At 43.6% G+C, this 228,446-nt stretch overlaps 7 protein-coding genes across 17 annotated transcripts; 4 read left to right on the forward strand and 3 right to left on the reverse strand.

Annotated features, from left to right (window-relative positions):
* The first annotated feature begins 6,305 nt into the window (after window positions 1-6,305).
* On the forward strand, window positions 6,306-7,268 carry TEX52 (testis expressed 52). The gene is made up of 2 exons (XM_075206061.1): window positions 6,306-6,784; window positions 7,019-7,268. The coding sequence occupies exons 1-2, from the start codon at window positions 6,306-6,308 to the stop codon at window positions 7,266-7,268; spliced, it is 729 nt and encodes a 242-aa protein (XP_075062162.1).
* An 11,746-nt stretch (window positions 7,269-19,014) lies between these two features.
* Window positions 19,015-22,798, forward strand: NRIP2 (nuclear receptor interacting protein 2). Its single transcript, XM_075205523.1, has 6 exons — window positions 19,015-19,515; window positions 20,170-20,418; window positions 20,958-21,040; window positions 21,868-21,956; window positions 22,304-22,356; window positions 22,438-22,798. Exons 1-6 carry the CDS (start codon window positions 19,315-19,317, stop codon window positions 22,561-22,563), a joined length of 801 nt encoding a protein of 266 aa, XP_075061624.1. The 5' UTR covers window positions 19,015-19,314; the 3' UTR covers window positions 22,564-22,798.
* A 15,446-nt stretch (window positions 22,799-38,244) lies between these two features.
* FKBP4 (FKBP prolyl isomerase 4) lies at window positions 38,245-47,346 on the reverse strand. The gene is made up of 10 exons (XM_075210594.1): window positions 46,636-47,346; window positions 45,321-45,465; window positions 44,525-44,667; window positions 41,881-42,001; window positions 41,497-41,653; window positions 41,210-41,300; window positions 41,032-41,115; window positions 40,372-40,557; window positions 39,838-40,077; window positions 38,245-38,901 (listed from the first exon to the last, which is right to left on the reverse strand). Exons 1-10 carry the CDS (start codon window positions 46,729-46,731, stop codon window positions 38,791-38,793), a joined length of 1,374 nt encoding a protein of 457 aa, XP_075066695.1. The 5' UTR covers window positions 46,732-47,346; the 3' UTR covers window positions 38,245-38,790.
* DDX11 (DEAD/H-box helicase 11) lies at window positions 47,051-94,103 on the forward strand. Of its 4 annotated transcripts, none has more exons than XM_075210583.1 (27): window positions 47,051-47,185; window positions 52,210-52,356; window positions 58,881-59,093; window positions 63,242-63,328; window positions 65,238-65,383; window positions 66,212-66,257; window positions 67,593-67,700; window positions 70,936-71,023; window positions 71,515-71,714; window positions 72,573-72,725; window positions 78,462-78,508; window positions 80,336-80,415; window positions 82,745-82,789; window positions 82,900-82,967; window positions 84,843-84,881; window positions 85,798-85,918; window positions 86,073-86,207; window positions 87,041-87,153; window positions 90,625-90,697; window positions 90,819-90,922; window positions 91,673-91,822; window positions 92,149-92,217; window positions 92,631-92,731; window positions 93,015-93,099; window positions 93,281-93,356; window positions 93,672-93,826; window positions 93,964-94,103. In XM_075210583.1, the coding sequence occupies exons 2-27, from the start codon at window positions 52,213-52,215 to the stop codon at window positions 94,003-94,005; spliced, it is 2,688 nt and encodes an 895-aa protein (XP_075066684.1). In that variant the 5' UTR covers window positions 47,051-47,185; window positions 52,210-52,212; the 3' UTR covers window positions 94,006-94,103. The 4 variants fall into 4 exon arrangements, with proteins under 4 accessions (XP_075066684.1, XP_075066685.1, XP_075066683.1 ...); XM_075210582.1 differs by lacking the exon at window positions 47,051-47,185 and adding an exon at window positions 49,317-49,481; XM_075210586.1 differs by lacking the exon at window positions 47,051-47,185 and adding an exon at window positions 49,331-49,450.
* Window positions 94,104-94,854: 751 nt separating this feature from the next.
* WASHC1 (WASH complex subunit 1) lies at window positions 94,855-109,669 on the reverse strand. Its single transcript, XM_075210573.1, has 11 exons — window positions 109,558-109,669; window positions 107,044-107,197; window positions 105,070-105,181; window positions 104,812-104,958; window positions 104,466-104,602; window positions 103,962-104,097; window positions 103,658-103,865; window positions 103,399-103,563; window positions 103,011-103,169; window positions 102,202-102,270; window positions 94,855-95,277 (listed from the first exon to the last, which is right to left on the reverse strand). Exons 1-11 carry the CDS (start codon window positions 109,652-109,654, stop codon window positions 95,138-95,140), a joined length of 1,524 nt encoding a protein of 507 aa, XP_075066674.1. The 5' UTR covers window positions 109,655-109,669; the 3' UTR covers window positions 94,855-95,137.
* Window positions 109,670-118,611: 8,942 nt separating this feature from the next.
* IQSEC3 (IQ motif and Sec7 domain ArfGEF 3) lies at window positions 118,612-193,057 on the forward strand. Of its 7 annotated transcripts, none has more exons than XM_075210575.1 (14): window positions 118,612-119,250; window positions 139,905-139,973; window positions 166,357-166,585; window positions 176,138-177,132; window positions 178,287-178,448; window positions 180,100-180,222; window positions 180,326-180,492; window positions 180,575-180,714; window positions 181,773-181,898; window positions 182,892-182,991; window positions 183,429-183,590; window positions 184,873-184,965; window positions 187,175-187,218; window positions 188,203-193,057. In XM_075210575.1, exons 1-14 carry the CDS (start codon window positions 118,661-118,663, stop codon window positions 188,584-188,586), a joined length of 3,384 nt encoding a protein of 1,127 aa, XP_075066676.1. In that variant the 5' UTR covers window positions 118,612-118,660; the 3' UTR covers window positions 188,587-193,057. The 7 variants fall into 7 exon arrangements, with proteins under 7 accessions (XP_075066676.1, XP_075066678.1, XP_075066677.1 ...); XM_075210577.1 differs by having other exon boundaries at window positions 188,220-188,376; XM_075210579.1 differs by having other exon boundaries at window positions 118,613-119,250; window positions 187,156-187,218; window positions 188,220-188,325.
* Window positions 193,058-195,360: 2,303 nt separating this feature from the next.
* Window positions 195,361-211,584, reverse strand: LOC142153215 (sodium- and chloride-dependent GABA transporter 1-like). Of its 2 annotated transcripts, none has more exons than XM_075210590.1 (15): window positions 211,505-211,584; window positions 208,674-209,031; window positions 205,916-206,047; window positions 205,314-205,414; window positions 203,287-203,396; window positions 202,861-202,993; window positions 202,468-202,602; window positions 201,552-201,655; window positions 201,316-201,440; window positions 200,192-200,304; window positions 199,787-199,918; window positions 198,805-198,907; window positions 198,490-198,590; window positions 197,865-198,032; window positions 195,361-195,704 (listed from the first exon to the last, which is right to left on the reverse strand). In XM_075210590.1, the coding sequence occupies exons 2-15, from the start codon at window positions 208,903-208,905 to the stop codon at window positions 195,597-195,599; spliced, it is 1,797 nt and encodes a 598-aa protein (XP_075066691.1). In that variant the 5' UTR covers window positions 208,906-209,031; window positions 211,505-211,584; the 3' UTR covers window positions 195,361-195,596. The 2 variants fall into 2 exon arrangements, with proteins under 2 accessions (XP_075066691.1, XP_075066692.1); XM_075210591.1 differs by having other exon boundaries at window positions 208,674-208,906; window positions 211,505-211,557.
* Between the last annotated feature and the right edge of the window lie 16,862 nt (window positions 211,585-228,446).

Consider the following 228,446-nt stretch of genomic DNA (forward strand, 5'->3'; position numbering starts at 1 on the left):
CTTCTTATGGAGTTGGACTAGGCTGTGGCCCCCAGAAGCAGGATTGGCCCCCAACTATACATCATCCCATTATTGGCCAGAGCCTAAGAGGTGTAATAGTTGTGACGTATGACTTCTGCATTTCCTAATGCTGCCTTGTTGCCAAATCCTATTTCCGTTTGAAAATTAAAATTGAACAATCGATTTTGCTATTGTGTGCGCGCGTGTGCGCGCGTGTGTGTGTGTGTGCGCGCGCGTGTGCGTGTGCGCGCGCGTGTGTGCGCGCGCGTGTGTGTGCGCGCGTGTGTGTGCGCGTGTGTGTGCGCGTGTGCGTGTTCTTTCCCTTTCCCGAATGACAGCCCGGGTCAATTGGAAAATTTATTTAGACGTTGGTAACCGCATGCTTCCATAATTCTGTGCACAATTTCTTTTGCTTTCAGCATATAATAATGTAATCTCTCATTTTACACTGCTTAAAGAGCCAGTATAGTCATTAGAGTATCATATATACCGGACTGTAGACCTCATAAATGATGCCCCTTCGCTGTGCTGTATCTGTGGACTTAGCGGATCGGCCTGGCTGACATCAATGTGCACAGTCCTCCTACAGCACCAGATATACGTCTAGGTCTGCAGAGAATTCAAGAGGTGCATTAACGCTCAAACTACTACTGCCATTTTATTACCATTACTTTCAATAAAATACATCTTTTCAGTTTGTCTCCTAAAATACTGTTTGTTTAGTTTAATTTATGACTGAAATGCATCATGGGAGTGAGGGGCATCGGGACACTGTACATTACACACTGCTCAGCCCAAAATGTGACTCCACCGAAGGGCAACTGGAAGCATAGAGGAGCCCAGGTGGTAAATGGATCAAGCTCCAGGTTTGAAAAGTGGAGATGTTGCCTGTAGCAACCAATCAGATTCCAGCTGTCCTTATGTAGAATGATAACTAGAATCTGGTTGCTATAGGCAACATCTACACTTTTCAAACCTGCTGGAAACTCACAGCTTGATACATTTACCCCAACCCTGTGTCTGCTGGTTCAGTGCAATGTTCAGGTCCTTTTGTGTGTGAAACCTCCATTGATTACCCCCCCGCCCCCCCTTCTTTCTTTGTTTTCCAGTGTAGAGGATGACTGTAATTTGTATTTTAGATGGACTATTTTACTTTGTTTCTATGGCAATAGTAGTACGTCGATTTGCAAAAGGTCACCATTCAGTACAGATGCCATTGTTTATCTCCTAGAGCCCTGCTCTCAATCTAATGGAAGTTCGCAATACAACAGCATGGCGGGGACATAAGGACAAGAAACGTGTAACCTCATGGGAGATGAGATCTGACATCAGTGGGGTGGTGTGTGTGTGTATATATATATATATATATATATATAATTTTACACATACACACATACACATATACCATGTACTAGGCACAATTAAATAGAGAATGTTATAGGCTCATGTCCCTTTAAATCTAGAGGTAACTTTATATGTGAGACCACTTCTATCAATTTGAATATAGCAGCTTCACAACCAATCAGTGATGTCCTTTTATCTGTATTGCAAGTTAGATTGATAGCAGGAGTCAGATTGATTTCTATGTTTTAGTGCAAGTATTTGAACATTTCCCATGATGCTTAGGGCTTTGTGCGGCACTCTCCTATTAAAGTCAATGCAATAAATTACTAACAAGTGTAAAAGTTCATTAGGGTAGTAACCAAACAGACATAGTCTTCTATTATATCCTGTGCTAAACTATCCAAAGCTCATTGCTGATTGGTTAATACATCTGTGGAAGTAATGAAACCTCAGTAATTGAGCCTAGCTGGTCCCGCTGTGTGTCTTGGTTTCTGCCGCAGTGTATGGGTTTATGGAGCAAGATATTGGAATCTGTGGAGGAGATGAAAGCAGGTGCAGAGGTAACTAGAAAAGGTTCTGTAACCATAGCAACCAATCAGATGTTCCATATCGTCCTTTAAGAAGACTGACAATACCGCGGCGTGTCTGGAATATAAGACTGCTTGTAACATACAGAAAAGAGTGTGATACTGAACACACAAGGGGAGCAGTGTATAAGAGGTAACAGTGGGCTCCATTGAGTACTTTATTTAAACTTTCTGTTGGCGTTCCTCTAAGTTAAATATAACCACCCGCTTTCTAGCCAGTGGGGTTTAGAGATTTGATTTGCTAAAAATGAGAATTCAACATGCGTATATCGCTGATCAAGATCTCGCTAAAAGTACTGCAACTCCCAGCATTTCCTTTCCAGCACCTCTGTCCTGTGTGAAGCGTACTCATGTTCTCACATGTACTATTGATTAACAGTATGTGTTTAAATGTTAGGCAGCAGGTGGCCCTGTGAGCTTTCACCTGTGGCCCCCAGCTCCTTCCTGGTTTATGGTCAGATGTGATTGTTATAGCGTGTAACGTGTAATATACTGCTGATATGTTATTACAGATAGGTGTCTTTCTTTGATTAAATGTCTTGTTTTAACTTATTACTGAGATAAAGGGTCATTTTTTGCAGTTTAGACCAGGCCTGTCCAACCTGCGGCCCTCCAGGTGTTGTGAAACTACAAACCCCAGCATGCTTTGCCAGTAGACAACCTGTTGATAGCTGGAAGGGCATGCTGGGACTTGTAGTTTCACAACAGCTGGAGGGCCGCAGGTTGGACAGGCCTGGTTTAGAGGATCGCCTGTGTGGCTCCTGAAGTGTCACTGGCCCATCACCGGTTTAGATTTTGGCCACACTGTAGCCAGACTATCCTGTCCTTCTGTGTAACACAGAATACAAAGTAACCTTGTGCCCCTGAGCTGTTCTCTGATTGGTTGATAAATATATCACTTTCCATTCACTCTTAATACATGTCTCCTCTATTAATGTAGATTGTTTGACTCAATAGTTATAATGCATTGAAAAGAGTTTTCCTGCTTCAACTACACTGTCATTCTCTATTGTCTCCCTGACCTCACATAAAACACCGATCTGCTGGTACCACACCCCCCCCAGGCTGTCACCATGGATAAGGTACACACAGGCTGCGTATAGCCTCTATAGAGGGACAGGGCTCCTGTGCAGGACTCTATAGAGGGACAGTGCTCCTGTGCAGGACTCTATAGAGGATGGGAGAGGCCGCTCTCTGCTGATCTGGTGAGTGTTTGCCTTATGGAAATTATATCCTGCTGAGTGTCAGTGCAAACAAACTTTTAGTGCTGCAAACATTAAAGAAATAAAACCGTGTCTTGTCCCAGTGTCTGTACTCACAGGGCAAATTACATTTCATAAGGCTTCGTTTAGACATCATTTTCATTCTTTGGAGTGTAACTGAACCATTGTGACATTACAGACTACTAAAGCTCCTCTATAAACTATGGGATTCTAAAGAGAAATGATGTAATAACAGAAGTGTGCGCAGGACTATATCACATCGGCAGAGCTTTGCGGTTAATTGAATTTACTCCATTGTTTGTAAAGAGAGAAACATATTGTCCGTCTGATGATGCAGTGTAACCGGCAGAGCCCATATGTCCCTTATATTATAATTATACTGACACACTCCAGATGTGAATTTCCTTTCTGTATATATAGTGATATGAATGGTGAATTATTTTTACAGTGCTGAGACATTTAAATGCTTTATCTTTTTACTATGAAGTAGAGGCTTCTAGAACCATTTTTCAACCCAATATTGTCAGGCGCTGATACCCACACCCGACCCTGTATAATTCTCTGCACCATTTAAGTTGGGTTCTCCTCACTATTTATATATATATATATATATATATATATTAGTGCCTCAGTGAGGTCACTGATTCCTAGCAAACTAATAGTCTATATTCTGATCAATATTAGTCCTGCCCATAAAGCGTCCGACAGCTGATCATTGACCATCATCGTCATTTATTTGAAGGTGTCACAAAACACTTCTACAATACCGACACACCTTTTATTTCACACAAATAATCATTAGATGTTTGCAAATTATTGTTCTTACATTTCTTCTGGTAAAATAACCCGATAAAGTAGCCATTGCTAGACCCTCAAACTTTGGGGCCTGTCTTCAGGCCAGGAACTGTTTAGTTCTATTCTTGGTCCTATGACCGTTGCACACAGCCTGCAAACAACACATTAGAGAGGAAAATCTCGTGGCGTCAAATTATGATGTCACTAGGAGATCCCGTCATGATAGGCTGGCAAAGGAAAGACAAAAACACCTGCATCTTAGGTAGAGTAAAACATCAAAAAGTTATAACTCCTGCTGCCTCCATTCCCTTCCTCACATCATGTCACTGCCCCTGTCACATGCAGCCCTGTCCTCAGTAACACATCACTCATCTCCTGATATACTCTGTGCTGCTGGGGGACCCTGCTGCTTCCACTATATAACTTTCAGCCTGTGACTTCCAGCTGCCTCCATTCCCCTCCTCACATCATGTCACTGCCCCTGTCACATGCAGCCCTGTCCTCACTAACACATCACTCATCTCCTGATATACTCTGTGCTGCTGGAGGACCCTGCTCCTTACACTATATAACTCTCAGTCTGTGGCTTCCTGCTGCCTCCATTCCCCTGCTCACATCATGTGACTGCCCCTGTTACATGCAGCCCTGTCCTCACTAACACATCACTCATTTCCTGATATACTCTGTGCTGCTGGGGAACCCTGCTCCTTCCACTATATAACTCTCAGTCTGTGGCTTCCTGCTGCCTCCATTCCCCTCTTCACATCATGTCGCTGCCCCTGTCACATGCAGCCCTGTCCTCATTAACACATCACTGATCTCCTGATATACTCTGTGCTGCTGGAGGACCCTGCTCCTTACACTATATAACTCTCAGTCTGTGGCTTCCTGCTGCCTCCATTTCCCTGCTCACATCATGTCACTGCCCCTGTTACATGCAGCCCTGTCCTCACTAACACATCACTCATCTCCTGATATACTCTGTGCTGCTGGGGAACCCTGCTCCTTACACTATATAACTCTCAGTCTGTGGCTTCCTGCTGCCTCCATTTCCCTGCTCACATCATGTCACTGCCCCTGTTACATGCAGCCCTGTCCTCACTAACACATCACTCATCTCCTGATATACTCTGTGCTGCTGGGGAACCCTGCTCCTTCCACTATATAACTCTCAGTCTGTGGCTTCCTGCTGCCTCCATTCCCCTCCTCACATCATGTCACTGCCCCTGTCACATGCAGCCCTGTCCTCACTGACAAATCACTCATCTCCTGATAAACTCTGTGCTGCTGGAAGACCCTGCTCCTTACACTATATAACTCTCAGCCACAGACAGTCACATGCAGCCCTGTCCTCACTAACACATCACTGATCTCCTGATATACTCTGTGCTGAAGGGGGGCCCTGCTCCTTCCACTATATAACTGTCAGTCTGTGGCTTCCTGTTGCCTCCATTCCCCTCCTCACATCATGTCACTGCCCCTGTCACATGCAGCCCTGACCTCACTAACACATCACTCATCTCCTGATATACTCTGTGCTGCTGGGGGACCCTGCTCCTTACACTATATAACTCTCAGTCTGTGACTTTCTGCTGCCTCCATTCCCCTCCTCACATCATGTCACTGTCACATGCAGCCCTGTCCTCACTAACACATCACTCATCACCATATCTGCAGCCTGCAGTAACCTAAGTTTGCCTGATGGTGGCACTGCAGCTCTAATGAAACAGTTGTTTCTTTACAGAGAGCTCACTTGCACAGTTTGGTAAAGAACGCTTTATACACACGGTAAATAATAATAAATAACAATCATTTGAAAGAGGGGAATAAATCGCAGTTTTTGGCCACATTAAATATTGATCTATTTTGTGTATGTTTTGCTGTTGACATTACTTGTTTATTGTACTGTTTAATAGTGTTTACTGTGTTTCTTTGCAACAAACTTGTGAAACAAATTGCTTGATAATAGAATATTCAATATTCTCTACAAAATAAGTCAGTACGGATAGCCGAAGATTTAGACGGAGTAAAGGTTTGAGATATAAACGCTACAAGACAGATTATGTACAGATATATCAGCAGGGTTATTTTTAACCATACAGACCAACTAGGCAACTGCACAGGGCAGCAAGTTTCAGGGGGCAGCATACAAATGTGTTCATTTAAATGATTCTTTCCTTTACAATTATTTTTTGCCAGTAAAATCAATAGAGGAAGGGGTGCCGGAGGGCTGGATAAAAGGACATGATCATTCTAGCCCTGAGTACGAGCCACATTGCCTTGATTATAAATTAATATTTCACCGCACATTGTCTCTTTTTAGGTATAGCGACGTCTCCTGCCCAACCTCCTGACCATGCTGAGTTCACCCCAGCCTGTACCCTTGTTGTCGGATACCCCGGTCCACTCCTTTGGCTTCATACCCCGTGGCCTCCATAGCCTCTTACTGAAGCGCCCACCTTACACGGAGGCAAAGCTGGAGCTGCTGAGGAAAGTGAGGAAACCCCCAAGCGCACAAGGACCCCATGCCCACACCCTGGGCTTCCTCACTTGGCTAGAGGTCAGCAGGCTGCCGCCCCTACAACCACTGCGCCCAGACAAACCCTACGACAGCGCCGTGTGGAGACGGTTGACCTCAGCTCCAGAAATCAACGGACCCCGAAAACCCATCCCTCCCCCGTCCCGCATGGAGAGGAACACGTGGGATAAGTTCGTTCGGTGTAGCGGAATTCGGAGAGATGAGAGGGAACCGCGGACGTTACGTTTACGAAGCCAAGGCAGAGTGCCCCCTACAGACTCTCAAGGGAACATCCTCCCCCCTGAAGGCTTCAAACGGTGAGAGACGGCTGATTCGTGGGGTGTTTGTGTGATATATGTACTCTAGTTACTGAGTAACAAAATGCATTATGTCAATACCCTACCAAACACTGCTATCATCACCATCTATATATTGAACGAGAATTATGTTCATTATTAGGGGAAATATAGCTAACAGTAACTGTGAGGATTCTCTACAGTAAGGGTAGTAAAAAATTTTGAATAGGTCTTGTCCCTTCTGTTTTTGGGCAGGTACCCGCCGCCGTGCATAGGTACTGTTGCTGGTTCAGATCTGCCAACCTCCGTACCTGTGGAATCAGGATTTTTCTCTCCGCCCAAATACCAATACAAACCCCATAAACTGACGCTGCAGGAAAACTCCCCCAATTATCACCTAATCCTGCAGAGGTATCGGGAGCTACAAGGAAGAGCACGGAGCATTGTCCCCTATAACAGCAGAACTGACACTCCAAGAACAGCGACACAAGTGACCCGAGGGTGATGCACATGAAGGACCAAAAGTGGAACTGGGGTCAAATTTAATTTTTTATTAAAACCTGCTCACAATATATATGGATAATGCATTTTACATAGGATAATATATGGAAAACACAATAAAGTCGTATACTAACATTGCATTAATGTGCTAAATTTGACTGAATCACGACAACCAATTAGGAATTAGCTCTTATATGTGAGGTGCAAGTTAAACAGTGAAAGCAAAAGCGTGATTGGTTGCTGTGGGGTTTAATGCAATCTGTCATGTCAGTTACTGACACTAATATGTTTTCTATATATTATTAGGGATGAGCGCACTCGGATTTCTGAAATCCGAGCCCACCCGAACGTTGCGGATCCGAGTCGGATCCGAGACAGATCCGGGTATTGGCGCCAAATTCAAAAGTGAAACTGAGGCTCTGACTCATAATCCCGTTGTCGGATCTCGCGATACTCGGATCCTATAAATTCCCCGCTAGTCGCCGCCATCTTCACTCGGGCATTGATCAGGGTAGAGGGAGGGTGTGTTAGGTGGTCCTCTGTGCTGTTTAGTTCTGTGCTGTTTAGTTCTGTGCTGTTTAGTTCTGTGCTGTTTAGTTCTGTGCTGTTTAGTGCTGTGCTGTGCTGTGCTGTGCTGTGCTGTGCTGTGCTGTGTTCTGCAGTATCAGTCCAGTGGTGCTGTGTGCTGTGCTCTGTCCTTCTGAGGTCAGTGGTGCTGCTGGGTCCTGTGCTGTGTCCTGTTCAGTCCAGTGGTGCTGTGTCCTGTGCTCTGTGCTTCTAAGGGCATAGTTATTTCCCCAATATTCCCCTGTGTTTAAAAAAATAAAAAAAAGTTTTTTTAAAAAATACCAAAAACTACTTTAATATTTTTTAATTACCACAAAATTTTCACAACCAATCCTGCAGTATAAGCCCATTGGTACTGCAATATTACCAAGTTCACACATTCAGCAGTAAAAGTCCAGTGGTACTGCAATATTACAAAGTTTACACATTCTGCAGTATCAGTCCAGTGGTGCTGTGTCCTGTGCTCTGTCCTGCTGAGTTCCGTAGTGCTGCTGGGTCCTGTGCCGTGTCCTGTTCAGTCCAGTGGTGCTGTGTCCTGTGCTCTGTGCTTCTAAGGGCATAGTTATTTCCCCACTATTCCCAAGTTTTTTTTAAAAAAAAAAAAAGTAAAAAAAAATAAAAAATTAAAAAAAAAAAAAATATATAATAATTATAACCAAATTTGCAAAACCAATCCAGCATTATAAGTCCATTGGTACTGCAATATTACCAAGTTCACACATTCTGCAGTATCAGTCCAGTGGTGCTGTGTCCTGTGCTCTGTCCTGCTGAGTTCCGTAGTGCTGCTGGGTCCTGTGCCGTGTCCTGTTCAGTCCAGTGGTGCTGTGTCCTGTGCTCTGTGCTTCTAAGGGCATAGTTATTTCCCCACTATTCCCAAGTTTTTTAAAAAAAAAAAAAAAGTAAAAAAAAAAAAAAAATTAAAAAAAAAAAAAATATATAATAATTATAACCAAATTTGCAAAACCAATCCAGCAGTATAAGTCCATTGGTACTGCAATATTACCAAGTTCACACATTCTGCAGTATCTTGTGCTACATATAATGGAGACCAAAAATTTGGAGGATAAAGTAGGGAAAGATCAAGACCCACTTCCTCCTAATGCTGAAGCTGCTGCCACTAGTCATGACATAGACGATGAAATGCCATCAACGTCGTCTTCCAAGCCCGATGCCCAATCTCGTAGTACCGGGCATGTAAAATCCAAAAAGCCCAAGTTAAGAAAAAGTAGCAAAAAGAGAAACTTAAAATCATCTGAGGAGAAACGTAAAGTTGCCAATATGCCATTTACGACACGGAGTGGCAAGGAACGGCTTAGGCCCTGGCCCGTGTTCATGACTAGTGGTTCAGCTTCACCCACGGATCTTAGCCCTCCTCCTCCTCCCCCCCCCTACAAAAAATTTAAGAGAGTTATGCTGTCAGCAACAAAACAGCAAACAACTCTGCCTTCTAAAGAGAAATTATCACAAATCCACAAGGTGAGTCCAAGGATGTTGGTGGTTGTCAAGCCTGACCTTCCCATCACTGTACGGGAAGAGGTGGCTCCATCCAGCATTTGCAGCACGCCCTCTGCATATGCTGGAAGGATCACCCACAGTCCAGTTACAGATTTGGCTAATGAAGGTGTGAATGTTGTACACCGGGAGGAGGATATTGATGTAGCTGGCGCTGAGGAGGATGTTGATGATTATGATGCAGACAGATACCAAATTGCCTTTCTCAATTTCTATTTATATTCTAGATTATATAACGGCTGAATAGTTTTCTATTTTACTCCTAGTGGAGAGGGGATCTGATGCAGATAGATAGCAAACTGCCTTTGTCCATTTTTTTGTATATTTGAATTTCTAGTTCTACAGTCTATGCAGGCTGCTTTTTTTATATTCAACTACAAGTGTAGGGCGGGGAGGGGGGGGGGGGGGCATAGATAGCCACCAAAGTAACGTGGTCCATTTAATTTCACTTTCTAGCTCCACAGTCTGTGCAGCCTGCTTTTTTTATCTTCAAAGTATTTACAAGCCTTGCAATCTAAATTAACTAGAGGTAGTGACGTGGTAGAACTCCAAAAGGCAGTTTGGAAGCCCCTGTACAAACTGGCTCTATTTTACCTGAGTTGTCCCCCCTCCAGTGTGTACTCGGAAAGAGTTTTTAGTGCAGCAGGGAACCTAGTCAGTGAGCGGCGAAGGAGGTTGCTTCCTCACAACGTTGAAAAAATGATGTTTATAAAAATGAATAATCAATTCCTCAATGAAGTACAGCACTGCCCTCCAGATAGTACAGAGGGACCTGTGGTTGTGGAGTCCAGCGGGGACGAATTGATAATGTGTGAGGAGGAGGAAGTACACACTGTAGGGGGAGAGGAATCAGAGGTTGAGGATGAGGACGACATCTTTCCTCAGTAGAGCCTGTTTAGTTTGTACAGGGAGAGATGAATTGTTATTTTGGTGTGGGGGCCCAAACAAACCAATCATTTCAGTCAAAGTTGTTTGGTAGGCCCTGTCGCTGAAATGATTGGTTTGTTAAAGTGTTCATGTCCTATTTCAACAACAGACCTCTCAACTGCAGCTCATCCCTCCTCTGCGGGGATAATGTCTCCTGTGCTCTGACACGTCACTCTGTGTACTCTCAGCCTCAGGATCTGACACTACAGCTACCATGCCTCTTGTAGCAGCCCTCACTCCAGGGCCTCTTCCATGTGCAGTGTCCCCCTCTCTCTTGGGTTCACTATAGTGGCATGGAGTTCTCCCCCTCATCCAGGGCACACATTCCTTGCCCTGGCTCAGTCACCACGCTCAGACTTCCAGGCAATGCTGGGGGAGCCTGGGAGCTTCCACCCCAGGTCCCCAGCTACAACTCTCCTCTCCTGTGTCTTCTCTCTCTTTCTGACACTTTAAAGATCGTGCCTTTAAATGAAAAAGTCAGTCTTCATTGCACGACTATGTGCAAGTGCAACAGGGACATTTTTTTGGGTTTACAAAGTCAAACAATAACACTACGACCCTGTCTGTCTGGGGTCTGTCAATGACGAATTGTCTGGAGCATGTTTGGAGGAGGTATTGTGGCCCCGGTATCAAATTGGGTACCGGGGCCACCCCACTATGCAGTCCAGATACTTGTTTGGTGGAATTCCGACACGTGGAGGGTTTTTAAATTATATTGTGGCCTCGGTACCAAATTGTGTACCGGGGCCACCACACTACGCAGTCAAGATACTTGTTTGGTGGAATTCAGACCAGTTGAGGGTTTTATTATTATATTGTGTGGACCACTCTATCTATACCACACTACAACTCTATACCACTCTATTTCCTACTTTAATTCTATTTAATTCTATTTCCTACTTTAATTCTATTACTAATTAATTACCATAAAGAGGAACAAAAAAAACCAATTTTACCAAAAGTATAATATGACTTAGACTTACAAACACTACACTTTAAAGATCGTGCCTTTAAATGAAAAAGTCAGTCTTCATTGCACGACTATGTGCAACAGGGACATTTTTTTGGGTTTACAAAGTCAAACAATAACACTACGACCCTGTCTGTCTGGGGTCTGTCAATGACGAATTGTCTGGAGCATGTTTGGAGGAGGTATTGTGGCCCCGGTATCAAATTGGGTACCGGGGCCACCCCACTATGCAGTCCAGATACTTGTTTGGTGGAATTCCGACACGTGGAGGGTTTTTAAATTATATTGTGGCCTCGGTACCAAATTGTGTACCGGGGCCACCACACTACGCAGTCAAGATAGATAGATGCGTATTGGGTATCATAGATAAAGTACATTCAGTGGTGTGGGGCAAATTGAAAAATATTCCAAATGCACTGACATTATCAAAAACAAGAGGTTGTCACACGCTAAAACTCCAACATGTATATGATGGAGAGGATGGAGGAGCAGCCGTATGTGTAGTGTAATGCAGATCTGTTGAAGGTTTTTTATATATTTTATTGTGGTGCCCAGTGCCCACTCCTCTACGCAGTCCAGATACATTTATTGGTGCGAATCATAAAAGTTCAGGGTTTTTAATATATATTGTGGTGACCCACTCCTCTATGCAGTCCAGGTACATTTATTGGTGCGAATCATAAAAGTTCAGGGTTTTTAATAGATATTGTGGTGACCCACTCCTCTACGCAGTCCAGGTACATTTATTGGTGCGAATCATAAAAGTTCAGGGTTTTTAATATATATTGTGGTGACCCACTCCTCTACGCAGTCCAGGTACATTTATTGGTGCGAATCATAAAAGTTCAGGGTTTTTAATATATATTGTGGTGACCCACTCCTCTACGCAGTCCAGGTACATTTATTGGTGCGAATCATAAAAGTTCAGGGTTTTTAATAGATATTGTGGTGACCCACTCCTCTACGCAGTCCAGGTACAATTATTGGTGCGATTCATAAAAGTTCAGGGTTTTTAATATATATTGTGGTGACCCACTCCTCTACGCAGTCCAGGTACATTTATTGGTGCGAATCATAAAAGTTCAGGGTTTTTAATATATATTGTGGTGACCCACTCCTCTACGCAGTCCAGGTACATTTATTGGTGCGATTCATAAAAGTTCAGGGTTTTTAATATATATTGTGGTGACCCACTCCTCTACGCAGTCCAGGTACATTTATTGGTGCGATTCATAAAAGTTCAGGGTTTTTAATATATATTGTGGTGACCCACTCCTCTACGCAGTCCAGGTACATTTATTGGTGCGATTCATAAAAGTTCAGGGTTTTTAATATATATTGTGGTGACCCACTCCTCTACGCAGTCCAGGTACATTTATTGGTGCGATTCATAAAAGTTCAGGGTTTTTAATATATATTGTGGTGACCCACTCCTCTACGCAGTCCAGAAAGATACCTTGTTGCAACGTTTTGGACTAATAACTATATTGTGAGGTGTTCAGAATACACTGTAAATTAGTGGAAATGCTTGTTATTGAATGTTATTGAGGTTAATAATAGCCTAGGAGTGAAAATAAGCCCAAAAACTTGATTTTTAAACTTTTTATGTTTTTTTTAAAAAAAATCCGAATCCAATACCTTAAATCCGAACCGAGACCTTTCGTCAAGTGTTTTGCGAGACAAATCCGAACCTCAAAAATAACGAAAATCCGGATCCAAAACACAAAACACGAGACCTCAAAAGTCGCCGGTGCACATCCCTATATATTATCCCTGTGTAATATGCACAATGTGAATATGTTGATTGCATTAATTGGTTCAAAACAGGTAGCCCCTCCTTTCTCTCTGCTCCCCAGATTGGTCCAACAGGCAATTGTCAGCTTCCCTATGATCTGTGAATATATGGGGGAAGATTTATCAAAAGGAAAAGTGAGGTGTTGCCCATAGCAACCAATCAGATTCTAGCTATCATTTATCGTACATTCTAGAACATGATAGGTAGAATCTGATTGGTTGCTATGGGCAACACCTTCACTTTTCCATTTTAGAAGGTTTGATACACCTACTCCTTGGACTGTAGTTAAAAGCAGTTGGATGACGTGACACAGTGACAGTGAGCAGTATATTATAATGAATGTGAACATGAAATAAAACAAGTGTAGGAGCTGCATATAATGAGGTGCCCTTGACGCTGGGATGCAGGCTTAAATGTTTTGATCAAAATATGAACTAATACCTCATGTTTTCATTTTACTAGACACACACAGATATGCAGTGTAAAGGATAAGCGCTGACAACTGTCTTTTTATTATGAAATAAAATGACTGTGTTTTCTGTGGTGTTTTTGTGCACATCTAGTAACACATGATCATGTATCTAGAATATATGGCCCTTAATGGCCTTTGTGTGCCATCATCTACAGACAACACTTCCCCCGGTGAGGCCCGGAGTGATCTAGTCTCTTGGCCCAAGCTCGACCTGGCTATAACCGGCTATACTATTAGTCCTGGTGCTGGGCCCAGAGCCGCAGAATGTATAGACAGCGTAAATTGCACCCCAATTGTTTTAAGCCGCCCACAATAAGATTGGACCAACCTCTCCACAGTGTGTGGCCAAAACATGAGAGTGACATGGCCCCTTTTATATATATAGAATTCCACTTTCGGGGGAGAAACTTGAACTTTGGGGCCCCACCGCAGTTGAGCAGGGCCCCAGAGTAGCACAGGTGGGAGCTAGACAGGGCCCAACACCTGCTACCAATGACGCCCCAGTAGTAAAGTCAGTGCCGCTCCTACCCCCGAAAGATAACAGTTGCTCATTGTTTCCCATCTTCTGTTTCCAGAATCCCACAGTCTGATCACTGCACCACGGATAAGCACCTTACGCTGAGTCGGGATTATTCTGGAGCTCTGGTTAGGCTCAAAGTCGCAGGGCGGTCTACATAGCGTCAGTGCGCGGTAGACAGAGGCTGCCTGTAAACACAGCCAGAGTACAGTATATATAGAGGCGGCCTGTATTTATTAATAGATAAATCTGTTCCCGTCAAACACGGAGCGTGGGAATAACCTCTCCAACAAATATTCTGCTGCTGGATGTAAATGTTTGGATGAGTTCAGATTACTTGGCCGCCTCTTGGCTGAAATTCTCTTACAGTGGTTTATATTAAGCGGTTACACAGTGGGGTGCAAAGATTTGTTCCAGGGCAGCTCTCTGGCATTTAGACCCAAAACCACCGTCAACCTCTTATTTTCTTGCCCACCCCCCATACTGTAAGTCTGGACAATCTATGGCTGTTTAGTTAAAGCATTGACTTCCTTGCGTGAATCATTCCACCCTGCACACTTTTCTCTGCTCCTGCTTTTCCCACTTATTTCCCAGTTGAACTAACAAACACTGAATTAAGTAACATGTTAAAAACACACAGACACATTTAAGTCAGTTCTATAAAGAGTATGGTGAAAACATACAGTGAAGCCATCACCATTAAATACTGTCTGCCGGCACATTAGGCCTTCTTAATGTTAATATTTCTATGTTTGTCCTAAAACACTGCTCAATTTATCCTATTATTACTATAATTTAACTCGTGAATGTAACGGGGACATTGGGGGCTTCCTTTATTTTACGTCTCGAACACTGAGGGCAAGATTTACTAAACTGCGGGTTTGAAAAAGTGATGATGTTGCCTATAGCAACCAGATTCTAGCTGTCATTTTGTAGAATGTATTAAAATAATTAAAGCTAGAATCCGATTGGTTGCTATAGGCAACATCTCCACTTTTTCAAACCTGCAGTTTAGTAAATATACCCCTTAAACTTTATCTAACAATACCTGGTGTACTTGAGCTTGTTACTTCTGCGGATTCCGGATGATTTGCATTTTGATGAGATTTTCGATTGTATTTTTGGTGGGTCAGAAAAACCCTGAGGTATATCGTAAAGTTAAACACGCCCTCAAATATCCGCCCTTTTCAGCTCATTTAGCTTTATTGAAACAATTTTCTGAAAGAAATCCTGGTCCGAGATACAGTCCCCTAAAACTGGGACAGTTGAGAGGAACGATATTTCACGGTGAAGATAGCGAGATTGTGAGAATGGGGTAATCGCGGGATAGAGTTATGAATGATTTGGATGGTATAAATATAATGGGTAAATTACATTTGATGCAGTGATTGATGCGGTGATTGATGCAGAGAATTAATGTGATTGCCAGGTATGGGGTCAGGAAGGATTCTGAGGTTCATTTGACAGATGCTTCTGAGGGTTTTGTTTTGCTTTCTCTGGATCAACACATAGAATTTATAAAAATTTGAACTTAATTGATTATATGTATGTTTTTTTTACCCTCACTGTTAAGGGTAAATGTTTCAGCTTCACACAAACTTAGGTTTTCCTGTACAATCGTGGAATTTTGACACAGAAGGAATAACGGACACGGAAAATGCACATTTCAAGACCTGTATTAAATGGGACAAAGCGACAGGACACTGATATGCCGTCCACTGGAGAGATTACCCCTTGAGATCAGTCATTTACAAGGCACAATTAGTGATCATTACATACAATGAGAGATGACAACAGCACAACACAGTAAGGTTCAATCTAATGTTTGTTCACTTCAAGGTTATAGGGTGTAACAGAGGCCAGCTCCCTAGACACAGGCCACTGTCTGGCATCGGTCACAAAGCAAAGTAGCGCAATATTACAGGGTTTTTATACTCGAGACTCCTCCCACAGTCGTAGCCGGATGGACAGATGACATTCCCACCTTGCCTTTAAAAGGGAGTTCTCTGCAGGTGTTCTGTAATTGCTCTTCACTGCAGACCTTCCCTTATAAACAGTATGTATGTATGTATGTATAAAAAAATAAATGTAAATACAATGAACTTAGTGATCACAAACTACCACTGTCACACTCAATAACTATTGAAAAAAACTTGTGTCTGGTCATAGTCTTCATTGAAAAATATCTAATATACAGGTTACTATTACATTAAATACCTCCCTTAAAAAGCAACTGTCACCTCTAGGACAAGACCTCCCTTGTGATGCTCAGACTATGCAAAGCTTGTTGCTTAAATAATTTCCTATCCCTCCCCCCATATCAGGGGCAAACGCAGGATTTGTAGAGGGGGGTTTCCACACCACGCTGCCAATAGGCGTGATCAGCATGCATGGGGGCGTGGCTGTAATTTTAGACAGTGCTTGGTTGCTCTCCAACTCTTCCTATCCCTATAATATACATGGGCAATGCTGAGTGCACTACTGTTGCACGCAGCTCTCCCTTTTCAAGTTTGAGCTGTGTGAAGCGGGGGGCAGAGTCCAGCCACCTCAATCATACAGTGCCCCAGGCCTGGAGGGGAGTTTCCAGGCACTAGGAAACCCCCTCTCGGTTTGCCTATGCATATTCACCTGGGAAAGGGACAGATCGAAAGCCCTATCTGTATGCTAATTGCACATTGATTTTTCCTTCCCGGTCCCGGTCGATGGCCAAATACTATTAGAAAATGATGTCATACAGAGGTTGTTGGATATGATGTGGGTCACCAAAAAAGTTTGAATAGCTACAATTGGCACATGGGCTAACGGTTCACCAGTCCTGTTCTACCAAAGCTAAAACTGGCTACTAGAATTAAAAAAGATTATAACTCAGCCTTGTGGCCTAGAAGGATGTGACAGCCTTTCTGAGGGTGAGAGCAGGAGAGGAATGAAAGAGGTTCCACCAAGACCGATGTTCGAAGATGGGAGAGACGTACGAAAGAAGACGAGTGTCCGGCAGAGACTGTTCTCACGTGGAGACAAGGAGAGATTAGAGTGCAGCTGAACGTGATCTATGTGACATTGGGAAGCCAAGAGGGTGGGTGCATTCTGTGAGAGACTTATGTGAGTTATTGTGGGAAGGACTGGGATATATCCTAGTCAAAGCAATTCCCCCCGAGCCAACGAAGTATCTTCCGTTAACCCGGTCATCGGTCACAGTCATCAAGGGGTCATTGGGAGAAGAGGGGATATTAGGAAGCCCCTTCAGACTACACAATGGTTTCCCCACTATCACACTGTGGGAGGGATGACAATGAGAGATGATGCTGAGAAAGAAAATGTGTCCAGTGTATTCATCCAACGTGTGAATAACTGCAGATTGATGCCGCAGATTACCAGCCGCCCATTATTTTCACCATGTTTCCATACAAAATACATCTGAAGAAGACGATTGATTTTGTCTCCTTCTTCCCCTTCTCCCCATATGTGTCTGTATTTTCAATAAAGCTTTGGGTCTGTGCCCCCCAACTCCTTGACCCCCTCTATCTCACCCCTCCCAGACCCCCTCCATCCCATTCCTCCATCACACTTTAAAGTTATGTTGAAAGGTATCTTGTTGCAAAATAAAGGTACGTGTTTCAATCAAAAAAATCTGTTCAGCTCTATCACACCAACATGTGCAGGGGTCTCGTTTGTCCAGGTTAACCTGCATGACCCGGAGACTGAGCTGCAGCTGGGTGGGCGACCCGCAGGCACCACTAGGGAGGACTCCGTACAATATAATTATGTTTATATGAATAGGTCGGTGCACTGAGCTGCAGCTGCCTCGTCTCATCCTATGATTATATAGGTGTCACTGCAATGACGTGGAGAATTTTCAAGAGATAAACAACAAGACAGATTGCAGACATTAAATAGTCAGGAAAAGGCCAATTCTCTGCAGAAAATAAACGACTCTCATGTTTTTTCTGTATATTTAATAGAAGAAAAATGCTATTTAGTAAACAAAATATTCATATTTTTTATATTACACATGTTTATTAAACACATAAACTGTTCTGCACAGAAAAACAAAACAGTTTTCTGCAAATATTTACATTTATTTAGCTGTCGTACGGATTCTTTTGCTGCAGGAAACGCGACATGAACCAAAGACAATGTAGGGAATAGATCACTGACGTCTTGGTAACAATCAGAATGTACTAATTTTCTAAGCAACTAAAATCAAAACAAAACAGTTTAAAAGCAAATTAGTGGGTTCCATTCTCTGAAACCATTAAGCGCTACGGAATTTGCTGGCGCTATATAAATTAATGATGATGATGACGATGATATGAAACCAGTATGTAATCAACACAGAGGCCAATTATCAGTAAGTAAATTTACCGACAACCCCGTAGAAGACAGATTTTCACCTGTTAGTAAGAATAAAGTAGAGGTCAGTAAAACACTGAACCCTCCAATGATTATCTTGAGGCTTGTAAATCTCTTGCTTACAATATCTGTCCCCTATTTGTAGCCGAAAGGGCAGCAGGGCGGCACAGTGGTTAGCATTGCCGCCACACAGCGTTGGGATCATGAGTTTGATACCGACCAGAGCCCTATCTGTGTGGAGATTGTATGTTCTCCCCCTGCTTGCGTGGGGTTTCCTCCGGGCGTTCCAGTTGGAATTTAGACTGTAAGCTCCAATGGCGCAGGGACTGACATATTCTCTGCAATATGATTGGCGCTATATAAATAAACCAAAATAATAATTATTATTTTGACGCTTCTACTTTCAGTTCAGGACAAATGTTTATCTGACACAATAATATGTCAGTAAAATTGCTAGCGGTCAGTAAAATGATGTAACCCTGAAAATCACACAGGATTCCTGCAGCATCCTGTGGCTTTGCACATATGTAACTGCTTGGACGTGATGTTATTACAGGATCAGCTCCAGACGACAGAGGGACCTATTAAAATGACTAAAAGGAGTATACATCAAAGCTGGGTGATAGGGAAAGAGATTGGAATAGAGGATGGGGGGGGGTGAGCGAGGCAGGGAACTGAGAGGTTGTAAAGGAGGAGACACAGGGAAGGGAATCACTGCAGAGCAGGAGGAGGGGGCTTCATAGTGGAATCCCCAGAATACTAGAGAGGGAGAAGACAGATCATTGAGAAGAGAGTGAGGGAGGGGAGGGATGGAGAAAAGACAATAAGAGAACAGACTGACAGAAGAAGGAAGAGAATAACATCAGGATACAGGATAGGGGGTGGGACAGTTTGAGTTGTGAAGGATTTGCAGCTATCACTGAGGGTCCTGTCCTGCGCCATGAGCTGTCAGAGGCCCCCCGGGGGGCTGGGAGAAGGTGCCAGGCTCAGAGGTTCCCCCAGAAAAGAGCAGGACCTGAGGAGCTCTGCGGTTCTGCACCAGCAGAGACGTCTGAAACAAGCCACGCAGTTTGTGCACAAGGATTCTGCGGACCTGCTGCCTCTGGACCAGCTCCGGAGACTGGGCACCTCTAAAGACCTGGTGAGCGGAGGTGGGTAGGGGAAGTGGGGGCACAGAGGTGGGGGGCAGTGAGAACAGCACTTTGGTTCCAATGAACAGATAGGACAAGATTGTAATGACTGAGGGGATGAAGCACCAAAGATCCTGGTTAGTAACATGTAAGAGCCAAAGTGGAAGAATGTATGAGACGTATACGGTCTGTGTGGATATAGGAAAAAGGCAATTGAGGGCGAGGGGGTTCATATAGAACACACAGAGGTGCAGAGAGGGGGGGACACTCAGTGCACACCCAACTACGCAGATAGGGAGCAGACTGCTGGGCTCACAGCTCACACTCAGATATACAGAAAGATAGGGGACTGATAAGTGTGGGGGCTCACAGTGCACCCACAGATATAATGGGGTACAGGGATGAATCAGGGGGTCATCCAGCCAGACACAGTATGAGTCAGTGTTGGGATCACAGTGCCCCCACAGATATACCGGGGTACAGCGATGAATCAGGGGTGGTCAGGGGTCACAGTGCACCCTCAGATATAATGGGGTACAGGTATGAATCAGGGGATCATGCAGCCTGAGGCAGTACACAGGGACAGGGGATGGATCAGTGGGTAAAGCTGATGATGAAGGTTCTGCAGAGTCACATGACTGACTGGCTTTCTGTTGTGGATGCAGCAACCTCACAGTGTGATCCAGAGGCGTCTCCTGGGGGGGAGCCCAGTCAAGGAAACCAGCAGCTTGGCCCAATCACTCCCCCCGTGTGACCCGGGGACACCGTCTCCTGATGAAGGTATCAGACCACCTAAGCACTGTGATGCAGACACAAATCCGGTCCGCGAACGGGGAGACCAGCTGCAGCCCACCCACCCATCGGAGGAGACCCCGGCGGGCTGGAAAGAAGACTCCCTTCTGATCCCCTGTAAGGTTAGACTCACAATGCTATATGTCTATTCATATGCACAACACAACAGAAGATAGTACACAAACATCACTAAGTACAACATCAACTATTCTGCACAGAAGTCATTATCCAGTTACTGTCAGCATTAGCCAGATAATGTAATCGGTAACATAGCAACACACTGACTGTACCTTGTAGGGTTAATTAATGCAAGGATAATTCAATTTTAGTAAATGTAATGTAACAGCATGAACTAAGCTCTAAGGGTTTTGCTAATGTCTGATTAATGCTGCATCATGCAGGGAGAGCTGTATGTCCTGTAGGCAATAGAGAAATGTGGTCGGTGTCACAAAGTTCTTCATAAAGAGAATAAAGCAAGATTAACGTGGTGCAAGTGATCCATCAATAAGACTATAACACGTTATTGGTGGCATGCAATAATAAATATAATTACACAACGTAAATCTCCAGTGTTTACTGGAGGAATATAGCAAAACTGAGCGAGTTCCAATCTCCTTTCCTGCCAATTCCCACAATGCTCTTCTCTTTGGGTTACCCTCAGGTTTGCACTCGGGACGTTTCTGCAAAGTTGTGCATTGAGCGACAAGAGAACCTCATCTCCAAAACGTGTGTCAAAAGATTGGGGTAAGAGAGAGCCCCAAAAAAATCATCATCATCATCGTCATTTATTTATATAACACCACAGATTCCGTAGCGCCTGACATATATGATAACAGTATCGTAACAACAGGTATGGGGGTACAATGAGCAGAATAATAAATGGATACAAATAATAGAAACCATTCAGCATCAGATCCGACAATGGACATATAAGGTAGACAAAGGGACAGACATGAGACATAAGGTAGAGAGGACCCTGCTCATGAGATCTTACATTCTAGAGGAGGGGTGAAGAGTAGGATCAAATGGAACAGTTCTGTTTGGGGTATGGACCGTGTGCAAAGTAATAGTGTTGTACTAAGGTACTAAGCGTAATGTCACGGTCAAGCAATAGATGTAAGGATCTGTAGGCTCCAATATGGCCACCAATGCGCTTTGGGGGAGATAGGAGCTAGTCTGCAGATGTAACTGGCGGCCAGGCTACATTTCAAGTGCCCCAAGAAGGCAAAGGTGATTAGCCCCCTACTGTGAATCGGCTTTTCAGCTCTCAAACTCCCCCTAGTGGAGGCAGATACTATAGCAGCTCTACAGGACACCTACTGGCCATAAGTGGTATTGCATTTTTTTAAACTCGAATACCTTTTGCGCTTGAGTTTTTTTTACATGTTTATCTGCCTCGCACACCCACTCTCCAGTTTTTATAAATGACTCTGAACAGAACTCTGCTCCAACTTTTGCATATGTTGTAAAGAGTAGAAACCAAACCTCCCCACATTTTTGGAAAATTAGTTACATTTTACATTCCATACTTTCATTAATTAGATGTTACACACTTTATATTTAACTTGCAGGCTGGAAGTCACAAATGGTCCTCCAGAGCAGCTGACCATGGAAGTTGGACTGGGGTGCCAGAAGCTGACAGTCAAAGCGGTGATTGTGGGTAAGACACCAAACGGCGCTTTTTCTGACCACCCAGAAAATAAGAGCATAACATAATAGAAGATAACGTTGCTACTCCCACGTATGTTAGAGGACTCGCAGCGTCTGGCTACTGTCAAAACTGTCTCCAGGTATAAATATAAATATAGTATATATTACTACATATAGTATATACATATATACAGAGAGAGAGAGAGAGAGAGAATAACAGGGTAGCTTGGTGTAGTCTAGAATTGACCAAACAAAAAGGCAGCCTGATTGCTCATTATTGATAAGGGGTACCCTTTTGAAATAGGTATATCATTAGTTTGTATTATAATATAAATGACTCGGGTTTATCCCCCCCAGATGACAACAGTGCGGAGTTCTGCATTGGTCTGGAAACGCTGGTATCACTCAAGGTAGGTTCTCTGTGCATTCTCCTACTGAGCTCTGGGGGCGACTGTGCAACACACAACTGTGACTTCATTTTTCTCCCGCAGAGCTGCCTAGATCTGGAGTATGGTGTCCTGAAAACTCCATCCCAAGTGATCCCTTTCTTGACCTCCTTAAACAACCACCCAATGGCAGAGAAGACTGAAGCTGTGATCAGCCCCAGTAAGCAGTAAGATGCCATCTACTGGTCAGAGGGCAAAACTGCACTATCAAATCCAAAGCACAAGTTCCATGCTTAATACATCATCTTCATGGACATGTTCAGCTTCACCATCGTGGTGAATGTACATCGGAATGGCGCCAAAAACTAATGTTACTTTTACTCACTGCAAAAGATGTACCATGGAATAGACAGAAATGACGCATCCATTACAGCTCTTTATAAAGGAAATAATTTTTCACGTACAATGACAATATGTGTTTGATGTATATAGGAGGGATAACTGTACCAGGGACAGTGTATGTGTCAGTGGAGGCTGTGGAGGATGAGCACTATGATGGTTGTGAGTGACTGCACCGTATCAGGCGTAATGTGAATAACCACATAGCGATTACATTCAGCGTAGATTGACAGCAACATAAGGACACGAAAGACCTCATTTAGAGATAGGAGGTAATCCAGCTGAAGGTGCAAGTCTGCACCTTGACTAAACCATGCTGCACTGCCCGAGGTGGGTGTGGCAAATTTAAAATGTGTGAACAGATTTAGAGTTGGAAGGGGGCAATGCCCTAGCTCAACTCTGACCCCCCCCCCCCCCCCCAAATACTGAATTTCCACCCCTTGCATGACAACATGGTTTATACAAGTGCAGATTTGCACCTTAGATGGATTTCCAAATAACTATGAATTAGGCCCTTTGGGTAAATGTGAAAGCTCAACAGATAGATATAGGGGGGTTATTATATAGTAAAGCAGTGAGACTGCTCAGGAGAGAGATGTAGAGGGTGAGACTGCTCAGGAGAGTGATGTAGAGGGTGAGACTGCTCAGTAAATAGTTGTAGAGGGTGAGACTGCTCAGCAGACAGATGTCGAGGGTGAGACTGCTCAGCAGACAGATGTAGAGGGTGAGACTGCTCACAAGAGAGATGTAGAGGGTGAGACTGCTCAGCAGAGAGATGTAGAGGTTGAGACTGCTCAGCAGACAGATGTAGAGGGTGAGACTGCTCACAAGAGAGATGTAGAGGGTGAGACTGCTCAGGAGAGAGATGTAGAGGGTGAGACTGCTCAGCAGAGAGATGTAGAGGGTGAGACTGCTCAGCAGACAGATGTAGAGGGTGAGACTGCTCACAAGAGAGATGTAGAGGGTGAGACTGCTCAGGAGAGAGATGTAGAGGGCGAGACTGCTCAGCAGAGAGATGTAGAGGGTGTGACTGCTCAGCAGAGAGATGTAGAGGGCGAGACTGCTCAGCAGAGAGATGTAGAGGGTGAGACTGCTCAGCAGACAGATGTAGAGGGTGAGACTGCTCACAAGAGAGATGTAGAGGGTGAGACTGCTCAGGAGAGAGATGTAGAGGGCGAGACTGCTCGGGAGAGTGATGTAGAGGGTGAGATTGCTCGAAATAGAGATTTAGAGGGTGAGACTGCTCAGAGAAGAGATGTAGAGGGTGTGAATGTTCAGGAGAGAGATGTAGAGGGTGAGACTGCTCAGAGGAGAGATATAGAGGGTGAGACTGTTTAGCAGGGCGATGTAGAGGGTGTAACTGCTCGGGAGAGTGATGTAGAGTGTGAGACTGCTCAGCAGAGAGATGTCGAGGGTGAGACTGCTCAGCAGACAGATGTAGAGGGTGAGACTGCTCAGCAGACAGATGTAGAGGGTGTGACTGCTCACAAGAGAGATGTAGAGGGTGAGACTGCTCAGGAGAGAGATGTAGAGGGTGAGACTGCTCAGGAGAGAGATGTAGAGGGTGAGACTGCTCAGCAGACAGATGTAGAGGGTGAGACTGCTCACAAGAGAGATGTAGAGGGTGAGACTGCTCAGGAGAGAGATGTAGAGGGCGAGACTGCTCGGGAGAGTGATGTAGAGGGTGAGATTGCTCGAAATAGAGATTTAGAGGGTGAGACTGCTCAGAGAAGAGATGTAGAGGGTGAGATTGCTCGGGAGAGAGATGTAGAGGGTGTGACTGCTCAGAGAAGAGATGTAGAGGGTGTGAATGTTCAGGAGAGAGATGTAGAGGGTGTGACTGCTCAGAGAAGAGATGTAGAGGGTGAGACTGCTCAGAGAAGAGATGTAGAGGGTGTGAATGTTCAGGAGAGAGATGTAGAGGGTGAGACTGCTCAGAGGAGAGATATAGAGGGTGAGACTGTTTAGCAGGGCGATGTAGAGGGTGTAACTGCTCGGGAGAGTGATGTAGAGTGTGAGACTGCTCAGCAGAGAGATGTCGAGGGTGAGACTGCTCAGCAGACAGATGTAGAGGGTGAGACTGCTCAGCAGACAGATGTAGAGGGTGTGACTGCTCACAAGAGAGATGTAGAGGGTGAGACTGCTCAGGAGAGAGATGTAGAGGGTGAGACTGCTCAGGAGAGAGATGTAGAGGGTGAGACTGCTCAGCAGACAGATGTAGAGGGTGAGACTGCTCACAAGAGAGATGTAGAGGGTGAGACTGCTCAGGAGAGAGATGTAGAGGGCGAGACTGCTCGGGAGAGTGATGTAGAGGGTGAGATTGCTCGAAATAGAGATTTAGAGGGTGAGACTGCTCAGAGAAGAGATGTAGAGGGTGAGATTGCTCGGGAGAGAGATGTAGAGGGTGTGACTGCTCAGAGAAGAGATGTAGAGGGTGAGACTGCTCAGGAGAGAGATGTAGAGGGTGTGAATGTTCAGGAGAGAGATGTAGAGGGTGAGATTGCTCAGGAGAGAGATGTAGAGGGTGAGACTGTTTAGCAGGGTGATGTAGAGGGTGTAACTGCTCGGGAGAGAGATGTAGAGGGTGAGACTGCTCAGAGAAGAGATGTAGAGGGTGAGATTGCTCGGGATAGAGATGTAGAGGGTGAGATTGCTCGGGATAGAGATGTAGAGGGTGAGATTGCTCGGGAGAGAGATATAGAGGGTGAGACTGTTTAGGAGAAACATGTAAAGGGTGTGAATGCTCGGGAGAGAGATGTAGAGGGTGAGACTGCTCAGAGAAGAGATGTAGAGAGTGAGATTGCTCGGGATAGAGATGTAGAGGGTGAGATTGCTCGGGAGAGAGATATAAAGGGTGTGACTGCTCAGGAGAAACATGTAAAGGGTGTGAATGCTCAGGAGAGTGATGTAGAGGGTGAGATTGCTCGGGAGAGAGATGTAGAGGGTGTAACTGCTCGGGAGAGTGATGTAGAGGGTGAGACTGCTCAGAGAAGAGATGTAGAGGGTGAGATTGCTCAGAGAAGAGATGTAGAGGGTGAGATTGCTCGGGAGAGAGATATAGAGGGTGTGACTGCTCAGGAGAGTGATGTAGAGGGTGAGACTGCTCAGAGAAGAGATGTAGAGGGTGAGACTGCTCAGAGAAGAGATGTAGAGGGTGAGATTGCTCGGGAGAGAGATATAGAGGGTGTGACTGCTCAGGAGAAACATGTAAAGGGTGTGAATGCTCGGGATAGAGATGTAGAGGGTGAGATTGCTCGGGAGAGAGATATAGAGGGTGAGACTGCTCAGAGAAGAGATGTAGAGGGTGAGATTGCTCGGGATAGAGATGTAGAGGGTGAGATTGCTCGGGAGAGAGATATAGAGGGTGAGACTGCTCAGGAGAGTGATGTAGAGTGTGAGACTGCTCAGAGGAGAGATATAGAGGGTGAGACTGTTTAGCAGGGTGATGTAGAGGGTGTGACTGCTCGGATGAGAGATGTAGAGGGTGATATATTTTCTTATGTTCTAATGTAAATTTTCAGGATATTTATTGGTGGAATACAAGTATTTCTTTTTAATATAACAACATCTTCTTACAAAATGTTTTATTCCACCAGGTGCCAGCAGGTATTGTATTTCCAGCACCAGCCTGGCATTGTGGTTTTACAGGTTGAAGAGACCATGTTATAAAAGATAGCATAGAATTGTTCTTTAACAGTAAAGCCAAACACAACACATCTGACAGACACCGTTAAATACGCACAATCAATCAGGCAGAGGCATTTATAGGAAAAGAACTACACAATAGTAAACAGCAAATCACATAACAATATAAAGCTGATCACGTGTTCACCCTGCCGACAGCAGAAACATTTACCAGCCGCATGGAAACAAGGATGTATAATAACCACAGACCTGATTGCAAAGTAATATAAAGTGCTGTCAACTCAGATCTCTGCAGGGGGTCAGTATTACAAATCAGTCAATATTCAAACACATCAACCTACTTCAACTACTAAAATAATCCAGGATTAGCATTTTATGGTTGGTAAGCTTTACATTACATACCATAAAGCAGCAATTTTGTAAACAACTACTAAATGTGAGAAGGTTTGTAACTGTGATGAATGAGTAACACTTATTTAAGGTGAAGAAAAAAATCTTGAGTTTGTTTGAAACACTTTGATACCCTAATGGATGGATTATTGAAAATCACACTGCAATTAGATACATCTGAAATGTTTAGGTACAACCATGGGCACCTATATAGCTCTGTAATATGCAAATATATGTTTGAATACTACAGAATGCTGTTTCTACATATAAGTGTTAAATACTGAGATAATCATATTGTTTTTATGGTGAGCTTAGATGACCCACGGCTGTCCATTTGTTGAGGTAGAACAACTCCTACCCGTGTAATAGGAGGGGGTGAACATTAAAGACAAATCCATGGGTACCATACCTCCAGCTTTGTGGCTCATAATCTTAATGGAGCTCATCAAAATATGATCTTACATAGCTAGTTTGTCCTTCCTTGGTTCCTATATAATTACACAGACAGTGTTAGACCAGATTCTGAAACCAAAGATAGTATGGGCCCCCAAGTTACCATACAAAATAAATGTAACATAGATGTTATCAATTAAAACATTAAAGCACCAACACCACTATCTCATAAAACTTATTAAACTCAACACTATTAACATATCTCCGTTTCAGTCACTCGACAACAGTATCCTTTCATATATCAAGCATGCTTTCGGACTTGTGCCAACAGGTGCGTACCCTGAGTCCATGGTAAGTTTGATTTGAGCCGCGTTCAGTGCTTGGTGAGAGAATCTCCACTGTAATTGCAAAAAGGACCAGAGAATCCTTTGAACAAAGTGCCAAATGCACACATGAACGTACACTGTGAATGCTGGACAAATATAGACACATAACGACTTATTGTCTTATATCCATGTTCCGTCCATAATTTTCTTGAACTGCTGTATGAACTGTTGGCACTTTTTTTATAGTGCCAGTTGAGGACAAAAAGCTGAAATTGGAGTAACAACCAGCAAGTTAGTTATGCTTGATGTAATATCCCTGGCCGCACCCTCTGTAACAATGGCCCAATCCGCTATCTGTATAGGTCGTTTATGCCACTTTGGAGACTTGCTAGCCAATCACACAAGTTCATTTCTTCAAGGTAGAGAGGCTTTATCTGAAGGACAGAACGGACAGCATTCTGGGCAGGTTTAGTACTAACAAAAATTAAATTACAAACAAAAAGTTTTTGTATTTTAGGTGTTTTATTTAATTCAGTAATGAACAGACTTTGATGAATGTTAATGCAAGAAAGTTTTATTTTCCTTAATAACATAAGGGGGTCTGGTCTGGTACTACGTTTTTTGTTAAAGGCTTGTGACTTACGGCAAATGTCCATCTTGCTTCACCTAAAACTCCATGGGCTATTGTCAGAATTTACCTTGCACCCGTTATGTCTGTATTACTGTTATTATTACCCTTTATCTATAAAATGCCAACATATTCCGTTGTGCTGTACAACAAGGGAGTGAAACTTGAATATACAATGACAAAACAGAGGATTCAGTGAAACAGTAGATCAGACAGCCGGGAGATGTAGAGGATGAGACTTCTCAATAAATAAATATAGAGGATGAGACTGCTCAACAGGAAGATGTAGAGGATGAGATAGCTCAACAGGAAGATGTAGAGGATGAGACTGCTCAAAAAATAGATGGAGAGAATGAGACTGCTCAACAGGAAGATGTTGAGGATGAGACAGCTCAACAGGAGAATGTAGAGGATGAGACAGCTCAACAGGAAGATGTAGAGAATGAGACTGCTCAACAGGAAGATGTAGAGAATGAGACAGCTCAACAGGAAGATGTTGAGGATGAGACAGCTCAACAGGAGAATGTAGAGGATGAGACAGCTCAACAGGAAGATGTAGAGAATGAGACTGCTCAACAGGAAGATGTAGAGAATGAGACTGCTCAACAGGAAGATGGAGAGCATTAAGATTGCCCTTTACTAGAGATAAGGGGCCAATCCCTGAAAAACAGCCTCATACCATAATCCCTCCTCCACCAAACTTCACAGTTGGCATAATACAGTCATGCAGGTAACGTTCTCCTGGCATCCGTCAAACCCAGACTCGCCCATCTGACTGCCAAATAGAGAAGTGTGATTCATCACTCCACAGAACACGTTTCCACTGCTCCACAGTCCAGTGTCCGTGTGCTTTACACCACTCCATCCGACGCTTGGCATTGGTCTTGGTGATGTGAGGCTGCATGCAGCTGCTTGGCCATGGAAACCCATTCTATTAAGCTCCTGACGCACAGTTTTTGTGCTTATATTAATGTCAGTGGAAGTTCGGAACTCTTCAGTTATGGAATCAGCAGAGCGTTGGTGACTTTAACGCATCATACAGCATAGCAGTCATTGACCCCGCTCTGTGATTTTACGTGGTCTTTTACTTCTTGACTGTGGAATATCCAGCAGGGAAGAACCGTCTTATTACAAAGGTGGCATCCTATCACAGTACCACGCTTGAGCTCTACAGAACGACCCATTTTGTATCACAAATGTTTGCAAATGGAGACTGCATGGCTGGGTGCTGGATTTTATACAGCTCTGGCAACGGGTCTGATTGAAACACCTCAATCCAATAATTAACAGGTGTGGCCAAATACTTTGTCCATATATCGTATTTTATATGCTAGAACACAAATGCAAATTACATGCAGTGTTAAAAACAGATTGGGCCTGATTCATTAATGAAAGTAAAGCAAAAAAAATGAGTAACTCTGCACCCTGGCAAAACCATGTTGCATTGGAGGGGGAGGCATATTTAAAATATGTTGGGTTAATTATAGTTGGGATAGGGAATGTCCTAGATCAACTTTAAATTTCAGTGTAAAAATAAAACTATCAAGTATTTGTGTGCTACATGAAAAAACAGTCAGTATTTAATTTTTTTGTGCAAAATAATAAATGAATATGCACCCCTTGTATTGTAACATGGTTTTGTCCACAAGCAAACTTACCCATCTTTTGAATTACTTTTACAGGCTCATTGTGTTGTGTACAAAGAGTTGTGTTGTCATAAGACAGTGTACGTCATAGGAAGAGGGCACAGGGAGCTAGACCCTGGGTACTTAGGAATTTTATAAGCTTCCCCAAAGAGTTTTCAGAGTACGGGCAGAGCACAGAAGAACTCATGGAGGCAGAAGGGAGAATAAGGGAGAATGACAGGAGTTAGCCATTGACACATCGGATAAGAAAGTTAAGTATGTAGAGTCTACTAAAGAGATATAGTGCGATGTAAAAATCTTTTCTAGGTGAGAACCAATATTTGACATTTTACCCTGGAGGAAACAGGTAACCAAAGCAGAGATTAGTACAGAATTACTGTACTAATAAAACAGCGAGTGAAATAAAGTACCAGAGTGTGGATGACCCAGCATGCACTGGGGCCTCTCCATTCCTCGCTCTGCAATTAAACCACAAGATTAAAAACACATAATGAAACAATATAAATGGAACTGATGGGAAATCATTCTCTGAGAGATGTGAAGTATAATACGACTTTAATCGTTGGGAGAGATATGAAACATCTAATGAATGTTCCTATAATCCATCCTTCCTAAAATAAATAAAATTTCTGCTACAGGGAGCCATCATTTCTAAAGCTTCATATCTCAAAGCATTAAAATCTCGACTGTAATCCATATAGGGCATTAGACAACGCCAGAAGTCAAGTCAAACCCAGTAAAATAGAAAACGCAGAAAGTGTGCTGTGTGCCGGGCCCTTGTGATTTCCTGGGTGTCTGGGATGTGTTTATATATGCAGTTTCTGCTGTGTTAATGGATTGTGAGGACAAGACGTAAACTCCAAGGTTACATTGTGGAAAGACTTCGTGCTCCGTAAGATCTGCCCATCAACGTGAGCGAAAAATACGCAATCGGCCAATCAGAAGCAGCTTGCTGAGGCCAGTGACCGTCAACATCATGCCCCTTCCTACCCCGGTTCCGCCTCTTCAGTCGTGTGCGACGGAACAACCCATGGGGTGAGCCCGTCATCCCCTGTCCATGTTACTTTTCTCCGGTGGCGTAGATCCTCTCCGCGCTGTAGTAGAAGAGCTGGAACCCCATGTGACACAGCGGCTTCGGTCACTGATAGGCTGAGAGTGCGCTGTGCGGTGACCAATCACGGAGCACAACCTGACGGGGCAAAGAGGGATAGGGCGGGACAAAAATGGAGATTGAAGAGGTATTGGGGGCTTCCAAAGCTCTGTTCACGCTCCCAATTTGATATGGCAACGCCCCCATGTAGCATGACCCCACCCCTTTCTCAGCAGGCGCTCTCTGATCCTTTGTGCCAATTCTTTATTTAGAAATGTTGGGAGGTAGGTATATGGGGGGGGGGGGGCAATTACTAATCTTGCACACAGGCCCACTCATTTCTTAAAACTGCCCCGATGCACACACAGGCCTTTGAAATGCCTTTGTTAAAACGCATAAAAACCACGTTGCATTTATAGACGCATCCGACGCGCGTTCATAAGTTTCCAGCTGTGTCGACGCACCTCAGCAGCACATGAAATGAAACAGGGAACGTCCGAAACAATTCAAGTTAAACGCACATGAAAACGCCATATATGGTCTCATTTGGTGCAATGATTTCTATTTCCACATACGTTACAAACTGCAAAAAAAAAGAAAGTGCATTATTTTAATAGCGTTGAGCATGTCCTTGGGACCGGTTCAGAGAATTTGAGGAAAAGGTGACCTGCAAGTTGTGCATCAATGTGTGTAACAGGCACAGACAGAGGAATGTGTACAGTGATTCCCTCTGCAGGTCCTGGGATCAGTGATGTCTGCTTCATATTCACAGGAGTCTGCAGGCAGCACCAGCAAATCATCCTCAGAGAGAGCTTTAACTATGTCACATACAATCATCCTCTCCCTGCAGGTCACCCTTCCTTGGGTAATTGGTAATTAGCATGTCAGGGCATAGTTTTCTTATTTCCCTAATTAATCAGACATTAAGTAATTAGCACCACTCTGTGTCAGGCAGGTGAGGTCTTGCTCCTCTTCTCTGGGTACAAGTGGCAGCTCTCGGTCCTGTTTTATGATTTCTGCAGGGCAGGCGGATGCTGTTGTGTCGTGAATCGATGCTCAGTGTAATTACTCACAGGCTGCTCAGAGACGATATCAGCAGATTTGCATCGTGACTGTCAGTGAGACGCTGGGATCTAAGCTGCACCGATGGACAAAGGATCTTTCTATGACATAAGAAATGATTTATGCAACAACAGAAAACCTTATTCCAGATACTTTATTAGCTGCTATAGACATAAGGGACACAGTGTTTATTTGGGCTGATCTTTATGCAGAGCACATACCAAATAACAGCAGTGGAGGGTACAGCAAACACTGATATTTAGGGTCAGGGGCATAATTGGAGAACACGTTTTTTTGTGCTAAGGGGAGCGGGACTGTAAAGTAACCTAATTTATAGCTGTGGTTGGAATGCCCTGTATGGTGCCTGCAGAATGCACTATTTAGCCTGCAAGCTGAAAAAAACCTTTTGCATTTTCAACCCTTACTGTGCAACATGGTTTTTAGGCTATAACCAGCGATTGTCTTTGGAGGCCGCTTCCTGTGAGAGCGTCTCTATGCAAAACATGGTGAAGACTATTTAAGAAGGATCACAGCGGTACCTGTATCGCCACAATCCTCTGACTGCAGTCGCCATCTCAGGAAGGCGGCTGCAGCAGCGATAGAGGGAAAGTTGCTTTATTTCATTAAATAAAGCACTTTTTTTTCCATTTAAAAAGATGTGGCAATTGCAAATCTCTTCTATCACTCCTTTCTGTTAAAGAGACCCCTAAATCAGCCCCTGACTGCAAAACAGAAATGTGACATGAAACAGAGTCAGTGACTTGTTCGCAAGAGCTTACAGTCTAATAAGGAATTGGTACAAAAAAAAAATGACTGTGTTCAGCAATGTTTATAATACAAAATCACAACAAAGAAACTAGAACCAGCCACCTCCTGTTTTGCGGGACGCCGCTTTCTCTTTAATGTGCGGAGTGTTAATGTATGAAGCTCTCCGGGGATCTTAGAGCTGTTTCGTTGCATTATCCCCTAAAGAGTTATCCAGAAACTCCTAAATATTCATTTCCTTCCTCCAGAGGGATAAACAGGCCGGGGGGTGTCAGACGGCTGCTTCTTCCTCATCGTACTCACAGCGGCTTTGTAATTCAATGTCTAATTTTACATTTTCACTTGACTGTTGGTGTAAAAAAATCCATATTCAGCAGTCCTTAATATCTCTCAGGATGAATATAGATGGACCTTTCTTTCCCCTCTCGTCACGTCAAGGGGCGAGAGGAATGAGGCATTTCAACGTTGGTACCAGTTATGTTATAAAATAAGACTAATAGGGGCTTAAAAAATAGAATGTATTGGATTCTATTTTTTTAGAATCTAATAAAAGTGAAGGTAAAAATCTTTCCTGACTGTACCTGTGGATTAAAGCTCTTTAGATAATATCCAAAATAAAATATTCAGCGGGACGCTCCCTTAGACAGATGTGGTAGATGTCAAGTTAATAGATGGCCCGGGATCGTCGCCAATCCTCCCTTTGGGTGAGTCACAAGGCAGGGGCTGGAGGCAAGGGGTCATCTGCCCCCTGGGCCGGTCCCATAGTAGCTACCTTGGGCTGGGTCACAGGACACCTGCATTTCTTTTTCCTTTAAAATGTTCCAAATAGGCTGCTGAACCAAGTCTTGTTCCCCCCCGCCCCGGCTAAAATTAACTGTCCTCCACTGCCACCAGTACTAATTAATGAGGGCGAGACGGGGGAACAGAGTATTATTAGTAGAAGTTTCAGGGGGACAAAAGATAAAATGATGAAGTGGACGGGAGCAGAGAGAGACAGAGAAACGGCATAATAGAAATGAATGTAAAATACAGAATATATCATCCTGGCACAGAGAGAATTAAGCAGGAAGATGATGGAGGTTTTGTCTGAGGCCGCAGGTCATTGCTCTGTCTGCAGATTATTGCTCTGTCTGACAGGCCGGGAGCTTGTGTCTGGGTGAAGCATTATTAAGAAACATTAATCACTGTGTGTGAGAAGATGTCCTGTGTGTTGTGTATGAAGAGGGAGAACTGTGCTGAGGAGTACACTGAATGCTTTGAGAAGGGGGGAGTCCCTACACTTGTCCCTACACCTGCAGCAGGCAGGACAGTGTTGTCATTACTGCTTTGCAGCGTCTGTGTTTGATCCTGACCAATCTGCGTGGGGTTTGTATGCTCTCGTGTCTGAATGGGTTCCAGTGCTCAGAACTTGACATATCCTATAAATAAAAGGGTAAAACAATGGAACGTGAGGTGTCCCAAGGGCGTTCTTCCGGTGTGATATTAATTAGAGGAATATTGCGGTACATGGAGTCAATCTTCTCAATTAAATTTTGGTGTGAACTGAAGAGTCAAATTATCATCAGCTTAGAGAGAAGGGGAAGGATGAGAAGGGAGGGGGCTCATATGGGGAACAGGAGGGAGGATGAGAAGAGAAGGGGCTCATATGGGGAACAGAGGTGAGGAGAAGAAGGGAGGTGGCTCATATGGGGGACAGGGGGGAGGATGAGAAGGGAGGGGCTCATATGGGGACAGGAGGAAGGATGAGAAGGGAGGGGGCTCATATGAGGGACAGGAGGGAGGATGAGAAGGGAGGGGGCTCATATGGGAAACAGGAGGGAGGATGAGAAGAGAAGGGGCTCATATGCTGAACAGAGGTGAGGAGAAGAAGGGAGGTGGCTCATATGGGGGACAGGAGGGAGGATGAGAAGAGAAGGGGCTCATATGGGGAACAGAGGTGAGGAGAAGAAGGGAGGTGGCTCATATGGGGAACAGAGGTGAGGAGAAGAAGGGAGGTGGCTCATATGGGGAACAGAGGTGAGAAGAAGAAGGGAGGTGGCTCATATGGGGGACAGGAGGGAGGATGAGAAGAGAAGGGGCTCATATGGGGAACAGAGGTGAGGAAAAGAAGGGAGGTGGCTCATATGGGGAAGAGGTGAGGAGAAGAAGGGAGGTGGCTCATATGGGGAAGAGGTGAGGAGAAGAAGGGAGGTGGCTCATATGGGGAACAGAGGTGAGGAGAAGAAGGGAGGGGGTTCATATGGGGAATAGAGGTGAGGAGAAGAAGGGAGGTGGCTCATATGGGGGACAGGAGGGAGGATGAGAAGAGAAGGGGCTCATATGGGGAACAGAGGTGAGGAAAAGAAGGGAGGTGGCTCATATGGGGGACAGGAGGGAGGATGAGAAGAGAGGGGGCTCATATGGGGAACAGAGGTGAGGAGAAGAAGGGAGGTGGCTCATATGGGGGACAGGAGGGAGGATGAGAAGAGAAGGGGCTCATATGGGGAACAGAGGTGAGGAGAAGAAGGGAGGTGGCTCATATGGGGGACAGGAGGGAGGATGAGAAGAGAAGGGGCTCATATGGGGAACAGAGGTGAGGAGAAGAAGGGAGGTGGCTCATATGGGGAACAGAGGTGAGAAGAAGGGAGGTGGCTCATATGGGGAACAGGAGGAAGGATGAGAAGAGAAGGGGCTCATATGCTGAACAGAGGTGAGGAGAAGAAGGGAGGTGGCTCATATGGGGGACAGGAGGGAGGATGAGAAGAGAAGGGGCTCATATGGGGAACAGAGGTGAGGAGAAGAAGGGAGGTGGCTCATATGGGGAACAGAGGTGAGAAGAAGGGAGGTGGCTCATATGGGGAACAGGAGGAAGGATGAGAAGGGAGGGGGCTCATATGGGGAACAGGAGGGAGGATGAGAAGGGAGGGGGCTCATATGGGGAACAGAGGTGAGGAGAAGAAGGGAGGTGGCTCATATGGGGGACAGGAGGGAGGATGAGAAGAGAAGGGGCTCATATGGGGAACAGAGGTGAGGAGAAGAAGGGAGGTGGCTCATATGGGGGACAGGAGGGAGGATGAGAAGAGAGGGGGCTCATATGGGGAACAGAGGTGAGGAGAAGAAGGGAGGTGGCTCATATGGGGAACAGAGGTGACAAGAAGGGAGGAGGCTCATAAGGGGGACAGGGGGGAGGATGAGAAGAGAGGGGGCTCATATGGGGAACAGAGGTGATGAGAAGAAGGGAGGTGGCTCATATGGAGGACAGGAGGGAGGATGAGAAGGGAGGGGGCTCATTTGGGGAACAGAGGTGAGAAGAAGAAGGGAGGTGGCTCATATGGGGGACAGGAGGGAGGATGAGAAGAGAGGGGGCTCATTTGGGGATTGGGGAATATGAGAAAGAAGGTAGGGGGCTCATATGGGGAACGGGGAAGGAAGAGAAAGAAGGGAGGGGGCTCATACTCTGAAAATAAAATTGGGAGAGATAATTGTGTAAAATAATGGAGGGAGATCCCTATTCATGGTATTTAGTTGGCAGAAATTGAGCTGAGAGCTGGAATGATGCCAATCATACACCTTACTGGCGAGCTGCAGAGTCTACCCTGCGTGATCTTACACTGCAGTTTGTGATCTTATACAGCGCTGTGTGATGTTATACTGCAATGTGTCATTATATTGCAGTGTTTGATGTTATACTGCAGTGTGTCATTATATTGCAGTGTGTGATGTTGTAATACAACATTTTGTGTTGTTCTTGTGTACAGTGTGCTGTTTACGCAGTGTGTAATGCGGTGACAGTAATATTTGCAGTGTTACTGCAGAGAACACGGACACACCCACCCTGTAATAGTCACTGAGGCAGAGACTGGCATTGTGGGCAGTGCCATGTACACAGCGATATCCCAGGAGAGATAATAATGGGAAAAACAAACACAGCACACAAACATCACTGTACTAATTCCTTCTTTGTATCACACATATTAGGGTTTAATACATTACAATAAAATAGTCTTATTTCTTATTATTGAGGGTGAGCAGTAATCTGCCATAAAATGGGACAGAGGCAAAATAAATGCAGACAAGAAAAGAAAGGGCAGGGAGGACACTGCTCAGGAGCTTACAATCTAATGGTAAGATGAGAGGAGAGAGCGTCACTTAAGGAAGATTTACTAATCCACCTTATTGGGGGGAGGGGTGGGATGCAACGGCAGCAACACTGAGGAGCGGTGAGTATAAATGGCTGGTGCAGAAGAGGTGAGTGGGAGATTTGGGGGGTATAATTCGGAGGGTGCAGCACGGAGACGGTTCGAAGACTACGTCCGTCTCCAGGTCTGGGAGTGAGACTGAGGGAGAGTCCAGAGCAGGAGAGCGTGTAGGGGATATTATGTATTGATTAAATACTGGTGCTGTTTACAGAGGTGCTGCAAAAGCCCAGAGGAGGTATGAATACTTTCACTCTATGTCCATTATCTCCTTATTAACCACCTCCTAGGACAGAGGTGCTCAATCCCAGTCCTCAAGAGCTACCAACAGGTCATGTTTTCAGGATCTCTGTCTGTAGCAACAGGTGGGATAATTACTGACCCAGAAAAATAGATTAACTCACCTGTGCGTGATTAAAGACATCCTGAAAACATGACATGTTGGTAGTTCTTGAAGGCTGGGCTCGAGTCGATTTTCAGTGGCAGAGAGGAGCCATGGTTATAGATTTAGAAAACGTGTTCTTCGGAAAATAGTAACAGGGCTGGTTGGTTCAAGATGTGATTAGACGGATAAATGGTTTGGCCAATTTGTCCCTATTTTTATTATTGAAATGTTGGTAGATAAGGTAATATTTTGCCTTGGGTGACACAGACACCTAGTATCTCAGTACTTACCATGGCTGAAGGTGCTGTGGGACAGTCCAGAATCGCGGACCTCAAAATAGGAGGAGTTTGGGGTACAATCTGGGTGGGGTTTATTATCCAAGTGTGTTATGAGGTATGCTGCTGTAACTCAATGTAAATTCCTTGAAACAAGGAATCGAGTGGAATTCCACAAAATTGCAAATATAAGCACTATGTAATTTGCTGGCGCTATATAAATATATGTTGATGATGACACAGCTCTTTATTATTGAAACCGATAGAATGCAACAACTGCATCCTACTGATAAAGTAATTTCTGCGCCACCTGGTGTTTCTATGTAAAACTGCAACGCATATAGTAAAATTTAAATAATACTAGGACACCATCGCCACCTGGTGTTTCTATGTGAAACTGCAATTGCACTTAGCAAAGTTGTTCCATTACATACATTAGTAAAAGTCACACAATTATGTACATTGCACAACTACGGAAAAAGTCACAATTATTACATATCTGTTCACTGTGCTCAATATGGCTCAGATTTGCTTCCTTTATGATACTCAAAATATTCCCAAATTTTCTACTTTTACTTGATGAAGGAGAGAGGGTTTGTTTTATTAAAGAATATTTTATAGAGTATTATGGTGCAGGCTGTCCTGCGGATCACACGAAGGCCCCAGGTTCAGGACCAATGGTAAGAGTTATGTAGATAATTATGGTTAAAAGTCACAAGATGTGGCACCAAGATTATAGATATTTCTTTATTTACAGATCAACAGAATGGAACAATATTAAAAATATGGAACAGGAAGGAGAGCAGCAGAGATGGAAGATTCACATAAAAGGATTTAAACACACAAACTCGCTGCCTCGTACATCACGCGATTCAAGTCAGGTTCAGGAACCCAGCTGAGCTGCTCTGTTACACAGAAATGCGTCGGGCACCTCGGGCCGTCCTGAAAGACGACATAAAAGTCAAGAGGACGATCAGAGAGGGATTAGCGAGGGTCTAGGTATAGACTTCCAGTGTCCACCAGACCCGCCGATTAGAGGGGATGCCACCCGGCTTGTGCTCTTCTGTGAGTGGCCGAGAGGGGGGAGGAGGGGGGAGAGGCAGAAAATCCTGAGATAAAATGAGCAAAGAGGGTGGAATGAAGAGATTAGAGGCCACGTCAGGCAGTCTGTACAGACAACTGTGTCCTCGCCTTCCCTTTAAAACACAATCGCCAAACTTCCGATCCTATATATGCCCCACTGGTGCAGGGGCGACCTGTTTTGTATAAAATGTACCAGCTATGCCTCCGATTTCATGTTTTCTGTCGCTTCGGACTTCTCCGCGGATGGTGCTTCGTTCATTTCTACGTCGCTGGCGGCCGGCTGATCCTTGGAAGCTTTTGCAGACTCCTGTAACAAGACGGCATTAAGAGAAGCTTAACGGACGCATCTCAGAGAATAAAGGTTATAATCATCATTCTGTGAGGAGCCTTCCTGCTATCTGGTCCCCTACCCGTACCCCTCTTCCCGTAGGGGGTGGGGGGGCTGGTGTTTTAACCCTTCAGCTGATGAGGGAACGAATATGGGTTGTGTGGTTTTTATTTCTTTTAAGAAAACCTATTAGAGTAAGAAGGTAGAAACATCCAAAATGACGGTAAATAAGCCGCAGTTTTATACCAGATGTTCAGGATGAATGAAGGTGTAAGAGCTCGACTAGAATGTTTAATCAGATGTAATAGAATGAGCACTTTATAATATACAAGTGATGTTAATATGTATAAACTTCTGTAAATATCTGTATAAATAGTGAGTTCAGATGTAATCACTTAATTGTTCACTATGAAAACGTGTATTATTAACAGTCCACTTCCTACCGTAAATGATTAGATATTAGAAGTCACCTTGGATGTCTGTGACATGGATGATAACCGTGTTCAGCCTCATGGTTTATATAGTCACAGATGCCCTTAGTGAATTCCAATATCCATATAGCTTATAATGAGGAGTGGGTGGCACAGTGTTTAGCATTGCTGTATCACAGCACTGGGGCAGTGGGTTGAATTCCAACCAGGGGCTAAATGTATCAAGCTGAGAGTTTTCCGGCGGGATTGAAAAGTGGAGATGTTGCCTATAGCAACCAATAAGATTCTAGCTGTCATTTTATAGAATGTACTACATAAATGATAGCTAGAATCTGATTGGTGTTTCAAACCTGCCGAAAAACTCTCAGCTTGATACATTTACCCCCAGGGCCCTATCTGTGTGGAGTTTGTATGTTCTCCCCGTGTTTGCGTGGGTTTCTTCCCGGTGCTCCGATCTCCTACCGTCCGACATGCAACTACTCACCTTGTCCTCTTTCTCCGCCAACCTCTGGAACATGTTGGCGTAAATCTTCTTTTCCCGTTGGTGCTGTTGGCGCAGGCGTTGCTGGCAAAGCCCAAGCTGTGTCCGCGCTACCTTATTGCCCGGGTACAGCTGAATCACCTTCACAAAGTCATCCCGGGCCAGGTCCAGCTCATTGACGCCCATGTACGCCTCAGCCCTGCGGAACAAGCCTTTCTCGTTGTTTGGTTGGAATTCTAGTGCCTGCCGGGGAATAAAAGACAGGGATAATGGTTATCGTGTCCTTCACCTGTAAAGAGATAGAAACTACCCTTTAACCTCACTGATACACACTCTGCGGCAGAGAGCGGCCCCCCACACACTCTGCGGCAGAGAGCGCCCCCCCACACACTCTGCGGCAGAGAGCGCCCCCCCACACACTCTGCGGCAGAGAGCGCCCCCCCACACACTCTGCGGCAGAGAGCGCCCCCCCACACACTCTGCGGCAGAGAGCGCCCCCCACACACTCTGTGGCAGAGAGCGCCCCGCCATCCTTACCTTGTTACATTGCTCTAGAGCCGGCCTGTGCTCTCCCAGCTTCAGGTAACAAGCTGCCAGGTTGAGTGAAGCCGCCAGGACCAGAGATTTTGCCTTAGCGTCCTCTTGCTCAGATAACCCCGACTCATGTTCCAGCCACAGGATGATCTTCTTATACTGAATGATGGCCTGACGGAAGCGGCCCGCCTGGGGTAAGAGGGACCATAGCGGAAATCAGGTGTGAACACAACAAATGGAGGGAGGAGGCATGCGTGAACAGAGATATGCTTGGAGGAAGCAGTGGCTCAGTGGGTAAAGGCACCAACTGTTACATACACATAATGCATACAGTACACGTGCTTGTAAATCTAACATGTATTCAGGTGCATCGAAACACGTGTTCAGACCAAACAAAGACAACGAAACACTTGTTGGAAGTCCAAGGTCAATTTTCGGCACAGAGTGATTTGGGGGTAAATGTCTCCCTTTACAAGGCAGCGCCGCTTTAAATTTAAGCGCTGAAGACGCTGAACTCGCCGGAGTTGAAGAATCCGGAGGTTCATACATTTACCCCTTGGTTTGTACAAAATAAAAAAACTTAAAATTAACCATTGTGGGAGAAAACAGCAGGGATTAAACAAGCGAAAAATCGCCTGGATTATTACTGTCCATGGAAGTTACCTTAAAATACTGGGTTCCGCGCTCCTTGACCAGACCTCCCTGCTCCACCTTCTCCTCCGAGTTCATCTCCCAGGATTCTTTGGCCTGAACAGAGACATATTACACATATTACATCTTCCTTCCATCATCCCCCGAACCTCTCTACTGTCACAGACGCATCCAGACGCCTCACACTCACCTTTTCAAAGCTCTTCAGTTTGATTTCATACTGAAGGTCCGCATTGGGCGGGATCTGGAACGGCCCGTAGCCGGCGCTGCCAAAGCCATACCTGGAACGCAGAACATTCATGAATGACAGAGAGTAAATAATCGACAAGCATCCAAAAATGAAGTGCAACAGACATGTGTAAACTACAAGTCCCAGCATGCCCTGCCAGCCGTCAGCCTGCTCTCTACTGGCAAAGCATCCTGGGGCTTGTAGTTTGGCCAGGCTTGATTTAGAGGGGGGGGCGGATTCGGACTCACTTTGGTTTCAGGTACAGCACAGCCTCCTCTCCCTTCTCCATCTGCTGCACGGCGGTCTCCATGCCCGGGGGTATCCCGTTACTCTCCCCCTCTCCCACCTCAAACTGCAGCTCCCGCTCATCGAAGACACGCCCGTCGTGGGTGCCCTGCAGCCGCACTGTACGGAGAGACAACATTACATGAGATATTATAGGATCTACAGTTGTGATCGACTGTTAGCTCTGTGGGTTAGAGATATTCCTAATACTGGTGGAATATTGGTGGGACCAGATGATTTACCGGCTTCTAGTATCCTCATATGTGAAGATTAATTTAAGTTTAAGTGACAGATTGTCCTGGTATTTTGTTTACATAAATGACTACAGACGGATCAGTCGCCCTCACCTTCCACCACGGCCCCCTCATTGGGCTTGGAGTACCCCTCCCCTTTCACTCGGATCCTGCGGATAATTCCTCCATCCTCATCCGCTGACAGATCCTCACCTTGGAAGTGGAAAAGCTCGATCTAGGGTGAGAGGAGGGCGAGCGAGTTACAGTAATAAGAAGAGAGTAGGATCAGCTCAGAAACTGACAAAATGATTTAGTGTTCAGGAGTCGGACGGATCTCAGAGACGCGTCACCAGGATTATAGATTCAATGCATTGCACATTATATACCAAACACGTACAGAGGTTCCACCGTGACTCCACCTGACAACTGCACTCCACCCGCTGCAGAGCCTCCCCTGACAACTGCACTCCACCCGCTGCAGAGCCTCCCCTGACAACTGCACTCCACCCGCTGCAGAGCCTCCCCCTGACAACTGCACTCCACCCGCTGGACAGAGCCTCCCCCTGACAACTGCACTTCACCCGCTGCCATGAGACTCCCTCTGACAACTGCACTCCACCCGCTACACAGAATCTCCCTCTGACAACTGCACTCCACCCGCTGCACAGCTCCTCCCCCTGACAACTGCACTCCACCCGCTGCAGAGCCTCCCCCCGACAACTGCACTCCACCCGCTGCACAGATCCTCCCCCTGACAACTGCACTCCACCCGCTGCACAGATCCTCCCCCTGACAACTGCACTCCACCCGCTGCAGAGAGCCTCCCCTGACAACTGCACTCCACCCGCTGCCATGAGACTCCCTCTGACAACTGCACTCCACCCGCTGCAGAGCCTCCCCCCGACAACTGCACTCCACCCGCTGCACAGATCCTCCCCCTGACAACTGCACTCCACCCGCTGCACAGATCCTCCCCCTGACAACTGCACTCCACCCGCTGCAGAGAGCCTCCCCTGACAACTGCACTCCACCCGCTGCCATGAGACTCCCTCTGACAACTGCACTCCACCCACTACACAGAGCCTCCCCCTGACAACTGCATAGAGCCTCCCCTGACAACTGAACTCCACCCGCTACATAGATTCTCCCTTTGACAACAGCACTCCACCCACAACACAGATAAACCACACCCACAACTACTTGCAGCTACCAAAATCCCTACCTCTACAATTTACCCACCTAATCCCCTGGCTCTCCCACATGACGTTCTCATTGTTCAGGGGTCACTCAGGACATAACTACAGCATGGTATCATGCCCGCCTGGGCAGAGCCGTAACGACGGCGGTGCGACCGCCCAGGGCGCAAGCCCAAGGGAGCGCAGCCGCCCGATACCAACCTCTGTGCCCAGATATATCGCGGTTCCACAAGCTCCCCTACAAGCAATATTCCCGGTATCAAAAGCAGTGCAGTGAAACGCATATGCGTTCCACCGAAAGCAGGAAGTTCGGCATTTGGAACGCATTTGCGTTCCAAATGCCGAACTTCCTGTAATTGGAACGCACATGCGTTCCACTGCGGAAAGGCAAGAGGCTGAAGAAAAAATATCTCCCCCCGCCCCCACCCCCACGCCCACTGTGTGGACAACCAAGTCATTGTCCAGAATGTCAGTCTGCATACACCTAAGGACATATCAGAAGTACTTAAGATGATTATGGACTTTCTTATGCTTTCTAATGGTTAGTAAAGTGGTTTTAATTGATTTTCATCTGACATTGTGGTACTATCTCTCAGCTCCCTGCTAGGTTTAGATGTTTATAGACAGCTGCAAGAAATAATTATAACCTTATTTCCCTGTCCTCCTCAACTGCTTTTTATTAATGAAGTTCAATAATCATATTTCGAAATCTGAGTTTTGCAAAGTATCTGTTAACAAGCATGGTAAGCTCGACCATGAGACTGGCTCCACATGTAAAATATTATGTAAAATAATCCAAATGTATATTACAATTTGTGGGTCATTCGTTATTACTGATAATGGCATTTATAAGGAATGCCCTGCAGGGTGCTACAAATTAAATAAATGGCTGAAAAGCACATGAGAAAATCAATGTATCAAACGTTGCAGGAGGCCATACAAGCTAATACATTAAAGTCATCTAAGGGTGGTAAATGCTTTAAATGTTACTATTGCTAGATTAAAATAATTATGACTTAATAATAGATGACATGCCAAATATTATTATTATTATCATGAAACTGAATTTCTTGACAAATCAATGCAGATTCTGACCCCTTTGCAGAGCTGTAACTAGGCATGTGTGGGTGGTGCCATCGCCCAGGGGCGCAAGCCCAAGGAGGCGCAGCAGCTACCTGGCACTGAATTAGACTGAGACTTTCCCGCAGAATTCTTTAAGTAAAGTGCTGGCCACACCCCCACATTAGGTTGGCCACACCCACTTGGCAAATGTCACTCCCATTTAGATGGGGGGCGCCAGTGCCCTGTCTCGCCCAGGGCACTAAAATGTCTAGTTACGGCACTGCGCCTGGGTGGCAGCAGTGCGCCTGTCACCTCCATTGTTAGCAGACTGCAGACAGTGACATTGGGAGAGGATTAGGACAGAACCCTGCAGTGAATACAGGATACAGAACATCCCAAATAGAGCGTTACCCCCACGTGTTGGGGAACAGGACTCCGAGCTCCCTGGGTGTAGGTGACACTAAGGATGGTGCGACTAACAGGTCACCGTCCTCCTTTACCTCAAATATAAGCACAGCGTTTGGTGGGATTTTCGGGGGACTCCCAGACGCACCGTAAGCGTACTCTGGTTTACACGTTATTTGACATATTTCTCCAATTTTCATGGTGGCTACAGCGATGTCCCATGCCTTTATCACCTGACCTGGACACACAAAGAACAGATTTCACTTTAACAGCATCAAGAAGTTTTACTATCACACAATATACACAAGTGATGTCTGTATATCAGAGACTGGCTACCTGTGACTTTACATTATCTAAAAAGGAAAAGTGGGGGTGTGGCCCATAGCAACCAATCAAATTCTAGCTGTCATTTTCTACAATGTGCTACATAAATGATAGCTAGACTCTGATTGGTTGCTATGGGCCACACCTCCACTTTTTAAATGGTTTGATAAATCTACACCTTCTAGTTTTATTACAGCTGAAGAATCACAGTAATTTCTTAATATGTACCCCCGTATGATGGAAGAGGTTTACCACAGACCCGCTAATGTGTGTTAGTTTATAGTACAATTCCCCATAAGGTGTATATAATTATAAGTACCTCGTTACCCGAGTAAATTTATATCAAGTCACATCTAACATATTTATTAAAAATACCCCCTCCGATTAAAATTGCATGTTTTATTTTGCCTAATAAATGTGATATTTTGGACCTTAAGTAGCTGACGGAAGTATCCCTTCAATCTGAGTTACCCCGTTTTGGTATATATACCACAGGATGAGAATCTAGGCTCCAGAAAACGCCATTCAGGGGAAAAAAAATAATAACTACTCCATATATAACTGTACCTTTCCCCAGGTCGAAGGTGAATTTGTACGGTCTGTCTCTGCTGGAGTCAAACTTGGTCCCGTCGAGCAGCCAGCCGGTGTAGTGGACGCTGACTTTGTCGCCAATCATGGGGGTCTCACTCCCGGTCCCCTCCGTTTTTATTTGCTGCAAAATGAACAGAGTGCGGGATCACCCCATGAAATAAAACGTCTGCCTCTCAGTGGAAGAGAAACTACTTTGTATTAACATCCTGAAAAGTGATCACCAGAATTCAAATACAGCTGTTTTCTGGAGAGTGTGGGTCTTGGTAATTTACACATAATGGATTTTTTTCCCCAGAGTTTCAAAAGCAAAAAGTCCTAAAAGCTCCGAAAGGGCAGATTTATCAAACCTTCTAAGAAGGAAAAGTGGAGGTGTTGCCCGTAGCAACCTATCGGATTCTAGCTATCATGTTCTAGATAAATGACAGCTACAATCTGATTGGTTTCTATGTCCTTCTCTCCTCCTACAACTCTCACAATACACACTTATTAGTGGTGAGGTCTTGGGGTGGGCCGGATATCATTATCAGGTCTGGAGTGGGGTTTAAGAACAGGCAAATAAAAGCGAGACCTGCACCCCTAGGATTACCTACAGACCGTACAGAGAAGCAACATAAACTATGTCTAGAAAGAGCATCCTCCCAACACACAATAATTAGTACAATACTGATATTAGGTCAGAACACATCATCAAATGTGATCCTCCCCCTTAAATGTGTCTCTATGTCCGGCAATAAGGACGCCCCCCAGCGCTGCCTTTTCACAGTCTTGGGGAAATATTCCCGGTGTCAGGAAAATCACTGCCAGGTTGTTAAAGTATTCACTGGATCCTGTGGTGACATTTTATAAGTTGACACCGAGACACAAGCTGACCCTAGGGGCACTGGCTGGATGACAAATGAATACGACTACACTGCAGGTCTAAGTGCACATTTACACACCAAGGGCTGACACCCTACAAGGGAGTAACGCTCACACCCTGAAAATCATATTTACAGTCTATCACTCAGCGTTCAGCACATGGCACAGTCACAGGTACCAGCCTGGGACATGGCACGTGAGGAACGTAATATGGGCCAGTCAGGACAGATACAAGTCCACAGACTCCGATCAACAATAACCCTTGTGGCCCACGGACATTATTAAGCCAAATATCAATTTTTTGGGTAAAATTATGAAAGTGAATTATTTATTCTGGAATTGCCTTTGGATTTAGATATTTGATTTACTTCTTAGAATAGGGAACACTGGATAGGGCATAGGGAACACTGGATGTGGTTACATAGAGCTTTACCTTCAGGACCCCCTCATCCCCCTTGGGGCTGATGTCTACCCCCTCCATGGAGATATCCTGGGGTCCCTGCTCGGTCTTCATCTCCTCTGCTGTCATTGTGCAGATCTCCTCCAGGATGTCACTTTCAGCACCCTGAGCTGTCTCTCTTGAGGATTGCAGGCTGTCTCTCAGTCTCTGACTACTGCAGGCTGTCTGCCCCTGTCTGTCTCTCCCAGCTCAAGCTCTGAGTATTGCTGGCTGTGGTGCACGATGTCTCCCCCAGCCCCCGGCTTTTGCAGGATGTCTCTCTCAGCTCCGGCTGCTGCAGACTGTCTTTCTCTCCCAGCCCCCGGCTTTTGCAGGATGTCTCCCCCAGCTCTGGCTGTTGCAGACTGTCTCTCCCAGTCCCTGCTTCTGCAGACTATCTCTCTCAGCTCCAGGTGGCTCGGGCGCAGCAGGACAGATGGGTACAGTAGGCCGGAGATTAATACCAGCCCCGGCGCCGCCTCCTGCACTTGTCAGCATTGGGAGGCGGAAACTTCCAGCAGATACTGGAAGTTTCTAGTAAGAGGTAAATCCCTACTGATGTCCCATATAGATAGTTACCCTGGTAGGGATCACAGGACGATGCGTTTCATATGGACACTGTGCGCCTAGAGACGCGCGTCTCTGCTGGAGCGCAAGTGGAAGGCGCAACAGAAATGTCAGTCTGCGGCTCCATTCATTTAGGAGAGCAGATTGCACTATAGTAATCGTGGCAGTGGGGAAGTGCTCTAAACCTAGGTTTCCTTATCACACATGATACTGTATAACAATATATAGATTTGTTACAGCTACTTTACACAAATATAAAATAATGATACAGCTTCCTCTTTAGTTAACTTACAGCTTCCCCTGGCCAGTACAAGGGGATAGATATCCTCTCCCGGTTCAACTGTAAAAATGAAAAAATGTTTAAAAAAATTAAATATTTTAATACAATTAACATAAAAAAAGCTTTATTTAAATAAATATTTTTCCCCTATTACCTCTGGCTATCGCCAAGGTGGCGATAACGTTAATTGGACAGTGGTGGAACATGTATCATCGCTGTAGTTGTTAAATTTTGCAGACCGACCCGGCGAAATCTATGACGCATTAACGCCAGAGAGGCGGCTTTTCTCTAATGAATAAATAGACCCCTAAATCCAACAAATGGATTCTACAGTCACATTAAAAATAAAGGACAAGACCCGATTGCCTTCCCCCACTAATGCAGAATATTGAAAAGGTCATAAACCTAATACTGGGATTCACAGAAACTCCAAAAGGTATTTCTGGTGCTCACAGTAATAACAGAGACGTTTCTGGGGGCAAATATCAGGTTTATTGCAGATATTATTTAAAGATGGAATTATCCGCTGACCATATATCAGACAAGTGTGCATTGAATATGGAATATGTTGGCGCTATATAAATAAATGATGATGATGATTGAATCTTGCATTTATTGTAATGGGGCGGTCTAATTGTGTGGTCTTTTTCTGGGGTGCCCTCTTGTTTTTTACCAGAGAGAGAGAAAGAGAGCGCTTCGCCAACCCGGGCGCAGAGAGGGGCGAGATTCCCTAATGGGACAAGACATTATAGGTTTATAGGGGAAACAAGATGGAAGGGAACGGGAAGGTATTTTATCAAGAATAGAACGAGGTTATACTTAATATACTTTTAGTGCTGATGATAATCACATTACATTAACAACAAATATCTTCTTTTTATCCATGATGAAGAATAAATTTAATACAGAGTCTTAATACATCCCACAGATTATAAGTATCAAGAATTTCAACCACTTATTACTTTCATTAAAGGATATAGTTAATACTAACGAGTCCTAATTAGTTCTTTTTTCTATTACTGTACAAATAATTATGAATCTTGGGGTGGATTTAATTCCAGGCGACATCTCTTCGGAATCTTGCGTATTGTTCTGTACCTGAAACATAGCTGATTGTTACTCGCATCGCATAGGGGCAGATTTAATTCGGCAAGAGGTGTCGCCGGACATCGCCTCAGATGCGCATATTTATCTGTATTTACTCCATTAAACAATAAATGGGTGTTTCACCTTCAGATGGCTTTAATTGCATGTTTACTAGATACATTGCCCTCCATTTCTGTGCTTTTCAGCCATGCATATATCATACCCTGGGATGCATCACAAAAAAGCTGTGTATTTGATAAAAGCTGTAGGAGGAATGCTCAAGCCCAGTGTTGGCTAACCTGTGACACTCCAAGTGTTATGAAACTACAAATCCCAGCATGCTTTGCCAATATATATAGCAGCTTATTGCTGGAAGTGTATGCTGGGACTTGTAGTTTCACAACACCTGGAGTGTCACAGGTCAGCCAACACTGCTCTAGCCGGTATATTAAAGTCATCTGAAGGCTCACAGAGTGAACATTAAAAAAGTGAGATGATTTGCACAGTAAAGTGCCCTAATACCAAGTCATTTCCAAGGACAATGATTACAACCTGTCTCTGTCACTGGTTATATGCTCATAATTGCCTGAGCCTCCATTACTAAGCGAGAAAAATGTATTCTTCCACTTAGCCCTAGCAACAATGACGTCACGGTACGTTCTTTCAGCGCCGTCATTGGCTGGAGGTCGAGCTCGCACATGATTGGTTCCTTGCTCTCGCCTACTCGTTCGGCACAGCCAGTGGCTGCCAATCTCTGGCGGGTGTGTCACACACGGCGTCCGAGCTGGTGATTGGCTGGATATAACGCGGGCGAAAGCGCGGGAGATCGTTTATGCGTCGCGTGGAGCATCTCGGGTATTAACGGCAGTATCTGAGGTAACATTACTCCGTACCGCCGGTTACTGAGGTAACAATTCTATATATGTGCAGTATTACCACACACACCGCTGTCATAGGTATACTGCTCCATATATAACCCTGCAGTGTTCATTTAATACCACATTGCTTCCAACTGCCCCCTATTCCCAGGGGTTTGTCCCAGGTATTAAAGATTTGCCCCCCTGGTGATGTCCCTATTTCAGTACTGACCTAGGGCACAATAAAATCCCGACTTTTCTACAGGCCAGATGTAATTAGCACCATATATTACTCTTTTGGCTGCATGAGGTTATATTTATTTAAAATGAGTATTTAAAATGTAAATAATACACAATTATCACAGTTAGTAAACATGGCATGCTGGGGATTGTAGTACTCCTAGGTCCACCGGGTCAGTATCTCGTGGATGCACCAACTGACCAGCGGTGTCCCTGGAAGACAGGTTTTGTTGGCAATTATGATACCACAGATACATATCGGTCCCTTAAGTATCAGGAGCAGCGGTCCCTTACTCCTAGTATCAGGAGCAGCGGTCCCTTACTCCTAGTATCAGGAGCAGCGGTCCCTTACTCCTAGTATCGGGAGCAGCGGTCCCTTACTCCTAGTATCGGGAGCAGCGGTCCCTTACTCCTAGTATCAGGAGCAGCGGTCCCTTACTCCTAGTATCGGGAGCAGCGGTCCCTTACTCCTAGTATCGGGAGCAGCGGTCCCTTACTCCTAGTATCGGGAGCAGCGGTCCCTTACTCCTAGTATCGGGAGCAGCGGTCCCTTACTCCTAGTATCGGGAGCAGCGGTCCCTTACTCCTAGTATCGGGAGCAGCGGTCCCTTACTCCTAGTATCGGGAGCAGCGGTCCCTTACTCCTAGTATCGGGAGCAGCGGTCCCTTACTCCTAGTATCGGGAGCAGCGGTCCCTTACTCCTAGTATCGGGAGCAGCGGTACCATAGAATTGGATCGACGCTCAATGAGGGTCCTTTACTGATGGTGCAATGTGGATAAAGGTGCTGTTGCCCATAGCAACCAGTCAGATCTGAGGGGAAGGAGTAGTCTCCCCGTAGCGCACACATGTAAGAGAGGTGTATATAATAGAATTTATTGGTGACACGTTGTATGATGGTTACACACAATACAAGGTTGCAACCCAATGGTTTAAAAACCACAAATATAGCTGCATATGCATAAAGGCATAAATATGACAAGGCTCAGATTTAAGCAGCTCACATAAGTCCTGTATAGTTGGACACGGAGGTCCCATAGACTGGATAGGTGAAATGAATCCCAATAAAGTAAAACACATAAGATGAATGTCTCGGAATGGGTAAGCTGGTAAGATCGATCGTGAGCACTGCATTTGCATTAGCTGGCATAGGTTATTATCTACCCTCTGACCCACAACAGCCTGTATATATGCCGATCTCAGTGTGAAGCAATACCACTCCTTTACCTATCTTCCTAAGGGCTAGAACTACCCTTATTCTTTTTCCCTAAAGCAGCATTTTTTTCCTCCACAAACATCGGGGAGCGCTCACCAAACCTCGCCACCTAGATCTGAGGGGAGTTGTTGTGCAGTTGAGAAAATAAAAGCAAACATCTGATTGGTTGCAATGGTTTGGGGTATATTTGTACATATTGCACCAGGTTATTAATACAGTCCCTATGTATACTTGGGGCAGCACGGTGGCTCAGTGGTTAGCACTTCTGCCTCATAGCACTGGGGTCATGAGTTTGATTCCCAACCATGGCCATATCTGTGAGGAGTTTGTATGTTCTCCCCGTGTTTGCGTAGGTTTCCTCTGGGTGCTCCGGTTTCCTCCCACACTCCAAAAACATACTGGTAGGTTAATTGGCTGCTATCATAGTGACCCTAGTCTCTCTCTCTGTCTGTCTGTGTGTGTGTATGTGTATAGTACGGAATTTCGACTGTAAGCCCCAATGGGGCAGGGACTGATGTGAGTGAGTTCTCTGTACAGCGCTGCGGAATTAGTGGCGCTATATAAATAAATGGTGATGATGATCATACTCCGGGATCACTAGTAAGACAGACTGGTAGCGATACTGCAGGGTTATAAACATCACTAGGACATTATATCTGTACTATGTGACAAAAAGCTTCAAACACACAAAAGTGCCACATGTAATAAACAGCCCAATGACCCCTCATCGTCATTATCACCATTTATTTATATAGCGCCACTGATTCCGCAGCGCTGTACAGAGAACTCATTCACATCAGTCCCTGCCCCATTGGAGCTTACAGTCAAGATTCCCTAATATACACACAGACACAGAGATATACAGAGAGAGACTAGGGTAATTTTTTTTTAATAGCAGCCAATTATCCTACGAGTATGTAGGTTAATTCTGTCATTCCTTTAAGCCACAGATGAGACTAAACTGAATATTGTTTTAGAAGTTTCCGCTCCCTGACTTAGTTCCGTCATTGTTTGATGTCATTTACAATATAACATTTACCTGGTGTGTCCCTTAAGAAGTCCTTAATAAAGCCGCATGCACAATCCTTCATCTGTGTCCACAATTAATTATTTCTTAATTAGTTTATCATTTTAATGTATCATTTCTTAATGAATGTATCACCTTGTTAGTGACCTGCAGTGTGTAAAAAGATGTTGCGTAGATCTGTATTTGTGTCACAATTAAATGGAGGGTGTTGTAATGATCTGTATTATAGCTGTGGTATTGTTTTATTTTCCTACTTGAAGTGCTGATTTGTTTGTTTTTTTGTGATGTTTCTTTAGGTAATGGAAGTAAACTCTCCTAATTCGGCGACTGTAAGTTTCCCGTTCCCCTTTCAGCCGTACCCTATCCAGGAGCAGTTCATGACGGAACTGTATCGGGTGCTGGAGGATGGGAAAGTTGGTATTTTTGAGAGTCCGACAGGAACGGTGAGGATTGAAACTGTTTATGAAGTATTATTTGTTGTATTTATATATATCTATGTGGTCAATTTTCATAAAGGTCGTCATAAGATGTCTTTTCTCATCTGTTGCTCAATATGCCTATGTTCATGCTGCAGAATATACTTTGTAAAGCTGCATTACAAAGACCCCTTCATTGCACAGAGACACTCACCATTACACAGTAATCTCCTTATACAGAGCCCACTATTTTGCACACATGGCAGCACTACAAGCCTTTCTCATCTCCAAATGGAACCACCAGATGGTAAAATACTGGGCAGATCAAGACAGCAGCACACAGACTCATACTGGGTCCAGCAAATCAACCTGCTCAACATGTCCAAAACAGAACTCATCATCTTCCCTCAAATCTCCCTCACCGTCAGTAACAACACAATTTCCTCAGTCCCCAAGCCCACCGCCTTGTTGTCACACTTGACCCTGCCGTGAAAAATCCCCCCGTGGGAGTGGAGGGAGTGACTCCTATCATGCTACGGCTGTCAAGTAAAATATGATTAAAGAAATCACCCACAATAGAAAAAAAAAATGAAGACAACACATGGGTAATACCCACAGCTTTAATCTCCCTGATGAGGTAACTTTAGAAACTGAGCCTGAGCTCTGACTAGAGGAAAGGAGTTAACTTGTGCTAGGAGACACCTCATCATCTCTAGCCAAGTGCCCTGCTCCACGTGCGTGGCATCTAACCCTGGAGGAAGCCTTAAGCGCTAACTGAGGGTACCTGGGAACCTCTATGAATTTGGAATTACTTAGGAAGAATACCTGGAAAGAAACAAATATAACTTTATTTCATATGAAAAATAGATATCTGTATATTTACAAAGCATAAAGGAATTCAATGCAATTAGCAAAAGCCAGGGCTTCACCGTACAGGGTGTCTGCCCTCTATCCTACCCTAAAGGGACTATAATCACCGTTTCCTCTGGAGTGCTATACCAGTCACCAAGCCACAACAATTAAATTTCCAGCCAGCAGGGCAGAGACCAAGCTCAATGTCCTCCTGCTTTTCCAGGCCCACAAATTAGTAGAGTCCATGGAGACTTCAATATCACGATCCTGGGTCAGTCTAACAGCTGTTGTAACCCCTAGTCAGCCTTTCCGAAGTAGAAGATAGAACAGGGACTGGACGGCCATACTATCTCTTTAAAGCCCGATTCGGTTTGGTTCGCACAGTGATATGGCCACATTGGGGGCTGGTCTCAGATAACAATTTCCTGCTGGATTGGGTACCTGCATAATGGAGGGTGGCCACAGAGCTTCACCTAAATCCTCAAATGGCAACAGACACCCTGCTGAGAGGGACTCCGAGAAGTCTGGGTAGATTCACTTGAGAACAATGGATATCCATTTGTCAGGCATAAAAGAATAATTCCATCGGTCCATCCCTCAGTAAGTCCCCGAGTGTCTTTTTAGCTTGCCGCCCTGAAGGGAGAATGAAAGGGGAGGGGAGGAGGTAGGTGGACCAGGACAAGGAGATTAGATAAATGTACTGAGAAGTGAAGATATATGTAGAAGTAGGAGGACCATGGTTCCCAAACTCTAGTGTATGACTTTGATGTACTATGAAGAATGCTAGTCATGTACTACAGTGTAACGATACTGGTGGTATTATCTGAAGCCCAATAGCCGAGTAGATATCCAGCGAGTAGTCAGATGTTTGCCAGGTCGGTGCACAAGTGGGTAGTCAGATGTTTTCCAGGTCACAAACGGAACAAAGTGTAGCAAGAGCTGAGCAGGCACAATACTCAAGCACATGTCTTAACCAGGAAGTGCTATTTATAGGCCAAAACAGGAAACAGGATCCAAGATGATTTCTCTTTGATGCCAAACTGGCCATCTTGGATAAAGGCAAATCTAAGGGCAAGTTTGCAAATACAGAGATGTGCAAATATCAAAGTAATTCCTTACATCCAGTTTATACGTGTGCCAGACTCTATTAATGTCTGTCTGTAGGGTTGTTTCTAGTCAACGACTATCTGGCACGTGGCTGCTGAGATGATATGTCTGAACATCTTATTCTGGTGAGTAATTTCAGGGCGTTCCTTGTCCCTTATGAATTACGATGTATAATTCTATAAAACTTAAATACGTAGGGAGGGACTCAAATTGTCAGGACTTGGAAAAAAGTTTATACATCCTATCCAAGAGATGCAGTGTTGATTCCAGCTCTCTAGGTCAGACTTAACCTTGCACAGCAGACAAGGGTGGTTAGCTGGCTCTATTGTTTTGTAATGTGGGTGCCCAGGTATTTAATTTTGTTTTGGTGCCATTTGAAAGGGAGTTTTTGTGCCAGGTCTGTTCTAATGGAATTTGTGAGATAGAAGTCAACTATTTCTGTTTTTGGGGGGTTAATTTTGTAACCTGAAAGACAGCTATATATTTCAGGGTCTTTAGGAAACGGAAGTAATGTTGTATACGGATCAGATAAAGTCAGGAGAATGTCATCTGCGTACAAGGATATTTTGTGTTCTGTCTTCCCTACCTTAATTCCTAAAATAGCTTTGTTTAAACTTATTGATGTGGAAGCCAACCTTATTGACACAATATTGAATTTTTGCAACTTAGTGCTCTATTAATAATGCAAATATTAAGGGCCAGAGGGGACAGCCTTGCCGCATTCCATTTCAGATTAGAAAAGGAGATGAAGTAACTCCATTGGCCAATACCGTTGCTCTAGGGGATTGGTATAAAGCTAATAGTCCGTCAAGAAATTTGCCAGTGACCCCATAGACCTCAGAAATCAAGACATGAATGTCCATGAGATACGATCGAAAGCTCTCTCAGCGTCAAGTTCTATAATTAAAGATTAGAGCACATGATTAGAGTGGATGAGGTTGATGGCTCATCTTGTGTTATCCAAGGCCTGTCGGCCAGGAATAAACCCGACCTGATCTGGGTGTGTTTTATACTGTTTGTAAGATCTTACTATGTAAGTGATTGTACTGTACAGGAAAACCAGTTTCCGTAGCATTGAATTGATAGTTAGAGATATACATGTATATAATATTCTCACATAATTATCTCTTCGAGACAATTGTGTTTTCTTATGTGTACATAAATATATGGCTAATAAACACAACCATGCTAGGAAAATAAAGAAGTATAACCAAGAAGTTAAAATAATGTTTGAAAACTCCTAATAGATTCTTTAGCAAGAGTGTGCAGGATTGTACGAGACCCAGACAGAAAGGAAGCATTTGCTCTATACTGTTTTAGGACTAATTCCAAACCAGAGTGTTTTTAAGAGAAATTAAAGTGTGTATCTATAATATAAATGTCTAGTGGCGTGTGTTAGTCTGTCTGTGTGTGTGAAAAAAAAAAAAACCCAAGCTGCAGCGCCACCTGCTGGGCGGAGTTATACACTGACCTATATATTTCTTGAAGGAGAAGTGACAGTTGGGAGTGGTTGGTGGTTGCCGGGGGTGACAGTGGGGAGTTTTTAACACCTTAAGTAGCTTGATTTGACTAGAATGCATGAGTATCATGCACGGGTTAACTGACCTACTAAATTCTTAGGGCTAGATTTACTAAGCTGCGGGTTTGAAAAAGTGGAGATGTTGCCTATAGCAACCAATCAGATTCTAGCTTTCATTTATTTAGTACCTTCTACAAAATGATAGCTAGAATCTGATTGGTTGCTATAGGCAACATCCCCACTTTTTCAAACACGCAGCTTAGTAAATCTAGCCCTTAGTGTGTGTGGGAAAAAAAACCTCAAAAAGGGCTGAAATTTGGTATACTGACATTATTGACGAGTTGAGGGGTCAAACTCATTTTCGTGAGGTAATTTTACCTCATGGACACACACATGTGTACAGTGGCGGATCCAGGGGGGTGCGATCGGGGCAATTGCCCCCCCTAGCAGGGGTTTGCTGCCGACGGCTGCACAGTATGTGCAGGTCCGTTTGGCAGTGACAGTGTGCTGCTGTGTTTTAAACACAATCAGAGCAGCCGGGCAGCACACTGTCCCTGCCTGGCACTGCCGAGCGGACCTGCACATACTGTGCAGCCCCCGGCAGCCTCAGAAGTCGGAAAGGGGGCGGGGCCTAAATCGCCCCGCACTAACATCCCCCCGGGGAACAAACATTTTCTAGATCCGCCCCTGCATGTGTAGCGGAGTGTGTGTGTGTGTCTGTGGAAAAAACTATTTTCTCAGAAGGGGCTCATCCGAATGACCTGAAATTTGGTATACTGACATTATTTGACAAAAAAATGCATGAGTATCATGCACGGGGTAACTTGTATGTATGTATATATATATATGTATGTATGTATATATATATATATATATATATATATATATATATATATATATATATATATATATATATATATATATACACACACACTATATGGACAAGAGTATTTGCCCACACTTGTTAATAATTGAATTGAGGTGTTACAATCAGACCCTTTGCCAGAGGTGTATAAAATCAAGCACCTGGTCATGCAGTCTCCATTTGCAAGTATTTGTGATACAAAATGGGTCGTTCTTAATAGCTCAGTGACGTCAATCGTGGTAGGATGACACCTTTGCAATAAGACAGTTGGTGAAAATTCATCCCTGCTGGATATTCCACGGTCAAATGTAAGTGATATTATTAGAAAGTGGAAGCATTTAGGAACAACAGCAACTCAGCCCCAAAGATCCACGGAAGAACACATAAAATGGACAAAGCTGGGTCAACGACTGCTAAGGCGCATGGTGCGTAAAAGTCGCCAACGTTCTGCTGATTCCATATCTGAAGAGTTCCAAACTCCCACTTTCATTAATGTAAGTACAAAAACTGTGCAGTGGGAGCTTAATGGATGGGTTTCTATGGCCGAGCAGCTGCATGCAGCCTCACATCACCAAGACCAATGCCAAGCGTCGGATGGAGTGGTGTAAAGCACAACGACACAGGACTGTGGAGCAGTGGAAACGTGTTCTGTGGAGTGACGAACTAGGCTTCTCTGTTTGACAGTCAGATGGGTGAGTCTGGGTTTGGCGGATGCCGTTAGAACGTTACCTGTCTGACTGCATTATGCCAACTGTGAAGTTTGGTGGAGGAGGGATTATGGTATGGAGCTGTTTGTCAGGGTTTGGGGTAGGTCCCTTCTCTCCAGTGAAGGGCAATCTTAATGCTTCAGCATACCAAGTCATTTTGGACAATGCTATGCTTCCAACTTTGTGGCAACAGTTTGAGAAAGACCCTTTTCTATTCCAACATGACTGTGCCCCAGTGCACAAAGCAAGAACTACAAAGATGAGTTCGGTTTTTAAGTTGACTGGTCCGCACGGAGCCCCGACCTCAATCCCATCGAACACCTTTGGGATGAACTTGAACGGATATTGCGAGTCAGTCCTTCTCATCCAACATCAGTGCCTGACCTCATAAATGTTCTACAGAATGAATGGGCACATGATCCCAGAGAAACACTCCAACATCTTTTGGGAAGCCTTCCAAGAAGGGTGGAAGCTGTTATCGCTGCAAAAGGATTACAAACTCCATATTAAAGTATATATATTTGAATACAATCTCATTACAGTCCCAGTTGGTGTAATGGTGAAGCGTTTGAATGCTTTTGTCCATATAGTGTATAAATAGAGATCTATATATAAGCCATTCCCAATGTTTTGTCCCGTTCTCCGCTGAGTTGAGAGAAGACATAGGAGAACTCCCTGCACAATGGTGAAGTTAATGATAGCTGAGGTATGACAGCTTGTATATGCATCATGCACCTTTTTCTAAATATATTTCTTTTATGTCTGGCTTTTTTCTGCGTTGTCTGCCATCTTCTTATCATCAGGCAGATTTGTTTATATCAACTTTCCTAGATTAGAATACAGTTCCCGATTCGAGAGAGCAGCTGTGTGTTATCATGGCAATGAAAATAAACCACCCTGCCTGCTCACGTAAAGACATGGCTGAAAAACAAGGAGGAAAGCCAGTGAGCTACAGGAATATATTTAGTTAGTCGCTGGGTCACATGCACAAGCCAGTAAATTAAAGTTGTCTAAAACCCCTTTTAGGAATTTTTTAAATCTCCGTGTTTTTAAATTATTTTTCAATGTACAGAATGAGTGCAATAAAAAAGGCAGTAAGGGGATATTTAACCCCCAAGTGTTGTGAGGGTGCTCCCTTTCTCCCAAACAAGATTACTGTTACCCACCAGCTGCTGTTATCCCAAATCCCTGGTCCAATAGTGATTGGGGTGAAAATAATCTATTAGGAAACAGCAGTCCCTGATCTGTGGAGTAGATCAATAAGTCCCAGACTGCTCTGTAATTGTGAATCGTCTTCAGTGACACTTAATAGCTTAATACCTTGGGTAGTTTTACTGCCAACTTGGTGGTGGTTGTCCACTTGGTTACAAACAAGTCCACCTTTAGCACCTGGCTAGGATGGGGAAATGCCTTCAGTTAATTTGGAGGGGAGAATAAAGGTGCGGGTGGTTCTGAGTGGGTTAGAATAATCTTATTATGTGAGTATCTCCCCCTGTTCCAGGGTAAGTCACTGAGTCTGATTTGCGGGTCTCTGGCCTGGTTGCGGGACTTTGAAGAAAAGAAGCGTCAGGAAGAGGCACGGATGCTGGGTGTAGGAGAGACAGAAAAGGAGGGGAGCCAAGAGACTGACATCTCCACGCCCTCTACAGAGCCTGACTGGATCACACAGTTCCTGTCCAAGAAGGAGGAAATGGACATGAAGAACAAGATAAAGGTGAGCGGCCTATTTCCTGTCTTCATGTCTCATCCTTCCGCCTCCTACTTATAGAGTTACAGATACAGTCATGTGCTCTGCAGATCGTAGCACCTTATACCAAGCAGCCTGCCTGGAATGTCAGTGGCTGCTCCTTATACATTTACTATCGTCTGCACTCACAGGACAGTTACACTAACAGCCCTACCAAAATACATCTAAGAAAAATATGTTTTTCAGCTTATTGCACCTTTACTCCAAATAACGATCTGTATTTATACTTCCAAATGGTCACAGGCAGCTGGGGAAGTACAGCTACAAGATAAGTAAATAGCAAAGTTTACATACATTTGATTAACACACAAGATATTACCAGTTCATTTTTTATCTTGCTTTGTCTTACTATAGCCTTATGTAAGTGGCACACTGGCGTGACATGAGTTACAACAAAAGTATCTTAAATACAACTTACTGAACTATCCTCTTTCTGCTAGAGGGTTCTCCTTAATAATTTGTTCCAAGCCCCTGATCCTGAAATGTTAATAATACATCCTACTGCCAAGCTGTTTATCATGCTCCTTATTAGCGTTTGCCTTCACTTCTGCGAGGAAAGTGCTTCTCTAGAGCTCATACATTGTATTGTACAAAACCCATTTCACAGCATCTTGGATAGTACAGTGCGGCTTCTATAAAACGGTTTATGGTTTGTCAGGTGACGGAACATTCTAATAAGTATTTGTTTATACAGACATCCCTCTGACGCGTTACATCATAGAGGCCTGGTCTGACACAGTGTTTCCCAATCCATTTTTGATTATTTCATCCTGGACTTAATTAATTAATTGAAGTGCTTATAAGTGAGGAAAACCAGACCAGACAGATGTGATTTCTCTACTTAGCATCTTACGGGTACAAGGTAGCTAAAATTAAGTTTTAGTTCTCACCTGTATTTGGAGTAGTTTCGATCATACAAGCACCTACCCTACTGCCACCAGTGTCTAGATCTCTAACCACTGACTAGCCGGGTTAATCTGTATAAGCCTCCAGTGTAACAGCTGATGTCACGTCGATCTTCCGTCCCAGCCCTAAAACCTGGTAATGGTGCTGTAACTAGTGAGGTACCCGGGAAAAATGCATGGTCAGAGAGAAGCTAAAACTTCAAAACAAAGGGGCACATTCATGTGCATTTGTTCAGTCGGATGCAGCTCGTCCATTACAGTGGTACTTGTGCATCTGGTGTACATGGGGGTATACTTACGCTCCGCCATGCTGTAGAGAAAGCGTAGAGGCTGGACAGTGTCAATCATAAAGTTGTATTACCTTATTTGTACACAATATAATAATGTAATGAAGTGTCACACACACGCGAGAATAATGTCTGGGCAGTTATTAATACATGCAGAAGTCACACTTTCAATATAAAATGTAATTAAGTTCTAATACAAATACAAATTCTATTAAATTAAATGACATTAAATAAAAATGAAATCAAGTTAAATTAAATAACATCTGTTGTTTTCCTCCTTTCAAAATGAAATGGCAATCTTCCTTACTGCAGTAGCCCAAATGGATTTAAGTAATACGAATAGACAACCATGATGCTTATTATTTAAGTACTATTAACTGGAGGAATCAGAAGCAGCTATATTGTGCTGTGATTGTCACCATTGTGTATTGTAGCAGCCCACCAGCTCCTGCAAAAGATATACTCCTAAAACATCAAATTGAGTCACAATTACATGAACATGCCCTTATTGGACTTGGCCGACACATGTCTGCCCCGTTCCTTCTCTTGAGATGTAAGAAGATGTACGTGTAAGATGCCTAAAAATCTGGATGCAGACATGCAATTTTTTGGCATGGCTGTACAGTACAGAAATATATATATAAAGCAAATATAATAACATCCAACTGCACATCAGCCTCAGTGTTTTTTGTTTTTTTTTCATCAATATTTTTATTGAACATTTTCAAAGATATATGGGGTACAGAAAAAAAAAAAAGGGAAGAGAGAGATACAAACAAAGGAAAACACATAGGGGGTCCCCGCGCAGGGGGAGAGGAATCACTCTATTAAAATAAGGCACACTATATAAACAATGTACATTTAACATTTACTGATGAAAGAGAAAAGAAATGATACAGCAAGACATATCAACCTTCATTTTGACCACTCGAAGATGATTCTACCATGGAAGGGGTATCAGGGGGTTGGAGCTGATCGAGAGGCTGGGGGGTTCTATGAGGGCCGCTGGAGAATGAGCTACTGGGAAGTCGGGAGTATCTTGAGGAGCCCCAGGGCCATCTGTGATGTATTCATGCCACCTAAACCATCTCATGATGGGAGCTGATGCAGATGAGGAATAGGGCGTATCTGTTGTTTCCATCTCAAAGCTATATTGTATCTTAGAGATGATTCGGGTAGTGGTGGGGGGGGCCTGAGACTTCCAGTTTTGTGCTATTGCTGCTCTAGCAGCTATCAATATATGGCCCAAGAGGTAGCGATCGTGCTTCGGAATGGAAGTCGGGTAGACATGGAAAAGAGCCAGGGCTGGGTCTAGGGCAACAGGAGTCTTTAAGACAGTTGAGATCAAAACAAATACCTCGCCCCACAGCGGCCGAATCACTGGGCAAGACCAGAAAACATGGAAAATATCAGCTATTTGGGTACATTGGCGCCAGCAAAATTTTGATTGATTTGGCCAGAACCTGTGTAGCCGCTCCGGGGTAAGGTACAGCCGGTTGAGATGTTTGACCTGATCAGAGAGTACATGTAGTGATACCAAAACGTTATTCCACCTCTACTACTACTACTACTCTTCGTCAGTCTATCTATAACAGATGATGGAAGTGAAGTAAGAGAGTAGGGGGTCCTAGAGACAGTTCTGACCCAGTGTCTGATTTGCAAGTATCTATATGTTTCTGAGGATGGCAAGCTAAATCGATCTTGGAGTTGAGAAAAGGAAAGAAAAAGGTCTTGGGCAAACAAATCTGATACTGAAGAAATCCCTCTGGCTTTCCAAACAGCAAGGTTTAGATCTGGGATGAGTTGACCCACTGCCTGGAGAGAGAGATTACGAGATGGGAGTACAAAGTTGGCATGCAGCCCAATGATTCTATCCCACACCTGCATGGCATCCGAGATGGACCGTAACCTATACACAACAGATGGGCGGACCGGCCTGGGTGTTCATAGAAGGTCCAACAACGGGTAGCTAGGGCACAATGCTCTCTCCAAATCCACCCATGGCTTAGAGGTAGGGGGGAGTACCCAATCCCGCAGGTGACTCAATATACAAGCCTCATGGTAGTGAGTTAAGTTAGGAAGCATCAGACCCCCACGTTGTTTAGATAGGGCCATACGTTTATGGGAGAGAAGGGGGCGTTTCTGCCCAGCCTCAGTGTTTTGTAAATCTCTTTGTGGAGAGAATACAATCTGAGAAGTGATCTAACCCATTGAAGCCTCACTCAATGAGATATATAGATATGCAGAGATATCCGGTACTCTGTGCAGGATAAACTACAGATATGCAGAGATATCCGGCATTCTGTGCAGGACAACCTACAGATATGCAGAGATATCCGGCATTCTATGCAGGACAACCTACAGATATGCAGATATATCCGCCATTCTATGCAGGACAACCTACAGATATGCAGAGATATCCGCCATTCTATGCAGGACAACCTACAGATATGCAGAGATATCCGCCAATCTGTGCAGGATAAACTACAGATATGCAGAGATATCCGCCATTCTATGCAGGACAACCTACAGATATGCAGAGATATCCGCCAATCTGTGCAGGATAAACTACAGATATGCAGAGATATCCGGCATTCTGTGCAGGACAACCTACAGATATGCAGAGATATCCGGCATTCTATGCAGGACAACCTACAGATATGCAGAGATATCCACCATTCTGTGCAGGACAACCTACAGATATGCAGAGATATCCGGCATTCTATGCAGGACAACCTACAGATATGCAGAGATATCCACCATTCTGTGCAGGACAACCTACAGATATGCAGAGATATCCACCATTCTGTGCAGGACAGTCTATCTATGATTTTATTGAAGACTAGAAAAATAGTGTAAAAATGCCTGACCTTATATAGGCTCTGTCTCCCTATAATCCTCAGCATTATCTTTCTTTATTTAGGAGGAACAGCTACGAAGGAAGCGCAGAGAGGAGCGGCTGGAGCAGATGCGACACAACAATCAGCTGAAGTTTGCTTCCAAGAGGAAGGTGAGAGCTGTAATGTAAGAGAAACAGACTACTTATAGTCTGACCATTTCTAAGGCGTCCTGGAGATCAGCATCTTGTCTGTGCCTCCTCCCCCTGCTCAGTGGATAACCCATTGTCTGTAAGAATATGAATCTGTGACCTGGGTTCAGTTTACACACTGCCCTGTTAGCATCTTCACTGTATGAAGGAGTCATTTTAATGTTTTTCCTTTTTAAAAAGCCAAAGCATAGTCATGAATGTCTCTTTTCATTTAGCCTATACAGGACAGTCAGCAAAGGTTAATATCATTGTAGCGGCATTGCAGGACAACAGTATCCTCTGTAAGGTGCTGTGTAATATATAGGCACTATATATAAAGGTTTATAAATACCATTGCTGCTTTCAAAGGGCTGGTACTGGTTTTATTATGGAGTGTTTAGTGACTCATTACTGGACAACTGTGGCTTTAGTCCAGTCATTTTCCACCTACAGCTGAAATGGTCCTACCCTTCCCTCTTAGAAATCTCCCTCAAATACATTAATTGTGCTTGTACTCAGCGAGAGCAATCATTTGATGTTTAATGGTATTTGCTTTTACTTGTGGTAACCTAGGTCTGCCACTAGGTGGCATTGTAACAACAGCAGTAAACAATTGAGTGTTCAAATACCATTACCTTAATTCTTCTAATAGTTTGTTACATTATAATTGTATGATATATAATTGGCAATTTGCACTTTATCCTGTAATTGAGATATTCACTCTATGGGGGGAATTCAATTGGCCGCGTTACTGTTAAAAGTAACGCGGCCTGTGCATTATTACCGTTATTACGGTAATAGTGCGCGTAATAACCGTTATTACGGTATCTCTAATACCGGCTTTTTGCTCGCAGCTCCCTGAGCTGAAAGCCGGGCTAAAACTACCGCAATAACGGTAATAGTTTTAGCGCAGCGGTATTCGGGGGAGATTGAATTCCCCCCTATAATTCAATTCCCCCAGAAGTACCGCAGCCTTATAGATATTATCGTTATTACAGTAATATTAACCCGGCTTTCTGCTGCGAGCAAAAAGCCGGCATCAGAACTACCGTAATAGCGTTATTACGCGCACTATTACCATAATAACGGTAATAGTTTAAGTTCTGGGGGAATTGAATTCACCCCTATATAATTCTTAGTAGTATTACTGACATAGGAGACATTTTCTTGTTTGGGTTTTTAACTTAATATCCATTAAACTCTTGGTAGAGATATTGATTATATGTGGATTTTAGTGGTTCTTATTCTTAATGGACATCAGTGTTTGCACATCTGGCAGTGTAGCTCGGCCTACTCTGACCAAGTGCCTAGTTTGACCTTTTCCTGTTTGCATGATGTTAATAATACGTGAACTTCCCCAGTGATTAGAGATTCCCCATCGCCTGCTGCAATTCTGTGTGCTAAATAGATATTCAAGAAAATGCAGCGTCTCAACTGAAAGCCTTAATACCGGTTCAGCCAACAAAATATGTCTGCGATGGGGGCTAAGGCATTTTCTTCCCCAGAAATTGTTATACTGTAATTAAGCCCCTTCCCCCATCATTTTAAAACATAGGTAGAGAATTTTTGAGCGGATTAAGTCTCAATGCTTTGCTTCCTAAGTCATTTCTATTTAATCTGGATATATTATGCATATTTTATAGAGTCCTGAAGCTGAAGCTCCATCAGCATCTTATTAATTGGATTCTGACCCAAAACAATCTATGCAGCTTGTAGTTCAGAGAACATGTCTTCAATCTCAGAGGCTTTTACACTTCGCTTTACATCCATTTATTTCTCACTATGTCACACTTCCTACATGAGTGCAGATCTCTCCCCTCTGCAGCCTAGATGTGTGGATGGTCCTGCGGGATCCTGTATTTCAGCTTTCGGTCTCCTTCTGTGTCTCCAGAGGGAAGAGGATGAGACCGTGCGACTTCTTCAGCTCAGTCAGCAGATGCTGTCCTCTGGCGGAGAGGGTCCAGCCCTAGAACAAGGAGAGGAAGAGCTGGTCCTCGTAGAATATGAGAGTGACGAGGACACAAGAAAAGCAGCAACGTACGACACTACATGTTAGCGCCTGTCCTGTGTCCTTCACATTTAAAATTTTATTTGATTTATTTGATAAATATTTTAATACCTTTTCCTATTGGGGAATAGAGGGACCGTGGCATTAATTTCTTTAACAGTAAATGCATTTCTCCTGTTCAATAAAACTAAATCACTGTCATTGCTGTAGTAGGCCTCATACTTTTTTTTATCTTATCATTTATTTACTGTTTTTTTTATTGTGCATTTATATGACTTTTATATTATTTATACATCGTGCTGCGCACATAATTTGTTGGGCCGATAATGGGATTGAAGCCGGAGTGTAGAGCACATTACATATCTCAGCTTGTCCACATACAGACATCTCTAGTCATTATATTATGTGGGAGATGGTCCTAATATGTTTTCTTTATTAACATTCATTTAGCTGTTTAGCCCTATATGAGTAACATGTTACTTCACCTGAGATCTGCGGTCAAGTAAAATGGCAGCTCACTGTAGACTCAGAACATGACACATCAAGCTTAACAGTGGCAGGAAAAATTACTCATTTAGATTTTTTTTGCTGACTAATTCCCCTGTGAATGTAATGTAAACAATTACTGTGCAGGCGCCCAGGTGATCTGACATGGGCTGTATCGTATCTGACGTAGTTACATGTGAAGTGAGATGTTCAGGCATGGACCCGGCGTGACCCATATGTCACGTTTTATGATGGAGCATGAATAGCGATAGAATGTTTTTGATTTGCTTCTCAAATGTCTGGCAGGGTTTTTGTGTGTTATGCTGTAGTGTTAGTTTATTGTGTTTTTTTTATTTCTCATCTCCTGACAGGCTAGATGAGGATGATGATGATGTGGAAGAAGAACATGTGACTAAGGTAAGTGAGATGTCACAGATCATTTTGTATAATTTAATGTTCTCCTGTCTAGTGTCCACAATATTGGCCTCCACAGTGCATAGTAGTAGGATGTTGGACAGTTTAATGTTTCACTGTTAATTTGATTAAAGATATCTATGTAAATATGGCCAAAATGTGACTGTTTACATTTAAAGATTTGTCAGTAACCCTCAAAGTTATAACTTCCATATCAGGGCAAGTCTCAGAGGGCTCGACGCCTAAAAGTGTTGTAGCTACCCTGCCGACCAATTTATGAGAAAATGTCTGTATTCTTGCAAATACTGTAGCATTGTGTAATGTTGTGTATTATTGTCTCTCACACAGATCTATTACTGCAGCCGCACATACTGTAGCATTGTTGTGTAATGTGTGGTTGTTATATATTGTTGTCTCTCACACAGATCTATTACTGCAGCCGCACATACTGTAGCATTGTGTAATGTTGTGTATTATTGTCTCTCACACAGATCTATTACTGTAGCCGCACATACTGTAGCATTGTTGTGTAAGGTGTGACTGTTATATATTGTTGTCTCTCACACAGATCTATTACTGTAGCCGCACATACTGTAGCATTGTTGTGTAAGGTGTGATTGTTATATATTGTTGTCTCTCACACAGATCTATTACTGTAGCCGCACATACTGTAGCATTGTTGTGTAAGGTGTGATTGTTATATATTGTTGTCTCTCACACAGATCTATTACTGCAGCCGCACATACTGTAGCATTGTTGTGTAATGTGTGACTGTTATATATTGTTGTCTCTCACACAGATCTATTACTGCAGCCGCACATACTGTAGCATTGTTGTGTAATGTGTGACTGTTATATATTGTTGTCTCTCACACAGATCTATTACTGCAGCCGCACATACTGTAGCATTGTTGTGTAAGGTGTGACTGTTATATATTGTTGTCTCTCACACAGATCTATTACTGCAGCCGCACATACTGTAGCATTGTTGTGTAAGGTGTGACTGTTATATATTGTTGTCTCTCACACAGATCTATTACTGCAGCCGCACATACTGTAGCATTGTTGTGTAATGTGTGACTGTTATATATTGTTGTCTCTCACACAGATCTATTACTGCAGCCGCACATACTGTAGCATTGTTGTGTAAGGTGTGACTGTTATATATTGTTGTCTCTCACACAGATCTATTACTGCAGCCGCACATACTGTAGCATTGTTGTGTAAGGTGTGACTGTTATATATTGTTGTCTCTCACACAGATCTATTACTGCAGCCGCACATACTGTAGCATTGTTGTGTAATGTGGGACTGTTATATATTGTTGTCTCTCACACAGATCTATTACTGTAGCCGGACTCACTCTCAGCTCTCTCAGTTTGTTCATGAGTTGCAGAAAAGTCCTTTCGGCAAAGAGACGAGGGCGGTGTCTCTGGGGTCTCGCCAGGTACCTTCTTCATACAACTTTCTCTTACCAAAATTCAGCATTTTCTAAGTGGTTTGACTTGTTATACTAGAAATATTTATATTGTTGTAAATATGTTGGTACTCCCAGCAATACGGATATGTAAAAATGATTTCATAGGATCTCTAATATTAGATCAGTAACCTCCTTTTCATCTCCGGTATGACTGCACCTCATTAGCTGTTGTATTGTACTAGCCAATGGCATGGCAGATCATTACAGTAGTGAATCATAAACCTCCCTATGTTACCAGCATCTACATGGACAGTCTTCTCCATAGAAGAGGAAGATGGAAATATCAATTAAACTCCAGAATGATATGAAATTGGTCATTTTGCATCATTTTTTTTTCTTTCTCCACATGAAGCTTGTTATATAACACAGTTATTTATGTTACATACGGTTTTAGTATATAAAAAAATACAATGACACAGTTTGTTGAGAGTTTCTGGCTGAGCTATCCCTCATCTTCACACCCCTCCCCAGGTCCCTTTACTTGGTTTTTGCTTAGAAGACAAACTTGATTTATGGTTAGTTGCGACTTTAAATGTTATGGGCCTGATTCATTAAGGCACGCTAGACAAACGCACATAAATCGGGCAAACGCACGTCCGTATGCAACAAGGAGCGGATGTAACGATACGTCTGTTGATGAATACAGGTCTAGGTCTCCTCTGCTCTAACAGAGAAGACACTGCAGGGTACGTCCACTACGTATGAGGAAAATAAAAAAATAAAGTCCCAGCAGGACGCACAGAAACAAGAAAAAAAAACTACTCAGTGATTGTGACCTATTAATAATTTAGTCATTAATGACAAAACTTTAAAAAAAATAAAATAAAAAAAATTCCCCATAAAATACATTTACTAGGATATTATTCACGGGTACTGTACATAACATGCATTGTTACAGTTGCTCCTGATTTGCAAACACATGTTCTAGCTGTATACACATCCGGCATCACTAGTGATCGGCACCTACTCCTGACCTGTAGCTGGAGCAAGTGATACGACAAAAATACATGTACCTGAGAGATGCCCAGAGCTTGAATCGGACACTGGTGTGTGCCCTCAAGATTGACACGTCCTTACTATACATTGACTATGGGCACACGTCCCTTCCACTCCCCTCTCTGCCCATGAAATTGTAGGCCATATCAACGTGCCTTAATGTATCAGGTCCTATAACTTTCTTGCATCTACAATTGATTCTACAAATTCAACAATTGATTCACCTTTGTCGGTCAGGGCTATTACACTTTATTTGGCAAATTGTGGGTCACCTTAGAAGTGAAATATTAAGAGTCAGGGGGATTGTCCTCCTCTCATCCTGATATTCCGGCGCGGTTCTTTGTGTAGGGTTTCAAAGCTAGGAACCAAAATTCTGTACAGGACACGGCCTTCATTACTCACGTCCTTTATTTTTCTGTAGTCACAGTGCTAGCACACAGTAATACAAGTAACCTGGTCCCTTGGAGAATGGGAGAGTAGTATATGTCCTATCTAAACAACAAGCAGAGGTTTGGGTATTTCACAATTATGTGAACTGTGCAATGTTGTATACAGGCCCCCTAGACAGTACAGTATATTTGGATTAAGGCCTTTGCTGCTGGATTGCATAGAGAAGATTTTATCTCCAGGAGGTGACATAAATGTAGAGTAAAGTCACCCGCTTAGGACGGCAGCTTCTCCACGCTGAGTTTTGTATGAGAAACTTGTAAAGTGCTGACACCGGCAATAAAGAGAGTGACAGATATTCCAAGGTGTCGCTTCCAGTCACCCATGCGTCAGCCGAGCACATTTTAGCATAATGTTCCCATTCTTGGGTGGATGGTTAGAGAAATGGCTCTGTCTCTGTACAGAAGTCTCATTTGGCATTGCTGCTCTGTCGCCCTGTAATGTATGCAGTGGTGCACACAATGATATTAATAATCATACTATTACACTGAAGGATCTGACCATGTGATTACATAGGAAGGAGAAGTGGAGGTTATCCTGTCTGCAGGATGGGGGGATGTAGCCTGGTACTCAGGAAAGGTGCGAGGGCTTCCTTGTACTAACAAATTAACTTATAATAGTAGTAGCCCCGTTTATATTAAACTGTAGTGTTTTGGGGTGTTTTTCTTCAGGTAAAGGGCAAAATATTGGCTGGATAGTAATTCAGAAATTCAAAGCCCTAAAGCCGTCACATTTTACTCTTAAATAATCACAAATTCTGCTCATCGAGGAAATAAATTGATAATAAATCATCACAGATACCAACGACTCCTGGAAAATCCAACCTAGAATGTAACTGTAATCTCTGGGGGCTCTCCTGTATAAAGGAACCACTATGATACATTATTATTATTATTATTATTATTATTATTATTATTATTACTATCCTTTATTTATAAGGTGCCACAAGATTTCTGCAGTGCCGCATATATTACAAGTCAGAAGTGGAAACAATAGCCATTACAATAGACTCTAAACATTGAGGTGTAATTTCATAACACATGTCTGGATTAGGAATATCTCTATATAGAAACTGGTAATAAAGCCAAAAGTTTATAAAAAGATGACAGGGACTTTTTCCACTACACAGACACGTTGTCATCTTACCCAGCCCATTGAAACGTACTATTTAGATTAGGTGCTTCGGAAACATGGTCATCAGGATACGGGACTGAGATTCCAGCTTTGTCACTGCTAGCCCAGAAACGCTAACTTTATATATATATATATATATATGTCAGCCAGGAAGTTTCGCTTTTGCAAAAGTAGTGGAAGAGGTACTGTAATGTATATTTGTTTTGGGGATTAAACAAACACATATATACATACATACATACATACATACATATATACACATACATACATACATACATACATACATACACACACAGGAGATTTTATATATATATATATATATATAAATAAAATCTCCTGTGTGTGTATGTATGTGTATATATGTATGTATGTATGTGTATATATGTATGTGTATATATGTATGTATGTATGTATATATGTGTTTGTTTAATCCCCAAAACAAATATACATTACAGTACCTCTTCCACTACTTTTGCAAAAGCGAAACTTCCTGGTCTTATCTTAACACACTACAGATTTTGACTGACAATTCTTATACATTGATAATGATTTATGCACATGTTGGCACATAAATAGCGTGAATGTGATAGCAGGAGTCTGATCACAATGTAACGTGTATCTACAGAACACGTGTGTGAATGACGAGGTGCGACGCCTCGGTACAGCGCAGCTCATCAATGATCGCTGTATGGAGATGCAGAAGAACAAGCATGGTGAGTAGGAGCTTATTTTATTAAACGACCACTGAACCTAAAATACAAGTTGCTTCAATAGGCATAAGCATATTGTAGCCATCACTAGTGTAAAACGAATTGTGTAGCAAAATGGGAATGTTCAGTAACCCGTGGTGACCAACTTCTGTCTGATCTGTGCAGGTCACGGCACATCCTGGGTATTAGTAAACGACCTCTCTGTGGCAGGATTTTATCAGCGGTTATAGGCTCAGAATTTGGGTGTACAATATCCGCCAGTAGTGTCAGAAAGTCTGGTGTGGATACACAAAATGATCACATCCTGAATTCATATATATGTTTACTTCCCTTAAATTACTGATTTATTTTTGTTTTTGCAAATACATATTGGAACATTGATCATGTCTTTGTTAATGTAAAACCAACTGTACTGCAGTTTGTACCTTTTCTCCTTTGCTTTTATTAGCCAAGCTATTCATGGTCCTGTTTCGGACATTCTTCTTCCCTTTCAGAGAAGAAAGTTGAGGAATCAGAGGGGAAAAAGCGACGTGTAAGCCGACTCACATGTCCTTTCTATTCCTATGAGCAAATGCAGTTCTTGCGGGATGAGGTCTTCGTAGAGGTGAAGGACATTGAGCAGCTGGTGTCCCAGGCCCGGAAGGTCAAAGCTTGTCCATACTATGCCACCCGCTATGCCATACCAGCCGCACAGGTGAGCGGGCAATGAGGGAGAAAGGTGCCTAATAGAATGGTAGTTAGTGTATAATCTATGAGACAGAAAGACTAGGCCTTAACAAGGAGAGGTTGAGAGTTTCAGGGAAAGATGTAGACTCGGCTGAACACTTATTTATTTTGTTAAAGATACGTATTTCCAAAATGCTCACGCGCAATAAAAAGCGCTCACCTACGTCCATTTATACATTTTTGCATATTGTCGATTAGCGCCTCCTCACTCCTGGAGAGACAGAATGAGGGTGGTCAGGATTGGGTAACTGTAGACCAAGTACACGTATTTGTGGCCAGTTAGAAATGGACTCATCTAAAGTGTGGAGGTAGAGCCAGTAATCTAATCTTTATATAAACTACTAATCACATTCACAAACATACATGTAAACATTTCATAACTGAAGATACATGAGGATTTTAGGACATTTAGGGGGTATTCAATTGTCGGCGGGATTGCCGAAAATCCCGCGGTCCGCGTACGAATCAGGTAATCGCGCGCGGAAAAACTTGTAATACGGTAATTTACTCGCTGAATTACAGCTCGCAGTTCCCTAAGCCGTGAGATGAAATCCAGCTACAAATTACCGTATTCCATGTATTAGGTTTTCCGCTGCGGGATTTTCGGCAATCCCGCCCGACAATTGAATATACCCTTTAGTGATGACCAGTGTTATTTACTAGTATTATTTATTTACTTTAAGTGTATATTTGTGATTATATTCTTTTGTGTTTTGGTTTAGTGAGAATCTAGATGCTTCCTTATGTATCATCCATGATTAGCAGGAGGTAATTGGCTTATATTCTGGTATCTGCCTCTCCAGTGACATTTTGGGGACTCTTCCAGGTGGTGATCCTGCCTTACCAAATGTTGCTGCACGATTCCACCAGACGGGCGTCCGGGATCAGGCTGAAGGACCAGGTGGTGATCATTGATGAAGCTCACAACCTGATAGACACCATTACTGGCATGTACAGCTCCCAGGTGACCGGCTCCCAGGTGAGACTCCCGGCCAGTCACCTGATCTCACACAGGTTCCTGAGACATTGGGCTTAACGCTGTCATATAAAAAATGTTTTTCATAATTCTCTATAGATTTTGTGAGTTATATCCCTTGCATAATATTCCGCTAATTTCTCATTAACGTCTTTTAATGCTGATATCACCGCATTATCTGAACACAACGCGAGTAATCGGAAGTTATCTGAGGCTGCAGTGACCTTGTCCTTTCCCAAGGTGGCGCTGTAACTCTTTATTGGAAGCCACAGTGTTGTGTTTTGAGCTTTGTTTATGATGTAAAGGAGGAATAGTTTTATAAAAGGTTTATCTGCCCTAGATAAAGTTTCTTACCGATATTATGATGATAACAATAATTGTCCTAAATATATCCAACACGATTTCTGGTTTTTTTTGTTTGTTTTTTTCAAAAAGTTCTGAAATAGTAAATAATAATAATAATAATGGATAACTGTGGCAGCCCGTCCCACATTCTGCATTGAACGTGAAAAGTACTTGTCTGGTCATAGGTCTGTTTGATTATTCCATTTTGTGTAGAGCATTGTATGACCCCCTCCCCCTGCAGGCTGCTTTGTAGTGTACTGTAGATTTGTGCAGTGTTTCGATATTTGTGACAAAAGAACGTAAAACCCATTCCTTGGCCAAAATATAAATACATAAATCACAATTCAATTCTGCTAAGTTATAGTTTGCTGTGCCCTTTTGTTATGTTTTATCACTATTTGCAGCTTCCACCTTTGAGAGCTGGGTAATTGTCATTCTGCACAGAGAATCGTCTGCAGTTATTAGATGAAGTGTCAGCTGTCAGTTCCAGCCTTACATAATGTCCCCGTCATGGCCGCCTCAAGGGCAGTCGCCCCTATCATCATATTGCTTCTGTGCAGATATCATCTCCTAGCTTGTTGTCAATGATATAATGTATTATTTCTAGCTTGTTCCCACCCACCACATTAGCAGTAACATTTAAATTACCTAAGAAGAACATGTTTACTTGTAAGGGTATCATAGTGAATTATTTGTTGTTGGTTTTTTTTCTTGAGAAATGGCGCATTCTTCTCTTATCATTCTGTAGTAAATATTTGACGGTACAGAGAGAGGGAGATTGGGAAGGGGTCCTCGTGTTCCTTTTACGATGGGCCCCATATTTTTTTGATTACTTGTCCTCCTGTTTTGAGTGTGCATTAACTTTACTAGTTACACTATGTGACTAGTATAGAAATGTGTGTGTGTAGCTACACACACACACACACACACACACACACACACACACACACACACACACACACACACACACACACACACACACACACATTAATTACTATTGATGTGTGGCTTCTGCTCTGCAGGGAGCGGAAGGTGTCATCGGCAATGGTTACATGCGTGTTTAGCATTACATATGTGAGATGAGACCACATCATTGAGGGACAGGGCTTTCTACCCATCCATACAAGACTCCATGTAACTCTATTGGAGGACACCACAGCAGGGCTGTATTCATCACTAGCTATAAACTAGATACCTAGGTCAGCGCTATTTGGTTTTAGGTTGAGTTTGTTTACTTTTGTAGCTGTACATTTTCATTTTTAACACTTTATTTGTATCTGTCACTTTTTTCCCCAGGACAAATGATGGAGAATATGAGCATGTGGGTTGTACACTTAGTAATTGAAGGCATTTTCTCCCAATACTTAGGGCACAATTAATGCTAGATACAGCAAATCTTCTATGTCTGAAATCTCTGATCTATAGCTGTGAATGTCACAAGAGGCCTTTTCTGATTGGATCAACTTGGATTCCAAGTTCTGTCTCCCTATAAAAACTGGTTTCAGGGATTTGGTTGGCCTCTGAATGACTTATATCCTGCCAGTGTGCTGCTGTCCTCAAGGCTGTTAAATTAAAACAAAAAAAATTGAACCCTGTCTAGAAAAGCAATATATATTTGATGAAGCTGTAATTGGTTTTCTGGCTGAGTGAACAAATTGTGCCGTTCTCCTTGACCAATTGTATTTGTTTTTAGCATATCAACGCAGCAGGCGACACTGTGTGGTGTCACGTCTTGCCGTTCATTTACATTTATATAATCCCGCACATCTGGATTTGCTTGGAGCCTTTTAATGGGGTCGCGTGCTGAGACCTGCCAGAGATATTAACAAGGATTATTTCCCAGAATGCAGCAGTAATGGAGGGTTTTACATTCTCCCTGGTTAGATATTGCACGTTTCAGCGTTGTTTAAAATCGGTTCCAATAATGTCTGTTGTGTTTTATTTTTTAAAATTCTGCATCCTTTCTGTGCATGCCAATTAGCCTGACCCACTCCTCCCTACATGACCACCAGTTTTTCCATCCAGCATATGTTACAACACCTGAAATGCCATAATGATTAATAGTTACTTCTGTGGCAACACTTCTACTATAGAGCGTTTTGAAAAATGAATGTGTACCTATGTACTATACACAGTGGAGGCTGTAAATAGTGTATGTAGTCTAACTGTCAGGAAGAATATTGTTCAACCCACAGAACCACTGTCTCTGCTGTTCTCTGGTAATGGAGACGGTCAATCCTGTCACCAGTGGAGACTGTTGTTCTGGTCACCGGTGGACACAAGGCCGCTCTCGTCGGGGGTGGGCACCATGCCACTCTCGTCGGGGGTGGGCACCAGGCCGCGCTCTTCACCGGTGGACACAGTCACCTTGCGGCAGAGATTTGACAGAAAACCTCTGAGGTGCAAGTAAAAATGTGCAGACATTTCTAGCATATTTGTCGGTAATGTGCGCAGGGCGATGTCCGCGTGCCACATCACCAGCAATTGAATCTCCCCCTAAATGTCAACGTATTCATCTGGTGTACATGAAATCAGTCACCTGTATCTTTATTTTTATTATTATTAACTTAGAGCTCTGTAGCTCTTCCCCACTACCCAGAGATCTCCTGTCTGACACGTTATTTGTTCTTGTAATTTTGCTTTTTTAACACAGGAGACCGCCAAGCAGCAGACCTCAGAAAAACACAATCAGTAGCCGGCAACACCAAGAGTATACTAGATTTTGAGGAAAAGAAAAAAAAAAAAGTTAAATTCAATTTATAAATTGTTGTCTTTTGTAAGTTTCAAAAGGTAGCATTTAATGAATGTGTTATGCTGGGAACAATGAAGGATGTCTGATATGAGTGTGTTCCCTGTACAGCGCTGCGGAATTAGTGGCGCTATATAATTAGATGATGATGATGAATGTATTCTGCCATAGTTATTTTCAGGTTAGTTTGGCCACTAGGTGGCACTGTTTTATTGTGGTCTATGAATGAATCAGTGTGCAGCTCATACTCGTGAATAAAACGAATAGACAGAGACCTGTGAAGAACGACCTACAGCCAGGGACGGATTAACGGAATGGAGGCCCCTGGGCTAAGGGGGCCCCCATTCCCCCGTGAGGCGCCCCCCCCCCGTTAGCAGACTGGCCCCCCTGTTAGCCGACCACCCCCCCCCCCTCCAAGCGTTTACCTTCTCCTGTCACTGCAGTCCTCCTTCCGCGGCGCGCTGTAAGCTGCTTACTGAGGAGATCTTGTGACACTCTCGCGAGATCTCCTCAGTAAGGAGATTACTGAGCGCCGGAGAAGGAGGACTGCAGTGACAGTCAAGGGCCCCCTGGATGCCCGAGGCCCCTGGGCTGTAGCCCAGTTAGACCTCGGGTTAATCCGGCCCTGCCTACAGCCATGTGTACAGAAGTCACAATCCGTGATACATATTAAGAGAGGTTACATGTTACCGCTTGGACTTCCAACTTGCCGTTTACTGTCCGGGACCTTATGTCCAAGTGTCTATTATGGAGAGAACAGGTAGATTTCCCTTTAAGAAGCAGATGAATTGAATTAAAGTGTATGCTAAGAGGCGATGAGCTTCATTTCTAAAACATGTGATGACATTTTCAGAGTGGTGGTTTTATCCTGTAAGTGTGTTCTATGTGGTGAGTGACTGATGGCAGAGGGGGGGCTGTGCTCTTACTTCCACGCTCTTAGGAGGTGATATCTCTTATTTATGGGGTTTATTTTTGCACCCTCAACTTTTACTCTTGGTTTTTTTCCCCACCCATTAGATGACTTTTAGTGATCTCTCGCTTTAACCCATTAGTTACTTTTATAGTACCTCTAAACCTAAAAATGCTTGTTTGTGATAAATAATAAAATATTTACATATAATAATATAAAAAGAGCAGCTAGTAAAACATTGGAAATTGTGTATATTAGCATTTCAGCAGCTTATTATCACGGAGGATATTATACGTGATTATGAGGCAGGATTTTATTCTTGTGTACGACAAGGTTATAATAGAATCCTGTCATGAAGCCACTCGGCGCCTACAATGGTGGGAAACAAAATAATAGCTTTATTGTTATATAGGCACAGTGGTGAGCATTGCTGCCTGGGGTCATGGGTTCGATTCCCATCCATGTGTGTTAGAGAATTTAGATTGTTAGCTCCACTGCAGCAGGGACTGATGTGAATTATTACATATTCTCTGTACAGCGCTGCGTTATATGGTTGTCGCTATATAAATAAACAATAATAATAGATAGGTATATTTGTTGTATAAATCTGTTGAGTATTATCTTTAGGGGCACATTAAAGCAGAACTGTAAGCGTACAATATGTTGTGTAAAAGTAAATCTAAATATACATAGCAATTTTATTAAAACGGTTACATTTCCTGTTTTGTTCTGATGGTCCCCATCTTTGGTGCATTTGATGTTTCCTGCTCCTGCAGATCCCATTGTTACTATATTAGACCTGTTGGTGAATAGGTTCAGTCTTTGACTAAAGGATCTCTGAAGAGCAGCTGATAAAGCACAGCAGGCAATCCTGTATGGTCGAACTGCAGGGACTGGGCATACGATGCTGCATTGCATTCTGGTTATTGGTAAGATGGTCAGTCAGGGTTTGCCTGTTAGTGACATGGTGCAGTATTCAGCCATATAGGGGTGTGAGTGGTCACTGTTGGCTTCAATGCAGTACGTATGCTCATATAGAGGGTGTGGTGAATAGAGAGCTAGCCTAAACATTTACATCATTTACCTCATTATTAAATATGTGATATTGTATGCAAATTCTGCATGGGGTCATTAGAGATTGGTTACGACCATGTCGTTGGACAAAGTATTAGATTTAGGTGGAGATATAAAATTATTAAATAAAGGTAACCGCAGAGGAAACCAACAAATATAATACAAAACTGTGACTTTACAAGATATATTGTCGATATAGGTGACATTTTGTTTTTTATATGTATTATTGCATATTTTTGATTGTACTAGTTTTGCTTACGGTATTTTGCTCCTAGATTTAGAAAGTGGCTGGAATGAGGACAGTGTTGTAAATGTACTTCTAGCAATTAAACCATTTATATATAATTAGGGACAAGCACACCCCTGTGTTATTGTGTTACTCTATAGGGTTTCTTACATTACAGATAATTATATTGCACTATACAAGCTGCTGTATTCTTCTGTCCATGTTGCAGCCGGTCTGGTCTATAGCTCTGTAGTTACCGCTGGGTGATCTTTTCATGCATAAACATCTTGCTGGCGATTCCCAATGTCTCAGGTTCTGCAGCAAAGCACAGAGTAATTAAAGTGTCCTTTCTGTGCCCCTGCGCTGTGTTATTGGCCGCACTCCTCGCCTCTGTGAATCCTGGGACTGAGTGTTCTCTCTCTTTCTCTGTTTCAGTTCTGCCAGGCGCACTCCCAGCTGGCGCAGTACATGGAGCGATACAGGTACTTGCTGTAATGATACTGTAATTGGCTGTGTAATCTGCTCCCTAGTTATTTCCTTCCATTACTGAAGATAACAGCTCTCCGCTCCGGCTGTGACGGATTAACCATTTTCTTTTTTTGTGTGTGTGTTTATTTTTTGGGGGTTTGCACAAGTTCTTGTCCTTCTTTAACACTTTACAGAATATCTTTGATGTCTCTGCTCCCACTGATGTCCTGCCAGCTACAATCATTGCATTACATTTGTACGCGCTCGGGGTATACTTGCCAAAGAGCCCACGTGAATACAGTTCTTAAAGGAATCTGTGCAGAAAACACAAACCGGCTCGTTCAGTAACTTGGGCAAATACACTCTGAATATTATCATAAAATGTATTTAGTTTTCGATGGAGCTTCCTGACACCAAGGTCCAAAGAGGGTACGCGTAGACTAATTGAAAATACTTCTGAATCAAGCCTGACTAATATTATGTGAACAAATGGGAACTTACGCCTTTTGCACTGTGATTAGACAATATAAGTTGGGGTCATGGAACTACAAGTCCCAGCAATCACTGCCAGCCAGAGGCTTGGACAACATGTAGCTCTTCAGTTGTTGTGGAACTACAAGTGCGCTGCGGAACCCTTGTAGCCTTATAAATAAAACATTATAATAATAATAATTACAGCCCCATTCAGTGCTAAAGGGTTGGGAGGGTCTGAGAGAAGATTCTGGGAATTAGCAGGCCTGCAACAACTGGGCTACTTACCTTAAATTGTGCAGCTCTCTGGCAATTGTGTATTAACAGATCCCACAGTGACATGTAACTGGTAAAGGCCAAATTGCTTATCTATGTACATGTTTAAAGAATAAAACAGATTTTTAATCTACCCAATAATATGGCCCTTTTCACCTAAACGCTATGTTATTTTGTTTATTTATTTTATTTATTTCTGAAAGTCGTCACTTTATAAAAATCCCTTAATTCAACTGTGTATGTAATGTAAGCTCCGTGAAGGACCCCCGGGCGGGTAGCACCTGGAAGATGCTGGGTTACTAGAAGCATTCTGGCAGTAAGTGGGAGTATGAGGAGGATGAGGTGATTGCAGAGTAATGATAAAATGCAGCAGGAACCTCTCACACCAGCTCATCTGTCCGCTGCCGTGCTGAGACCGTGATGATAGTTCTCAAATAGAGCAAAATGTACAGTGTGATTATGTAATCTGCAACATGGAGAATAGCGGGTTTTTACAGTAAATTGCTTAAGCGATACTACAGCCGTTAAAGCAACCTGGGTTTTTTTTATAATTAAAAAAATAAGTGATTGCTATTAGGTGTGAATGCAGTCTTTTTCATATTGAATGAATAGGCTGCAGTACCTACTTGCATCCTGCTAGAGGCAGTGTTGCTAATGATCAACTGCAAATGATTTTAGTTCTGCGTGTTCTTGTTGTGTTCTAAAAATCTGACCTATTGTACAGTTACCAAAACCAATTCTCCACTTGCAGTTTTACAAAGCTTAAATTGTGTATTAAATTATTGAAATGACAATTCTCAGTTACCTTATTTATATATTGTATATTCACTGTATTGCTTAGCTATACTCAGGGGCTGGCTGGCAAATTTTAGCCTGAGGGTTGAGACTCAGCTCAGCAGAATATTAAGAACATTTTAAAGGGAAAAAAATGCAGGTAGCCCAGTGAGCCAACCGCAAGGTGTGGGACCAGCCCAGGGGGCGGATGACCCCCAGCCCAGCCAGCCCATGGCTGTATTTATTATTATGACAAGGAAATGAAGAGCAGCGCTGATTATGGTCTTTAATAGTGACCTCCCCCCCATCCCTCTTCACAGGAGCCGACTGAAAGCCAAAAACCTGATGTATATAAAGCAGATTCTCTTCTTGCTGGAGAAGTTTGTGGGGGCCCTCGGAGGTGAGATTTAAAATAAAGATCGCATTAGTTCTAATCACAATAATGTGAATTCTATTCATTTATTTTAATAGCGCTATACATGGAATAATATTAAAAAATACACTTTTTTCCATGATTTCAGGAAAAACTAACACTTCAGGTGTTAGTCTTATAAATTTCACAATCTTTTATAAACTTTCTGATCACTTCAAAGAATAATTCCAAAAATAAAAATGTAGTTTTTCTTTGTGTTCAGTATTCTATAAAAAAACAAAAACAAAATTGCATTCACCCTTGTTGCCTCAGTTCTTTGACTCGTCTGGGTCCCCGATGGCTGTAATGGTCCCACTGCACGCTTTTATCTTACTTGAAACAGTCCACGTGTGTATGTGCGCGTCCCCTGTGAACCGCTTACATGAAACCATCGGGGATCCCCAGCTGGATCCAATAAATGGTGCATTTGCGGTAAATACAATTTTCTTTTTTATATGGTATTAAGCATCTATTTTATTTATTATACCCGTCTTATATTGGTCAACTTCTGCCTTTTAGAAGGGGATGTAACAGTTCTCTCTGAGATTGCTTTAAACTTCATAGTGGGCAAAATAGTGGATTTCTGACCTTTTCAACTTCCTGGTCTGGTTGATTGAGGGATGAAGCGCAGAGCGTTCAGCGTTGGGGGAGTGTTTGCTCTATGACATGGAGCGGCGCTGTTACACTTGCAGGCTAAAAGTCTGGCGGCATATCTAATGAAGATTAAATACATTGAGCTTGTTGCAGAGTTGGCCAAAATTGCGTAACAAAGTGCGTTCCCTTTAGAAGCTGCTTTTTTGGGCATATGCAGAGCTGCAAGATGCACTCAGTTCTGCACCAGTGACGTACGTCCCCGGTTTACACCAGGTATAGATCACGTACACTTACACCCATATTTATAACCATTTGCTCTGTTCACAAAATACATATTCACTGTAAGGCTTCAATAAGACTTCAAACTCCTCTCTAATAAGAAGAAACAAGTCACTGTATCGCGTACGTGAAAGAGTTAAATTGCTTAAATACATTACAAAAGCATAATATGTGGCACCTATCAGAGTCAACGGAGCATTCACAAACAGCCAATCACAAGCTGTTCACTAGTGCTGGCGACATCATCATCTTTCTTTATATTGCATCTGCCCTTCACCCATAAATAAAACAGCTTGTGTCTGTGTCTTGGTCTGCATCTAATCACAATTGCACAAACGTGCAGTTACTGTAGTCGGTATACGTTATAACGCCCCTTCCCTCCTCCGCAAGTGAACATAAGTGCCAGAATAACCCTGCATAGTGCATATACGTGCAGCCACTTCCCTGGGCACACGCAGATATACCGTACAGACCGGTGTAGTCCTCACTCTGCATCAGCCCCTTTAGTATAAGTATTTTTAGTCTTCCAGAGCCCTACATCACATATGTTTCCAAGTCTTCAGTCGTATCTCCAGCATATGGTTTCCTGCTAATTACTACATTATTTGAGACTCACTATAGTATAAAAGCTGAAAACATTTTGTTACCAGCAAAGCCTTTTACTGCCGCTGAGCCTGGCACCAATTACCTGGCAGGAACATTTCACAGCTCCTGGCTCCCACGGAGAGTGTACAGCACAGTAGGATGTGTTTTGGACTCCTCTAATATTACAGAGGGGGAGGGTGGGGTGTTCCCAACACAATTTCAGCATATTCCTGCCAGATGCTGCATTTTGGAAAAGATGCAGCATTTTGCATAACAGCTACCAGCCGGGTCCAGCCGCGGCGCTGTCTAAGAAGCGTCTGCGGCGGTGCTGTATACGATACAGCACCGCCGCGGATGCTTCTTTGACAGCGCCACGGCTACTGTATAGGACAGTGGCCACTTAGTTAGCGCAGGGGGGGGTTTCTAGAGACCCAGAAACCCCCCCTGCGTGCGCCACTGATCTAGTAGGGTCACGGTTCTCAGATATAGTAAGAACCGCTGCCAATGGCTGGCACTGCTTGGGTGTGTCCGGGGCAGGGGTGCTACAACACAGTTTTACACTCTTGGCGCCTTTCTGGCTTTCAGTATAGTGTCCTATCACATTTACCCAATGATGGTGCTGGAAAAAATATAAAATGAGTGTTTGACTGTATAATAAAAATTGTTATTTATTTTATTAAAAGAAATTTGACCATATTTCAATATTTTTTGACTTTTCTCAACTTCTGAAAATGGTAAACTGAGTTTGGGGTCCCTATAATGTCTGTGTTATTATGACTTGTGGATATAAAGATAAAACACGTTTGACAGACCGCTATAAACACGTTCGTATGATGAAACACTGCAACATGTATTGCAGGCAACGTGAAGCAGAATCCCAACTATCAAAAGGTGTCTCAGGAAGGTGAGTACATTACAATATAAAGCAGATTGTGTGCCACAAACAGAGCAAGGAAAGGGTTTCTAGGTGAGAACAAGACTCGTATTTCATGATATGATGTGTTTACCCTGCAGGGACCACTCTGAAATCCATCAACGATTTCCTGTTTTACAGCCAGGTTGACAATATCAATCTGTTCAAGGTAATATCATGTAAGGGACGGGGGGATTAGAGGAGGGCCCGCTGTATTTAAATTGTGCCATGTCTTATTCGTTGCCTCTCAACTTCCACCATAAACTGTTATTCTTTACACTAGTTACTGTATCAGACATTAATATTCAGTATTATCACTAAGTATCTGTCCTATAGATTTCAGTATGTTTGGAACTGGTAACTGATACATGTGTTATGTCTTATGTTTTGTATTTAACAATCTTCGTGGGTTAAACGAAATACACCTACATAATAAATAAGCATTTTTTCTAACTTCCTAATGCTATTGTTTCACGTATTAAATTCAGTGTTGCACAATTCTAAGGTGCTTTATGTACTTTATTCTGAACATCATCCTCCTCTCCAGAGACCAAGCAAGTAAAGACACCATTAAAGATTAATGTATAACAAAGGCTGTGTATTGTGGAGCTGAAACTTATAGATAAAGGATTTATACTGTCACTCCTCTGCAGCAGGCTACCATGTTTGGAGGGCAGAGCTTCCCCCTACTAAACAGGCAGAGAGTGACTGACAGACTTGCATACTTGACTGGCAAAATTGCACTGCGAGGGTTAGTGGGGCAGAGTCAGTGATGTCACAATAACTAACATGTCTGCAAACTCAGCATCTTGTCCTGCGTTAGATCCTGTTATGGTACTGCCCACACTGTGGGGGAGGGGCTTTCGCTGTCTGTAGTGGAGGGGGCAGGTAACAATTTTTTTTTTTTTTTAAATAATCAACCCTTCTAAAGATATACATCTCGAGACAAGAAGACATCCAAAACAAGCATGATGACCCCAATAAGGGAGGAATTGTGACAATAGAACAAAGTTAATTTGTAGAAACAAATTGCACAGTCAAAAATATTTATTTTTGTAGCAATTTAGGGATTTGTTTTCCTTGTGTATATTGTCGAAGTCAGCGAATTGGATAAAGTCATTTCAATTAAAATCGAGCAAACTTGGTTGTCTTTGTCTGAAAAGATGCGTACGGTACGCTACAGCGTAAAAGGGCACGCTACGGCGTGAAAGGGCGTACGCAGCTGCAACAAGTATTTAGTCTTTTACATACATTCGCACAAACACGCATACTTGTAAAATAGTACACATTAATGGTAGTTGCAACATATAGTCATTTATGTCGAAATATAGTAGTATTTATGTTTTATATTATAAGTTATATGCACATTAGTGAAATATATGGAACAGGTTGAAGGAATCATACATATCATGTGTGGTATCATAATAAACCTCTTAACATTGTCTACTGTTCGGTTCACTCTGCGAAGGAATCGCAAGTTATGAATGATAGGGAATTATGAACTACTTAAGACTAAGGAATCTTGGCGGGAAGAGCAGAGCATACCCCCTGGAGAGATGACCCCCTCCTTTGGATTCTTTAGGATGAACTAGCCAATGATTGACAACCCCTTGGACCTTCCTGAAACCTGGACCAATAGAAGCAAGCTATACCATCTTCATTGTATTACTGTATTCCTGTGTGCATATAAGCAGCAGCTTCACATCTAGTGTTCAGACATCTTGTCCCCAGACTTCAGGATTAAATGACTGCACACTGGATCCAGAGCGACTGCGATAAGTAACGGCTGTACTTATTATAGTTTTCGCTTGAATTTAAGAGAATAAATCTTTGTGCGTTGGAAACACAAATCGAAATTCAACAATCGTTATTGGTTAGCGACAATACGCACTTAACAATATGTATCTCAGCTGGTGCCCTGTTCTACTGCTGAAAGGCATACGGCACATGTTACTCTTCTCTTCTCAGGTCACAGTGTGGGGAAAGGTTTATACAAACTTCCTCCTGAGATGCAGTAAAACTGATGTCTCTATTTCTCGCACAGGTCCAGCGATACTGTACAAGGAGTATGATCAGCAGGAAGGTGAGGAACTAAGACTTGTTGTATCTCACATATGATGCTTTATTTCAGCAATATAAAAAGTGTGTGAAGGAGAATTAGCAGTATAGTAATTGTGACCACATAGGGACAGTTATTCCAAATGTAAAGGTACTTTTCTTCAAAGTTGTCTCTTTTAATAGATAACATCAATACTCAAAGGGAAGTCTAATTACTAAAAACAACATCCTCTTTTTCTAGAAACAAAATAAATGATGTTTTTTGTTACTGCAAATACCTGGTGACCTATGGCCAGTGCATCCAGTGTTTCCTATTCTGTCTTACAAACGCCTAATGACTCATTTCCTCCATGTTGTCTAGTCGTCCCCTTGTTACTATAATAGGCTCCTCTGTTTATTGGTCCTATATAATCCATGTGATACTGGTTAGAGGTGTTAGAAGCCCTTTTATTTATTACTAATGTGCTCTGCAGGCATTATGTATCTTGTATCCGCTGCTTGGCTGTGATTGGCTGTAATAGCTGTCTGCTATTGGTGAGTTTCAGCACACTGGACTGTTTTGTATTAGTACTGATACACAGAGAGATTGGAGCGGATGTGTAGTCAGGACTTTTAGTGCTTATTATAGTTTACTGTTCAGCAGATAAGACTGAGGGCAGACTACAGGTCCTAGCATGTCTCCTTATTGGCAGGTCCAGAAGAGGATCTACAGTTAGTTATTTTTATTTATAATTTAAAGAGTCACAACTGCCCATTAAACATATATGTGAACATACACGTGTTACATCTGCTGTATAGTTTCACCATTATACTTGTCCGCATTAAGTCATACATTAGGTTGCTCTAATGAGTGATAATGAGCTGCACCCACCAATATCACTTAGTCAGATGGTGCCATTTTTCATGATTTTGGACTTATATCGATATCATGTACATTTCAGCTATTTGGCTTCATGGAGAAATTCAGAACGGCAGATGTTGGTATCACTATGAAAGAGAGCACAAAACCCGGGGGGTTACAGCAGTTCCTACAGAACCTGAACCACAAGGATCGGGTAGAAGGTGAGACTAAGACATGCATGGTCCGTACTACTGTAACGCCATGAAACAGTGGTAGGGGGCGACGCTGCGCTTTTTTTGCTTTACAATTATGTGAATACATTGTAGGAGTTGAGGGGAATTCTCATCTTACCCGGTGCGCTCATGCCCGTTGCAGGGGTTCCTGATGGGCTCCAGGATGCTGGTGAGAACGGGCACCCTCGCACTGCATCTCCGCTTATGCAGATCGAAGGCTTCCTCTCTGCATTGACCAACGCCAACCAAGATGGCCGCGTCCTCGTACAGTTGCAAGGTAGATCCCGACTTCCCGTCCTGTCACTGTTTTTTTTTTTATTTTTATTTTTTATGCATCTATGATGTTAAAATGGCAGCTTCATTTACATAGCTAGCCTGAGAATTGTATATTGCTACTCACATTACTACTAACAGTCCTTATTCTGTGGGGCCTATACTAGCTGTTATATACTAACTGTGACCATGCAAGTTCCTTATGTTTTAAGAAGTAATTTACTGTACATTAAATGGGGTTTAATTCCCAGTGATAACGTTTCCTCTTTGCAGACATTTACAGAGCTGTCAGGTTTCTGAGCAGCGTTCAGTAAATTGGTTTAACCATAAAGGTTTTTGTGGCTTTTCCGCCACCCGCTGCTCAACAGATTAGGAAGATATAGGAAAAAGTGTCAACACAGCAAGTTACACGACCAAGGTCTAAAGGCTTCTTTTGCAAATGTTGCAAAACATGTTATAACAGAGGTTGTAGTCCTAGAAATTACTTGAACTTAAGCTAAGACCACATTTGTGAGTAAATAAATCGCAGGGGAAGGAAAACCATTGTTATATTATAAGTACTGAGCTGTCGGAGGTGCCAGAAAATAACCAAATATACTTGTAGCACAGACTTTAAATGAGGCGCATATCTCTGTAATTAAGCGTGTTACAAAACCTTTTTAAATTTGCCTTTTAATATCTAATCCCTGTGTCCTACATACAGGACTTGTTGTATTGAAGTGTTAGGGATGTTCTCTAGAAGTTCTCTGTCTGCCTAAGGCTGGCACAGGAAGGAAGAGGCTGATTAATGCAGTGTATGATGTCTATAGATGATATGAGATGTGTCTGTCCCCACAGGTACTGTGGCTCAGAGCAGCCTGAAGTTCCTTATGCTGAACCCAGCTGTGCATTTTGCTGAGGTCCTGAAGGACTGTCGCTCTGTGGTCATCGCTGGAGGCACCATGCAGCCGGTGAGGGAACAGAACTGTGACCTAGTTCTCACCAGAGCTTCTCACCCCTCCAATCCTCTGTATCACACCCCTATGTGCGCCCTCTGTTCTGGTAATTGGGGCAGGGGGCAAGGGTGGCACACTCACTTTATGCACAAGTACTATGTTTAAACACCAGCCTTAAACACTACATACAAACGCTGAACTGGTTGACCTTTTTGTTACATCCTATGCCCTACTAATAATTGATCTTTGAACAGTTATCATTCAGTGTTTTCTATACTTATGAACTGCAGCAGGACTCATTGACCCTTCTATTTAATGGTGGAGGTAAAAAGCCAACCAGAAGTGCTGTTCAACGGCCTTAGGTAGTCACAAATACACTGTGGAGGGACGAGACGTGTGGACTCTGACTCACACACGCATATATCATGGAACATGTATATCGATATACTAATTAACCTATTATTGCCGTATTGTTTTACACCTATTCTGCACTCTAAGGCTAGGTACACACTGAAGAATTTTTCAACCAACGTGTTATCTCAAACGATTGTACCTACGACTGAAGGTCCGATCAGTCTGACGATTCATGCGTACACACTGACACGATTTACCTTCAGATCTGTGCTCTTCATCTGGTCCTCTAGTCTTCAGAGAATGACAGCACAATATTCATTCATTCATTATTGTCACATTGTCACACTGATTAAAACCGCTGTGTTATAGCTATCCACATGTCCTAATGAATTTTGTTAGGTTCTGTGACTCATTTATTCACTGGGACATTCATCGCTTGCATCGGCTGAAAAGAATGCGACTATGTAAACTCTATGGAGTTTTTTAGCATGAGTGCATACACTGCATGATCAGTCGGTGATTGCACCACCGTCCTCATTGGGGCTCCTGTGGTTATTCTTATCGCTAGTGCAAGTGTGGCTGATCCCTGTATATTTCACTGTTTTAACATTTTCCTCACCCGAGGGGATAACTTAAAAAGTAAGAAACATATTTACTTTACAAATGAGGGTAACATAAATGGGATAAATCAGTACAACTTAACGTGCACGTGTGCTTTCCAGAACCCGTGGTACACAGTATATTTCCTGTATAACCTTGTTAACATGATACAAAGGGGAAGATTTATCAGGAAAAGTGAAGGTGTTGCCCATATCAACCAATCAGATTCTAGCTGTTATTTATCTGGTACATGGAAGAAAATGATAGGTAGAATCTGATTGGTTGTTATGGACAACACCTCCACTTTTCCTTTATACAAAGTTTGAAGGATCTATTCCCAAGTTTCTGAAACTTAACAGCAATCCTAAGGTCAAAACTTCTCACTGAGATCCAGTACTTCCAAATAGTAAGGAATCAGCAAGTAAGGCGTCCAGTCTGGGACATTGTGAACCTCAGCCACAAAGAAACTGTTGCCCAACATATCTATAAAGTAACATATATATTAAAATAAAAGGCAATATGGCTGAAAAAAACAGTCATTTTGTGGATGTAATTTGGCCATATTTATCTTGCTAAGTGATGCAGCAATTCTCAAATGATTCAAGAAATTAATTTTTTAATTACATTATACTGATGTGATCCCCCCATATTATTGCTTCATGTAGGAACATATTATGTAAACAGGATGATTACGTCAGAACCATTCTCTCTTTGTTTGTGTTGTGTTCGAAGTTAAAGTAAATACAAAATATTGTCTGTTGGATAAAGACATTCCTGTTGGAGACATAGGGGCTCATTACTAACACTGCATTAAGGTGAACATGTCTATGCAAGCACTGCAACCAATCAGCAGTTAGCTTCTATCAGTCTTGTAAAGTTAGACAGTGAAAGAAAGCGTCTGATTGGTCACCATGGTTTAGTGCAGTAGGGAAAGGAGCGGCGACATAGAGGAGGTGGTCTGACTGCAGTGGTGCTTCAGATGGGCCGTGTAACTGCTGATTGTACACAATGTATAGGAATACTTTCTATGCAATGGGTTTCATGTAGAACTAAAGACACAAAGATAAAATACCATACAAGAGGTATTTATGGCTTTAATTATGATAGAGCGATGTTTATTAATTCTTCCATCTCAGCCTTTGATAACTGAGAAGAACGTTAACCGATAAACAAGATAAAATAATTAGCTGAAATATGACGACTAACGGGACAGTTTAAGTTCTTCTGTAATTGAAGAAAAGACAGTATGGCACCGTTCAGCCACTTCTACAAAATATCAAAACGTTGTTAAAGTTTACATCGTCGGTTACAATGTATCTGATGCTTGAACTCTCAAGCGCATCCCCAACATATAGATTAATAGATATAGATTAATAGACATCCCCCCCCCCTCCTTCTCCCTTCCAAACCTGCAACACCTCTGATTGTTCCTGGTTCTATTGCTGTCTCATCCAATCAGTCGTGCTTTCTCTGAACGGGCTGAAAATGCCACATTTAAATATCCTAAAATGTCAGTCTGCTACCGGGGGATTAGGCATTAATAGGATGAGGAAGGAAGCGGCCTCTCTCCAGGGAACGGATGTCCGAGTAATCTCTAAATTCTGGGACGTTATATTACACTGAGTAGGCCAGATAAGAATTACTGCACAGCTGGAGTATAGACTGGGTGGAATGGATGAATGGTAGACAGAGGAGATTACGGCATACCTGCGTTCTGGACACAGTGGCAGTAGTACACTGAGAGAGGCCATCCTTCTCTTTCTAAACTATTATTACCAATTATTTATGTAGTGCTACCATGTTCCTGAGCACTATGAACTTTTATTTGGGTGAGGTTCCTGCATTGACTTGAGGATGCTGCAGGGAGTAGTATGTCAGTATATTCACAGCTGTCATATAATGTGTACAGTATGAGAGTCACTTACCCAGCAGAGAGCGGATCATTCTACAAGGTGAACAAGGGGGGGACGGAGGTACACAGCTGTAAGTACAAAAGCAAGACAATACCACTAGAGAGTCTGATGACAAGTCGGCTGTAAGTTCTCGGGAACCACTAACAGGAGAGGTTTTCAGGATTCCCTGTTTGAGTGTAGATTGGTTAATTAGTGGGACTGCTATTTATTAATCCATTAGTGTATCCAGTTGTCCTCAAATAGATAAAACGGAATTTTGTACAGCAAGGATGAAAAAGCTGTTAGCATTGGTTTTGCCTACGATGATTCTGTTATTGACACAAAATAAATACCAGATGTGTTTTGGCATCCATGCCCATACTGGCACATTGGGAACTCTTTCATAAGAGAACAATACCCAGTGTAGTCAGACTAATGACAATAATATCGCTGTGGCTACGGCATGTGATATAGTCCTGTCATGTCTCTTTTGCATCCTGGTTTCATTAAAAAAGTCACCAAATAGCTCAGTTGTTTTTTTCTAAGAGTTTGGCATCATGTAGAGAATGATATTACCATAGCAAACCATTGTTTGCATTTGTACAGTTCACACATCGAGCACTGTGTGTCTCATTTGCAGGTTTCTGATTTTAAACAGCAACTACTGATATCGGCTGGACTCAGCCCGGACAGAATTGTCGAGTTCTCGTGTGGTGAGTGAAGCCCGTTCTCTCTCTCGGCCTCGGCACTCTCTGTATCGACCTCAGCACTCTCTCCGCATTTTCTATATTCAGTACTTTGTGAGATATAGAGATTTATTTGTTTTATCAATAGGTCATGTGATTCCACCAGAAAATATACTACCCATAGTGCTCTGCAGTGGGCCGACCAATCAGCAGCTGGAGTTCACGTACCAGAAGAGGGATTTGCCTGAAATGGTAACCACAAGTCTCTAGTTTTTAGCACAGTTGATATGGTCCAAGCAGTATGAGGACATTTTTCACAGCTTCAGACGCCCAAAATACTTTGAATATTAATTAATAATTATAAAATAACGAGACAAATCTACTCTGTTTTCCCTTTGTAATGCCTATTTCATTTTCTTAATTTAAAATTCTTAAAACATTGTTGTAGTTTTGATTAGTTACTTGCAAATATTTTTGATCCTCACTTGTCACCTGTTATTAGTCATCCCCCCACCTTTGTTTTACATTAAAGGAAAAAGTATAATCTATATCGGTGGGGCATCCATTAGGGGACCACCACCTCTTCAGAGCTCCGTCCAGTCAGTTCTGTGTTACATGGTGTGCGACATCTGTCCCTATGTTAGTAGACCTCGAACAGCTTGAGTTTAAATCATGTCTTCTGATGAAGAAGGAGAATTGTTGTCCCATGTCTTGTCTCTTAAGCTGCTCATTTATGCTGTAATATCACAGCCAATGTTGGCCTAAAAAAAATTGATAGGATCATTATTGATCATGATGGAAAAAGCAGTCGGAAGATTACCGCTATCCGCTTGTGCGTGTAGTCATCTTCCTACCGCTCTACCAGCCAGAAGCCATCCAGTTCGCTCACCCATGTCCTCGTGGCTAGGTTTTTAGAGATCTTATTGTGTGTAAAGTACTGCACATAAAACTGCTCGTTGGGGTACCACGACAAATGATGACAAAACTGTTTGGTTATGACAGATGGACGAGACTGGTCGGATCCTTGCAAACTTATGTAACGTGGTCCCCGGGGGCCTTGTCGTCTTCTTTCCTTCCTACGAGTACCAGAAGGTTATCCTGGATCACTGGGAGAAAACTGGACTGACAAAACGTCTTTCAGTAAAGAAAAAGGTTTGTGAAACGCGTCAGGTTGTAATAACCTGAAATACTGTAAGAGCTCTGATGGAAATACAGGACATAGTTTGATGGGTATGTGGAGGTAAGTGGTGCTCTGGTGTATACATAAAATAATATCCTGGGTTTAACAACATTATGATGTAATTTTGTATTGCATTTTGGACAATAATAGCTTAAGTAGTAAAAAAAAAGTCTGAAATCTGCTTGTTTAAAGAAAATAGAGAATTATAAAGAGAATTATTAACTGTCCTCAAGTGCAAACTTTACTAAATAAAACTTAAACAACTGGTGACTTACCAGCTATTCTGTATCTCTGACAGATATTTCAGGAGCCAAAGAAGGCCAGTCAGGTGGACCAGGTCCTATCTGAGTATTCCAGAATTATCAAGGTGAGACGGGGAAGGAGGTTTGGGGGGGTAGTGTAATACTCGTAGTATAGACATAGAAATAAAATAACTTGTATTAAATGTTCATGTTTTATATTTAGCTATCTGTTTTGTCTTTGCTTCCAAAATTATTAGTTGTGTTTTAAGCAGCCGTTCACCTGAGGACCGCTGACTACCTGTGTAAGCTGAAACGTTTCCATTATTGATACCCCTCACAGGAAGCATGCCTGAAGCCAAGTCATAATTAAATAATCTTTGTGGGGTCTAATTGCAGCTCTGTTCTGTCTCAATAAATAGATGTTTATCCAGAATTGGATTACATACATTTTAGTTATCGATTTGTGAGGTTTTTTTCTATTACTTTAATGTTATTTTTATTCTATTATTTTTAATGACCTTTTCCTTCTTCCCGATAGCTCTCTGGCCAGCCCGGTGGACCCCTGACCGGGGCTCTGCTCTTCTCTGTGGTCGGAGGGAAAATGAGCGAAGGAATTAACTTCTCTGATGACCTGGGCCGGTATGTGTAGCATTAGTTGACCATTTAAAGGGAAACTCCACACACATATTTGAATTTATATATCCCAATTGATAAAATGGTTTTCGGCTGTAATTTTTAGTATTGATATGGTTAAATGGCTTTTATAATAATATCTTTCTTTATCAATTGGGGCACATTATAATGAAATGGATGGCACCTTCCTCAGGTTAATTCTTCACCTGCAAAGTGCACTTTTATCTTCATGTAACTGGTCTTTTGTTGCCATTTCCATGTACTAAATATAATGTCTCCGTCTCTGCAGGTGCGTTGTGATGGTGGGGATGCCGTACCCCAACATCCGCTCCCCAGAGCTCCAGGAGAAGATGTCCTATCTAGATCACATTCTGGTAATGAGATAATAGTCCCCTCTGTCACCGATGTGTCTCTGTTATTTGTGTGGCTTATACCATGCGGTGCTGTTACAGGAGGAGTGGTGGACTGAAGCACGCTGCTGTCTAAGGGGGGGGGGGGAAGGGGGACGGGGGACGAATTTACTCCTATGTCTCACTGTGTTTATTCATTTCCCAGCCCAAGACAAATGGCGTCTCTGCGGGTAGAGTGCTCATCGAGAACCTATGCATGAAAGCTGTCAATCAGTCTATCGGTAAGAGACACACACAGCTTGGAACGTAGAGGAGCTAAAATGTAAAGATAGAGTCCTGTGTGGGAAAGAACAATATTCAGCACTATATATGTTCAGGTTTCCACAATATTTTCTATTCTTAGTTCACCAGCTTCAACACGTGTCACCGAATGAATAATGTTACTATATAGAGATTGTCGGTACTCATTAGGGTAATTAGAATTTAGGAAGCATTCTGAAGGCAGTGGATAATGTCGACATAACTGAATAATTTTTACCCTGACGGTTACCTAGTTATATTATTGTGAATGTGGCAAGGTGATGTTGTCTTGTTAGGACGAGCGATTCGGCACCGCGGCGACTACGCCAGCATCGTGCTGTTAGACCACAGGTACTCGCGGCCCGCTATACTTGCCAAGCTACCGCAATGGATCCGCAACAGCACAGAAATCAAACCAGCCTTTGGGCCTGCGTATTCGTCAGTACGGAAGGTTAGTGTCTCTCTCCCATACTGGGCACTATAAAGTAATAGCAGGGATTCATTTTAGGTCTAAGGAATGATTCAGCTCTCCATAATGATGGAGATGGAACGTCAGTATTGGCAATAACCCGTTCTCTGTCTCTGCAGTTCTTTCAGCTGAAGAAGACAATTTCTGTGCCACCCACCTGATGTGGTCCTCCTACATCCCAGAAGATCTGATCTCTTACTGCCCCTCTCCCACCTGAAAGCAGTTGTGTACATTATTTATTAAAATGATTTGTTTCCTATATACTGTCCGGCTTGTTATGTTGATCTTGTGCGATAACTGGCAGGGGATACATATGTACAGTGATCATACCCCACCGTTAGGGGGCGCTGCAGACTGTTGTATTGTTCGGCGGCTGGAGGCTCTCTCTGAAAGTAGTTTACCATATATTAGTCACCGGTTACCTTCTTATACAAATCTAGCTTCCCAGGAGCCGTAGAGACTTAAGATTCACTTCCGGCACATGACTTTTCTTGGTCATTTATACAAATCTCAGTAATTGTGCCTGTTGCTTAACTCAGAAATACACCCACCCCAGTGTATTAACTTATAACCGGATCATGCAGCATTCCTATAGGGATAAACCACTTTTATATTTTACAAGATCAATAATCAATTCAATGGTGAGGATGTCTGTGCACCTGGACACTTATCTGGTGCGAGAGGCGTCGCGCACTACACACTCTTGTGTCCGCCACATGGCAGCACTAGATATAAAGGGAATACTTAGGATTTCCACAGGATACGAACGTCTAGGTCTTGATCTCCAGAGTGGTTTTGGACCTTGGGAGGATGGCAATGGAGGAATGGGTAGAAGCGAGATAGTAAGGTTACTATCGAGTAATAGAGTAATAATATAAACAGTGACAGAAAATGATGCAGAACTGGAAAGGGTGGGGGCGATGGGTAAAGTAGTGAATAGGATTTTGTATACTATTCCTTATAATTACATAGGTTAATTATTATACGGTGCCAGAAGAAACATTCAGTGATGAAAATAGTTGTAGAGTTTTATTATATATCATCATACATACAGCTAGATACAGTACATAGGCATGGGGGGTGTTAAGTGAGATGATCACACCTATGTTATAGTTTCAGATAATATACAGTTTTCTTTCCTTCATTACAGAATTTCACCAATGAGAACCAAGCGTTTTGCTTGAAGGTGCAGTGCTAGGCCAGGTCCCAAGAGGGCGCTGCTTCAGCCAGTACAAAAAAAAAATAAGGGGGGGGGGAAGATGTCCATAGACATTGGCGTTACTGTTGGTACACCTAAGACTCCCAGTCCTCCTCATCCCCTTCTCCCGGCGTTACTTGGGGTGGGGGTAGGGGTGGGATGGTGTCTGAGATTCGTGCAAACGCTCCTGCAGGAGAATCCGTACTGCCGGCCGCCGGCCCCTTTCCAGAGATACCTGGGAAGAAACAGAAGCGTTAGTGACTGGACGTCCATCACTCAGGTGGTATAAACATGGGCATCAAGACGGTAACATAAACAATACACCTGTCCTTATCCCGCGAGGCACAGCCAACCTCTGGTTATTGGCCAGAAAGACATCTGAAAAGGAATTCTAATCCTAATATAATGTGACCCACTGTGCACAGAGATAACTGATCTGTATGCAATGGGCGTCACAAAACTACATGTCTAAAAAAAAACATGAAAGGCTACAGTCAAAAAGTGTCCATCTTAAATGATGTTTAATCTAATTAACCCCTTCTCTCCAGGATGTATCCAGAAGTTTTTGTTTTTTTTGTAATGTAGCAGATTTATTAGTTTCTATTCCTGTACATTGGGTTGTAATGAGAACAGCATAAAACATGTAGGATAGTTTTACTTTATGAAACACCATCTACAGGCACGGCTGATAATGCCGGCGTTACTTTCCACACACCTGGATGAAGGCGACTGTATGGATGTAACTTTAAAAAGAGGGAAATTATTTCCCACCCAATGGAGCCACGAAGGCAGCCCCCCCTCCCCCACGTGTGGTCACTGGGCCATAAGGTTGGGCCAGTCTCATTACTCCGCTGATGCGGTCCGTCCATGTAATTACATTCCAGCCACAACAGTAACCGCTCTGAGACTTTGAAAGGTAATTATGCAGCGGGGCTGACTTTCTGCAAGCTCTGTGCCGCCGATTCCTTTGTGGAGGCCGATTTTACCAGCTGTCCCTCCTGACACATAGCAGAAGTCTAGCAATGACACCCTCGCCATTCAAGCAGTGGTGTCCACCTGACCCCCACCCCCCCATCTCACCTCACATAGAACAAAGTTTATCTTAAATATCTTCAGGTCTGACTAATTGCATACACACTGATTGTTACTAGCCAGCTACAGGTATTCTTGGTTCTCCTTTACCGATAATGGTCATAATCATTTATACCAGTCTAGAATCTGAATGCTGTATTAAATGCTCCACAAGGTGGCGCTGCAGTTGTTAGCTCTATAGATTTTATCCAGCATCATCAATATCTTGTCACATCCCAGCACTGTGCTATAAACTTATCCCTAGTTAGCGGATAGTGGTATCTGTGTCTCAAAGCATCTACAGCAGACCGGTGAGTGAGAAGACAACCGGGCGAGACGGACTGCTGTGCAAGGCTCTGGTACTGACCCTAGACAGATCCATAGTTCATAAACGGAGAAACATGACCATAATCATTTATTTTTTAAATCCTGTTTAAAGCGCACTGTCCCATCTATAGAAGTTACATATTGCTCAGCGCTTTACAGATAACATTTAATCCTTCACATCGCTCCCTGCCCTAGTCATACTACAATCTATATTCCCAGTGACACATGATGGTTACTTTTGTCAGTAGACCAGTAACCTAGCAGCTGTGCTTTGGGTTCAGGATCTCCCCTGACATGGTGGACATGTCCCATCATACTTCCCTTCTGGCATAAAGTACATGATTACTCTACGGCAATAATGGGTTATTTAGTAGCTGAAGACCCAGAACTTTGGTTGTTCAATCACCCAGATGTCCCCATTACTGACTATAAAAAAAAATAAAAAAATAATCATTGCTGACACATTTGAATAAAACCACAGTGGAAATTCCGATACACTGGAAATCTCCCATGTATGAAGGAGTGGTTTAGACGGATTTAAATATGTAGATTTATGGATGAATTTACTATGTTCAACCAAGGAAAATTCCCAGAATACTCAGCACTATGGTCACGTTGTAAATAATCGCCTTGTTACTGCTCCCTCATCGCTTGTGAATGAGGCTCTTAACTCGACTAAAATTCTCTAGATAGGAATTGTCATTGCTGACTTTGGATTGTTAAAACAAATATTCTACTTCTATATATTCTACTTCTAGTTGATTTATTACCACAAGGAGTCTTCCTTCTCCCAACTCCACATTTCTTTCCCGTACCTTCTTCTCCCCAATTTGTTTGTCCATGTGCTTACTTATCATTGTCTTATTTTTATTATTTAACTTGATTGAAAATTTGAGGATGAACTATGTTATTTTTCCCAGATATTATAACTGAATTGTTTAATCTGTTCTCAATAAAAACAGATTATACAAAAAAAACACAAAACCCTAGCAGTATGTTTTTAGACTTCGGGAGGACACCCTGGGTTCTCTGAGCAGGGAACACAAAATTCTCACAGGACACTGATCGGAATCCTACCCATAGCCCCAGTGCTGTGTGGGAGCAATGCTAACCAAATTACCAGTCTTGCCTGGGTGGAAAGGCTAAAATCAGTAAATCTGTTACTATGGCGGCTGATGACAGACCTCCTACTGTTGTACATTGAGTCCCCGTGTCCTGCCTCTACCGGAACTCAGTTTAATGTAGGTGCCCAAGGAGTTGGGCTGAAGATTAGAGAGCTGCTGAACAGTGAATTGGGTTCACTGTTAGCATTTTTATTTTAAAACGTTCTTTTACTTTTAAATGATAGACGGGTGTACTCTGTATACAGAGCACACTCGTCTGGAGAAGCAGCGGACAGCAGGGAGCCGAATGGCTCCCGCTGACAACTTCAGGACAGACTGTGAGTGCTTCTCACAGTGTGACAAGCGGTCTGTCCAGACCGCTGTCACACTGCTACAGGATACCGGCGCTGCCACTGGCATAGAGTGCCAGTAGTCCTGTCTGTCCCCAGGGCCATGTAGAGGAGAGTGAAGCATACCAAGTCCCCTCCTCGTTGAAGAAGAAGGGGGGGACTTGGTAGCTGGCCGGGCAGTGCAAAGCTCCGCAATCGGGCATCAATATAAGACAAGTGCACGGGCGATTCTACTTGTTAAAGAAGTAGAAGATCGTGGGCACACTGCAGGGAGAGTATGGAGCACAGCAAAGTGGGAGTTACGAATGGAACCCACCCCCCCCCCCAGCCGCTGATGGAGCATTTCGAAGGTCTCAGTGGCGCCAAAAACGGCTGAGGAGGAGACAACAGCCATTCCGAGAGTAATAAAAGCAGCTGCTGACAGGCTTCTCTCCGTTAAGTACATTGTATATATAGTCTATATGTCTGATAGGGAAGTATAGATATTCTGGGCACATATTGGGTGAGGGCATAATATTTACAAGTCTCATTTGACAGAAATATCTTTTGACCAAGTTATAGATTAGTTAGTATTTTCTGTGTAAATATCTTGTGCGTATGTGCCTATACTTTTTCCTGTGTGGTAGCTTTATTTTCTGTTAAAATGTCTGAGAAAAGTAAAGCAACACATGCCAAATTTTATACCCGTTCTAAATGTAACAGTAAATTATCTGGTGAACATCAGGACCCAGGGGTGCTTTGTGCCGATTGCGCTGGTACGTCAGTTGCGGAGCGGCCTAGCGCCATTCCGGTAGCAGATCCTCCTGAGTGGGCGGCTGTTTTGACACAAGGGGTTAGTACCTTAGTTAAGCTATTATTTAGGACAACTGAAAGTCCAGCGGTAGCTGCGGTGTTACCGTCTACCTCTGGAACGGTAGCCCCCATTAGTTCAGGCGTTTCTACGGAGAGGACAGGTTCTTTGCCTCGGCAGTAGGACAACCTCCTTCCCTAGCGTCTCGGGTATCACCCCTTCGGGGGAGCCAGGATGGTCTGCAGTGGTAAAAGGTCTAGATCAGTTAAACCATTTGTTAGAGAACCCTAGACATTTACCTAAGAATAAGAGACATAGATCAGCAAATCTGCTTTCTCACTTATCCGACTAAGAGGGATCCTCTGAGGAGGAAGGTGAATTGTTGGAGGACTCTGATCCCTCATTAGTGGAATCAGAGGAGAGTTCTCGATATCGGGGTATGGACGATCTGGTTAAAGCAGTACGTCAAACCTTGGGTTTTGTAGATGTGGAAGAGACTAGGAGCCTGATTCATTAAGGAACTTAAATTAAGAAGTTTCTTATTTCAGTCTCCTGGACAAAACCATGTTAAAATGCAAGGGGTGAAAATAAGTATTCTGTTTTGCACATAAGTTAAATACTGACTGTTTTTTCATGTAGCACACAAATATCAACTTTATATTTCAGTGTACAAATAAGCTATCAAGTATTTGTGTGCTACATGAAAAAACAGTCAGTATTTAACTTATGTGCAAAACAGAAAACTAATTTGCACCCCTTGCATTGTAACATGGTTTTGTCCAGGAGACTTAAATAAGAAACTTCTTAATTTAAGTTCCTTAATGAATCAGGCTCTAGGTCTCTGGACCGGTCTCTTTTTAAGAAGGCTTCAAGACAGGCGATTCATTTCCCTCCCTCTGCAGAGTTGAGAGAGTTTGCAGAGGCTTCCTGGAAACAGCAAGAGAAAAAGTTTGCTATGCCTAAAAGGTATGGGTCATTATATCCTCTGCAGGAGGAGGATGTGGCTCGCTGGGAACAGCTGCCGAAGGTAGATACTCCAGTGGCAAGGTTAGTCCGCCAGACTACATTGCCGGTACTAGGAGCAGCTTCTTTACAGAATCCGACTGATCGTAATTTGGAAACATTTTTGAAGCCTGTCTTTACAGCTGCTGGTACAAATTTTAGACCCGCGTTTTCATTGGCTTGGGTTGCCAGGGCGATGGAAGCATGGGCTGGACAGTTGGCATCTGCTTTGTAGGATTCGGAGCCGCTTTAGGTCAGACGGTTAGATCAAGATTTTCTGGAGGTAGGAGACAATCTCTTCGGGGAAGATCATCTTCATTCTCCTCTTCTGGACGCCCCTCATGTGTCATGCTTCTGGATAAACCGTCAGCATGACGCTCTCCCTCTATTGGAAGCGGGGCAGGGGAGGGGGCATCTGTTGCTGTTCAGAGATCAGTGGGCAGAGTCATCAGGAGACCAATGGATTCAGGGAATCATAACAAGAGGTTACATGATAGATTTGGTGGGGAGGACAAGATAAGGTCCCTGCAAGAGGTGACGAACATGGTTCTGTCCTGCAGGAGGCCATAAGTCCTTCTGTGCATGAATCGGCTAGGAAAGATGGTGGTGTCTTTCTAGGCTCTCCCTTATGGCAGAATCCACTCTCGGTGTTTTCAATGGGACAGGGTCCCATCTGAAGTTAGATCATCAGCTGGTGTTGTTATCCCTGGAGGCGAGACAGTCTCTCAGATGGTGGCTTGTGAGAGAGAATCTGTTGGAAGACAGGTCCTTTGCTCTGTGGTCTTGGATCTTAGTGTCCACGAACGCCAGTCTCAGAAGGTGGGGGCCAGTATTGGCTCGAATTTACCACCGTATCTGGTGTACATATATAAAATGGTGTAGGAATAAGGTCTGCAGTTCAGAGCCGTTTCATTTTACTAGGTTTCTTGCTTTTCTACAAGATGGCTTGGATGGAGGTCTTCAATTACGGTATCTAAAGGTTCAGGTGTCGGCACTTTCTGTATATTTTCACAGACGTTTGTCTGAGATTCTGGATGTTGAAACTTTCTTACAGGGAGTTCTTCATATCCAACCTCCCTATGTTCCACCAACTGCTCCTTTTGGATCTTAATTTGGTCCTGAATATGTTGCAGGAGCCTCCATTCGAACAGTTAGTCGGCAGAGTTACAGTTCTTAACTTGGAAGGTGGTTTTCCTACTTGCTATCGACTCAGCTCGGAGGGCGTCGGAGCTGGGGGCTTTGTCTTATCATGAAAGACCAGATAAGGTTCACGCGGTTCTAAGAACAATTTCATCATTCCTTCCTAAGGTGGTGTCTGGTTTCCATGTAAACCAGGAGAAAGTTGTTACAGTGTTCGCAGAGGATTCTCAGGGATCCGAAACAGTGAACATAAATTCGTAGAGCCCTGACCACATCCAAAAATCTCATGTCAAGAGAACTGCAAAGATTCGTAGGACAGATTCTTTATTTATCCTGTTTGATTTCTCTAGACGTGGTTGGCCAGCATCTAAACAATCTAATGCTAGGTGGCTTACCCTGACTATTAAGCAAGCATATGTCAGTGCTAACCATCCTGTGCTGGAGCGTATTGTTATCCATTCTACCCGTTCTGTTAGGGGTCTTGGGCTGCACGAAATGGGGCTTCAGCGGATCACTTATGCAGAGCAGCCACCCGTTCCTCGGTCCATACTTTAACAAAATTTTACCAATTCAATGTCTTTGCGTCATCTGACGCCTCATTTGGCCGTAGTGCTCTACGTGCCGGGCTATCAGATCGTTTCCACCCTTCAAGGGGGCTGCTTTAGTAGGTCCCCATGGTTAAGCAGTGTTTCCCAGATTGATTAACGAGAAAAGAGGTTTTATACTTACGATAAATCGGTTTCTCTGATTCCATCTGGGGACACTGCGATCCCTCTCTTCTGCTTCTTCTGTGTGTTCTTGGTTGATTGGCCTATTTTCCTGGGGCTTTTTAATCAAACTGAATTCCGGTGGGGGGTGGCAGGGGGAGGAGCCTGTCGGCAGCTTGGAAATGAACTATTTAGGTGCCAAACTCCTCCCTACCCTACTCAACCCCATGGTTAAGCAGTGTCCCGCAGATGGAACCAGAGAAACCGATTTATCTTAAGTATAAATCCTCTTTTTCCAGCATGCTCAGATTATGTTACTTCATTGCAACAAAAAGACACTCGTCTTCTCCCACCATTATATACAGTATAATGGAGGACTGACGATACCAGAATTAGGATAGTGAAAAGTTAAAAACAAACGCAGATATGATCAAAAAGAATTACACATACACTAATGTATCTATTCATTGCTAAACATATACATACGTAGGAACAGAAAATTGCTCTCAGTGATTGAGAACATCTTGTATTTAACAAATAACCTATTTGATGAAAGGATCCCGGTAAGGACTCATCTGCAGCCAAGTTTTGGTATTCTACATGTCTAGACAGATACAGGGATTACATACATCGTCACTGTGGTTAATGTAAGGACACAGGGAAACTCACCTTTACGCCTCATTGCCAGCTTGTTAAACAGATCAGACATCAAATCGCCTCCGCCTCCCGTGGAGATCACTGTAAGACAGAAAACATGTTAGAGACAACACTGGGCTATAGGGGTCATGGGTGCCCATTGTCACATGCATCTCTATAGAAAGGAGAGACGATAAAGAGCTACAACTCCTATCATCCACAAACAGCAGGTGGGGGGCGTTCCGGTTTCATATTGACAATGCACGTTAGCTCAGGCCATTAAAGCTGCAGGCAGCTAGACCTCAATGTATATACAGGGAATCCTGGTGCAGCATTCGTACAGGATTGGGTTGCTATACGTACAGATGACTGTAGGAAGCGGCTGTACTCTGGAAAACTTAATCTCTGCCTTGCAGCAGTTATTTAGGTCATTTTGAGAATATTTTTGCATATCAAAAAGGAAAAGCTACATACGTCCCGGCCTGATTAGAACTTATTTTCCCCAGCGCGGCTCAGAAGTAAAGAACAGTGCTGAAGAAAAATGTCCAGAGTGGTCATACTGATACTATAGGCTATCAAGGTCATATAGTAAAGAGGTTAATTAAATTAAGTGGCGAAAATCTGCTGAGCGCCCTCTGCTGGATACACAGATAATGACATGCAGTGGTTTTGTTTTACAGACCAATTACAGGGCAAAGCTTTGTACACATCTCACAGCCCCAGAAGCATTTTCAGTAACTGAAAGCAATTTTCGACAGCAGAGTACAATGGGGGCTTCTGATTGGCAGCAACTTGGCACCCATGTAAATTTTAAGTTATTTCTGCAGCAACTTAATGACAACCTTGTTCCTGTTCCTTCATCTTCTTCTTCTCTAGCTTCTTCTCTTTCACGCTGCGCAGCTTGGCTTTTCCAATTCCTCCGGCCTGTCGGATGGACTCCAATAGAGAGGCTCTGCCATGGGAAGGACTAGCCACGTCTTTAGGGGTTCCTTGGACCGCAACTGGTATAAAAAGACAAGAGAGCAAAACTGTGAGACAGCATGCAAATGACAATACTGACTATTAGATAGTCATAAGGGTATTCTCAGATATGTAGCCGTTAACAGTCCCCTACACCCAGTTGAAGAACTAAAGACGTCACTGAAGTACAATACTATAGGCTGCATTCTTCAGCTCACAAAACTGGGTTTAGACGACGCTTCCACTTTAAATATAAATTAGAATTCTCACCAGGATCCCCTGTCTGCGGGCCTGCTCCTCCTGGCACAGGTGGGATGGAAAGCGGTGGAGGTCGCGGTGCAGGCTGTGGGATGGCGGATGGTGCAGGAGGCGGAGGTGGTGGTGGTGGCGGCGGTGGGGGAGGTGGAGGAGGAAGGAGTCTTCCATCTGCAGTATCTGAAATTCAAATATATTTTTGAATGGGTGTCCACTGCTAGTAAATGATTTTAATGTCTTAGATGTGACATCTTGAAAATAGCTGTCAAAGTACCAGGCCTGGAAGGTTCAGCAACTTCCTCGGTGCTGAAGGTAGGGAGCTCAGGAATAGGACCCGCTGGAGCAGATGGGGCAATGCCAGGACCAAGGTCGGCGATGTACATGAGGTCATCAGCCACCCCGGGTAGGTCCGGCAGGGAATAAGGGACATCGATCTCAGGGACTGGTCCAAGGTCTGGTACATAGAAGTAATTCTCTGCCGTCTATGAGTTAAGGGGAAAAAAAAACCCTTCAGAACAATGCAGATGTCACAAATCCACACGGGTTCAAAATACGAAACATGGACTTTCTCCACTAACCTGACGCTCCAACTGCTCCCTCGTAGTGATAGAGAAAGGAGCATCGAACGGCCTGTCCTCGTCATCTCCCTCTAGAGCCTGGTTAGTCCGAGTGACGACGCCGGCCAGAGGGTCGAGGAACACATACTTCTTATAGCTGTGAGGAAGGTACAAGAGAATTAACACAAGACCTATCTACCGTATGATCGGAGGTCCAGCCATGTGTCCTCCACAAAATAATATCTACTCAGGTGGGGTACATTTACTGCTCCTACACCAACTACACAGCGGGTGGAGTTACTGTTTCAATGAGACTGCTCAAAAGATGAAGAATGAAAATCCCCAATAAACAGTACAGGAGGGTGGACATCCATGGGAGGGGAACTGACAGAGCCAACTCTAGGCAGCGTCCTAGGGTTCCTAGTATTAAACGTAGTCATGCCCTTCATACTTGGCCTTTGTATTCATTGAGGAGACCCCTTCCCAAAACCACATCCTGTCTCGTATCAGTCGATGTTCACTCACAGATTCTCTGCCGTGTTGAAGAGAAGCAGAGAGCTGACAGAATTTATGTTTCGGGGCAGACTTCCCAATCCTTCTTCCTCTCCTTCGTCTTCCTGACCCTTGGTGCTCAAATACACGGGGAAATACTTCAGCCTCTCCTGTAGAAAAGACAAGACCACATATTCATACCAAGGACACTTATCCGTAATTATGCCAATAGCAGCACCATTATCATCCATCATCTCTGAAACGGTGTAAACTTTAGATATTATTTATGTAACTACGCAGTAAGATGGACCATGCCTGAAGGAAGGGTGCATTATTGTACAGTAATATTCAGCACAGTGGACAGGGACATCACACCTACCTGCAGAGCCTGCTCATCCAGCGGTCGGTGCTTGCTCTGGATTTTATGACGTGGCCTTTTCTCCGAACATGGATCCTCAGCGCCAGAGAAGATGGAACTGTATTCCCGGAGCCTATCCGGAGCCGGGTACTTGGCACTGGAGAATACCTGGACAAGTGGAGATTTCAGATGGGAGTTGAGACACACAGAACAGCAAGAGAGGAATGTATAATGGCAGGAAATTCACACGTTTCCCACAGGCAGCAGGTGGGCTCTCACCTTAATAGCTTTTTTACTGCCTTTTAATTTTTCGATCTTAGCTTGTGCCAGGCTGACCCGATCATTGATGTTCTTGAGTTGTGACCGATTGGTCTCCACTCTCTGCAAGATCCTGTACACGGAGACAGATCTAAACACTCAAGTAATGGATTCCTAGCATTCATCTAAATGCAATCCCCCTCGATACACTATCTAAGTACATCACAGGCGGCACTCAGATCAGGCGAGGGCAAAAACTTTCATCAATTCTTAAAAACGTCAGGAAAGGAAGGGAAATAGCTTTTTCGTAATGATGGTATAACAAAAGCTATGTGAAACAGTATTCACTATTGTCCATTTAAATGTCCAAGTAACAAACGATCATTGCAATTCATAACATTTTTCAGTGCAACAAGCTCTAAGGTAAAATTTAATGGAATAAACACAGACACAGAAAACTCTAAATCACACAGACCCAGCACCCCCCCCCCCAGGCCCTCCTCTCATACATCCCACAGCTAGCGATCTGCAGAGGGCTCACTTTGCTAATTAAGTCTAATTACAATCCAGGAAGAGAGAGTGTTTGGAGGAGATATAAGGGGAGGAATTACATCTGTGACCTTATCAGGACTGAAGCACCAAACAGAACTGTCACAGTTGTTACTTTGCCAATTGCCGCCCTCTTACGCCAATCTGTATTGCACTGCGGTGCAGTCTGAAGATATTCAGTATTCTGTCAATATTTCCTGTATCATTGTCCCAATCTTTAGAATGTGATGTCACAATTCAATAAAGTTTGGCAGAATCTGATGATATAATGGGCGTTAACACAATATAATGTTCTGTGACAGTTTGGTGAGGTCTTATGAGATGCAGCAACACAGGGATCTGCTAGCTCACACACAAACACACACGGGCCTGCCCGCTAGCTCACACACACACAGGGGGCTGCCCGCAAGCTCACACACACACACACACAGGGGGCTCACATTGGGGGCCTCACGGGGGAATGGAGGCGCCCTTAGCCCAGGGGCCTCCATTCCCTTAATCCGGCCCTGCACACACAGGGGGCTGCCCGCTAGCTCACACACACACACACACACACAGGGGGCTGCCCGCAAGCTCACACACACACAGGGGGCTGCCCGCAAGCTCACACACACACAGGGGGCTGCCCGCAAGCTCACACACACACACGGGGCTGCCCGCGAGCTCATACACAGGGGGCTACCCGCGAGCTCACACACACACGGGGCTGCCCGCGAGCTCACACACACACGGGGCTGCCCGCGAGCTCACACACACACACGGGGCTGCCCGCGAGCTCACACATACACACACACACGGGGCTGCCCGCGAGCTCTCACTCTCTCACACACACACACACACAGGGGGCTGCCCGCGAGCTCACACACACACACAGGGGGCTGCCCGCGAGCTCACACACACACACACGGGGCTGCTCGCGAGCTCACGCTCACACACACACACACACACACACACACACACAGAGGGCTGCCCGCGAACACACACACACGGCTGCCCGCGACCTCACACACACAGGGGGCTGCCCGCGAGCTCACACACACACACACACACACACACACACACACACACAGGGGGCTGCCCGCGAGCTCACACACACACACACACACACACACACACACACACACGGGGCTGCCCATGAGCTCACACACGGGGCTGCCCGCGAGCTGACACGCACACAGGGGGCTGCCCGCGAGCTCACACACACGCACACGGGGCTGCCCGCGAGCTCACACACACGCACACAGGGGGCTGCCCGGGAGCTCACACACACGCACACAGGGGGCTGCCCGGGAGCTCACACACACGCACACAGGGGGCTGCCCGGGAGCTCACACACACACACACACACACACACACACACACACACACACACACACACACACACACACACACACACACACACACACACACAGGGGGCTGCCTGCTAGCTGACACACAGCAAAGTACCTGTTGAAGATGTCATTGGATACGCTCTGCAGGTGCTGCAGAGTATCAGTGATCTGTTGTATCGTCTCTTCCCTACGAAGGTCCGGCTGAATCAGCGGCACTGAATAGGCCTGCTTCTCCACTGACAGACCCTGAGGCATGGCGACAGCGCCCCCTGTTGAAGGAGTGGATGGAAAGAAAAGTACAAGAAGTAAAACCGTGTGAACTAACATGCTGGATGATCTACAGGCTCAGAGCACAGGGCTCCCAGCAGCCCCCACCTGCCCTATAAATAGGAGCAATCACTGAAATTATGGGCAATTATGAGCAGGTAATCAGCACTGGAGCCAGAACATCTCTTAACGAGAAGGACTCATGATTGGGAAATGGGGAGGGGGGGTGAGGTGATGATCTCAGGGGGAGGTGAAGACTTTAAACGACGGGAGTAGGAGAGGGTTAACTATGGTTTAATCTAGCAGGATCAAAACAGAAAATTTATATATTTCACCTTCAATGGTTTACCTTGTTTAAACTTTTCCAGTAATAAATATACTTGAATCACTTTCCGCCTGATAGTCTGCAGGTTAACAAATACAAAGATCACCTCTAGCGTGTGCCATCTCTATACACCCAGTGGGGAAGGTGGGGGGGGGGGGGGGGACCTCATACACCCAGTGGGGAAGGAGGGGGGGACGGGGACCTCATACACCCAGTGGGGAAGGGGGGGGGGGGGGGACGGGACCTCATACACCCAGTGGGGAAGGAGGGGGTGGGGACCTCATACACCCAGTGGGGAAGGAGGAAGGGGGGGGCCCCCTACACCCAGTGGGGAAGGAGGGGGGGACGGGGACCTCATACACCCAGTGGGGAAGGGGGGGGGACCTCATACACCCAGTGGGGAAGGAGGAAGGGGGGGGCCCCCTACACCCAGTGGGGAAGGAGGGGGGGACGGGGACCTCATACACCCAGTGGGGAAGGGGGGGGGACCTCATACACCCAGTGGGGAAGGGGGGGGGGGACCTCATACACCCAGTGGGGAAGGGGGGGGGGGACCTCATACACCCAGTGGGGAAGGGGGGGGGGGACCTCATACACCCAGTGGGGAAGGGGGGGGGGATCTCATACACCCAGTGGGGAAGGAGGGGGGGACGACCTCATACACCCAGTGGGGAAGGAGGGGGGGGGGACCTCATACACCCAGTGGGGAAGGAGGAAGGGGGGGACCTCATACACCCAGTGGGGAAGAAGGGGACCTCATACACCCAGTGGGGAAGGAGGAAGGGGGGGACCTCATACACCCAGTGGGGAAGGAGGGGGGGGACCTCATACACCCAGTGGGGAAGGAGGGGGGGGACCTCATACACCCAGTGGGGAAGGAGGGGGGGGGGACCTCATACACCCAGTGGGGAAGGAGGGGGGGGGACCTCATACACCCAGTGGGGAAGGAGGGGGGGGGACCTCATACACCTAGTGGGGAAGGAGGGGGGGGGGACCTCTTACACCCAGTGGGGAAAGGGGGGGGGGCACCTCATACACCCAGTGGGGAAGGGGGGGGCACCTCATACACCCAGTGGGGAAGGTAGGGGGGGGGTTACCCTTGGCCAGTCTGTTATCTGAGGTGGCAATTGCGTTTTTCTCTTACACCGGAGGTGAACAATCGGTCACAGAGCATGTTGGTAGATTCTGAACAGCTAGGGACAGTTGTTTGCAAATAACACAAACTACCATAAGCATTACTATTAGAGTGGGATACACTATAAAGTGAATTATTGTCACGTTTACTGATATATCCACCAAGAAGGTAGAAAACAGTAAATTATAATGTATGCATTTCATGAATTACTTGTTTCTACCTTGTTGTTAGATAAAATAATCAGGAAAGTTTGATTTAAACATCTGTCATATTGAACTAGGACTTCCACAAGTCCGGTATTATCACTGCAGAACACCAGCATCTTGCCTCAGCTTACACACAGGCTACATAGCAAAACAATTAAACTGAATACAAACAGAAAAATATAAAAGGCATTTTAAAACTTTGCCTCTATTCAGAAGACTGCCCAGTTATTCGCAGTGTTACAGTCACATTTAGTCATATTGGCACATCTGCCAACAGTCCCAAATTATAGTCTTCAAATGAGGGAGTGACCCCATCAGAAATGGTCATAGTGTGGGGGGACCAGGAAGTGGACTATGTTGGCAGGTCTGATATATGATATTACAAAATGTGGGGACTTCCAGAAAGCGTTCCAGCCAGCCAGTGGTCTCAATACAATTAGTGATATGGCCCCTTCTAATTTTCCAATTGTGAATGATGCTACTGGCAAAATGGCCAAGACCACAGAGGGGACCCCCTGAGTGCCCAGAGCTTCCCCCCAAAGCCTTAATCTGGCTCTGCACAGTAACAGCTGCTGCATGCAATAATCACAGCCAGTAATTATTATTCCAGGTCTCATTCTCGATGCAATGAGCCATCATTATTAGGAGCAGACAGTATAAATACATATAAATACAAGTTACACAGACAGCACTCACCTCCCCCAGCTCCCTGCTCTCCTGTCATGTGCCAATCACGTGATCTCTCCGCCCTGCTGCAGCAGCCTACAGGGCTCTCTTCCCTTCTTCTGGTCATGTGACGGTGGTCATGTGATGTAGGCTGTCATCATGTTGGGAGTATCACAGAGAGTATGGTGCTGTGTATCATTCTGTTCTATAGTACTCGCTGTGAGATTAACATTACACCCTAATAAATAGTTATTATACCACCCTATACAGTGCAGACAGCTAGAATCCCACTATTTCTGGCAATAAGGGGGTGGATCAGCCATTTACAGCTGAGTATTGACATTGCACTGGGTGTTTAATACAATTGTCAGTATGCAGAAATGCAGCATGCATCTGAAGTAAATATGTTGCAGCATGCACATTTCCATAATTTACAACCAGCTCTTATATCCAGTTATTATGGAGACACAGGCATAGTAGTGCAGTGCAATCACAGTTGTTAAATGCGTATTTGATCACTCTCCCGGAATGTACGGGAGACTCCTGAACTCTGAGTAGGTCTCGCAGGAGAGCAGACTATTCCCCCATATCCAGCCCACTTGATGGGAGCCTCTGTAACACGATTTGCGGTGAATTGTGCCAATTTGGCCCCACCCCCTGCGGCAAAATGATATTTTTTTTCGTGACTGTTGGGACGGGGCCAAAACAACGCCCCCAACCCGCTCCATCCTCAGTCTTTACCTCCCTTTCAGAATCTCACGGAGGGAAGAACAAAAAAGTATAGTTAAATGACTGCTAGACGGTGTCAGACTGGGTCATGAAGGGCCCACCAGGAAAAGCAATGGTTGGGGTCCACCTAATAACATGCAACATTGCAAAGCAGTGTTGGGGACGTGGCCAGATGAAATTCTACATTTACAGTACAGTAAAATAAACAAATAGAGGTAAGAAAAAAAACTGACAAATGCATTATTAATCCGTCTAATAACTGACAAATATCTGCGACCTGATTCTTAGTTTGTGCTTCAGCTGGATTCAGGCTGGTCTGGTCCAAGGTCCCTGATGCCTTATGTCTTTCCCATTTGCCTCTCTCTGACTTTCTGCCCTCTCTATTCTTATTTTTCCCACCAAAAAACAAATGTTAAGGGATATATACAGATCAGCGACAACATTAATAACACCTACCAAATATCGTGTAGGTCCCCCTTGTGCTGCCAAAACAACTGTGACCCATAAAGGCATGGACTCCACAAGACCTCTGAAGGTGTCCTGTGCTATCTGGCACCAAGACGTTGGCAGCAGATCCTTTAAGTCCTGTAAGTTGTGAGGTCGGTCCTCCATGACTTGGACTTGTTTTTCCAGCACATCCCACAGATGTTTGATCATATTGAGATCTGGGGAATTTGGAGGCCAAGTCAACACCTTGAACTCTGTCACGTTTCTCAAACCGTTTCTGAACAATTTTTACAGTGTGGCAGGAGCATTATCCAACTGAAAGAGACCACTGCTATCAGGGAATACCGCTGCCATGAAGGGATGTACGTGGTCTGCAGCAATGTTTAGGTAGGTGGTACGTATCAAAGTAACATCCACATGAATGCCAGGACGCAAGGATTCCCAGCAGTTGCCCAGAGCATCACACTGCCTCCGCTGGCTTCTCTTTTTCCCATAGTGCATCCTGGTGCCATCTCTTCCACAACGCACGCGCCCCCGGCCATCTACATGATGTAAAACAAAACGTGATTCATCAGACCAGGCCACCTTCTTCCATTGCTCCATGGTCCAGTTCTGGCGCTCACGTGTCTATTGGACACTCTAACTGGTCTGCTGCTATGTAGTCCCATACGCAGCAAGCTGCGGTACAGTGGTGGAAGTGGGGGGTATACTGGGGTATGTCATACCGTCACTTCTCCTACTGCCTTCATTGTAACACTATCACATTCCAGCCACTTACACAGGCCCGGCGCTCCCATTAGGCAAGGTTAGGCAGTTGCCTAGGGCGCCAGGCTCTTGTGGGCACCACAGAAGTAAAATTGAGAGTATTGTACTTTAATACAGTGCGCTGACCGCTGAGCATACCTTCCGTGGCCGCTGCACAGCTTCAGATAGATCGACAGGGAGGGGCGAGGGGCCATGGATCGCGACCGCCGCCCTCCCCTCCAACAGCTGATGGGGTGCTCCGTCTCCTCCCCTCCAACAGCTGATGGGGTGGACCGTCCCTCCGACTCCTCTCCTCCACTCCCCCTCCCATCACTGACTGTCGGGCGTGACATCATCATCACGGCCCGACAGTGTCAGTGAGGGACGGGACCCAGCAGCGAGGAGCATCTTTGTGGAGTCATCTTTAAGGTAAGGAAAGAGAGGGGAGGGGAACATTTAGACCCGGGGAGGGGGGGGGGGGCAGCACATTGAGACCTAGGAGGCGGGGCAGTGTGCTGGGGGGGGGGACCCTAGCACCGGCCCTGCACTTACATTAGGCGAAATGGCACAAACCTGTTGTTCTATCATGCAGAATGCAGTCACGGGAGGCCGGGAGACCTAATCGGAATTCGGCAACACCCTGTAATTCATTCCATCTCTCTAAACTCTGTAATTCATTCCCCTCTTCCACACTGCAACCTTGTAATTCCCAATTCCTCTCTCACCCTCAATAATGATTCTACCCATTTAAACAACATTACTGTTGAGGTCACCCCCCATCCTGTAATTATTCTCTCCCACCCATTAATTCATTACCCCCGTGCCCATCCAGCACCCGGGTATGAATATTCTTACGTATTAATGGAGGAGTGTCTGCTCTGATGTACGTGGTCTAACAATCACTCAGTCTGAGCCATAACTAGAAATGTTAGCTCCTGGGGCAAAAAAGAAAACACCCCATTTGCCTTCAAGTTTAACCAAATGAACCTAACATATTATTTTCTATACAGACCCCCGTTGCGCCCTGGTTGGCTGCCGCTCAGAGACCTACTTATGGCCCTGCATACAACAGGTACTTTACATCTTCCCAATAACAGCCAAGGTGACACATAGGAAATAAAGAGAATTTATAACGGCTTCCGATAAACTGTTTGTTGCTAAAATGTACCAGGAAGCTTTGTCCTCAAGGAATCTGGTTTCCCCGGTCTAGTGTCTTTTATTACACATTTGTCCTTGAGTCCCTGGAGCCATTCACAGCAGTTTGCATCAATACACCCGAACACTCTTTATACCGATGCCTTAAATGTTAATGTGACCAATTAACGTAGGATATTTTATTATTTTCTGCCTGGTGCATTTGCTCACTGTCCCCTCTCTTGTGTCCCTCTGACTGCCTCCTCCTTCCTCTCCATTGGTCTCTCTTCTAATCTCTTTCTCTCTTCCTCACTCGCTGAAGAACTCGCTGTGCCGATCTGGCTAGCTGTGCTGTGTGTTATTGTGCCTGTATTAGTCTTTGTTGCAGATCTGAGATGACAAGAAAAGAACACGTGTGTGTGTGTGTGTTTGCGTTATCTTCTTTTGTGACATGAAACCCTTTGTACCATGCTTTGCAAGCTGATGGCTGTGCGTCACACAGTCATGATGATGATGGCAGATAAGGGCTTTCTGTATTTTCAATGACCAAGTCACTATTGTTAAGCACTTTACTAGGGCAGAAAAACAAGATTTCATTCCTACATACTAGAGATGCTCGGGCTCGGTTTTCTGAAAACTGAACCCACCCGAACTTAGGGGATCCAAGTAGGCTCGCTCATCCTCGGATCTGAATCGAGGCAAAACGTCATTGTTGCATTGTCGGATCTCTCGGGTTTTGGATTCCATAATTACCTCCCTCCCCAGGAGATCCAGCGCCATTGCTCACAAAGAAACAGGGGTACCAGTGTTCTTGTCACTCTCCATACTCCAGTGACATTGCTCACACAGAAACAGGAGAGGTAGCAGTGTTCTTGTCACTCTCTAGTCTCCAGTGACATTGCTCAGTGCCATTGCTCACACAGAAGCAGGAGGTATAGCAGTGTTCTTGTCACTTGACAAAAATTGACTGGAAATTAATGTTATTGAGATTAATAATAATGTAAGAACAAAAAAAGAGCCATATTATGTGGTTTTAGCAAAAAAAAATAGGGATTTTAGAAAAAAATAGGGAACCAAAACCAAAACACGCGAGGGTGGTTTTGCCAAAACCCGAAGTTAATCAAGATCCAAAACATCTCTACTACATACATGATTTGAACATGATAAGTTACAAGGGTTGGAGACCTGGCGAACTTGACATTGATGCAAACTTCTGGCGCCAATGACGGCTGAAAAATGGAGCCAGAGTCAACAATTTAAACATTTTTCTTAGCTGGTGTGTACTGAAACGCCTCACTTATGAGAGGCGAGACGTCACCCGATTAGTTGTTGCTGCGCTCCCTATCCCTACAGATATTTATTTGAATCTTGCCCTGTAGCTTCTCACCTCCAATGAATTTAAATACGATGGGAGTAATGTCCTAAGTGCAAAAATATTCATTGTCAGCGCAAATTAAGCTTTGGACCCAAAATGCATCTTGATTTGCACAACTATCTCCAGATTTCCAGCGAGGTGCATGGGTTTGCAAAGCAGAACAAAAACGGGATTTCCTTTTCTAGAGCAACATTATTGAAATGAGAAATACGCATTCTATTCTGCATAAAGCAGAGTACACCCATTTCCAATCTGCAATACTTTTGAGATAGATGATGATTATGATGATGATGATGATGAGATGGTGGTCTTTTGGTCTTGGCTGTAGTGAATTTACAGTAAGGGCGTGCCAAGCACGAGTGTGCACAGCCACGTCAAATTTTACAGTTACTTGTGTTTCTGCCGTATCTCTTGCTCCAGCTACAGGGCTAGTTTAAGTCCTCATCAGTAGTGATGACGTGTGTATATGCATGCTATAACATGTGTTTGCAATCGGGAGCAACTATAAAAATGTCCGTTTTGTACAGTAGACATTAAGAACAGCCTAATGAGTGTTTTTCCAAGGGTACAAAAAAATTATATTTTTTTTTGTTTTAAATTTCTGTGTATAATGATAAATGACTACAGAATTGACAGGTAACTGCTTAATTTTTATTTTTCTATGCGTTTTGAGATTTCATATTCCACATAAGTATCGTACGTATCCTGCAGTGTCTGATCTAGTAGAGCAGAGAAATATTACACCCGTAGTCATCACCACACGTATCTTTAGATCCGTTCCTTGTTGACTTCAGGAGTACGAAGAGACGATTTACGTGCGGTTTATAACAAACACACAATGCGCTCAGTATGTGTGCCTTAATGATTTAGGCCCATAGAGTACAGACATGAGACATAGGGTACATAGGGTACAGACATGACACACTGGGTACAGACATGACACATAGGGGCATATTCAATTGTTTGGCGGTTTCCGCCACGGAAAAAGTATTACCGTAATTACGGTAATACTAAGCTGGATTTCAGCTCGCAGCTCACTGAGCCGCGAGCTGAAATCTAGCGAGAAATGTACCGTAATAATGGTATTTATGCGCACTATTACCGTAATGACGGTAATAGTGCGCATGCCACATTACTTTAGGCAGTAACGCCAACAATTGAATATGCCCCTATAGGGTACAGACATGAGACACAGGGTACAGACATGACACATAGGGTACAGACATGAGACACGGGGCACAGACATGACACATAGGGTACAGACATGAGACACAGGGTACAGACATGACACATAGGGCACAGACATGACACATAGGGTACAGACATGAGACACGGGGTACAGACATGAGACTCAGAGTACAGACATGACACACAGGGTACAGACATGAGACACTGGGCACAGACATGAGACACATAGGGTACAGACATGAGACACGGAGTACAGACATGAGACATGGGGTACAGACATGAGACTCAGAGTACAGACATGAGACACGGGGTACAGACATGAGACTCATAGTACAGACTTGAGACACGGGGTACAGACATGAGACACGGGGTACAGACATGAGACACGGGGTACAGACATGAGACACAGAGTACAGACATGACACATAGGGTACAGACATGACACACAGAGTACAGCCATGAGACACGGGGTACAGACATGAGACACGGGGTACAGACATGAGACACGGAGTACAGGCATGAGACACGGAGTACAGACATGAGACACGGAGTACAGACATGAGACACAGAGTACAGACATGAGACACAGAGTACAGACATGAGACACGGAGTACAGACATGACACATAGGGGCATATTCAATTCCGATCCCGATCCGGAACGGGCTGCGTACGAAAATCCACGTTATTGCGGTACCGCAGATTAGGTTCGCGGCCGTTCCGGCGCGATCCCGCGGATCGGGATCGGAATTGAATATGCCCCATAGAGTACAGACATGAAACACGGGGTACAGACATGAGACACAGGGTACAGACATGAGACAAAGAGTAGAGGACTCAATATGTAAGAGTTTACATTCTTAGGGTCATATTAAATTGGTTGCGTTACTGTCAAAAGTAACGCAGCCCACACACTATTACTAATATTACGGTAATAGTGCTCATTATTACCGTTAATACATTTCAACACCGGCTTTTTGCTCACAGCTCAGAAATCAATGTTAAAATTACCATATTAAGGGTACTAGGTTTAACGCTGCAGTGTTAATGGGGGAATTTAATTCCCCCCTAAAATGAAGTGAGTAATGAGAGACAAAAGGAGCAAATGCAAACATGATGTAGAGAGATTTAGATGGGTAATGACAGCTGCCGAGGTACATAGTCCTGGATGTCCAGATGATGCTGAGACCTATTTGGGCAATGTGTGACTTTTGGAAAAAGATAGTGAGGGTGATATAACAGTTTGGTCACATAATTATTTTTTTAGACAAACCAGGTGGTTGTGATGTGATTATCCCTGTGTTGTACGTCCTACAGGACGAGGTGAGTATTGTACGTGACAATTGTTATTAACATTTCTGCTGCCGTCTTGTGGAAAAACAAACATATTAAAGTTGATTCTAATTGTGAGCTGCAGATTGCTTCTAACAAGAGGTTTGAACAGAATGTAGTCTGGGAATTTACAGCTTCCTCCTCTAGTCACTAAATAATGGAGCTAAACTCCACATATGAGTTAACCCTTAGGGTGGTGTCGCATGGGCATCCTGAACCTCAGAGATTTTCCAGCTATAAAAGCATTAGTAGATCTCAGACTGCTCCACGGTGACACATTATGGTGTGAAGACATGGCATCCGGCGTTTCCTGTGTGTATCGCTTCCACATGAACGGGGATGAGCGCTCTCAAGTGTCACCATGGAGCGATGGACCATGTATTGTCACTAAGTATCTGTGTTCTATACAGAGAACACCAGGTGAGAGCTGACTGCTGTGGACAATCAGCCAATGCATAAAATGGAGAAAAATATTACTCTGACATTTTATTTCTGTACCAATCATCACAGACATACTTTTGTAATTAAACTAAAAATTCCGCAGCTACAGGACTGACCTGTTAATGCTATGGATAATACACGATCTTCCCTTTGACGTGAACCCATCATTGCAGTTAGAGATGACGCAATCCAGCCGTTATCTAGTAATAGGAGAGTAAGACCAGGGGGTAAATGTATCAAGCTGACAGTTTTCCGGCGGTTTTGAAAAACCAATCAGATTCTAGTTATCATTTATTTAGTACATTCTACAAAATGATAGCTAGAATCTGATTGGTTGCTACAGGCAACATCTCCACTTTTCAAACCCGCCGGAAAACTCTCAGCTTGATACATTCACCCCCTTATGTTAGAAAATTGAACACTTTATAGTTAACCAATACTTTGGAACAAATATAAACTCTGACCCATTCTCTGTGACTCTGACTGCACAAGACTAATGTTTTTATCAATTCTATAACATAGTATATATATATATATATATATATATATATATATATATATTTTTTTATTTTTTTTTGCAGAAGAGTGTAATAAAGTGAGGATGGTATCCATCCTCACTTTATTACACTCTTCTGCAAGAAAGAAGAGAAAATATAAGCAGTATTACTATAATGTTACGTAGTAACAATAATAATATAGGTGTTCAGGGCAGAGGATAAATAATAGAGGCAAATCCTCAACTTGAGTAACAGAATATTCTATTAGAATGTGTGAACTTCCACTGTGCAAAAAGGCATAAACAGGTATTTACTATACAAAATGCCTGATATTATTACTGTGAATTTACTTTTAATACTTGGATGAGATAAAGGGGCATATAGCTCAATAATATTCTTAAGTGTAGTGGCAACAATCTTAAAAACAGATTAAATCATGTACAAGAATCAACTGGGGGCGTTTTCCAGGCAAGACTTTAAATTTTACCATTAATGTGATAAAATCTGCTAATTCCCACCCCCAGCACCTGCAGAGCTGACACTCTACATGAGGTGTAAGGGGGAGAAGTGCTCAGCAATAAGGAGAATATCACCCTCCCTGCTCAGCCACCCCCAGCACCTGCAGAGCTGACACTCTACATGAGGTGTAAGGGGAAGAAGTGCTCAGCAATAAGGAGAACAGCCACCTCACTGCTCAGCCACCCCCAGCACCTGCAGAGCTGACACTCTACATGAGGTGTAAGGGGGAGAAGTTCTCAGCAGTAAGGAGAATATCACCCTCCCTGCTCAGCCACCCCCAGAACCTGCAGAGCTGACACTCTACATGAGGTGTAAGGGGGAGAAGTGCTCAGCAATAAGGAGAACATCACCCTCCCTGCTCATCCACCCCCAGAACCTGCAGAACTGACACTCTACATGAGGTGTAAGGGGGAGAAGTGCTCAGCAATAAGGAGAATATCACCCTCCCTGCTCAGCCACCCCCAGAACCTGCAGAGCTGACACTCTACATGAGGTGTAAGGGGAAAGGCTCAGCATTAAGGAGAAAAGCCCCCTCCCTGCTCAGCCAGCACCTGCAGAGCTGACACTCTACATGAGGTGTAAGGGGGAGAAGTGCTCAGCAATAAGGAGAATATCACCCTCCCTGCTCAGCCACCCCCAGCACCTGCAGAGCTGACACTCTACATGAGGTGTAAGGGGAAAGGCTCAGCATCCAGCCCCCTCCCCCATTATATAACATCCCTGAGTGTGATGTCAAGGCCGGGCCCTCCCAGTCCTCCTCCTCCTCCCACCGGTGCTGTCACGCAGATCTCCCCCTCAGTGTGTCGCTGGCCGGGACCCGGGATGGAGAACCTCCTGGAGAACCCTGTGCGCGCCGTCCTCTACCTGCGGGAACTGACCAGCATCGTGCAGAACCAGCAGAGCCTCATCCACACCCAGCGCCAGCGCATCGATGAGCTGGAGAGGAGGCTGGACCAGCTGGGCAGCGAGAACCAGAGCCTGCGGGGCCAGCCTGTGCCCATCCAGCCTGTGCCCGTCCAGCCCGTGCCCATCCAGCCTGTGCCCATCCAGCCTCAGACCCAGCCACCATCCTCCACCGAGGCGCAGAACCAGGCGCAACCCCCGAGCCAGGTACAGAGCGCCGGACAGGTCCAGGGAGCGCCGGAGAGCCCACTGCGTACCCAGGCGCAGACCCAGCCACAGGGGCACCAGCACCCTCCTCCTGCCCAGCACAGTGACGAGCCGGAGACCGGGCAGAGTCCTGCGCCCCGGAGCTCCCCGCAGATCCACCAGCACAAGCCCCCCACCCTGTGCAAAGCCATTATGGGGAGGAAAACGGAGTAAGTATCTCTGGGGCAAATGTTTCATAATTACCCCTGTGTGGCAGTTGTCGTGTGTCAGAGATTGAGGTGTAATTGTCCTATATAAGATACATTATAGAGGGTGGCTCCTCAGCGTTGTGTTGAACTTGGGTACAGCCATGGGGTCTTTCTTGAACCCGAATATGCTGCATTACTTGCAGGGTCTTTTCACTGAAAATTACCTGTGCTCTATCTATAGGAGCTTTCTGTTATCTTTAAGCATCCTGGCTGTATTTCATCCCCAAATGGTGCCTTATATCCTTTCTTCCTTCAAACTGTCAGCCAGTTCCTGGTGTGTTCATAGCTGCACATCAATGTACTATCCAAATGTTAGTGGTACAGCACCATGGCATAGGATGGGGCTTAAAAACAAACCACAATTTCATATTAATACTTCTATTAACGATCCCCAGCTTCCTCCACTTATTTGCATCCCAGTCCAGTTCTTAGACAGCTGTCAATCAACCTGATATCAGCCACAAACCAGTCTAGAAGTAACCTGAAAATACATGTCGTTTTACTATAGGAAGCAACCTCTGGTGCTCCAGTGTTATGAACCTGTCAGTTTTAGGAACTCCTGCATGGGGGAGTTGTAGTTTTACAACAGTTTAAGTACTGACGGCTGCCCGAGCCCTTTTCAGGACAAAATAACAGGAAAACATGCTTAAATTAGCTGGGTGTTTGGGAGTATAACCCTTGCTGAGACTTGTAGTTCTACATCAGCTCAAGAGCCAGCAGTAGGGGCAGAAAACATGAAAGGTGTCTAAATTGGCTGGTGTAATAAAACTATCAATGCTGGCAGCTCATGCTGAGATTTGTAGTTCCACAACAGCTGTAGCCCCTTTCCTCCATGACCTTGCATAATAGGGGCATTTCTGCATTTATGTCATGCGGTGCAAATGTGTGTACAGAATCGTGAACCCTTTCATGGCCATATGCAGATTTGTATTGTCAGCTGATTGGAAAACTGGTGTCTGATTGGGGTACCAAGACCCGTAGTGGTATCCTGCAACAGTATAATAGTCATCTACAAGCAGGTCAGAGGTCATATTCATGTCAATATATCTGGATTAACCTGTGTGTTATTTATAAACCTGCGCTGGCCCCCTCGTATAGACCAGGATTGATGAGCATCATTTCAGATTTAATCTCACATTCAGGCAGCTGAGGGAAAGCTCATACAATTGTCCCCACTCTGTTCAATCCTCCCGTATCAGTGATTTTCCTGTGCTGCAGACCCCCAGTGTATATTAATCTGCTGAGCTGGGAGCGCGTGCAGCTCTGCTTCTTTATTGCTGTGTGAATTGGTCTGCACAGTGTAATAACGTCTTTATTACTCAAGATCATCTGGTCTGTGTGGTGGGTGTATTGCTGTGTTGTGCAGCACAATGCTCTGCAAGGCTCTGCACCAGGGGAGTTGTGGATGGTTGGATGGATGGATGATGGTTTCCGACTGGTGCAGCTCTACATGCAGAGAATCTGGATGCTATAGGGATTGTGGGAAATAGCTGTGAGAAGTGTACAGGACAGAGAGGTCAGTGGACAGAGGCTGTGCTGTTTATAAGGTGCAGGACAGAGAGGTCACTGGATAGGGGCTGTGCTGGTTACATGGTGCAGGATGGAGAGGTCACTGGATAGAGGCTGTGCTGGTTACATGGTGCAGGACAGAGAGGTCACTGGATAGGGGCTGTGCTGTTTATAAGGTGCAGGACAGAGAGGTCACTGGATAGGGGCTGTGCTGGTTACATGGTGCAGGACAGAGAGGTCACTGGATAGGGGCTGTGCTGGTTACATGGTGCAGGACAGAGAGGTCACTGGATAGGGGCTGTGCTGGTTACATGGTGCAGGACAGAGGTCACTGGATAGAGGCTGTGCTAGTTACATGGTGCAGGACAGAGAGGTCAGTGGATAGGGGCTGTGCTGGTTACATGATGCAGGACGGAGAGATCACTGGATAGGGGCTGTGCTGGTTACATGGTGCAGGACAGAGGTCACTGGATAGAGGCTGTGCTAGTTACATGGTGCAGGACAGAGAGGTCAGTGGATAGGGGCTGTGCTGGTTACATGATGCAGGACAGAGAGGTCACTGGATAGGGGCTGTGTTGGTTACACAGTGCAGAGCAGAGAGGTCACTGGATAGGGGCTGTGCTGTTTATAAGGTGCAGGACAGAGAGGTCACTGGTTAGGGGCTGTGCTGGTTACACAGTGCAGGGCAGAGAGGTCACTGGATAGGGGCTGTGCTGTTTATAAGGTGCAGGACAGAGAGGTCACTGGTTAGGGACTGTGCTGGTTACATGGTGCAGGACAGAGAGGTCACTGGATAGGGGCTGTGCTGGTTACACAGTGCAGGACAGAGAGGTCACTGGATAGAGGCTGTGCTGTTTATAAGGTGCAGGACAGAGAGGTCACTGGATAGGGGCTGTGTTGGTTACACAGTGCAGGGCAGAGAGGTCACTGGATAGAGGCTGTGCTGGTTACATGGTGCAGGACAGAGAGGTCACTGGATAGGGGCTGTGCTGGTTACACAGTGCAGGGCAGAGAGGTCCTGGATAGAGGCTGTGCTGGTTACATGGTGCAGGACAGAGAGGTCACTGGATAGGGGCTGTGCTGTTTATAAGGTGCAGGATAGAGAGGTCACTGGATAGGGGCTGTGCTGGTTACACAGTGCAGGACAGAGAGGTCACTGGTTAGGGGCTGTGCTGGTTACACGGTGCAGGACAGAGAGGTCACTGGATAGGGGCTGTGCTGGTTACACAGTGCAGGGCAGAGAGGTCACTGGATAGGGGCTGTGTTGGTTACATGGTGCAGGGCAGAGAGGTCCTGGATAGGGGCTGTGCTGGTTACACAGTGCAGGACAGAGAGGTCACTGGATAGGGGCTGTGCTGTTTATAAGGTGCAGGACAGAGAGGTCACTGGATAGGGGCTGTGCTGTTTATAAGGTGCAGGATGGAGAGGTCACTGGATAGGGGCTGTGCTGGTTACATGGTGCAGGACAGAGAGGTCACTGGATAGGGGCTGTGCTGTTTATAAGGTGCAGGACAGAGAGGTCACTGGATAGGGGCTGTGCTGGTTACACAGTGCAGGACAGAGAGGTCACTGGTTAGGGGCTGTGCTGGTTACACGGTGCAGGACAGAGAGGTCACTGGATAGGGGCTGTGCTGGTTACACAGTGCAGGGCAGAGAGGTCACTGGATAGGGGCTGTGTTGGTTACATGGTGCAGGGCAGAGAGGTCCTGGATAGGGGCTGTGCTGTTTATAAGGTGCAGGACAGAGAGGTCACTGGATAGGGGCTGTGCTGGTTACACAGTGCAGGGCAGAGAGGTCCTGGATAGGGGCTGTGCTGGTTACACAGTGCAGGACAGAGAGGTCACTGGATAGGGGCTGTGCTGTTTATAAGGTGCAGGACAGAGAGGTCACTGGATAGGGGCTGTGCTGGTTACATGGTGCAGGATGGAGAGGTCACTGGATAGGGTCTGTGTTGGTTACACAGTGCAGGGCAGAGAGGTCACTGGATAGAGGCTGTGCTGGTTACACAGTGCAGGGCAGAGAGGTCACTGGATAGGGGCTGTGCTGGTTACATGGTGCAGGGCAGAGAGGTCCTGGATAGGGGCTGTGCTGTTTATAAGGTGCAGGACAGAGAGGTCACTGGATAGGAGCTGTGCTGGTTACACAGTGCAGGGCAGAGAGGTCACTGGATAGGGGCTGTGCTGGTTACATGGTGCAGGGCAGAGAGGTCCTGGATAGGGGCTGTGCTGTTTATAAGGTGCAGGACAGAGAGGTCACTGGATAGGGGCTGTGCTGTTTATAAGGTGCAGGACAGAGAGGTCACTGGATAGGGTCTGTGCTGGTTACACAGTTCAGGACAGAGAGGTCAGTGGATAGAGGCTGTGCTGGTTACACAGTGCAGGATGGAGAGGTCACTGGATAGGGGCTGTGCTGGTTATACGGTGCAGGACGGAGAGGTCACTGGATAGGGGCTGTGCTGGTTACATGGTGCAGGACAGAGAGGTCACTGGATAGGGGCTGTGCTGGTTACATGGTGCAGGACGGAGAGATCACTGGATAGGGGCTGTGTTGGTTACACAGTGCAGGGCAGAGAGGTCACTGGATAGAGGCTGTGCTGGTTACATGGTGCAGGACAGAGAGGTCACTGGATAGAGGCTGTGCTGGTTACACAGTGCAGGACAGAGAGGTCACTGGATAGGGGCTGTGCTGGTTACATGGTGCAGGACAGAGAGGTCACTGGACAGAGACTGAGCATTCTGCATAGCACAGTAGTCTGATCTTGTGTTCCAAATCCCCTTTCATCTTCCAGTGCAGTGCTCCGCTTTATGTTATTCATTGAAGTACTGTGCTCTGCTCTATTTTATCCACTAAATACCTGTGTCTGCGCTCTTATATGTACGGGCGCACACTGCTCTGCAGTCACACTTTACACTCTGTAGTTCTGCAGTACATTATTTTCTATGTATTGCAGAAAAGGTTTGTCCTCTGTGTCCCCCCTCATCACAAGATGCTGCTCTCTGGGCTGTGTTGAAGCTCAGATCTGTGCATTTAGGAGAGCAATGTTTTATTTACAGTTATATTTACATACAAAACACTGTAGAGAGATTATGCTGTGCAGCCAGCACTGCCAGGGTTATCGGAGCTGGGAAACAGAACGAAGAACAGAGGGGGGACAGGTCCCCATTGTGTCGTCTAATCCACTGACAGTTTATTAACAGCGTTCTGAGGTGCGATAATCCAGACTGATAGCCATTCTAATCAGGGGGTTATGTGTGAAAGGATGCAGGACAGGATAGTCCAGTGCACAACACACAGATATTCATCTTTTCCTACATTTTATTTATTAACTCTTATTACATATTACATAGTGCTTTTCAGAGAATATTTAATCATTCAGTCCTTGCCCTGGTGGAGCTTGTAATCTGTATTCCCAAGAACATGGGCACCTGCTCACAATAAGATTCATTTAGTCAGAAGCCAATTGACCTTCCAGTGTGTCTTTGGAGCATTGAGGAGCAGAGTGATCTTTACTATATTGCTTGTTTTCCTACCAAACACACAAAGGAGAAGACTTAAATGTGCAACATCTAGCAAAGTTTTGTTGCATTTCATTACATGTAAACAGTTCAGCAGCCGTTTGTGTACAAGACAAAAGAAGAAACAGCTTCATGTGCACAACTAAACATGCCACAAACACCTATATGTGCAATATTTAGTAGAGCAAGGTGTCTGCTATTACTCGAAGCTTAGTAAACAATTTTTTTATGAGCTTATCTGTACAGATCTACACACATAGCCCTAACAAGTGGCAATTTGAAAGAAATGGGTAAATGGATATTTGTACAGAATTTGAGGTACTTTGACCTAAGAGCTTACTGACCTGTCCACCAAGAATTGTCATTCATTAACCGTGGTCATGATGAAATTTGATTGGCTGGCAGACTGGGAGTGTGGATTGGGTGAATCGGAGACCAGGGGGTATATTTACTAAACTGAGGGTTTGAAAAGGTGGAGATGTTGCTTATAGCAACGAATCAGATTCTAGCTGTCATTTTGCAGAGTGCACTAAATAAATGACAGGTAGAATCTGATTGGTTGCTATAGGCAACATCTCCACTTTTTCAAACTCGCAGTTTATTAAATCTAGCCCCAGGTTTATTTTGTCCTGATTTTTAATTTAGAAATGTTGGGCTGCGTTCTCCTGAATATTGATTGAGGACTTTTGTTATATTGCTTTGTTTTTCTTTTGTTAACTGAGGGAAAATAGTGCCTACATCCAAGAGACTGTATCACTTCCTCTAAAATGACTAATACATACTACAGAATAGACCAGCATATCAGTAAGTGAGAGTTCCACCTTCAAACGACATTATCTACCTGCCCGACTTGTATATCATGTTCCCTTTCTATACAGTGTAGATCAATATTTGTTCATATATCTAATAAAAGCCACAAAATCTACTAGGAAGATGAAACTGACAGAAAATGGGGTGTTCCTTTATCCTAACGTTTAGTGCATCTAATGTAACTGTAACAACTGAAAGCAGCGTTTATAAAAACAGATTTTCTTACACTCATTATGTTATGATGCAGAGTTGGTTGCAAAATGTTAGTAAATTAATGTAAAAAAAAAAGGTGCAGAAAATAGCGTATTTCCGCCCCTAATGCACAGCAGTACACCTCTCCAGATGAGACCACCTTTGCGTCATCAGCGTTTGCGCCTAGTTTGCTGGCGCTATATAAATAAATGTTGATGATGGTGATGAACATCCGTGAGTATTTGCTTCTGCCTATAACAGGTCAAAAGATTTGTCTCCTAACAGGACTCTATGCGTGTTTCTGCAGGTGGATTTGGGTAAACACGACTTCACTGTATCAGGCTAACTGTAGTACCCCCCTTCCCTCGCCCATCCAGCCTCTCCAGGTGTAGGTGGGTGTAAGTGCCAGAATTATGCAGATCGCATAATCATGTGCCCACTTTCTGTGCGCAGTGATTTCACGTGGGGTATGCTGTACAAACTGGCGTCAGAAGACTCATAGTTTATATATTGCATAATCCGTGCAATGGGACTGACATTTTCCACAGTAAAAGGGGGACATCAGCAAGATGCTGAGCCAAAGATTAGAAAAAGGGGAAGTAAGTTTAAAGTGGCCATCTGGGCAGCTGTAGGGGGTGGTTGAGTGTGGCAGGTAATGAACGGAAACCAGACTGAGTGGATAAGAAGAGAACGGGGGCAGAAGAGAGATGGGGGGGGGGGAAGCTAATTGGAGCGAGAGGAAGAGCAAGCACCTAGGAAAAGACAATATTCTTATATTAAGGAGACTCTTCTTTCTCCTGCAGTGCGTGAGAATCAATATCTCCCTGCATTAAAATCATTCCGCTCACTTCGTAACGTCTATTTCTGGAGGATGTGGGCAACAGGGAGAAGTGTTATAACCTGTCCACCCCCTCCTCGCCTCTCTCCGGGGGAATTACTCCAGAGATGCAGAAAATGTGTGTTCTACCCACACCGTAGAGGAGCGCGTGACATGAACATTACATACGTGTTACAGGTTCTTCGCTGCAAATCATTTCATGTAGCGCTTTTACAAGTGGCTGTCAGGGCATGCTGGTACTTGTGGTTCTAACACACACCACACATTGCTTTACCCGGGTGTAGATTTATCTCGATGAAATACATCCATTGAGACTAAATTTAGAATATGTGGATGAGCAGCTAATTTAATTATGGATTTATTTCCCTCCCGGAGCTTATACCTGTTAGAAATATTTATGGTGTAAAAAATAAAAATAAAGCTTCAAATTCCGTCATATATCTTTAGGAACACTCCTATTTATTCAATTACATTTTAATTTTTTGCTCCTAAAATTCTGCTCAGTGGATCCTCATCGAAGTCTGGAGTGTGAGGGGAAATCATGTTGGGCCTGATTCATTAACTTAAATTAAGAAGTTTCTTATTTCAGTCTCCTGGCAAAAACCATGTTACAATGCAAGGGGCAAGGGGTGCAAATTAGTTTTCTGTTTTGCACATAAGTTAAATACTGACTGTTTTTTTCATGTAGCGCACAAATACTTGATAGCTTATTTGTGCACTGAAATTTAAAGTTGATATTTGTGCGCTACATGAAAAAACAGTCAGTATTTAACTTATGTGCAAAACAGAAAACTAATTTTTACCCCTTGCATTGTAACATGGTTTTGTCTAGTAGACTTACATAAGAAACTTCTTAATTTAAGTTCCTTAATGAATCAGGCCCGTTGTCTTTATTTGTGACACTGTAAATGGGTATTTGTGCTTTCTCATGTGATATGTGCCTGATTAATCCCATTAAAATTATATTCTGATACCCAATATCCTCCAGCTCTCAGCAGGTATGATATTAAGGTTATTTTGCAAGGCAAATGCTCCACCCCCTTGAAGCTCATTTGAATAATCCCTCCCATAATGCAAATTAATGCAAATCTAAGCGCATGACATCACAGGTCAGCCTTTTTTTGGCTTGGATTACACAGTGTTTCTGTGCTCATGTGATACACTGGATCAATATTTATTTTCTATAGAATCACCAACGTTCTGCTAAGTCCCATTTCCTATCAGATTAGTTGTGTGAGAATTTCATACTAACCAAGATACAAAGTTCTGTCTCCTCTTATATGGGACTATAGAGTATGACTGAAGCTGCCGGCTGGTTAGACTCTGTCCTTGGTGCTGAAAGATATTATTTACACCATAGTGAATATGATTGTGCGCTGATACTCACAAGCTTGTAAGAGCTGTTACTCTTAAATTCATTCTTTATTCAAATTGTTTTAAAACAAAAAAAAATGAACAGACCCCCCACAATCACACTTAATTAGTATCTACACTCGCAGCATATTCCCTGCTGGATACTCAGCCTTGTGACTACGGATGAGCAAACGTTTCCCCAGTTTGTTTGCCGGACTATTTTTGATGTTAGGACAACAGTCCTATTTTATCAACTCGGCTTTCGTCGATTTGATGTGGAAAAAAAATCAAATGACAACATTTTGAAGTAAAGAAAGAAAAATATAATTTTTCTTTAACATTTACGTACTTTAAATTTACCGAGGATCACCAAAAACAACAAATGAAAAATCAAAAAGGAATATAAAAATGCGCACAATTATTATACAAACAATAAAATATAGATAGAAAGAATATAGAGACTATAGAGAGATGCAAATAATAAACAGTGCATACAAAAAGGAACATGATCTGCTAAAGAGGGGCTAAGATTTATTTGAACGCAAGAATGTCCAATTCATCTTCGAGCGCAGAGGTCTCTTACGACAGCCTACGATTTCATGGGCAGAATGGGGAGGGGAGTGGGCATATGAACGTAATCAATGTACAGTAAAGGCGTGCCAAGCTGGAGTGCACGCAGTAGCGTCTGATTCAAGCATCTCTAAGCTACGTATTTTTCAGTCTTATCACGAGCTACAGGTCAGGTGTAAGCGCCGAATGATAGTGATGACGTCTTTGTATGGAGCTAGAACATGTGTTTGCAATCAGGAACAAGCTGCAAATGTATTTTATGGGGCTGGAATTAAAAAAAGACTTTTTAGCTTTTTTTTAACAGGTGGCATTAAATAAGTTTTTTTTTATGTGCGTTCTTTTGAGACTTTATATTCCACATACAAATGGGCCGTATCCTGCAGTGTCTGGTCTGTCAGATCAGAGCACACCTACATCCGTGTTCGACACAAAACGTTTCTTCAGATCCGCTCCTTCTTGAATACAGACGTGCGCATTACGTGCGTTTAAAAAAAAAATGCAATTTACTTTTGTTTGACGTGCCTTAATGAATCATTACCTTTATGTTTAAGTTTAACAATAGCCACCAAATAAATATCTATTTTATTAGTCTTATTCATTAAACCATTTATAACATCTCTTATTATGAGCTAATTATTAGCAGTAAATAACTTTGCACCGTGTATATTCTTCATGTTTTTTGTTTGCTGGGTTTGGCTACAGCTTATTTTTAGGTCCTGGTTGTGCGGAAATCTCTGAGGCTCAGTCCTACGGCAGCAAACTCTGGACCCTTGGACTCTCCTAAGGCCTTGTCTGATATACTAGTAGTCTGGGAATTGAAGGAGGGGGGCCCTAGGAAATTGGTTGAGTTGAGAAAAGAGATTTATCAAACTGGTGAGAGAATGAAATGAGACAAGGTTATGTGAAGGTGGATTAGTAAATGATGGTTTGCTCATTAAACTCTCGATCGACTGACATTCTCTCTAGTAAATCACTGTATTTTGGCAACAATCGACACTCCCTATTATCCAATAGAATGTTAGATTTTATTAGATGTTCACCAACTTAATCTAAGCTGGAGATGAATATAATAATGTATCGCTCAGGAGCCCACTGGTCAAAGGAGCCAGCAGGACTTGGTAAGGGTACGGAGAAGATGCGTTTCCGTTGACATCCATTGAAATGACTCCCAAGAATTAGCGGCCTGCAGTAACTGTCCAGTTACACTGACTACCTGTCTCCCTGGATTTGTCCAGCCCTGATCTAAGCAATGTTCCGATTGGTAGACTCTTATTCTCTTGGACAACTTGGCACTATGTAATAAACACTTTGCAGTGGAAGTATGAGCAATCGGTACATGTTCATTACACACCCTGTTTTAGTGTTGCTGATTTTATTTTATATTAATACATTCAGTAATGTTGCACAGATGCATAGAAAAATATTTTTGCACTTGAAATATCACAAGCAGCCTCCATATTGAAATAGCCGGATTGGAAATGCATAAATTAAGCTCTTTTGTCTTCTAAATTTAGACTTAAAGCTCCTATAAAGAGAGGCCCCTTTGTGCATTAATATGAAGACTGTAGCTTATTTGTGGCATTTTCCTGGCTTCCCACTGTCCTCCCGCCAGCCAGGAGCAAATGAGAAAATATGACTGTCATTGTGTGGGCTTTCATCACACACGGCTCTGTCCTAGAGCCGTTCTATTGCTTGTCTTTGTCTCAGACGCAAGCAGTGCTTATTTCTGTTTGTAAATGGTTTGATCACCTGCTTGTGAAAATTGTATTGTAAAAGGAAGAAAACAGGCCTCAAAGCCACCAGACCTCAAATACAGCTCACAACGGATGGCCAGAATGCCTTTGGTTTTGCATCGGGAGACAACGGCAATGACTTGATGTGCGCCTAGGTTTGTAGAGAGGCGGTAAAATTTGAAGAGACAAACTGTGCAAAAGTGTAATCATCACATCAACGGCCAACCTCTCCCCCCTGCAGAACCTCCCCTTTCATTAAGTAATATATATATATATTTTTCCTTATATACTGCTTGGTTTTGCATTATTTATTGCCTTGAATCTCATCGATGCGCTGCTCTGCAAAACCAGGCACACCGACTGCGCCATTTACACAGGACACGCCCGCTCTCCACCCTTCAGCTGGTAAAAACATTTTTACCTCCGTAAATGCGCCATCTTGCTCTACAAGCCCATGCTTTAAGTTTAGGCCCGCCTGCACAATCTGAGGTGCACGACACCCTGTTATATATATATATATATATATATATATATTTATTTCCCTCTTAATGACCAGAGCTCAGCAGTTCTGCAATGTGTGGATTTGGGGATCCAAGTGATTTGTTAGATTTTTGTAACAGATATGCAATGCTTCTTGTTGCACTTTAAATAAACATACATTTAAATATACCTTCTTTAAAAAAGATACATCTTTTCTATGATCCTACTTATAAATACTAATGGGCTTATTTATGAATAGATTCCTTATTGCCACAATTTACCGGATTCTCAGCTATCCCAGTGATGCTGGTCTGGGGCGGTAAGGGGTAGGACAATATTATGCACAGATTTGGACTACTAAAAATATATATAAACATATGTTACAAAATATTATAAAGAAAAATAAAAAATATTTAAAAGCCTCTACACATTAGAGCGTTTGGCTTTATGATTTCCACCATCCAGTATAGTGGGACAAGAGTAGCAATAGACACATACAAATGTTGACATTTTAATTAAATAAAATTTAATTAATAAAAGTTTTCTATCTTCTTACTTCATCCACTGTAGTCCAAATGGCGGATAACCCCCCCCTGTTGTTGTCAGATTTCATTTTTTTTCCCCCCGGAATACGATGGATCAAGAAAGAAAGAAAGAAAATATAGAACTTTTTGTTTAATGCCCACAAATCAGGCTCTCTCCACGTTTCAGTAGTGATTATTGGAAAACAACCCGAAGGATTTAGGGGCCTATACCTGAACCATGCGGAAATGGCTTTTTCCGCATGGTTGTGGCATTTTGAAGTAAATTGTTCACCGCATTAAACTGCAGTCCCCATAATACTCAATGGGGACTGCAATCTGGGCAATTTTATCTAAGCTTTTTCGGAGCTTGGCCCGGATGGCTGAAGCTTAGCCATTCAGTCCTATGGGGAGAGCATCACAGATCCTCAGATCTCTCCTGCAGCGTTACTGCTGTCCCCCGCGCTGTTTAATGCAAATGGCATCTGAAATTCCTTCTATAGTAAATTGCTCCGAAAAGTCATCTGTTACTGTTGCGATGACAGATGATACTTAACGGGGCAAAAATCCAGAAAAATCTTAAAGAGCCCCTTATGCGATGAACCTTCCACAGGTACATCCATCCTGCAGATGTAAAGGAATCAGCCGCACGGATATTGGGCACGAGTAATGAATGAAGAGAATTCTAAAGCCCCGTTCAGCGTTTATCTCATATTACAAGCAGCTTATCTGGCCGACATTATCAGCAATCACAAGCACTGATGAGATGGGATCATTTGTCCTAATAGTAATCATTATTTACAGGCTGCAAGGCGAAAATGAAATCAGCCCATCAATATGTTATATTGCAGAGAGACAGGAAATTGGATGCAAATCATGTTTTTTATTTTGGACGGGGCTGGTTACTAGATTAATAGAAGTGTGGCCCATAAAGCATTCTCCTATCAGACATGATGAAAATATTGAACATATTTGCTAGTTTGCACTGGGGACGCACCAAATCTATATTTCAGCATTTGACTGAATGCTTTTGCAAACGATTTTGCTAAATCCAAAACAGAATTGGAACCCTAATTTGTAAATTAAAATGAAGTAGGGGCATGTATATAATAAATCTTATTTATATTCTAAGCTTCTGCCAGCGATAGTTCTGTGTCCTGCACACACAATTACAGGAAAATTAGGATTTGAAACTGCAAATCCGAAACTGGACCAGTCAAATCTTGCTACAGGCCTTTTTATTCGTAGCTTACATGTAAATGGCCAAGATAAGTATTATTTTTACAACTGTATTGCTAAATGAAGCATAGCATTAAATAATGCTTTTTGCTCTATTGCACAGACAGTGATAAACCTAAGAAGCATCCTTCAGAACCAATGCACATACATTGTCACTGATCGGGTGTAGTACCATCTCTGACAGAGTGTGTCGCTGTTGTTACTGTTTGATTTTCCCTAAATAATTTTTTTGCGCACGTTTTGTTAGAATCACGTTGGACCTTATTAACAAACGCAAAACGAACGTAATGTGCGTTTTTTTAAAAACCGCATGTACATCGGGCACAAGCACGTCCGTATTCAACATGGAGCGAATCTGAAGAAACATCTGTTAATGAATAGGGTTGAAGATTCATTCTGCTCACAGACAATACACTGCAGGATACGTCCAATACGTATGTGGAATATAAAGTCACAAAAGAACGCACAGAAGACAAAAATAGACTACTCAGTTATTGTCACCTGATAATAATAAAGTCATTAATGACAAAACATTTAAAAAAACTTTTAAGAAATCCCCCACTAATAAAATACATTTATTATGGTGTTATTAGTGTCTACTGTACATAAAATACATTGCTATAGTTGCTCCTGGTTGCAAACACATGTTCTAGCTGTATACACAGCCGTCATCACTAGTAATCAGCACTTACACCTGACCTGTAGCTGGTGCAAGTGATACGACTGAAAATATCATGCCTTGGAGATGCCCAATGGTTGAATCGGACGTTGCTTGGTACGCCCTTACTGTACATTGACTACATGCAAACGCCTACACCTCTTGCTGTTCCGCCTATGAAATCATAGGCTGTATTAAGGATCCTTCCCGCTCTAAGATGAATTGGACATTGCTCTGCTCACTGACGTATATACTCTGGATTTAATGTAAAGTACTGCAAGTATTGGCATTTATATTCCTTAATAAATCAGACCCGTTATGTTTGGGAGAAAAAGTTATTGTAAACCTGCTGGGACTTGCAGTTCCACAGCAACAGGAGTGTAACTGTGGACATCAGTTAGGAACAAAGCCCAATTTAACAGGATATGTTGTCTAGGTGTCTATTTAGGGTTTTCATCATCATCATCATCATCATCATCATCACCATTTATTTATATAGCGCCACTGATTCCGCAGCTCTGTACTCTGTCACATCAGTCCCTGCCCCATTGGAGCTTACAGTCTAAATTCCCTAACATACATACACAGAGACAGAGAGAGACTAAGGGCAATTTGATAGCAGCCAATTAACCTACTAGTATGTTTTTGGAGTGTGGGAGGAAACCGGAGAACCCGGGGGAAACCCACGCAAACACGGGGAGAACATACAAACTCCTCACAGATAAGGCCATGGTTGGGAATTGAACTCAAGACCCCAGCGCTGTGAGGTAGAAGTGCTAACCACTCAGCCACCTTGCTGCCCAAGTTTATAAAAAAATCAATGATCACTGGCGTTTATGAAAAAAAATATCACTGGTGATCATTAGTCGATTAATTTACTTCACCGGGCCTGTGCGCAGGTGCGGATGTGTACGTGCGCAGTACAACTGACATGCTGATAACAATCGCTATGTAGTTCAATAGTGATTTCTAGATGAATTTGCTAATCACTAAATCTGTTATCAAATGCAAAAAAAAAGCTCCCCCACCCCCCGTTGGGCCAGGAGAACATGCTCATTAATTTATTATCAGAGCTTTTCTCATTCATTTTAAAGGGATTTGTACATGTAGTGTATACACTAGAAGATGCCAGTGAAACTAATGTGATATTGAAATGAAGGGAAGAAGCTGTTGAGATTCTTAAAACATCGCTGGTAAAATCTTCTAAATCTATTAAAGTCACTACAAATCCCATGGATCTGCAGGAAAATCACTGCATAACAGAGTGGAGAGTCGGGACAATTAATTATCGTTTTTGTTTGGAGATTTTTATTGATTTGAAAAAGGTTAGGAAAACTGACCTTTAGTAGATTCCATCTATAGTCTCTCTAGGTTTCTCCTTCTCTCGGCACTGAGTTGATTATATAGAGAAACTCTTATAAACAGCAACTCTGACCGGGCCTGTGACTCCTACCCCCAGCCACATCAAACGGCAGCTGGAGGAATAGTCTTTGAAAGCTTATTTCAGGCGTTTGTGTGCACAATGTAAGCACTTCAAATAAAATATGAAATATGCATTTTTACATTAGAGGGAAAGGTGAATGTGGAAGCCATTCTGTAGTGAGGTCAGCATGCAGTGCTGTCTGGCTGCTGTAAGGTCAGGTTGTAGTTCTGTCTGGTTGCTATAAGGTCAGGGTTCAATGCTGTCTGGTTGCTGCAAGGTCAGGTTGTAGTTCTGTCTGGTTGCTGTAAGGTCAGGTTGTAGTGCTGTCTGGTTGCTGCAAGGTCAGGTTCTAGTTCTGTCTGGCTGCTGTAAGGTCAGCGTGCAGCGCTGTCTGGTTGCTGTAAGGTCAGGTTGTAGTTCTGTCTGGTTGCTGTAAGGTCAGGTTGTAGTGCTGTCTGGCTGCTGTAAGGTCAGGTTGTAGTGCTGTCTGGTTGCTGTAAGGTCAGGTTGTAGTTCTGTCTGGCTGCTGTAAGGTCAGCGTGCAGTGCTGTCTGGTTGCTGTAAGGTCAGGTTGTAGTTCTGTCTGGTTGCTGTAAGGTCAGGTTGTAGTGCTGTCTGGTTGCTGTAAGGTCAGGTTGTAGTGCTGTCTGGTTGCTGTAAGGTCAGGTTGTAGTGCTGTCTGGTTGCTGTAAGGTCAGGTTGTAGTGCTGTCTGGTTGCTGTAAGGTCAGGTTGTAGTGCTGTCTGGTTGCTGTAAGGTCAGGTTGTAGTGCTGTCTGGTTGCTGTAAGGTCAGGTTGTAGTGCTGTCTGGTTGCTGTAAGGTCAGGTTGCAGTGCTGTCTGGTTGCTGTAAGGTCAGGTTGTAGTGCTGTCTGGTTGCTGTAAGGTCAGGTTGTAGTTCTGTCTGGTTGCTGTAAGGTCAGCGTGCAGCGCTGTCTGGTTGCTGTAAGGTCAGCGTGCAGTGCTGTCTGGCTGCTGTAAGGCTGGTTGTTTTACGGGTGGGAGGTGCTGGTGATATTTGTGATCACAATGTTGTGTGGGAGAGAGATTGCTGGTAATGATGGTGAGGCAGATGGAGCTGTATATGGGAGTTTGGCGATGGTTATGGAGGGGTAATTGCGACGGAGATAGGGGTGTGCAGTGGTGCAGGTGATAGTGTGCGTGGAGGGGGATGTTAGTGCAGGTTGTGTGGTGGTGCAGGTGATAGTGTGCATGGAGGGGGATATTAGTGCAGGTTGTGTGGTGGTGCAGGTGATAGTGTGAGTGGAGGGGGATGTTAGTGCAGGTTGTGTGGTGGTGCAGCTGATAGTGTGCGTGGAGGGGGATGTTAGTGCAAGTTATGTGGTGGTGCAGGTGAAAGTGTGGATGTTAGTGCAGGTTGTGTGGTGGTGCAGGTGATAGTGTGGATGTTAGTGCAGGTTGTGTGGTGGTGCAGGTGATAGTGTGAGTGGAGCGGGATGTTAGTGCAGGTTGTGTGGTGGTGCAGGTGATAGTGTGAGTGGAGGGGGATGTTAGTGCAGGTTGTGTGGTGGTGCAGGTGATAGTGTGAGTGGAGGGGGATGTTAGTGCAGGTTGTGTGGTGGTGCAGGTGATAGTATGAGTGGAGCGGGATGTTAGTGCAGGTTGTGTGGTGGTGCAGGTGACAGTGTGAGTGGAGTGGGATGTTAGTGTAGGTTGTGTGGTGGTGCAGGGGATAGTGTGAGTGGAGGGGGATGTTAGTGCAGGTTGTGTGGTGGTGCAGGTGATAGTGTGAGTGGAGGGGGATGTTAGTGCAGGTTGTGTGGTGGTGCAGGTGATAGTATGAGTGGAGGGGGATGTTAGTGCAGGTTGTGTGGTGGCGCAGGTGATAGTGTGAGTGGAGGGGGATGTTAGTGCAGGTTGTGTGGTGGTGCAGGTGATAGTGTGAGTGGAGGGGGATGTTAGTGCAGGTTGTGTGGTGGTGCAGGTGATAGTGTGAGTGGAGGGGGATGTTAGTGCAGGTTGTGTGGTGGTGCAGGTGATAGTGTGAGTGGAGGGGGATGTTAGTGCAGGTTGTGTGGTGGTGCAGGTGATTGTGTGTGTGGAGGGGGATGTTAGTGCAGGTTGTGTGTTAGTGCGGGATGTTAGTGCAGGCAGGTGATAGTGTGGATGTTAGTGCAGGTTGTGTGGTGGTGCAGGTGATAGTGTGGATGTTAGTGCAGGTTGTGTGGTGGTGCAGGTGATAGTGTGGATGTTAGTGCAGGTTGTGTGGTGGTGCAGGTGATAGTGTGGATGTTAGTGCAGGTTGTGTGGTGGTGCAGGTGATAGTGTGGATGTTAGTGCAGGTTGTGTGGTGGTGCAGGTGATAGTATGAATGTTAGTGCAGGTTGTGTGGTGGTGCAGGTGATAGTGTGGATGTTAGTGCAGGTTGTGTGGTGGTGCAGATGATAGTGTGAATGTTAGTGCAGGTTGTGTGATGGTGATAGTGTGGATGTTAGTGCAGGTTGTGTAGTGGTGCAGATGATAGTGTAAATGTTAGTGCAGGTTGTGTGGTGGTGCAGATGATAGTGTGAATGTTAGTGCAGGTTGTGTGGTGGTGATGGTGATAGTGTGGATGTTAGTGCAGGTTGTGTGGTGGTGCAGGTGATAGTGTGGATGTTAGTGCAGGTTGTGTGGTGGTGCAGGTGATAGTGTGGATGTTAGTGCAGGTTGTGTGGTGGTGCAGGTGATAGTGTGGATGTTAGTGCAGGTTGTGTGGTGGTGCAGGTGATAGTATGAATGTTAGTGCAGGTTGTGTGGTGGTGCAGGTGATAGTGTGGATGTTAGTGCAGGTTGTGTGGTGGTGCAGATGATAGTGTGAATGTTAGTGCAGGTTGTGTGATGGTGATAGTGTGGATGTTAGTGCAGGTTGTGTAGTGGTGCAGATGATAGTGTAAATGTTAGTGCAGGTTGTGTGGTGGTGCAGATGATAGTGTGAATGTTAGTGCAGGTTGTGTGGTGGTGATGGTGATAGTGTGAATGTTAGTGCAGGTTGTGTGGTGGTGCAGATGATAGTGTGAATGTTAGTGCAGGTTGTGTGGTGGTGATGGTCAGCTCTCAGAGTATCATATATTAAAGAGTAAATAACCAATTAACACTAATATAAAAGGGATATGAAAGTTTGTTTATTACGGATAATATACATGACGTAATTGAAGGGTTTGTAAATATCCCATCATGCTCTCTGTTTCTCCCCTCCAGGAGCTGCCATATTGAAGGGAGCTGCTCTTACAATATATTTTACTTACATGAGTTATATCTGGAAATTAACATTTCATGGTTTACTTGTCTTGTAAGCTTGTGTTGCTACCTACACAATAGTCCAGAATATTAAGAACCCCAGACCTCTCCCAGCAGCAGGCAGCAAAACCCTTATCACACACAGCTTAAGCTCAGTATATTATTCTGGATATAATGGGGAGAAAAACATCGGAAATGAAACAGTTTAATTAGAAATAAAGATGTAGCACAGAAAGCAGCAGATATTATTCCGCTCATTCTTCCACATTCAGAGCTCTGCACAGTCCGTCAATCGCTGTAGCAGCTCTAAGATCTTAGATTGCAGAGAAATTGTTTATGCTGCGCACACTCATGGAGGACCAACCTGCAGAGACACAGTCAGACTTCTGTGCACTAGGGGGCAGAGGCAACCTGGCAACTTTTAGCTTGAGTGGCGAACCCAAGCAAGTGGCTGAGGCTTTTCTATCAGTGCGCCGCAACAGACAAATGGGTGGGGTTTGTCTAATGTGGGTTTAGTGACCAATATACAATACAGAGGGCATTCTAGTGACCAATGTACAATACGGGGAGCATTCTAATGACCAATGTACAATGCAGGAAGCATTCTAGTGACCATTATACAATACACAGAGCATTCTAGTGTCATTTTACAATAATGGGAGCATTCTAATGACTGATGTAGAAAACACAGAGCATTTTAGTGACTGTTATACAATACAGGGAGCATTCTGGTGACCAACATACAAAACAGAGAGCATTCTAGTGATCGCTATATAATACAGGGAACATTCTAATGACTAATGTAGAATACACAGAGAATTTTAGTGACTGCTATACAATACACAGAGCATTTTAGTGACCAATGTAGAAAACATAGAGCATTCTAGTGACCAATGTACAATACAGGGAACAGTCTAATGACCAATGTACAATATAGGGAGCATTCTAATAACCAATGTAGAATATACAGAGCATTTTAGTGACTGTTATACAATACAGGGAGCATTCTAGTGACCAATGTAGAATACACAGAACATCCTGGTGACTGTTATACAATAAAGAGAGCATTCTAACGACCATTATACAAAACAGGGAGCATTCTGCTGACCAATGTAGAATACACTGCATTCTAGAGATTGTTAAACAATGCAGGGAGCATTCTAGTGACCAACATACAAAACAGAGAGCATTCTAGTGATCGCTATATAATACAGGGAACATTCTAATGACTAATGTAGAATACACAGAGAATTTTAGTGACTGCTATACAATACACAGAGCATTTTAGTGACCAATGTAGAAAACATAGAGCATTCTAGTGACCAATGTACAATACAGGGAACATTCTAATGACCAATGTACAATATAGGGAGCATTCTAATAGCCAATGTAGAATATACAGAGCATTTTAGTGACTGTTACGCAATACAGGGAGCATTCTAGTGACCAATGTAGAATACACAGAACATCCTGGTGACTGTTATACAATAAAGGGAGCATTCTAACGACCATTATACAAAAACAGGGAGCATTCTGCTGACCAATGTAGAATACACTGCATTCTAGAGATTGTTAAACAATGCAGGGCGCATTCTAGTGACCTATAAACAATAAAGAGCATTCTTATTCAAAAACCAATGATTTAAGTATACTCTTGACGCTTGACAGAAACAAATGGCCTGTATCTTACTTTAATTCTGCTATTAAAACTTGTGTAAGACATGCGTTTGGCTTGTGGTTCATGATCGGTTTGATTGTTAGATGCATAGAGCTACCTCGATTCAGTCTGCATACACAGGATTATAGTTTATACAATAAACTATATAATTAATATGGATGGACTCAGAAAGTGGAAACATTAGAGCACAAAGCAAACCCATAATCTCTGGTGGGTATATAATGCATACCCCCCCTAATCTCTGAGGTTATAAAAATGAGACCCCGGATCTCTAGGGGCATTATTGCACATACCCCTATCCCACTCTAATCTTTATAGTGATAAAAATCAGACCCTGGTTCTCTGGGAGACACCCAGATAAATCACCTATTCCGCCTGCGGTCCAATCCAGCCTCTCACGTGCCTTAGAGGCTAACTGGCAGCTTCATGCACTCTGATTGGTTCCAGCCATTCACCAATCAGTGGGTGGAGACCTCCCTCCACTCTGATTGGTGAATGGCTAGCACTATGGAATTGGTGAATGGCCTTTTTAAGATCTGCTGTAAATGCAAGTTCCCAAGTAGATGGTGATGACGGACACAGTTTTGTGGCAGACGAATCCATACCCTAGATTTAAAGTTGCACGTCTCTTAAAATATGTGGAACATATTTCTGTATTAAAGGAAGTTCATACATCCAACTAGTTAAACATGTGGCACAATAATAAGGGAATGAATTTGATATATTGGCTACAATGTCTTACAGGGTGGTTCTCAGAAGTTATATTGTGATGGGTATATCTCGTCTGGGAGCCATTATCTTGGGTGTGTTTGTGGGTGTGATGGCAGGTGATATATAACAAATGCTCTCTCTCTTTTTAGGAATGAGAATGTTTTACACCAGTTCTGCTGCCCCGTTGCTGATGCCGAGCAGAAGCCGTCCCCACCCAGGTAAGACCACCCAGGTACTTTAGGTTAGGCAGGGCACAGACATATTAGGATTGAAGGACTTGTTTGTCCACCTAGATCTAGATATGTAGATCTGCTATGCGACCTTAACTATAAGTTGTAGTGCTTTATGGCTGCTAGGAGACTCTACATATCATAAAATACAAAGTTACAATGACATCTATTCTCCTTAGCAGTATAGAGGTAAGAAACATTGGGGTTTTTGATTAAATAGCAAGTAAAGCCATTTTGGACAAACAAAGCCTGTGTATTGCTGATCAAAATTAAAAACTAAAGTGTTTACACACCATAATGTGTCCCATTCCTTTGCTAAAATCTTATCCTCTCAGGAGGAAAGAGCTTCTCTCTCTTTCATCATTTTGGGACACCTAAGGCTGCGCCGCAGACTTACTCTCTCATAGTTGACAAAAATGCTCTTTACAGATTGGTGGATTCAAAACGTGGGTGTGGCCAGTGACAGCAATCCTAACTGACATCCTGTGCTTTTGCTATTTGAGCTGTTTGTCGTATAGCAGATTCCCTTTACTATCTAAAAGCTGTAGTATGTGGCTTTTGCTGTTTTCTGATAGAGGATGGGAGGAAATACTCCATTATCCTTGAACCAAACTACAGCAGCACAGATGATTTCAGGAGATTGGTGGGCTGATCTTGTGGGAGGTAGTGATTTGACACCATTTGTTATTGTGATTCACCTGGAAAGACAGAACAAAGCTAAACAATGCAATTTACCACAATTTGTTAAACATGGGAAATGTTCTGTTTGGGTTTAGCTGCATGGTAAGACTGGCTGCAAATTTAATTGTTTGGGGCCTTGAAACAAATTCAGTGCTGAGAACCCAATAAAGGATTTTAACCACTACAGTTGCGTTGGGACATATCGAGAGCTTGGAAACGGGTAAATACCTCCCCAAAATTCTGTTTATGAAATGGTTACTCTGCTTCCTAGATGTATCCTACAAGCTCTCTTGTCCAAAATGTTCTTGATTGTAATTGTATAGCTGCGGTATCATTTTGGATGCGGTTACATATCGCAGCTTGGTGTTATGATAATTCAGTCAGCACGGATTAGCTGGACGGACCAGCTCCATGGAAAACCGTATTATGTAGGAATAGCGGACTGGAAATATTGAACCAATGACTTTGCAGAAACATTAATGATAGTTTTACCAATAATGTAACATGACCCTACTCTGGTTCTGTTGGCACTGCAGTACCCATAAAACATTTAGGAAGAAAGAAATGATTTTTGTAATATACCCAAAAACTGTCCGTTTACCCCTGTAGGCCTGGCATTGTGTTATAAATTGTCAGGATAGTTATACAGTTCAGTACAGCTGGTAGACACATTAAGCATGTGGCTGATGTGTAGGTCTGTATTTAGAAAATGCCTTAATAGGCGATGGAGAGACCTATAGGATATTATTACTGTATATATCACAGTTATGCGTTAATACCTATTACTATTAAAATTCAGACTGATGTGTCCAATAAACTCTTTGTTGTTGTTTGAGGGTGTTAGTTGGAGGTTATATCTTTTATCTCTCTAGACAATGCAGAAGACTGAGTGACACACTTGTTGTCTCCTAGGTAACGCACTTGTTCTCTGTTGCTTATTCATACTTTGACGTCACTGGCCATTCACACGGGTACATGAGCAGTGATGTCACAGCAAGGATAACTGACATGCTATGGTTTTACATTTAAGAATGTTGTAGTGTATCAGCAGCATGCGTCTTTTTCTCCCTGAGATGGGGGGAGCGGTTAATACAGCAAAGGGTGGAGAACAGAAACCGTGTACAAAAGGAGGGATAGAAGTGATTGCAGGGGGTGGATGATCACAAAAGGAAAGTTAGAAGATCATGCTGGAGGTGGAGGAACACAAAACAGGGGTACAGAGGGTGAGATAGAAGAGAGTGCAGGGGCTGGAAGAACACAGAACATGCGTACACAAGAAAATATAGATGAGAAACACAGAACTGGGATACAGAGGGAGAGATAGAAGAGAGTGCTGGAGGTGGAGGAACACAGAACCGGGGTACAGAGGGAGAGATAGAAGAGAGCGCTGGAGGTGGAGGAACACAGAACCGAGGTATAGAGGAAGAGATAGAAGAGAGTGCTGGAGGTGGAGGAACACAGAACCGGGGTACAGAGTAAGAGATAGAAGAGAGCACCCAGGGGTGGAGGGACACAGAACAGGGGTACAGAGGAAGAGATAGAAGAGAGTGCTGGAGGTGGAGGAACACAGAACCGAGGTACAGAGTAAGAGATAGAAGAGAGCACCCGGGGGTGGAGAAACACAGAACAGGGGTACAGAGGAAGAGATATAAGAGAGCGCCCGATGGTGGAGGAACACAGAACCGGGGTACAGAGGGAGGGATAGAAGAGAGTGCTGGAGGTGGAGGAACACAGAACCGGGGTACAGAGTAAGAGATAGAAGAGAGCACCCAGGGGTGGAGGGACACAGAACAGGGGTACAGAGGAAGAGATAGAAGAGAGTGCTGGAGGTGGAGGAACACAGAACCGAGGTACAGAGTAAGAGATAGAAGAGAGCACCCGGGGGTGGAGAAACACAGAACAGGGGTACAGAGGAAGAGATATAAGAGAGCGCCCGGGGGTGAAGGAACACAGAACAGGGGTACAGAGGAAGAGATATAAGAGAGCGCCGGGGGGTAGAGGAACACAGAACCGGGGTACAGAGGAAGAGACAGAAGAGAGCGCCGGGGGTGGAGGAACACAGAACCGAGGTACAGAGGAAGAGATAGAAGAGAGCGCTGGGGGTGAAGGAACACAGAACCGGGGTACAGAGTAAGAGATAGAAGAGAGCACCCGGGGGTGGAGGAACACAGAACTGGGATACAGAGGGAGAGATAGAAGAGAGTGCTGGAGGTGGAGGAACACAGAACAGGGGTACAGAGGAAGAGATAGAAGAGAGCACCCGGGGGTGGAGGAACACAGAACAGGGGTACAGAGGAAGAGATAGAAGAGAGCACCCGGGGGTGGAGGAACACAGAACCGGGGTACAGAGGAAGAGATAGAAGAGAGCGCCGGGGGGTAGAGGAACACAGAACCGGGGTACAGAGGAAGAGACAGAAGAGAGCGCTGGGGGTGAAGGAACACAAACCCGGGGTACAGAGGAAGAGATAGAAGAGAGCGCCGGGGGTGGAGGAACACAGAACCGAGGTACAGAGTAAGAGATAGAAGAGAGCACCCGGGGGTGGAGGAACACAGAACAGGGGTACAGAGGAAGAGATAGAAGAGAGTGCTGGAGGTGGAGGAACACAGAACCGAGGTACAGAGTAAGAGACAGAAGAGAGCGCTGGGGGTGAAGGAACACAGAACCGGGGTACAGAGGAAGAGATAGAAGAGAGCGCCGGGGGTGGAGGAACACAGAACCGGGGTACAGAGGAAGAGATAGAAGAGAGCGCCCGGGGGTGGAGGAACACAGAACTGGGGTACAGAGGAAGAGATAGAAGAGAGCACTGGGGGGTAGAGGAACACAGAACCGGGTTACAGAGGAAGAGATAGAAGAGAGCGCCGGGGGGTAGAGGAACACAGAGCCGGCGTACAGAGGGATAGATAGAAGAGAATGCTGGAGGTGGAGGAACACAGAATCGGGATACAGAGGAAGAGACAGAAGAGAGCGCTGGGGGTGGAGGAACACAGAACCGGGGTACAGAGGAAGAGATAGAAGAGAGCGCCCGGGGGTGGAGGAACACAGAACTGGGGTACAGAGGAAGAGATAGAAGAGAGCACTGGGGGGTAGAGGAACACAGAACCGGGTTACAGAGGAAGAGATAGAAGAGAGCGCCGGGGGGTAGAGGAACACAGAGCCGGGGTACAGAGGGAGAGATAGAAGAGAATGCTGGAGGTGGAGGAACACAGAATCGGGATACAGAGGAAGAGACAGAAGAGAGCGCTGGGGGTGGAGGAACACAGAGCCGGGGTACAGAGGGAGAGATAGAAGAGAATGCTGGAGGTGGAGGAACAGAGAATCGGGATACAGAGAAGGTGATACTGGAGGTGGAGGAACACAGAATGGGGCACAGAGGGAGGGATAGAAGAGAGTGCTGGAGGTGGAGGAACACAGAAGTGGGATACGGAGAAGGTGATACTGGAGGTGGGGGAACACAAAACAGGGCCACAGAGGAAGAGATAGAAGAGAGTGCAAGAGCTGGAAGAACACAGAATAGTCGTACACAAGGAAATATAGATGAGAGAGCAGAGGTTGGAGAAACACAGAACTGGGAAACAGAGGGAGAGATATAAGAGAGTACAGGGAGTGGATGCACACCGAACTGGAATAGAGAGAGAAATATAAGACAGAGGAAAGGGTGGAGGAATACAGAACAGGGGACAGAGGGAGAGTAGAAGTGGGTGCAGAGATGCAGGAACATACAATTGGATTATAGCGGGGGAGAGAGAAGATCATGCAGGGAGTGGAGGTACACAGAATTGGGATACAGAGGGGGCAGAGAAGATAATGCAGGAGGTGTAGGAACACAGAATATGAGTACAAAGATAGAGAGAGTACTGGGAGTGGAGAATATAGAATAGAAACTGAATAGGGAATCGCCTTTGGAGACTGTTTTGCGAAGCCCCCACTAAGTTAATTTATGAAGAAAACAAACAAACATCTTTTTTTTTACTTCTATCATTAGTACTCATAGTGTGGAGATGCAGGGGTTAATTATATGCTGTTTTCCTCAGATTTCCTCTGCATGAAATTAAACTTGATTTTCCATCTGTATCATGTAATTAACCTGGAAAAAGCTTCAGTAATGAAGCATTAAGAATCCTCTCGAGAGTTTTACGGAAACACCTGGTGAAGAGGGAGAGAGCGCTGTGCGGTGTGCATGAGAAAGAGACAGCCTAATGTGATCTGCGAGAGACAGAGAGGCAGTGTGACTTAAGAGAAATAGAAGGGAGTTCATTGTGATCTTTGAAATAAAGAGCGTTCATTAATATTCTGTGAGAGAAAGAGAGAGCCTAGAGGGATCTGTGAGAGAAAGAGAGAGCCTAGTGGGATCTGTGAGAGAAAGAGAGAGCCTGGTGGGATCTGTGGGAGAGAGAGCCTAGCGGGATCTGTGGGAGAGAGAGAACCTAGTGGGATCTGTGAGAGTAAGAGAGCCTAGTGGGATCTGTGAGAGAAAGAGAGAGCCTGGTGGAATCTGAGGGAGAGAGAGAGCCTAGTGGGATCTGTGAGAGTAAGAGAGCCTGGTGGGATCTGTGTGAGAGAGAGTCTAGTGAGATCTGTGAGAGAAGGAGAGAGCCTAGTGGGATCTGTGAGAGAAAGAGAGAGCCTGGTGGGATCTGTGAGAGAAAGAGAGAGCCTAGTGGGATCTGTGAGAGAAAGAGAGAGCCTAGCAGGATCTGTGGGAGAGAGAGAACCTAGTGGGATCTGTGAGAGTAAGAGAGCCTAGTGGGATCTGTGAGAGTAAGAGAGCCTGGTGGGATCTGTGTGAGAGAGAGTCTGGTGAGATCTGTGAGAGAAGGAGAGAGCCTAGTGGGATCTGTGAGAGAAAGAGAGAGCCTAGTGGGATCTGTGAGAGAAAGAGAAACAAGCATATTATAATGAAATAAAGGTTGTCAGGCGTATTATTTGTCGTGCAGGGCAATTCTGCAAAAAGCACTAAGACCCCTGTCCATTATACCACAAGAGTAATAAAAGAAGGATGACTTTGAAATAAACTTTAATTGAATAAGATCCTCCTCAAATCCATCATTCACAGCGAAAAAAATATGTAGAATCTTCTTCCTTCTTCCTGTTGTATTCCAAATGAGTGTTCCATTTATTTGATCATTGTGTGTGTTGTGTGAAAGTTCTGCGTGTTCTGTGTGAGAGGGATCAGCTTGGTTTGCAAGATGAAGAGAGAGCCCAGCGTGTTTAGAGCTTAGTATGTTCTTTGAGAGAAAGATGTCTTTCTGGCCTATTTATCAATTTGTGATTTTCTATCACCACTTAGCTGCAATTTATTAATAAAATATCGCCGGGGCCAATGAGTGATACTAAGCTGCCCGGCTTTAAAGGCCAGGAGCGGTAGAGCCTACCTTACCTCTTCACCGGGCCGTCTCGGTGGATATGCGCAAGCCTGCCCCCTTAGTGACCTGTAACTGAGCGGCAGAGGTAAGTCCGTTTAACTGAACACCGCACTTTAAGAATATCTGAATCTTGTCATACAAAATCTCCATGAGCTCATTTCCACTGCTCCATCCGACGCTTGCATTGGTCTTGGTGATGTGAGGCTGCATGCAGCTGCCCGCCCATGGAAACCCATTCCATTAATCTCCTGCCGCACAGTTTTTGTATTTACATTAATGCCAGTGGAAGTTCGGAACTCTTCAGCTATGGAATCAGCAGAGCATTGGTGACTTTTACGCACCATGAGCCTTAGCGGTCGTTGACCCCGCTCTGTGATTTTACGTGGTCTTCTGCTTCGTGGCTGAGTTGCTGTTGTTCCTAAACGCTTCCACTTTTTAATAATATCACTTACAGTTGATCGTGGAATATCCAGCAGGGATGAAATTTTCACGAACTGTCTTATTACAAAGGTGGCATCTATCACAGTACCACACATCCTATCACAGTCCCACGCTGGAAGTCACTGAGCTCTTCAGACCGACCCATTTTATATCACAAATGTTTACAAATGGAGACTGCAGGGCTAGGTGCTTGATTTTATACAGTTCTGGCAACGGGTCTGATTGTAACACCTCAATTAAATAATTAACAGGTGTGGCCAAATAGTTTTGTCCATGTAGTGTATATGTATATACATGTGTGTATAATGTGAGTACACGAGAGAGCGTTTTTCTTTAGGATTCAGGTTTAGAGTATAGATAGGCTCTTGCGTTGTGCTCCCATTCAATCTGTCAGTTCCACTAAATGTGACATTTTCACAAACAGACGAGCGTTCACAGAGCGGGGGGTTTGTTTATCACACAACGCAACCTAAAAATATTTGTAATACAAAATTCAGACACATCTAATGTATAATTAATCATCTGCCATTCAAGTCCCAAATGTACGCATTAAATAATAAAAAAAAATTCATAGCCATGTTGTCAGATCAGATACCTGACATCAGATATTTCATATAACACAATCATCTTTCCACATCTCTGATGTGTTTAATATATTGTTTCCCGGAAGCAGGGGATAGGTCTGTATGGTGCAATTATTTTCGCATATCCAGTGGACCATCAGTGTAGAAAATGTACACTTGTACGCATGTGTGTTGTTGTGCTTCTCCGATTAATACCCAACTTCCGCTAAGTTTTACCCACTCACATCGAATGTATAAAAACATCATAGAAACTGTACATTTGTTTTTTATATATATCCCTTGGTTTAAAAGTTATTACTTGATAATGTCATGCATTCTGCTATTTCCAATCTGTACACTAGAGGGCAGTGTTCTATTGCTGCCTATGCATGATCTATAATTTCCTCATAGTATGTCATGGGTTATAACAAGGTACAGGAGGGAAACATTCTACAAAGAAAGAGAAGTATTAGAACACGAGGACATGCACTGACACTGGGGGGAAGAGAAGTATTAGAACACGAGGACATGTACTGATACTGGAGGGAAGAGAAGTATTAGAACACGAGGACATGTACTGACACTGGGGGGAAGAGAAGTATTAGAACACGAGGACATGTACTGACACTGGGGGGAAGAGAAGTATTAGAACACGAGGACATGTACTGACACTGGGGGAAGAGAAGTATTAGAACACGAGGACATGTACTGACACTGGGTGGAAGAGAAGTATTAGAACACGAGGACATGTAATGACACTGGGGGGAAGAGAAGTATTAGAACACGAGGACATGCACTGACACTGGGGGGAAGAGAAGTATTAGAACACGAGGACATGCACTGACACTGGGAGGAAGAGAAGTATTAGAACACGAGGACATGTACTGACACTGGGTGGAAGAGAAGTATTAGAACACGAGGACATGTACTGACACTGGGGGGAAGAGAAGTATTAGAACATGAGGATATGCACTGACACTGGGGGGAAGAGAAGTATTAGAACACGAGGACATGCACTGACACTGGGAGGAAGAGAAGTATTAGAACACGAGGACATGCACTGACACTGGGGGGAAGAGAAGTATTAGAACACGAGGACATGTACTGATACTGGAGGGAAGAGAAGTATTAGAACACGAGGACATGTACTGACACTGGGGGGAAGAGAAGTATTAGAACACGAGGACATGTACTGACACTGGGGGGAAGAGAAGTATTAGAACACGAGGACATGTACTGACACTGGGGGAAGAGAAGTATTAGAACACGAGGACATGTACTGACACTGGGTGGAAGAGAAGTATTAGAACACGAGGACATGTAATGACACTGGGGGGAAGAGAAGTATTAGAACACGAGGACATGCACTGACACTGGGGGGAAGAGAAGTATTAGAACACGAGGACATGCACTGACACTGGGAGGAAGAGAAGTATTAGAACACGAGGACATGTACTGACACTGGGTGGAAGAGAAGTATTAGAACACGAGGACATGTACTGACACTGGGGGGAAGAGAAGTATTAGAACATGAGGATATGCACTGACACTGGGGGGAAGAGAAGTATTAGAACACGAGGACATGCACTGACACTGGGAGGAAGAGAAGTATTAGAACACGAGGACATGCACTGACACTGGGAGGAAGAGAAGTATTAGAACACGAGGACATGTACTGACACTGGGGGGAAGAGAAGTATTAGAACACGAGGACATGCACTGACACTGGGGGGATGAGAAGTATTAGAACACGAGGACATGCACTGACACTGGGGGGAAGAGAAGTATTAGAACATGAGGACATGCACTGACACTGGGGGGAAGAGAAGTATTAGAACATGAGGACATGCACTGACACTGGGAGGAAGAGAAGTATTAGAACACGAGGACATGTACTGACACTGGGGGGAAGAGAAGTATTAGAACACGAGGACATGTACTGACACTGGGGGGAAGAGAAGTATTAGAACATGAGGATATGCACTGACACTGGGGGGAAGAGAAGTATTAGAACATGAGGACATGCACTGACACTGGGAGGAAGAGAAGTATTAGAACACGAGGACATGTACTGACACTGGGGGGAAGAGAAGTATTAGAACACGAGGACATGTACTGACACTGGGGGGAAGAGAAGTATTAGAACACGAGGACATGCACTGACACTGGGGGGAAGAGAAGTATTAGAACACGAGGACATGCACTGACACTGGGAGGAAGAGAAGTATTAGAACACGAGGACATGCACTGACACTGGGAGGAAGAGAAGTATTAGAACACGAGGACATGTACTGACACTGGGGGGAAGAGAAGTATTAGAACACGAGGACATGCACTGACACTGGGGGGATGAGAAGTATTAGAACACGAGGACATGCACTGATACTGGAGGGAAGAGAAGTATTAGAACACGAGGACATGTACTGACACTGGGGGGAAGAGAAGTATTAGAACACGAGGACATGTACTGACACTGGGTGGAAGAGAAGTATTAGAACACGAGGACATGTACTGACACTGGGGGGAAGAGAAGTATTAGAACACGAGGACATGCACTGACACTGGGGGGAAGAGAAGTATTAGAACACGAGGACATGCACTGACACTGGGAGGAAGAGAAGTATTAGAACACGAGGACATGCACTGACACTGGGAGGAAGAGAAGTATTAGAACACGAGGACATGTACTGACACTGGGTGGAAGAGAAGTATTAGAACACGAGGACATGTACTGACACTGGGGGGAAGAGAAGTATTAGAACACGAGGACATGTACTGACACTGGGGGGAAGAGAAGTATTAGAACACGAGGACATGTACTGACACTGGGAGGAAGAGAAGTATTAGAACACGAGGACATGTACTGACACTGGGGGGAAGAGAAGTATTAGAACACGAGGACATGCACTGACACTGGGGGGATGAGAAGTATTAGAACACGAGGACATGAACTGATACTGGAGGGAAGAGAAGTATTAGAACACGAGGACATGTACTGACACTGGGGGGAAGAGAAGTATTAGAACACGAGGACATGTACTGACACTGGGTGGAAGAGAAGTATTAGAACACGAGGACATGTACTGACACTGGGGGGAAGAGAAGTATTAGAACACGAGGACATGCACTGACACTGGGGGGAAGAGAAGTATTAGAACACGAGGACATGCACTGACACTGGGAGGAAGAGAAGTATTAGAACACGAGGACATGCACTGACACTGGAGGGAAGAGAAGTATTAGAACACGAGGACATGTACTGACACTGGGGGGAAGAGAAGTATTAGAACACGAGGACATGCACTGACACTGGGGGGAAGAGAAGTATTAGAACACGAGGACATGCACTGACACTGGGAGGAAGAGAAGTATTAGAACACGAGGACATGCACTGACACTGGGAGGAAGAGAAGTATTAGAACACGAGGACATGCACTGACACTGGGGGGATGAGAAGTATTAGAACACGAGGACATGCACTGACACTGGGGGGAAGAGAAGTATTAGAACACGAGGACATGTACTGACACTGGGGGGAAGAGAAGTATTAGAACACGAGGACATGCACTGACACTGGGGGGAAGAGAAGTATTAGAACACGAGGACATGCACTGACACTGGGGGGAAGAGAAGTATTAGAACACGAGGACATGCACTGACACTGGGGGGAAGAGAAGTATTAGAACACGAGGACATGTAATGACACTGGGGGGAAGAGAAGTATTAGAACACAAGGACATGCACTGACACTGGGGGGAAGAGAAGTATTAGAACACGAGGACATGTACTGACACTGGGGGGGATGAGAAGTATTAGAACATGAGGACATGTACTGACACTGGGGGGAAGTAGATTCAGAGGAAATGTGAGGAAAACGACTTCACAGAAAGGGTAGTGGATAAGTGGAATAGCCTCCCATCAGAGGTGGTAGAGGCTAATACAGTAGAGCAGTTTATACATGCTTGGGATAGACAAAAGGAGATCCTTACAGGGAACTAAGAATCAAATAGAGTATGAAGTCACCATAGGTTAAAAAAATGAGCAGACTAGATGGGCCAAGTGGTTCTTATATGCCATCAAAATGTTATGTTTCTAAGTATGGGAACTAGTTTTCAGCAATGGGATTGATTTTGTTTTATGTTCTTGCTGGCACTATATAAATAAATGTTGATGATGATGATGTTCTACAAAGATAAGCTGGTAATTACGAATATATATTGTTATTTAACAATCCTATACATCCTATACAGATCCTTCACCTATTGAAAAATCTGTATCTCAGTACTGGGTCTATGCCCTATGAAGATTCTAGGCTCTGAGCGTGGACTGACAAACAACAGCATGTTATGAGCTTTCTGCGTTTTCAGGACAGATGTTTTATTTTAATTTTTATTCCTGTAAATCCCCCTAACATGCTGCTGTTTGTCATTGCACAGGCCCAGACAGTGACGTTACCCACTGCGGATCCCCACGCCCAGGGAGCCATCCTTTCAGCAGATCCCCCGGGTGTGTGAGCGGGGCATCGTGTCAAGGTGTCTGCTCAAGCAGGCCCCCCCGTCCCCGGATCGGGACCCCTTGCAGTGCTCGCGACGCTGCCACATTAGAAAGGAGGCAAATCGTGCATTACAATACGGCGCAGAGCGGTCTAATTCTACCCAGAACATCCTATCGCCACTTGGAACAGTTTTAATAGTTTGCTGGATTGAACATTGTAATACTGGTGTGGAGGCAGCCATTTTGGGGGCTGGACCAATATCCCTGAGAAATTAGCCTATCAATTCGCTAAGGACTAGTGACATCACCACTGAGGCGTGAGAATGCAGCCTATCAAATCGCTAGGAATAAGGGAGGAGTGGTTCAGCTGACAAAATGGCAGCCTCCACTGTGTGGAGACAAATGCTGTGCCTCACGTTGGCCCTCAGAGCAGTGACAGACAGAATAACCTCAGGGACGTTTAGACTCAGGTTGCATTAAAATCTTTACCTGTCTGACTCTGCTGTGTGTGTGTTATGGTGTTCTGGTGTGTGCAAAGGGTTTATACAATGTAAAGCTGAGACTTCCAAATATCTGTCCGGATAGCGCCTCAAGAACCTTCTTAGCAAGACAGCAATGTGCCAGCGGTTATTGTGGCAGCTATCGGTGCTAAATGTAGAACAGCCCAAATATTTGCCCCAAGTGTATGATAGACTCTAGAATAGCCTACAAATAAGACTGCACTACAGAGACAAGCCAACATATTGCTTCTACAGCTCCACCTGCTGGTCAGACGGAGTACTGAAGCTATTGCACTCAACATGCAAGTTCAACTCTTTATTTTCAGCATAAAATACATTTTAATCCAGTTTATGTCATTCCAACTCCTAAGAATACAGTAATACCTGTCAAACTTTGCTGGCAATAAAACAAATCTTCCTTAGAGGTACCACACCTGTAATAATTTTAGGAATTTTAACCAAATCATCTAAATCACACCTAGGCAAAATGTGTCTCTCCAGGGGTTTGTGAAACTACAAGTCCCAGCATGCTCTGCCAGCTGATAGTCAGCCAATAGCTGGCAAGGTATGCTGGGAACTGTAGTTTCACAACACCTAGGGAGCCACCGATTGGCCAGACTTGATATAAATCATACTTGAACGATTTACACACTGAGCTAAATAAAATTGATATAGTTGAGAAACAATCTGCTCCCACACACTGTGATTACATTGTTTTGGAAAAAGCAAACATGTCCAATCACATATTCTGTGTGTGGGTGCTTTAAGTATCCACATTTCTAGATTAGGACAAGCTTGGTTACTTTATTTAGTTTATTTACTATTTTCAAGGGTCTTTGTCACTCCATGATGGCACAACACAATACCATATGACTGACATGCTAAAATAAGATTCTTATATAATAAAAACTATCAATAAATCCTCTTCTATATGCATGTAACAATATTGTGTAGCTATGTGTCAATGTGTATTTGTCCCTGTATCTGTAATGTATCCATATATGTATCTATTAATTAATATCTTTTCTATTAATTAATATCTGTGTGTACTGTTCTGCAAAACTCTAGAGTGTATAAACAAATAATCTTTTCTTGACAAATAATTTTATTGGGAACGATGAGATCAATGACCCATCTTAACATAGACGGAGAACTGCCAAATTTTAAACAATTTGGCTGTTTAACAACCGGTAGATCTACAAATAATCATTCTCCCCATGCACAGAAGACTGTGGAGTCAGCATACTAAAACATTTCGTTAGCTATACCCCCAGCAATCTGAACGCTGACGGTTGACAGTTTCCTAAGCTGACCTATCCATTTTCTGGAATACCTGGCCACGTAGGTACAATTATTGCTCATTGTTTGCCACCCACTAGCAAAATATTTTATTTTACGATTTGACGCATGTTTGGCCAGCGCTCAAGGATTGGTACGTCGTTCGAGAGTGATACATTTATCTCTGACATTGCAGGGACAGTATTGCCAGGGCCCAACTGATGAATGATCAATTAGGAAGTGTACTGCTGAATATAAATAAAATATAAATGTAGGAAATGCCGTTCGCTAGTGGGATTCCGGACACTAGCCGTACTGGAGATATTCAGGACCCCTGCCTATGTATTTAATTCAGGGCTGTATTTACCGTATATAAAGACTGTTCAGTAAGGCAGTATCTTTATGATTGAAGTTACTCTTTTCTTTTTCTTTTATTTTGCTACTGATTGGTCTCTATCATGCTCCCATTTTCCTGGTAAAAGTAACAGAGAAGTTAGATAGAGGGACATGTGTTTATGGGGTGCATAGTCCCTAATTTAGGGTGTACCCACTAATCATCATCATCATCATCATTATTTATTTATATAGCGCCAACATATTCTGTAGCGCTTTACAATTGGGGATAAACATAGTAAACTAATAGACAAACTGAGTAAAACAGACAAAGAGGTGAGAAGGCCCTGCTCGCAAGCTTACAATCTATGGGACAATGGGAGTTTGATACTTGAGGTTAAGATTACATTTTGCATTTCAGTCCAGCCAGACTGCAAAGGTAAAAGTGACTCATAAGCTAAATGATCCCATCACACAGCAATGTTGGTCAGGGGGTAGTTGTCTTGTGTGAAATTGTGTAACGGGTGGAAATAGGGTAATGTAGTGAGGTTAATAAGGTGGTTGAAGAATATTATAAGCTTGCCTGAAGAGGTGGGTTTTCAGCCTTAAAAAAGTCCTGTAACCGGGAATGGGAGGATGTTATAAGGATAACACATCTCATTGGATGTGATATCTAATAATATCATGTGCCCCCTGTCCCCATCCTCTAGTACCTCAGAAATTGTCCATTCTCTGTGTTGGACATGGAAACCCCTCCATTTTGGTAGTGGGGGGGGGGGAATGGTTGAGTTTACTATAAAAACATTACTATTATTGGAATCTTCCTTCACATACTATATTAACTTTCATGTTTTTGGAGTCTGGGAATAGACCGAAACACCTGGAGCAAACACGGGGAGAACATACAAACTCCCCACAGATAGTGATCTAGACAGAATCGAACCCATGACAATGCTAACCACTGTGCCAGCGGGCTGCCCAGAAAATGGAGGTGGGGGGAGCCGACAGATGAGGTAGATTTTCCACGTTTTAAGTTGCACCCAGGTACATGAGTACATATAATTGTATATGATGGACACTATGTAAACTCACTCATTCACCCGTACTCTGTACAGTCCTACTTCATGTCTGTGTTCTCATACTGTAACAAAGGGAAAATTAAATGGCACCCATAAACAGCAACGTAGCGATCATACCCGAGGGCCAATCCCTGCACCCCCCTCTCTCCTTCTGTTATTTTTTATGGAGAAAAAGATGATGAAAAAGACAAGTAAATAAAAATGATATAAGACTTTTTAGGTGTAGTTCAGCTATATGGTAAATACAGACAACCAGTCACCAAATTTTCGTGAAAAACGGTAGAGATGTTGCTGAGATTTAGCGAACAATAACGTTTGAGTCAATCCAATGGGATGTGATACCTTCTCGCAGCCTGTAGGTGGCGCTGACAAACATATTCATGTATTGGAACCCACAGCTTGCTGGCTGCCTAACACTGCATAGATAGTAATAGCACAGGCACCCCGAATGGGACATTGAGCTGCAGTTATCTTAATAGTTTCTAGTGAGGTCACAGGCTGCATTTGTTTCTTATTTTTGCAGAGCTCTTTTAAAATCACACACAGTCCACAAGTCACTCACGGCTCCCCTCCTTCTGGGTAAAGCATGAAATATATGCAAGTACTGAATGGCAGACTAATGCTGGCTGCTGCGTGCTTTCCTCCTAACTTACAGCGTCCCTGCATTGCAATTGCAGCTAATTTTAGTATTCACTCATTTATAATTAAATATAGACAGACCCTGTTCTAGGCCTACTCAGTGTGGGGTGTAACATCGCCCAGAAGTGGAATTGGCAGATCAGGGTGTAATTCGGGTGAATTGGGGGCCGAGTTTTGTCAATTTGTAATGCTGACAAGTATGTTAATGTGTGCATGCGTATAGCTGCCCTTATTACCTGTGATAAAATATTTGCACACGTACCCATATATATGTACGGTAGCTTTGTATGTGCATATTTACAACCACATCCATCCATACATACATGTATATATAATGTGTCTATATCTATGTCTGTAACATTTGTGGAATAGTGCATTGCATTTCTGTCTTCTATCTGCGCTCTCTATGTACATCAATATATTGTGCAGTAATAAATAACATTCATTAGTAAATGTGTATTTCAGCATCATGTTGTATATGTGTCTGTGAAGCATTGTGTTACATGAACGTATTTAGGTCAACATATACAGTATATATGTACAATCAACATCTCACTCCACTCAGAGCGCTAACTACAGAGACCAGAGGGTGTGGGCAGGAGGTGGGAGAGGAACCACAGGAGAAATTAACAGTCTCCTGACAGAGGTGTTAAGCAAAGGAAAAGGATATTCAGAACTGATAAAATTTCACACAGAGATACTTAGGAACCACTGAGAGTGAAGATGGTGTCTGCATCATTTTACAAACTCCTACTGACGTCAATGTGCCTACGGTGCTTGGAAAATGTCTGTGTGCAGCCCTAAGAGTTTGTCCGGATAAATGGTTTGTATCACTACATCCCAGATGGAATACAGTGAGAGAGATCCTAGGGGAACATTGTACAGGATAGATCTATGCTTTCCACACGACCAACAAAGACATACACTACATCATTACACCTCCAGACCCCTAAATGAGGAAGGGGAGCCACTTAAGGTTAATGAAGATGGATTATGGCTTTGGGGTAGATTTATTAAACCTTCTAAAAAGGAAATTTGGAGCTTTTGCCCATAGCAACCAATCAGATTGTAGCTATTATTTGTCTTGTACATTCTAGAAAATAACTCAAATCTGACTGGTTGCTATGGGCAACACCACTGTTCCTTTTTAGAATGTTGGATAAATCTCCCCCATGAGGTGATAATGGAATCAGTGGATACAATCAGGAGGGAGAAAGAGATGAAAGAGGGGGGGGCAAGAAAGAAGGAAATATTTAATCTCATACAAGCACTTTTTCCTTGACTGTAAGCAAGGGGGGCAGGATTCAATAACCCACCTACAGTAGACTAGCGCACGTTGGTTTACAGAGTGATGTAAAATTCAGTGTTTTATAATCTGGCAGCATAAATCAAATGCTTTGTTTACAACATTTACAAGAACTGATATTACTGGAGAAAAGAATTTCAGAAATCTCATGTATTTATCCCCGAATACAAAGTTACCAACACTGAAATACCTTTCGTACACTTTGCTGGGAAGTTTGTACAGGTCGCCCAGTGATCTAGATTCCAGGCACGAGATTGTATAATGACCGCAGTTTACATTCTCGACTTCTTAATACAGAGAACAAATATTAATAATACCTGCAGAACCACGGAAGTTGTACTGTGCTACAGAAAGATATACCTGACACACAGAACAAGAGGCGTTGGACTGTCTATAAATACAGAATTACAGTAGATACTAAGAAGTACAACCAGCTTATAGAAGAACAGGTGTTGTACTCAGCAATACATATAAGGGTTTGAGCTCAGAAATGTTCTAAGGTCTTCTTGTATATTTGAGGTCACCCACAGATTTACACTGATATTCAGGCATGAAGTCCATTTCACAATTGTTCCTGGAAGTATTTCACGGTGGTGGATTTTGAAGTATATTTTGGTTAGTTGTGTTGCTGAAATATCCAACCTCAATTTCTTCACTTTCCTTCCAGCTGTCCCGATTTTGGCAGGACAGTCCCGATTTTAGGGCCCGGGGTAACCGTTGGGAGATATCTTCCGCTCACAGCTGACTGAGACATTAGCTTCTAGGATTTGTTGACGTTTCGTTGAATCCATTCTTCTTTCCACCCAAAGAATATGTAATTTGCTACTCTCTGCTGCGGATCCCAATGGATTATACTGTAGCTGCACCTAAACTTTTGCACATTCCACTGTTTATTTTTTTACTTTACGTTAAATTCGACAAATGAATAACATTGTGCATTAAAATGTACAGGGATATATCCTACTTTAGTTTGTATCCTACACAGGTTATGTTCAGATTTTTTCTCTACTTAGACATGCAATTAAAATAGAATTGGACCAGGGGTACCCAAACTTTTGTATATGACTGTATATATGCAGTCAGTGGACAATGAATTGGAGACACCAATATGTAATCAATCAATAGGGTGTTGGGTCATCATGTGCGTCCAGTACTGCCTGTATCCGCCATGGTACTGAGTCATGGCATTACCCTCCGCAAGAGTCAGTCAACTGGTTGATGATGGTGGAACCTCTTGGGTGTCGGTCTATAATATCCCTTAAATGTTCAATTGGGTTCAGATCTGGTGACTGAGAAGGCTATTATCTATGGATAACATCAGTGTCATACTCATCAAACCATTGGGTAACCACACACGCTCTGTGGATGGGGCATTGCCATCTTGAAAGACGCCTCCCATCAAGAAATGCTGCAATTTTTGGTGACGATGATTAATCGTCACCATTATGTAGCGTTGACCTGGCTTCTTAGGGAATGACCACAACCAAACCATGCCAGGAAAACGCGCCCAACGACGGAACCACCAGAGCCCTCCACTGTTGGAAACAAGCCCTCTTAATTTTGGTTTATGGTGATCATGTTGAAGGATGCTTCACCTGACCATATCGCCTTCCTTCTCTGCTCGGTAATCCATTGTCTGTGCTCTTTGCACCACTGATCTTACAGACATACATCGCTGGATGTACAGACCGACTTATACGTGCTGCCCAACTATGGTGTCCTATTCATTTAAATCCTCGTCAGATCACTTTTTTTGACTTTGGCTGTTAGGTTGAATTTTGCAGCCAGTTAATGTGCAGCTGCTCGCATGGTTTGCACTTTGACTGAGTGCAGAGAATCCAGCGATCCTGGAGTAGGCACTTGCACTCACTGTTGCCCTCTGATGATGTTTTTCCCTCAGACTTCCATACTGACACCGTTGCAAGTTGAGCAGTCTCGGTGACTGAAGCTCCTGCCAAACACACCTCAACAATCACATACCCCCCAACATTTCAGTAACAGTTGCTGTAAAGCACCAAGCTACCCCTTAGAAACCTCTCTCCCCCACCAAACACTGCAGCACAGGTAACGAATGCGCCACAACTATGCAGAATTATTTAAATGTAATTGTTGTCCCTGGAGTACACAGGTGTTTCCATCTTTGGGGCAGATTTAATTATAAGCGTTGTCCCTTCGGGAAACTCACGCGCGGGGTTAACGCGCGCAGTGATGGCAATTACGGTACGGAACTCTTCGTTCATTTTTGCTCATTCTATGGAGGTGTGAGCAAATATAACCAAAGATTTTAACCCCACACATCCAGCGGAGGAACCACCAGCGAGACATCAGACACACACACACACACACACACATACACACACACACACATACACACACACACACACACACACACATACACACACACACACACATACACACACACACACACACACATACACACACACACACACACACACACACATACACACACACACACACACACACACACACACACACATACACACACATACACACACACACACACACACACACACACACAATGTATGAATCAGCTCTCTATCCCCCTCTCTCATCCTCACTTTAGCATCCTCTACCTTCCGCCTCATTGCCCTGTCAGCGAATCCTTCTCATCCTGATCTGCCCCCCGGGCGTAGGAAAGCAAGGACTTCAGAGCTGCCGTTTAAATACCCCTCCCCCTTTGCCCACCCTCTTCCCCCAGCCCAGTGTCCTGAGGCGCAGCAATGTAACACTAATGCAGGCTGCCAGCTGCTTTGCCATGTACAGAATGCCAAGCTGAGCTCTGCTCCGCGCACGTAAGACAAACTTTCAGTTGCGAAGTCAGAAGTGAATTACCCTTTTCAGCTGGGACATTTCCCATCACGTTACACATAACGTTTAGACCCTAATTAGTACATGCGGCCACAGACTATACACATACAATGAAAACACCGACTTTATAACTCCACGTAAATGCTTTACTGAGTGATACATAGAGGACGGCATCATTGCTACAAATACTTCTTACTTCATCTGTATCCAAGTACTGTGCTGAAGGCAAATAAGACACCATAATAATGTACTGTAGACACTTACCAATTCTTTTTGTAACACCTTTTGAAATAAGCACAGTATACCAAGTTATAAAAGAGGTTTTAGATGGCTCATGCCTCAGTGCCTCGTTGAAGTCACTACTTGTGAATTGATAGGCTGCTTTCTCATAAGTATTATTTCAGCTTACAAAATATCTGCTTCTGCTGCATATATGTAGGTGATGAATTCACTTTATTATTTTTATTAACATTTATATAGCCCCAACATATTTTGTTGCGCTTTACAATTGGGGCCACAAACACAGTAATAAAATGACAGTAGTATTAGCAGAGAGACAAAGAAGTAAGAAGGACCTCGGAAGCTTACAGAATCTATTTAAAAACGTCTTAATTCCAATTGCTTATGTCATCAAACAATTGGTTCTAAACATCGTAATCACCTATTAAAGGAATATTAAATTATTGGGTACAGATATGTTACAGATAAAGAAAACAGGTAAACTACGTTGTGCCGCAATTACTGTCATTTTGGCTCCGCCTCTTGCGGTGCGATACCAAGATCGTGTCATCGTGCCGTGGGTATTGGGGACAAAATTACTCAACTTGCAACAAATCACTGTCAGGCCTTCATCGTTCCCGTGTTGATTCCTGGGTGGCCCTATTGCACTCTCTAAACACGTCACCCAAATACTAAGAATGTAACCAAAATTAAAACTTCAGTGAAGTTTTGACATCACAATGGATGTTCTCTATGGACACGCCCATCCATCACCCATGTCTGTAAGAGTAGTTATGTGAGAGATGTAAGCAGGCCCGGCGCTCCCATTAGGCAAGGTTAGGCACTTGCCTAGGGCGCCGGGCTCTGGAGGGCGCTACAGAATGGTAAATGATTTTAAAACTGTGCAACGACCGTTGACCATGCCTGTCACGGCCGCCGCACAGCATTCAGATGGACGGGGAGGGGGGAAGAGGCTATTGCTCACCACCACCGCCTCTCTGCTCCGTCTCCTCCCCTCCACTCACTAGTGTCAGTGAGTGGAGGGGAGGAGACGGAGCAGAGAGGCGGCGGTGGTGAGACAAAGTAAGGAAAGATGGGGTGAGGGGGAAGGAGGGCGCCGATTTTTGCGGGGGGGGGGGCGCCGATTTTGTAAAAATGCCTAGGGCGCCATGGACCCTAGCACCGGCCCTGGATGTAAGCATATGTTTTATTCTTGCCTTCCATTAAGTGATGTCAGTGTTCCATACTTTTTCAGTAACCAGTTGCAGCAGAGTTCTGCTGTCATGGAAACGGCTTTCCTATTACTATACTGTACGGTGCTGCTTTGCATAACTGGAGTACCAGGACCGCCCACATTGTCTCATTCATGAGCAAGACAGCTCTCACTAGATAAGATTAACCCTCAACAAATCCTGCAGATGAAATGGTAATATTTTAAGGATACAAACCCTAGTAGGGGCACTGAGAAGGGGTGGGGCGGGTTTCTGAAACTCATGAATTTCGGTGAATCCTCCAAGACCCCCGTGAGAGAAGTCCACCCTTCCGAATATCACTTCTCCTCTTGTAAAGAGGGCCTTAATGACAACATTCATGCCATTAGGCCACGCTGGGCAGGTCCTGATGACGTTTTTCGCCGGAGGGAAGGTCCAGAAAGTAGGCAAGCATGCCCTGGGAACATGTGCTGTTCACGGTGGGGACAAACTGGCTTCCAGCCCCATCCACGTCAGACTGTAGGCTAGGGAAAGCGACTGTATGGACCAATAGCTATCTTTTGGCCCAAGCGGTTACTCTCTTCATAGGCTGCGCACGTAGTATCTGCTTTTGCTGAAGCTGTGTGTGCAGCTTTTGGTGGTGTGATCACACACTAAGAGGTGGCCACAACGGGGCCCGAGATTACTCTTGGTGGCCCTGAATGCAGTCGTGCAATATTACTGCCTTTTAAAATGACCATATCTGTAGCTCTTACCGAGTGCTAAATTCATTCTTTCCCATATACAATTCATATAAACTCTTGTATCGCCCTACATATCTCTCCCTTATTTGTCTTGTCTCCTCTGGCGTTGACGGATACCGCCAGTGATTTCTGCTGAACGGATGCTCTGAGCTGGAGGTTTAGTACCCCCAGCCCTGAGTGTGAATAACGACACTATCCCCTGGTGTGTGAGAGGCCGCACCGAGTCTCCTTGTACGAGGCCACGCTCTGTGCTTGATTGTTGTCGCTGATGCACGTCTGACCTGTTTGACTTCCATTTAAAGCTGAAGGCGGCGTTCGGCTGGCAGATCAAACATTAACTTTATGGTCCGAGTCCACTTTATCCGGAGGCCGGGAGAACCAACTGTCTGTGCATGTATATTATGAGATTCCAGATGGCAGTTATATTAATAGATATAAAATATTCAGGCTCGTCGCCCTGCGCGGAGGGCACAGAACATATTTAATCAGCTTATCCAAGTCACTGGCTTTTCTAAAAATATTCAATCACCTTAACTCTTCAGCAGCCAAAGGGTTATCTGTTAAGCTTGCTGAATATTATGACTGAGGGCCCTGAGCCCAAATCGGCCGTACGCATTTCCTCAATGCCCTTGGTAAAAGGAATATCTTTCAGTAACTTCCTCTGAGTGGTGAGGCATAAAACTGGGTCCATCATAATTATGACTATTAAACAAATGAACAACAGCTATGGGAAATTGGCTGACAATGGGTTCGGGGGGGGGGTTCTTGTTTTTCGGTTTCCTTTACAGCTGCAAGTTGTTTGATCATCAGTACAAAGACTCTGCAAAAAAATCTACAGTGGCTATAGAAAGTATTCACACCCTTTGGTTGTTTTGCCATTTCTTTTTATACATGGTGGAATCCAAATAGATTTATTCAGGAATTCTCACCAATACCAAATATTCTAATGCCAAGTTGTTTTTAAAAAATAAATAAACCTGAAAATATTTTTCTTAATTACAAATAAGAAGCAGATTTTTTTTTTGAATACATAAGAATTCGCTCCACTGTTTTAATACGTGGTGAAAGCACCTTTAGCTGTAAGTACGGCTGTGAGTCTGTCCAACTAAATCTATTCCGGCTTCCTTAACCCAACATTTGTAACTTCCAAATCAGGACATGGCCACACCTCCTCCACAAAGGTCAAGTAACAGTGGGACTGACCACACCCCCGGGGGCGTGTCTTCCACTGTTGTGTTTCCGCATAGTGCGCAGGGACATTCCTTCCAACTTTCTGCAGGTCGGGACAAACGGACCGACTCAGATCTGGAGGTCTGAGCTTTGTACGTCTTCACGATGAAGCTCAAGTTCCATCAGGTTGGATGGGGATTGTCGCTGAACAGCAATTTTCAACTTATTCCACAGACTCTTGATGGGATTGAGGTCTGGACTTTGATTAGTCAACTTCACACAATCATGTTATTGTATTTCAACCACATCAATCTGGCTTTTGCTGTAGGCTTTAGGTCACTGTCCTGCTAGAATATAAATCGTCTCCCAAGTCCTAGTTCTCTTGTAGACTGCAGCAGGTTTTCCTCCAAGACATGTCTGTATTTTGCTCTATCTCGTCCTCTCTCTTGACAAGTATTCCAGTTCCTGAAGCTGAGAAGCCTTCCTAAAGCATTGTGGTCCCAACACCATAGTACATGGCAGGGATGCATTCTTAGGATGTTGCACAGTGTAAGGCTTGTGGAAAACATATCGCCTAGGGTTGATACCAAAAAGTTTCAGCTTGGTCTCATGACTTCATAGAATTTTCCTCCACTTGGTATGAGAGTCTCCCCCATGCTGGGAGAGTCTCCCACATTCTATGAGGCTCTCCCACATGCTATGAGAATCTCCCCCATGCTATGAGGGTCTCCTCCATGCTATGAGAGTCTCCCCCATGCTGGAAGGGTCTGCCCCATGCTATGAAGGTCTCCCTCATGCTAGGACGGTCTCCCCCATGCTATGAAGGTCTCCCTCATGCTAGGACGGTCTCCCCCATGCTAGGAGGGTCTCCCCCATACTAGGAGAATCTCCCCCATGCTAGGAGGGTCTCCCCCATACTAGGAGAATCTCCCCCATGCTATGAGGGTCTCCCATATACTAGGAGAATCTCTCCCATGCTAGAAGAGTCTCCCCCATGCTAGAAGGGTCTCCCCCATTATATGAGGGTCTCCCCCATGCTAGGAGGGTCTAGCACATGCTAGTAGGATCTCTCACATGCTATGAGGGTCTCCCCCATGCTAGGAGGGTCTACCACATGCTAGGAGGGTCTCCCACATTCTATGAGGGTCTCCCCCATGCTAGGAGGGTCTACTACATGCTAGGAGGGTCTATTACATGCTAGGAGGGTCTCCCACATTATATGAGGGTCTCCTATATGCTTTCTGGCAAACACCAGGTGAGATTTCATGTGAGTTCATGGGCCCGGTCTATTGTTCAGTTGGGAATAGTTTCTCCCATCATAGCTTTTGAAGACAGTAATCCTGTCAACGTTGCCATAGACCTCTTTGTGTCCTCACTAACATAGACCTTCTCTCACAGATGCTCAGTCTTGGGAGATGGTCTGTTTGTGCCAATTTGACAGTTGTGCCATATTCTATTGCTTTATTGACAATGGAGTCTTTTTATAACCCTGATTGGTGCTCCTTGATAACCTTTTCTTGAAATTACTTTGAATGTTCTTCCTGATGAAACTCTTGTTTAGAAGCTCACTAACCAACTGTTAAACCTCTCACAAACAATTGTATTTATTTAGAAAAGCCTTGAATTGTACACAGCTGGACTCAGGTAATGGTGCATGCACTAGGGTGTTTTATACTGATCAATGGAAAAAAATCTCAAATAAATTCATTTTGTTTCCATGATTTAAGAAAATAAAATGTGAAATATGGTAAAGGAACTGAATTATTGTATCTCCTTGTCCTTTACCAGAAGTTACACTGTAGATTTCCCCACAAGGCTCTAGCAGAGGAAGTGTAACTGCAGGAGCTGACTCGTCACTTTATTAAGGCTGGGTACAAACTACAGAAAATGTCTCCCAAAGTGACGAGTTAATGATTTTACCAACGACTGAGAAAAGAAGTCCCGATCAGCATGCTGATTCCTGTGTACACATCACATAATACATGTTTAACAAGATTTACCTGTGCTCTTCATCTGTCATAACCATCGGCTGAAAATATCCTGACTCTGCACACTCCATAGAGATCTATGAACACTGCTGGTCCTGAGTGTACACACTGCAGGATTGGAACAACATCGTTCCATCGCTGACTGTAAGCTCCAATGGGGCAAGGACTGATGTGAGTGAGTTCTCTGTACAGCGCTGCGGAATTAATGGCTCTATTTAATAAATGATGATGATGATGAATGACATTTTTAGTCCGGTTTTAAAATCAAATGATATGATGAGCATTGGAACGATAATCGCTCACTAATGCAATATTGAGCCAAACTGTCATTTATTGTGTGATTGGCCCGATATAACTGGCTGAAAAACCTGTAGTGTGTACCCAGCCTAATTCTTTCACACAATCATATGTTGTTGTAAATTTGCAGAGCTGCTGGCCCCCTTAAACCAGCCACAAACTCAATTATTTTGTTTCCAATTGAACAATTGCGCTTCCATACAATCACATCAATATACAATTGAAGTACTCAAGTTACAATCTAACTGTATTGTTATTTCAAAGCAAATTGTTTGCAAAAAAAAATCAATGATTGTGTCACACACCTTACATTTAATCTGAATTTAATCTGACAAAGCAGAAATGATATCTGGAGACTGGAGATCTGGAGATCTGGAGAGTAGGACTTTAATTGGGCCATAACAACATACATACTTCAATTAACTTCAATCGGATTGCTTATAGATGAACATTTTCTACCGAAGACAATGAGATTTTATCTTTTTAACAACTGAACCAACAGTTATCTAACGATCGGATTGGATGGACAGATCAGATATAATCTATATAGGCAACTTTTTTGAGGTTAACCCAAAAGGCCAACTTGAAATGTTGTTTTTTTGTTTTTGAATAAGTTAGCATGCCCAACCAATGAACGTATTAAATTAGTAAGGTGTAAGGTGCGCAGAAAGTTCATTAATATCCTCAATTGTCTCAATGGGTGATGAAAATGTTGAATATGAAAACATTTGTGTCTCTGATTTTCAAAAGACTGTAAATACGTCCTCTCTTTGTAATACTTACTGTTTGCGGGATGCTTGCTTCATATTTATAAGTATGTGTGTGTGTATATATATATATATATATATATACATATATGGGATAGCGCTCTCCCTACTGTAAATTATATAGATGTTACCAGTCACAAAGGCGATCTGTGACCTTACAAGATCATACGGTTATAAACAGGTCACAGAAATTGAGGTGACGTCTAACACCTGTGATACGTTTTGGCAGCCGGTACACTCTTCATTTTCCAGTGGACAATGAGGTGATGTCATCAGATCTCAATTATAAACGATGACATCAGAGCTCAGTGTTTATAGATATTATTCACAGGTGTGTATACATACATATTACAATCACTTATGAATCATATGTATATATTGTGCTTAGAATAGGAATGCAGTGTATTTTGTGACATAACTGGTATCACCTTTGCCTACAATGCAAATAACGATCATGTCTGTTTCACAGCGATGACTCCGCCAACAAGAAGTTGCTCTGTGCGGCATGGGACGTCCGGGACAGTGACAGTCAGAGGAATAATAACTCCAAGCAGCAGGAAGAGGAAGAGTTGCTGACCAAGGCCAGTCTGCACCACACGGCGTCTCCGGTCAGAGTACAGAGAGGGAAGAATGCAGCAACCTGCTCTCATGGCACTAGCTCGGAGTATGAACTGTCCCTGGATCTCAAGAACAAACAGGTCAGAGTTTCATCTGTGTATGACTTCTAAACATGATCACCACTATCAGCTGAGTGTAACAGCTCGCACAGAGTATAAGAGCTCACGCTGAGTATTATAGCTTGCGCTGAGTATAAGAGCTCACACTGAGTATAACAGCTCACACTGAGTATAAGAGCTCGCACTGAGTATAAGAGCTCACACTGAGTATAAGAGCTCACACTGAGTATAAGAGCTCACACTGAGTATAACAGCTCACACTGAGTATAAGAGCTCACACTGAGTATAACAGCTCGCACTGAGTATAACAGCTCACACTGAGTATAAGAGCTCGCACTGAGTATAAGAGCTCACACTGAGTATAAGAGCTCACACTGAGTATAAGAGCTCACACTGAGTATAACAGCTCACACTGAGTATAACAGCTCGCGCTGAGTATAAGAGCTCACACTGAGTATAACAGCTCACACTTAGTATAAGAGCTCACACTGAGTATAACAGCTCACACTGAGTATAACAGCTCGCACTGAGTATAACAGCTCGCACAGAGTATAAGAGCTCACACTGAGTATTATAGCTTGCGCTGAGTATAAGAGCTCACACTGAGTATAACAGTTCACACTGAGTATAAGAGCTCGCACTGAGTATAACAGCTCACACTGAGTATAAGAGCTCGCACTGAGTATAACAGCTCACACTGAGTATAACAATTCGCACTGAGTATAAGAGCTCGCACTGAGTATAACAGCTCACACTGAGTATAACAGCTCGCACTGAGTATAACAGCTCGCACAGAGTATAAGAGCTCACACTGAGTATTATAGCTTGCGCTGAGTATAAGAGCTCACACTGAGTATAACAGCTCACACTTAGTATAAGAGCTCACACTGAGTATAACAGCTCACACTGAGTATAACAGCTCGCACTGAGTATAAGAGCTCACACTGAGTATTATAGCTTGCGCTGAGTATAAGAGCTCACACTGAGTATAACAGTTCACACTGAGTATAACAGCTCACACTGAGTATAAGAGCTCGCACTGAGTATAACAGCTCACACTGAGTATAACAATTCGCACTGAGTATAAGAGGTCGCACTGAGTATAACAGCTCACACTGAGTATAACAGCTCGCACTGAGTATAAGAGCTCGCACTGAGTATAACAGCTCGCACTGACTATAGCAGCTCGCACTGAGTATAACAGCTCACACTGAGTATAAGAGCTCGCACTGAGTATAACAGCTCGCACTGAGTATAACAGCTCACACTGAGTATAACAGCTCACACTGAGTATAAGAGCTCGCACTGAGTATAACAGCTCACACTGAGTATAACAATTCGCACTGAGTATAAGAGCTCGCACTGAGTATAACAGCTCGCACTGAGTATAACAGCTCACACTGAGTATAACAGCTCACACTGAGTATAAGAGCTCGCACTGAGTATAACAGCTTGCACTGAGTATAACAGCTCACACTGAGTATAACAGCTCGCACTGAGTATAACAGCTCACACTGAGTATAACAGCTCGCACTGAGTATAACAGCTCACACTGAGTATAACAGCTTGCACTGAGTATAACAGCTCGCACTGAGTATAACAGCTCACACTGAGTATAAGAGCTCGCACTGAGTATAACAGCTCACACTGAGTATAACAGCTCACACTGAGTATAACAGCTCGCACTGAGTATAACAGCTCACACTGAGTATAAGAGCTCACACTGAGTATAACAGCTCACACTTAGTATAACAGCTCACACTGAGTATAAGAGCTCACACTGAGTATAACAGCTCACACTGAGTATAACAGCTCACACTGAGTATAACAGCTCGCACTGAGTATAACAGCTCACACTGAGTATAAGAGCTCACACTGAGTATAACAGCTCACACTTAGTATAACAGCTCACACTGAGTATAAGAGCTCGCACTGAGTATAACAGCTCGCACTGAGTATAACAGCTCACACTGAGTATAACAGCTCGCACTGAGTATAACAGCTCACACTGAGTATAAGAGCTCACACTGAGTATAACAGCTCACACTGAGTATAACAGCTCGCACTGAGTATAACAGCTCACACTGAGTATAACAGCTCGCACTGAGTATAACAGCTCACACTGAGTATAACAGCTCGCACTGAGTATAACAGCTTGCACTGAGTATAACAGCTCACACTGAGTATAAGAGCTCGCACTGAGTATAACAGCTCACACTGAGTATAACAGCTCACACTGAGTATAAGAGCTCACACTGAGTATAACAGCTCGCACTGAGTATAAGAGCTCACACTGAGTATAACAGCTCGCACTGAGTATAACAGCTCGCACTGAGTATAACAGCTCACACTGAGTATAAGAGCTCGCACTGAGTATAACAGCTCGCACTGAGTATAAGAGCTCACACTGAGTATAACAGCTCGCACTGACTATAACAGCTCGCACTGACTATAACAGCTCACACTGAGTATAACAGCTCGCACTGAGTATAAGAGCTCACACTGAGTATAACAGCTCGCACTGAGTATAAGAGCTCACACTGAGTGTAACAGCTCGCACTGAGTATAACAGCTCGCACTGAGTATAACAGCTCACACTGAGTATAAGAGCTCACAGTGAGTATAACAGCTCGCACTGAGTATAACAGCTCGCACTGACTATAACAGCTCGCACTGACTATAACAGCTCACACTGAGTATAACAGCTCGCACTGAGTATAAGAGCTCACACTGAGTATAACAGCTCGCACTGAGTATAACAGCTCGCACTGAGTATAACAGCTCACACTGAGTATAAGAGCTCACAGTGAGTATAGCAGCTCACACTGAGTATAACAGCTCGCACTGAGTATAAGAGCTCACACTGAGTATAACAGCTCACACTGAGTATAAGAGCTCGCACTGAGTATAACAGCTCGCACTGAGTATAACAGCTCACACTGACTATAACAGCTCGCACTGAGTATAACAGCTCGCACTGAGTATAACAGCTCACACTGAGTATAAGAGCTCGCACTGACTATAACAGCTCACACTGAGTATAACAGCTCACACTTAGTATAAGAGCTCACACTGAGTATAACAGCTCGCACTGAGTATAAGAGCTCGCACAGAGTATAAGAGCTCACACTGAGTATTATAGCTTGCGCTGAGTATAAGAGCTCACACTGAGTATAACAGTTCACACTGAGTATAAGAGCTCGCACTGAGTATAACAGCTCACACTGAGTATAACAATTCGCACTGAGTATAACAGCTCACACTGAGTATAACAGCTCGCACTGAGTATAAGAGCTCACACTGAGTGTAACAGCTCACACTGAGTATAACAGCTCGCACTGAGTATAAGAGCTCGCACTGAGTATAACAGCTCACACTGAGTATAACAGCTCGCACTGAGTATAACAGCTCACACTGAGTATAACAGCTCGCACTGAGTATAACAGCTCACACTGAGTATAAGAGCTCACACTGACTATAACAGCTCACACTGAGTATAAGAGCTCGCACTGAGTATAACAGCTCGCACTGAGTATAAGAGCTCGCACTGAGTATAACAGCTCGCACTGAGTATAACAGCTCGCACTGAGTATAAGAGCTCGCACTGAGTATAACAGCTCACACTGAGTATAACAGCTCGCACTGAATATAGCAGCTCACACTGAGTATAACACCTCGCACTGAGTATAACAGCTCACACTGAGTATAACACCTCGCACTGAGTATAACAGCTCACACTGAGTATAACAGCTCGCACTGAGTATAACAGCTCACACTGAGTATAACAGCTCGCACTGAGTATAACAGCTCACACTGAGTATAAGAGCTCACACTGAGTATAAGAGCTCGCACTGAGTATAACAGCTCACACTGACTATAACAGCTCGCACTGAGTATAACAGCTCACACTGAGTGTAACAGCTCACACTGAGTATAACAGCTCACACTGAGTATAAGAGCTCGCACTGAGTATAACAGCTCGCACTGAGTATAACAGCTCACACTGAGTATAAGAGCTCGCACTGAGTATAACAGCTCACACTGAGTATAACAGCTCACACTGAGTATAACAACTCGCACTGACTATAACAGCTTGCACTGAGTATAACAACTCGCACTGAGTATAACAACTCACACTGAGTATAACAACTTGCACTGACTATAACAGCTCGCACTGAGTATAACAGCTCACACTGAGTATAACAGCTCGCACTGAGTATAACAGCTCGCACTGAGTATAACAGCTCACACTGAGTATAACAGCTCGCACTGAGTATAACAGCTCGCACTGACTATAACAGCTCGCACTGAGTATAACAGCTCGCACTGACTATAACAGCTCACACTGAGTATAACAGCTCACACTGACTATAACAGCTCACACTGAGTATAACAGCTCACACTGAGTATAACAGCTCACACTGAGTATAACAGCTCACACTGAGTATAACAGCTCGCACAGAGTATAACAGCTCGCACTGAGTATAACAGCTCACACTGAGTATAACAGCTCGCACTGAGTATAACAGCTCGCACTGACTATAACAGCTCGCACTGAGTATAACAGCTCGCACTGACTATAACAGCTCACACTGAGTATAACAGCTCACACTGACTATAACAGCTCACACTGAGTATAACAGCTCACACTGAGTATAACACCTCGCACTGAGTATAACAGCTCGCACTGACTATAACAGCTCACACTGAGTATAACAGCTCACACTGAGTATAACAGCTCACACTGAGTATAACACCTCGCACTGAGTATAACAACTCGCACTGAGTATAACAGCTCACACTGAGTATAACAGCTCGCACTGAGTATAAGAGCTCACACTGAGTATAACAGCTCACACTGAGTATAACAGCTCACACTGAGTATAAGAGCTTGCACTGAGTATAACAACTCGCACTGACTATAACAGCTCACACTGAGTATAACAACTCGCACTGAGTATAACAACTCACACTGAGTATAACAACTCGCACTGACTATAACAGCTTGCACTGAGTATAACAGCTCGCACTGACTATAACAGCTCACACTGAGTATAACAGCTCACACTGAGTATAACAACTCGCACTGAGTATAACAACTCACGCTGAGTATAACAATTCGCACTGAGTGTAACACCTCGCACTGAGTATAACAGCTCACACTGAGTATAAGAGCTCGCACAGAGTATAAGAGCTCGCACTGAGTATAACAGCTCGCACTGAGTATAACAGCTCACACTGAGTATAAGAGCTCACACTGAGTATAACAGCTCACACTGAGTATAAGAGCTCACACTGAGTATAACAGCTCGCACTGAGTATAACAGCTCGCACTGAGTATAACAGCTCACACTGAGTATAACAGCTCGCACAGAGTATAAGAGCTTGCACTGAGTATAACAGCTCACACTGAGTATAACAGCTCGCACAGAGTATAAGAGCTTGCACTGAGTATAACAGCTCACACTGAGTATAACAGCTCGCACAGAGTATAAGAGCTCACACTGAGTATAAGAGCTCACACTGAGTATAACAGCTCACACTGAGTATAACAACTCGCACTGAGTATAACAACTCACACTGAGTATAACAATTCGCACTGAGTGTAACACCTCGCACTGAGTATAACAGCTCACACTGAGTATAACAGCTCGCACAGAGTATAAGAGCTTGCACTGAGTATAACAGCTCACACTAAGTATAACAGCTCACACTGAGTATAACAGCTCACACTGAGTATAACAGCTCACACTAAGTATAACAGCTCACACTGAGTATAACAGCTCACACTGAGTATAACAGCTCGCACTGAGTATAACAGCTCACACTGAGTATAACAGCTCGCACTGAGTATAACAGCTCGCACTGAGTATAACAGCTCACACTGAGTATAACAGCTCGCACAGAGTATAAGAGCTTGCACTGAGTATAACAGCTCACACTTAGTATTAGAGCTCCTCGAGAATTTCTACTACAGGAGGAATCTTGTTACCATTTGTGTCAAATTTGGAAATTGCTTTTATCAGATTATTAACTTTCTTCCGGATCACCAAAATAAGAGTGAGCAAGAAGTATGAGATCGAACTCGATGTCCACCTAAAATAACTTTGCCTTTTAGAGTGGGGGCAAAATGGTGACATTACAAGATTAGAAGTAGAAGGTTCACAGTCGGTGTCATTCAATGACCAATACAGTCAGGGCAGTCAGGGTTAGTGAGGGATCATGGCAAGAAGAAGGGAGGTGGGCTCCTGACCAAGTCAGAAAAAGAAGGTTTGGGGGGGGGGGGGGGGGTTGGTGGGAGCAAAATGAGAGCGGAGATCGGATCATTCCAAAGATGACCCAAGTTTACAGCAAGAGCAAGACAACTTCTGAGGAAAGGTTGGTTCATGGTGAGGATAAACAAGGTCACAGCTCAATTAGTTGTATTAAATCGGGATTATGAAGAATCTGACAGGACTTTCAGAGCTACTCGGTCCTCAAACCGCTTCATCTGACCTTCTTTTGCTTTTTCTACCGGAATAAAATGAATAAACACAGAAAGCCCAAGGGCTACAGGATACACTGCGCGATGTTTGAGAGAAAAAAAAGTGATTTGTGCCTCTCTGGATCTTTGCAGTGTTACGGTTCTTGCCCTCAGTAATGAGATTTATTTCTCAGTTGAACTTCCAGCCAGCTCAGTTAGCACTAAAGCTGTTTCCAAACAGTTGCTGAAATTTTGAGAGCTGACAATCTGTGTTTCCAAAGACGTCTGTTTGCTCCTCTATTTATTACAAAGAAACTGAAGATGATTGAAAGAAATATTTTTATTTTTGTTTTATTGCATAATAAATTCAAAGTACATTCAGGAATATATATATATACATTGTGGTAGACTAAGTGACTGTTATTCTATGCAGCTCTCAAAGCTGATTGGCTGATTCCCGGGCATTATTCTACTAGTAATGCCGGGAATTTTGGCAGCCTGCAAACTCCGAGCCTGCAGCCACAGGAACAGTCACTGCTATTGGGATGGGACCAGGGTTATTTATTTATTATTGTTTATTTATATAGCGGCAATCATGTTACGCAGCGCTGTACAGAGATTATTTAATCATTTCTATTAGTAACTGCCCCAGTGAAGCTTACAATCTAAATTCCCTATCATACCCACGCATACACATAGACTAGGGTTTGTTTCCAATTAACCTACCAGTATATTTTTTAGATCAGGGCAGTTCTCTCTCCTCAGTTTTCAAGAAATGCTACTGAATTTGTATCCCCAGCTTTCCCTAGACCACTTGCAGGGCTCTCTCCTCCCAGGCAGGGGGCGCTGATAGTCCAAGGCGTCTTCTCTCATTCCCCACCTAGAAAGGGATGGGGCTTATATGAAAGTTGGTGTAGTTTCACCCAAAGTGGGCATTTACGGTCGGATGAGAACAGAGTTTGGGTGGATCGATGATGGGGCTTATTTTGTCCTGATTTCACAAGTCTTAATGTTGTACACCTGGGTCTTTGTTGCAATAGGCAATTTGTGGATCCTTATCAAGGTCATCAATCATCTCCAAAACTCTATGAATTACAATAAACTCCACTGAGTTGAAGCTTTAGTACAAAATGTCAAGGAAAAGTTATAAAGGAGGATGTCACAACAAGACACATCTGAGTATGCGTGACATGTGGGTTTGAAAGGGTTAATCAAAACAAAACCATATGGTTAGTCTAAAAATGACTAAAGTCCTGCCAAAATCTCACACTCACTATTAAACACAAAGTCCTGTAACCACCAAGCTTTAGTAGAAGAGCTGACACTCTTAGGAAGTCTTCAATAACCCTCCGACTGATCCCAAAATGGAACCACAGCCTAATTTAATCAGAATTACAGTAAATTGAACAATTCCTTGTATTAATGTAGCGTTATAAATAAAACAAGCCTATCAGACACATGAACTCTTTAAGAACACAAAGACAGAATGTTATGAAATGGGATTTAGTAGGACAAAAAAAAATCACAATTCTTGTTGAATAAAAATGGTGATAACACATTGATATGCAACAATCTAAATGCCAAACAGTTTATTTTAAATAAAACAGAAATAAAAAAGAGAAATGTTAGTGGCACTCTCACGTACTGTTTGCCCACTGGGGAAGGTTAGAATTTATGGACAGTTCATCAGTAGAAGACTGAGAACTGCTAAAATCATTTCATCACTTTTTAAATCTTGTCCTTTCTTGTCCAAATACCCTTCTGTCTGACATCTCGGCAGAGCCTTGCTTGTGTGGTAGTCTGTTTTACAACTGTTTTATTGCCCTTTGTTCATTAATTGTACAAGTAATGGGTTTCACAATATATTATAATTATCTTCTGGAATATAACAGATATATGACATTTGTGGCAATTCCACAACACATGGTATTATTTTATGGACATATACATATGAAACATGATTATGTTATATTGAATTCCTTGGGGAGATACATTATCCCTTACGGAGCCAGTTTATGTTGTTGACACATTTTATCTGACTAGTTTCAGTGGTTACATATTTATACAGAGGATTGCATTATGGAACTTTGCTTTGTCCATTAGGATCATACACAGAACTTGGAGTGACCTCAAATGTGGTCAATGGAATTTAGCCAATGATTTAGGATTTGTGGGAAACAAACAAAAAGGTTTGGCTGCCAATATCTGACACCAGGCATCTCTGAATAAATACTCAAAGCCAGTTAACATAAAACAGGACCCTGACACGCGCATCAGCATACATTAACCCCTTGTTTGCTTTACATTCAGTGATTTGCTGGAAACCATGTTGTCTAAAGCAACTTAAAAATGTAGGATTGGCTACAATCATGACCATTTTAACCCAACTCATATTGTAATGAATTCATTCAGGGTCTGATTCATTAAGGAACGTAAGTCCATTTGCATGCCGTACCTTGCGTAAAATTGCTGTATGCATGCACAAAAACGACACTTACGCCAGTGGACGACACTATGCAATTCATGTTCGCACACAAATGACACTTCCGATTGCCTACAATTTAAATGGTGGAACGGTGAGGGGAAGCATAGGACTATTGTAGGCAATGTACAGTAAGGAGTCAAGCGCAGGTAATTCAAGCTCTCACTTGTTCTTTAGCCGTATCGCTTGCACCAGGTACAGGTCATAAAAATGTTTTTTGACAATATATTTTAATGCTTGTAGTATCAACAGGTGTTAATGTATTAAATATTGTTTTTTACATGCGTTCTGAGATAACTTCATATTGCATTGTGCGTATCCTATAGTTCTGTTCTGTCTGTCTGCATAGGGCAAGTAACGCAGAGGTAGAAACGTATCTTTATAAGTGCTTGTACTTGAATATGAGCTCACGTGCGTGTAGATTGCGTGCAATGTTTTGTATCCGCAAGTTGCATTCAGATTCCATTCCTAAATGAATCAGGCCCTCAATGTTCAACAACTGAAATTATTAGACATTATAGAACATTGGAAAGTATATTTTTATTTTTTTTTCTCTTCTGGTATCATCTGTGCTTTTGTAGAGAAATCTCACAGCACATAAGGGTGACATTGATTCTTTGTTTTACAGATTGAGATGCTGGAGCACAAGTATGGAGGACACTTAGTTTCTCGAAGAGCAGCCTGCACCATACAAACAGCTTTTCGCCAGTACCAGCTCAGCAAGAACTTTGAAAAGATCAGAGACTCACTGTTGCAGAGTCGCCTGCCTCGACGTATCTCTCTACGCAAGGTGCGGGTACATAACCCAGACAGCTTCCCTTCTGCTGAAAAGGCTCTGCTGGAGAGCTACAATTTGGTGGGAATTCCCTTGGTAAGGTCTCCTTCTCTTCCAGTCACCATTAGTGGGGCACTAACTGAGCTTGAAGACTCCTTTACAGAGCAAGTACAGTCTCTTGCCAAATCTATTGATGATGCTCTCAGTACTTGGAGCCTGAAGACCATGTGTGCCTTCCCTGAAGCCGGCTCCTACCAGATCCGGGAGGCTTTTATGCAGCAGAACCCAGAACTGGAGCCACCTAAACTGGAAGAGGGAAATAATGAGGACGGGCAACTAGGGACTCTGCCTAAGAGTAGCAGTACATTGATGATGGCTTTCAGAGACGTCACTGTCCAGATAGACAATAACAATATCTCAGTCTCTTCATCCACCTCCCTTTCTATGTCCAACTGTCTGGCCGGGACTCAAAACCCTAAACCAGATGAAGACAGGACTGTTGGAGAAATTGCTTCCGAGCCTCCTTCTCAGGAGGGAACAGCTCATGAAACTCACCTTGTACAGAACTCCTTCCCAGAGGTGAATGGAGATGGGCTTGGCAAAGAGTTAGTTGGTCCTGTTCCAACTGAAACAGAACCTACAGACCTCTCTGAGCAGTTGAGCAGCAGTAGTACATCAACCTCTGCTAAGTCTGTGTCTGAGGTGTCTTCTAAGGAGGCATTGCAAGCCATGATCCTCAGCCTTCCACGGTACTATTGCGAGAACCCAGCCAGCTGTCGATCACCTACCCTCTCCACTGACACCATGAGGAAACGACTCTACCGTATCGGGCTCAACCTGTTCAACGTGTGAGGAGGGGCAAAGGGTTATTGGGTCATTCAGAATAAGTATTTGCAAAGATTTGTGTTTTTTGTCTGGCAGTAGTCCAGGCTTGAGTATGTGATCATATCCATGTGATATTGTGGTAATTAAACCAGGCCATGAGATGTCCTTTGTCTATGAGCTTGTACCTATGGGCACTGAAAAGCAATGATAGTTAACAGCGTAGAAAAAACGCATACTTTGTCCTGAAAGTGTGTAAGTACATATTTGCTTACATTACTCTATTAGCTTACATTATTTTTGTAATATCGGCATGAAAACCCATTTAAAGCAGCGATCCCATGAAAAAAAATCAGGTGGTTCTAAAATCATTGTGGCATGCTGTAAGAAGAATGTTGGTATTAACCATTTTTCCTTGTGTTATTTTTCTTCACACTGCAATTAATGATATATGATACTGTGCTACCATGGAAACCACAGTCACATGGCACATGATGTAGTGAGCAGAGAGACTTTGGAATGCCTCTCTGAGCTCTGTACGTGTACGCACTGTGACATTCTCCTTCTCCCCTCTCTGCCATCACATGACATGCTGATAGCTGTGAACCTGTGTCTCTGTAGCAAACTGACTGTATACGTGTCTAGCAGCCATTTTTGTTTGCCAACCAGAGAGCTTATGAAAAGGAGATAATGATTTGTAGAAGGATATCTAAGAAACATGTCTATCAAATGCATCCTTAAAAAGTTAGGTAACTTGCTATTTAAATAAGAAAAAATTTGATGTGGGATTGCTGCTTTAATAGGTTTTCAAAATGCATATTAAATGCTTAAAATGAACAACCATGTGTACGAAGCCTAAGGCGTAAGATCTTTCATAGTAAATTAATTGATTAATGAAATAACAACAGTAAAGCAATTCCATTTCATATCTACGGGATGGGTATATTTTGTTCTGGAACCAGGGAAGCCTCTGAGAATATTGTTTCCTTCAAAACAATATGAGATATAACATCATTCCCAGAGACCCTGAATCCAGCAACCCCGACACAGCAGTCCGGTCTGATTCAATGTTTGTGGTGTTATTGTGTTTCAGATTTAAAGGAGCCTTCTCCACCTCACTGTTAGAAAGCAGCAAGATCTATTTTGTGGCTGTTGTCGCTCATTTGTTTCTTTCCCGCAGTAATCCTGACAAGGGCACCCAATTCTTGATCTCCCGAGGTTTTATCCCGGACACCCCAATCGGGGTGGCACATTTCCTGCTGCAGAGGAAAGGACTGAGCCGGCAAATGATAGGAGAATTTCTGGGGAACAGCAAGAAGCAATTCAACCGTGACGTTCTTGAGTGAGTGATCTACAAGTACATTGTATACGTACCCCCCCTACACCGATACCTGAAGACCTAAAGCCACCAATCCAGTAATGACCAATCCTAGAGTTATACAAAGACCTTCAGTGAGTAGAGCTGAAACGTATCGTCCCCCTCCTTTGTCTTATACAATAGACTCTCAGCTCCTCACCTGAGCTCTGTAACTAGGTCATTCTGCTAGTCAACACACATTACACGCTCAAGGCCCTCGCACGCTGCTTTACCGAGAATCAGTTTAACAATTGAGAACATTATTACAAAGCGGAGGTTTAAAGACAGATTGTCATGCAATAAAATGCAGAAAGCCTCACACGTCACACACAGAATCGTCATATTCTAATTATGGAGCAGGAGGAGAAGCAGACTCTTCTAGGCAAAAATAAAGCAGATTGAAATGACGTTCTTTTATTCTGGGTTTCACTTATAATTGCACTTTCCAGAGTAGTGAACCAAGAGGAAAGGTATTACATAAGGCACCAACAAAAATGTTTTTAAATACACTATATGTATTAGTATAAGATATGTCCTGTACACTTCTCCAAAGGCTGTCCGAGAATCCTTGTTTATGAATAGGTACACACCAGTAGCAGTGTACACGTAGATCTGATTAATACTAATAGAAAAGTTCTCATTTAATATAAATGGAACAACATTTTATCACCTGAAAAGACCATTAAAGCATTGCATTAAATTACTAATTTTAATAACTTTTATATATTATTTTAACAATGTTTTAATGTACTTTTACATATAGTGATTACCTATAAAAATATGGAAATTGCCATTATCATCACCATTTATTTATATAGCGCCACTAATTCTGCAGCGCTGTACAGAGAACTCATTCACATCAGCCTCTGCCCCATTGGAGCTTACAGTCTAAATTTTCTAAAACACACAGACATAGAGAGAGAGACTAGGGTCAATTTGTTAGCAGTCAATGTTTTTGGAGTGTGGGAGGAAACCGGAGCACCCGGTGGAAATCCACGCAAACACAGGGAGAACATACAAACTCCTCACAGATAATTGGGAATTGAACTCATGACCCCAGTGCTGTGAGGCAGAAGTGCTAACCACTGAGCCACTGTGCTGCACACAATGTATACTAAAGTAATAAAGTGTACAACAAACCACAACACTACCCCAAAAGTATGATGACACCAGATATGGTGATTTATGAAGTGCGTATATTAGAAAGTCATTCTGAGTGCCGTCATCTATATAAATGCAGGAAGACGCATAATTGGAGGGCACCGGATGAAAAGGAGAAAAGAACAATCTAAAAGTTAGATTAGATTGCAACTGTTGGGCAACCTGATACACTTCGAGGACCATGTGTGCAGCCCTGTAATATTCCCTCAGCTGTGCTGCCAAATGACATTGTTACCCTACGTACGTTTCACCGCTAGGCTTTCACAAGCGAATCATGTAATCAATATAATTGGATCATTGAGAAGGATATGAGTCCATCCTTTTTTATTATAAAGGAATAACCAGACACCACTTGATCTGTTGAACCATTTAATTCTCCTTTCCACCCAGCGCCCTCAAATCACACGTCTTTATACTTCTACCCCACTGAAATGCGTTGGTTCAGTGCATGCTCATCTCTTCACGTCTCTCCTAGTTGTGTCGTGGACGAAATGGATTTCTCCAACATGGAGCTGGACGAGGCTCTGCGGAAGTTCCAGGCGCACATACGCGTGCAGGGAGAGGCTCAGAAGGTGGAGCGTTTGATTGAAGCCTTCAGGTGAGGCCAGTGTTACCCGTGAGCCGTCTGTTAGCATAAGCGCGTCCCGCGAATGCTGACATCCTGTGTCTTTCTTTTATGTATGACCCACCCGTTTCCGTAGCCAACGCTACTGTATGTGCAACCCGGAGATCGTGCAGCAGTTTCACAACCCGGACACCATCTTCATCCTGGCCTTCGCCGTTATCTTGCTCAACACGGACATGTACAGCCCCAGCATCAAACCCGACCGCAAGATGATGCTGGAGGACTTCATCCGCAACCTGCGAGGTCAGTCCCGCCACCGCGCTGTAGGGTTTGTGAATCAAGTTTGTCGGTATGTGGCCTCATCACTTTCTACCTGTCTTCCCAGGGGTGGACGATGGAGCGGACATCCCCCGGGAAATGGTGGTTGGCATCTACGAGCGGATACAGCAGAAGGAGCTTAAATCCAATGAAGATCATGTGACTTACGTGACAAAGGTGGAAAAGTCCATCGTGGGCATGAAAAGTGTAAGTTTATGGTACGGTGGGGAGAATCCAGGCACCGGATAACCAGAGATTTTCTGTTGGGTTATCTAGCAGACGTCACTAAGCCAGGGCAAGAGACAAATTCAATTCAAACACATTTGCTTTGGTTCATTGGTTGAAAAGAGTTGAAAACAAATGCAACACAGCTTGAAAAACGTATTGCACAAAGTATCTGCAGCAATGGTTGAAGTGGAAATTTAGAAGTGGCGGTATGGTAAATGTAACTGAATTGTCGAATGCCCCCCCCCCCCCCCAAACCTTAGGGGGTTTGATTGGTTTAAATTCATTTTAACCCTTTTAGATGTTTTTAACACCACTTAATAAAATGCATAGACATACTAAGAGATAGCCGTTAATATGCCTTTGAATTTTGCTAAATAGTGTTAAACAGCATCTAAAAATAGGTACACAAACATACACACGCACCATGAGACATGGTGAGAGTAATGAACTCTTGGTTTGGTCTTTCTGCTGAGGGGAAGTTTGTTAATAAAGTTTTGCCAGTACATCAGGTGTATTAACTTTTATTTTTCAATGCGTCTCCATTGCTGACTAAGTTATGCAAGCAGCAGCCATTTTCCTGGAGCCCTAAATGCACTGAAGTCTATGTAAATAGCTCAGCCGCTGCGGCTTCTGCATTGGAGACAAACTGATCTGCAAACTATTCTGCCAATGGAATCTCCTGTCTCCCTTGCTGAATCTCACCCTAATCCACTGGCAAGTGCAAAAATAGCAACTCATTCAGTATTCATGGTGAAGAGGGGGTTTCCAGATGCCAGACAACCCCCCTTTTGCTTGTGCATACCCATTTGAAGCATTACACTCTTCCAGTCTTCCCATTTATTTTTCCTAATCGTTAATTTGATAAAGTTTGATTTTTGTTTCCACAAAAAAACTGCTTTGTGTGACTATTTTATCATCAGTAGAACCCGCGTTAGCGAGATTAGAAGTACGATGATCCTCGGTACCATTAGAGAAGAGAACTCTGTATCATACAGGATCTGGTACATACTGACGGCTCTGTATCTTGTCTCCCGTAGGTGCTGTCTGTACCTCACAGGCGTCTGGTCTGCTGCAGCCGTCTCTTCGAGGTGACGGACGTGAATAAGGTGCAGAAACAAGCGGCCCATCAGCGAGAGGTCTTCTTGTTTAATGACCTTCTCCTGGTGAGTGCCAAGGACTACTGAATCTCATTACCTAGGTGTAGTGATACATGGAACCTACCTAAGCATAATGGTGATACATAGGGCTAGATTTACTAAACTGCGGGTTTGAAAAGTGGAGATGTTGCCTATAGCAACCAATCAGATTCTAGCTGTCATTTTGTAGAATGTACTAAATAAATGATAACTATAATCTGATTGGTTGCCATTTATTAAATTCTGCAAATAGGAGAGCTTTATAATCTTTTTGTAATGAGATATGAAAACTAGATTTTATAAACATCATTACCTTATCCCAAAATCTAATTATCTAACTACAGGACCACAAATTATGTATTAAAATAGCTTCATCATGTTTACGCTTGGGTCAGCATCCCGTCTCTGTAGGTACTATATATTTCTGCTGATGTTAGCTCTGTCTTATAATGTACCTCCAGTAAATTTGTTGATGTTATTATTTTCATTACACAATCTAAATGTTCCAGGAGAGGTCCCAAATCAGGGTGATCAGGGAATATTTTAGGAGTATATGGGAAATGCCCAGCTGTGATCCTGGGAGTACTCACTGCTTCCACGTTTACTCTACCCAGAAACTATTGTAGGATGTTGCTCAACGATTAATTTCATCTGTTTTCTGAATCGGAGAATTTGTAACGTGATTTGTGTAAAAATTACCTCAACTTCATTTTTAGAAGTTGAGACTGGCCAAAGTGTTATAATGTTCTGTTCCTCTTGTCTAGGCTTCTTTCAGTTGATGTAAACAGGCTGGATTCATTCATAGGGTGTCATTTTTAAAATAATTCTAAATCCACCTAGATTTATAAGTAAAAATGTGATCTTTTCCATGCCTTGGTGATGTCATTAGCTTGTAATGATTTGATCATGAATATTGGCTCAAAAATGACTACTTCCACTGTGCGTGTGTGATATATATCCTCTGACGTACAAGGCACTGGCAGCGTTTAACCTTTGACCTCCTGTCACCCTCTTCTACAGATCCTGAAGCTTTGCCCCAAAAAGAAAACGTCCTCTACGTACACCTTCTGCCGGGCGGTGCCCCTGCTTGGCATGCAGTATCATCTTTTCGAGAACGAATGTGAGTTGTTTGACCGATCACGATAATGGCAACAGGCAGTAACGGGGTTAACCGACTCGTGAAAATTTGGATAATGGAATCTGATTGGCTGCTCGCAGCGCACTTGAGCTATTTTCCAATTGATGTTATTACACATTAAGCTTTTATACAGCTTCTTTATAACAATTGTGCGAGTAGAAAGCTGTGACACATAACAACCAATCAGGCAGTAGCTTTCATTAGTTTTACTACACTAGACTGCAAGCAGTTATATGATTGGTTGCCATAGGTTACAGCACACCAATTCTCAATGCACCATGTTACATATATGAAGAGGGAAGGAGGTGTTCACCAAAGCAAGATATTAAAATAGAAGCTACATAAGGGCCCCTAATGTTTTCATCCGATGTAGACGATGTTGTGTTATGATGTCACACATTCCTGATTTCCGTCCCCAGATTACCCTCACGGGATCACCCTGGTCAGCCCTCTCTCGGGCTCAGACAAGAGATTAGTTTTGCATTTCTGCGCTCTTGGCTCTGAGGAACTGCAGAAATTCCTGGAAGACCTGAAGGAATCCATTTATGAAGTGACGGAGATGGAACAGATCCGCATCGAATGTGAGCTTGTGTTTGTTTATGCGTGTACAAGCGTGTAGCATGTCAGCGTACCGTGTATGTATCATGACTCCTCCCTATCCATGTGTCTCCGCATCATTTTATCATTACCCCTTCATTTCATCTCCTCCTCCATTGAATTTAAGCGTATATAATTCAGTAACTGCAGTTCCATTTTGCACAGCAGATGGCGATGTAGAACATTCCGTCTTCCTTTGCTAGTTTACTGGTCACCCTGACATCATCATCATTTATTTTTATAGCGCCAGCATATTCAGTAGCGCTTTACAATTGGGAACAACACAGTAATAAAACAATACAGAGTAATATATACAGACAGAGAGGTAAGAGGGCCCTGCTCGCAAGCTTACAATCTGTAGGACAATGGGAGTTTGATACTTGAGGGTAAGTGCTACATATTACATATTGTATATTGGTCCAGCTAGAATGCAAAAGTAAAAAGTGATTAGTGGCTATATGATCCAGTCACACAGCAATTTTGTACAAAGATTTGTTGTCTTCTGTTAACTGTGTAAAGGGAGTCAATAGGGTAACCTAGAGAGGTTAAGGAATTTTATAAGCTTGCCTGAAGAGGTGGGTTTTCAGAGAACGTTTGAAGACTAGAGGAAAGTCTTGTGGTGCGAGGGAGGGAATTCCACAAAGTGGGTGCAGCCCAAAAAAAGTCCAGTAACCGAGAATGGGAGGATGTGATGAGAGTGGAAGAGAAATGTAGAGATTGTGCAGAACAGAGGTGTTGAGTTGGAAGATATATTGAGAAAAGTGGAGAGATGTACAGTATGTAGGTGCAGCTTTGTTGATGAACTTACTAGAAATATTTTATATTGGATTCACGAAAAATAGGCAGCCAATATAGAGACTGACAGAGTGGATTAGCAGAGGAAATTCAATCTAGCTGCTGCATGCAAAATAGATTGTTGGTGTAAGAGTCTGATTTGGGGAAGACCAGAAAGGAGGGAATTGCAATAGTCAATGCGGGAGATGATGAGTTTATTAGGGAGGGGTCCGGACTTGTAGATACCTACAAATAATTTGTTCATTTAGCCTTTGTGTGTTTAATATAAATATATATAAATATAATTTTTTCCCCCTATTCCAAGAGTACCACCCTCAGTTACCACGTTCTGTTCATATTGTTTCATATTTTCACCTCTTTAATTCCACCATTTGTCCACTTATTGCTGCAACATTAAGTGAAGTCAATGTTGGAGCAAGCTCATTATAACACTTGTTTTGTAACTTTTATGGCCTGTCTCATTCTTCACAGGGGAGCTAGAGAAGCAGCATGGAGTGCAGGCCATGCCCATGAAGACAAACGGGTCTCAGCTGGATGCACAGTCCAAGCAGGAGTCTCCCATCGGTGAGTGGCACATTCCTACAGTGTCACAGCTTCGATCCTCATGACCCCCGAGTCTCCCCAATCCGGTTACTCTCCTACTCTCTCCGGCCTGCGTGGATCCCCGTCTGTCCTGATCCCTGCCCGTGTCTGTCTGCCTGTCCCCTCACCTTACTTTCTCTCACACCCAGTCTGTCTCGCACTCCACCCCCTCTCTCTCACCCGTGAAGTCCCCTCTTCACCCCGTTGTCTTCCTTCTCCGTTACCTCCCTAGCCCGGTATATTTTACCTCTTTGTGATAGATGTCTTAAGTGATGGTTTGAGCAATTTATCTCTTTATAATACACAAGTGATTCTAGTACATATATTATTATTATTATTATTATTATTATTATCCATTATATATAAGGCGCCAGATGATTACAAAATGCAAAGAGTAGAACATACAGGGTATAACAGCACAGAACAATAAAAGAGTAATACCAAGGGGTAAATGTATTAACTTCCGATTTCAAGTCGCCGCTATTCGGCGAGCAATGAAAATTTAAAGCGTCAATGACATTAAAGGCAAAACAATGCCCTTAAAGCAGCTGCATTGAATATAGAACAAAGTGGGAGCGGGGGAGGCCGGTGAGGAGAAGGTTACAGTAACCAAGATGGGAAATGACAAGTGCATGGATAATGGTTTTGGCGGCATCCAGGGATAGGAAGGTCCGAATGCGGGCCATGTTGCGTAGTTGGAGGCGAAAGCATTAGGCAAGAGATTGAATGTGGGGGGGGGCAAAGGAGAGGGAGGTGGTGAGGGTGACGCACAGGCAGCGGAGTTTCAGGTAAATAAAATGTTTAAACATGGTGAGTCTGATTGATTATACTCAGTGAGCTGTGATGTCATCACTTCAGTCTTTAGTATGTAAATCTGTGTATTATAAGTAATAACACGCATCCTATTGTAGATTATAATACACATTACAAATATATAAGACCTCTCAGCCTGTGCCTTTATGTATTCATAGATATCCTTAGTAACTTTTATTAGCTTTATAACTTACTGTAGGGGCCGCATTACCCCACATATAATACACACGTGATATTACAGGGCCATGCAGAAAGAGATCTTGTAACATCAACAGATATATATATTTCAATGTTCCTATAAGGACAGGAATCAAAATGTTTCGTTCTTTACTGCCTGCAAACCAGGGAACATCCCTTGTACATGTATCCAGCCCTGGAATCTGATTTGAATAAATAAAACGATATCTGATTCTTGTGCACAAACCGAGGAGTTTACCTGAGAACATTCCCCAGCTCCTCCCATTAGAACCTACAAGACACGGCACCCCCTGCAAACACGGTCACCTCTCCGTAAAAAGATGTCATCAATCCGGCATTCATCACTTGTGCATTATGAGGGATATCAAACCTACTCCTGTAGATTATAAGGATATTAGTAATCACCTCAGGATTCCACATAAGAGCACACAACCCGCAGCCTCTGTAATATCCTTATCATTTACCCTAGGCGATGTCTGGTCCTCTCCTGTTTCTATATTACGATATGGACCCTTGTATTCATGCCGCAAAGACTTGTACGCCAGAAACGGACAACCCTTCGGTTAGGAGATCTAGCTGAACAACATCTAAAGCTGGCTACAAACAGGACAATACTACATATCGGGCCAAGCGTTGAGCGACAGATCACTGTCCAGCTTGGTCACATCACTGATAGCAGTCACTGCATTTAGGGCATACCCAGTAATGACCCACATGATTTAATTTGGATCATTATGACACCCGTTTTGGGGCCATATGGGGCCAAATGCCTGGTATCGCTGTATCTGTGCCCAACGTAGCCCGTCCTTGTACACACTTCAGGCTCCATACAATAATATAAGAATTGGAGATTTTTGTTCCCCCTCCTCCAACCCCCCCCCCCCCCCCCATTCATCTCTCCTTGTCTACTGAAGAATATCTATGTCATTCAGTCATTACTCCTCCACTGTCTGCTGTCACTGCTCTGAGCTTCTATCTCTTCTCTCATTCTTTTACACTCCTTTCTTTTTATGTCCCCCATTCTCAACCTTTCCCTTTTTCTCTCCGTTTTCCACTCTCTCCACCTCCGTTCATTCTGTCTTGCGCTCTCTCTCTCTCTATCTCTCTCTCTCCATCTCTCTGTATCTCTTTCTTTCTGGCTTTCTCTCTCCTGCACCTAAGTTCACCTCATATTTTGAAGGTAAGCGCGAGTCACCTGCGAAGGACGCGGACAGCGTGGTGGAGGTGAGTAGGGCCATCATTATAAACAGGGCCGTGACACTGACCAATCACAATGCTCCATCCTGCGCTGCTCACCCATCCTTCAGCTCAGTGCAACAACCTTCATGCTAATTGGCTATTTTTTTCCCATAGATACTCATTGATGCAGTCACCCCATCACCCCCATAACGTACCAGGTTCCTACTAAAGTGTGTCTGCCGCCTTTATACAGTGGAGGGAGCCATTTTGTGGGCTGAAGTCTTACGACAAATCAGCCTGTTTCTCAATGATATAGTGACATTAATGTAGCCCCGTCCACAAAGTGTCAACCATTTTGTGGGCGGGGCCAATATTCACGAGAATGCAGCCTATCCTTTCACCAGTAAAGGGCCTCACGCCTCAGCGACATCACTCGCTCCTAGTGATTGGATAGGCTTCATGAATGTGGATTGACCTCACAAAATGGCCGCCTTCAATGTGTGCAGGTGACGGGGGCAGCTTGTATCCTTATTATAATTTATTTTATCTTGGAGACCACTAGGCAGGTTCATCGGTCCTATTTGCAGTATCTTTCCCAGGGCAATGGTTGTCAATTTAAGCAGATAAACCTTATATAATAATATAATAGTTTATGGCTGAAATCTGCTGCCGAAATTAAAATATACAAAAACAAAACACTGACTGAGGTATTTCAGGTGCCTTATAGCACAATAATTATCCATTAGTGATATAATGCCATTATACCCAGCTATAGTCTTACCTTCCATTGTGTTGGGGTATGTGAAGATGAGACAAGGTGGTCTTTAATTTATATTTTGGTAGATAGATGTTTACCACTGTGACGTATCTGTAACCTACAGTCCTGCCCTTTAGTTCCCCACACCCGCAGTCCTAAGTGAGGACTTTAGTTAGTTGGGTCTTAGCGGCTGGGGGCGCAGGGTAGCCAGGACTAGCATGTGGGCGATAGTCTTGTAACATTTAATGCTTCTTTGGCTGTTTCTAAACTAGGTGTCAATTCACAACAGGCTTCAGACGTCGCAACACAGCGCCCCCCAGGGGCCAGAGAGTGGAGCTCCGGGCAGCACGGCTCTTAATGGGCAGCGGGAGGCTGTGCAGGCTGTCCACTCCGACCGGCTCCTGCAGTGTCAGCAGATTGTCAAGGTGATTGTGCTGGACACACCCGGCCGGGCACTGCCCGCCTTCGACCAGACTGTCACCCGCTACTTGTCTGGGTCCTGCTCCTCTACTCCCCTTCGCAGTGTGGGAGGAACAGTCCACCAGCCCCCGCTACCCCCACCCCCACCTCCTTATAACCACCCTCACCAATACTGCCCCCCAGGGGTGCTACTTAGAGAACGCAGGTATTCCAGTGGTTCCCGCAGTCTTGTGTAGGCACTGAGGCACTTCTAAGACTAATCTGCCTGCACACGTACCACAACTTGCACATTTTCCGGTTCCTGCACATTGACTTGCCCTTGCACACTAGAGCCTGCCCGTGACCCGTTCACACTCATCCTTGCACACTCACCATCCCTGCACAGACTATACAGAAGGCTGTTGCCTCCTCACTCCTATCTATCTCATTTACTCCCCTTACCGCCCTGGCACAGGTATACCTTCCAAACTTATCTGCCCTTTTTATGCCCCCAAAGAGTTCAGTTTGTGAATTTTTGGTAGATTTGATCTTCCTAACCAATATTTCTATTGTGGAGAACCTTTGTATGATCAGCACGCCCTGGGCAACCCCCAATAAGCAGTTCTGTACCCCCAAATACACACACATCGCTGGGGACTCCTGCATTCCATTGTACGCCCGGATTCTGCGGAACTGGCCTCTGCTCTCCACTCTTAGCTGACGATGGATGGACCTGGGGGGATTTTGGAGAAGACTACAAGATGTCGGAGGCTGATGAGCTATGAGGATGGGACAGGCTGGCCCAGCATTTGTCTTTCTCCTGGCAGTGGGGCAATGTCATAGAACCCTGGCAGAAAGTGCAACTCTGGAACATTGGTGCAAAATAGAACAATGCTTTAAATCACTTCCGCTCTTCAGTGCTCTACGGCACAGGCTGTCTGTAACTGGCGTTTATCATTCTCGAGTGTGAAACTTCCTAGATTGATAATGCTCTGCATACAAAATACTTTGTTATAATGGTCTATATGAGTATTGCTTGGATTTCCATTCTCTGCAAAACAAGAGAGATTGGATGGTCATGCGATACCTGCAGTCAGTGTTCCCTCTAAGCTGTGGCTACACCTGCATTGGGACGTTGCCCAAGCGAATACAGTTTTTATGAGGTCTCCTGTGACCTCCATTGGGGAACACTGGTTGTCAGCTGACAGGTAAGTTGTGAGCTGGGTGATGCTCTGTAGAGATACATGATGACGCACATATAAAGCCACTCTCGTAGCTCTGAAACGGACGTAATTGGTGCATCCTGACTTTACCAAGCATCAAGGAAGATTGCAATCTGCAGGGACATGTTTCCTTGCTCAGTGTCTGTCTGCAGTAAGCAGTTACATTTGTCTAAAGCCATGATGATGTTTGAGTAACTTTCTTGCTGCTTAGTAAAGTTACACAGTCAAGCGCCATAATGTTATTACTCATCAGCCAATTTACTAACTCTTCAGATAACCTATCCTCAAAACAGCCTGTTTGTGGATGAGAATTTCCACTACTGACTTCTATCATAGTATAGAGCATTTGCTCTAAGGACTAGCATGCAAATGACAGTTCCCTGAAGTACATTGTTCTACGTATGAGTTGCTTATATATAAATAGTCGCTGAAATGAGTATTCTTGGATGTAAAAGGACACTATACCAAATTGTGAGGATACAGGGTCCTTAGGATCTCCCAGACTGATGCCAGGTGCACGTTCAACACCATTTTATTAGTACTGAAGTTGTACTTTAACAGGACACAGCAACCTTCCAAATATACCATACACAAGAGCGAGGTGAGCAGCAGAGTCCTGCAGATGGCAGCTCAGCGTCTCTGGGTATGTGATGGTGAGGTCCTTGGTAACATCTCTTGTAACGCAGATAACAGCCTTGTGTCTCCCGGCTCGGGATGACGGCTCACACAAAGCGCTGCCACCAAAGGCACTAACGGGACGTAGATTCCTGCTTAGTATCCCTAACACACGAGTCCCCCGCACTGGGCTGACCAGCGTCTCCCCCACTTGTATCAGATGTTCTTCACTCCAGAGCTCACATTCTACATAACATTAACTTCACTTCTTCCTTATATGCTCAAATCACCTTGACCTGCAAATACCTGACATCACTTCAATACACCCAATATAACATGTTGTACAGTTACATAATATATCACAGGGACAATCAAGGTTATTTGATTTAGACCTTGTCCTAGACAATAGGATCAGAGACTGCTGACAATATTCTCATTACCATATAACTAGAGGAGCAAAGATCGGCTTGTCCTGGAGTTTACTGTGGACAATGGCCTATTACACATTTTACTACAACAGGTGACTTGCACGACCCAAGAGTTAAATACATATTGTCAAGTACATAACTGTGTTAATAACAACCTTAGAAATATATCACAACATTGGCATACTGTATATTCACAATATATAGCAACATTCACAATAAAACTCTACAGTATTTAGTAACATTGAACCGCTTTATAACGCGGGTGATAGCTGCACCCAGATGTCCTGAGCTTAGAGGCTCCACTTTAGCCAAACTCCAATGGTGGACGGGACCAGGGCTGTCTGACTCTCTGTTTCATCACACAAATTCACTTAACAATTTCTAAAATAGTTTTGCCCACTTTGGTTAATTGCCATGATCTGAGGTTATCAGGGGCCGGTGGATTATTTTGATCCAGAGGGTGCTATTGTAGCTTTGTGCTATTTATGTATAATATATCAGGGTATTTCTCACTAGCTATAAGATACACTAAGGATAGAAGGGGTTATTAAGGGGGATATTCTATAAAAATTGAGGAATCTAACAATTGTACGAAAGTGACTTCACAATTTTACACATCATTCTATGGAAAATACTTTGCTATGTAAAATCATAGTTTGGGCTCTATTTATTTACGACCCCCTCCTTTATGAAGATTTTCTGTTGCTGCGATAAATCTTCACTTTTAAGAGTTGCAGCTTTGTTACATCACATCTGCGTGAGTCGTGAGCCTTAGCGCATAGTAGGTCGCATCTAGGAGCATATGGTGCGACCGGGCTAGTTATGCACCAATCCAAAAAAGAAGCAAAATTAAGGATATATATAGATATACAAGTTAACAGGTGCATGATACTCATGCACTCTAGTTAAATCAAGCTACTTAAGGTGTTAAAAAGGTTCTTGTCATGCATTTGGGCCTAGCCCAGGCCTCCTCAGGGGAAGAGCGTTACTTCCCGACGCAAGCGCCTTTTTTTAACGTGGTTTTGTCCACATGTCACCCCCTCATCATTTTTCTCCATCACCTCATCCTTCATCCTTCATCTTCATCGCCACATCCTTCATCAAGCTACTTAAGGTGTTAAAAACTCCCCACTGTCACCCCCGGGCAACCACCAACCACTCCCAATTGTCACTTCTCCTTCAAGAAATATATAGGTCAGTGTATAACTCTGCCCAGCAGGTGGCGCTGCAGCTTGTTGTTTTTTTTCACACACGCCACTAGGCATTTATATAGTAGATATCCTGTTGACCACGCCCCTCTGTCTATACCTTCTGTCACTCCAACCAATAGATGAGGGGGGTGGAGTTTGGCTGACAGTTTTAATGAATAGAGCATTACAGTTTTGACGGGTCCATTTCAGCCTCTGAGCCCATATGCTCAATAGTTGGTCCTTATCGTGTCTGGTATAGTGTCCTTTTACACAGCACAAATATATATATAATAAGGCAGAGATGAGACAGAGGAGAGTACTGATTCCATCTTCACGCTATAACCTCAGAACTGCAGATATAGGACTTTATATCACTCCTTTTCTGTGACATTTTTCACTTATTACATTACGTTTTAGATACAAAAAAACCTCTTATATTTAATGCACAAAAGATTGCAATGCTGGATCGATTCTATTGCTACATATTTATTTAATCTATAGAAAAGAAAATATGTTTTTATGTTCTATTTATATATTTTTTATTTATTGAAGTAACTGTTTTAGTTTTGACTTGTTCCACATTGTGTATATAGCATTATCCTTATTGAAATAAGTATTATTTATTAAGGTTCCTGAAAGTCTTTTTTTTGTCCTGGAAGCGTTGACTTATTTTCATATACAACATTTGGTAATAAATGTTTGTCGTGCAAGAGGATCCAGCACACGTTGTCTAGTCACATGCGCTAGGTTTAATCAACCTGTGGCCCTCCAGCTGTTTGTGGAACCACAAGTCCCAGAATACTGCCAGCCAGAGACACAACAGCTTGAGAGCGACAGGTGACCTTATGCAAGTAACAAATTACACAAAGATCTAGATCAGTTTAATATCACATACCTGCTTCCTGTGTGACCATATGTTAACATTTTATATTGCTAGTTGAAAAGCAAATTTTATTTGCTCTGTACGTTGTCAATCAAATGTTTTCTGTTAATGAATCATGCTTTTTTTCTTCTGGTGACGAAGAGCACAGTCCTGCCTGTCTATAAGCATGCATTGTAGAATGCAGGATAAATAAGCATTGCAAATCCAGACTGCACACTGCACCAACAGCGCTGGGGGTGGGGGTGAGGGCTGTGGGGAGGGGGTGGTCAGGGCCCATGTGGACACGTGACTCAGCACCCAGACACCTGTAATATTTTGTAACTTGAGAGTGAATATTTTATCTGTTGTATAGAAATCTAGAAATTACATGAGATGATGTTGCCTCTGTTTATTGAGTCTGTTTTTCTGTGTTGTCTTAGCGCCGGCGTCCTGTCTGCGCTGTTCCGTAAAAATCTATCTGGTTGTTACATTTTGTGGGTTGAACCAGTATAACTGAAATATCCAGTCTATGAACTGGTGACATTATTGGGACATTGTGTGTCACGACTCCACCTGCAGGCATTGACTATTTATCAGGCGTCAGGTCTTACGAATGACCTTCATGTAGGGGCAGAACTCTACATCACTGGGCCTGTAGGAACCTTTGGGTAGGAACCTGACAATGTCGCAGTTCTCTCCTTGGCTCCCCGTTCTGCACTCAAAGGAGTAAAGAGAAGACTCCAGTTCACTTTGCTTTTTTCATGTGGGAGCCCCTGGGGTGTGTGTGGGGGGGGGGTCTCCGGTGCTGGCCTCAGAGGGAGGGGGAGCTAACACCATTGCCAGGCCCCCCTTCTCATCCGGACCATTTAGCGGACACACTTCCTGCACCCGCGATAGGTAGACCACCGCCTTGATATCAGACAATGGTCCACACATTTCTGCCAGCTGGGGGTGTTACAGTAAAATTTTATTTCTGGGTGGAGTTCTCCCTTAATATTAATATAATATTAGTGGGTGTTATAGCCATCTGGACACTCCTCAGCAGCCAAGTGTGCTCCAGTCTGAATTCCTTTTCTTTCGCGAAAAATATAATTATGAATTCTAAAGGTAAAGTGTGACATTCAGTTCATCACAACTGTCCACTGAAACAGCGCTATAAAGTAAAGTATAATGGAACACTTTCTTAAGTCACATCTTTCAAACAGTGAGCAAAATAGTTCAGTTACAGTACAAAAAGCTCAAATGACTTGGTGCAAGACCATGAACCAGGCGGAGAGAGGGATGTACAGAGGATGCCTGTTGACCAGATTTAGTAATACATAAACACTTCAGTTGTTTGAGCTGTATTAAGTCAGCAATGTACATACTTTCACATATAGCAATGTCCATACTATAAGAAAGGCTCTAAACAATCACCTACCATTAGGCCCCAACGTTCCACGTCCGTGCATTAACCTCGACTCTAACAGTGGTTGGATAGGTATGAAGAGAACCACGAAGAAACTATGTCATAGGGTGACGGGTATGCCGGTAAAGGGGGTGATAAATAGCGTTGGACGTAGCAGAGAAGACCAGGTAAAGGAGCAGGGAGTAGTCAGTCATAGCTGTAAGTAGAGCGTTGATCACTTTGTGAGAGCAGTCTCGGTGGAATGTTGGGGCAGAACCTGATTGCCGAGAATCAAGAAGTGAGAGCAGATAATGCGAGACAGACAGTTGTACAAAGGTCGCTCAAGTAGTTTGGAGGCAAAGAGCAGAAGAGAAATAGGGTGGTAGTTGAAGAGAGAGGCTGGGGCGACAGATGGTTTCTTTAGAATTAGTGAGGTGAACATGTTTTTAAACGGTGGTACTCATATCCCCAATGACGGACAGCCCGACATGAGTTACCCGGTCATTTTCGGTGCGAAGCGTGGGATCCCCGACATAGTGTCCATATCGACTGTTTAAAAAAATGACTTCTAATAATTCTGAGGCTTTAACATGCAGACAGCAGGGAATGGCGTTAGTTTCAACGCCAACACTAATCTTCCTGCACTTAAAGGCACAATGGAAACAGACGCCACCTCTACAGTGTTTCGTAGGAAGGCTTCTATAATGCAGAGTCCGAACCTGTTTCCATTCCCTGCTGCCTGCATGTTAAAGCCTCGGAATTATTAGAAGTAATTTTTTTAAACAGTCAATATGGACACTATGTCGGGGATCCCTTCGCTTCGCACCGAATATGTTGGGTTAGCTCATGTTGGGCTGTCTGTCATCGGGTTTTAGTACACAACCTGTTTTTAAAGCAGGATGGGAAAAGAGAAAGGTTGAAGAGGAGAGGAAGAGGTATATGAGTGTGAGGGAGGAGGACTGGAGAAACTGAGGGAATAGGGTTGAGGAGGCACATTGGGGGAGGGGTGAGAAGACGAGAGGAACGCAGACACTTCTTCCTCGATAATCAAAAGAAAATGACCAGAAGGTGGATGGGGGAGTACAGGGGTAGATAGGGGAGTGTTTCTCTGCAACCTAGGTTCACTCTTCTTGTTTTGAATTGAGCGGGTAGACGGGGGACCATCCTAGGCAGGTACGCTCCAGATGATGGCCATCAAGGGCCCCCTTCTGTTCAGGGCCCCAGTATAAGAACACCTGTAACCACTGTAATACAACAAGCATAAACAAATAACACCTGCAAAACTTGTGTAATGTTTGTATTTATTTAATCAACTTTTATAGTAGATAGTAGTCAAACAAATTATTTTGTAAAATATTATTATATTAAGGTGACGCAATAAAACCCCCAGGTAGGTCAGATCTGAAATCTACTTACATGGGTTTTATTTTTCAGCTTTACTAAATGTGAATCATTCCTACCTAGATCTGGAGACTAAGAGGAAGTGATGTCAGAGGGGTGAACTTAAAGGCGCAGTCACATATAGGTAAGCAATATAGAAAGTTCACATGACACGCAGAAGATTACACTCCCGGAGTTTCTCGCGTTGTCCCGTCCAGGCTGATTCTGGGGCGCAGTCCGTTTTTCTGCATTATTCTCTCCATCTTCGGCTGTGTCATGTCCCGCAGGCGCTAAAAAACAGACAATATCACAATATAGCTGTCGGGTCACAATATAATATATATCAAAACCTATAAATTGTAGTAACTAGTAATTACTAGTGTTTATTAAACATGAACAACATGCTATCTGTCCCATCCCATTGCTGAAAGCCGATATGTTTAATATGGAACAGACAGAGCATTACTGCAATGGAAAGAATCAGTGCACAGAACCTTAATTTCTAATCTTCCAGGTAATGGAAATGTACAGTAGAAATTTGTGATTTTAAACGGTCATAACTAATGATTTCACTACAAGTTTAAAGGGTAGTAACTAATGGATAGCTTATTTGTTTTTTACCCATATGTTTTACTCATTTGCTGCAATCTAAGTAATGCAAAGTAACTGGTTCACTTATACAATTGAAACTGCATTCAACCTTACATCTCTGTAACCTTTAGCACCAATGTCTTTTATGATGCCTTGTGTGGTACCCATTTTACAAGGAAGCACATGGAAGTGCAAGCCAAGATGGCAGCGTCTGCAGGGGATAAAAAATGTCACCATTCTGGGTGCTTGCAGGGGGATTTCACTTGGCTGCAGTAAGATATATTACCACCGCCCAAGCCGCTTACTCGTAAGGGACAAAGCTTAAGTTGATGGGCTGGAGAATGCAGAATGAGGCCAATAACACAAGACTCTTTGAAGCACCAGCACAGAAACAAAATTCCAACTTTGCTCATGCAGATAGGAGTGAGGGCCTTATAAAGGATGCATACAAGTGAGGTCTCTTAGTCCTGATTGAATTGACCTTTAGAGATTTGATTGCAGTAAGTGAAAAGGAATGTGCAGTTGTCAGTGTTGATGGTGCACTGCTACCTGTTGTCTGTAGTTGGTATTGCTGTGTATCTGATAGGAGAACTTGGAGATTGGGGTGATCCTTAATGAGTGCAGAATAAACTCACTAGTGCACCTCATTTTATTAAAAAAATTAGATCTTATTTTATGGGACATGATTATATTAATGAACTATAGGGGTGGAGAATATGCATTTACAGGGGTGTTCCATGATTTTTTTTATTTCCACACAAGATGTTGACCTCTGAGATCCTGGGGATAAAGTCCTATAATTTTAACAAAATGCATTTTGCACTTCTGCTGAAAATCACATTTCCAGCTGCATTTCAACTAATGTACCAAAATGTTTAAACAGAAAACTTCCACCTGTAATAAAGATTGTCCCAATATCCCCTTACTCTCAGGTTTCACTTATGACATAAGTGAGACTAAACTAAGCCATAAGGAGGAACATGGAAGTGTTTACAGGAATAAAGGAGCTGGGCCTAAAGTAGTTAGTAGGTTGAACTTTGAAGTGACCAGTGACATCACTGAGAATGCAGCCTATCCAGTCACTAGGAACCAGTGACATCACCGAGAATGCAGCCTATCCAGTCACTAGGAACCAGTGACATCACCGAGAATGCAGCCTATCCATTCACTAGGAACCAGTGACATCACTAAGAGTGCAGCCTATCCATTCACTAGGAACCAGTGACATCACTGAGTGTGCAGCCTATCCAGTCACTAGGAACCAGTGACATCACTGAGAATGCAGCCTATCCAGTCACTAGGAACCAGTGACATCACCGAGAATGCAGCTTATCCATTCACTAGGAACCAGTGACATCACTGAGAGTGCAGCCTATCCAGTCACTAGGAGCCAGTGACATCACTGAGAGTGCAACCTATCCATTCACTAGGAACCAGTGACATCACTGAGAGTGCAGCCTATCCATTCACTAGGAACCAGTGACATCACTGAGTGTGCAGCCTATCCAGTCACTAGGAACCAGTGACATCACCGAGAATACAACCTATCCATTCACTAGGAACCAGTGACATCACTGAGAGTGCAGCCTATCCAGTCACTAGGAACCAGTGACATCACAGAGTGCAGCCTATCCATTCACTAGGAACCAGTGACATCACTGAAAATGCAGCCTATCCACTCACTAGGAGCCAGTGACATCCCTGAGAATGCAGACTATCCAGTCACTAGGAACCAGTGACATCACTGAGAATGCAGCCTATCCAGTCACTAGGAGCCAGTGACATCACTGAGAGTGCAGCCTACCCATTCACTAGGAGCCAGTGACATCACTGAGGCAGCATTACAGGAACATCCATACCTCTCTTACACTGCCAGACGAGGTGAGGAACAGGTACAACATGTAACCAGGAATCAGCACCATAGATGAGAGCGCCATGAGCCAGCCGATGCCTTGTCCCCATGCAGGATACACATATCGACCTAGCGTGAGAGGGGTCATCTCTACTACACTGAAAATAAAGACACCCTGTGGATTATAGAAGAGCAGATTAGTTTGCAGTTAGGGCCCCAATACATAGTCCCCCCCTAACCCCACCACCCTGAAACCCTGATAGCTCCCAAGATCTATACAGACCGAGTGACACAAATCACTATGAAAAGCATACTATACAGTCCCAATGACCAGTGTATACAACATGCAATAACTAGCATACTATACTGCTAAATGAACATAGCTCTCAAATGGGCAACTTGCTATTCAGTCACAGTGGCTGGTATGTTATACAAACTCAAGCTAATAAACAGAAATACAGAAATCAGTTCCATGGTCCCCAGCCTAGACCCTTATTTGGACACTGATGTCTTTGAATACCAGAACTCTATATCCTGCCTATGTTTGTTCCTTCATATAGATCAAAGTTATATAAAGTAATAGGTGGAATAAAAGTAACAGTACAAAATAATTCAAAAACGCAGTTCCTCACCAAACAGACAAAGGGGGTGAAATAGGCCCAGCAGAGCTTCCACCAGGAGCAGGGCTGGTAGCCAATCATCTCTTCAATGTCTTGGTAAAAACGGTCAACACCTGTGATAGAGGAATGCAGATAACTCACTATCGCCCTCCACAGGCAAGTTACATCACAGGCACATCTTTACCCTGTGCTTTATAACACGTTACCACACAAGGACTAACTTGCCTTTAATTGTATAATCATTCACGAGCATATGACCATAAATTTGCGTTCACACAATCACATGACAAATGAATGAGAATATTATGAATATTATGGATTCCTCACCATAACACCATGATATAGATACGGTCTCAAAGAAAACCAGGAAGAGCAGACACATGCCGCTGGCAGAGTAATAGTCAAACAGCTTGAAGACGTAAATTCCACCCTATAAAGAGAAAGATTGAGAGGACCCAGGTAGGGTGGAGCAAACGTAAGAGACATTTTACTAATGAATTAATCTGCTTTGTGGTCTATTAGATTAAAATGTTTTTTTTTTCTGTGAAACTTAGCACTGAATACTTTTATTTCTACTTGATAGCTTTGTTTTTACCTGAAATTTAAAGTTGACCTAGGACATGCCGTATCCCAACTATAAATTTGCCAACACATTTTAAACTTACCTCCCCCTCCAATCTAACATGGTTTTGCCCAGGTGTAAATTTACTCCTTTTTTATGCTTTGCTGTTTTAATGAGTCAGGCCCATAATGTCGCCCATTTTGCACCTTCTGTTTTCACTTCTGTTGGAAAGAGCATAGACGCTCTTCAACCAATGTAATAAAGTGTTCCAAAGACTAAGGGCCTTAATTTGTTATACTAGAGGGGATGGAAATATTAGAGGACATCAGAGGTGAGTTTGTCCAAAACTCCCTGAGACCTAGGGGTATATTTACTAAACTGCGGGTTTGAAAAAGTGGAGATGTTGCCTATAGAAACCAGTCAGATTCTAGGTGTCATTTTGTAGAATGTACTAAATAAATGTTAACTAGAATGTGATTGGTTGCTATAGGCAACATCTCCACTTTTTCAAATTCGCACTTTAATAAATATACCCCAAGAGTGAATATCCAGGATTTCTAAATTTTTGGTCATATATTTGTTGTACCTATCTGTCCATTGTTTGAAGATTTTTTTTTTTGTATGTACATGAATCTTAGCGCAATCAGTCACAATCCATGGCGCACAATGCAATTCTCGATTACTGCCCTGTGACCATGTACATGCCTCTTAAGATACTGCACCCCCCGATGACTGCACCCCATGTACCTGGGTAATGTTGGAAAAGCCGACGATGAAGGAGATGAAACAGACGATAGCAATGAAGATTTTCTTTCGACTTCTCAGAAGTTGCGGATATTCGTCCACCAGCGCCGTGATAAATCCCTCCACCGTACAAAACTGCAGGAGCCACAAGAGGGTGCACGTGACAGGTACGAAAGAAAAACAGTTGCTAGATTGGGAGACTCATGGGTCTGGTGCTGACAATGTTATGATTGATTAAGGTCGATTTACACACAACCATGAAATGAAACAATTTGTTTTTACCAAATTCCATCCACAACAATTAATAACTTCCTAGGAGAGAAAACATTGTTAGGTCTGATCCTAAGCTGGTCTGACAGCAGTTCCATCCGCACCCTTAACTATCCAACCATTCCGGACGTTTCTTACCTGACTGTCCAAACCCAACATGACCAGCATGGAGAAGAAGAGGATGGCCCACACAGGGGACATCGGCAGCTGAGTTACCGCCTGCGGATAGGCCAAGAATGCCAGCCCTGGTCCTGCAGAGTAACAGACAGGGTGTTAACTCATGATAAAGAAACGCGTGGAGTTAATGGCATAGGAAGAAATGTAGGAACTACGCCAGATTGTTCGGAGACCCAGTTGTGAGCCCATTAGTCTATGCTGTCACTGCACTGGTGCTTCCTTATGTCTAAGGGGGCGCTGGTACAAAGTTAAGTTGGGGGCCCCCTTGGATGGAGAATGTGGAAGAGGATTTTAGTTATGCTACAATATGTATATGAATGAGCACCCTTTATTCCTGTGCTTTAGACAATGAATTGCTCCTTTCATTCCCAAAATGCTCAGAATTGCTTTATATGGACCCTGAAGCTACTTTATAAGAGCTTGTACTGGAAAGCTGCAGAGAGCATGCTCAGGAGTCAATTGTCACTTCTTTTATTAGGAGGATTTTAAAGCATCAGAACAGTTTTCTTCTCCTACCTTCACAAACAGCAAAATAGAAATTCAAGATCTCTTAAACAATGAGTAAAATGGTGGAGATACAGAGTAAACCCTTCACATAGTGAAGTATATCAATTAATTCACTTCAAACTCGTTGGGAAACCACTGGAAATGCCACCCAAGAATTCTTGTTACCTTAAAGACTGTAAGTCTGTCACTCCTGCTTCTGTGCTACCCAGCAAAGGGATGGGACATATAAAATGGTAGATACATTTAGTTAAGTATATTACAGGTGCAGTATTTACTTTGGTAATTAATACACTTTAATACGTATTAATGTGAATTATTGCTCTTTAATCAAAACCAATATGAAGAGTCCTACTCAAAATCTTGCACATAGCAAATGTGGTCCTTGTTCTCATAAATGGAGTAAGTCCCAGACGCAAGACTAACATTACTAGTATGGGTGGGTTAAGTGGTCATCTTATTACTTTCTTTTTACAAAAACTGTGTTCTTTGTCCCTTTTAATTCTGTTTCCGTCAAGTCGAGACATAGTTTATTCACCATACACCATGATTAAGACCGTTTAGAACTGTTGCATGTTTACCCGATGCAGCTAGCTCCTGGATAGGTTTCTTGGTGATGTTTGACATGAATCCAACGATGGAGAAGATGACTAAACCGGCAAACATACTGGTGGAGGAATTTATGGCACATACGATGATGGAATCTCTGTAAAAAGAGAGAAGATTGGGTAGGGTGAGTGGATATTGAGCCTTCGAGGGCTTGAATTGCTGATGGTTCATATAGGGGTTTCAGTATGTTGAAGAGGGAATTTCTGACCTGTATACATTGTTGTGGAAAGAATTGTAGCTCCCCAGAGCAATCAGGGATCCCAGTCCGAGCCCGTATGAGAAGAAGATCTGAGTGGCTGCATCCATCCAGACCTGCAGAAGAGACAACTTAACCTCAGTAATACTACGGCAAACGTGTGTCCCAATGCAAGTTATCTCCATGGACACTGTGACTTAAGTCCCCAAAATCCAGATCTGCTCAGGTCACACAGTACAACCGCCTGCTATGTTTTATCCACTGAAGGGTTAGCAAATGAGCGTAAGAAGTATCAATAATAATCAAATGAATAATAAGACACTATTGTTCTGAAGCAAATGTATACCACAATGCTTCTTCTACTGGAAAAAAAATGTGATGTGTCTGCTTACAAAGGTTGGGACAAAATTTAACAATATAACTAAGTGTTTCATAACAGTAGTCCGGTGTTCTTCTCGATCTGGTGAGTCCCCCAATGCCCATACTGGTCCAGCAGCACTCCTACAGGCAGCAGTGTTGTCAAAGCCCCTCCCTCATGACGTTTCTATTGGAGGAGGGGCACTGACAACACGCTGTCTGATTGAAGAAAGGCTCAGATCCGCAGGAGTGAGGAAAGCCGGACTCTTACAGATATCGAGGGACTTGCCAGATCGGAAGGAACTCAAGATAAGTAATATATTTAGTATTAATATTTATTTTGTTGAACTCCACCAAAAACTGAATTTTCATTTTTTTTTGGGTGGAGTTCTTCTTTAGAGCTTAAAGTAGCTATGGATTTAAGACTTGGGCTAATGTTAGGGACGTTTTCTTTTGTACATTTTTATAACCCATTAGCTCGTCGGACCTTGATCAATACACTCTCTCTACTTAGGAGATTTCCCTATTAAAAATAAGAGGTAGTTTATTAGATCATCTAGACCCAACTCACCTCGGACTCGGACAACTTGCTGAAGTCTGGGGTGATGTAGAAGCGGATCCCGTCCATTGCTCCAGGAAGTGTGATCCCTCGGAAGAACAGTATTACCAGCATGAAGTAAGGATAGGTCGCTGAGAAATACACCACCTGGGAGGCAGAAAGGATTAGAAAAATGAATGGAGTTAAAGCTACAAGAAGGTGTCTGGATTTGTAGCCTCATTTACATAACATGCCGCTGGCCTAAGATTTTAATGCATCATGTTATAAGACAATAAAAAAAAATAATGCTAACAGTGTACTTCTATCTGTATTTCTATATTTGTTAATGACTGAATACATTAATTTGCTTTGTAACATAATGTCAAATTTAAGTAATTTCAGCCAACGTCTCCATCCATACCGCACCTTGCCCGTCCACTCCACTCCTTTCCAGATGGAGAAGTAAACCATGACCCAGGACAGTGCCAGGGTGCAGGCTAGCGGCCAGCGGATGTTTCCTGGCTCTCCCAGCCCCCCAGTAATCTGATGCATGTTCCTCCTACAAAGGGGTGACAATGTACAGATCGGGAAAGAGTTAAAGAGCGAAACAGGTTTTTCTTTGCCAGCTTGATACTCGCTCCCTATTAGACGGCCATAGCGTTTACCGTTGGAGTCAGATATAGTGTTATATTTGGGGAGTAATGATGTCATCACTTATATTGGGTGAGCAGTGATGTCACCGATGGGACAAGCTTGACGGTAGTCCGGAATTAAAGGGGTGGCCAGGGAAGTGGAGGGCAGGATATACAGGACAGAGGTCAGACAGGTCGGGTGACCTCCAACTTGACTTACTCCCAAAACTCGGTGACAGCGCTGGTGAGGTTGGTGGTATCATTCAGGGAGTAGTTGGAGAAACATCGATCTGTGTTCCAGCTGTTGTCACAGCTCTGCCAAGGCAGGGTCTACCATGGGGGAGGAATGGAAACAACCAGAGAGTCATACTTTATACTATTATTATTATCATTATTATTATCATTTATTTGTTAGGCGCCACAAGGTATCCGCAGCGCCGCACACAGTACTAACAGTAGACTATACAGGGTGAAACCATACAGAACAATGATCAAAAAGTATCAATACTTCAGAACTCCGGCCAGTCATATGCAGTAAAGATGGAGCGGAAGAACAGGTATGGAGACAGGAGGGGAGGGGGCCCTGCTCATACGAGCTTACATCCTAAGGGAGGGTAAACAGACCAGGCACAAGAGGAGCCAGTTGAGGCAAGAGGAGAGAAGGGAGGACGGGCTAAAGGGAGGAGATGGGGGTTAAGTAGATGGCTGGTAGGCTTTGAGGAAGAGGTGAGTTTTGAGTGCACGTTTGAAGGAGCACAGAGTAATAGAGAGACGGATGGAACGAGGGAGGTCGTTCCAGAGAAGGGGGCTGCACGGGAAAAGTCCTGGATTCTGGAATGGGAAGAGGTCATCAGAGTGGAGGAGAGGCGGCGGTCATTGGTCGAGCGCAGGGAGCGGGCAGGAGTGTGAATGGAGAGGAGGTTAGAGATATAAGGGGCAGTAGAGTTGGAGAGAGCCTTGTAAGTGGTGGTGAGGAGTTTGAAAAGGATTCTGTAGGAGAAAGGGGAGCCAGTGTAAGGCAAGGCAGAGAGGGGAGGCAGAGGAGGAGCGGCGTGAGAGGAAGATGAGTCTTGCGGCCGCATTGAGTATAGAGCGGAGGGGCGAGAGACGGGAGTGGGGGAGGCACTATACTATACTATACTATATGCAATACTGTACAAAAATCCTAGACATGTATACAAGCCACAAGTGATGCTAATATATGTAGATTGTCCTAGTAATATCTGTACAAGGATTGAGTCAATTATAATCGGTGAGTTCTGATGTCATCACTTCAGTATCCATAAGAAATCTGTGTGTATTATCATCAAAGTTTATTTGTAAGGCGCCACGGGATTCAATAGCACCTGGAGTGAGCATGGGACTGGGGCTGGTAAAACATTGAGTAGTATCAGGTGGGGGGAGGGTAGACGATAACGAAGAGGTGAGTATGAAAGCTGAAAGGTTTTGGGGAGAGTCTGTACAGGCAGGGTAAGTGGGGAGCAGCACAAGAGAAGTATTGGAGTCGGGAGTGAGATGGGGTTACAAGCGAGAAAGTCACAATCGTGGCAAAAAAGGCTGGTGTCATATATTAGTATATATAATCCATAACTGAATAATCCATGTACACAGTAACAAATGCAACAGTTGCATTTTATGCAAGAAACCACATTTACAGGCAAAATTCTAATTCTAACAAAAACATTACAACATCGCATGTGTCACATGACTTATTTCAGACATGAATGAGGCTCGAACATGTAGTATTTAGGGACGAAAAACAGTTCAAATGAGGTGATTAAGGGATAGGCAGGACCTTTAACTCTTTCTACCATGCACATTCTCCTCTAAGCCTGTAACCCACAATCTCAAGTCGCACAGAGCGTTTGTACCTATGTGCGAATTGGGCCAGGGTTTTCTCCACCAGGTCATGTGTTGAGGATTCCTTAGTCAAGGACAGGTGAATTGATCTATTATTCTCACCTGATTCCACAGATGGACATCCTGAAAACATGAGCTGCTTTCGAGGACTGGAGTTGAGAAACACAGTGTTAGACAGACACATTTATTTGCAGTTAGTTACTGAGCCTTTTATGGATGATATATTTAATTGTACGTCGGCTAAGTCATCAACATTATAGCTCCCTCTCATGCCAGCAGATATAGCTATGTAGGGACAATACATATGTACATATATTTCATGTTTGGAGGACAATAACATTTCAATCAACGTGTAGATGTGGAATGTTCTCTCCGTGGTCGGCTCACCGAGGCAAAGGAGTTGAAGAGATAATACAGTGCCCAGGCGATTATGACAATGTAGTAAATGTTCAGCCAGAAAGAAAGCACCACGGCAGCCATGCCAACCCCTGTGATAAAGACACAATACGGGGAATAGTTATAACATCTGCTGATCTGGAAAACACTGCTGCACTCAATAGCCTTTAATTTGCTACTGGGATGTAAACTGTAAAATACCATCCGCAGGAGCTGTCCAAGGTACTTGACATACAATAAGCTCCGATGAGTCGGAAATGCTGAAAATTGTCAGAAAATTGTCCTGGGGATCCTGGACAGTGGACCAAACAGGAAGTGGGGGCTAACAATAAATATATAATTAGGATGGACATTTCCTTTACCAGGTCATAGAGAGAACAGTAAAAGAATGAATGACCTTCCCCCTCCAAACTAGTAGTGGCATTATTGCCCATGCCTCTGTGGATGCACCAGTCATTTCTGTTACTTAGGAGACTGTAAGTTTATCGCCCAAACCTTAGATACTATGCTTCTGTGTCTCATCCACATTTTTAGAGTGTTGAACGGTAGAGATGTTCCACTTCCAGAAATGTTCTCTAGAGGGTTTACTGTACCTTTAAACATGGGGGCCAGCTTCCACACCCCCAGTCCGCCAATTGATGTGAATTGACCCAGAGAAGTCTCCAGGAAGAAAAGTGGAATCCCGGCAAAGACCAGCGTCAGGAAATAAGGGATGAGGAAGGCACCTGAAGAAGAGACCGAATGTTACAACTATATGAGTGCTGAGTGCAGGACATTGGAGTGTATTAGGGTAATATCCAATTTATGTAAGAGAAAGATAAATATTTCCATCAGCTCCAAAATGTTAGCATTTTTTTTTAATTTAAATTAATTGTTTAATTGTTAAATAAGGGTTCTAGAGCAATTGCTCAATGTCAATCAAAATATCAGAGTATTAACAGTTGTTTGACAGCAATTTCTAGGTTAGTACTGACTCCCTCCACCGAATCTCTGAACTGGAGAAACTGCAAATCCTAAAGGGATGTGCACTGACCCTTGTTCTAACCACACACACCCAAGTCATTCCTAACCTTAACTCCTGCTTGCTATACACAAGCAATTGTATTGCTATTTTCCAAACAATAGTTTAACGGACTAACTGGTTTGCAAGGAATTGTCTAATTACTAGAGCTTGCAAAACAATGCACTGAAGAAGCCACACAATGGTGGTGAAATGCGTTTGAGGTTACTTCTGCAAACCTCAGTTAGCTCTCTGTATTTATTCATCTATTTTAATACATTATATTGCTCATTCCTCATAAATTTTATAATTATTATATTATTTTTATTATAAATTGTTATTTTTACACTTGAACATTCATAGTCATTTAACTGCTCATTCCATTATTCAGGGTGTCATCGCTCGCATCCTTTATCATCAATGTCTACTTCCACCCTCTCCCATCTACAGACCCTGTCTGCATCCTCTCATCTGCCAACTACGGACTCCGACACCTGTACAACACCACAATGCATGGGCTGACCAGTGCACTGCCGAAACCCATAGCAACATTTGGGTAGGGGCGCGTGATGCCATTCTCTCCGCCAACGGTCCCTGTTTGGCCATGCATGACCTGGTGTGTGTACTGCTCAGAAGAGTCCTCAACCCTGGAACCCATAACCACTGCACCCCCTCTTGCTATCCCCCTTTCACCATGACAATCACCTGCAATCAGTGCTCCACAGCTAAGTGCAGCTAAATAATTACTAGAACTGTTGAAATATGTTTATAAGTGATGTAAATAGATAATAAGGACAAAATAGCTAAGTCAGTGGTTCCCAAACTTTTGCAGTTCGCTGCACCCTTAGAGTCTCCATAATTTTTTCAAGGCACCCCTCCAAAATAATTACCGAGCAGTCCCATTTTATAAGTAGTTGGGTCAAAAAATGTAATAAGTATTTAGGTCAGGACAGAAATACTTATTTAGCAAAAATAATACACATAAATCCAAGGGAAAAGAATATTTTTGTATATTTTTTTCAATTATATTTCTGTCAAAGAATAATTTACAGCTAACTCACACTGTGCCCTCCTGCATCTCCACACACTCTGTGCCCTCCTTCATCTCCACAAATTCTGTGTTCCTGCATCCACACACTCTGTGCCCCTGCATCCACTCACTCTGTGCCCCCTTCATCCACAAACACTGTGCCCTCCTTCATCTCCACACATTCTGTGCCCTCCTTCATCTCCACACACTCTGTGCCCTACTTCATCTCCACACACTCTGTGCCCCTGCATCCACACACTCTGTGCCCCTGCATCCACTCACTCTGTGCTCCCTTCATCCACAAACACTGTGCCTGCTTCATCAACACTCTGTGCCCCTTCATCAACAAACACTGTGCCCTCCTTCATCTCCACACACTCTGTGCTCCTGCATCCACACACTCTGTGCCCCCTTCATCCACAAACACTGTGCCTGCTTCATCCACACTCTGTGCCCCTTCATCCACAAACACTGTGCCTCCTTCATCTCCACACACTCTGTGCCCCTGCATCCACACACTCTGTGCCCCTGCATCCACACACTCTGTGCCCCCTTCATCCACAAACACTGTGCCTGCTTCATCCACACTCTGTGCCCCTTCATCCACAAACACTGTGCCTCCTTCATCTCCACACACTCTGTGCCCCTGCATCCACACACTCTGTGCCCCTGCATCCACACACTCTGTGCCCCCTTCATCCACAAACACGGTGCCTGCTTCATCCACACTCTGTGCCCCATCATCCACACACTCTGTGCCCTCCTTCATCTCCACACACTCTGTGCCCCTGCATCCACACACTCTGTGCCCCTGCATCCACTGAGTCTGTGCCCCTGCATCCACACACTCGGTGCCCTCTGCATCCACTATGTGCCCCCTCTGCCTCCTCTCACTCTACCCCCTCTGCATCCACTCACTCTGCCACCTCTGCATCCACTCACTCTGCCCCCTCTGCATCATCCTCTCACTCTGCCCCCTCTGTATCATCCTCTCATTCTGCCCCCTCTGCATCATCCTCTCACTCTGCCCCCTCTGTATCATCCTCTCACTCTGCCCCCTTTGCATCATCCTCTCACTCTGCCCCCTCTGTATCATCCTCTCATTCTGCCCCCTCTGCATCATCCTCTCACTCTGCCCCCTCTGTATCATCCTCTCACTCTGCCCCATCTGCATCATCCTCTCACTCTGCCTGGCCACGGCACCCCTGGGAGCAGCGGCACACACTTTGGGAACCGTGGGGCTAAGTAATGCCTGTCTCACTGTACAAGATTTAAAATCTATACAAAGTTTGGTTGGCTATGAAATGCCGGCATCTCTTACCTCCACCATTCTTTCCGCACAGGTATGGGAATCGCCACACGTTACCCAGCCCAATAGCATAGCCGACACAGGACAACAAGAAGTCGAATCTTCCTTTCCATGTGCCTCGATCTTCAGTCCCGGTTTTCTTCTTAGTCTCTCCAGAGAGCTGGCAGTGAGTCTCTATGGGCAGAGGCTGACGCGTTTCGCTTGGTGTGGTGAGCTCCACAGAGTCTCTATCTGTTTTACCCATCCTAGACCGGCAAGGTTGGATAAATTGGCCTCTTGGTAATTCAGGAAGTCACTTATAGCGTAGAAAGAATAAACACAAACCCCTTGTAGAGAAGGGGCAATAGTCACAAAGAGACAGGGCCACAACCTAGAGGGCGAGATGGGTGAGAGTTGCAGAGATAACATATACTTCAGTTACATTTTGTTATATCTGAACAATTTTGGTAGAATTCTCCAAAATGTGTAATTGTGATTGTTATTTTTGTGGGATGAGGTTGAAGTGGAGATTAGCCATCTAATGCAGGGCATTGCTGGCTAACGTGCAAAATCATGAGGTTTAGCAATAGGACTAGCAGCAGTTACAGGAACATGGGGCTGGGGGCTCAACTTCAGCCCCCAATTACTATGCAGTCTCAGGGCAGTCATAAGGGTGATTGAGTGAAACTTCTCTGGACAACACAGGTGTGATGGGTGTTAGTGGGGGCAGGGGATCTATGGAGGAGTATAACTCATATTTTGTGCCAGTGTCAAGGAATCAGAACTTTAGCTTCACCTCTGGGCTGCAGAAGAGTAGGTGGCCTGGGTGCGGGGCTATACCCCCCCTCAAAACTAACTTCTGGGATTAGATTCATAGATACTTAATTTTTGAACCATTCACTGAGAATGCAGCCTATCCAGTCACTAGGAACCAGTGACATCACTGAGAATGCAGCCTATCCAGTCACTAGGAACCAGTGACATCACTGAGAGTGCAGCCTATCCAGTCACTAGGAACCAGTGACATCACTGAGAGTGCAGCCTATCCAGTCACCAGGAACCAATGACATCACTGAGAGTGCAGCCTATCCAGTCACTAGGAACCAGTGACATCACTGAGAGTGCAGCCTATCCAGTCACCAGGAACCAATGACATCACTGAGAATGCAGCCTATCCAGTCACTAGGAACCAGTGACATCACTGAGAGTGCAGCCTATCCAGTCACCAGGAACCAATGACATCACTGAGAGTGCAGCCTATCCAGTCACTAGGAACCAGTGACATCACTGAGAATGCAGCCTATCCAGTCACCAGGAACCAATGACATCACTGAGAGTGCAGCCTATCCAGTCACCAGGAACCAATGACATCACTGAGAGTGCAGCCTATCCAGTCACTAGGAACCAGTGACATCACTGAGAGTGCAGCCTATCCAGTCACTAGGAACCAGTGACATCACTGAGTGCAGCCTATCCATTCACTAGGAACCAGTGACATCACTGAGAGTACAGCCTATCCAGTCACCAGGAACCAATGACATCACTGAGAGTGCAGCCTATCCAGTCACTACACCTAGCCAGTGGTCAAAGTGGAAATTTCTAAGTGGTGGTCTGAACAATGTAATGTGAATGTGGGTGAATGTAATTTTATAGCGTTACAATGGAAACAGTAGGAGAAGTGGCGGTATGACATACCACCTTATACACCCCCACTTCCATCACTGCACCTAGCATAAAAAGTAGGGTAATTTTTATAAAATAGGAATGAACATCTAATGAGGGGGGGGGGAGGTGCGGATGAATAGGACATGGAATTAATTATAATCATATAGGAGATAGTATAAACTATAATCATAATAAGCTGTTGCCATCAAAACCTCATGCATACTGTACCAGTGTCATTGTCCATATATACAGTATATATAAATATATATGTATAGTATAGGCTGCAGTGCAGTGTGTATAAGGTGTAATATACAGTGTTATGTGTGATGTACGTATAATATACAGTCCTCTGTGTAATATACTGTGCAGTGTGTGTAATGTACAGTTCTGTGAGTGTAATAAGCAGTGCTCTGTGTGTAATACACACTGCAGTGTGCATAGTATACAGTCCTGTGTAATATACAGTGCAGACTATATAAAGTACAGTGCAGTGTGTGTAACATACAGTGCAGTGTGTGTAGTATACAGTCCTGTGTGTGTAATATACAGTGCAGTGTGTATAATGTACAGTGCAGTGTCTGTAATGTACAGTGCAGTGTGTATAATATACAGTGCAGTGTCTGTAATGTACAGTGCAGTGTGTATAATATACAGTGCAGTGTGTGTAATATACAGTACAGTGTGTGTAGTATACAGTCCTGTGTTTGTAATATACAGTGCAGTGTATGTAGTATACAGTCCTGTGTCTGTTATACAGTGCTGTGTGCATAATGTACAGTGTGTAATATACAGTGTTATGTGCAATATACCGTGCAGTGTGGGCATAATATATAGTGCAGTGTGTGTAATATACAGTCCTGTGTGTATAATGTACAGTGCAGTGTGTGTGTAATATACAGTGCTATGTGTAATATACAGTCCTGTGTGTATAATGTACAGTGCAGTGTGTGTGTAATATACAGTGCTATGTGTAATATACAGTCCTGTGTGTATAATGTACAATGCAGTGTGTGTGTGTGTGTGTGTGTGTAATACACAGTGCTATGTATAATATATAGTGCAGTATGTGTAATATATAGTGCAGTATGTGTAATATATAGTGCAGTGTGTGTAATATACAGTGCTGGGTGTGTAATACACAGTCTCAGGTGTGGTCTGTAGAAAGGACCAATAAGGGGGTCTCTGTGGCGGGGTCTTACCTGGTGCAGCTCCCCCACCTGTAACGTCTCCCGTCTCCCAGTCACCCACAGCCACACTGACTGCCCTCCACTCTCTGTGTCTCTGCCCACCCCCCAATCATCATTAGTTCTCATATTGACCGTGTGTTAATGAGCATCCAGCTCATGTCCAATACAATCATCCATCAACGCGTCTAAAACTCACAGCTGGTGCCGATCCCTGAAGGGGACATATGTGACATATGTCCCTATTCCTGGTCATTCTCTCGTCTTACTGATAAGGCCGAGGATGTCCCCAAGACGCTGACAGCGGATGGGATTATGGGAAGGAAATAGGCGACATCAACCAGGGTCATCTATATTTCCCTCTGACTGACAGTTTTACTGACGTGTGATTTCTGTCATTTTAAAATGTGTCAGTCAAATGAATAACATCTATTGGTAAAGGGGGCCATGGACTGAAAACAAAGGGTGTTACACCAAACGCAGACAGAAGATAACTTGTCCTAGGTTTGGTATATGTGCTTTAGTAATGCCATTAGGATTAAATATTTAACTGATAATGGGAAATAGATATTGGTCCCTTAACAGACAAAGAATGGGGGATGGTCATGGATAGCACTAGTGGCTACACAGCGTCATTAAAATTCCAGCAAATACAGGTGTTCATTCTGCATAGGGCCTACTTGACCCCTATTAGGCTGGCTAAGTTCCGCCCCGATAGCACTTCTAAATGTCCAAAATGTAGTTTGGAAAATGGCAATTTCTGGCATCTCATTTGGGAATGTCCCTGTATACAAACCTTCTGGCGAAGAGTCATACGATGTGTTCAAAAAGCGGGAATTGAAGTCCCACTTCGGTCATCGGCCACCTGTTTATTTGGGCTCCGTCTGAAGGGAAAGGTCAACAAGCTGACAAAAATGTATATTTCCCAGTTGTTTATGGTGGCTAAGGTTAGCATAGCCCGCTTATGGTTAGCACCGACGAGTCCCACAATTAAGAGTTGGAAAATCCTGGTTAATGCCACTATAGGGCATGAAAGATTTGTTTACACGAGCAGGCAGGCATTGCCAAAGTTTGAGAATATATGGTACAGGTGGGTGGAGTCTCCATTATATTTTGTATCCTCGAGTCATGATGTCCTGAATACATGAGGGTCTGGTTCCCCTGGATTACATAATAACAATAATAAAGTCCATAACAAAAAGCAGAGCCCCGCCTCTGCAGAGTGCGTATGCAAGAGTATTTACGATGTATATTCCTAATTAAGTATTGTACAAATGTTATCATTATGCGATACTGGTGTCTTACAATTTAACCAATATTTTATATTTAATATTGGCATATTTGCGATTGTATTTTCTTTCTTCTGTATTTGTTTATTTTTTGTTTTGTTGTTGGTATGTATGTACCTTGAAAATTTCCAATAAAAATACTGGATTTAAAAAAAAAAAATATTTAACTGATAAAGGGAACAGACAATGCTGCTTATAAGGTCGTCCACCTTCAGATGACTTTGTTAGTGCAAATGTCTAATCTAACAATTTATAATAATTACATTGCGTTAACCTCACAACTTCCTTCTGTCCATTTCAACCTTGTATTTATACCATAAGGCAGTTTGTGTTCATTGCTCTGGGTTATGACAAAGCTCAGTGCCGTATCCATAGCAGGGTCTGATATAGGGGGCACCAAACTCTTATGTCTACATATAGTTTTGTGACTTGCGTCTCCTTACACCTGGAGAGACTGATTGGGGTAGGAAGGGGCATGTAAACTAGCCTGGCACAGTAAGGATGTGGGCACATGATTGTAGCACAACTAGACATGGGTGCACACTCAGATGCCCCTTTTGGGATCTGTACTTTTGCCCAATAATGATGATGATCACTGATCTAGCTGCGTACAATTGGGCAATTGTTTTTTAACCGTTCCAGCTGATAGTACTTAATTCATTAGCATCACAACTTTATTATATTTAGTCACGTACACTACATACATTCTGAGCGCATATTTGGCCACCAATTAGCCTAATAGTGGGCAGACGTTTGCTACGAAGACAGACAGACTCCTGATCGCTCCTGGGAGGTTTTCTTGTAAGTCACAGCTCTCCTGCGTCGCATGAAGGAGCCACACGGGAGAGAGCGTGAGTCCGTCTCTGCAGCCAATGTTCAGCATTTGCAGATAGTACATGCACATATTTCATTCTCTCTCCCGGGGGACGGGAGCATAAGGACACTAAGTTCTTTTTTCTTTGCAATCTCTTTTTATTGCAAGGACATTAAGTTCTTTTTAGGACATGCACAATATTAAACAGACTTTATCTGATCCATGGCAGCTCCTCTGTAAGTAAAGTGGAGGGACAGCACTGAATATTGCAGAAGGTAAATAGGAAGAATAAGATGTGTATTTAGCAAAAGTGGCAGGAGGGCATGTACAAGCCGAAAAATCATATCCTGGTGTAAAGCCCATTATAGCCGGCAGATCACGTACAGAGCAATCAGAATGAGCCTAGTCCTGGATCCTAAGCATGAGATGCTCTGCAGAGTGTATTACTTTGCATCTGCTGAAAGATGGGTAGAACAGAGTGATGTTCTGCAGATTTCGAGAGATGGCAGTGGACTGATACTCTGCAGATTATAAGTAGACGAAGTAAAGGGGCATTTAGTAGAGGTACAAGATCATGGGCCTGATTCATTAAGGAAAGTAAGGCAATAAAATGAGCGAGTTTTCTTCTGGACAAAACCATGTTACAATGCAAGGGGTGCAAATTAGTTTTTTATTTTGCACATAAGATAAATAGTGGCTGTTTTTTCATGTAGCACAGAAATACTTGATAGCTTATTTGTACACTGAAATTTGAAGTTGATCTAGAACAAGCCTTACCCCAACTATAAATCTTCCGTCATATTTTAAATTTGCCTCCCTGTCAAATGTAAAATGGTTTTGCTGTTTAAACCACACTGAAATGTTCATCAAGCTAGTTAATGGACTTTACCTGACCCCCTCTAGAATCCATAAAATGTGGCCCTCCCAGTCTAAGCTGTGCTGGAGACAAAGTTCGTTGGTTGGGGATTTGCTTCACATCTTTTGGACATGCCCGGTTTTGCGCTCTTTCTGGGCTCAGGTATTTGACCTAGCTAAGAGAGTGACCAAATTAGATCTTCCTCAGACCCCTAAGATTGCCCTTCTCCAGTTATATCCGCCCCATGTCCCGAGACAGGCCTGTTATGTGTTTAATCATATACTTATTGCCGCCAGAGCCGCCATAGCCCAGGCATGGAGAGCACCGCTCCCCCCCCTCTCTGTCAAAGGTAATTACCAAAGTCCAGTATGCGTTTGAAATGGAAACACTAGATGTCCCTTATTCAATGAAACCATCTTCCCCATTGATGAAATGGTTTGAATGGCATGTCTACGTGACCGACGGGGGTGGGGCTCCAGTAAATAATCCTTCTTCTCCTCCCCCTGCTATTGGTGGTTCTTTGTCAATGGTTGCGCCCTGATTGAGTGTTTATGTCGGGTTTTCCAAGACCTAGGCCAGGTCTGGTGAGTTAGTTTAAAGTTCCACAGTAAACTGAATACTATATATTGTATACTGTCTGTAAATTGCAAATGCTATATTGGTGTGTTCAAACTCCACCTCCCCCCCTTCCCCCCCTTTTTTTTTTCTTTCTGTACCCCCCATTTACTTAAAAAATTTCAATACAAACGATTGATGATAAAAAAAAAATGGTTTTGCCAGGGTGCAAAGTTACTCACTTTTTTTGCTTACCTTTCCTTAATGAATCAGGCCCCATTACCACTACAAAGAAGAAACAGTCTCCAATTCCTCCTTCTACAATGTTCAGCCTGATTCTCGGCCAACAGGTTTCCTGCTATCTGCTTCCCTGGTCCCTCAGCTTTCTCACTCCCTGTCCTCCCATACTCCTGCACCCGTCTCCCCCTCCGTCTATGTCTTCTCCTCTCCTCTCTCCGGTCGCAGCGCTCCTGCTCCCTCGCTCTGGGTTTTCTGCCCTTTTCAGGAGAATGTCACTAATTGTCTAGACATCTTTGGCTTCTTGTACTGAAACACCTTTGGCCGGGAGATGTTTTCTCCCAAGACCGGGCCTCTGCTCAGCCATCCTCAGCCTAATGAGAGGCGACATCACCTGTCTGATATATACAAAACCACCCTTTAACAAGTCCACATTTCCTGCCATGTAACCGTCTATCACTATCCCCTAAAACTCAGGTTAGCAGCTGCTAAGCCCAGTGCTGCACTCACCACTTTGTGCCAATACATAGTGCGTTCTACTGTCCTGTGCCATCGTACATTGCTGTGAGAACAGATATATACAAGGAGAGACTGTCTGGGAAGAAAGATGGGGATGATTGGGTCAAGAAGAGGGAGAGACGGTGGGTATGTACCATCATAATAGGGTTTAGTGGAAGAGCGTAGGGCATCAGAGGGCAGGGGTTAGAGCTTGGCATGGTGTCCCCAACATTGTATGGGTCAAATGTGGCATCTCCAACATGGGAGCTGACAGTCAATATTTCTTTTTTACTTTAGAAGCAGGGTCCTCCCGTTCTCTATTAATATAGATTAATCCAGATGTCATGATAATAATCTCAGACCTTAATTACAGATGGGGTGTAATTTATTGAAGACTGCAGATGAAGTGGAGAATATATGTTTGATTTCTTATCGGTTTAGCTGTGAGTAGTTTACAATATTACTATTAATGACAAAACAGCATTCTGCCCCGTGCTCCATTAGTGGCACTAAACTCTACTCCAGCTGTATCACATACTGTTATATCCTCTTTATTTCCAATATACATCTCAAATCCCTGCAGAGCCACCTACACCCCAATGTACCACCACACACACCGCCCCCAGCTCTGCTCAATTTCTGGTAAGGGGCTTCCTGTGACCCCACCTCACGCAGCCACCTAGATCTGCAGAACAGGCAGTCCGCGTTGTCACATTAGATTACTTCTACACCAGTAAAAAGCTTTAAAAATAAACTGGTTTCTTTTCTGGTAGCAGAGAGCCAGCGGGCGAGAGAGTTGGGACTGTATAAGAATATTAACCCGTTCCCATCCAAGCAACTGGCATGTACCAGTCATTGTACGGTTCTGTGCCCACCAAAAGTTTTTAATCTGGATCAGTTTAAGATATCACTAGGTCCACTAGGATTGTGTAAACACAGAATGTTGATATAGGGAATTACGTCTGTTCATTCTTTGCTGCAATAGTTAATTCAAACATCTCTATATCACGATGGCTGTTTGTTCTATAAATGCTATTTTTTAGTTATTTTTATTTTCATAATCAGTGTCCTCTGTTTTCTGCGGGCAATTCCTGTCTGACACCAGTGACAGTAATATCCAGATAAAACAAGTCACCAATTTCACCCACATCCTAAAAGACCCAGCGACGACTGACTCTGTGATTTGGGAAACGACAGAACATGTACTCACAAAATACTCTTCATTTTTTCAATTTACATTTTATTAACATTGTATCCAAATTCAGACACAGGGAAAAAGAATAACAAACAAATGACAAATATCAAAATAAATGATCTCAAGAGCATCAGCTAAAATGAGACAACGTTCAACAAACGTTTTGCATGTAAATGACAATTCACGTCTTAGACAGAAAGGAAGAACGGATGAATGACGTGAGGCTACGGATTTGGGGTATTATGGTCACGCAGCAGTTAAGACCCTTTATGGGGGAATGAAAAAAAGATCAAACGGTGGAACAAATACTAGTTAGTATACATGACACTGGCTGTGTAAATCACCCAAATATACTGAAGCTTCTCTAGTATCCATGTCTTTTTTGACGCACAGTCAGAGTTATCCCTTAATTGTCTATTCCTGGCCGCTTTCCGTGAGCCCCAGACATCAACATTCCTCATTAACTTGTTTCGTACCTAAAAATAAAAAAATCAAGTAAAAAATGTCATATATTCTGTATATAGTGACGTGACTACAATGAGGGAAACTGGGGCAGCTTAAGGTTTGTTTGTTTTTTAGGATTACTGACATTGAGACTGGCAAGATGCCCACAAAAACCAAGCACCGGGGAATGTGGTATAGATGCATAGGCAAACCGAGGGGTGGGGGGGTGGGGGGGGGGGGGGTTCTAGCGCCTGGAAACCCCCCTCCAAGCCTGGGGCACTGTATAATTGAGGTGGCTGGACCCTGCTCCCGCTTCACATGGCTCTGCTTGAAAAGGGATACCTGCATGCACCTAACAGTAGTCTACGCAGCATTGCCCATGTATAGTATGGGGATAGGAAGAGTTGGAGAGCAGTCAAGCACTGTCTAATATTATAGCCACGCCCCCATGCATGCCGGTCACGCCCACTGGCGGCGTGGTGTGGAAACCCCCCTCTATAAATGCGTTTGCCCCTGAGATGCTGTGCTCTTTCTTACATAGACAATGTGCCATGCCCACTCTATGTCACCCCGGTCCTCAGTTTGTCCAGCATTAGCTGTCGCTTCTGATTGGCTGATTGCAAATTCGCCTCTGAAACGTTGTGCATTGGTGGCGGCTATATTATGGCATTTCCTGGGCTTAGTATTTTTTCTACTTTCATTTGTACGCCTGAAGTGATATTATATCTCTGCTGTATTATATCAAAACTAAGAGCAAATGTGTATGCGGGTGTCTGTATGTCTGACGTAAGGCTGATATAAACCTTGCGAAGCGCACGACTATGTATGATGGACGTGAATACGCTACATTTAGGGGTGACTTTTTTTTTTATTATCATAAATTACCCCCAACATGCATTCAACTCAGCCGAGTGTTTCCTTAGTATCCTCTAACTGTTTCTTGAAATTCACCTTCTGGCATATTGCTGTAAGCCTTATCGTCTAACATCTGTGCCAATGGTCTATGTCCGAATTAAGGGACCAGCCAGGGAAAACTAAGGGCAAGTGGGGGGAAAATAACTACTTAAAAGATTTTTATTCCCTGTAGTTGAACTGACTTTTTTTTTTTTGCGGAAAACAAAAGAGGATTTCATAAATAAAAGTGGATAACTAATGTTATATATGTGGATTCCCAGGTATTTGAGGGGTAGCAGTGTGGTTAAAGTCAGTACCCAATATATGATTTTGTATAGATAATTAATTATTACAGAATAAATTTACGATAGATCAATTTAAAGCAAACTGTGGAAGAATTAGATCCCTTTTCACAACCCCCCCCCCCTCTCCCCCCTGATCTAAGCTGCCATCTCTGCCAATGAATATCTTTGAAGCTGATATTTCGGTACAAGGTAAAAGTTCCACGTTGTTGCTAAATTCCTGTCACATTGAGGTTTGTTCCCAGATACGTGAGAAGGCCTCCAGGAAGACAGCTTGGTGAGTTACGATAGCGACAAAACGGGTGACAATCACCTAGCAAATAACGGACACAGTTAAAAGTCTGAGTGCCCCCGGGGGGGCTGCCAGTCCTGCAGGGCCTCCGTCTCTGATAGGACGTTGGCCGAATGGAAATTCAGAGGCACAAGTGGAAAATGTGTGAGTGTGACAGGCTGGCAGAGCGGAGAGCTGCCGAGAGATGACGTGAGCTGCTCTATTTATACCCAGTGCAGCTACTGCCCACAGGCAAATAACCCGTGAGATGGGGAGGAAGTCAGAGTGTGCTGTACACTGGGGGGATGGGGGGCAGGGGTATTATCTCCCATAAACTGCTCACTGAGAGAGCAGCCTCTACCGTGTCCAGGCACGAGGCAGAGAGGGCACCAGCCACAAGCGCTAAGTCTTAAGGGGCTCCACAAAGCATCATGCAAATAGCACATGTCTGTGTTTTACATTAGTGGTATTGCCGTTGGCAGCTGAAACTGACTATTAATGGGGTTCAGGGGATCCCGGAGTCTTGACAAACTGGCACCAGTTTACACAACAGCCAAAAACACCATCTAAAGTAATATTTTGAATGCTCCAGTTCATTTCTTCCCAAATAGTAATAACCCAGTATTGCACATAGATAATACCTTATGCAGCAATTACGACTCTTAGATTGTGAGCTCATTGGGTCAGGGCCATCTTTACCTTGAATTTCATATATTTGTACTTACTTTTTTCTATCATAAATGTACAGTGCTATGTGATACATTGGTGCTTTATATAAAAAAACTAAAAAAGGGTAATGATAATTATTTATGGTCCCTGGCCTATTTACTATTTACTATTCCAATTGTGTAAAAAATATGATATTTCCTGAAATGGGGGGAAGAATAATTACAATTTGTGGGACTTTTCAGTCCCATTTATAGCAGAGGTGAGGGAAAGAAATTAGTTATAAGCAGGGGTCTTTCTAGATTCTCAAAAGACCGGCGGTCCCGCAATCCCGCTAAACGCATTAGTAGAGGGACCAGTACACACAGTGTAAAAGTGCCATTAATAGCAGAAATACATTGTCTATTTTATATACAGTCTAGTTCTGATAGTGTTGGAATTACACACCAGCTAAACTATATCCTGTGTACTGTACATACCTATACATATATACTTACATATACAGAGTATAATTTAGCGTTAGACGTAATTTGCACACTGTCATTTTGCGTTACATGTAAAATTTGTCAGACTGAGATTGTGCGCAACTTGTGCCAGAATTTTGAGTTACACGTGGGCGCTCACGTGCACGTGGATTACAGTAAGGACATGCGGATGCAAATTAATTACACCTCTTTGAAAGGCATCTCGTTGTGGATTAAACTTATGATTTTAATTAGTTACCATGTGGTGCTTTTCGAGTTGCTGATGATGTTTGATACATATCTGCTCTTTATGACAAAGTTAAGTTTGCATGTGTCTTAATATCAAAATACAGTCACAAACCATGAGGCAGACGCATATTTGCGCATAAACATACAGACACTTTCATGTTCTATTGTAATTATGTTATGTGTGATATCCTGTGAATAGCAAATGTTTTGCAATACCTCCCACGTCCAGCAGGGTGCGCTTTGTCAGGGGCCATGCATGTGTCCCTCTGTATATTATGATTGTCACAATGGGGCGGTAAGATAGCGTTCAAACCTGTACAATCACCACTCAGCACAGCCAATGCCATTCACCTAATGTCCACTATTGCTCTTTCCTCTGATGAAATTATACCATGAAACGTGTTAGAAATAAACAGATTTGGTCAACGTACAGCAAAATGACTCCATCGATATTGCAAGGTGGCTCTCTGCTCTAAAAGCATCTTCCGAGGTGAACAAGAACGATCGCGAAGGTTGAATATCAGATCCACACATATCGCAAAGCTTATAGTTATGATTGGGAGACTCAGGCTGGATACACACTACAGAAACATTCTCCCAATGCAATATCGTTAATGATTTTACCAACGACTGAAAGTCCTGATCAGCAGCCGATTCATGTGTACACACTATACACGACTTTACAAAATTTACCATCAGATCTTTGCTCTTCATCTGTCATAACCATCGACTGAAAAGATGGTGACTCTGTAAACTCTATGAAGATCTATGGACACTGCCGATCCTGAGTACATACACACCGGAATCGTTCCAACCAATATAGACATTTTTTGCCCGTTTATGAAATCAAGTCAAACGATACGATGTGCTTTGGAATGATAAAACGTGGTTGTTGGAGCGGACGCACTAATGCAATTTTGCGTTCTAGCTGGTCCAGCGTGCAATATGATGTAGCACATGTCCGTGTGTTTCAAACTCCCATTGTCCTATAGATTGTAAGCTTGTGAGCAGGGTTCTCTTACCTCTCTGTCTGTCTGTATTACCCAGTATTGTTTTATTAATGTTTGTTCCCAATTGTAAAGCACTACGGAATTTGCTGGCGCTATATAAATAAATGATGATGCTGATGATAATGATGATGGACCCAACGGTCGATTATTGTGTGAATGGCCCGATAATCAGGTGAAATACCTGAAGTGTGTACCCAGCCTTACTGTAATAGGGACATTCAGCTAGAAAGCTTGTAACGGTTAAGAACTAATGCAGCCTTTCATTGCTCAGTGATTAAACTGTATGCTGCTTGGATAACATTTATTTTGGAGGACTATAAGCTACGTCTGAACAACATAAATTGTATCTATTTCTGGCTGTTACGTTGAGCAGAGTCTGCTTTGAACTATTGTTGCACGGAACTCCAGGCTACGTGTTGATTTGATGGAGAACAGCATGCACTGTGCGGCTGATTCATACGTATTGTCGGAGAGGAACATCTTACGTGATTTAAAAAGATCAGTGCACCCATCAGGGCTTATTAGTGATATAATAGGTGTTCCATTATATTGACAGGTTTGGGAGTGTGATAAAAGTAATGTGTAATGTTTAATAATAACATGTTTTAGTTTAGTTTTAATAAAGTAATTTACTTACACTATTTACCTATTTCCATAAAACTCATTTGTATGTGGATTGTGTTAATGGATTCCTCAGCGCTGTGTTATATAGATTGTTTCAATTCACAACTTCTCACACACATACTTCCTAAAATTGTAATAGGCCCCTCCTACGATTCACCCAAAACCACACCCAGAACTCGCCCAGATGGATATTTTAGTGAGGACACACTCATCTCTGGGTCTATGAATCAGGACTGTTAGCGGGTAGGCACCCATGCATATCATTGTAATACAGAAGGAGATCAGCGATAAGGTGCCTGGTTCATCAAGGCAAGTAACCGCCGATTTTGACAGGATCGTACGCAAAATCACTCTGAGAGCACCAGTAAGTGCAGCCCTGTCTGCCCCATCTTCGGGGCATCTCAAACTTACTTGATTTTCTGCCGTATCTCTTGCTCCAGCTACAGGACTAGCCTATGTCCCGATCAGTAGTTATGACAGTCTCATATGCATGCTATAACATGTGTTTGCAATCCACAGCAACTGTAAAAATGTATTTTATGTTCATTAGACATTAAGAACATACTACTAAATGTATGTCATGGGAGAAAGAAATTGTAACAAAGTATTCATCAAGCACGGCACAAAGATAAGACTGATAGCAAATTTAATATTTTATATTGAGAACGCATGCCAGTAAGGACTGATATACACATAGGCAAACCGAGGGGAGGGGGGTTCCCTAGTGCCTGGAAACCCCCCTCCAAGCCTAGGGAACTGTATAACTGAGGTGGCTGGACCCTGCCCCCGCTTCACACGGCTCTGCTTGAAAATGGAGAGCTGCGTGCACCTGACAGTAGTGCACGCAGCATTGCCCATGTATATTTTGGGGATAGGAAGAGTTGGAGAACAGCCAAGCACTGTCTAAAATTATAGCCACGCCCCCATGCATGCTTGCCGTGCCTACTGGCGGCGTGGTGTGGAAACCCCCCTCTACAAATCCTGCGTTTGCCCCTGATACAGTACAAAATACCAGCTCTGTCAGCGGGAGCTACAATATTAATATGTAATGGGTCAATGCATCTTCAATCCAGCGTTCAACTCTTTTCTGTGTAAGTCACAGCTGGTGCAGGACCACTCCTAAAAATAGCTACAAACATATTAACAACATTAGCATAGTATAATGCCTAACAAGAGATCTCTTTCCTTCATACAGTCTGTAAACTGGGACATAGCAACTGGTCAGGGCCAGCTTCAGGGCAAAACAAGTAGGACATTTGCTCTTGGCTAAAACCTTCACGTGGACCCTCCTGACCGGGATTTTTCCAGATTCTACGTTATATGGATTGTAAGGAAGCCGTAGAGGAGTTATATCAAAATATACTACATCAGATACATTACTACACGTAGAAAGTAGGTTAAAATATATCTTGACATAAATATTCTCCAGTATTTCTAAAGCGACAACAATTTACACAGCACTGTACAATGTTTAAGAGGATCACAGATATTACATTCTGTAAACAAACTGATGCAAAAGGGCCGTGTTCCCAAGAGCTTACAATCTAATAGATTCGCATAGACGACAACTGTTCTTAGTTTGTGCTTAATATAGTCACTTATGTCAACACAATTTATTTTCTTCCAAATTTTGCCCTGGAAATGGAGAAACTGCGGAAATTGGCCGTCTAGCGGATTCCATTCCTTTCCAATGAACCGATACGTTTTTGACATTTTATACAAGTTTTATTGTATTTATTGAAAAGCAATTTTTGCAGATGATGAATTCTTTGGGATTTAAAGTTATTAAAGAATATAAGGATAATAGTCACCTTGGAGCTTTCTGGTCTGTATAACAGCATTAGGCATTAGTCCTGTCCATTTATTTGCTCAATTAAATCTATCATCCTTTATAATTTAGAGCGAGTACATTATATTGTTATATATGTATATGTGATATTTGCGAATTTGTTTAGGGTTTCAATTTTTAATTGGCCTATACTTGCCTAATTTCTCCGGAATGTTCGGGAGTCTCCAGGATTCCGGCGAGACCTCCTTGAGTCCTGGCAGAGTAGCATTCACTCCCGGATCTTCTGAAGTGGGTTGGGTAGAGCTTTGTTGACGAGATTCAATGCAAATTAATTAATTAATTAATTAGACATTGCAGTTGTACTCTGTTGAGCTGGGGAACAAAAGCAAGGGCTATATAAAGAACATGGTATAATCCACATTTTGTGAGAAACGAGGGACAGATTGGTTAGGGTATTATCAAACTCGTTTCATCACATAATCCCAGGAAGATCATTGGAAATAAATGGAGACAACAGATATTGATGAGGTCATAGCCCTAAATTATTATAATGTCTTTTCTCCCTTTTTGATAATAATTTTATATTGTGTACGCTCCAGCAACCATGATTTATCGTACCAAAGCACATTGTATTACTTGATTTGATTTTATAAACCGACTACAAATCACGATCAACGATGGAACGATGATTGGCACATGTGGCAGTGTGTACGGACCAACGATCAGCAGTATAGGCAGATATCTGTAGTGTGTACAGAGTCACAATCTTTTAAGCGGTGGTTATGAGAGATGAAGGTCACAGATCTGAAGGTAAGTCGTGTAGGTGTGTACACATAGATCTGCTGCTCATCGGGATTTTCAGTCGTTGGTGAAATCATTAGAGAAATCGCATCTGCAGTCATTTTCTATAGTGTGTACCCAGCTTAGCAGCAATAGTTATGTAGGCGAGTCAACAAACAAGCAAATCAAAAACACAGAAAAAATAGATTAAGATAAAAATATTTAATGAAATAAATTGTAAAGCTCAGTTATATTAAAATTTCTATATTAAAAATAAAAATAAAATTACAAGTAAAACTAATAACCCAGAGATGGTTCTTTCAGTTACAAGATGTCTGCCTGTCAGCCATTTTGTATCCACAACAGTCCGCATATGCCAACTACACCTGTTTGGTGTAGATGCTCTTGTTTTCAATATACTTGGTGTTTCTGTTGAAAGCTGTCAGCAAAGTTAGCAGAACTTAAGCTCAGTAACATCATTTTTTTGTGTGTGATATCAAGCACTACAACTGCGCTAGGCAGTAGTACAATGTGGCCGCTCCGCCACAAGATGGCTGCCCCCAGCATTGACAATAGACAGATGCCTAATATGACTTTATGATAGTACATTGAACGGCTGTCTTCTTACACTTATCAGCCAGAACTGTACAACCAGCTCACTAAATCCCTCTCTCATGAAAATATCCCGATATCAATAAACCATATAGGCTACAGAGAAATAGAATTGTCAATAAAACCCATAGGATACAATGCAGACCCCTTTAGCTGCCCATACAATGTCTGTAGCTAAATATAGTTGTAGATATTGCTCTATACAAGTAACCAGGCTCTTGGCTTTGCTGAGGATTCTGGGAATTGTACATTAGCCAAAGGCTGAATATATATTGTTGTGCAGTATGCTTTATTATTTTCTGTGTCCCTATACGGTGCTTTATGTGTGCAATACTGCCTTGGGAATAGAGAACACGTCCATTTTTTATTCTTTTTTAAAGCTTTAGGAAATGTAAGCTGACTCTTATCTTTAAAAGCAACTGCCCTACTGAAGAACTTAAATTATCCACGCATTGATTGTCTCCCGAAAATAAACTTAGACTGGCAGTAATGCATCGCAACAACTTTAATCGTGTGTTATGACTTTCGATGACTTATGTGACTCTGGCTTGGTCTGTAATCATTAGGTGATGGAGAGGTTGCCTGCCCTGTCCTTCAATGGGGTTTTACTGACAGGAAGTCTTCTGTGCGTCCCGAAATTATCTCCCTCACCATCAGAATTTTATCTCAAATATATTCCATTTTGATAAGATTCTCAAGCATTGAAATATATATTGGTGTAAAGTCATTAGCAGCTCTTATATATTAGCCATCTTGTATTTTAAGTGGAGCGGTCCTTTAAGATGAACTTGAAAAACAACACATGAAAATCTCTGGAAAAAGGTCTAAAAATACATTCATGGAAATAGCAGATTTAGTATCAGATCAAAGGTTTATAAAACACCAAACAGACATATCTCTTAAATATACATTGTCAGTTCCCTATTGTACATGGTACATTGTTAGACTGTTTCATAAGGCGATCATTGATAGGTGTTACACTACCAATCTGCTTGTTAGAGGCAGCCGAACCAATAATTACGAGAAGGCAGCCCATTCTTTCATTTGGGATCAGTGAACATCACTGAGACACCTCTTGGCCAAAACTCAGGAGAATGTAGCCAACTAATTAAATCTGAATTTTGTTTCACAGTGATGTCACTGGTTCCTAGTGACTGGATAGGCTGCACTCTCAGTGATGTCACTGGTTCCTAGTGACTGGATAGGCTGCACTCTCAGTGATGTCACTGGTTCCTAGTGAATGGATAGGCTGCACTCTCAGTGATGTCACTGGTTCCTCGTGACTGGATAGGCTGCACTCTCAGTGATGTCACTGGTTCCTAGTGACTGGATAGGCTGCACTCTCAGTGATGTCACTGGTTCCTAGTGACCGGATAGGCTGCATTCTCAGTGATGTCACTGGTTCCTAGTGACTGGATAGGCTGCACTCTCAGTGATGTCACTGGTTCCTAGTGACTGGATAGGCTGCACTCTCAGTGATGTCACTGGTTCCTAGTGACCGGATAGGCTGCACTCTCAGTGATGTCACTGGTTCCTAGTGAATGGATATGCTGCACTCTCAGTGATGTCATTGGTTCCTAGTGACTGGATAGGCTGCACTCTCAGTGATGTCACTGGTTCCTAGTGAATGGATAGGCTGCATTCTCAGTGATGTCACTGGTTCCTAGTGAATGGATAGGCTGCACTCTCAGTGATGTCACTGGTTCCTAGTGAATGGATAGGCTGCATTCTCAGTGATGTCACTGGTTCCTAGTGACTGGATAGGCTGCACTCTCAGTGATGTCACTGGTTCCTAGTGAATGGATAGGCTGCATTCTCAGTGATGTCACTGGTTCCTAGTGAATGGATAGGCTGCATTCTCAGTGATGTCACTGGTTCCTAGTGACTGGATAGGCTGCACTCTCAGTGATGTCACTGGTTTCTAGTGAATGGATAGGCTGCATTCTCATGATGTCACTGGTAACTAGCGAAGGGATAGGTTGCATTCTTTTGAATATTGGTTCAACCCACAAAAAATCTGCCTACCTGTTATTAGTTGATGCATGCACTTTAAATAAAACTGAAATGACGTGATACCATAATGTCAAATCTATTTCTGAAAAATGCAAATCTCTTTTTACCCATTGAGCCCAAAGCAGAATGGTCACCATCTATTCTTCCTGCTTATTTTTCATTTGCAATAATCCGGGCTGAGTAACATAGCTGACGATAAATTAAAGCAGCAATCCCAGATACAATATTTTGCTTTTTTTAAATAACAATTTAAGCACCTTTGATATTCACTTTTCTTAGCTATTCTAGTACAAATCATTATCTCCTTTTCAAAATCTCTCGGGGGGGGGAAAAAAATATGGCTGTCATGTCATGTGATGGCAGAAATGAGGGGAAGGATATCACAGTGGAAAAAGAGCTCCGAGGGATGTTTCAACACCTCTTTGCTTACTATACCATGTGTCATGTGACTGTGGTTGCTATGGTAGACAAATTACTCCATGGAAATTGTGCAGTTAGAAATCATTAAAAGCAGTCTGAAGAATCAAACCAAGGAAAAGGTAAATACCAAACTGCTTCTGATAGCCACTACAGTGATTTATTTAAAAGAAAAACACAGAACTAATTTTTTCGTGAGATTGCTGCTTTAACATTAATAATTTTTCCTAGATTATAGCAATTGATCACTAGGAAGGAAAAATTGGAGCAGAAAATGTTCATTCTATGTACAGTTAGCACAGAAGTGGGTCTCATAAATGTGACAGGGTCTGTCTGCATCCAATCTATGAATGTGCATTGATATAATGATATTGATATCACAGTCTTCTAGAGAAAACACTCAGCAGCGTATGTACCAAGGTGTCATCAGGAGCAAAAAGCAGCAGCTAAAGGAACAGTTTTAGCAAATTAATTTCTTCTAGGTGTAAACTTTTCAAGGTTAGGAAGTTACCATGTGACTCGTTATCTAATATCACAGTGTCTAACATCAATATGCTGTTCTGAACGTTACAAATAACAGAACCAAAGTCTCTATGTGCTGAAAGCACATCGCCCCCCAATGGTGAGTGTCTGTAACAGCCATCCATCAGCTGCGTGAGGGGTATCCGACACAATGTGAGAGATACGGAGGGATAGCTAGGTAGGGGTAAGTATCAGACAGTCATAGAGATAGAAATGGAAAGAGTGAAGGACATTGTTCAAAATGTGAGAGATATGAAGGGATAGGGAGGACCAGGTAAGAATTGTACAGTCCTACAGATAGGACAGTAAGAGTGAGGGGCGTAAGACAGAATGTGAGAGATATGGAGGGATAGGGTGGAACAGGTAAGTATTTTACAGTCCTACAGATAGGGCAGGAAGAGTGAGGGGCGTAAGACAGAATGTGAGAGATATGAAGGGATGGGGAGGAACAGGTAA

The sequence above is a fragment of the Mixophyes fleayi genome, chromosome 4 (assembly GCF_038048845.1).
Source record: "Mixophyes fleayi isolate aMixFle1 chromosome 4, aMixFle1.hap1, whole genome shotgun sequence".
Taxonomy (NCBI): domain Eukaryota; kingdom Metazoa; phylum Chordata; class Amphibia; order Anura; family Limnodynastidae; genus Mixophyes; species Mixophyes fleayi.

What these genes read in the sequence shown, in the direction of transcription:
- TEX52 (XM_075206061.1), top strand. Translation starts at nt 6,306, where the DNA reads ATGCTGAGTTCACCCCAGCCTGTACCCTTGTTGTCGGATACCCCGGTC. An exon ending in CCCCCTGAAGGCTTCAAACG is followed by an intron (nt 6,785 to 7,018) that starts GTGAGAGACGGC and finishes GTTTTTGGGCAG; the next exon opens with GTACCCGCCGCCGTGCATAG.
- DDX11 (XM_075210583.1), top strand. Translation starts at nt 52,213, where the DNA reads ATGGAAGTAAACTCTCCTAATTCGGCGACTGTAAGTTTCCCGTTCCCC. An exon ending in CAGTACATGGAGCGATACAG is followed by an intron (nt 78,509 to 80,335) that starts GTACTTGCTGTA and finishes CCCTCTTCACAG; the next exon opens with GAGCCGACTGAAAGCCAAAA. An exon ending in AATTGTCGAGTTCTCGTGTG is followed by an intron (nt 90,698 to 90,818) that starts GTGAGTGAAGCC and finishes TTTTATCAATAG; the next exon opens with GTCATGTGATTCCACCAGAA.
- FKBP4 (XM_075210594.1), bottom strand. Translation starts at nt 46,731, where the DNA reads ATGACAGCAGAGGAGATGAAGACCGAGCAGGGACCCCAGGATATCTCC. An exon ending in CACCTTCGACCTGGGGAAAG is followed by an intron (nt 44,668 to 45,320) that starts GTACAGTTATAT and finishes TTGTGTGTCCAG; the next exon opens with GTCAGGTGATAAAGGCATGG. An exon ending in TGAGGGGGCCGTGGTGGAAG is followed by an intron (nt 41,654 to 41,880) that starts GTGAGGGCGACT and finishes CTCTCCGTACAG; the next exon opens with TGCGGCTGCAGGGCACCCAC.
- IQSEC3 (XM_075210575.1), top strand. Translation starts at nt 118,661, where the DNA reads ATGTCAAGGCCGGGCCCTCCCAGTCCTCCTCCTCCTCCCACCGGTGCT. An exon ending in CGTTTGATTGAAGCCTTCAG is followed by an intron (nt 180,223 to 180,325) that starts GTGAGGCCAGTG and finishes CCGTTTCCGTAG; the next exon opens with CCAACGCTACTGTATGTGCA. An exon ending in ACGCGGACAGCGTGGTGGAG is followed by an intron (nt 187,219 to 188,202) that starts GTGAGTAGGGCC and finishes TTTCTAAACTAG; the next exon opens with GTGTCAATTCACAACAGGCT.
- NRIP2 (XM_075205523.1), top strand. Translation starts at nt 19,315, where the DNA reads ATGAGCTGTCAGAGGCCCCCCGGGGGGCTGGGAGAAGGTGCCAGGCTC. An exon ending in TGGGCACCTCTAAAGACCTG is followed by an intron (nt 19,516 to 20,169) that starts GTGAGCGGAGGT and finishes TTGTGGATGCAG; the next exon opens with CAACCTCACAGTGTGATCCA. An exon ending in CCCTTCTGATCCCCTGTAAG is followed by an intron (nt 20,419 to 20,957) that starts GTTAGACTCACA and finishes GGTTACCCTCAG; the next exon opens with GTTTGCACTCGGGACGTTTC.
- WASHC1 (XM_075210573.1), bottom strand. Translation starts at nt 109,654, where the DNA reads ATGACCAGAAGAAGGGAAGAGAGCCCTGTAGGCTGCTGCAGCAGGGCG. An exon ending in TCCAATGACATCTTCAACAG is followed by an intron (nt 105,182 to 107,043) that starts GTACTTTGCTGT and finishes CTCCGTGTACAG; the next exon opens with GATCTTGCAGAGAGTGGAGA. An exon ending in GGGAGCAGTTGGAGCGTCAG is followed by an intron (nt 103,866 to 103,961) that starts GTTAGTGGAGAA and finishes CTTAACTCATAG; the next exon opens with ACGGCAGAGAATTACTTCTA.
- LOC142153215 (XM_075210590.1), bottom strand. Translation starts at nt 208,905, where the DNA reads ATGGGTAAAACAGATAGAGACTCTGTGGAGCTCACCACACCAAGCGAA. An exon ending in GCTTTTCCAACATTACCCAG is followed by an intron (nt 198,908 to 199,786) that starts GTACATGGGGTG and finishes TTCTCTTTATAG; the next exon opens with GGTGGAATTTACGTCTTCAA. An exon ending in TCACCCCCTTTGTCTGTTTG is followed by an intron (nt 198,033 to 198,489) that starts GTGAGGAACTGC and finishes TATAATCCACAG; the next exon opens with GGTGTCTTTATTTTCAGTGT.